The sequence below is a fragment of the Amblyraja radiata genome, chromosome 21, assembly GCF_010909765.2.
Source record: "Amblyraja radiata isolate CabotCenter1 chromosome 21, sAmbRad1.1.pri, whole genome shotgun sequence".
NCBI lineage: Eukaryota > Metazoa > Chordata > Chondrichthyes > Rajiformes > Rajidae > Amblyraja > Amblyraja radiata.
The window spans coordinates 4,374,774-4,663,131 of NC_045976.1; the positions used below are offsets into that span (position 1 = coordinate 4,374,774).

A 288,358-nucleotide genomic window follows, 5' to 3' on the forward strand; every position below is an offset into this window, starting at 1 on the left:
CATTCCTCTGATTTTACAATTCACACCTCTTCAATCTTTTTGTCTCATACTTTTGCTTTTAATCTCTGACCTTTGTTCCAAGCACCTGTCTATCAACTCCTCCCATGCTTGTGTCTATCATCTGCTGCGCTGCCCTGTCCCTCTCTTAGTTTTCCTTCCTCACCTCCCCATCACAATCAGTCTGAAGAAGGGTCCCGACCCAAAACATCACCTATCCATGTTCTCCAGAGATGCTGCCTGACTCGCTGAGTTACTTCAGCACATTATGTCCTCCTCTCAGAGAATTGGCTACAGATCCACCCGTCAAGATCCGTCCTGATCTTGTTTGTTTCAACCAAGTCACTTCTCACTTACTAAACTCTAGCAGATAGCTTGTCAAATCTTTATCATAAGGCAACCAAACCCATTCCGAATTATACGCTTGTATATTTTCTCTGAACTGCTTACAGTGTCCAAATTATAGGCTTATATATCTTCACTGAACTTCCGACAGTGTATTGATCTTCTGTCCGCAACTTACTTCCTACTCCATATTTTGCTTCCACAGGAACGCTTTACGCCTTTGGGAAATTGTATTACATCCATTGGTTCTCCTTTGCCACAGCACGTGCGATTTCTTCAGAGAACTTCAGTAACTTGGTCAAGCAAAATTTCCCTTTTGCAACAAAAATTTGCCTGAATTTACTTGAATATTAAACTTGGGGGGTGGCATTTCCTGCTATCTATCATATAATTATTAAAAGTCTGATCTTGTATGTGGATGTGTGTGTGTTTATTTGTTTGTGTGGTCACATCGCGAAAAAACGACTCGCTAACGGTAAATTTTTACATATTCCAGTAGATATTTTTCCCGTGGAGTCCAAAACCGCCTTATCTGAAAATGTAATTCTTTATTTCTGTTATTACAGTTATTACTGAAAATATTCAAAAATCAGGCAAAACTTTGAAATAAAAACGATTGTCTTTCGCTGATGACGTCACAGCGGATCTGCATACCTGCCGTCTTCCACACGCTGCGAGTGACGTCCTCTTCTCCCCTCCTCTCCCCCCTCCTCCTCTACCACCCCCCTCCTCCTCCCACCCCCCTCCTCTACCCCCTCTCCTCTCCCCCTCCTCTTCTCCCAGCCTCCTCTCCCTCCCCCCTCCTCTCCCTCCCCTCCCCCTCCTCTCCCACCCCTCTTCCCCCTCCCCTCTTCCCCCTCCCCTCTTCTCTCTCCCCCCCTCTTCTCCCCCCCTCCTTTCCTCCTCTTCCCCCACACACCCACCCTCCCCCACCCAACAAACCATCCCTCCCCCCCTCCTCCTGCCCCCTCCTCCTCTAATCCCCCCTCCTCTACCCTCCCCCTCCCCTCCTTTCCATCCCCCCTTCCTCTCCACCCTTCCTCTCTCCCATCCTCTGCTCTCCTCCCCCTCCTTCCTCTACCCTCCCCTGGTCCCTCTTTCCCCCCCCCCCCCTCCCCCTCTAGTAACAAATAAAAGAGAATCCATTTTTAGTTTAGAGATATAGCGCAGAAACAGGTCCTTCGGCCCACCGGGTCTGTGCCGACCAGCGAACCCCGCTTATTAACACTATCCATCACCCACTAGGGACAACTTTTACATTTACCAAGCCAATTAACCTACCAAGCTGTACGCCTTTGGAAAGATTTGATAGAGTGGGTGTGGACAGGATGTTTCCAGTAGTGGGATAGTCTCGGATCAGAGGGCACAGCCTCTGAATAATAGGTCATACCTTTAGAATAGAGATGAGCAATTTCTTTAGCCAGGGGGTGGAGAATCTGGAATTAATTCCCACAGACAGCTGCGGAGGTCAATTAATTGGGTATTTTAAAGGGGGAGATTTATAGGGTCTTGATTAGTACGCGCATGAAAAGTTGTGGGGAGAAGGCAGGAGAATGGAGTTGAGAGGGAAAAATAGATCAGCCATGATTGAATGATGGAGCAGACTTGATCGGCTGAATATTCTAAATCTGTTCCTATGCCCTATGGTCTAACTTGAGTTCAATTACATGCAGTGGAATTTTGGATGAGCTGAAGTTAATGGAAGGTGGATTATGAAGGGACAGCCAGAACTGACAATGGAGTCCGCTTCTAGTTGGCAGGACCTCGCCCGAAGGCTCATCCAGTTTGAGTTAATCAGGACGCTCCCCCCCCCCCCCCCCCCCCCCCCCCCCCCCCCGACCATCACTGCCTGGGTTTAGATATGGCCAACATAGTTGAAAAACAGCAATGATATGAGAATAACTATCCTTCACATTGAGACAGTCTTTGACTACGCATGACATCATGGAGCTGTGATCAATGAAGACAATGGGCTTTCAAGGAGAAAAGACTCTAATGGTTAAAGCTATTTCTTTTCACAAAAGATGATGATTGTAATTGTTGAAGATCAACCATCCCGGCCCCAGAACATTGCTGCTGGAGCTATCGAGGACAGTCCCCAGGTCTAATCAGCTGTAGCATCAATGATTTTTAATGAGTAGGAGTGTTAGCTGATGATTGCACAGAATTCAATTCCATTTATAGCTCCTCAGTAAATGAAGCAGCCCATGCCTGCATATGGAGAGTCATCTACGGTCAGGATGGTGAGTAGCAAGTTGTACGTACCGCAGAGGTTTCCGGCAATGGCATATCCAATAAGAGTTTTACTGCTAACTGAACGTTGTATCCCCCCCCCCCCCCCAATATCAGCATTTTGAGGGTCAACCACAACAGACCACATCAATGCAAGATATCAATCAGAGATGGATTGACATGGAGGACCAAGCTGGTTCTACATGCTGTAATCTTATAAATTATGATGATTAAACAAATGATTTGCTCACAATACATTATGGACATCCTATGCATTATTGTATAAATGATCTTTCTTTATTGCATTCTTTTGAATTGTTATAAATAAAGTATGTTTGAAAACCTGAAAGAAGTCTTCTGAAGTTGATATTCTGCTCAGAAAACTGAGAGTGCAGCAAGAGCCAAGTTCATGACATTATAAGTTGCTCAAGAAGGAACTGCAGATGTTGGAAAAATCGAAGGTAGATAAAAATGCTGGAGAAACTCTGGGTGAGGCAGCATCTATGGAGCGAAGGATAGGTGACGTTTTGGGTTGAGACCCTTCAGACTGATGTGGAGTGGGGGTCGGAAATGAGAAAGGAAGAGGCGGAGACAGTTGGCTGTGGGAGAGCTGGGGAGGGGGAAAGCGGGGACTACCTGAAATTGGAGGTCAATGTTCATACCGCTGGCGTGTAAAATATGAGGTGCTGCTCTTCCAATTTGCGGTGGGACCCACTCTGGCCATGGAGGAGGCCCAGGACAGAAAGTTCGGATTCGGAATGGGAGGAGGAATTGAAGTGTCGAGCCACCGGGAGATCAGGTTGGTTATGGCAAACGGAGCGGTGTTGAGCAAAGCGATCGCCAAGCCTGCGCTTGGTCTCACCGATGTAGAGCAGTTGACACCTAGAGCAGCGAATGCAATAGATCAGGTTGGACAGGGCTCGAAATTAAGGGTTGCCCGGTTGCCAATGGCCACCTAAAGTCCTGCCGGGCAACCTAAAAGCCATGTCATTTTGTCCGGCTTGGCAAGCACCTGGGACACCTGCCGTTCAACTCTGAGCGGGCCCCCTTTATCTCTCTTTCTGTCACTCTCCGTCTATGCCCACCATCCTGGGCACTTTCTCCCTCCCTTTGCATTGTGGGAGATCTGGCCGCCATTGCTGTCCGGTCGCTGGTAGGGTGGAAGGTGAGGACAAGGTGGATTCTGTCCTTGTTACGAGTGGGGGGATGGGGAGTGAGAGCGTAGCTATGGGATGTAGGGGAGACCCTGGTGAGAGCCTCATCTATAGTCGAAGAGGGGAACCCCCGTTCCCTAAAGAATGAGGACATCTCTGATGCCCTGGTGTGGAACACCTCATCCTCGGTGCAGCTGCGGCATAGACGGAGGAATTGGGAGTAGGGGATAGAGTCCGTACAGGAAGCAGGGTGGGAAGAAGTGTAGTCCAGATAGCCATGGGTTATAAATTGCTCATATCTGTTTAAGAGGGTGGGGAGGGTAAAGGCAAAGACAGCAACAGCGATAAGGGAATCAGAAGTAGTGAAGGGGCAGATAGTTATTTTTGCGAGTACAAACATAATCCAGAACGCTAGATTGTTTCCTGTGCCAAGGGCAAGGATATCATTGAGCAGTTAGTGAACACCTATGGGAAAGGATAACAGCCAGTGGTGATGGCCATTGTTTATTCTGTGGGATTGTGGAGTGTGGATCAATGAAGTAACAGGTGGGTGATGTATAAAGAAAGAATAGTATATGTTAATAGGTGAAGTGTAGATCAGAACTGGGAGGTCCTGCTCGAATTGTGTAAAACAATTACTAGCCCACAGCATACAATTCTTATCAAATTTTCCAAGAAGAGTGCTGTGCTATTGGTGAGGGTACTGGGATTTCTGAAGACTGAAGAAGCTTATTGATATGTGGAGATTGACAACATTGGACCAGGAGAAACAGAGGCCAGCTTTAGTTGAGGGAAATAAAATTATATCGGCATGGGCAGGAAAATTATATTCCCCTTGGCAGAAATATCAATAACTTGAACCGTACTAGAACTATAACTAGTGTAAAATACCTGGAAGGAGGATAAAAGAGACAATATATTTTGCCCCCTCTCCCCCGAGGAATATTAGAGATCCAGAATTCAATGGACAAGGCAGAAAACCAGACCTTATGTGAAAAGTGACTGGATGAGACTTTATGCGCTGAAAGCAGTAAGACTATAGTCTAACAACTACGGAATTTGTTTAGGTTAAAAATTGATCAGTACAGATTTGATGGACCAAATGGCCACTAATTTGCTGAAAAATTGTATGAATTACGGAAGCTTGACAGAGGGAACAAAAACTGGTCAGTAGGGAGTAGAGAAGTAATAAGAATATTGGTATTATTAACATTGGTGGAAAGACTCATGATCCCAGGCACTTTAGATGAACATTACTGGGTTTTTTTCATGGTTAGAGGCAGTGTAGGGTATGATTCTATTTCTGACAACAGCGGAACTGTAATATGGACACTTGATTCGAAGAGTGTTCTCAAAAATCTTTAGTTAGAAATTGGATGCCGTTGTAAAATATGCACGGGACTCACAATGTGTGAATATTGTGGAGACACAAGACCTTGTCCGAACACACAGCGCTCAATTCACTTTGCACCAATCCCAATCTAGTCATGGACTTTGCAGACAAGGGTGATGCTGCTGTACAGTGGCGGACTGATGACTACCTGGCAGAGTTCGGGAGGCAACCCTCGGACAATCACAATAAACCCAATATGAAGTGATCTATTGGAAACTTTAATTGACCCTGCGACCTTCCAGGCGATAGGCACAACATCCAACGAGGTATACAGGCAACCATGATGTCTGATATGTTTGTGGTTGGAGGTAAGAATTGGGGAGGGGTGGGAGTAAGTTTCTTCAGTGATCTGAAGATTAGCCCCAGGTCCCTGTGCATTTTCATCTGTTGACGAAGACAATAGATCAAATCTGGAGGTGATAGAAACATAGAAAATAGGTGCAGGAGTAGGCCATTCGGCCCTTCGAGCCAGTACCGCCATTCATTGTGATGATGGCTGATCGTCCCCGATCAATAACCCGTGCCTGCCTTCTCCCCATATCCCTCGACTCCACTAGCCCCTAGAGCTCTATCTAACTCTCTTAAATCCATCCAGTGACTTGGCCTCTACTGCCCTCTGTGACAGGGAATTCCATAAATTCACAACTCTGGGTGTAAAAGTTTTTTCTCATCTCAGTCTTAAATGACCTTCCCTTTATTCTAAGACTGTGGCCCCTGGTTCTGGACTCGCCCAACATTGGGAACATTTTTCCTGCATCTAGCTTGTCCAGCTCTTTTATAATTTTATATGTTTCTATAAGATGCCCCCTCATCCTTCTAAACTCCAGTTAATACAATCCTAGTCTTTTCAATCTTTCCTCATATGACAGTCCCGCCATCCCAGGGATCAATCTCGTGAACCTACGCTACACTGCCTCAATCACAAGGATGGGTGGGGGAGGAGAGGGTGGAAGAGGAGAGGGGGGAGAACAGGAGAGGGGGGAGAGGAGAGGGGGAGGGAGGAGAGGGGGGAGAGAGGAGGGGGGGGGGGGAGAGGGGGAGGAGAGGGGGGGAGGAGAGGAGAGGGGAGGGGGAGGGGAGGGGGTGGAGAGGAGGGGGGGAAAGAGGAGGGGGGGTGGGAGAGAGGAGGGGGTGAGGGAGAGAGGAGGGGGGAGAGGATGGGGAGAGAGATGGGGAGAGAGGAGGGGGGAGAGGAGAGGGGGGAGAGGAGAGGAGGGGTAAGAGAGGAGAGGGGGGAGAGGAGAGGGGGGGGGAGAGGAGGGGAGAGTGAGAGAAAGGGAGAGAGACGGGGGGAGAGAGGGGTGGGAGATTGCAACCTTCACGTGGTCCGCCCTGTTTCGACAAATGCAATCAACCCGGTGTGCACAGTCAAATAAGATCAAATAGAACAAGTTGTCTTACAACTTTAGGCTGTGCACGCCATACGCAAGAAGAAGAGGGGGGAGAGAGAGAAAGAGAGAGGGATAGGGAGAGATGTGGGGAGAGAGAGGAGGGGGGAGAGAGAGAGAGAGTGCCTTTTTACTTCAACCCAAACCCAAACAACCATTTGCAGGCAGTGCTTTTTTACTTCAAACTAACCATATATTCATTTTCAAACCACATTAAGGGTACTCACAGTGATGTAGACATTTGTTCAGTGTCATTCAGAGCTCAGAATGACAGAGACTAATTGACAGAGCTCCATCTTGCAGAGACTAATTGAGGCACACCACTTCCTGGTTTTATAGTCCCTCCCCCTCCCTCCAGCAGGGGCAGCAGAGAGAATGGTGAATGTTGTAAAAACATTAATATCTCTGTCATTTTTCATCGACGGGAAAAATCCTCGGCACAGATGCGGCGGAGGGGGGCTCTGAGCGAGGTGGCCAAAAATGACGGCCGTAGGTGGCGGCGTTCTCTCGGAAATCGCAGCACAGACGGCCAAAAGCGGTCAAGAACAGAGATTTAGTAATATAGATAGATAACATCTACCAGTGCAAGGCTGACATACTTCAAATCAGCGCCTGCACACAAAGCGGTTCACAATTCCAGAGATTTGTGTGACAATGTTTATTGAGTTCCTAAGTGACTAATCTCTGTTTAAGATCATTGCTTCCATCATCCCTTTTAGTTATAACATCAATAAGTAATTGTTCTGAATCTTTAAGCATGTCTACATTTGCAGTTGTACGGAGTAGCTCCTGGAAAATAAATACTCCTAATTTCTAAATATTTTCTTCTTTGGTAGAAATGAAAATGGTGAAATTGGTGTGTAGAAATCTGGTTTGCACTGAAGTAATCTTTCTACTTTATGATAGTTAGGTTAAATTGAAACTGAATGAAAAACTATTGCCAGGTGATATTTGTAAGCACAATATTCATTGTTTGAGTGTGGAATATATAACTGGTTGGTTTCTTAACATCCAGATTGTCCTCATCTCCACTACTCCATGTACATAATCAAAGAAGTATATTTGCGTTGCACTGGCTGAGATGTTTGCCCGTAGATTATTGCCAGAATTAGTTTAGTTTAGTGTAGTTTAGAGATACAGTGCAGAAACAGGCCTCTCGGTCTACAGAGTCCGCCATGACTAGCAATCCCCACATACTAACACTATCCTGCACACACTAGGGACAATTTACAATGATACAAAGTCAATTAACCTACAAACCTGTACGTCTTTGGAGTGTGGGAAGAAACTGGAGAAAACCGGCGTGGTCACGGGGAGAACGTACAAACTCTGTACAGACAGCACCCGCAGTCAGGATCGAACCTGGGCATTCGGCGCTGTAAGGCAGCAACTCTACCACTGTGTCACTGTGCCGCCCTAAATTTGGGAATTGAGATATTTTTTCTCTGGAGTGGAATGCAGTAATGAGCATTTCCAGGTTTTCTGCGTCATTGGGTATTCAACCAGGCACTTGTAGGCAAGAATCATCCTTATATCCCTACACATTTGCTGCGTCGGGATGCATCTGAGGACATCATTCCCTATGGAAATATTGCAAGAAAAGCAGGGGCAGTCCCTGTAAGATTTAGTCTTCCCAGCAGTTACCTCTGGTCACTACTCACACTACCACAAGCCCCTAATGTTCACCTTCCACTCCAACCCCCACATCATCCATGCTATCCACCAAGGCCCAAGCCTCTGCATTCTGTTCTTCCAAACATCATACCCCCACCCCATACGTAAGGGTCTTCATGCCCTCATTATCTCTTTCCCAATTTTAAGCGTTGCTGGTACCAGCTCAAGACTATAGTTGCCCAAGGCCCCAACATGCCACCGCACTGCACCAATAACAACCACACGTTCATAACGTGTATGAAGGAACTACAGATGATGGTTTATGCCAGAAATACACACAAAATGCTGGAGTAACTGAGCTGGTCAGGCAGCATCTGCCTGATCCACTGAGGTACTGCAGCATTGTGTGTCTATCACATGCGTCTAATGAATCACCTCGAATCTGCCCAGCCCTGGATCTGATGAACAAGGCTCCAATCCCTGCCAGTGCCGTCCTCTCAATTAACCTTACCCCCCAACCAACACAATGATGGAGTTATTGAGCTGCACAGCAATAAACAGGCCCTTTGGCCCGACTCTTCTATTCCAACCAAGTTACCCAACTGACGAATCCCACTTGCATAAGCCTGGACCATATCCCTACAAACCTTTCCTTTCCATGTGCTTGTCAAAGTGTTTTTTTAAAGGAAGTAATTGAATTGAACTGAATGGAAATGATTAAATTTTATTAGCCAAGTATGTATACATACAAGGAATTTGCCTTTGTGCTTTGCTCGCAAGGATAACAACACGATATACAGTAGACAATTAAAAATAAATTATAATTTAAACATGTGACGAATAAAATATAATACCTGAGCAAAAGGAAGCTACAGACTTTTGGCTGTTGAGTAGAGCTACTGCTCGTGAAAAAAAGCTGTTTTTATGTCTGGCTGTGGCGGCTTTGACAGTCCGGAGTAGCCTTCCAGAAGGAAGTGATTCAAAGAGTTTGTGGCCAGAGTGAGAGGGGTCAGCAATGTTCCCTCTAAGCTGTGCGCGTGTGCTCGCACACATAAGTTTTGAAACCAGGGCATAAAGAAAATTTATGTGCGCACAAGGATTTCCACGGATTTTGAAATTCGGGGAAAAAAAATCTCCGCTATAAAATTTTATAACAGAGACTTTTTTTTCTCCGAATTTCAAAATCCGCAGCCCGATCCGGCACCGGGTACAGCTGCAGCCCGCTCTGGCATCAGGGAAATCCAGTCCGCGGGCGCCGCATCCGTCCCCGCGCTTCACCCGGGGGAGGGCCAGGGCCACCCTCTTCAAAGATGGCGGCGTTGCTGGCAGGAACCCAACGGTAAATGGACGGGTCTGGATCTTGGAGAGGGGGGAGAGGGAGGTGGGAGGGAGGGGGTGGGGGAAAGGGAGAGAGGGGTGGAGAGGGAATGGGGATAGGGAAGGAGAGAGGGAGTCCGAGAAGAGGGGGAGGAGGAGAGGTGAAGGAGAGAGGGGGGAGGAGAGATGGGGAGGGGAGAGGTGGAGGAGAGAGGGGGAGGGGAGAGCTGGAAGAGAATGGGGGAGGAGAGAGGGGGAGGACTAGTTACAGTGTTAAAATAAAGAACTGTTTCATTTGAAAAACGAAAGCATTCAAAAGTCTGTATGTCATAGACACTACAATGTTTCCTAAAATGTAGTTATCAATAATTATACAGTATATAATTTATACTTATTTGTAAAAATCTCATAATCATATTGACTTTATTGGACAGTTTACGAAGATCCATTTCAAATTCTGTAGCTGGCTTATTTATTGAAATAAATGTTGATTCACCGTGTCAAAAGCAAAGGATGCAAAGAGTTTGAAGCACAAAAGAACTGCAAGCTGGCTTAAAGTTGAATGACTTAACAAAATAGTAAATACTGCTACACCAAAAGCTCATGAGGTCATATATTTACACAAGAATTCAGTGCGCACACACATTTGTAACAGCATTAAAAATTGCACAATAGAAGATTTCTGCGCACACAAACTACTGAAAATTAGAGAGAACATTGGGTGTCCAGTGATGATATTAGCCGCTCGCTTCCTGGCCCTTGCAGTGTACAGTTCGTCAATGGGGGGAAGGTTGCAGCCAACAAGCTTCTCGGCAGATCGAACGCTTGCTTGGTGGCCGAGCCAAACCAGACCATGATGGAGAAGGTGAGGACAGGCTCTATGATGGCAGTATTGTTGCCACCTCTACCACATCATCCCAACCGTAACATGACGTCACAACTCCGTTACTCAATAAACTCACTGATGCCAAGCACCTCCTTCCCCACCCTGTCTACCTGTGCCACCTCTTTCAAGGAACAATGTACCTGCATCCTGAATCGCTCAGTCAACAACACCACCCAGGGTCACCTAATTGTGATTTAATTGTAATGTTATTTGTGATCTAATTGGGCTGAGATCAATAGCACTGAACTGCAAGCACAAATGTGTGCTTGTGTCAGAACAAGTCAGTACTCTGGAGTGTGCAAGAAGGAACTGGAGATGCTGGTTTAAACCGGTTAGACACAAAAAGCTGGAGTAATTCTGCGGGTCAGGCAGCCTGTTACTCCAGCTTTTTGTGTCTAATACTCTGGAGTGCATAAGCAGGGGAGCTATGGCCTATGCTGGAGTTTGTGCTCAATTTTGGGCATCACACTGTTGGAAGGAAGTCCTAAGAACCAAAGAAACAGAAGCAGAATGAGGCCATTTGGCCCATTTGACCCTGCTTCAAACTTCAGTAAGATCATAGCTGTTCTTTTATTTCAGCGTCATCTTCTGGCACTAACCCATATCCCTCAACATTCAAGGTAGACAAAAAAGGTAGACGGAAATTTCCTTCGCTCCATAGATGCTGCTGCACCCGCTGAGTTGCTCCAGCATTTTTGTCTACCTTCGATTTTCCAGCATCTGCAGTTCCTTCTTAAACATTCCCTCAATATTCAATCTCTGATTTGAATTTGCTCAGTGATTGGGCCTCCACAAACCTCTTGGGGAGAGAACTCCATTCAAAGCCATTTGGGTGAAGACATTTATTTTAATTTCCTGAATGCATCTGAAATCCTCGTGCCCTTACTTTCAATCTGTGACCCAAATTCAAGATAGTAGAAGAAATATACCTGGATCTACCCTGTCGAAGTTCCATAAGAGTTTTTTAAATGTTTGAATGAAATCCTAACGTGGTGGCTTGCGTCGTACGGCCTCACGGGGCCGGTCCCACTTCGATCGCGGGAGCCGTATGGAGTTGTGCAGGGCTGGTCCTGACATCGTGCGGGGCTCCGAAATACTGACACTGTCCAAAAATTCCGCGTGGCAACGGCCTGTCGGCCCGCAGCCGCCTTGAGGCCATACGCAGCGCCTCGACGGGCGTACGCAGCGCCTCGACGGGCGTACGCAGCGTCTCGACGCCGTACGCAGCGTCTTCACGCCGTACGCAGCGTCTTGATGGCGTACGCCTAGCGCGTGGCGTTGCGCGATGACGTCACCGCCCGGCGTGCCGTTGCGTGATGACGTAACCGCCCGACGCCATGCGACGTCCAAATTCAGTCGGCCCGCCTCCTGCCCAGCTGATTGGTGAGTATGATGTCGGGACCAGCCCCGCACAACTCCAGACCAAAGATCTTATAGCTCTGCTGTGGGATCTTTGCTCCAGACGGCTCCGCGGTTGTAAGTGGGACCGGCCCCGCGAGGCCGTACGCCTCAAGCCAAACGTTTGGTCGCGCTAGACGCATGCAATCGCATGCTGGTGGGACAGGCCCTTTATTTCATCTCTCAGCATGGGGCAAACTCCACATCCCAGGAATCAATCTGGTGGAAAAAATGGAAAGTGCTGCAAGAACTCCATGAGTCAAGCAGCATCCATGAGGAGAGAAACATAGTCAAAGAGTCAGGTCAATGGCTCTTGAATGAATGGATAGGTAGATATAATGTAGATTATATTATTTCTTTCTTCAGAATCTTTTACTTTTATTGTTTTTACTCTAGAATTTTTACTGAAATCGTAATTATATTTTTATTTAAAATATTTTTTAACATTTATTTAAAACAAATATTTCAATCTGCTTCAGCTGGTTTCAACATTCTCTGACTGTGTAACATTTAAAAAATGGCTGAATTTCAAAAATAATTGTCACCATCTTCTCAGATTTGCCATCTTATCCTGCGGGATAAAGCACCAGAGTATTATGATGAGCGTCATGCTGATTCTTGGATTGCTATTGAAAAAGGCTAACCATCCTGAAAAAGGCTAAAGATAAGTTTAAGCAATAATTCTGTCAAATATGTAAACAAAATCAAACTTTCTTGCATTTTAAGAACGTTTAGTTTAGTTTAGAGATACAGCATGGAAACAGTTCTATCCTACACACTAGGGTCAACTTACTGAAGCCAATTAACCTACAATCCTGCACGTCTTTGGAAAGTGGGAAGAAACTGGAGTACCCGAGAAAACCCACACAGTTACAGGGCGAATGAGATACCCCATGGTGAGGTTCGAACCTGGGTGTCTGGCGCTGTGAGGCAACAATTCTACCGCTGAGCCACCATGTTGCCTTCTGAATCTGTATCTGAAATGAGGTTTGCTAATAAATTCTAGAACATGTTAGCAAAAATGTTAATATTACTTTGAAACATTCTCTCGGACGTGATCTGGTCCTCCTCGTGAAAATGTTGAGCTCTACCATCTAGGTAAAACTTCTTTTTGCTGGTGATAAAAGTTCATTAATCTAAACTGTTTACTCTGCAGTTTAGGCAGCATCAGGGGAATGAACAACAGCTCAGATGAACTGTTCTTTAGAAAACCTTGGTAGAATATAGTCTTTTATTTGGGAGGGGGGGGGGGTTTCATCTACCTCTGTACTGTGGCAACGTAAAGGGTGGCACAGTTGCGCAGCGGTAGAGGTGGGTGCACGTTACAGCGCCAGAGACTCGGGTTCACCCTGACTACGGGTGCTTTCTTTATGGAGTTTGTACATTTTCTGTGTGATCATGTGGGGTTTCTCCATGTGCACTGGTTTCCTCCCAAATTCCAAGGACATGTGGGTTTATAGGTTAATTAGCTTCTGTAAATTGCCCAAAGTGGGTCGGATGTGAAACTGGGATAACATAGAACTTGGTCAGCGCAGACTCAATGGGCTGAAGGGCACGTTTCCACGCTTCATCTCTAAATTAAACATTACTGTAACTGCTACATTGTGACTGATTAGCTTGTATCCATGTTAAACTGAAACTGAAATATTTAATGAATGGAAGAGAAATAAATAAGGTAGATTGGCAAATTAGAAAATGTCTAGAAGAATGATTCTGCATGGGGTGGGGGGTGGGGTGTTGCTGGTGGAAGATGAACATTGCTTCCAATCCAGTTCTGTGGGCTCCGAGGTGACAAATAATCCAGTTTGGGATCCCTCACTGTAGGGTCGGGCAGAAAGTATGCAAAGGATTTAAGAGTAACAAGTTCCAGGTTCAGGAAACAGGTTCCCTCAGATAAAGGTCAGCATCAAAGGCAAATGATGCAGTGACTGAGTGTGAAGTCTGCTCCCTCATGATGAATATGTGCCTATTGCTGGGACATTGCACACAGAGATCTTTCAATCCATACACAAAGCAGTATGAGATTATGTCCGCAGACACAAAACGCTGGAGTAACTCAGCGGGTCGGGCTGCATCTCTGGATGCTGCCTATTCCTTTTTTTTGGAGATGCTGCCTGACCCGCAGAGTTACTCCAGCATTTTGTATCTATCTTCAGTGTAAACCAGCATCTGCAGTTCCTTCCCACACATGAGATTATGTCCCTCTGCCACTAGGTAGCACTGGGTGGGAGGTTAAAGATTTTGTGGTACAGATCCAGGGGCAGGTCGAAGGTTTTGAACAAGGCAGCTGTTCAGACTTGAACGTGGGTGGGAGGTGTGCTGATTGGGAAGCAACCCCGATGATGGCAGATGGAAACAGTCAGCAACTGGAGAGTGAATCAAGAGTGATGCTGGGGGTCGGGATGGGAGTGAACAGATGGCTGATGGATAAAGAACATTGAAAGAGGTTGTTTTAAGGAGAAAATGAGGTGGAGACTCCTAATAAAGGGGGCCGCTCCACCCAGTGGGTCAGGGTAGTAGCCCAGAGAATGTGTTTTTGAATGGGTGCGTGTGTTTAGAATCCACGCAGCCTGCTCTCCAAGCATTGGATCAAGATCTTGCTGTCAAGTTTATGTGCAGAACCTGGCGGACTGGTGCACACGTAACAACTTGTCACTAAACACCTCCAAGACCAAGGAGCTGATTATTGACTTCAGGAGGTCCCATAATGGAGAATACGCCCCAATCTCCATTTACGGGGAAAGTGTGGAGAGAGTGTCCAGCTTTAAGTTTCTGGGCACTCACATTTCAGAGGACCTCACATGGTCCACCAACACCGCTGCGTTGGTCAAGAAGGCACAGCAACGACTGCTCTTCCTGAGGACATTAAAAAAGACTGGTCTGCCCCAACAGCTGCTGACAACGTTCTACCGCTGCACCACAGAGAGCATATTAACATATGGCATCTCTGTGTGGTATCTCAGCTGCACGGAGGCGGAGAGGAGAGCTCTTCAGCGCGTCGTCCACAGAGCGCAGAGGATCATCGGGACAGTGCTACCAGCCTTGGAGGGCATCTAACACACACGGTGCCTCAGGAAGGCCGTCAGCATCCATAAAGACTCATCACACCCCTGTAACGGACTGTTTGAACTACTTCCCTCCGGCAGACGTTACAAGGCCTTCTACGCCCGAACCTCCAGACTAAGAAACAGCTTTATTCCAAGAGCTATAGCGGCTCTGAACCGGCCCTGCTGAGTGCCCCCCACCCCCCCTGGACTGTCTCCCTCGGATGGTTACGACACACAGCTTATTTATTTATTTTACTTTTCTTTTTCATCGGTTGGAGCTGCATACTAAATCTCGTTGCACTGACGTGCAATGACAATAAAAGATATTATTATTATTATTATTATTATTATTATTATGTGGCAGCTGGCATCGTCCACCAAGTGGGAAGCAAGTCATCTTCCACCAAGTGACTGTCTGAGGCGGAGGAAGAGGGAGGATGATTTGCTTGTACTTGGCTTCTGCAAGGTCATCGTTTTTCTGGCTGTTCTTCCTCAGAGCCACGTGGGATTTCCATATTAATAAAGTAGCTACATTTTTGCGGAGGGGATTTTGAGAATGTTATTTCCGTTTCCTAGACATCTCTTGCTGGGATGGAGTGTGCTTTGGAGAGATTTGTGTCAGATCTGCAGAGGATGGGGACTGCCCACTGGAGCTGGCTGATTGGAGAGTTAAATTGGTGGAGATACTGGTAGGGTTAAGGACTCTGATATTCACACTGACCCATCATAATAAATTTGGTGGGTTTTATAGAGCTAGCACCGATAATACTTCTGCAGTGCTCTGATGCCTTCTCCAAAACATTCAGAAGGGTGTGTGATCACTGCTGCTGCAGTGACTGAGTTTAGTGTCAGACCTGTGGTTTTAGTCTTCTAACACATTTTCCACAAACAGCAGGGAAATCCAATTCAACCATAATTGCTACAGTTGATGTCACAAGTGTTTTAAGAGATGAAACAACAGCTTGTATTTACATTGCATCTTTATTGTAGAAAAATGTCCAAGGCACATCACAGAGGTATAATCAGAAACTAAGTGTAGAAAAGATAGATTACATCTAAATTCTGATCTTATTGGACATAGGCTCAAACTAATACAATTCAAATTTATAACTGATATTTTTCTTCACACTGTGATCAAAACATGGAATGGGCTTTTAGCAATGTAATTAAGGCAAATACCCTGGAATTATTATTTTTAAAACTTTATATGTATTGTGCTAAATTCAATCCTTAGCTACTGATACCCAGGTTGAATGGAATTCACAAAAGATCCCATAAACTGGAAATAAGATGAGATGAGCAGTTAGTTATGTTTTTGAGTGTGCTTTTGGTTAATCCTTCTTCAAAAAACTATTTCCTCAAAAAACTATTTAATGCCTCAACCAAATCATAGGATCTCCCTTGAAGAAAAACCATTTAGTTATTTGCCAGGCTAATTCCGTGCTCAAGTTTTCAGAGTGGGTTTGGGGCATCATTGTGATTTGGGGCATAATTGCTACCAACTAGCAAACCCTCAGAACAGGCAGAAACTTGTACATCAACAATGAAGGTATTTCAAATCGTATTGCTTTAAAGTACTGCTTTCTGCCGTCAGGAATTACACCATTAGCACTTTAGAGTTCAAGTTCAAGTAAGTTTATTGTCATGTGTCCCTGATAGGACAATGAAATTCTTGAATTGCTTCAGCTTTAGAGTTTATAAAAATGGAAAATGTATCAATTGTCAATTCCTTCATTCATAAAAAGGTGAATTTCACCAGCCCTTAAGCCAGAATGTTGGTGTTCATCTTCCTACACATTTACAAAAAGATAGTGTTGAAAAATTTAACGGGTATTTTACATAAATTGGCACTTTGAATTCTGTATGATGTGTTATAATCATTGCTCCACAAAGAATCAGATTCTCAATACAATACAGTTAAATAAATACATAAATCTAACTCATGCCTGCATGTATAAATCCTTGCCAAACTATTTTACCTTAAATATTTTACATACACCATATTAAATAAGGCAAAATAGAATAAAGTTAAAATATACAACAAAATTGGAGTGGCTTTTAACAAGCTTCTTGATGGACTTAAAATGCACATTTTAATAATCACAAGAGTTAACATGTACTGATTTCAATCTGAAGAAGGGTCTTGACCCGAAACTTCACCTATTCCTTTTCTCCAGAGATGCTGCCTGACCCGGTGAGTTACTCCAGATTTTTGTGTCTATCTACACAATCATAATCATGTCTCACTTTTGATAACACATGACATCAACTCATACTAATAGTGTTTAGTTTTCCAGCAGTCACGGGCCTCCATATTAGTGTTGCTGCCAAGCAGGTAACATATTTGCTCAGCTTCTCCTCTTTCCTTTGAATCACCATCTCCCATTGGTTACAGCGTCATTAACACCTGTCACCAAATTCTCTTCTTTTTTTCCCGTTTCTGTAAGAATCCAGTCTTTTTCAAGTCTGAGGCACCATAATTAAGTTCAGTGTTTTTATTTAGTATCTTTAGATGCTAACTGTTGCCTGCATTTGTACTTTCCATTTGAGATGCATTGACAGTGTTCAGTAACAGGAATCTGAACTGATCTTGGTCATCATAAACACAGATGAACTAGATTTAACAAACTTGATCTTTCTGATCTACAAATCCCAGTATCATGCCATGAACTCATTTATCTCACAAAATCATCAGGAATAGCAAATTATAGTTCCATTTGCTACATCATCTGCATATCAGATCTTTGATTCTCAAGGTTTTAGATTTCAAAGTCATTGACACGTTTTGCAAATGTAGCACAGAAACATATCATGGCTTAATAATAAAAGGTTTTGGTGATCTATCTCCAAAATATATAGCCAGACCAATAAAATATTGAAAATTCCCTAGTCTGTTACAAACCTCAAGTAGAAAATTGCAGTGGCTGAAGTTTCTTCTTATGGGCCAGAACACCGAAGAGCACAGAGTGAGTGTGGGCTTTTGAGGTTGAAGCAGAACCTTTGCAATTCATTCTGCTATCTGAGATGAATCTTTACTAATAAGTGCGGGTTTGAGTATTCTATTCATTTTCCTTTAAAACGTCAGCACCACACTCCCAGCACCTGAGTTTAGTGTAGTTTTCACTAAATTATTTATTGAAGTCCTTCCACCAAGCGTGGACCCATTTTGTTGTTATAGTACAGTAGCTTCCTGGAAAACTTCTACCCATCTGTTGAGAAATTGAAACATTTGATTACTATAATTCCACTGGCTGCCTCGCCAACAGTCTGTCTGTTCTTTAGCTTGTTTTATGTATGGGGGGGAGGTTGGGGGAAACATTTTCTAATCTATTACCGCGACGGAGATGCAATTTTCCGTATTGTATCTCCGTCCACACTGTGGCCTAACATCAAGGAGTTGCCAGCCTTTGCTGGAGACCGACTTCGAGAGCTCGACCGCGGGAGCTGCGGGACTTTAACATCTAGGAGCTCACCATCCCTTTGCCAGGGATCGACCTCTGAGCTCTACCATGGGTGCTTGCGGACTTTAACATTGTGGGTGCTTGCGGACTTTAACATTGTGGGTGCTTGTGGACTTTAACATCATGGAACCCGCGGTCTCTGGTCAGAGACCGACTTCGGGAACTCCAAGCCGCGGGAGTTTCGATCGCCCCGACGCGGGAGTTTCGATCGCCCCGACGGATGGTTCGACTGCCCCGACCGCCGGAGAATAAAGAGGAAGAAGATGGACTTTTTTGCCTTCCATCACAGTGAGAAATGTGGGGAATCCGCTGTGGTGGATGTTTATATTAACTTTTATGTAGGTGTGTGTCTTGTTGCTTTTTTTAAAATCATATGGCTGTATGGTAATTCGCATATTACTGTACCTTAATTGGTACACGTGACAATAAAAGACCTTTGAAACCTTAATTCTTCACAGAACCCTGTGTACAAAGCAATGAACCGCAATTGTGAAATATACATTAGATTGATGTTAAAAAGTAATTCTTCACTAGCCTATGCCTGGAGAATAGTAAAACTCAAAGGTCACCCAAAGCTTCTCCAACTGCAGAGTGGCTGACCTAACTTTGGTATTTAAAAAAGTGGAATATGGTGTTCCTTGCCTCAGCTCTCTTTCCTTAGACTTACAGGTCCTTTAGAACTTAATTTAGTAGTCTTACCCCAAATGTGAAAATTGAGAGTATGGGTGCAGTGGGAGAAGGGAAAGGAGCATCTTTGGAGGTAGAGCGATAATCTGAATTTATGCTCGGAAAGCATCAAAAATAACTTGGCCCATATATATATACATTGCCCAGTTCAATCCAGAATCCATATGCAATCCTTCCTCTACAGGGTTACATTCTAGGATGTACGCATGCAGATACTTCAGGAAACCGCAAGGTATAACAGAGATGATATTTAAATAAACTGGGATACAAACCAGTACAAATTGTGGTTTTGGTTTCACAGGTAAATATAACGACATTTTGAGTAGTTAAGCCAGGAAAACATGGAAATTCACAGATGGCGGAAAATATAAGCTAGTATCTTCAATATTTTGATATTCCTGCATCAGTGTTTACGTGACCATTGTGAAGCAATGAATGCCCATTCATAATGTGTACGGTTAGGGGGATCTGGTTCTCTGATACAATTTAGATATGACTTTAGATTTACTTATTTTAATCTCATTTTTATATTAGAGTTAATTTTCTACCATGGAATTGTAAATGAAGTAACAATAATGCAGTTCCAACTGTAAAATTGACAGCAGGGCAGAGTTGCCCATGGGCTGGGCCTTCGTTTCCTCTTTGTTGGCATTGCTTTGTGGAAAGGCGGCAGCATTGTGGCTGACGGGATGTTGGAGGTTGCTGGTTGTGAAAGGAAAGTGAAGATCCCAGGAGAGGTGAATGCAGGTGTGGGCTGCCTGCAGTGATCTTTATCCTGCCTTTGCACTCATGCTTATTTTTGTTATTCTTGTCCTTGTCACATATTGGTTAACACTGAACTAGCTTATATTTAGTTGAATTTGAGTCTAGTTTATTGTCACGTGTACCGAGGTACAGTGAAAAGCTTTAGTTGCGTGCTAATCAGTCAGCGGAAAGACAATACATGATTACAATAGAGCCAGATTGACTCTTTATTGACATATTTATTGACTTTTTTAGCTATCCTTGGCTTGTTTCCAACCCAATTCTCAATGTTTCTGCTTTTCCAGGTAGCCTCATCATTTATTCTAAGATTTCAACCTGTGTAATTAGTCATTGATTAATTATTTTCCCTGTACTTAGATATTTCTTAATTAAATGTATATTCATTGCAACCTTTAAAATACCATCAAACCTTTTATCTAATTTCCCAATTTACTATTGTCAAATCATTCTTTATATCTACAAAGCCCCACTCATAACACATTATCTACAATTGTCTGTTCTTGGTTGATTGGCCCTTCATCAGAGACTTCAGTTTCCTCAGACGCGTGATGGACAAAGTTCACCAACCCAAAACACGTTCACAGATTCTGCATTGAGCTACAGAACATTTTCACCACTTTGTTTACACCTTAGATTTTCTGCAATTGCTGCATTTTGCTTTGGATGAGCCCAATGTTGAGCGTGAAAAGTTGTAAATCACTAATTAGATAACGTTCCACTCCTTTAGGTTTGATGAAGCATTGTAGGAAGCAGAGGAAAAAGAGGTCAAAGTAGAGAATTCATATGAATGAAAATTCAAGTTCATACTTCCAGCCTGAACAGAGCTGTCTAGTGAAGCAATGAGACTGATATAGCAAGATTACATTATGATGGGTGGTACAGTAAACCATTGAAATAACAATAACTACATTCTTATTTCATAAAGAGTGTTTGGGTTCTTGATGATGAAAAGGTGAAAAGTTTAATATTGTACCTCGTTTTGAAAGATGTTGTGAGAAGGGAGGGGATTTTACAGGCCACTGGTGTTGCATTAGGAACCAAATCACTCAGATGACCAATAGCATTTGGAGAAAATTCTGCATTTGGTGGAGGCTAGTGGGTAGATTCTGAGTAGAAGGGGAAAGGGCAGGAAGAGACTGTTGAGGGATTGGTGATCGTATCAGTCCTTGGTTGGAGAATAAGGAGGTACTGGTCCAGAAGAGGGCATCAGTGCACACATTGAGAATGGAATGGTAGAGAATCCTTACAGGAAGGAGTAGTGTGTTCAAAGCAGCTGGCGGAGTCTGGGAGAACAGCAGGCATGCGTGAGAAGCACGTTTTTCACTGAGCAAAGACAAGATAAATTTAGGAGATGGATATTGTGATGAAAAGAAAGCTTCTTAAATGGGCCAGGTTAGGGTTAAGTAGTAAGTGCTACTGGCACAACCTTGAATTCACCAGGAAGAAAGGTGCCAATGTTGAACTGGTACAAGGACAGTACATGCATCCATGATAAGGCAGGGATAACTCATCAATTTGGGTTTCCTTGACAACACATTTTGCTCACAAAAGTTAAGAATCACAGGAAATAACTGCTTCAATGCAAAATGTGATGGGAAATTTCCAGGACCACAGGTATCAGCCCTTTTGGCTCATCTTGTCTCTGCTGACCATGATGCCTATCGTTGCGAATCCTGTATTCTACAGTATCCCACTGCGCCTTCCTAATCCAAGTAGCTGTCCAAACACCTTTTAAAAGTTGCACTTGCAGGTGCACCACCTCCTCTGGCAGCTCGTTTCAGACTGTGTGAGAAACTTTCCCTTCAGATTTACTTTGATTTTCTCCACTCTTACCTTAAACCCTTTAGTTCCCTCCAGTTCTAAAGTCCCTTTCACTGGGTAAAAGATATCGGCAACTCACAATTTTATCAGCCCCCAGCCTCTTATATTTCAGTGAAAATGAACCCAGCCTGTCCGATCTCTCCTTATAAACGCAGCCTTCCATTCCAGGCAATATTCCAGTGACTCTCTTCTGTACTCTCTCCATTGCTACATCATCCTCCTGTGGTGTGGCAACCAGAACTGTACACTGTAGTCCAAGTGCAGTCTAACCAATGTCTATACTTCGGATCTCTACCAAGAAATCCACCATGTTTTACTCACCTTCTGGCAGTGTGGGGATCATCTGCTTTAAACACATAGAACAGCGTTCTTTTATGAAACAACTGAAACATCACTTTGAGTTCTGGAAGGTCATCTTGCACTTCTGAAACTGTGAATCCAAGCAATGGTTGGCTCTCCAAGGCGGCCACATCCTATTTTGAAAAATACATACTAAAAGCTCACACAACTTTTAATGTGTCAGACATATTAAAGAAAATTAATATCAGAAACGTTTTTTGCAATTAATCTATGTGCTTGTCTTTGTGAACTGCAGAGGTGTATGCACGATATTCTAAATCCCTCAAAGATAATTTAAATCCATAATTAATTAATTTTTCACTTCTCAAGCACCTGACCCCGACACATCTGATGTAATTTTACACATCAATGACCTGTGCTATTCAGGTTAGGTTGCAGGGTTTAGCACCTTATAGTCTGGCAGCCAAGCCGCACCAGATGTTTACAGGTACAGCATGGAAACAGGCCCTTCAGCCCACTGTCGCCATGCTGACCACCATCACTCGTTCACCCATTATCCAATTTCTTATCCACTCCCTTCACACTATGGTCAATTTATCTTCAAACGCGAGTGGGAGGAAACCAAACCACCCGAAAGAAAGCCACACGGTCAGAGGAGAATGTGCAAACTCCATACTGACAGTGTCTAAGGTCAGTATTGAACCTGGGCTCCTGGTACTATAAGGCAGCAGTTCTATAAGCTGTGCTGTCTTACCTATTTTTTCAGATGTATTTCAAACTCTAGAGAGAGGTTAAAATATGATGACTTCAATTTTGTCCTCAATGGTTCTGCCCGTCCCTCTTTAACTTGGACTAAAACATAACAGCATTACATCCTCGTCTCTAAATGCTGAATGTATTGGAGGATAACCAACCAGTGGCAACACAATTAAAATACATCTCTTCCTTCACCTGTTGAGACACATTACTGAATCCGCACAAACCAATTAACAAGTTCATTCCAATGTCACTAAGAGAATGGCAATAGAATGACAACTTATCATTGGAAAACAATTCAAATGTCTGAACTAGTAGCAGGCATTTCCCAACTCTGCAGCACGGGAATGGGCAGAGAAAATGTGCACCTCAAAATCACTGCAGATATTACAAGAAATTGGCAGGATGACCCATCCATTTCTGTAAGGATGCTAAATATTGGGTTCTTATTATAAAATGTTATTATAGGAATAAAGTTAACACATGATCTCACTCATAAAACATTTTATATAGCATCTTTAACAGATCAAATGGGGTGGGAGATTGCAACCTTCACGTGGTCCGCCCTATTTCAACGAATGCAATCAACCTGGCGTGCACAATCAAATAAGATCAAATAGAACAAGTTGTCCTACAGCTTTAGGCTGTGCATGCCATACGCAAGAAGAAGACAGATCAAATTGCCCAAAGGTGGTTGTTAGGATAGAAAAATGTTAGAATGAGAGGGATTGAGGGAAAGACATATAGACTGTAGAACTTTGATGATGAAAGCACGGTGGCAAATGTGATGCAAGTAAATGTAGTTGGGATCAGGAGGCTGGAAACAGAAGAGCATGGGTAACCTGTAGGGTACAGGGCTATGCTGAGAGGGAAGTATTGATTTGGAAATATGCCTACAAATTGCATTATGGAGGCATGTGGATTATGATGTAGCTGAGACAGAGTATGTGGAAGAGAGAAAGGAAGAAGCAATTGATAAAAGGTAACCAAAATACTAATGTCATGCACGTGGGGAAATAAGCTTTTCTCCAGTTACAACTGGATAGATAAGTCAAAGGTTACTGGTGACTAAGACATACAATGATGATGCTGCAAGATGTTGCTAATGCAAGTACCGGGAACTTCACTAGAAATAATTTCCACTTATTAATCCCTCGTCTAACAGTTACAGATATTCAATTGGAAAATAGCTATTCATTCTATTGGTATACTAGCCTTACCTCACTGGCAGCATAAGTGTATAACACCTTCTCCTGAACGACAAACCAGAGCCGTTTCCAGGGTTTCTTAATGCCTTTTGACCTATACAGATAGCCACTCATAGATGAAGCTCCAGTATTTGCTGACACCTGAAATAAATGTACACGTTGAAGTTGCTCTTGATATTTGGTACATGAATGAATGACTGAATGAATAAGTTTATTGGCCAAGTATGTCCACATACAAGGAATTTGCCTTGGTGCTCCACTCGCAAGTAACAACACAACAAACAATTAAGAATAAAACATAAAACATTAAAACATCAAGAATAAACATAGTTTAAACATGTAAATGAAATAAAATAGCAGAGCAAAAGGAGGCTACAGACTTTTGGTTATTGACTAGAGTTACTGCTCGTGGGAAAAAGCTGTTTTCATGTCTGGATGTGGCGGCTTTGACAGTCCGGAGTCGCCTTCCAGAGGGAAGTGATTCAAAGATTTTGTGGCCAGGGTGACAGGGGTCAGAGATGATCTTACCCGCTCGCTTCCTGGCCCTTGCAGTGTACAGTTCGTCAATGGGGGGGGGAAGGTTGCAGCCAACAACCTTCTCAGCTGATCAACCGATTCGCTGCAGCCTCCGGATGTCGTGCTTGGTGGCTGAGCCAAACCAGACCATGATGGAGAAGGTGAGGACAGACTCTACGATGGCAGTATAGAATTGGACCATCATTGCCTGTGGCAGATTGTGTTTCCTCAGCTGCCGCAGGAAGTACATCCTCTGTGGGGCCTTTTTGACTGTGTAGTCGACGGTGGCCCTCCATTTAAGGTCCTTGGAGATGATAGTTCCAAGGAACTTAAAAGACTCCACACATGTGACTGTGGTGTTGTTGATAGTGAGTGTGGGGAGGGGGAGCTCTCCTAAAGTCTACAATCAATTCCATTGTCTTAAGAGCATTAAGCTCCAGATTGTTACAAAGGCACCAGGACGCCAGCTGTGTCACTCCCTGTCTGTAGACAGATCCTCCCCATCCACATCGGTGATGCTGAGGTTGAAAGGGTCAGCAGCTTCAAGTTCCTCGGTGTGCACATCACTGAGGACCCCTCTTGGACACAGCACACGGACACAATAACTAAGACAGCCCGCCAGCGGCTCTTTTTCCTGAGAAGACTGAGGAAGTTTGGCATGAACGCCAGCATCCTCACAAACCTCTACAGTTGCACCATCGAGAGTCTGCTGACGGGCTGCATCACAGTCTGGTACGGGAACTGTTCTGCCCACAGCCGCAAATCACTACAGAGAGTGGTGAAGACGGCACAGCACATCACTGGCAACTGTCTCCCGTCCATTCAGGACATTTTCCACAGGCGATGCCTGCGGAAGGCACACAGCATCATCAAGGACCACAGCCACCCAGCACGCAGACTGTTCTCCTTGTTACCGTCAGGCAGACGATGCAGGAGCACGGCTGCATGTACCTCCAGACTTAAGAACAGTTTTTATCATCATGCCATCAGGCTTCTGAATTCATAAACACATCGTATATGTTGATTATTTTATTTATTATTGTCTTTTACCTACCAATGTCACTTTTATCTTATCTTTTTTAATCTTAATTTTATCCTTGTAATATCATTACTGAAGTGACCCGTTGGCTTGTCAAACACATTTCATTGTACCGCTGACCCTGTGTTAACCTACATATGACAAATAAAACTGAACTGAATTGGATCAGTCCAATCAGGGTTGTGTCGTCCGCAAACTTGAGAAGCTTGACAGAGGAGTCGGTGGAGATGCAGTGGTTGGTGTACAGAGAGTGAAGGAGAGGGGAGAGTACGCAGCCTTGCGGTGCTCCTATGCTGAGGGTCTGCGAGTCCGAGATGTGCTTTCCCAGCCTCACATGCTGCTTCCTGTCTGTCAGGAAATTAGTGATCCACTGACAGAGGGGTTCAGGCACAGTCAACTGGGATAGTTTGGAGTGTAGTAGCTCTGGCACAATGGTGTTGAATGCAGAGCCTTGAAAAGACTTATTTGCAGTTCTAACAGTCATGCTATCTCAAGTAAAACATAAAATGTTGGAAATATTCAGCAGGTCAGACAACATCCCATGGGAGGAGGAACATGGTTAACGTTCAGGTTGATGACCTTTCTTCAGAATGGGAAATACTCATTAATGACAATTGTTAAACCTTGTGTTGAGTCTGCAAGGCTCCGATGTGACTTGTTGGAAAATGAGGTGCTGATCCTTGAGTATGTGTGGAGGTTCTCAGAGACATGGATGGAGGCAGGAGCATGAATGGTCATCGGATACGGAAATTAAATTGGCTTTCAGAGAGCAATATTCCAGACAATGCAACATTCCCTCAGTTACAAAAGACGATGCGTTAATTCTCCATTTTCTGACAAGCTTCATTCCATCTTTCTAGACTTGATATTACAGACGCTCCCCGAATTATGTAAGGGTTACTTCCCACAGATGTTATGCAAGTCAAACACGGAAATGCTACTGCACACGTGTAAATTTACTATCCGACCCAGAGACCGCAGGGGAGCTCCGACGTCGAGAGCTCTGAATCGGAGACCAAGGGGGAAGCTCCGGCGTGGAGACCGCGAAGAGAGCTCCGACGCGGAGACCACTCAGGAGCATCCACGAGAACACCTGACTGGCTTGCAGTAGCACACTGCTACCGAGATGCTCAATACGGAAATAATGCAGTGGACTTAAAGAAATGCTTACGTAAGGGCAAGTTCATGTAAGTCGCCTATTATGTAAGATGGGGAGTGCCTGTATATCTTTGGAAGATGGAGAATTAAATTGACAAAGCATTGCCTGACATGCTATCTTTTGAAAGTGAGAGTAGAATCCATTGCCAGAAATGAGTGAAAATCTAAAAAAAACAAAAAAACTGCAAATGCTGAAAATTAAAATAAAAACAGAAAATAGCAGGTCAGACTGCATTTGTTGGAAGAGAAACAAAGTTAACGTTTCAGGTTTACAATCTTTATAGGGTCTTCAACCCGAAGCATTGACTCGGTTTTTCTTCCTCCAGATACAGCCTGACTTGCTGAATCTTTCCAGTATATGTTGCCATGGACTGCTGAATTTGTAAGAGGTCATGCTGCATTACCAGAGAGGTTATTAATGTAATTCCCTGGCTCACGCCCACTCGGCCTCCAACAATGTTCCAAAATATGTTCAAGCATGCGCATGCCTCACAACCTTATTTTCCATGTAAGCAGAGGACAGAATAACACTATAGCATTCTGGACTTGACGATGAGCTTATCTTTTTTCCCCCCAATAATGAGCAATGTTAGCATTTTGTATTTTTATTTTCAATTTCCAATATCCATGATTTTTTTTCCTTTGGTAACTTCAGATACTGGCTCAGCTTACACTATCTCCAGGCCAATCTTTTGTTTCTCTACATTTGATAATGATGTCATTTTTTTTTGGTATCAACCACATCCCATGATATGTTTGATTAATTGTAGTTCTTTGAAGAAGTAATATGCACTCTGGATAGAGGGACATGGTAATATATTATAAATAAACTCCCAAAAGACACAGTGATAGAGTTGCAGTCTTAAAACGCCAGACACTCGAGTGCAATCCTGACTACGGGTGCTGTCTGTGTGGAGTTTGCATGTTCTCCCTCTGACTGCATGGGTTTTCTACAGGCGCTCTGGTTTCCTCCCACACTCCAAGGACGTGCAGATTTGTAGTTTAATTGGCTTCTGTAAATTGTTCTTGCATGTAGGATAGAAGTAGTGCAAAGGGTGATTGATGGTCAGCTGAAGAGCCTGTTTCCACACTGTATCTCTAAAGTCTGAAGGCCTTTGATGGGGTGTGGCTAAAGTTATCATGGAAAATAAAAGCTCGTGTAGGTAATATACTAACTTCGATTGAAGACTGGCTGGTGAACAGAAAACAGATTTGGCACAAATGATCTTGTTTATGGTTGGTGAGGGTAAGAAGTCGGGTGTCAGAGGGATGGTGCTAGGGGTTTTACAATTTATATAACATTTTTGGATGAAGTATGAATGTTAAATATGTCAATAACACAAAGATAGAAATAAAACCATTCTGAAGATGAATTAAAGAAATAGATAAATTGGTCAGTGGGAGAGGATTTGATAGATGTTGGAAAACTGCTAGTTTCGGGAGATCATAAGATCATAAATGATAGGAGCAGAATTGGCCCATCAAGTCTACTCCACCATTCAATCATGGCTGATTTATCTCTCATTCCTAACCCCATTCTCATGCCTTCTCCCCATAACTTCTGACACATGTAGGAAACCTGTAGGACACCTCCTGACACCAGGAGGAAAAATAATGTTATCAAAGTAGTGAGTGATTGCAGAAATCTGGATTTCAGAGAGCATAATTTGTAGAGGACTAGTATGCAGATACACCATAATTTGTATCTGCACTTTCTCTGTAGCTGTAATTCTATATTCTACACTCTGGTTTAATTTTTCTCTTCCACTACCTGCTGTACATGCATTTGGATTGATTCTACTCATGTTTGGTGGAGTTGACTGGATAGCACACAACTGGATCTCGGCACATGTGATAATAATAAACTAACAGCAAATAGGAAAGTTAAGAGAAGAATATTATTCTTTGCTTGGGGAATTTTCTCCAAATGTAGGGAAGTTATGCTTTAGTTATACGGTACCAGTGAGACCCACACCTCTGCACCCAACCCCCCTCTCTGGAATTTAGTGTAAAGTACTGAGCAAGTGCAGACTTGATTTAATAAACAAATTTGGGATCTTGATAAGTGTGGTTGTAGGGAGAATGTTTCCCCAAATGAGAAGATCTCGAGCTCAGGAGGTGTCACAGTTTAAAAATAAGGAGTCGGCTGAATAAGACAAGAGGAGGTGATTTTTTTTCTACCAGTGGGTCATGAGTCTCTGCAACTCTGATCCTTAAAGGGAAGTGGATGCCAAGCCGTATCGTTGTTACAAATTCCTGTCATCAGTGGCACTCTTGATCAGCTCACTGCCTGTGCATGCGACTCGAGAGGCTGTGGGGGTGGGGTTAGTAAAATGCAGGTTTTTATTGGTTGTCAGGAAGGGATTTCCTCATAAAACAAGCTAATGAGGAAATTTTGTTATGTGATCCCGTTTAAAAAAACCCCATTGTTTAACTATTGAATCACCGGATGAAAATCATCAGATTAAAATGCCTTCAAAATCACGGATTGCAAGTTCAGGACAAAGCAAAAGGTATGTAGTGTCGGGTGTTTATTTAACATCTTATCCAGTTTTTGGTGTAATTTCATTTTAATCTGATGATGCGAAATATGTTATTTAGGTCCCAATATCGGCGGTGTCCTGCCTGACTGCAAAAACATGGCGGCGGCCCCAATACGATCTTTGTATCATAATCCACAAACATCCACTCTCAAGATAATCAAAGTATCTTTTGCACAATCATGCCATAAGAACATCTAAATTATCTATATCTTGTGTTATTGTCTATCCATGATCAATATTTTCATACTAAATATCTGACTAAAAACTTCCACAGTACACAGTAGGCACCCGTAGTGATGATTGAACCCGGGTCTCTGGCACTCCGTTATGCCACGATGCCGTTTAGGTATGGCAATACTCTGCTGGACTGTTTATAACAATTTCACCGTGCGCTTACACATGTGAGAATGAAAGCACTATTGAGGCATTCTCTTCACTGGCAGGACCTCATGGGTACAAAAGCAATTATGTCTGGACTGTTGTCTTGTCTTGTTAAAACCACATTACAGTCTGAAGAATATCAGATTTTGTCGATTATCCCACTTACTTCTTTCAGCGCTGCGGGAATTTTTTTGTGCTTCCGTCCTGAAGAATGCTGAATGCTGTGAAACACTGAGGTGAGGGCACTTGAGGATTTGTGAGTTGGAGACATCGTCTTTGTAATAGGTGATTGCACTTCTAGTTGAAAACAAACAGGTTTAGTTTATAAAAGTGATCAAATCCAACATAAGATCAAACAAAAATAGCTTACCTAAACTCTTACAAAACTAACATTGGAAAAATATAAATCCTTGGTCTGTGTTTGATTAGCTGACCTCAGTTGAATGGGGAGTTAGTGGGGAGATATTTATTAATTTTTTCAGAGAGAAGAGAGGACAACCCAAGGACACTAGTTTTATTGCAAATGTCCTATATTGGTGATCTAGTTTGATCTTTCTTGCTTGTCTACAAAGTAAACATAATACTTAAATTTCCTCCTAAATCTGTTACCCACAGAAAGGGAAATGTAAACCGTCAACAGCACTTCTGCTACGATGCATGTAAAAGGGTTTGTGGCGTCAGGGATGGACGCCGGGTTCAGCAGTGACCACACTGACACTCGCAGTAAGGTGAATTCACGTGCTTTATTCTATTTAGTGGTAAGAAAGTCCAGGACTACATGGGTGGCTATCCCTCTCCGTCAGAGCGGATGTGAGATGATGACGCTGACGATATTGGGCTTGCCCTGGCAGCTTATTCCTGGTCTTTGAAGGAGGAGGCGTGACAATCTCAGCCTTCCCCTGCAGTTCACCCTTGACTTGAGAGGAGGTGCTAACGGTACAGGATTCTTTCTGACAGCTTGGTTTTGGGCTTGAAGAGGCGACGCTGACAATTCCTGGATTATCCTGGGGGTCAGTCTTTACCTTTGTGTCTGTGTGGGAGCAGTCCCTCATTGTCTGTGGGCAGGAAGACGTTCTAGCATCTTAGGTTTTCCTCTGCCACTCAGTCTTGGCTTTGGTCGAATCGGTCAAGACTGACAGTCCAGTCTTGACCACACGGTGGCGCTGGTGCTCACAGGTTCATCCCAGTCTTCCTCAAGCATGTCACTGGGGAACACAACTAGGAGGGAGGTGTCCCACCTTGTCTCCCTTCCTCTCACTCTTCTTTCTTTATCTTTGTTATCCTGTTTCTTCTCTCATTCTCTCCCTGCTCCCCTCTGGCAGGAATGCCTGGGTTTTATAGGGAGTAGGATGACAAGGTTCAAGTGGCCTACAGGTATCAGCTAATTGGACCCAGCTGTTACCAAAGATGCTGGGGATTGGCCTCTCCTGGCCAGTCAGGATCAGAGTGGCATTCAAGGGAGAGGGCACTGTCACAGGTTCATGAAAACTGTAAAAAACATTTTACTGAAACAAAACATTTCCAATACTTACACCAACTGCAGAAGCAATAAATGTACATCTGGCTAATAAAGTGAAACCCTAAGCTTCACAAAATGAAATTGCAAAGCATTACAACAGCTTAGATTTACAAGATACCTTTAATGAGAACAAGATTTCCTTAGTGCCAGAAGCAGCTTGTTGCAGTTGAAATGAAAGATTTGAAGAGGTTGCCAAAGGCCTGAAGGAGAGTGGAATCAGATGGGGTTGGTGCAGGAACTTGTGGATTATGCCAAAGTTGTTTGCAGAATGTCTAATGATTCCAATCGGCACAGTGGTGCAGTGGTACAGTTGCTACTTTACAGCGCCAGAGACCCTGTTCGATCTTGACTGTGGGTGCTATCTGTACGGAGTTTGGACGTTCTCCCTGTGACCGCGTGGGTTGTCCGGGTGCTCCAGTTTCCTCCCACACTCCAAAGATGTACAAGTTTGTAGGTTAATTGGCGTCGGCAAAAAATACTAAGTTGTCCCTAGTGTGTAGGATAGTGCTAGTAGACGGGTGATTGTTGGTCAGGAAAAGGGCCTGTTTCTGCACTGTATCTCTAAAGTCTAAATCTGGAGGTCCAGGGGAGTGGTGGGAAGGATATTCTTAGTTCACCAACTAAGGGCACAATCTGGTGTCTGTGTAAAGCTGGTGCAGATTGGAGAAGCATAACTGAGCAAGGCCACAGGTCTTGAAGCTATGAAGCATTACGGAAAAATATTAAAATATTTGTACAGGATAGAAGAGATACAAGAGATAGGATATACAAGTATTTGAAAAGGCAAGGAGTGATGAGGGATAGTTAGCATGGTTTATGCATGGGAAATAGTGTCTCACTAATTTATTTGAGTATTTTAAAGTGGCAAACAGCGCAGCAAGTCATTTTCCACTGCGCTGTCCTCTGCCCCCCTGGTGGAGGGGTAGACCTCACGGCCCTCGACAACAGCACATTGAACTGGCTACAGCGCCTGGAGGGAGTTACATAACCTCTGCTGCCTCAAACGCAAGAAGAAGAGAAGAAGTGGCAACTAAGAAGGTTGATGAGGACAGAGTGGAAGATATTATCTACATGGACTTTAGGTGCAACATGGTAGGCCTGGTATAGCAGGTTAGATCACATGGGGTCCAGGGTGAGCTAGCCGATGGAATACAAATGGCTTGAAGGTAAGAAACAGCGGGTGGTGATAGGGGTTGTTTTTCAGACTCGAGATCTGTGACAGGTCCCACATGGATCGGTGATGGGGTCCACTGTCGTTTATTATTTATTATGACAATTTAGAGGTGAATGTAGGTGGCAGGGTTAGTAAGTTTGTGAATGGCACTAAACAGGTGATGTAATGGACAATGGGGTGGGAGATTGCAACCTTCATGTAGTTCACCCTGTTTCAACTAATGCAATCACCCCGACGTACACAAACAAGATCAAATAGTACAAGTTGGCCTACAACTTTAGGCTGCGCACGCCATACGCAAGAAGAAGAAGTGGACAATGAATAAATGTATCTATGATTACAAAGCGATCTTCATCAATTGAGAAAATGGGCTGAGGAATGATAGAAGGAGTTTAATTCTGTTAAATGCGTGGCGTTGCATTTTCGTAGGACAAAACCGGGTAGAATTTATACAGTAATGGTAAGGCCCAGAAGAGTAGTGTAGAACAGAGACCTAGGGATGCAGGTACAAGGTAGCGACAAAGGTGGACAGGGTGGTGAAAGCATTGTTTGGCACGCTTGCCTTTATCTGTCAGGATATCGAGGACAAGAGTTGGGACATCATGTTACAAGACCACATTTGGAGTACTTTGTACAGTTCCAGTCACCCTGCTAAAGGAAGAATGTCATTAAAGTAAAATGGGTTCAAAATTATTTATGATAATGTTATAGTCATTCAGCATGGAAACAGACCCTTCGGCCCATTTTGTCCACGCTGACCAAGATGCCCCATCTACACTAGTCCTACCTGGCTGCATTTTGCTCATATCCTTCCAAACCTTGCCTGTCCATGTACCTGTCCAAATGTATTTTAAATGTTATGACAGTACCTACCTCAACTACCTCCTCTGGCAGCTCATCCCATATACTAGCCATCCTTTGTGTGGAAATAAATGCCCCTCCCCCGCTCACCTTAAACATGTCCTCAGGTTCTTGATTCATCTACTCCGAGTAAAAAGACTGTGCATTTATTCTATCTAATATTACCCTATCTAATAAAGTTATTAGGTTTGAAGGGTTGCATTATAAGGAGACACCGGACAGGCTGAGGCAACTTGATTGGCATAACTGAATGTGACAAAGAGTCTATTTCCCTGCTCTATGAAATTAACTGCAAAATTTTAGCAAAGCAAAGGATAGAAGGTTAGAAGTCAACCAACTTTGCCTAATTTCACTTGAATGAGCAGTAATTAAGGGGACTGAAATGTGGGCACAGGGTTGGTAGCTCTAAACGTACTAGCAAAAGCCAGATATAACCTCAAGCTTTCCTCTGAACAGTAAGGTCCTGAATCAGCTGACTAAAATGATGTCAGACAAAGTTGGTAAAGAGGTTGAGACAGAGGTAGAGAAGTATAGCCAAATATTTTCACATAAATAAATTGATTGCAGGTTTATGAATAACTTTGTTAATGGGCAACATACAATATCTTCTCTTCCTTGGAGCACTCCAGCAATAACTGTGAACAGAATTAGCACTACAAATATGCTGGATGAGATTTGAATTGATGACTGATTCCAGAGGGCGTGGAATGTCAATACTATCAAGAGTATTCACTGCTGCAGAATGGGAGGATGAGAGGCTTTATTGTGTGGTGGAGGGGACAGGGACAAAGGGAATGAATGCTGCAATCAAAAGTACTCCTAAGGTTGCCTTTGGTGCTCTTTGCCAAAAAAGTGTCAATTATATGGTCGTTGAGAGAAGCACTGAAATGATTTGAAGTCAGAATTGGGGCCAAAGTAATGAGGAAGCGAAGCAGTACACATACCCCGGTTTGCATTCACTGCACCGAAGTAGAGATGGTTGAAAGTCTCAAATTTCTAGGAGTAAATATCACCAGCAATTTGTCCTGAACTACCCATATTGAAGCAATGGCCAAGAAAGCATCTGAAGAAGGGTCTCGACCTGAAATGTCGCCTATTTCTTCTCTCCGTAGATGCTGCCTCACCCGCTGAGCTACTCCAGCATTTTGTGTCTACCTCTGCTTCTTTAGAAGGTTTAGGAAGTTCGGCATGTCCCCAACAACACCTGCCAACTTTATGGATGTGCCGTAGAAAGCATTTTATTGGGATGCATCACAGCATGGTTTGGGAACAGCTTCATCCAAGACGGCAAAAAATGGCCGAGATGTGCATGTAGACCATCACACCAACCAACCTCCCTTCCGTTGACTCTATTTACACATCACGCTGCTTCGGCAAGACCAGCATCATAATTAAGGATTATGGAACTCCCTCTTCCAGGCACGGAAACCACTAAGAAAACATGCGGGGGACACAATTTCTTGGCGGCCGCGTGCTCGCATGCGCACACACACGCGAGGCTTCGGCCGTGGGCCCTGTGGACGGTAACATCGGGAGCTGACCTGGTTGGTGATCGACTCCGAACTCCTGCAACAGCAGCTTGGTCCGCCCCGAATCGTGGGGCTTGAATCGGCCCATTCACAGGGTCTTTTATCGGCCGGCGGGGGCTTCAACATCGGGAACCTCGATTGCCTTGATGCAGCAGTTTGATTTTAAGCTGCGCTGGGCGCTGAAAGGCCCCGCGAACGGGCCGATTCAGCCCTTAGAAAGCGGCTGATAAAGTCCAGATTACAAAACATGGGGGGGGGGGGAATCGTCCCCCATCTCTCAAAGCGGGGGGGGACGGCGTGTCCCCCCTGTCCCCCCCAGGATTTCCACCCCCCTGCCCTCTTCTCCCCTCTCCCATCAAGAGATACAGAAGTGTGAAAACGCACACCTCCAGATTCAGGGACAGTTTCTTCCCGGCTGTTCTCAGGCAACTGAACCATCCAACCAACAAATAGAGAGCAGTCCTGAGCTATTATCTGCCTAATTGGAGACCCTTGGACTATCTTTGATCGGACTCTCCTGGATGTTAACTTGCACTAAACGTTATTCATGTTATTCCCTTTATCTTGTATCTGTACACTGTGGTAGACACAAAATGGTGGAGTAACTCAGCGGGGCAGGCAGCATCTCTGGAGAGAAGGAGTGTGTGATGTTTCGGGTTGAGACCCATTCCTTCTCTCCAGAGATGCTGCCTGCCCCACTGAGTTACTCCAGCATTTTGTATCTACCTTCGATTAAAACCAGTATCTGCAGTTCTTTCCGACATATCTGTACACCGTGGAAGCCTCGATTGTAATGTATTGTCTTCCTGCTGACTGGTTAGCATGTAACAAAAGCTTTTCACATTACCTCGGTATACGTGACAATAAACTAAACTAAACTAAGGTAGTGGAAATGCAAACTGGGATTGTGGAAGTAAGCACCAGGATAGAGGGAGAGCGGCAGTATCTAGCAGAAAGACAAGAGCAGTCATTAATCTTTAAACCTGGACACCAATTGGCAATAATGATCCAATAAAGATGGCTCAGACAATCAGAAAAAAAATCACAACTAGTTGCTGAATTTACTGCTACACTTGTGTGTACACATGGAATTTTGTGTGCTCCTGCAGTGTTGGAGGGAAACAAGGGCATTATTATGTGTTCTCTGCTATTCTTCATTGTGCAAAAAGTATGGTTAACATTTAAAACATAATTTGGTATCCTTGGGAAGTTCATGTGGCATGCAGAAACCTATTTCAGAACCTGAAGCATATTTTATAGGACCTTCTACTGCAACACTATCTATATTTTCCTTACCTCTCTTTTGCAATTCTGAAAAACAGTAATCACAGACTCTGGCTGGTTGGTTTTTCAGGTAGTCCAGATTAAATTTATTTGAAGAACAGGCTTGACAAACAATCTGGAAAATAAAGATGGGATACAAATGAGATGGGGAAATACCCAGTTTAATTTCCCAATGGATAGGACTTATTCCAGAAATGAGTGCCTATGAATACAATTTGTTGGCAAGAGAGCCTATACAATAGACAATAGGTGCAGGAGTAGGCCATTTGGCCCTTCGAGCCAGCACCGCCATTCAATGTGATCATGGTTGATCATCCACAATCAGTACCCCGCTCCTGCCTTCTCCCTATATCCCTTGACTCCGCTATCTTTAAGAGCTCTATCTTGAAAGCATCCAGAGAACCGGCCTCCACCGCCCTCTGAGGCAGAGAATTCCACAGACTCACAACTCTCTGTGTGAAAATGTATTTCCTCATATCCCGTTCTAAATTGTTTACCTCTTATTCTTAAACTGTGACCCCTGGTTCTGGACTCCCCCAACATCGGGAACATGTTTCCTGCCTCTAGCGCGTCCAAACTATTAATAATCTTATATATTTCAATAAGATCCCCTCTCATCTGGGCTTGTAAATTCCAGAGTATACAAGCCCAGCCACTCCATTCTATCAACATATGACAGTCCGCTATCCCAGGAATTAACCTTGTGAACTTACGCAAGAATGTCCTTTCTCACATTTGGAGACCAAAACTGCACACACTACTCCAGGTGTGGTCTCACTAGGGCCCTGTGCAACTGCAGAAGGACCTCTTTGCTCCTATACTCAACTCCTCTTTTTATGAAGGCCAACATGCCATTCGCTTTCTTCACTGCCTGCTGTACCTGCTTGCTTACTTTCAGTGACTATACAGGTGCACAACCTTTTATCCGAAAGCCTTGGAACCAGACACTTTTCGTAATTCAGAATTTGTCGGTCTTCGGAATGGAAATTTTTTAGCGTAGATTTTAATGGCTGGCTCAGTGGTAGAGTGCTCGGCTCATATCCGCAAGGTCGCGAGTTTGCGCCTTGATCCTGGCAGTTACTCGATCGCGAGTTTGAGTCGTCAATGTCGTTTTTTCTTGCAGAATAAATGTTTGTATGAAATGCAGTGTAGGAGAGGTGTACTGACTGTGTGGGCAGAACTTTGGAAGTGATTGCCCACCAGTCTAAAAAGCCGCTGTGTCTCCCTGTCCCTGGGATAGCAGGGGGCGATCAAACAGCACAATACCCCCTCCCCCTCCAACTCCAGAGGAATCCGCTCCCCGATGGGCCGCTACGGCGACAAGTGGCAGTTTGCCCACAGCCCGAGCTGCGCCCCCTCATCCGCCACCCCAAGAACAAGACGTACCTTGCACACCATCAGCTTCTGCCCCTACGTGTTCCTCTGGAGTTGGAGCGGGGCTGGGCTGGAGTTGCTGCTGGCTGTGGGTCTTTGGGATCTCCGTGCTTGCAGTGGGCCTGGGGGTCGGTGGGCGGCGGTGGGAGCTGTGGAGCCTGTGGACCTACCTCCGTGGAGCTAGCCAGCTTCGGAGCGTGGAGAGCTGCGGGGGCGAGCTGCTGCGACCCGACTTCGGTGGATGGTGACACCGGGAGCTCGCGGGTCCCCGGTGGGAGACTGCTTTGCGGGGCACCGGTAGCGGCGACTTCTCCCGCCCGAATTACGGGGTTGAGAGTGACCTGGAGGGGGGCCTTACAACGCCCGGCGCGGCTGTAAATTGCAGCGGACTTGCTAGCGCCCGCCGGGGGCTCCAACATCAAGACCGGGGCAGGGCCCTACATCGCCCGGCGTGGCTTTGAGTGGCCGCTCCCCGATGGGCCCCTACGACGCCCCGAGCTGCGCCCCGTCATCCGCAACCCAGGTTCCTCTGTAGTTTGAGTGGGGCTGGGCTGGGCTGCTGTTGGCTGTGGGTCTCTGGGATCTCCGTGCTTGCGGTGGGCCTGGTGGTCGGTGTCCAATTGGTCCTGACGTCTCCGGTGACTGGCACGGTCCTGCTGCAATCGCCGACGTGAAGACAGTGCAAAGCCCCCGCGCCAGTGCAATGGGCGGGGAGCTGGAGAGGGGAGGGAAGGGGTCACACATATGGCCGGGAAGCAGAGGGGCGTAGGTGGGGTGAAACTGAAGGGAGCGACAATCTGCACTGTGTATCGTGAGTCTACCGTGGGAACTTTTTAACTCAGCGGGCAGGCAGCAGCATATTGTCAATTATTAACCCTCCCGCGCAATATACCCTCATCTTCTCTTTTATGAATGGGGATTTAGTTCCCCTTTCTTCGAGGACCGACCGGAGGTTCCGCTGTCACCTCTGCGGGCCGCCCTCGGTGAACGTTTTCAAGGACCTTTCTTCAAGGACCGAAAAAATGGCCACTATTCGGAGGTTTTCGTTATTTGGATCTTCGGATAAAAGGTTGTGCACCTGTACTGACACTTCCAATGGTCTGCTGTCACTTTCTATGTGGCGATCCTCAGGAACAGAGCAGACTAAAGCCATTTAGCTGTGGTCAAGGGAAGAAGTAGCAGAATTCTAATTTAAAATCTTTAGGATTTTGTATTTCCTATATTGTCCAGTATTTAATATCCTTCATAATTCTTCATACAATATGACAATCTGGACCGCATTTAGGTTTGTTTTGGTAAGTATCATGTTACAGTTAGCTTGTGTGCCTTTTACCAAGAAGCTCATACAGTGTAGCTTATCTTAACAAACAGAGAATCGGGAAATAATTCAAAGCTATCAGAATGGAGTAACTCAGCAGGTCAGGCAGCCGGGGAGGCAGTGTAGGCAGGGGGTGACGATGGCAGTCCGGCCTGACGGTGAAGGTGGGGAGGTCTGTTCACAATAAATGAAATCCGTTGTAAAGAAGTCCATAAAAAAAAGATTTACTGAATTATCCTAATAAAGAGTCAACACCGTGACAAAAGGAGTGAAGACATTTCAAAACAAACTGCATCACGCACAAACCTTTCCACATGCTCTACAATGATGCCGTCTCCAAGTAAGTGTAAAATCGCACGTGCAGACCATACACATTGTAGCGCGAGGGTCAGGGATCCATATAGGTGCCTTAGTGCCCAAAGGTGTATCAGCTTCTGCCTCTTCTGGCTCTTCCTAGAAGAAAAAGTAGTCCGCAAGGGTATTAAGGCTGTCATGCAATCATTTACAAATAATACATGCTTATTTTATGTACAATTAAAGCAATTTATGTTTTTTTTTTTAAAGAAAAAGCTCCCAAACAGATATCAAGGCACCATTGGGAGAAGGATGATGAGAATGCTTTTGTTCTGTCACAACCATGTTTTACATCAAAAAGAACTCTGGTTTAATTTCTAATCATTTCTCAACAAGAAATTGCATCACAATTTAATTTCAGCATTTTAAACGCCTAATTTAGATTACCACTCATTCTTCCAAACCCAAGTTTATGCAAACTCATTCATAATTTTATCCTTTAAGACCTGCATAATTCTGATTAATCCTGTTGCATCCAACCAATACATCTCTTCCTGAGCTGTCGTGCGTTGAACTGATTCTGGTACTCAAGATGGGATCTGACGAAGGCACCATTCAACTGATCATTACTTTATCCTTTTAGTATTCTATCTATCTTAACGTAAAGGTCAACATCTCCATAACTTTTAAAAATTAACGGCCAACGTTCAAATTGTCTTTGATTACCTTTGAACAGGTGCATTGACTTTTAGTGATGTACGCACACTGTCATCAAAACCGCTTTCTCCCTCCTCAAATCAATTTGTATAGTCCATTGTGAACATATATTAGCATTTGGATCTGAATTGTATTGCTTTCCAACTGAATACAATCTACCACAGTCTTAATCACCAATTGTTCTCTGCCTCTTTTAAACTGGACAATTTATACTGCTCACATCTTGTTGGGAGTTCTGGATGAACTGATAACTACCCTTCTCCGTGGACTGTCACCTTGTCGTGGTGGAGAAGCTTGTGTGGTTCTGAGATCCTGAGACCGATGCCGTCTGGAGTTATGTTCCTGGTAGGGCCACCCATGGTGGTAAGGTCGAGGGGGAGGTCTCTGACAAAGAGCAATCCAACCAAGACCTCAACGGTGGAACAGGCGGAGGACGATGGCACACTTTAGTGGAGCGTCACAACGGCTGGGAAAGCGGATGAAGGCTGCAGCAGAAAAGGGTCTCCAGTCGTCTTGGACTCCATGCCACTGGATCCTGACCCAGATCTGTCAAGGACCGTGTGGTGGCTGTCTGAGCACCAGTCTCCCCACGTTAAACAAAGTCATGCACAGGCGTCCTCCATACAGGCAATCCACCCTAACACCCTGGATTAAATCCTATGGTGATCAGCAAGTGGCGACGGGGGCAGGATTGTGAGAACTGTAAGCCCCTAGTCATGAGCTGGCACATCAAGTGGAGGGTGCTAGATTCAGTCGCTGGACTCTTGGAACGAGGCAGCTGCACCCACGAATGAGCAGTCCTCTTTCGGATCCACTCTGCTCACCCCACTTGGGGAAAGGACTAGAAAAGGTGCCCTAAAAATAGCCTGCCTCAAAATTACCGACTGAATTACTGCGTCCAGAGGTATCACGACACGCGGTCAGAAACACAGAAATATGAATATGAACTTTGGAGCATGGAATGTGCGCACATTGATGGATAGTGCAACCAGTAATAGACCAGAGAGGAGAACAGCTGACCATATCTCCTGCTTTATTCCTATATCACAATTAATTTCCAGTTGTACTATTGCACCCACCATACCAAGAGTCAAGAATGCTTAATTGCCATGTGTACTGACAACAGAACAATGAAATTCTTGCAGCACCATAACAGGCCTGCAAATTCACTCCTCATAGATAAGATATAATTTAAAAAAATTAATAACTGCAAAAAGAATTACTAGTGAAAAATCGCCCCAAATCTTTAATGCATCTGAAGACCATAGTCCATAGCTTAGCTTCTATTTTACAGTATTCAAGTGCCTAATGGGTGCTGGAAAGAAACTATTCTCGAACCTGGTGGTCATAGTTTTCAGACTCCTAAACATTCTTTTCAATGGTTTAAGCAAAAGTAGAAGGTGGCGAGGATATTTGTTGATGCTAGCTGCTTTTTTGAGGCAGTGCTTCCTATTGATTCGTTCCATGGTAGGGAAGTGAGTAAACGTGATGCACTGGGCAAAGTTCACAACTTTTTGTAATCTCCCTCATTCCTGGGCATTCTGTGGCCAAACCACACCGTGATGCAACCAATCAATATGTTCTTCACCGTACACCTGGAGAAGTTCAAAAGAGTTTTTGTCGACATAATGAATGTCCTGAAATTTCCAAAGAAGTAGAGGCAATGATGATTGTATTGATGTACTGGGGTCAGGACAGATCTTCAGCTATATGCACGCACAGGAACTTGAAGTTGTTGACCCACTCCATTGCCAACCTGTCGATGAAGACAGGTTTGTGGATCTTTGGGTTCCATCTTCTAACTAAGCAGAAGGGTGTAGTAAACCAGTAATGTGTGTAAGTGTGGCCGTTCGGTTACTTTATTTATCATAATAGTTTTAATTAACTGCCAGGTCTCTGGAGGTATTAATCAATTATTATTTAGAAATTCAAAATATTTTATATACTTTAAGCCCCTGTTTTTTAAAGAGCATGGTTTTCCTCTGGGAACACCAGTTTCCTCCCTTGCCTCAAAGATGTGCACATTGGCAATTTAGTTAGTCACTATAAATTGTCCCAGGGTGGAGGTGAGTGGTAGAATCTGAGGGGATGTGATAAGAAGGTGGAACAATACAAAACATGGGTTAAGTGTAAGATGAATGTAAATGAGTGGTTGACGGTTGATGTGGAAGCCCAGCGAGCTGTGTCTCCACTTTCCATGTTGCATCTCTCCATGACTCTGTCTAAATCTTACTAATAATCAGAAATGTAATACTTCAAAGACCTTCAACAGTTGTTGAAACAACATCTTGACATTCTGAAACTGGGGCTTTGGGATATGTTAAAGGCATTGCCCGATCTGTCACAAGTACTGACCTCCCCAACATAAAAGGGATCCGCAGCTGCCTCAAAATTGCAGCCAATATCATCAAAAGATCCACTTCATCCTGATCACGCTCTCATTTCGCTACTGTCATCGGAAAGAAGGTACAGCAGCTGAAAACTGTGATCACCAGGTTCAAGAACAGCTTCTTCCCAGCAACAATCAGGCTCTTGAACACTGCACAACACTAATCTCGGCACAATTATCTTCTTTGGACTGCGTGTTTGGTTGTATTACGGACTTCGTTTTTTGCACAATTATGGTTACCCAGTATTACGGATATTTATTTATTGTATTCTGATTATTACATATTATCTGTGTTTTGTGTTTACGGGTCTGGTAAGCTACAGCTAGTAAGGATTTCATTGTTCTGTTGTCTGTACAGATGACAATTAAACATTCCTGACTCTCCCAAGGCTTTGTTGCTGTTCAGATATGGAGGATGAGCTCAACCGCTTTCATCATTCAGATCACGTTCGTGCACAAAGGTGGGTACTGCTAGCCAGTTTATGCAAGGGCTACCTCCACACTGATCCAGCACATATAACCTCGTGTTAACTGGACCTGCATGTTTTATGCTATTTACATAAATGATAAATAATTGATGCCTTAGTAATGACTGAGGGTCACACAGACTGTTACATCCTGACCATCACTCCCTTTACTTCTGTTTCACAAATAAATTCCGAACCATTTACAAGCTACAATTCAAGGTAGTTTTATTTTTGCTTATGAACACCAATACTGAACTTACTTAATTGCACATATATTCATAAAATGCACATATTCAAGGTTTCAGTGTATGGTTCTGAGCTATCACCTTTCAATTGAGGTGATAAATTGGAGGCTTGATTGACCCCCTTATTTATTAAAGACATCCAAGGGCAGAAGAGTCCTCCCAAAATCATGGCCAAATCCTTTTATCAGTGAACATTACATTAATTTACCTAGAATTTATTCCAATGTTGGGGTTAGTGGCGGCGCCTAAAGGCAGCGGCTCGACTACAGTCGTCTGTCTTTTTTTATTTTTGTCTTGTTAAATGTATGTCTTGCGTTAGTTTTTATTATTTTTTTTAGCTGTGTATATGTGGGGGGGGGCTGTGGGGGAAACCGTTTTAAATCTCTTCCCTGTGCGGGGACCCGACTACGACATCTCGGATGTCGTTGGGCCTAACATCGTGGAGCCGGCGGCGACCTCCGGCCGGGACTAACCTGAGGGCTCCAGTTGCAGAGCCTGCGGAACTGACATCGCGGAGCTGGCCAACTTCGGAGCGGGAAGAGCTGTGGTGGCGCGCGGCTGCGACCCGACTTTTGGAGTTCGGAGGCACCGGCCGCAGACCTGGTGGACGGGAACATCGGGAGCTCGCAGGTCCCTGGTGGGAGACCGCTTTTCCGAGCTCCGCAACGGCGACTTCTCCCGCTGGAATCGCGGGTTTAAGGACATGGAGCCGGGGCCTAACATCGCCCGGCGTGGCTTAAACGGCCTCAGGACTTACCATCGCCCGCCGGGGGCTTTAACATCGGAGCCCCAGTTCGCCTCGACACTGCAGTTGGACTGCTGAACCACGGGAGAAGGAACAAAGGGAAGAGATAAAGACTTTGCCTTCCATCACAGTGAGGAGATGTTGGAGACTCACTGTGATGGATGTTTATGTAAACTGTGTTAAGTGTGGGTCTTGGATTGTTTTGTAATGTAAAAAAGTGTAGAAATGATATTTCGTTCAAGCCTAGGTTTGAATGACAATAAATTGCATTCTATTCTATATGTAATAAGGCACAAATTGGCTAACACGTTTCCCTGCACTACACCAATCTGTCACCTTTATGCAACAGGATGGATGAGAAGAAACAAAATCAGTATTATCAACATTTAGTTTAGTGATACAGCACGGAAACAGACCCTTTGACCCACCAAGTCCATGCTGACCAGCGATCCCCATACACTAGCATTATCCTATATACTAGGGACAATTTACAATTTTTACCAAAGCCAATTAACCTACAAACCTGTATGTCTTTGGAATGTGGGAGGAACTGGAGCACCGGGAGAAAACCCACATGGACACAGGGAGAACGTACAAACTACGTACAGACAGCACCCATAGTCAGGTTCGAACCCGGGTCCTTGGCACAATGAGGCAGCAACTCTACCGCTGCGCCACTATGCTGCCCTATGTTATTATTAAATGAATTACTTTTGGTTAAGATTAAGCTACCCCTATGGGTTTCAGATAAGTCAAAGATAGTGTAATTTGCAGTGAAAGCAAATACAGCCCCAATAAGAACTTTGAATCAATTAAAATTGACCAGGCAAGGCATCCTTTGAAATTCTTCCGTTCCCATTAGTTATACTGTTTTCGAATGATCTCTCATCAATAACGTTGTATGTTATAATGCTGGCTACAAAGATTGCATTGCATATATATTAAATATATATATATATATATAATTACATTTTATATATTACTAATATATTAAATGTATCAAACTTTAAGCATAAGATTCTTTGAAACACAATTTTCTTTGAAAAATTAACCAGCACAACAGAAGCTATTATTAAAATCTCAAAACATCTGATCACAAACAAACAGGGATGAGCACAAGGTAACAGTGTTAGCTGAGATTAGTTTGTGCAATGAGGATATCCAATCATTACTGGTTAAATTAAACAAAGTTCAATTGAAAACAGTGACCTAGATTAAATAGTCACTTGTTCACTATTTAATATTCTCATTTCTATCAACAATTACCATGCCAACTTTTCTAAAAGATATTCTCCACTGTTTGACAAAAGTCAACCAGAGACAAAGTATCCCAAGTGTCTTGCTTTACCTGTTTACTCAGACTGAGACTTTTAAACATCTTCTTACCTCAAGGCTTTTACTGGCAGTGAATGTTATCCTTTTTTTCGTATATTCCTCAATGGCCTTCGAAATAGCTTTTAACCATTCATCCCTTTCTGCTGCTGAACTGAATTTTGAAAGGGCCAAAGTTAGGAACTAGCTTAAAATTACTTCATGTCAAATGAAATTCAAAGTAATAGAGGTTTAAGTCAATGTGAATTAACCCGAGATAGCACAAGTGGTTAGCACTTTCTACTTTGAGCGCAACCAGAAGGGCTCAATTTAAAGGCAGCCTAGTGGTACAGTTATCGCTGTTTCTGAAACACAGAGGTTTTCTCTTAAAATTATATTACTGGAATGGGTTAACAGGAATGGAGAAACAAGAGACAAAGTACTGGATTAACTCAGCGGGTCAGGCAGCATCGCTGGAGAACACGGATGAGTGACGTTTTGGGTCGGGACTCTTCTTCACCGATCCAAGTTCTCCAGTCTGCCTGAGTTACTTCATCATTTTGTGCCCATTGGTGTATTAACCAGCATGTGCAGTTCTTTGTTTCTACATGGGAAATATAAACTCATCCATAGATGGACTATATATTGTGATGTGGAGCACTCCTCCTGCTGTCTATTTTGGGCAAAATGTGTAGGAAAGAACTGCAGATGCTGGTTTAAATCAAAGGTAGACACAAAATGCTGGAGTAACTCAGCGGGTGAGGCAGCATCTCTGGAGAGAAGGAATAGGTGACGTTTCGGGTCGAGACCCTTCTTCAGACTGATGTCAGGGAAGTGGGTGGGACAGAGATAGAATGTAGTCGGAGACAGTAAGACTGGTGGGAGAACTGGGAAGGGGAAGGGGATGGGGATGAAGAGAGAGAAAGCAAGAGCTATTTGAAGGTAGAGAAGTCAATGTTCATACCGCTGGGGTGTAAGCTGCCCAAGCGAAATATGAGGTGCTGTTCCACCAATTTGCGCTGGGCCTCACTCTGACAATGGACAGGTCAGATTTGGAATGGGAGGAGGAGTTAAAATGCTGAGCAACCGGGAGATCAGGTAGGTTAAGTCTAACTGAGCGAACGTGTTCAGTGAAACGATCGCCGAGCCTGCGCTTGGTCTTGCCAATGTACAGGAGTTGACACCTGGAACAGCAGATACAGTAGATAAGGTTGGACAAGGTGCAAGTGAACCTCTGCCTCACCTGGAAAGGCTGTCGGGGTCCTTGGATGGAGTCGAGGGGGGAGGTAAAGGGATGGTTGCATCTCCTGCAGTACCTGGGGAGGGGGTGGTTTGGGTGGGAAGGGACGAGTTGACCAGGGAATTGCGGAAGGAATGGTCCCTGCGGAAAGCAGAAAGGGGTGGAGATGGGAAGATATGGCCAGTGGTAGGATCCCGTTGGAGGTGGTAAAAATGTTTTGGAGGATTATATGCTGCATGCAACAGCTGATCGGATGGAAGGTGAGGACAAGGGGGACTCTGTTCTTGTTATGAATGGGGGGAGGGGGAGCAAGAGCAGAGCTGCTGGATATCATTCCTAGGATCTCCTAGAGGCTCTCACTAGGAGATCCTAGTGAGAGCCTCATCTATTATGGAAGAGGGGAACCCCCGTTTCCTAAAGAATGAGAACATCTCCGATGCCCTGGTATGGAACATCCTGGGCGCAGATGCGGCGTAGACGGAGGAATTGGGAGTAGGGGATAGAGCCTTTACAGGAAGCAGGATGGGAAGAAGTGTAGTCTAGATAGCTATGGGAGTCAGTAGGTTTGTAATAGATGTCAGTCAATAGTCTGTCTCCTGTGATGGAGACGGTGAGATCTAGAAACGGTAGGGAGATGTCAGAGATGGCCCAAGTGAATTTGAGTGCAGGATGGAAATTAGTCGTGAAGTTGATGAAGTCAATGAGTTCTGCATGGGTGCACGAGGTAGCACTGATGCAGTTGCAATGTAGCGGAGGTAGAGTTCAGGGATAGGGCCAGTGTACGCCTGGAACAGTGATTGTTCGACGTACCCTACAAAGAGGCAGGGATAGCTGGGGCCCATGCGAGTGCCCATAGCTACGCCTTGGATTTGGAGGAAGTGGGAGGAGTTGAAGGAAAAGTTGTTGAGGTAAGGACCAGCTCTGCTAGACGGAGGAGAGTATCAGTAGACGGAAATTGACTGGTTCTGCGGTCGAGGAAGAAACGGAGGGCTTTAAGACCTTCCTGGTGGGGGATGGAGGTGCAGAGCAACTGGACATCCATAGTAAAGATGAGGGAGTGGGAGCCTGGAAAACAGAAGTCATTGAAGAGACGAAGAGCGTGTGAGGTGTCTTGGACATAAGTTGGGAGTGATTGGACCAGGGGGGGATAGGATGGAGTCGAAGGTGTGGTATGTGGTAAGTGGAAATTAATTCGGTGGGACATGAACATGCAGAAACAATGGGTCTGCCAGGACACAAAATTGCTGGGGAAACTCAGCGGGTGCAGCAGCATCTATGGAGCGAAGGTCTGCCAGGACAGTTCTGTTTGTGGATTTTGGGGATAAGATAAAATTGGGCTGGGGAACGATAAGGTTGGAGGCTTCAGAGGGCAGAGAGCTGGAAGTATATTTTGGGCATCAGTGTACTCTTAATGCATTCACTTGAGATTCTCAATACCATTCTGTATGCTCCTCCTCCATTTTGGGAGCTTAGGGGACAGGGATTCTCAAGAGTCAATGGAGATTAATTTCTTCCAGGATTTGTTCCTGAATCTTTTTCTCTGTCCATCAGGTAATCTCTTCACACATCTATCTTGGAGTTATGGTGCCCTCCCACTAGAGCTGATTGAGAGTAACTGGCTGATGCTGGGGATATTGGCCTGGGAGAGGACATGATACACTAATTGGTAGACAACTAGTTCACAATCAGTACACTAATCCTTCCAAATTTGTTGGATTTTGCAGAGATTGTTACTGGCCTGCTGTTTGTAGTCCAGGTCTCGGAAGCATAAAGCAATCAATGTGCCTGGAAGACCATGTTTTGTGCCTTATTTGAAGTTTTCCAACCCCTTTCCAAGGCATTTTGAACTGATTATACATTGGTAGAATATCTTCATCAAAAAGGATCACCTCCAGACTTTGCTTCTCCTTTGCAAAAAGGATCACCTCCAGACTTTGCTTCTCCAGACTCTGCTTCTGCACATTTTTAATTTCTGACATGCTACTACAACCGATAAGGAAGGGAATTGTATCCTAGCTTTCTGTTGTAAGATATCAGAGCACAGCAGAGGATTAATCACATCCTGAGGAATAATTTGGCCTTGATGGAGCAAATGATTAAGAGGTCTGAATGAGATAACTTTAGATATCTTATGGTTGTAGAGCTGCGGGAAATTCCAAAGATATGGAATATAGAGGCCTTGGAGTTCTTTGAAAGCTAAAATGAGAATTTAACAAGCCTTTGCTGTAAATCAGCGAGCACAGAATAGATGGTGAAAGGCAACTTAGTCCATTTTAGGTCAAGGGCCATAAGATTTTTGATGACCTCATTTTGAAAAAGGTACAAAGAAATTGGCTAGGGGTATATTAGAAAGGAACAGCTAGAGATAAAAAGTCTATGAAAGGGGATTTCAGCAATGAACGACCTCTGACAGCAGAAGAGTCTGATAGGTTACAGAAGTAAAAATAGACATTCTTAGGGAGAGCACAAGTAGGTTCAAGCCCATTGCAGGGTCAAATACGGTAGCAGGGTTGGAAATAGTCTGTTGAGTTTCAGATGGTTGCTGTGTTAGAGGAGGAGGAGAGTTGGGGATGGAGTTTGTAACGTGGGTTAAAGAAACTGGCAGGTTCTTTTTCGACCTGGCAACATTTAGTTAGAGGAAGTTCCAACTTGTTGATGGTGGATATCAGTTAAGCATCAGAGAGAATCAGAGCATCCAATAGACATGATCAGGTCGGATCGGAGTGTCTTCCGTGTAGAGGTGAAAAATCCTATGTTTATTGGCGACTTTGGAACAATGTGGAACTGAGAAATGGGAGCAGACAAATTCTGGGGAAAATGGCAAAGGTAAAAGCAGCAGGAGAAACCAATGTAGATGATTTCTCTCCCCCAACTTTTCCCCCACAATCATTCTGAAGGGGCCCAAACGGAAATACATCTATCCATGTTCTCTAGAGATGCTGCCTGACCATTGAGTTGCTCTAGCACTTTGTCCATTTTTGTAAACCAGAATCTGTTTTTTAAGGCAGTACAGATATCAGTAATTTAATTTTGGGAGTCAATTAGCTGCCATTATTTAATAAATCTCCAGGGTTTCGTCCTTGACTTTGCATGACAAAGATTCCATGTTCTTTGGGTTTGCGCTCACAATTTTGCAAATTCATTTTCTGGAAAGAATATAGAAAGTCAACCTGTGGCGATCAGGAGATTGTAAAGTTAGAAGTAACACGGCATGTAGCTTCTGCCAGTCAGATAAAGATCAAGTATGGTAAGGAACAGGATATTCCTTGTTAATGAGGAAAATATGAGCTAGATAGAACAAAACATTTATAAAATTTGCAATCATCAATCCATCCTATAAGCTAGAACTGAAGAGTATGTATGACAGGTAACCATAAATTGTTTAGGACCTTGTTTTTTCCATTACCACCTTTGCTTCTATCTTATCAGCAATAATATGCAAAAAATGGATATAGTCAGAGGAGAGAGTCTACAAAAATTAATTAATAAAAACCTACACATAGACATAATAGCAGAACATCTGGTGGATGTGTTGTAAAAGGTATTTATTGTGAAAACCTTGCATCAGTGAGGATAAAGTGTATTGCCTGAGGGATTAACCTTGAATTCTCTACTGTTTTCCTTGCCATTGATGTTCCAGATTAGCCTGTTTACAGAGGCCCACGAGTTAGATAAAGCAGACAAATGACTGGAGAGAGCTACTGAAGTGTTGCTCTACCATTGATAGATCCTCAACATCTGTATTACTTTATCATCACTGAGCACTGCTCAAATTGTTCCATTGGATTAATCAAGGTGCCAAGATCTTTTTTCTTTCTAAATACGTAAGAATTTCTTCTTAATCGAGAAGCATAATAACTCTCAGTACAACATTGGTGAGCTACATCTGTCTGAATCACATCTGTGTGCAATTACCTTGCTGACAGAATGAATGATCGTTCCACACTTTCTATGTTCAGTTCATTCTGGTAGGCCTCTTGAGATGGTTTGCTAACCTACGTAGTAAACAAAATACATCATAGGTTCAAATTTGTTTGCAAATAAGTGAACACAAATCACATATCTGCAATATTTCTGTGAAATCACATATACAGTAACTGGATTAGAAATGTAATCACATTTTATGGTTTCTGTGGACATTATTCCCAACTCTAAGTACAGGATTAGAGACCATAGCATTTGGTTAATCAACTATACAGAAAGTATTTTTGAAAGCCTTTTCAATGGTTAAGTTGAGGGTCAACTTCAAGTACCATCTGGTGATCATCACAATCTATTATTAGAAGTGTCATCTATTAATATGGAGAAATGGGGCAGCACAGTGGCACAGCTAGAATAACTTCTTCAGCAGCTGAAGTTCCTTTGGTACTTGGATACTGTCTGAATGGCATTTCATAGGGTTCCGCCAGGTGCCCTGGCTTCCTCCCCATCCCATAGATGTATATGTTGGGAAGTTATTTGGCAACTGTAAATTTCCACTGGTATGTAGTTAAGTGGTATAATCTATAGGGAGTTGATGAGAACATTGGGAAACAAAATGCAACTGCTGTAGGATTAAAGCGATTGGGTGCTTGAGAAACTGTGAACTGAAGTGCATGATTTTGGCCAAATTACTATGAAATTGTGTAGTTCACAATTAGTTAGTTTAGCACAGAATACATCAAATAATAATTCAGTAATGAGACTGTGAATAATAAAACCAATTTTGTTTTCAAAACTAGAATGTTACTCAATACACTAACTTTTGCATGTTTCTACCTAACAGGCCCTAGATTCACCAGAATATGTATTTTCCATGTTTCAATAGTAGTTATATATTGCCCAGTCTGTAATATCCATTCCTTGGTACTTAAACTATCCTTATTTGCCTTATTAATGTAATTCTGAATAATTGACAATAGCTTTCCAAATTAGAGAGAGTTACGAGGGTCTGCCAAATGGTATCGCGGTTCAAGTGATTTTTCCTTCCTTTCAATTGTTATTAATTCATTTTATTTCACAACGGAGTCACAATGTAGAGCTCAGTAAATACCCCTTTAAGACCACAGGCATTGAATTGATAAAACAACCAGTTTGTTCCACTTATTATCTCTTGGCAACAATCAAAAAGCAAATATGCAACATGTTAAAAATAAAACTTCACAGTGTCCTGTATTTACATCTCAAACTACTTAATATATATATCAGGAAAAAACTCAGAGGAAAAAACTCACCTTCATGCCTGCTAGTGACAACATGTTGTTAAGCTTATACGTCACAGATTGTACTGGTGTAGTGTATAGTAATACATCATTCAGCTATAAATAAAAATATATAAGAATTCAAATCCAAGACTCAGCTTGAGCTTGTAAATAGAAATTATTTCTAAAGCAAAATACTGAATACGTTGGAAATTACGTCAGGCAATATTTGTGAAGACATAAACCGAGTTTTGGTTGATGACCAAAGCATCAGAACCTTGGCCATGAACTCAAAACTGACTTGGTTCATCACTCCTCTGATGCTGCCAGACCTATTAAGTATTTCCAGCATTTTGTATTTTGCCCAAAATGACTTAAATAGATTTACAAATTCAAAAACATATCAATGTTGTGGAATAATTTTATTTTTTGAGATTTGCAACAGGAGAGAGTGAAGTAAAACAAGCATTTGGGTGAACAATCTTTCGTGAGAACTGAGTAAAATTAGATCTAAACTAAGTTTTTGAGAAAAATATGAAGTGTGTAGAGTATGATACGATAGAACTTTATTTATCCCAGGAGGGAAATTGATCTGCCAATAGTCATAAAACCACAACATACATGAACCATAAAATTAAAGTGACGAGTGAAAAGGCTTGGGGATGTGCAAAGAGTGTGGAGGGGAGGGGGGGGGGGGGGGGGGGTCAGTCTCAGTCTACCCCTTGACAGAAGGGGGAGGAGTTGTACAGTCTGATAGCCACATGGAAGAAGGATCTCCTGTGGCATTTTGTCCTGCATCTTGTTGGAACCAGTCTGTTGCTGAATGTGCTCCTCAGGTTGACCAGTATGTCATGGAGGGGGTGAGCTGTATTGTCCAGGATGCTCCACAGTTTGAGGAGCATCCTCCCCTCCAGGACCACCTCCCACAAATCAAACTCCACCCCCAGGACAGAGCCAGCCTTCCGGATGAGTTTGTTGATCCTATTACAGGCAGGTCTGTGAAAGAGCGGAATTCTATATTTTTCCCTATTTTAAGGACGTCACTGGCCGCACATGTTCTCGCTCATTGATTCTGCACAATCCAACTGAAGGAACATTTCCAGCACTTGATCATTTTGACATGACAATTTTTCTTATTACCCCATGATTATCTAATAGAATTTTACCAGTAATAACATAATATGGCAAGTTTAAATAGTATTATAAACATTTTTAACAAATTGAATTACGTTAGATAACTTGAGTAGTTTATAGATGTCCTTCAAGCAAATTAATGTCTATTGATCTTCAATTTTACTTATAGTTGAACAGAATTACACATTCTATAACTCATGATATTTGTAGAAACAAATTTTGCATGCCCGCTTCCTTTGATTAAAAGAATTTAAATTTGAAATTACCAAAAAAAACATTCGTGGTTGCATAACCTTTCTGGATAGTTTCATCAGGGTTCCTTCCTTCAAGAAAACCTAGACAATCAGATAACAATAGGATAATGTAAAAATGTAGAGAACAATTTTCTTTGGAAAAAATGTTCTTAATACATAATTGCAAATCACGGTGTATAAGTAGCTTAGGGCAACATTAAAAAAAAAAATGTTATCACGAGTAAGATATGGGAAGTGCAGCATAAGAAAATAAGTTTTGAAATTACTAGTATCTCCATTAAAACAAAAGAAAAAGCAGATCTGACTCTTTGAGAGATTATAAATATTGAAAGAGTTTTTTGATTTGTAAAAGCTTATCATATTTTTTTGGTATTACTTTATTGGACACTGTTCAAAATAATTATACAATTCACAGAAAGCTAATTTAAAATCAATTTGAAAATAAAAATGTCTTAATTAGAATAATTTGTACTTAACACATGGATTTTTTTCTCTCTTTGTAAATACCCATATACCATCAGAAAAGTAATAGTTCAAGTATTGTATTCAACTACATCATAATGTAGTAGTTATCAGACTGGTATCTAATATCCAATTAAACCAATACAAATTTATGTTTATTGTCAAATTCACAGCACCATAATTTAAACTCTACAAGTTCAGATTCAGAAGCAGACCACAAAATGAGGAATATATTTTGAAAGCAAAAGAAATTGCAATTAAAAAATAGGACCTGTTCCTATTTAAAGATAGGTGGTCAACACTTTATGAAGAAGTGATTGTGATGGCTGGATCTAAGTACCATTTCAGGATGCAGATGACCAATATCATTTACACATACTTGGGAAACATTGCAAGTTAATTACCGGTCATCCCTAGCTTACCACAGGGTTCTGTACCTGAGAACAGTTCGTAACCTGAACAGTTAACAAGTGGGGAATGCAGTCACCTTGCAAGATATATAAGTAAGAGCATAGAGCAACCAAGGACAATGTGTAGTTTAGCCAAGGCGTTGAACACGACCGCTCAAATATTGCTGCTAACAGAGTTCCAACACAGCAGAACATGCCGACAACTCTGCAGCACGTGGCAGATCCATCCTGTTGGTCTCACAAACACGTTTCGGGTCAGGGAGCTTCTTCAATCTGAAGAAAGGTCTCGAGCCGAAACATGACCTATCCATGTCCTCCAGAGATGCTGCCTGATCTGCTGAGTTATTCCAGCACTTCTTTTATAAACCAGCATCTGCAATTCCTTTATTTTACATTCTAAATGGCAGCTTAATTATTAGTGTTTTAGTGAAAGAATTACTATATCCTCTTAGTACCATATTAAACACTATCATATTAAACACATCAATTCTCCCAAATGTGTAGTGTCATCTGAGAATCAGTAATAATCACCCTTCCAGGCTGAACAATCTCCTGTTGTCCATTGAGGCTATACTGAATTTGCATCAACTTCTGGAAATTATCCTAGAATTAAGAAAAATAGACAACTTATAAGGTTGTAGCAACCAAACATATATGGAATTCACCAATACAGATGGTATTTAAACTGGTTTACCTACCCCTTGTTTCATGATGTCATTGGCATGGTTAGCTACTTGCACAACAATGGCGAGAGCAGCTGACAGAAATAAATAATTTACAATATTAGTATACAAAAGATAAGATATTCATAAAAATTCTAGACATGGTTAATATGAATTTCATACCTTGGGTATCTTTGAAATCGGCACAATCCCTGGACAGGTTCTTTACATAATCTGCAATATGTGAGAAAGATTTTTATTAAGACTTAAAGTAGGTGTAAATTTTCATTGTAGTTAGGGCAGCAAATATGTTTGCCTGATGGCTGAATGAGTTTATCCATGGAATGGCTGAACCATACACAATAGGAATGATTCTTAGTTCAATCTCTAACTTGTGCAAAGTTAGATGACTGGTATCCAATGTAAAATAAAACCGTTGGAAGGACTCTGTGGGTTGAGCAGCATTTGTAGTGGGGGAAGGAATTGTTGATGTTTCAGGTTGAGGTATCACATCAGAGCTGAATAAGGAGAGGGATGATGGCCAGTATAAAGATCAAGGGAAGGTGGGAAGGATGAGATTGGTGATAGATGGACCAATGGGCGGTTATGGGCAGAAAGAGCCAGGTGGTGCAGGGTAAAGCTGGAAAGTGATATGTTGGGACACAAAAGTTACAAATAAGTTACAAAAAAGTTACAGCCTGAAGAAAGGTCTCGACCTAAAACGTCACCTATTCCTTCTCTCCAGAGATGCTACCTGTCCCTCCGAGTTACTCCAGCATTTTGTGTCTACTTACAAATATGGAATCTGATAAGGAAGATGGTAACCAGAAACATTTTAAGGAGAGATGAAGGGCTGATGGAGAGGGGTTCGGGTGGGTGAGGTGTGTGGGTATCTGGTAGATGGAACAGGGAGGGGGAGTGAGATGAAAATGAGTGATGGACAGTTGATGGGGCTCAGGGAAAACCAAAATGGAAGTTCCTCCTAGTTTGGTTTTTGCTCCAGATTCAAGCATCTGCAGTCTTTTGTGTCTTGGCTATAATCCAATTATCCTTATGGGAGTGATTTAGTTTAGTTTAGTTTAGTTAAGAAATACAGCACAGAAACAGGCCCTTCGGCCCACCGGGTCTGCGCCGACCAACGATCCCCGCATATTAACACTATCCTACACCCACTAGGGCCAATTTTTACATTTACCAAGCCAATTAACCTACAAACCTGTACGTCTTTGGAGTGCGGGAGGAAACCGAAGTCCTCGGAGAAAACCCATGCAGATCACGGGGAGAATTTACAAACTCCGTGCAGACAGTAGTCAAGATCGAACCCGGATCTCCGGCGCTGCATTCGATGTAAGGCAGCAACTCTACCGCTGACCGCCCAAAAGGATATTTAATTAAAAACAGGTTCAATCTCAACCACGACTTACAAGCCTGTCTATAGTCAGTATAGAGGCCCACTTATGAAAACAACTAATAAAAATATTGTTTCCATAAACAATAAATGGTGGCTTTGACAGCATCATCGAAGAGATATCTACATTACAAAATACATGTAAAGAATATTAACAATGTCAGTGCCTGGAATTCTTAAATGCTTACCCCAGAAAGATACAAATTCCTGCAACAAACAAGGGAAAGGAGAAGTACAATGCCAGAGAGGGAATTGATACGTGAAAGTAATTTTCTATTTGTTTGACATTGGAAAAGACCATTAAGTCTATCAATTCTGTGCTGGCCCTTGGGGAAAACCTTTTCATCCCATTTCCTACTTGTTTCCTTGTTGCCGATCAACTCCTCACCCAGCTACTCTTGAAGTAATTTATTGTAGCTAATTAATGTATCAACCAAGGCACGTTTTAGAAGTGGGAGGAAACTGGAGCATATGGAAGAAATCCATATGGCAACAGGGAGAACATGTCGTCACACAGATAGTAAACCAATTAAATGTAGTTATATATTCCTGTTAGGCGCTTCCCCCCCCCTGGTGAATGCTATGTACTTACCTTTCTCTGTTTCTATCCCAAGTACAGGCCTCGTGGCTGTGAGTCTGGAATCGAGGGGTTAAAGGCTCCTGTACCCGATTGGCCAAGCTGCGTCAGGTGACGGGTGACTCATCTGAATTATAAATACCAGAGCTTCCCAGGATTCTCTCTCTTCTTCGTCGACCCTGACTGATGAGCAGACTGCTGGTGTGGGCCGAGGAAGCCTGACCACATGGCATAGAACTTTGTGTATTTTCACCATTCCTTGTTAACAGATATTGAATTGGGACGGATAAGGGCTGACCTTAGAGTTTTCGTGTATTTTGGTTTCAGGGTTGTATCTCTTTGGGCAGGTTTTGGAATCTCCGGTTCGACGGCCCATTGCGTGGCTGGCTTGAGCATTGTTAAATTGTTTGTCGGTTTATCCATATCCCTGACTGGGTTGTTTAAATCAGGTTTGGGTTTTGTGTTCCAATGAATAGTTAAAACTGTTTTTGAACCTGAACCTGGTTTTTGACTTGTGTTACGCGGCTCTGAAGTACTTGCATTCGGGAGTCGTAACAATTCCTAATTTATCTCTGCCTTATGCCAAATCTAATTGAATTGTAAACACTGTCACAAAAATATCCTTCACAGTTTCATCTTTCATCTGCAGAAAAAAGTAATTGCAGATGCTGGTTTACACAAAAGGATACAAAGTGCTGGAGTAACAGATTGGATTGTGTAATTGTTAATTATCCCTAATGTGTAGGATAGTGCTTGTTTACATGTGATCGATTGCTGGCTGGCACAGACTTGCTGGGCCGTAGGGCCTGTTTCCACACTGTATCTCGTTTTGTTGTACAAAAAATAATTGCATATATTTCCCACCCGACAGTGCAACTTTATTGTGCTTTATTAAGCAATACTGTGTTATACTTGACACAGAAAACCAATCACAAATCCACTCTATCACCAGAACATATTGTACTGTACAAGTACATCTATCTCACCTGCTGTCTAATTATTTATTGGTTACTTATCTGTTCTTCAAAATTTAAATATTTTTCTTTTCTCTTTTTAGACAATTCAAATTGACCTCTTTGGAACTTTGTCGGCACCAAAACGTGGTATATAATGCCTTGATGCGGTCTGCTACATGAGTTTGCTGGGTTGAATGCAAATCAAAGCATTTCACTGTACCAAGGTACATATGACAATAAAATATCATTGAATCATTGAACCAAGCTTTCAGTTTTCAGGCCTAATCTGTTCTTGTGTGGCAAGGTGCCAAATCAAATGAATGTTTGATGACATTGCTGTCAAGTAGATTGGGGGATTGTAAAGGCATCACATGCAGTTGACAGCTATTTAGATATCAAATAGGTGGTCACTGTAAATCGGAAATAAATGCTGGTCACAAACTAAATTTTGTCATACTGTAATATTTTATAATTTCCTTGTCTTAATTCCCTTGTTACATCCAGATATTCCTCAACTCATGTTTCATGAGACCCAGCAATGTTCCATTATTTCAAGTGGAATGAAATGTGAATATACTATGGGAATTAAACATTTTAGATTAGTCACAAGGTGGCAGTGTTACTGCAGGAAGAGAGTGGCTTTGAGTAATTAATCCAAGATCAGATTGTCATCATACAAATCTTCAGTTACGTAGCAACACTGTATTTCTCATCAGTCAGATGTGAAATTTTCATTCATCAGCAACAGAAAGAAAAGGACTGCCCCACAATTGTTACAAAGAATATTTAAATTTGCATTTGGCAGGGTGAGGTAAAGACGGGGTAATCCTTACCTAGTTTACATTTATTAGGTGTAATTAATTATATTACAAAGTTTCCTGGAATTAACCTGGACTTCTGTACGTATCAATATAAATGTAGCTGCAATTACATTACACTTTCAATCTTGCTCAAAGCACTATCAGCCAAGTACAAAAAACAAAATGATTGTGCAAATTAGTACCTTGGGCTTTAATAGACTCAAAGAGCAAGATAACTGGGCGTGGAGAGGAGGTTGAACATGGTTTTGATTTAACAAAGAATGGAAAATGACTTCAATACAATGCAAGCTAGATTTTAAATGAACCTAGGTCCTTGCACCGCGTACACATAGCCTGCTGAATAGGTGTATCTTTGTAACAATGCTCTCCCAGAGAAGGAAAATTAGACATCCTACTATGCAGCATAAACAAGCCACTGCTTTAGATTTGACATCCAGAGTTTTTAATAGAAAACAAGACTGCATTCCAAACAGCATTAGTGAACCAATAAGTAAATTGTTGATGTGTTATATGAGAATAAAACTCTCCATTACTTCCAGGTGAGAGAAAATAATACACATCTGATTGCATCACTCATACTACTGCTAGCTGAAAGCAAAACATAACAATTCTACATGGAATGGAGTGTGTGCAGATTTGCACAATCACAAGGTAGATAAAAATGCTTACTCTTCTTTTCCTTGACAAATTGGTGGATTTCCAATATAACTCAACCCACATAAACATATAATTTCACTGGAGTGGGTGCAGTAGTGTTTCACCAAGAATTCAGTTGAGGATGAGCTTGTTTTCCTTTAAGTGATGGAGGCTGGTATGAAGTGGGGAGAGGGTTTGGGGCGCAGGGTATTCTTGATAGAGATATACAAAATTATGAATAGTGTAGTTAGGATAGATATAAGGGAATATTTCCCCACAGCAGAGGTAGCTAAATCGGAGACAGTAGTTTAGAGTAAAGGATAATACGTTTAGAGGGGTCAGGGGAAAAGCATTATCCAGAGTATGGTTGGAACCTGAAATGCCTTGCCCGAAGGAGTGATGGAGGCAAAGACTCTCACAACGTTTAAGTATTTAGATGAGCATTTGAACACCCATCACACATTAAACTACTGACCGCGGTTAGTACATCAAGTCAACTTTATTTGTCACATACACATACAAGGTACAGTGAAATGAAAGTGGCAATGCCTGCAGGATTGTGCAAAACATCAGAACAGAACAGAACCAGTATTTAGATCAGAGTTTACAGTCCTGATGGCCTGTGGGAAGAGGCTCTGTCTCATCCTTTCTGTTTTCGCAGCGTGACAGCGGAGGCGCTTGCCTGACCGTAGCAGCTGGAACAGTCCGTTGCTGGGGTGGTAGGGTTTCTTCATGATCTTGTGGGCTCTGGATCTGCATCTCCTGGTGTTTAGGTCTTGCAGGGGGGGGGGGGGGTGTAGTTCCCATGGTGCGTTTGGCCGAACACACTACTCTCTGCAGAGCCTTCCTGTCCTGGGCAGAGCTGTTGCCAAACCACATTGAGATGTTTCCGGCCAGGATGCTTTCTACTGCACCAGAGTAGAAGGATTAAAGGATCCTCAGTGAGACACTGAATTTCCTCAGCTGCCTGAGGTGGTAAAGGCACTGCCTTGCCTTTCTCATCAGTGTGGCAGTGTGTGGTGCCCATGTCAGATCATCTGTGATTTGGACTCCCAGGTATTTAAAGCTGCTCACCCTATCCACAGTAGTGCCATTTATCCCCAGTGGCGTGTACGTCCTCGGTTGTTGCGCCCTTCTAAAGTCCACAATCAGCTCCTTAGTTTTCGTGACATTCAAGAGGAGGCTGTTGTTAGTATATCTGATATTTGACAGTATAGATTGTTACATGATGATAAGCATGATCATGGTGGGCTAAAGAGCCTGTTACTGTGCTCTATGACACTAAGACTACAGTGGCACAGCGGTAGAGTTGCTGCTGTACAGCGCCAGAGACCGGGGTTCGATTCTGACTACGGGTGCTGACTGTACGGAGTTTGTACATTTTCGTGTCCCGCATGGGTTTTCTCTGGGTGCTTCCGTTTTCTCCCACATTCCAAAGACGTAAAGGTTTGCAAGTTAATTGGCTTGGTTTAATTGAAAATTGTCCCTAGTAGGATGGTGTTCGTGTGCGGGGGAACGCTGGTCGGCGCGGATTCGGTGGTCCGAGGGGCCTGTTTCCACGTGGTATCTCAAACTAAACTACACTAATAAACAGAAACATATGCTCAAGCAATACACTTACATAATGGACCACCATGAAATTTAACTCCCAGTATATTATTTATAATCTTGAGATGTTTATACATGAATAAATCATGCGCGTTTACTTCAAGGCCATATGATGCAGCAAACTTTAACACAATGCTGAAAACTGGATAAATATATTTTTACTGGATAAAAATATTTAACAAAGCCTGCATTTCAATAGAATCTTTAAGATAGCAAAAAAACTCCAAGGGTGATTGATAGGAACATTATCAAACAAACAATGAATGCCACACATGTACAGAAGTGCGAGGGATGAGAAATCAAACATTGGTCATAGAGCCCAATTAAAGGAAGAAAGGGTTGAAAAGTTTAGGTGTCTGAGCTTGACAACTTGGTCCTTGCAAGCATTTAAATTTAAGGACAACCCATATCGTAGGAGTGGAAATATCTTGGCAGGTTATAGACAGGAAGGTATTGCCTTGACAGAAAAGGTTGAGTGGAGGAGGGTTTCCAGAGGTGAGATCGCCAGAGGTGATGAGCTCAGAAACAGTGTGGGGGACGATGGCCTGGTGTTCAAAGGTCAAGGTCATGGCCAAGGGTCGGCATGAGATGTCTGGAGGCTGGCATGTGGCCTCAGCACCGTAGAGGTCAGCCTGTCAGTAGGCTGACCTCCACTGGCAGGCTGACCTCAGTTTATGAACTCATCACCTCTGATGATCTGCTCTCCACAGCCTCCAACCTTACTATTCCCCAGCATCGTACTGCCCGCTTCTATCCTCTTCCCAAAATCCACAAACATGACTGCCCTGGCAGACCCATTGTTTCTACCTACGTCTGCCCCACTGAATTCATCTCCACATATCTTGATTCCATCCTATCCCCTCTTGAACAGTCCCTTACCACCGACACCAGAGACATCTCACACGCCCTGCAACTCTTCAATAACTTTCAATTTCTAGGCCTCCATTGTCTCATCTTAACCATAGACGTCCAGTCCCTTTATACCTCTATCTCCCACTAGGATGGTCTCGGGGTCCAGGGCATGGAATAGAGACCCAATCAATTTTCCTCTACTAACACTCTCCTCTGTCTAGTGGAACATGTCCTCACCTTCAACAACTTCTCTTTTGACACCTCTCACTTTCTCCAAGTTAAAGATGTAGCCATGGGCACTTGCCTGAGCCCCAGCTACGCTTCCCTTTTTGTTGATTACACAGAACAGTCCTTGTTCCAAACGTACGCAGGCACCATCCCCCAACTATGTCTGCACTTCATCAGGGCCGCCTCTTGCAACCGCGCAGAATTTGTTGATTTCATTAATGTCTACCCTTCCCTCACATTCACTGCGGCTATATCTGACACCTCTCTCGCCTTTCTTGATCTCTCTGTCTCCATCACAGGGGAGAATATTAACTGGCGTCTACTCCAAACTTACGACTCCCACTGTTATCTGGTCTATACTTCCAACCACCCTGTCACTTGCAAAGACTCTATCACTTATTCTCAAATTCTCCATCGCCTCTCCATCAGCTGCCAAAATGGGGCTTTCTCTTCTAGGACACCCGAGACGTCCTCTTTCTTTAGTAAACATGGTCCCCCCCCCCCCTCCCTGCAGTATAGATGGATCTTTCACTCATGTCTTCTGTGTACCCCTTAGTTCTGCTCTCGCTCCTCCTCCCCCTCCCCTAGACAGAACAAAGATAGAGATCCCTAGTCCTCACCTTTAACCCCACCATCTTCTTCATTCAACACATCATCCTCCGTCATCTTCAACTGATCTCATCACTAGTCACACCCTTCCATCTCTACCCCTTTCTGCCTTCTAGAGACCGCAACTCCTTACTTCACATCTATTCCCACCCAAACCACCCCCTCCCTAGGTACTTTACCCTGCAAGCCACAGAAGATATAACACCTGTCCCTATACCTCCTCCCTCGACTTCATCCAGGGGCCCCAGTAGGTCTTCCAGCTGAGACAGAGGTTCATGTGCACCTCCTGCATCCGGTGTTCCCTATGTGGCATCCTGCACATCGCCGACACTGAATATACATTCGGTGACAATCCTAGCACTCTCTCCGCCAAGGCCCACTGCTAAACATTTTAACTCCCCTTCCTATTCCTACACTAATCTTTCTGTTCTGGGCCTCTTTCATTGCCAGACTGTGTCACATGCACCTGGGTGACTTACAGTCCAATGGTATGAACATTGAATTCTACAACTTAAGGTAACCTCTACATATCCCTGCCCCCTCCCACTCCTCCCCCACACTCCCCTTTCCTCCCCCCTGTCCCGTGTGCACCACCTGGATTTGCACCTATTTCTCCCATCACCATCCCCCTGCATTCCTTCCTCGGGGTTCACACATTGTAAGTCTTCAATCCTTTTATCTCACACCTGTTTTTTCATATCAGGCCTTTGCCCAACACATCTACCAATCAAAACCTCCCTTCACCTGTGTTCATTCATCTGTTACCCACCATGCTTTATCCTCATCTCCTCCAACTTTCTCCATATCCCCTCTACAATCAATCTGAAGAAGGGTCCCAACCCAAAACATCACCCATCCATGTTCTCTTTGTTTTTGTAAACCTGCATCTGCAGCTCCTTATTTCCTCTGGGTGAATGACACCTGGTTTGGGTTTACTGAGAGTTGAATATTTCATTGCAGCCACTAGAATGAGGGCAGATGTTCAGGAATGGATTAGAATAGTCAATCTCAGAGCTAATAATGACAGGAATGAAAGTTTCAGCAGGAAAAGGATCAAAACTGAGAAAGAGTTGGGTATATTGATGATATGAATAAATCTGGAGCTCAGGTCAAAGTTTTTTTTTTTTTTTTTTTTTTTTTTTTTTTTTTGGCGCCGACCTGTAGGGGGTATGGCTGCCTAGCCTGCAGCTGTCTGTTTTTTCATCTTTTTTCTTATTTTTAGTTAGTTTAGTGTCTTGTTTTTGAGGAGTTCTAGCTTATTTATGTGTGGGGGAGGGGGGGGGGGGGAAGGGGGAAACTAATTTTCAGGGTCCCTACCTGGTCAGAGATGCAGCTTTTCTCCGGGCTGCACTTTCGACCCGTCCTCGCGGCCTACCAGCGGGCCTGGAGCGGCGTTTCCTGAGGGGATCGCCCGGGGCATTGGCGGCATCGGCGGCGGCTGCGGAGCTGCGGGTCCGAGGAGCGAGGGGACCGCCCTGAGCCTCGGCATCGGCAGCGGCGGCACCGGCATCGGCGGCGGCAGAGCTGCGGGTGTGAGGACGGCGGTGCAGCGCTGGAGCACCATTGCGGGGCGGGCGGTGCCTTGCCTGGGTCGCCGCGCTGGAACTCCGGTGAGCTGGGACCGGCGTTTAAAACATCGCGGAGCTGCGGGCGGCGGCGCTGAAACTTTCCATCGGGAGCCTGGGATCTCGCGACGAGATCACCAGTTGAGCTCCATTCGGCGCGGCCTTGTCGGCTCCGGAAGCCACGGTCTCGAGTAGGGAGGCGGCCGTTCCAGGGTTCCCAAGCCGCTGAGAGGACTCTCTCGACGCCGGAACACCATCACCCGGCGAGGACGGCCTGGAACATCGGGCCTCCGTGAAGGCAACTGTGGAGGCCTCAATAGGCCCGACTATGGGTGAACATTGGGGATGGGACTGGACTTTGTGCCTTCCCCCATAATGGGAACCATTGTGGGGGGATGTTTTTATGTTTTTATGTTGAAGCTATTTATTATTGCTATGTTTGTATTCTTTTTTATGTGCTGCATTGGCAAAAAGAATTTCACTACACCTAGGTGTATGTGACAATAAATACAACCTTTGAACCTTTGAACCTTTGAAATATGACACAGTGGCAGTGAAGAGCCCGATTCTTTATCAAACAGTTGGACGGGAGAGAGATGACGTTTATGGCTAAGGAACTACCAAATTAGCAGCTGATATCATGCTCACTCTGCTATTCTTGCTTTGATAATTTCTGTAGAAAGGTGTTGGCAGAATGTCAGGACCTAGCCTGATTCTAAAATGTGACGTGATGCACTGATCATGGCTGTAAGTATTCACCAAGTTATTTTCAATCCAAGCAATTATATTGGCTCTTAGGAAATTTTGATTAGGAATAAAGAACTGATTGAAGCCCTACCGGATATTAGAAATCAAATTTTAATTGGTGCTGTTGAATGTATGAGGATGCATGTTGGATCAAAAGATATTTTTATACCAACTAATCCAGAGTATGATATTAATAATACCATATTAACTTCACCGAACCAATTTTTAGAGAGTTAAGATATGCCGGCAGACTCTATTAAATATGTAGGATGCTTCTAAACTGTGGAGATCCTAGCATGATAGCACTTCAATGTGTTCGTGGCATCTGGAAAGGTGCCAATGAAATCTGGCTCTTTTCATGATGAAGGAAAATAAAAATGAAAATGACTGAAGGACTTAATTTGCTTTCAACTCTTCCTAATGCTCCGTGAGTGGTTAGTGAAATGAAGAGGTATAATACAAAATCAAATATGACGTGAGAAATATTACAGTAAAGCAGAATAAACATAACCACTTCATACCAAAATGAAAAATGAATTTTGGTAAATGGTCCCACTGCAGAATGCTTGATATAACATAGATAATGCGACACCATATACCCATATAACAATTACAGCATGGAAACAGGCCATCTCGGCCCTTCTAGTCCGTGCCGAATACTTATTCTCACCTAGTCCCATCTAGATGTGTATATGTGGGGGGCGGGGGGAGGGGGAAGGGGGAAACTGTTTAAAAGGCCTCCAACCTAAACGACCCGGGGGCTCGGGAGATTGCGGAGCTGCGGACTACTCACCATCGTGGGGCTGACCGGCCTCGGTGCGTGGGGAGCGGTGGTGACTCGCTGCTGCGACTCGACTCCTGGGGCGCGGAGGCTCCAGCAACGCAGCCGCAGGTCCGGTGGACTGGGACATCGGGAGCTCGCGGGTCCGGGGGGAGAGAGAGACCGCTTCCCGGAGCTCCCGCAACGCGACTTCTCCAGCCCAGCACGGCTTCATGGCCGTGGGACATTCCAGCGCCCGCTGGAGGCTCCAATTTTGTGACATTTGGACCAGGAGCGGGGCCGTAAATCGCCCGGCACGGCCTAAAATGGCCGTGGGACTTATCATCGCCCGCCTGGGGCTTGGACATCGGGAGAGACATGGAGAACAGGGGAGAGAAAAGACTTTGCCTTCCATCACAGTAGGTTCACTGTGATGGATGTTTGTGTGAACTAAATTGTGTGTATGTCTAGGAATTGTCTTTGTTTGTATGGCTGTGGAAACGGAATTTCGTTTGAGCCTCACTGAGGCTCAAATGACAATAAATTGTATTGTATTGTACCTGCACTCAGACCATAACCCTCCATTCCTTTCGCATCCATATACTTATCCAATTTATTTTTAAATTATAAAATCGAACCTGCCTCCACCACTTCCACTGGAAGCTCATTCCACACAGCTACCACTCTCTGAGTAAAGAAGTTCCCCCTCATGTTTCCCCTAAACTTCTGTCCCTTAATTCTCAAATCACACCTCGAAGTTCTGGCTATTTAATTAATTTAGAGACCAATTTAAGTTTCAAATTTCGATTATTCATCATTCTTTGTAAACATTGCATTATGGAAAGCTCTGACTTAAAAAATTATTTTGTAATGATTTAGGCTACACATTAAACACTTTCATATGCGACAAATAAAATGCCTGAACATACATCAGTCTATCTTGGTGCACAAAGAACTATGGATTAGCAAAATCCACCATGAGAAATGTTCCATGCAGTCTTATGCCAAGATTAAATTACATTACATCCAGGAAATGTCGTTAAAATTATAGCGCAAAAAACTGTAACTGCCATCAAATGATTTCATGCTGTATATTTCCAAAACCCTAATGCCTAATGTGTGCTTTTACAAAGTAGTCATTCATAAAAAAACAAAACAAAAACTCAATTGTTACATCACTACTGTAGACATTTCAGGAATAATGAGTTAACATTACCTGTCAGAAGCAGCTTGTACTGTGGAATTCTTTGGACAGGTTTTAACAAGTAATGTTTGAGTGCCAGGTTTGCACAGCGAGAGCTCATCTGAAAGAAAACAAAGCTGAAATGTTATACACGAGAAGATTCATAAACCTGTTAATGATAGCTGTGAAGCCATCCGCATATTCTGTATTAGGCACTTTGGAGAAATACCATGTCTTTACACGCGATGTGTCTGCCCCATACAGACACGTGGCAGCAAATTGTTAAAGGCAATGTCGGTCTTAAGAATATTTATTACCTCAAATTCTCTGACTACTGCAGCAAAGGTGGAATTCTTCTTGCACTGTTCATCCAACAAACAAATATTCTTGTCAAACTCTTTGATGTAGGTTGAATACATTTTTAGGTATGGTCCTTTCTCCATGAAGATATCAGCTATTCTCTGATACTTATCCCTGCAGATACAAAGAATTATTTAGTTTTAAGTGTAAACAACAAAACCATTTATTTATAAAAGTAAGTCAGAATTAATTGAGAGACTGACTTGTGTACAGGATATATAAAGTGAAGCTACAGCTTCAACCCCCATCATCACGATGTACCATGGTCATACTTTTGGTATTAGTATTTGTTTATTCTTGTCACACATACCAAGATACAATGGGGAAAAAACATTGTTTTGCAGGCAATCCTGGAAAATCATACCATACATGAGTACAACAGGTAGTAAACAAAATGTTACAGCTACAGAGAAAGTGCAGATTTAAAACAAAAAAGTACATTGGCTGCAACAAGGTTGATTGGAAGATTGGAAATTCATCCCAAACAAAAGGGAGATCTATTCAACAGTATGAACATAGAAAAATAGGTGCAGGAGTAGGCCATTCGGCCCTTTGAGCCAGCACCGTCATTCAATATGATCATGGCTGATCATCTAAAATTCCTGCTTTTTCTCCATATCCCTTGTTTCCTTGATCCCCAAGAGCTAAATCTAACTCTCTCTTGAAAACATCCAGTAAATTGGCCTCCAATGCCTTCTGTGGCAGATAATTCCAGATTCACAACTCTTTGGGTGAAGATGTGTTTCCTAATTTCAGTCCTAAATGGCCTACCCCTTATTCTTAAACTGTGACTCCTGGTTCTGGACTCCCCCAACATCGGGAACATTTTTCCTGCATCTAGCCTGTCCAATCCTTTAAGAATTTTATATGTTTCCTTAAGAATCCCTCTCATCCTTCTAAATTCCAGTGAATACAAGCCCAGTCGACCCATTCATAAGAATCAGGAATTCATGTTGCAGCTTTATAAAATTTGAGTTGGCCACATTGGAGTATTTCTGGTTGCTTCATTGTAGGCAGTATGTGACGACTTTGGAGCGAGTGCAAAAGAGGTTTACCAGAATGCTGCCTCGATTAGAAAGTATTACTTTTAAGGAGAGTTTGGACAAATAAGATTGTTTCCTCTGGAGCATCAGATGTCGGGGGGAAGACCTGATAGAAGTATGTAAAATTATAAGAGGCAAGGATAGTGTAGACAGTCTGAATCTTTTTCCAGGCTGGAAATGTCAAGGTCGGCAGGGCACAGCTTTAAGTTCAGACAGGGAAAATTTAAAGGAAATGTGTGAGTCAATTTTTTTAATACACAGAAAGATTGGTGGATAGCTGGAATGAGCTGTCAGGGGTGGTAGTAAAAGCAGGCACATTGGTAGCATTTAAGAGGTTTTTCGACAGGGATATTCAGGGAATGGAAGGATATGGATCACATGCAGGCATAGTTTAGTTTCAATCGACCTTGTGTGGGCCGCAGGATCTGTTCCTGTGCTGTACTGTTCTATGTTGGAAGGAGTTGTTCTATGTTCTATAACAATAGAGAAGCAGCTATTCTTGAAACCGGTGGTTCTTAAAGAAGCTATTCTTGAATCAGTGCTTTCTGTATCTTCTGTCTGATGGGAAAGGGAAAGAAAAATAAGTTCTCCTTGTAACTTGATTGGCATGGAAGAGTTGGGCCAAAGAGCCATTTCTGTGCTGAATATTTTGTAGTTCTAAGTGCTGGATGCGGCCCAGAGGCTGCCCAGGCACTTCCGCTTGGAGTGCATACTGTCGTTGTGTCCTTGGGCAAGACACTTCACCCACCTTTGCCTGTGTGTGAATGTGTGTGAATGTGTGTGAGTGATTGGTGGTGGTCGGAGGGGCCGTAGGCGCAGATTGGCAGCCACGCTTCTGTCAGTCTGCCCCAGGGCAGCTGTGGCTACAGAAGTATCTTACCACCACCGAGTGTGACTGAGGAGTGAATGAATAATGCGATGTAAAGCGCCTTGAGTATTAGAAAGGCGCTATATAAATCCCATCCATTATTATTATTATTAGAGTATACTGTGGATGGCTTGAATGGCATCATGTGTTGTCTTTTCTCTGACTGATTAGCATGCAATAAAAGCTTTTCACTGTACCTCGGTACACGTGACAATAAACTAAACTCAAACTCAACTCACATCAGAGGATGGACTGTCTTAAGTCATTCAGGAGGTCTACTTCCCCAAAATACCTTGTTATCTAATAATTACTTTGTCTTAATTCATGTGGATGTAACAGTGTTGGCATACAGGAGATAAGCACGGGAGAAATATCTAGTCATACATTTCAAAGGAATATCTAGTCATGCGTTTCTGAAGGCAATGAATAAGTTAACATGAAAACATTGCCTAAAATTACCAGTGCAAGCTCTCACATTCTCCTCTCTAAGTCATAAATTGTGAGGGCCAACTGTTACTATGGATTGTGGTCAGCTATGAACCTATATATCAGCCACTGGTTAGAATGAAATGTTCTAGATTTTCCTTTCAAAGGTTTCAAAGGTCTCAAAGGTATTTTATTGTCACATGTACCAATTGAGGTACATGTGACAGTGATATACAAATTACCATGCAGCCATACGAAAAAAAAAAGCAACAAGACACACTACATAAAAGTTAACATAAACATCCACCACAGCGGATTCCCCACATTCCTCACTGTGATGGAAGGCAAAAAAGTCCAATCTTCTTCCTCTTTATTCTCCCGCGGTTGGGGCAGTCGAACCATCCGTCGAGGCGATCAAAGCTCCCGTAGCCGGCGGTTGAAGCTCCCGCGTCAGGGCGATCAAAGCTCTCCTGTCGGGGCAAACCTCCCGCGGCTTGGAGTTCCCGAAGTCGGTTTCTGACCAGAGACAGCAGGCGCCATGATGTTAAAGTCCACAAGCACCCACGGTTGGAGCTCCGAGGTCGATCCCTGGCAAAGGGACCGTGAGCTCCACGATGGCAAGTCCGTAGGAACCCGCGGTGGTGCTCTCAAAGTCGGTCTCCAGCAAAGGCCGCCAACTCCTCGATGTTAGGCCGCAGTGTGGATGGAGAAACAATATGGAAAAAAAATCGCATCTCCATCGAGGTAAGAGATTAGAAAATGTTTCCCTCAACCCCGCACCCCCACATAAAACAAGCTAAAGAACACTAAAAACATACATTTAACACATACTATTAAAACACAACGAAGGAAAGGACAGACAGACAGACAGTTGGCGAGGCAGCCATTGCTGGCACCATCCGGTGGTCACATCTTTGCAAATATCACCTCTCAGTGATCACACTGTAAGATTGAAAGGCCCCAGCTACTCCAACTTATCTCATAATTCATTCCTATCATACGATAGGATCATAATGAATAGATTTTAGTAGCACAAATGCAATAATGAACAATTCAATACCAATGAGCCATTCTCTCTTCTAGTTCTCGCAGCAGTCCCCGGTTCAGCTCATACAGTTGTGGCAGGTAGTACAAGATCTGGTTCAAAGTCTTATCATCAATCACTTGTTTTCCATATTGTCGTGATGCTTGGATCACTGAATCCCGGAAATCCTAGATTTCAAATAGATAGAATAATTAGATGCAATGAAGTTTGCAAGATTTAAAACTGTTAATTATTTAGTCTAGTTGACGATAAACAAGTGACCCACTTGAAGTAAATTGTAAATCTTAAAATGTAAATGTTTTTTTTATTTTGACCTGTCTTCTGTATGCACAGAAGTGGGGCTGATAAAAAGATATTGATTTAAAACATTGATTCTGGAACTTCCTCCACTGATGCTGCCTGATCCATTGAAGGTTCCAATAATTTCAGTTTTTATATCTTTCTTATAACCTTCCATTAATTTGCACTATTGCATCTCTTGAAAACATGGATAGGTGACGTTGTGGTTTGAGGCCGTTTTTCAGACTGATTGTGAGGGAGTGGAATGGTGGTGGGGAAAAAAAAAGCTGGAAAAGGGGAGAGTCAGAACGAAGCATCGCAGATAATAGGTCGACATGGTCAAAGGTTTTTTTTGATAGGCAGATGTTTGTAACAAAGGCCAGATTTAAGAATGGAAGGTGTGAGACAGGTTTGAAGAGTTGCAGATTGTGAGGCCAGAGAGAGGAAAGTAGCAAGAGGGGAGGAGGGAAATAGATGGGAGTTCAGGTGGGGCATGGAGGTGGGAAAGGGGGGGGGGGGGGGGGAGGTTAGTGAGAGGTTACCTAAAATTGGAGAATTCCATGTTCATACCATTGGGTTGTAAGCTATCCAAGCTGAATATGAGAGATTGTTCCTCCAGTTTACATGTGGTCTCACTCCGGCAATGGAGGACGACCAGGACATAAAGGTCAATGAAATGGAAGGGGTTAAAATGGTTAGCAACCAGAAGATCTAGTAAGTCTTGGCGGACCGAACGCAAGTGTTCAGCGAGATGGTCGCCGAGTCTATGCTTGGTCTCGCTAATGTACAGGTGGCCACATCGGGAACACTGGATGCAGTAGAAGAGGTCTAATAAGACTTAATTCCTCTTACATACAATATTTCATAGTAAATAAGATGCACTTTTCTGTGGTTATTAGTGGGGCACTGCTAATCTTTAGCTTCAAATTGAATTTACAACTCTCAAACCGTCAACCTTTCCATATCTAGATCGGTTTACAAAATATAACTTGTTCCTGTGTTTTAAATAAGTATTACAAATTTCAAACTAACAGCCTATTCTTTTTCTCCAGAGATGCTGCCTGACCTGAGTTACTCCAGCATTTATCTTCAACATATGCCAAGTATGGCTTCAAAACAACAGAAATGCTCCCTGCAACCAAAGTACAGGATACACAGATGATGATTCCTCTACGACTATAACCAGATATCTTAAAAACAAAGCTGCCTCATTGACTAACTATTCAAAATATTTTGACCAAACAACTCCAAACTGCTGATTCAAGCAGTGTACAACATACCATACGAAAAGGCAGTTAAATTTTGACCCGGCTGCTTTGTACTGTATAACACTAGTTTCCACATGTAAAACTGATTAAGGTTTACATGACTAATAATTTGGCATACTAAGAGGAGCGAGACTACTAAATGACATAGTTGCATAGAAATGCGAAGCATTAACAGATGGCTAGCTAATATCCTCACATATGTTTGAAATGGATATTAAAACATTTTCATGGTTGGTCATGGGCAATTACATATTGTGTCAGCTGCCCAACACAAATTCAAACCATTTCAAAGAGGAAGAACATCAGCTGAAATCCATATGCTTATCTCTTATCTATACAAAAGTGTTGTTTTCAGAAGGTAGACAAAAATGCTGGAGAAACTCAGCAGGTGAGGCAGCATCTATGGAGCGAAGGAAATAGGCAACGTTTGTTTTCAGGAAGCTACTTTGTGTTGTTTTATGCAGCTGCTATTTTGTATGACATATTCTAGATGAATCACTTGTAACTAAATGTTTTAATTATTGATTTTAAACAACAATAAAAACAGAAAATAAATTACTTACAATATGCAAAAGCTTCAAAACATCCACAAACCTGTTGAAATAAATCCATAGAATTATCTTTTTATATGATTTGTGTTGGCTGTAAACTTTCATATAAAAATCACAACAAAGTACATACACTTTCTCCGAGCTCATGATTTCCCTGGCAATGTGATAGACCTTGGTTTTCTTCCCTTTGTCATTCTGCAAAGGAAATACATAGCAACCTTCAGAAAGGAATATTATTGTTCACAGCAAAACATAAACCATGGCAGTAGTATACCAAAATAAATTATATGACTTTAACACCATAGGTGTTCAATACATTCAAGAAGTCTCCAAATCATTGACCTATTTACAAATTTGAGATATGGCCATAATTAATATCCACTTGAGTGATATTGAACTGTTGACTATTTGGATCATCAGAATATAATAAATACGAAGACAATTATGCCATTTAGCCCTTCAAGCTTTAGCACCCTTCATTGAAATCATGGCTGACCTTTCACCTCAGTACCATTTTCCTTCACACTTCTACATTCGTGATCTCTTTGACATCCCGGAAACTATTGACATTTGTTTTGTGTGAACTCAATTATCCCCAAGATCGTTCTTGTGAACCTCCTCCGAACCCTCTCCAAAACCAGCATGTCCTTTCTCAGATAGGGGGCCGATAACTGCTCACAATATTCCAAATGTGGCCTCACCAGCACCTGATAAAACCTCAGCATGACATCCTTGCTTTAATATTCTAGTCCCCTTGAATTGAATCCTAGCATTGCATTTGCCTTTCTTACTGCTGGCTCAACCTGCAAATTAAACAAAAAAAAAATGCACTCAGTTCATCTGCCATTTCTTTGGTCCCCATTACTACTTGGCCAACATCATTTTCCAGCAGTCCATTGTCCCTTCTTGCATCTCTTTTACTCTTTATATATCTGTAAAAATCTTTTACAGATCCTTTTTTATATTATTGGCATCCTCTTTTATATTATTGGCTAGCCTACCTTCATCTTTCATCTTATCTCCCATTCCTTTTTTTAGTTGCCGTCTGTTGGTTTTTAAAAGCTTCCCACTGATCTTTGCCATGTCATATGCCTTCACTTTTGCTTTCATGCTGTCCTTGACTTCTTTTGTCAGCCATGGTGGCTTCATTCTTTCCTTGGTATGTTTCCTCCTGTTTGGGATGAAAAGAGTCTGCATCTTCTGAAATATTCCCAGAAACTCCTGCCATTGCTGCTCCACCATCATTCCTGCTAAGGTTCCCTGCCAGTCAACTTTGGCCATTCTCATGCCTCTATAGTTACCTTTACTCAACAGTAATAGAGCTCAGATTTCAGCTTCTCCCTCTCAAAACTGCAGGTTGAATCCTATCATATTATGATCACTCCCTCCTATGGGTTCCTTTACCTTAAGTGTCTCTATTGAACCGGCTTACTGGTGGAAAGAAGTGTGTTGTGGTGGAAGGGCTGCACTTTGGGAGCCCTAATGCAAGAGGCCCTCAACAGCTTTGATGTACAGAGGAATCTTGGAGTCCAAGTCCATAACTCCTCGAAAGTGGCAACGTAATAGATAGTGGTAAAGAAGGCATATTGTATGCTTGCTTTCATAGGCTGGGGCATTGAGTACAATAGTCAGGAAGTCACGATGCAGCTTAATAAGACTTTGGTTAGGGCGCATTTGAGCTTTTGCATGCAGTTCTGAGTGCCCCATTACAGGAAGGACGTGGCGGCTTTAGAAAGGGTGCAGAGGAGGTTTACCAGAATGATACCTAGTTTGGGAGGGTATTAGCTACAGGGAGAGGTTGGACAGATTTGGATTGTTTTCTCTGGAACCGCAGAGGTTGCGAGGAAACCAAACAGAAGTATATAAAGTTATGAGGGGCAGACACAGAACCTTTTTTTCCCAAGGATGGGGGGGGAAAAAAATCAAAATCTAGAGGTCATAATTTTAAGATGGAGGGGAAAAAGTTCAAAGAAGACTTGCAGGGCAATGTTTTTTTTGCATAGTGGGTGGTGTGTGCGTTGAATGTGCTGCCGGGGGTGGTGGTTGAGGCAATTTAATTTTGGCATTTAAGAGATTTTTGGATAGGCAGATATGTAAGGAATTGAGGGAAATTTATTTTTTTGCAGGCAAATACGAGATAGTCTTGGCATCATGTTTGGTACAGACATTGGCGGCCAAAGGGCCTGTTCTTGTGTTGTATTGTTCTATGTTCTATGATAAATTGGAGGTCATATTATCCTTTGAGCCTGCTCTACCTTTCAATTAAATTAGAAGAGATATGATCTTGACCTCAACTACACTTCCCAAGATTCCAATGATTCAGGATCCTTAAAGAAACAATTCCTCTTCATTTCTTTAATAAATGAACTACACATTATTCTGAAATTATGCCCTCTTGATCTAGATTTGACAGAGAGTTGTGAATTTATGGAATTCGCTGCCTCAGAAGGCAGATTCACTGGATGACTTCAAAAGAGAGTTAGATAGAACTCTTAGGGTTAGTGGAATCAAGGGGTATGAGGAGTAGGCAGGAACGGGGTACTGATTGTGGATGATCAGCCATGATCACATTGAATGGCGGTGCTGGCTCGAAAGGCCGAATGGCCTACTCCTGCACCTATTGTCTATGTATGTACAGTGCTCTCCATAATGTTTGGGACAAAGACCTGTCATTTATTTATTTGCCTCTGTACTCCACAATTTGAGATGTGTAATAGAAAAAAAATCACATGTGGTTAAAGTGCAGATTTTAATAAAGCCATTTTTTATACATTTTGGTTTCACCATGTAGAAATTACAGCAGTGTTTGTACATAGTCTTCTCCATGGATTGTCACCTTGTCGTGGTGGAGAAGCTTATGTGGTCCTGAGATCCTGAAAGCGATGCCATCTGGAGCTATGTTGCTGGTAGGGCCACCCATGGCGTAAGGACGAGGGTTAGGTCACTGACAAAGAGCAATCCAACCAAGACCTCAAAGGTGGAACATGCGGAGGACGATGGTTGACCTTAGTGATGCGTCACAACGACTGGGAAGGCGGATGAAGGCTTCAACATAAAAGGGTCTCCGGTCGTCTTGGACTCCATGCCACTGGATCCTGACCCAGATCTGTCAAGGACTGTGGGGTGGCTGTCTGTGCACTAGTCCCCCCCCTCGTTAAACAAAGTCACGCACAGGTGTCCTCCCTATAGGGAATAGTACCCTGGAGTCACCCATGGTCAGCCATGACCAAAGGGGGCCTAAAATCTGTACATTATCCCCCCCCATTTCAGGGCACCATAATGTTTGGGACACAGCAATGTCATGTAAATGAAAGTAGTCATGTTTAGTATTTTGTTGCATATCCTTTGCATGCAACGACTGCTTGAAGTCTGCGATTCATGAACATCACCAGTTGCTGGTGTCTTCTCTGGTGATGCTCTGCCAGACCTGTATTGCAGCCATCTTTAGCTTATGCTTATTTTGGGGGCTAGTCCCATTCAGTTTTCTCTTCAGCATATAAAAAGCTTGCTCAATTGTGTTCAGATCGAGTGATTGACTTGGCCACTCAAGAATTCAGCTTTTTTAGCTTTGAAAAACCCCTTTGTTGCTTTAGCAGTATGTTTGGGATCATTGTCTTGCTGTAGTATGAACTGCTGGCCAATGAGTTTTGAGGCATTTGTTTGAACTTGAGCAGATGTGTCTATACACTTCAGAATTCATTATGCTACTACCATCAGCAGTTGTATCATCAATGAAGATAAGTGAGCCAGTACCTTCAGCAGCCATACATGCCCAGGTCATCACAACCCCACCACCGTGTTACACCGATGAGGTGGTATGCTTTGAATCTTGGGTAGTTCCTTCTCTCCTTGCATTGGCTCCAAGGTAGACACAAAATGCTGGAGTAAGTCAGCGGGACAGGCAGCATCTCTGGAGAGAAGGAATGGGTGAGGTTTCGGGCGAGACCCTTCTTCAGACTGATATCAGGGGAGTTGGCGGTACAGAGATAAAATGTATTCGGAGACAGTAAGACTGGAGGGAGAACTGGGAAGGGGGAGGGGATGGAGAGAGAGGGAAAGTAGGGGGCTACTTGAAGTTAGAGAAGTCAATGTTCATACTGCTGGGGTGTAAGCTACCCTAGCAAAATTTGAGGTGCTGTTCCTCCAATTTGCACTGGGTTTCACTCTGCCAATGGAAGAGACCCAGGACAGAAAGGTGAGATTGGGAATGGGAGGGGGAGTTAAAGTCTTGAGCAATCGGGAGAGCAGGTAGGTTAAGGCCGACTGAGCAGAGGTGTTTAGCAAAACTATCGCCGAGCTTGAACTTGGTCTCGCCGATATACAGGAGTTGACATCTGGAACAGTGGATACAGTAGATGAGGTTGAAGATGGTGCAAGTGAACCTCTGCCTCGCCTGAAAAGGCTGTTGGGGTCCTTGGACGGAGTCGAGGGGGGAGGTAAAGAGACAGGTGTTGCATCTCCTGCAGTTGCAAGGGAAAAATCGTCACCTATTCCTTCTCTCCAGAGATGCTGACTGTTCCGCTGAGTTACTCCAGCATATTGAGTCTACCTTCGATTTAAACCAGCATCTGCAGTTCTTTCCAATTTCCAATTCTCTTCTCTATATCCATCTTGTTAGTTATACCAATGAATTATCTTAATTCCCTTTCCCCTAATTGAATTTATATGTTTAACTGTTGAGATTAAGATTAAATACATAAAAGAATAGCATTTAATTGACTGCAATTCATTTTATGCAGCACCATAAATTATAGTCCCTGATTGTATCCCCCATTTTGAATAAATGCCACTGAAGTTATAAAATGACCATTTCTCAAATTCACCTTGAGCAATAACAACAGATTTGCTACATTTAGATAAAAATAATCAACAAGCTACCTGCTTCTCGTCTTGCTGATCCAGTTCTCCTTTGCTTGCATCTGAACTGTTATCTTCTTCATCAGAACTAAATATGATCTCTTCCTCCTCTGAGTTGATGTCCATTTCTGAAGAAAGGTTGTCCTGATCCTGTCCTGGGCTACAAATAAGTTAATGAGAGCAAGGTACTTAATACTTCATCTGCAAATAAAATGTATAATTTCATATTCAAGTTTTAAATTCTGGGGAAGGAAAGCTATTTTCACCCCATCCAGAGGAGCATCAGTATCAGGAATAAAGTATTAAGGACACTCAGACAGATTTAGCATCATAACAATGACTGTTTTGCTGTTTCTCATTCCCAACCTCTTTTAGCATAGGAAGGGTTTAGAAGAATGTAGGTCAAATGCAGTCAAAGGGGTATAGTAAATCATCTTGGTCTTGGTCAGTATGGATGAGTTGGACTAAAGGGCACATTCTATACTGTAGAGCTCAATGGCTCTACTCCTATAAAGGGGTCTTTTTAAAAAAAAATCTCTGTTACTTGCATTTGTTTGCACCTGGAGTGAAATGAACTTGTCCCATCTCAACGCAACTGTTGGTGAACAGATGTTCATAATATAAATGTGTAACACATTTATAATGTTTGGACGAGAAAGACTGCTAAAAGAAGTTAATTTCAAGTAAGCTGCTTCCCCTCAGTCCCTCTCTCACATTATCTACTCAGGTCCTCCAACACATACCATGAAAAACCTGTCCCTGTCTCCCAGTTTCTTCCTTCCTCACTCCATTTGTTCATCAACCACACACACTCCATTAGTGTTCCTCTCAGCCCAACAATCTTCCTTTTTACCCCATACTCAAACGACCTTTCCCCTCAGATTCCATACCCTGCAGCTCCTTGTTATCTCCATCAATAATATTCCAGACGATGTGGCTATTTTCACCCTTCTCTCCTGCACCCGACCCCTTCCATCACCCACCCCTCCCACCAGCATCCACCCATTACTTGTCAGTTCTTGCCTAGCCTCCTCCTCACCTTTATACTAGCCATCTCCCCTCTACTCAGTCCAGATGAAGGATCTCAACTGGAAACTTTGAATTTCTCTCCTCAGATGCTGCCTGACCAACTGAGTTTCTCTAGCAGTTCATTTTTTGCTTCCTTCTGATCAATTTACCAACAAATGCAGGGGAAAAAAACAACTTATATTCACAAGCAAACACCATAAAAATGATTAGTGGATACACAAATCAATTTTTGTGCATCTCACTGGAGCCTTGCAAACCTGCATAAAGTTTTCCTTCCATTTAACTGTTTCCTAATATTTTATTTCTCAATAAAACATGCACAGATTAAAGCCGGGACAAGATGATCTTGTTAAATGCCCATCAGCGCAGAAATCATAATGCATATAATAGCACAGTTAGTGGAAATCTCATTAGAATGGAAAACTGATTTGGTGACTCATTGGACATCCTCCTGGTTATTTCATGAACAGTGGCATATTTCACATTATACAAGCTGTCTACAGGCATAAAAACACATCTGTTTCAATTGGCAAGAGCACTTGAGCACTTTGAATTGGTCATGTGCAATATCAGTGCAATTGTGCCACTATCAGCAGCGGTCTTTACCTTTCATCTGAAGAAACATGTTATTTTGAAACAATAGCGAACTTCAGTGACGATAATGTACTAAAAAGATTACATCTTTGCATATTGGGAAAAGTACACATTTCATAAAACCAACCAGAAACTACATACAAAATATTTATCACTCAAATTTGCAGAAAGCACAAATAGCACAGACTATGTTTAGTCTTTGCATCCTTGGTTGCAAATATCAAAGGTATTATTTCATCAGCTATACAGCTAGCAATAAACAGGAAATTCACACTGCTGTTTACAATTTACTAAATTAGGAATCTTTGTGTTCCATTTAACTCAACTACCATGAAAATACAATTGTTGAGGCTCTCCGTCACTATCGTAGAGCAAAGCAGGTCAACAAAGAATATCTAAAAATATGTACTTATGTGTGTCTTTGTCATTCTAATTACCTCACTTAAAGAGAACGCCTTCACATAAAAAAACTGTTAATAATGAAACAATAATGCTCGTTCAGATCTTTTATAAAACTAAAACTTGGCATCAAATTACAGCTTTAAGTTTCAAGAGATCTTGTGAGCTTACAATACTTAAAATGAATGTTGTTGGAACAATGTGTTGTTAGATTTTAATATAAAGAAGCAACTGGACCTTTATTTGATACTGCAAACAAAGTTTCAAGATGGGAATTATTAATATCAGTTTTAGCTATCCAAACCGATACAATGCATCACTGAAGGAAACTTCTCTTTCTACATCCACATCACCACTTCTAGAATTCCATCCCAAAAAAACACTGATCCTGAAGGAAGATATCATAGGGCCAAAGGGCCAAATTGATATAATACTTATGAAATAATGCCTTTTAGATAAGATTCAGAATCAAGGTCCCTACGAGTTTCTATCCCCAATGTTAATTAAACAATAATGAGAAAGCTGTGCTGAGGTACCTAACAATCTCTCTTACTCATAGGTTAAACATTCAGAAAACCTAAGACTACTTATGTGTCCAGTGTCCAAAATGAAAAATGCAATTTGAAGGTCGGTTGTTTGATCAGGATTGCCATTGCCAGATTCTGCAGAAATCTTGATATGCCATGTGTGCATCATGACTGAAATGGCCATACAACATTTGGGATCTGATTTAGTCTTCTAACTTTTCTCTGGTCAAAAGAATGCATCTTAAAAATAAGTAAGTGTTTGCATGCAGGCAACAATTCAACAAGATGTAGTTTCTTAATCAAACTGCAGTCTAATTGGTTGTCCGTGCAATAAATAATTTGGGCAGATGAGCATTTGAAATAAATGTCCATGAATTTGTTGACCGTGTACAAGGCCAATTTTTTTTCTAGTATCAATTTTAAAGATTGACGTCCAAAATAGAAATCAACTAAGTAAACTTGTTCAGTGTCAAAAGACAAAAAGTAATTCCATGAATTACAAATGTAAACTAATTATTTAAAAAAATAAACAATGGCAATGAACCACTTCAAACTTACAAATGATAAGTTATAGTATTTGTTATTCTAAATAAAACAAAGCTTCACTAAACCAAGTAAATTGTTTCATGATAACATTGAACCAGTAAGCATGATAGAGTTAAGTGATTGAGAGAATGACGCAAAATAAATGTAACTTTCCGTCTTATTAAAATACAGAGTACTGGAGTAATTCAGCAAGTCAGACAAGTGGAGAATAATGGATAGGCAACATTTTGGGCTGGGATCCTTCTTCACACTGATTGTAGAGTGTGTAGGAAAGAACTGCAGATGTTGGTTCAAATCGAAGGTAGACACAAAATGCTGGAGTAATTCAGCGGGTCATGCAGCATCTCTGGAGAGGAATGGGTGACATTTTGGGTCGAGACCCTTCTTCAGTGATTGTAGAGTGGGGTGGGGGAAAGAGACGCTGGAAGAGAGGTGGGGGGGGGGGAGGAGAGGAGAGTCTGGCAAGTGATAGGTGGATAAAGTTAGGTGGGCTAGTTCGGTAGATCGGTGCAGTAAGTGAGAAAGGCAAGAGATGAAAATAAAAGGGTGTCAGATAATGAGTGCAATGTTAAGCAAGGAGGAGGGATATGATAATGCGAGATTGGGAAGGAGAATTAAAATGGTTAGGAACCGGTATGAAGCAGGCCTTGGCAAACCGAGCATAAGTGCTCATTGAAATGGTCGCCTAGTCTATGCTTGGTCTCACCGATGTAAAAAAGGCCACATCATGTTTTGCTGTGGCATTTTGGAAACAAATATTGTAACAGAAAGGGGGGGGGGGGGGGGGGGGGAGAGGCATGTCACAATTCCTACTCGCTTCCCCCTCTATTCCATCTGCCCTTGAAACCTTTTTACACCACACTCTAAATTACAATCTCACCGAATTTAGGACTGTCATCAAAATTGAAGAATGACATTTGACTCCTCTCAGCCAGATCACTGATACTTATACGAATAGCATTATTACACTAGGTATAGCCCACCAACCCAAGAACAGAAGAACATTTAACGGAGGAACAGGGGTAGGCCACGTAGTGCCTTCGCTGCCTTGCCATTCAATAATTTATGATTGATCTCTCCTAGGCCAACTCCTTTTCTATGCTACTTTCTCATGGTACCAATTCCTCATGGTATTAAAATAATTACCCAAAGTAGAGATTACAGAGATTCACCAAACTTTGAGAATAAATTCGTACACACATCAGTTTTAAATGACTGCTCACACATCTTGTAACTATGTTCCTTTGTCTCAGACGTCTGATGTCTGAGACGCAGACATCTCAACATCGTGCTTCTCATGCCCCCTTTGGATCTTTCATGTCTCAAGAAGATCATCTATCATTCTTCCAAAGTCCAAAAATACATCACAATGTTTAGCACTCGGGATGGAACAACCCTTTAATCACATTTTTTTTAGACTAGTGAATGCCTCTTGGTCTGCCTCCAAAGTAGTGTATCTTTCCTAAATAAGGAGACCAAAACTGTACATAACTTTCCAGGTGCAGCGTCAATAATTACCTTGTACAATTGTAACAAGACTTTGCCATTTCTAAATCCCAATAACTCCCCCCCCCACAATAAAGGCCAATATGCCATTTGCTTTTCACTACATGCCATGCATACCTAACATCATGAACAAGAACAGCTAGATCCCTCTGCATTTCACTCATTAGTAATCGCTCTCCATTTAGATCAGTCTCTTTTGATTCTTCTCACAAAACTGCATTTTCCCACATTAAACTCCATTCGCCAATTTTTTTAAACTATTTCGCTCACATATCCTTTGCAGAGTACAAATACTCTTCCCAGCACTCCCTACCTTTCATTTTTGTGTCATCGGCAACCTTGGATTCCTTACACTTTCATCAGTAATACCCCAACAGTAAATAAATCAACAAAATCAACAGTAAATAATTGAGGACCAAGAACTGATTCATGAGTTCTACTAGGGACACCCCCTTGACCTGAAAAAAATGCCCATATATTCCAACTTTGTCATATGTGATGGGGGAATCCATATTCCTCTAACACATTTCCCCTAATACTGTGAGCTCTTATACTGCGCCTATTATTTGCAATCTTGTGAAATGCTCATCAGTTATTTCTACTTGTTCTCATCTCACTGCCTATATAACTCTTGCAAAATTGACAAACATAATTTTCTTTTCTTAAAATCTTGTTGACTTCGTTTGACTGCGTTCAGCTTCTCCATCTTCATTGCTTTTAGGCTTCAGCATCTTGTCAATAAGGTATGTTAACTGGCCTATATAGTTTCCTGACTTCATGGAAGAAAGCAGTCACATTTGCAGTTTCCAATCTATTGGCACTAATTAATGGTACAATCTATTGGTATTGAAAAAAAAGATTCAAATGGCTCAACTATCTTTGCAACCAATTCCTTTAAAAGTCTTGAATGAAGGATATCAGGTTCTGGTATTGTGTCTGCCTTTAATCCTACTAGTGTTTTCCAATACAGTGCCCCTCTTAATATGGATTCTTACAGGTTCTTCCATGCTGCAGAAAAATAGCCCGCCTGTTATCTTTGGCATATTTCCAGTGTCCCACACTAAAAAGACCAATGCAAAATATTCGTTTTAAATTGTCATTACTTCCCAGATCTCTTATGATAAACCAATTGTACATGGCCAAATGTAAAGTAGCCTGTACCGTTGGCTCTGTAACACCTTGTTCAACTAAACAATCCCTGGTGTACTCCATAAATTGCTCTTCCATGGTAACCTGGTGAGTTAAATGAGTCCAATCAATTTGCAGATAAAATTAATTCTTGATTTCTGCAGATTCCTTCTTACATGCTTTTGATATTTCTCAATTTATGCTTTGTCGCACTGATAGGCAACACTTGAGGCCTTTAGACTTCTCCAATCTGTCTTCTTTCTTCCACCATTTCCTCTGCTATTTAAAGTGATATGGACCAAACATAGACAGGTGCAGCTGGTGTAGATGGGCCATCATTCTCAGCATGGGCACATTGGGCTGAAGGGCATATTTCTGTACTGCATTACTCTATTCCTCATCCTACCCAAACCGATTCCCTATTGCAATCTAAAAACATCTGTAGTACTATTCACTACCACACATACTGTATCCTCCTTGATTCAATAAACATTAAATAAACTGGAATATTAATTACCAGTACCGGTCACTCTGCAATCATGTCTCTGCAATAACAATTACATCAATCCAACTCATGTCAACTAATCGGTGTGTTCTCCCAATAATAGCCAGCTCCTCTCTCATACTTTTGTTTAGATTTTTAGACCCTAGTTTTGCAATTACATAATTTGCAACTCAATAAAAAAAAGTTCCTTCATGTTATAGTTACTCATTCCCAAAGGCCTATTACAATAAGTTCAATCAAACAATGCTTTCTCTTTGTACAAAATGAGATGCAAAATTGGCATCTGCTTGTTTAGTTCCTCAGCATAACAATCCAGTACAGCATTGTATATACATTCTATGAACTAATCTTTCTTATTACAGCAACTTTGATCTGTTTATATTTAAGTGAAATCATATTACCTGTTACTGTTACTATTTGTCCCTTGATATTTCTAAGCTCGACCCAAATTGATTTTATACCCATGTCATGATTCATCAAGCAAGATTATGTTTTCACCACCGCACTGGTCTCTTCCCTCAAACATATTGCTACACTACCCACATTTCTTTGTTGCCCGTCCTTCCTAAATGTTGAATAGCCTACAAAATTTAGTTAACAGCTCTAGTCATCCCAGAGCCACATTTTTATTATGCTAATATGATCATACCCATCCACTTCCATTTAGTTTTGTTTAGAGATATAGTATGGAAGCTGGCTCTTCAGCCCACTGAGTCCGTGCCAACCAACGATCCAACCAGTTATCCCAGTTCGCATCCTACACACTAGGGGCAATTTATGGAAGCCAATTAACTGTTCGTTTTTCGAATGTGGGAGGAAAACGGAGCACCTGGAGAAAACCCATGGGAGAATGTACAACCTCCATAATGAGAGCACCCGCATCAGGATCGAGCTCGGGTCTCCGGCACTGTAAGGCAGCAACTCCACTGCTGCGCCACTGTGCTGCCTTACCATGAATTTATTGACTTTGTTACCAATGAAGCATTTTAACATCCTTCTTTACCTTGTTGATTTTAATATCTACAATAAAACTCTGATAATCCAGCGTCCGATTGTTTGTAAATCCTAGGTACACAAAAAAGCTGGAGAAACTCAGCGGGTGCAGCAGCATCTATGGAGCGAAGGAAATAGGCAACGTTTCAGGCCGAAACCCTTCTTCAGACCTTCTTCTTTGTAATGGTTTTTCATCCAGCACACTCAATAATACACCAAGTCCACAGAATCCATGGACTTAGTAACCTCAGATCTTCTTTCTGCAACTTGGCTCAGGAACCCCAGGAGTCAGCAACGTGAGCAGCTTTGTGGTCAGAGCCAGGGTCCAGAGTGTTGACTGGGCAGGTGGCGAGAGTTGGTGTTTAAAATGCGGGCGGGGGTCCGGAGTTTGTATGTTTCAGCTCATCGAAACTCTAGTGATACAAGCTACAACATACAACTGGATTTCAACAGGTCCTGTTTGTTTTGCTCCTTCTGAACTAACCAGGACTGTTTTCCAAAAAAGTGCGAAGGGTAACTCAGCGGATCAGGCAGCATCTCTGGAGAACATGGATAGGTGAAGTTTCAAGTTGGGACCTTTCTTCAGATTGTTTCCCTTCCCCTTTAAACCAACTGGAAGATTTAATACACTAATGCTAAACAGGTTTAAAAAAAAAGAAACAATGGTATGTTCGGCTGGAATGAATAAAATTCAATAGTAAATATATATTTTCACCCACAAAATTCCACGAGGACTGGGATTATCTGAGTTTTACTTTACTTATTGCACTTGCTACTTTGCCAATTTCCCCTTTCGATTTTGTTCTTTGACCACCTGAATTGCCTTTAACATTCCCATCCATTTGCCAAACTAGTTGAAACCTCCCCAATAGTACTTGCAAACCTGCAAGCATGTTAGTTCTGGCTCTGATGAGGTGTAAACAGATTAAGAGAATACACTAGTATGTTAAAAAAAATAAAATTCTATTTAGCAGGCACATTATTGTGCAAAGTTCTTGCTTCTCTTTACAGCAAAAATACACATACAAATTTAAATGGTTAAAGAGAGTAATGTAGCATTCCTGTAATTACCTGATACTTTGGTTCTTTGGGCTTGCTCTGCACTTCTGATAGCAGTTTGAAACTGCATAAGGTTCTATCTCATAAATGAATGTATCAGAGTCTTCAACACTTGAAGAACTTTTCCAGTCAAAGTTTGTGCTTATATTATTATATTTAGAAGAAGGAAACAATGATTTACTTAATTGTTTAGAATTCCCTGGGCATTTTGTTTGCATCTCCATACAAGACTCTTGCTGTGCAGTAAAATCATTTGACAGTTTTGAGCGATTTTTAAGTTTGTGACCTTTCTTTTCAGTGGGAAGGCAGGAATCAGCAGAATGTGCTTTTGTGGGGGTTTTTTTCCGACCATCCATCTGAGATCCTGGGAAGCACTGATGGTCATCTTGGTTATTCTTTTCAGAATTAGGTACTGGTGACATGCTGTCCAGTGAACAGCTCCCTTTTGCCAGAAATTTGTGAATGTCATTCTTCATTTTTGTAGAGAGTTTAATTCCAAGGATCTTCTTAAATGAATTTTTCTTTGAAGACACTCTTGCAGACTTCTCTAGTTTTACAGCATCTGCAGATGAGAAGGATTTAGCTCTTGGCTTTGCAGTAAATGCTTCCTTTTTTTGTGAAGTACTTGATACTGCCACTGTGGTAGGACACTGTGGAAAAGGCAAAATGGGATGTGCAAGTTTCCATACAGGTTTCTCATTTGGACAAATTGCTTCATGCTCATAACTGGACATTTGCGAGTCTCGGCTGAATAATCTGTTAAATCCCTCTTTTGAATTATTTTCTATTGTTCCACTTGAATCTGTAGGACTACCTGTTGCTACATCTCTTCTAATCACAACAGCTGTTGGTAGGCTGTGACGCTGTGGTTTTTTTGGAACAGCCTTTGGAGAAATTTTCATTCTAGATATTTCTTCACTGGTAGTTACTTTTTTAATATTTGAAGCAGTCTCATTGTTTGACTCAGGCGTTTTCTCAGCACATGACAAACTGAAATACTTTGGCAAGCTCATAGAGAGTGAAGTACTTCGAATAAAGCTGCTCTTTGTGTCTGCTGGTAATGTTCTGTTGCCATTTTCTAAGTCTGTCTTTATTTGTTCTATTTTACTTTTATTTTGTAAATCTGAAGATTGCCTGACTTTAGAGACAGAGCCCAGAAGTGGTTTGGTGGAACTACTTTGACCACAAGACTCTTTTACCTGACTAGACTCGTCAATATTCCCATGAAAGGATGCATTAGCAGTTTGATGTGAATTGTTATATTTGGAGGCAACGCAAGTATTCAAGGGAACAAATGATTTCTTGCAATCTAAAAGAGCTCCATCTGGAGCTTCGGAAAATGTATCCGTGCATGTCATTTTGGGATCCACAGCATTTTCCACACAGTCATCAATACATTTTTGCCTGATAAGACCAACCAGGCGTGCGTTTTTTGGCTTTGGCATAGGAACTGGTTTGGTGCAAGGCACTGAGCTGAATGATGAAGCTGGAATTAAAGAATTGGAATCCTGAAAGATCAATTTATCCATTTTAGAAACTTTCAGCTGGCTGTTATACACCCTCTCCTTGTGGTCAGTTCCCGGAGAATGGCATTTCTTTCCATTTTGTATCACCACATGATAATCAGCAATTGTAATATCATTGTCATTGTCTGTAAAGGCTTCTCCTATGCTTCTTCTGGAACTTATATTTTGATCAGCACTGAAGAGTTCACTTTGCTCATTGTTGCTACTGAGCAATTTAACATCCCCATCACCATGTGCATCCTTCTGTCTGGGAAGATAATTATTTGGTGTTACAACCTGAGTTAAGACATCTTTAAATTTCTGTTCCCGGAAATCAGTTTTGCTAATTAGCTGGTGTTTGTTGACTATGTCACTGCACTGGGTCTCTGGCCTGTGCTTTGCTCTCGGAGAATATTTTGTTTGGTCATATTTTTTGTTAGGTTCCAAAAGTCTCAGTTTAGCCAAATGTTCAATGACTGTTTGGCTTTTGTCAATATTTTCGCCATTTATATATTTATGCTCACATTCAGTTTTACATACGCAGTTTGATATGATGTACTGATCATAATCTCCCTTTTGCATTCCATCACCATCATCTTGGGAAACAGAACACTTCACATTTTCACACAGGTCATTTTTAATTTCCCCGTAGCATTTATAATTTCGAAGTGGTGTTGGTTTCACTTCAGCCACAGGTGTAGTTTTTGGCAGTACTGGTTTTGGTGCGAGAGCAGGCTTTAATCCCTTGTGCGCTGATAAAGAATCCAAAATTATGATATCTGGTTTTGGAGCAACTGGAGGTGGCGGCTTCTTCTTAACCAAAACAAATCGAGGTTTAGGGGCCACCAGTGGCTTCTTTATTTCTACAGGAAAAAGAACAAAAAAAACATTTAAAAATTATTCCTATACATAGTTTTATATAGCTGCAACAAAATATAAAGTGACTAACTAGGAAGTTTTGATGGAACAAACTTTAACCAATAAATAGTGTCACTAAGGTACTGCACAATTATTACTGCATAATATTGAAACCGTTATAGTAGTGTGGGATATGATCTTATAACTTGGTAGTATTCTTTTTTTAAAACATACAACATATTCTTCAAATATGACAATATATGAGTGAAAAAGAAAATGATCTAGTCATGAAACTAGAAGAGAAGGTTAAATAAAGACCAAGAACACAGAGAAGAAAGAGACTGGTAGAATAGGAGGCAAAGAATATATTCAAATATCACAAGACAACATGGAAGATGAACAAGAGAGAAGACACACAGAGTCACAGAGCAAGGACACAGCTCTTTGGCTCAACTCATTAATGCTGATCATGGTACTTGCCTAAGATAGTCCTATTTGCTTGTGTTTAGGCCACATGCCTCAAAAACGTTTCTATTTACCCATGTGAATGCCTATCACTTTCTCAGGCAGCTCATTCCATGTACGCATCATCCCGAGTCACCCATAGGTCACCTTTAAATTTTTGACCTCTCACTTTAAACCTATGCTCTCGTTTTAGATTCCCTTGGAAAGATTATTATTCCCATTCACCGTATTCATGTGTAGCAATTTTATATAGCACTATCTATATAGTAAATCTTTGACGTTGATAATTTAGAGTCTAAACAGGCTTTCTACAGTTCATTATCCTTGGAGAAGCTTACCATACCACCTTTTTATATTCAATTGCTGCCGACATAATTAAGTAAAAAATACATTGTCTTAACAATTTGAGTCTCAGTTGGCAATAAAATTATTTCATAGGCGCAGAACATCAGTTACGCTTAATAGGAGTAAGAAATTTAAACAATGGCCACAGGAATTACAATTGCAGCCGAAATTATGTAACAACAACTGCAGAAGAAGATTTTAAAAAGCAGATTGAAAGTGTGAAAAGCTTAGTCAGTATAATTGTCAAACTCTGAAGGAACTCATCGGGCCAGCCAGCACTCTTGGAGGGAAATGGATAGATGTTTTGGGTCTGAAGATGGGTCCTGCCCAAAATGTCATTTGTCCATTTTCCTCCACAGATGCTGCCAGACCCGACGAGTTCCTTCAGATATTTGTCATTATAATTGTGATAAATTTTACAAACATTTGCATCGATTGGAATATTATACTAGAAGTACTAGAAACTCTATTTACTCGTAAATCATTAGCACACAAATAAATATTAGAAAGTAGAAACAAGACACTCCAGATACTCATTTATAAAAAAAGGACACAAAGTACTGGAGTAGCGGGTCAGGGAGCATTACTGGAGAACAAAATATAAAGTGACTAACAATGTTTCTGATTGGGACCCTTCTTCAGGCTTCTATCAGTCTGAAGAAGGGTCCCGACCCAAATCATCATCACCTATCCACATTGTCCAGAGATGCTGCCTGACCCGTTGAGTTACTCCAGTACTTTGCACCTCAAATAAATATTCAAGAGTTGTAGGTAAACTTGAACATGTTCAAGAGCAGAAAAATAAATGGGGCAGATTGCTCTGGCCATGGCCCATAACTTGAGTTCTACCACAATTCACTTTGGAAGAAACTACTGATGCATGTTTACAAAAAAGGACAGAGAGTGCTGGAGCAACTCAGCGAGTCAGGCAGCATATTTGGAGATCATGGATAGGTGATGTTTCGGGTTGGGACCTTTCTTCAGACTGAACGTGTTGGTGACATTTCTGCCTCCTTCAACATTATCCCACCAACACAAGATCTATCACCTGCCCCTATAACTCCTCACTGACATTCATTGAGGGATCCCAGCAGTCCTTCCTGGTGTGACAGAGGTTCACGTGCACCTCCTATCCTTCAGGACTGCTCTCTAATTGTGGTAGGATGGTTCAGTGGCCTGATAACAACTGGGAAGAAACTGTCCCTCAAACTGGAGCTGTGTACACTCCACTGGTGTAGGTTAGAGAGCACACTGACTGGTTGCATCACAGCCTGGTTCAGTAACTCAAATGCCCACGAATGAAGATTACAGAGCGGTAGATACTGCATGGTCCAAGAAGAATCTCCCCCCCCCCCTTTCATTGAAGGGATCTATAGGAGGCCCTCCCTCAAAAAGGGTGCCAATATCACCAAATGGGAGCATAGCCACATCACACTGGCTGCACTCTATGGCCATTAGGAAGGTGATACGAGAGCCTGAAAACTGGGACCATTTTGATTCAGAAATAGAGAAACGAGGAACTTCAAATGCTGGTTTACAAGTGAGTGACTCAGCAGAGCACATGGATAGTGGACGTAACAAGTTGGGAACCCCCTTCAAACTGATTGATGACATTTCAGGTCAGGACCCAGTCTGAAGAATGGCCCTAACACAAAACATCTACTATCCATGTTACTCCAACACTTTGTGTCTTTATTTTTGAGGTTCAAAATAGCTTCTTCCTCGCAACCATCAGGTTCTTGCACAATAATCAGGACTCATCTTAGCAACTATGAACTTATATGGATTGTGTCTTTGCTTGCACAATGCACTTTGGTTTTTACACTAATATTACAGTTTGAACTTTAATTTAATTTATTTATTTTTTATATATAGATATAGATACATAGATCATGAGATAGTAGAATTAGGTCACTCGGCCCATCAAGTCTTCTCCGCCATTCAATCAGGTGTATTGTGTTTACTGCCGCAAATACTAATTTCATTGTTCCTTTGTCAGTACTTATGACAATTAAGCACTTTACTCTTGCTTGACTCTTTGACAGTTGCATGGCTTTCATTGTTTGAACCCTTCTGCACCTTGAAACAGCCTGCAAATGGTAACCAGACCACAAGTGGAGAAAACTAGGAGTCATTTACTTAATCTGGATGGTTTATAACAATTCACGCTGTCAAAGCCATTCTCCATTGTTTCTAAATCATTGATCATCAGACACATTTTGGAATCATAGAAAAACAAGTAAATTAAAAAAATTGTTCACAAAGTAAAATAAATTCACTTAAAACATCAGTGTTAATATATTTCATATTAAGTTAAAAACAAACCATTTAGCTTCTACGTGAACGAATGGGGCTCCACTGGATGTGCCAGTTATGGCTAGCATAGAATGTGTAGGATGGAACTGCAGATGCTAGTTTAAACACAAAAAGCTGGAGTAACTCAGTGGGACAGGCAGCATCTCTGGAGAGAAGGAATGGGTGATGTTTCGGGTCGACACCCAGTCTGAAGAAGGGTCTCGACCTGAAACGTCACCCAATTCTTCTCTCCAGAGATGCTGCCTGTCCCACTGAGTCACTCCAGCTTTTTGTGTCTATCTATGGTGAGCATAGAGCTGTGGAGTCATAGTGTATTTGACTCCTGATCTCAGTATATTATAGAATACGTCTCAAACCATTGGAGCCCCATGGAATAGGTAGACAACAGTCATTCTGATGCAGCCAAATGGGACAGCTTTAGACATGAGCTATTAACATCATTCTTGATGTGTAGGAAGGAACTGCAGATGCTGGTTTACACCGAAGGTACGCTGGAGTAACTCAACAGGCCATGCAGCATCTCTGGAGAAAAACGATGGGTGTCGTTTCGGGTCAGAATGTCACCGATACTTTTTACACCCAGAGATGCTGTCTAATACATTGAGTTACTCCAGCGCGTTGTGTCTAACATTATTGTTTATCTTTGGGAAACTAGTTCATATCTGAGAATGTATTCACAGCATCTGGGAGCAAAATAATTTTGAAACTTAACAGAGTGACAGCAAACATTTAGATTTAATAATTGTCACAAAGGTGTTACACTATTTTACTTATATATCCATTCTGTATTCCTACCATACACAAAGTAAAAATAAATCAGTTTTGTTTCTTGTCACGTGTACAGTGAAAAGCTTTTGTTGTGTGCTAACCAGTCAGCAAAAAGACAATACATGGTAACAATCGAGCCACTTAAAGTGTGTGTATAGATACATGATAAGGGAATAACATTTAATGCAAGGTAAAGCCAGCAAAATCCGATCAAGGATAGTCCGAGGGTCACCGAAAAGATAGATAGTAGTTCAGCACTGCCCTCTGGTTGTGGTAGGACGATTCAGTTGCCTGATAACAGCGGGGAAGAAACAGTCCCTGAATCTGGTGATGTGCGACAAAAGCTTTTCACTGTACCTCGGTACAGCAATAAACTAAAACTAAATCAAGGTTACAGCTGGAATAAAGGAATTGTAAATAAAATAAATGCGCGTGAGTCAACATTAGTTCACATTTGAAAAATTATCACCAGTTCAAATCTTTCAAGAAATGACGGACAGGTTGTAGATTTCCACTACTCTCCTTTAATGTCATATGGCTGGCACACAAGTGATGGTCAAAACTCAGATCATTATATGTGAAAAGTTATATTATAACTAAAAATTATGGAAAACAAGCTGTATGTTAGTTGAAATTGTGGATTATTAGGCGGAACTGACAAAGTTTCAAACCAGTTATGCTAACATCAAGGAACACAGGTTAAAAATTAAAATCAAGTCACTATCCTGAATGGATATTGGTGATAAGAGCACAACACAAATCAAGTTAGAGAGGAAGGATTCAGAGTGAATCTGAAAGATTGGGAAAGTGAGTTGCTCAAGTGTTTTCATTGAAAATCATATTGATAAATAAAATTCAGTATATTTTTGTTCACCTTTTCGGGTTCCTTGTTTCTACAGTTGAAAACGTAGGAACTTTTTCTTGCTCGTTTCAATTACAATTTGTGGCTTATATGCCTTCGGCTATTTCTTTCAAATTTCTCCTTCCCAATAAGTGGGATTCCCATTGTAACATCCTCTCACTTACGGAGGCAAGCTAAGATTTCTAGAACACTCCTACCCACACACATCCAGCAAGAGATTCTGAATAAAAGTCACGGCCAACTTTCAAATGTGCTATTTATAAACAAAATCATTGAACAGTCACAATCATTCCACTGTCCTATTTAAACTCCCCATTGATAAAACTCAGTTTATAAAGAGTATGGCAGAAATTGCTCAATTTATTTGCAAAATTATTGTCAACTACGATGGTGTCTAAAACTGCTTTCGAGCATTCAGAGATCAAGGTCTGCCCCCTGAGAACAAAGCTCCAAGGACCAGGACAGAAAGGGTTTCAGCCTCAGCTGTGATCCGTCATTAAAGCAGTGGTCACAGCAATAAGGATCCATCTGACGTTCTGCACTTTACAACTACATTATTACAAGTGCGGGGAACACAGCTGCTCCCCAAAATTTGCACAATTGCCATTATTGCACAGCCCAATTAAAGTCAAAGAATTCTCTAACAATATGCAGTTCCAAAATACAAACCAGATGTCACACTGAAAAAGGGTCAAATGTATTCAAAACAAGACAAAGACTTCAAATTACATATTCCTGCAGATGGAAACCCTAGTGAGGTTGCAGTTGTCACTCCGTCCATTCCATGATCACGATTTGTTTAAAATATTTATTCTCCTGAGATCTGCACCAATAATACCAGTAGTGTAAATAAAATAATCTACAAATATTTTGGGTTAAATAGGGTCATAGCGGTAATATATTATTGAGCTTGACTATTTTACATATCTTTGAACGACCCGTACTCTACGTCGTTTATCTTGGCAAGAACAATCTAAAAATTACAATGATTTGAACCTTAAAACGATACAACGTTGTTTTCCTTAAATAACCCAGTCACAGTGTGTAAACTGGCCACGGGAATATACATGACACGGTACAAAGGGGTTCTGTGCAGCTGGCTGTAGTTGGGATTTAGTTGAGTGCATGTCCAAGACTGAAAGGCAAACTTCGACAGGGTTGATTTCCACAAAAGGAGTGATCGAAATTACTGACAGAAACGACAGATGGCAAGTTGCCTGGTGAACGAATAACCATCTCCCCAACATCGATACACATCGCTGCCTGCCAGGGAAATGTAGAACCCCGGGCATTAACTTCACCACAAGTGATCGAACAAACAACCATCGTTAACACCACAAGATTTCAGCGAAGGAAATGCCACTCGATCTTGGCAAGAAAAGAATATCAGGAACGAAGTTATCACAGACAGAGGAGAAAGTCTTCTCTGGAGAAGGTCTCCGAGCGGTGGGAGGAGGGCAGCCGCTCGGCGACACTTCCCGGCCATAATTACGCCAACAAAGCAGACCCCGTCCATCCTGCTCTCCGCATCGTCGGGAAAGCCGAGCGCTGTTGTAAACACCTCGCACCTGGACGGGGGCAAAGTTTGCCGGAATGGAGGCCAGGCCAGCGCCGACTCTCACCTGCGCTCATGCTGCACGACTGCCGTGCCCGGGGCGCTCCCCCCCCCACACTCTACCGCTCCATGTCCTCCGGCGGCTTCTACCCACTCATCCGCGCCTCCTCTTTCACCACACGATCCGTCTCGGCCACACGGTTAACCGCGCAGAGGGGAGGCGACGATGAATTTTGAAGGAGAGGACATTAAACCAAGTGATCGCAGTCTGGACTCCTCTCCCCTCTCGCTCTCTCTCCTCTCTGCCTCTGCTCGCCCCGAGCTCGCTCGCTCTCGCGCTGCGCCCTCTGCAGCCCAACCGCCCGCCCGCCCTCGGCTCGAGCATTCCTCCTGACGTCCAGCGTTTGCCGTCCTCCGCCCGATACGTCACGGGACTTGTAGTTTTCATCTGCGTCTCATTGCTCGGCGTGAGACGCCGTCGGACTACTCCTCCCAGAATGCCACACTCCGTCTTCACCCACTTAAATGGCGGCCGGCGATGGGCGAAGTGTTTGATGAAGAGCTGGTGTTGGAGGTAAGTATTCGAGCCTGCTGGTGGGTAACTTATCACTTTCTCAATGAAGCAATTGATATTTATCATTTCAGCTATTAATGCAACTCTGTGATCGCTTCATACTCTCTGTTGAACTGCACAATGACAATCCGATTGATGTGATCTATTGCTTCGATGTGATGGTTACTTCACGTTCATAGTGATTTAGGTAATAAATGCTTTCATGAAATATTGACAAACAGTCTTTGATCTGAAACATTAACGGGTTTTCTGTCTACATATGTAGCTTGAATCAGCGCTTGTTATTTTTGCAAGGTGTTTGGGTATTTTACAAGAAAACATAAATGCTGTAACTGACATTAAAAGATAATAAACTGAAGGCCATTGAAAGCTAGATAATTAGTTAAAAATTGTATTTTTGAGTGCCATCAGGATATTTATTATCAAATGCAGACATTAAAGTTCAATTTGTATGTTTGCAGGAAATAGCTAAAATAGTTTGGGAATATAAAGGATATTCCTTTGGATTTAAAAAAAAGAAATTGAAATCATTTTCAATGTTCTTAATTTGGCTTGATGCTCCTTACTCAAGTTTATGGAAGTTGGAATATGGGATGCAGTTGAAGAGGTAGCAAAGGTGAGCATTTCAATAAGAAATAAGGTGTAGGTGAGTGATAGGAGGGTGCAGGAGGGTGCAGCCAAAGCATACACCCCTCAACATCAGTGGCACGACAGTGGAGAGAGTGAAGAGCATAAAGTTCCTCGGTGTTCAAATTACAGACAGCCTCACCTGGTCCAGGAACACCACTGGGACCGTCAAACGGGCCCATCAGCGACTGCACTTCCTGAGGAAACTCAAACAGGCCTCACTCCCCACCAACATCCTCAGGACTTTCTACAGGGGTACGGTGGAGTCTGTACTCGCGTACTGCATAAATACGTGGTACTCCACCTGCAACTGCTCGGACAGGAAGGCTCTGCAGAGGATAGTGAGGGGAGCAGAGAGGATCATTGGCGTCTCCCTACCCTCGGTACAACAACTGTTCCAGAGCCGCTGTCTGAAAAAAGCTCAGAGAATTGCTAAGCACAAACTGCACCCCCTCCACATACACCTGGATCTCCTGCCATCAGGCAAGAGATATCGCAGCATCAAAGCCCGGACTACAAGACTGCTAAACAGCTTCCTGCCACAGGCTGTGAGGCTGCTAAACAGTCACTCTGTACTCACAGTCACCTGATTCTGAGGCTTGGCACGGACACTGTAATAACTGGCACTGGCCACTTTAATAACTGGCACTGGCCACTCAAATCAGCTGCCCCGGACATTTTTATGATTGGTTTTACTGTATTTTAACGTTGTTGTTTTACCTGCTTTTAACTATTTATACTGTTCCATCAGGGACTGGATTGTTTTTAGTGTTATTATGTGTGAGATGTTTTAAATTTCATGTGCGATGCTCCGCTATTCCCTGAGAAACGTCTTTTCATTTTGCACTGTACAACTGTTGCTTGCAAGATGACAATAAAGGTTGATTGATATAGAAGATGGCTAAGTGAAATACTTTGTATTGGAATGCATATGCAGTTAGATAATCTTCATAAGCCAATTTGCTAGCCATGTGAAGTAATATTTTTAAACTGGCCTCAAATGAAATTCTCCACATAACAGAAGAGAGATTTGAGTGTGATCTTTCCATTTTTCCAGTGAAATCTCTGGCACCTAACAGTTGCTTTGCCAATGACATTTAAAAAATCTCATAAATGAAACATTACTGTAAATTGGATATATTGTAAGAGTGCTCACTAAGAAGTGGAATATAATCCATTTTTTTGTGTGTTATCATAAAAGACTTTAAAATTATTTCATTTGAAATTCGCACATTACAATAGTTCATATTGAGGAATAAATAGTTTGTTCAACAGTAATAATGGCAACCAGCAAAGGCATACAGGAACTGCAAAGGCATGTAGGAAGGAACTGCAGATGCTGGTTTAAACCGAAGATGGGTACAAAATACTGGAACAGCGGGATAGGCATTTCTGGATAGAATGATTGGGAGACGTTTGCGGTCGAGAACCTTCAGACTGTGGCATACATGGTCACTGACAACTACTTTAGGCGCTGAAATTTCCCTTGCATTTCATGCAGTGATTGAAGAATACACACAATGTAACAAAAATATGCTAATATGAGTTCTGCTATTTTAGTAGTTACAAATGACTTTCCTTCAAAGCAGATAAATTGACAACATAGTGTATATTCAGATATAATGTAAAATGCACGCATCTGAACATTTATAGTAACAACAGGATTATTAACCAGTTTATTAGTAGCAATAAATGTTTGTTACATTTACTTGGATTAAAATATCAATCTTGTATCATATCCAAGTCTAATTTGGGTATAATTTGTAATATAGATATTCATTTTCATATATTTCTCCAACTTTTTTGTGTGCTGTCTCCTCCCATCCCCCAGCCTTCGGGCTCCTCCTCCTTTTTCCTTTCTTGTCCCCGCCCCCCCCCCCCCCCCCCCCACCCCCGATCAGTCTGAAGAAGGGTTTCGGCCCGAAACGTTGCCTATTTCCTTCGCTCCATAGATGCTGCTGCACCCACTGAGTTTCTCCAGCTTTTTTGTGTACCTTCATTTTCATATATACACTTTAAAAGTCTGACCACAAAAATTATAGTTTATCAAAACTTCCTTGTTCTATAGTTTCAGATAGAATTATTGTACATTTTAACAGTTCACACACAGAGGAAATCCTTGGAGATCAGGTTTTTAATTAGTTTTGGTTAGTAATTGCCAACAACTTAATTATATTGCAAACGAATAACTGAAATAGAGATTGAAGAGTTAAAGCATCAGTGGCAATAGAAGCAGTGGTCGTGTGTGAAAGCAATGACCTTTCAACAGAAAATTAAGTTTGAAATGAACTGCTTTTTTAAAGAAAGTTCAGACCTAGAAAAGGAATGAGTGGGCATGGCAAAGGAAAATCTGTGTGAGTTAAATGAGAGAAGGATGGAAGAGCAGGGCAAAAGTTGGTGCTTGTAGAATAGGAAACAAAAAGGATGGGTTGTATTGACACTTGGATTTATTCTTGGACAAAAGGATCCATCTCTTCTGAACAGGTACTGCAGATAAAGCCTTAGTGCCTTGCAACTTAATGAGCAACACAAGGCCGCTTAATCAAGAAAGTTGCCACATAACAAAGCTACTCAGTAAGGATTTCTTTCTGGACTAGACGTCTTCCCACCCTGCCCCCTGTAAAGACTCCATCCCCTACTCCCAATTCCTCCGCCTACGCCGCATCTGTTCCCAGGATGAGACATTCCATACCAGGGCATCGGAAATGTCCTCGTTCTTCAGGGAACGGGGATTCCCCTCCGCCACCATAGATGAGGCTCACACCAGAGTCTCATCCACACCCCGCAACACTGCTCTCTCTCCCCATCCCCGCACTCGCAACAAGGGCAGAGTCCCTCTGGTCCTCACCTTTCACCCCACCAGCCGGCAAATACAACACATAATCCTCCGCCATTTCCGCCACCTCCAACGTGACCCCACCACTCGCCACATCTTCCCATCTCCCCCCATGTCTGCCTTCCGCAAAGACCGCTCCCTCCGCAACTCCCTCGTCAATTCTTCCCTTCCCTCCCGCACCATCCCCTCCCCGGGCACTTTCCGTTGCAACCGCAAGAAATGCAACACCTGTCCCTTCACCTCCCCCCTCGACTCCATTCAAGAACCCAAGCAGTCGTTCCAGGTGCGACAAAGGTTCACCTGTATCTCCTCCAACCTCATCTACTGCATCCGCTGCTCTAGATGTCAGCTGATTTACATCGGGGAGACCAAGCGTAGGTTGGGCGATCGTTTCGCCGAACACCTCCGCTCAGTCCGCAATAACCTACCTGAACTCCCGGTGGCTCAGCACTTCAACTCCCCCTCCCATTCCCAATCCGACCTCTCTGTCCTGGGTCTCCTCCATTGCCAGAGTGAGTAACAGCGGAAATTGGAGGAACAGCACCTCATATTCCGTCTGGGGACCTTGCGTCCGTATGGCATTAACATTGAATTCTCCCAATTTTGCTAGCCCTTGCTGTCTCCTCCCCTTCCTTAACCCTCTAGCTGTCTCCTCCCACCCTCCCATCCGCCCGCCCTCGGGCTCCTCCTCCTCCTCCCCTTTTCCTTCTTTCTCCCCCCCCCCCCCACCCCCATCAGTCTGAAGAAGGGTTTCGGCCCGAAACGTCGCCTATTTCCTTCGCTCCATAGATGCTGCTGCACCCGCTGAGTTTCCCCAGCAATTTTGTGTACCTAAGGATTTCTAATTGTGCTGTACCATTCACCAATAAGGAGTTTTCACTATTATTTCCACTTTGCATAACCCAGAACTGCAATTAAGCCACCAACTCTTGTCGTTCAACGGGTAGCTTATCACATCATATGTATATAACCTTCTGGTCAAACGTGGCTACCAAAATGCTAATTGTTACAGCCATGTAAATACTAATGCAGCAAAAGTAGTTTGGATACTTGATGCTCTGTGATGAGGGACTGCCCAATAACTTGATTACCCAAGTTATTAAAAGCATTAACAGGCACAAGGAATGAATGTGATGCAAAACTGTTCAGTTGCCAGGATGAATTTGGTTATGAAAAGCACAAAACAATCTGGGACAAAACGGGCCTTTTTTTGTTGACATCTCCATCACTGGGAAATGAAGGCAACAGTAAAAAGGAAAAATCTGTGACTAATTTAAATGAGAAGAGATGGCAGAGCAAGGTAAAAGTAGCTTGTATCAACAAAATGTACTGTAGCAATTCAGAAAGGGCTTTGACGCCACCAGGAAACCTCAGCTTCTACCACCTAGAAAGACAAGAGCTCCAAAGAGATGGTAACACTACCACTTCCAATGTCCTGGATTCCACAATAATTTGTTGGGACAAAGTCCTGAAACCCTTTCCCTAACAGCATGTGGAGTACCTTTCACCACAATGACTGCAGTGGTTCCAAAAGGCAGATCAGCATTATCGTCTCAAAGGGAAAAGGGGGTGGGCATTGATAGCTGGCCTTTCCAAGCAAGTATAAAAAGAAATTCCTTAAATGCTTTTATTAAAATAAAACATCCAATGGTGACATTGTCTCCTGGGATTAGTACCATGCTGAGGAATTTATTGTGTAGATAAACAATATTAGATAATTCACAAACAAATTCAAATTTTCTTGTTTTACCCAGGGTGGTAGTACAGTATAATATCCAGCTCAAGATCAAATCTTCACATTGCTCGTTCAAAAATATTCCAGTCTGATTCCCCAACAATAACATTTGAGAACTATTTGCCTTTGCACATTGGGAGTTTTGTTTTAATCTGAGTTTGACTCTTGCCTTCTTATCAAATCTCAGATTTTTTTTTCTTAAAAATGATTTGATTATCTCCAGCTCTTGGGGAATTTATTACACAATATTACAAGTATCCTTTTAAAGGTCCCAATATGTATTTCCTGGTACTTGAACCTTGTTGTTTAAATCAACTTTGTTGATCATTTGCATTTCTTTTGAAAGTGTCAGTTTATCTCTTGTATCCACAAAGGGTACAGTTTCGGATTATTCTGTTTTGTACCATTGAAACCTTGTGGAATTTGAGGAACAATCCCTCGACTTCTAACATGGTTACATTCTGGATCTAATAATAAATTGGCAATTCTATCTTTTGTATCTCATTTGTAGTTTCACCTTTTTTGCTGGTAATTTTGCAAATTTGCCTTTCTCGGACTTGCCTTTTGTTATCCATAAATATATTTACCATCACTTTTCACATGCACATTTCATCTTTCCAGCCACCTGCTTGAATCTTCCTCTTTGTTCTCCCCTCCCCCTTAATTTAAAATTTGTTTTATTTCTAACTTTTCCCAGTTCTGAAGAAAGATCAATGTCTTGAAATGTTTCTCTCCGAGTGTTGTCAATTGTATTCTGGCATTTTCTGTTCTTTTTGGGTTGGTTAAGTGAAATGATTTTGTTGACATAAAGAGAGTTGCAATTCACTTAAATAATTCTAGATTTAAAAAAGATTAACTTGAAATCTCTTGGTATTTTAAATCCTTTTAGAATAGTTCAAAACTTTTGAATGTAGTCATGTCTGATGAACCTGCCAAGGAATTGCAACTGTGCAAATAATGTGTATAAAGATGCAAAAAGTGCAATTCTGAGACTCAAATCATTTTGTCTAATGTGTTTGGTTGCACTTTGTACTTGCGTTCTGGTTTGATCACCCGAGGTTTATATTCTTGTTAAAGAAATCCTAAACCCAGGGTACAGTGCAAAAAAAAACCTGCATGTGTTCTTTGGATTGAATTTTGAGTAATAAACACTTCAGCTTTAAAAAGGGATAAACAAAGCAGGCTTTGATGGATGGTAAATACTCTTTGCAGAATAGGCTATTTTAATGTACCATTTTAAATTCAAAGATGAATTGTGGGAAGACATTATAACTTTATTCACACTTCTCATTAGGCTGGTCGAAGTTATAGCGGCAAAATTCTCATTTTACAAACCAGGGGTGCTGTGATTAAATAATGTATTTCCTTGGGGACATCAGCTTGTCACTGTTACTTTGTGATTTATTTTTTTGCCATTTTAATCATTTTTTGTTAAATATTCTCTTTTGGTTAACCAGTGAATATGGTTATAAATAATTAGAATTGGAACTTGATCAACTTGGTAAGTGGGCTGAAAAATGGAGTTTGATTCAGATAAGTGTGAGGTGATATTTTGGGAAGTCAAACCTGGGCAGGACCTTTACAGTGGGATCCTGGGAAATACTAAGACAAGGTGGATCAAAGGGTACAAGTACCTACTTCCCTGAAAGTGGTGTGGGTGGACAAGGGTCTCTTGGCACGCTGGCCTTTATTAATTAGGGAATTGAGTGTAGACGTTGGGTTGTTATGTTACTGTTGTATAAGATGTTGGTGAGGCTGCACTTAGAGTATTATGTTCAGTTTTGGTCACCCTGCTACAGTAAGCTGGAAAGAGAGCAGGAAAGATTTTCAGCACTCAGCCTGAGCTAAGGGAGACATGAGCACGCTCGGACTTCATTCCTTCAGGCGGCTGAATGGTTATCTTGTCATGGTGGATAAAACCGGGATGAGAGGGAATAGGGAGAATGCACACATTTCCTGTGTCGGGGAAATCGGGACGAAGAAGGCACAGGCTTAGGGTGATGGGACAGATTTAAAAGGGATCAGAGGGGCAACTTTTTTTTTACTCAGAGGGTGATGGGTATAGGGAGCGAGCTGCTTGAGGAGGTATTTGAGACATGTACTATAATGTTTAAAGGACATTAGGACTGGTACATGGAGATATGGGTCAAACGAGGGCAAACTGACCTTGCTCAGATGGGACATCTTGGTCAGCATGGAGCAGTTGGGCTGAGGGGCCTGTTCATGTGCTGTATGACGTTATGACTCGAAGGCTCTTTTTGTAAGAAAGAAAGAAAATCTACGATAAATTAGTTTAAAATTGTGAAAGATGGACACAATTGTGAAAGAAGTGCTGGAGTAACTCAGTGGGTCAGGCAATATCTCTGGAGAAAATGGGCAGGTCTAGTCAGGATCCTTTTTCAGACCAAGAATGGTTTTACCCATTATTAAAGCTTTTTTTTTAAATCTGCAATTTTCCACATTAAAGGCATTAAAACCACAAATGTATGTTATTTTATTTCTACAATAATTACTGAACTTCTGAGCATAAATCTCTTTCTTTGCCAATTTCAAATTTGCCAGTAGCAGCTGTTTGTGTCTGACAAAATTGTTTAAATTGGTAACGCTTTTTTTTGTTTGAAGCACTGAAATCCTGACTGTCCAACCAAAACCTCGGGTTGATTTTTGAAGTTGCCAATGAAACATTACCTGCAGCTGACCTCAAGATCTCGAGACTACTCTATCTTCATTCCAGTGGGGAGGCAAAATGATTAGAATCTACTTCAAGCCTCTTGAGCCCACAACTACCTTGAATATGCCAGCTCTCACAGTGTTCTGTGTAAGGATTCTGTTCTCCAATTCTCTTTTCCTCTGTTGCATCTATTCAGATAATTCCACATGCCTCACAGTGCTTCCAATATGTCTTTTTTATAGGTTTCTCCACAATTGCGTCGACTGCTGCAACATAATTCATGGTGTCCTCAACAATTCATTTACTGGTTCGCCGATCTCCAAACCAAATTGGAAACATCATACCTTCATTTTTCACACGAGCAACTTTCAAATACAACAGATCATTCTCTCCCATTTTTGGCACATTTATCAGAATCGTGACCTGGAGTTTAATTCTCACTCCTATCTATCCTCTACATCTTGCATTGTACCAATGAAATGCAAGTGCTAGAGGAACTTTGCAGGCCAGGCAGCATTTGGAGAGGGAAATGAACAGACAATATTTTTTTTATTGGGTCTCCACTTCAGACTGAGGAAGATAAGCTTGAGTAACAACATATTGTCTTTCAGCAGGCACATTGGGCACTGAATGTAACAATATGAGCTAATAAACTTCCATTTGGCAGTTCCAGACAGTTGATCTTCATTTTTGTCAACAAACATTTGTTCCCATGCTGCATCTCCCATTTTGTCAATTAATTTAGGGACACAAGGAACACTTGATGCTAGTTTAAAATAAAAAGACTGTTGGAGTAACCTAGCAGGTCAGGCAGCAACATCTCCGGAGAACATGGATTGATTGTTTTCGGGTCAGTACCTTTTGGACGGATTGTAGGGAGGGAGAGATAGAAGCCTGGAAGAGAGGTGGGGGCAGGACAAAGCCTGGCGAGTGATAGATGGATATTGGTGAAGGTTTTTAGATTTGCATATAGTTGGACAAAGGCCAGAGATGAAAAGACAAAGTGTGAGATAAGGATATAAAAGGTGTGAGTAATGAAGCCAAATGAAGGAATATAGCTCGACACAAAGCTGGAGTAACTCAGCGGGTCAGGCAGCATCTCTGGAGAAAAGGAATAGGTAATGGAAGGGGGTTGGGTCAGGGTGAAGAGGAGAAATGGGTGCAAATCCCAGTGTGGCTCAGAGAAGGAGGGAGAGATTTTTTTTTGTAAGTTAGTTAACAAAAAATGGAGAATTCGATGTTCGGTGCAATTAATGTAAAAGTGTTGGCCAAAAAACATTTCCTGTATTCAATCTGAATCCATTTGTGACATTGTTACAAATCATGTTCCTCAAAAACTCATTAAGGGCCGTATGCGTCCTCCTTGGTTTTTGGCAAAACTGAAACGTATCTGCCGTATGAAAGAGAAGTTTTATATCCGTGCCCAAAAAAGGGGTACAAAACTGGATTAGGACAATTTTACGAGAGTGCGAAAGCAAATTGATCGTGCTATTAGGAGTGCTCATAGACAACATGTTTCTTCTATTCTTGAGGGAGAGCAACCCAAGGCTTTTTGGAGACATGTGAAATCTAGACGGTCAGACAACAATAGACAATAGGTGCAGGAGTAGGCCATTTGGCCCTTCGAGCCAGCACCGCCATTCAATGTGATCATGGCTGATCATACCCAATCAGTACCCCGTTCCTGCCTTCTCCCCATATCCCCTGACTCCGCTATTTTTAAGAACCCTATCCAGCTCTCTCTTGAAAGCATCCAGAGAACCTGCCTCCACCTCCCTCTGAGGCAGAGAATTCTACAGACTCACCACTCTCTGTGAGAAAAAGTGTTTTCTCGTCTCCGTTCTAAATGGCTTACTCCTTATTCTTAAACTGTGGCCCCTGGTTCTGGACTCCCCCAACATCGGGAACATGTTTCCTGCCTCTAGCGTGTCCAAGCCCTTAACAATCTTATATGTTTCAATGAGATTACCTCTCATCCTTCTAAACTCCAGAGTATACAAGCCCAGCTGCTCCATTCTCTCAGCATATGACAGTCCCGCCATTCCGGGAATTAACCTTGTAAACCTACGCTGCACTCCCTCAATAGCAAGAATGTCCTTCCTCAAATTAGGGGACCAAAACTGCACACAATACTTCAGGTGTGGTCTCACTAGGGCTCTGTACAACTGCATCTGGTGTCCAGATGCTTAAAGTGAACAACTAACTGTCTGGTCACTGACGACCAGGCGAAAGCAGAAGCTCTTGCAAACGTAATTTCAACACGTTTTTACCCGGGAAGATACGGAGCCTTCATCATTTCCAGATCTACCGCCCAGCCCGTATGCTGATATGCCTGCTATAAGCAAGTTCAGTATTCTGAAAAATGCAAGGAATCATGGGATTTGTCAAAGGTCAAATGCTATAAATAAAAATCGAACGAAGCGCTGTAGATTCAGTGAGTATAGTTTGGGTCCGATTTTGTTATTGTTGTATTTTTTTCAAGTTTATATTTGTCAGGGGGCAGATGCGAGTGGGATACCGGGGGGGGGTGTGGAGACTGGACCGGCTCTCGGCAGCTGCACACACACAGATAACCTTGCCTCATCCAGGATCAAACCTTGCCGCAGCCAAGATCAAACCCGTGTCACCGGCGCCGCAAGTGCCGCCGAACCACCATTGGACCGTCCCCGGCCCAGGGGGCGGCCAGAAACGTTCGGACCGACGGGATACCGGCCCCCAGGCCCACTACCTGCGTGGAGGAGCACCAACCCGAGCTCACCTCCGCCTCTCCCGGCGGGCCAACTGACAGCCCGGGCCAACGACACCAGCGTCCCCAGGCCCACAGCCAGCGTGGAGAAGCGGCAACTCCAGCCCAACCCGCTCCAAGGAACTCCAGAGGAACCCGTTTCCCGATGGGCCGCTACGGCGACAAGCATACTCGTTCGCCCACGGCCTGGCCGAGCTGCGCTTCCTCAGCCGCCACCCCAAGTACAAGACATACCTTACAAACCGTCGGCTTCTGCCCCTACGGTACCCGCTGCCACTTCATCCACAACCCCGAGGAGGAGCGAGGGCCCCGGCCTCGCCAGCACCAGCCTGGGCTCGGCCTCCTCCAGCTCAACTGGGCCCCGCTGCAGGCAGCCTTCAGCCCCGTCCTGGAGTTGGAGCTGGCCCCGGACTCTGGGCTTGGGGCTGGGCAAGGGAGGGAGAGGAGGAGGAGGAGGTTGCTGCTGCCGCCAGCACCATCAACAGCACCAGCAGCTCCAGTGGGTGCCCGGCCTGCCCATGGCCGGCAGGGGCCTCTCCGCAGACACTCTCTCCGACCAGGAAGACTCCAGCAGCGGCTCCGAGTCGCCTGTCTTCGAGCCCATCTTCAGCAGGATCTTTGTGTCGGACTGAGGGGAGGGGGGTGGAGGTGGGGGGCTGCTGGCCAACCCGGCGGGACAGGCAGAGCTGAGCTGGAGTCGGAGGCTGCAAGTCCGGGGCCACCGGCTGCAAGTCCGGGACACAGGAACGGGACACCGGGGAAGGGACGGGGATGGCCCAGTAGCCTCAACAGCACCCGCAGCGACGGAGAGCCGACCCCTACCACGGACAAACACAAGCCTGCACACAATGCAGCACCACTGTTGCCGAGACTGTTTTTCGCTTGTGACCTGGGCATGCGCAGTTGGAATACTGAACTCGCTTATTAAAATTGACGTTATTGCTCAACATGAATACAACAAAAGCTATTGGACCAGACCAGATACAGAATCAAGCCCTCAAGATTGCGACCGAGAACTGGCTCTTGTTTTGCAGTCATTTTCCAACAGTCGCTTGACTCGGGTGATGTTCTGCTGGATTGGAGGAAGGCTAACATCACTCCTCTCTTTAAGAAGGGTTCAACCACTAACCCGGTGAATTATCATCCTGTTTCATTAACAAGAACTTGCTGCAAACTGCTGGAGCATTTAATTGATAGTAATTTGATGAGACACTTTAGCAAACATAACATTCTTGCTGCCAAAACAAAGCATTTACGAGGCATAGATCATGCTAGTCTCAGCTTATCCTGACGACAAATGACCTGGCCAAGAACCTAGATGGCAATGTCATCAAGGATTTAGTAGTGCTAGACTTTTCTAAAGCATTTGATGTCATCCCACACGAGAGACTGCTTCGGAAGCTTGACTTTTACAGTGTTCGTTCCAACACAAAACGATGGGTTTCCAGTTTTCTGACAAAACATCTTCAGCTAGTGGGTGTGAATGGAAAAAGCTCTGATCAGTGTTGAGTGGTACACCTCGAGGCACAGTACTTGGCCCACATCTGTTTTTGCTTTACATTAATAACATCCATGAAAAAGTCAAGCACGACCAGACTATTCGCTGATGATTGTTTGCTGTACCGTCCAATTAAGTCAGCTGATGATAAAGATGCTCTCCAAAAAGATCTCGATACTATGGTTGAGTGGTCACAACTATGGGCCATGCAGTTCAATCCATCCAAATGTGAAACTATGCGTGTCACCAGGAAAAGGAAACCAGGTGAAACATCATACAATATCCTTGGTGCCACCCTTGAAGAATCCAAACAGACCAAGTATCTTGGCATCAAATTACAGAACGTTCTACGTTGGAATGGTCAGACTCATCATGCAACGGTGAAAGCAACAGGTGTCCTAAATTTTCTGAGACGCAACTATCATCATTGTTCAACTTCTATCAAGGAGAAGTTATACTTCACCCTCATTAGACCACATTTGGACTACGCAGTTGCAGCATGTGATCCATACACAAATAGAAACATTTCTTCCATCGAACGTGTCAAAGACAGGCAGCTCAATTTGTTACAAATACCTATGAGAAAGAAGCAAGTGTTACCAAACTTCTGAATTCACTGGGGTGGAGCCCTTTCCAAGACAAACGTAAAGTTCACCATTTTACCTGTTTTTACAAAATGTTAAATGGTCAGTTCGACATAGATTACCAAACCCAAACCTATTCGGAGCAGACGTGGGCATTCGATCCAATTTGAGATACCAGCTACCAAAACAGATGTGTACAACAATTCATTCTTCCCCCGCACAATTAAAGCATGGAATAATCTTCACCCTACCATAGTTACTCAACCAGATGCAACTAAACTAAACTAGATGCAACTAAAGCTCTTCTTCTCCAACAATCCTTTTTTGCTTAAGTCCAATCCTCTGCCACATCCAGTTTAAATTCAATTTGGAATATTTTGGCTGACCAAGAAGAAGAAGAAGATTTGGCAGTTCTAGACAGTTGTCCAGCATTTTTGCCATTGAATTCTCCAATTTTAGGTAACAAACTTCCTTTTTCTCTCCCATGTGCCCCACGTGGATTCACACCCATTTCTCCTCTGTCCCCTTCCACCTATATTTCTTCTGGCTTCACAATTCACACCTCTTATCTCTATCTCATACTTTTTGTCTTTTCATCTTGGGCCTTTGTCCAAGGATTCTGACACAAAACTTCACATGTCCACGTTCTCCAGAGATGCTGCCTGATCTGCTGAGTTACTCCAGCACTTTGTTTTGCCATTTAATCTCCTGCCATTCACCATAACACAGATTATATTTTAGTTCTCTGCATCTTAAAACCTCCATCTCCAACTATTTCTTTATTTTCACCTGTTGGGTATTTACAATATTTAGTTTTTTTTCAGATTTGCAATAGTTTCCTTTTTTATATATTTTTTGTTCTTTGTCGTGTTGATTTTCTGAAAAAAATGACAGTTTTGGTATTCAAGAATAATGTTTGTCTCAGCAGCCATTCTGCAGCAATTAACTTATCTTGCCACCCTTTTAGTATCTTTTGATCCTTGGCCTTCCTTTTAAACATGTTGCTCTATGTGTATATCGGGCAATTACCAAATGCATGTCAATTATTCACTTTTGTCAAGCTGCCCTCCAGTTTTAAATGCATTGAAGTTTTGTCCAGTTCACATTTGTGCATTCCTCCCACCAGTGGCCCACAAATACCACCCTCTTCCCTTACACCTGTCAAATTGCATGTTTGCTTTGAGCTATTTAAGTTTGCTTTGAAATCCACTTCCACCTCCCACGCTGTCTTTCCATCTGTAGGCAAAGGTTAGATATCTGGATTTCTCTACCCTGGTGGGTTGTTGAGGCTAATTACTGAGTATATTTAAAGAGGCGGAAGATAAATGATTGGAAAATCAGGGAACTGGCACATAAGAAAAGTCGAGACCTAGGGCACATCAGCTAGGATAGAGGTTTGAGGGTCCATGTAACTTACTCTTGGTCCTATTTTCTGACGTTCTCGATCCTCAATGAGCACTGTGCCTCTGTGTTTGTTGGCTTTTTTGCAATTTCTCTCCTTTGGCATCTGTGAGGTTCATTGGTATGTTTTGAATAGCTTTTGCAAAGGAGCAGGAGCAGCATTATAGTTTTTTGTGAACTTGAATCATGAAAAAAAGCAAAACTTTGGCAGAGATAAAATGTTGCTTTTTCTTTTGGCATGGCTTGGAACTTCTTTGCTTCGAGGTGACAACCTTGGACGTCAAATCTATTGTCCCATCTTTTGTCAAGATTGTTTTATTGTCTTATGTCCTGAAACGGAACAATGAAATTCTTTCTTGTAGCAGCACAACAGATATGTGAGCATAGTGCTCAGTAGACACCATACTGCATAAACAGCAACAGGAAATTCAATATATAAAAATAAGCAAACAGTACATTGCAAAGACTAGTCCCTAGTCCAATCAAGGCAGTTTGGAGTTTATTTGGAGTTCGTAGTGTTCAATAGCCTGATGGTTATTGGGAAGAAGCTGATCCGAAGCCCAGGTGCTACATTTTGTTGGACTCCAATACCTTCTTCCTGAAGGCAGGGGTGAAATGAGTGTGTGGTCGGGGTGGGGGTGGGGGGGGGGGGGGGGGGCAATTCCCCTGATGGGCAGTGTTCACTTTTTGCAAGCTTCTTCGTCCCTGGGCTTTCAAGTTGCCGAACCAGGCCGTGATGCAGCCAGTTAATATGTTCTCCGCTGTACACCTGTAGAAGTTCAAGCGAGTATTTGTCACCATACCGAATCTCCTCAATCTTTTACGAAGTGGAATAAATGAGCTTTCATTATGATTGCATCGGTGTGCTGGGTCCAGGACGGATCAAAGATATTCATGCCCAGGAATTTGAAGTTTTTGACACTCCACCATTGATGAAGACAGGTTTGTGGATTCTCGGCCTTCTTTGTTTCTATTGTCCAAGTGGCCCCATGCAGAGTATACAGCCAGTGCGATCGCATCCTCTATTGATCTATTGTGGTGGTAGGCAAATTGTAGTGGGCCCAGGTTCTGGTTGAGGTAGGAGTTGTTATGTGTCATAACCAACCTCTCCAAGCACTTCATAACCACGGGCATTAGTGCTTCTGGTCGGTAATGATTAGGCATATCGCCTTGCTTTTCTTGGGCACCAGAATTATTGTAGCCCTTTTTAAGCAGGTGGGAACCTCAGACCCCAATAATGAGAAGTTGAAGATGAACGCAAAAACTCTAGCCAATTGGTTCGTGCAGGTTTTGAGAATGCAACCAGGTAGGACCCTAGGTCCGGACGCTTTCCGAGGGTTCACCCTCCAAAAGAATCTTCTGACGTCGGCCTTGGTAACTGAGATTAGAATATCATTGGGGGCCTGGAAAGGCACATCAGTGTTCTCCCTATTGTAGTGTACCTACAGTAGATCATCTTGGAGTGATGCCTCGCTGTCTCTTGAATTGCCCTTCGGTTTCACCTTGTAGGAAGTGATGGTGTGCAAGCCCTGCCACAGCTGGCGAATATCCGTCTCATCCTCCAGAGCGAAAAAGCCTTTTTGATGGCCTTAATATGGCCGTATCTGGACTACTTATATGAATCTATGTCATCAAACTTGAATGCCCGAGATCTGGTCCTCAAAAGATTGTGGACCTCCTGATTCATACACTGTTTCTGATTGGGGAACACTCTGATAATTTCTGTGGGAACACACTCCCCCAGACACTTCTGTATTCTGTAACAACTGTGGCGTGTTTGTTGCTGAGTCCTTGAACATTGACTAGTTAACCAATCCAAGCAATCTCTAAGTGTTAATAGCAGTACTATCAACACCTCTACTACCTTAGATTGAGGAGATTTGGTATGTCAACGAATACTCTCTTGAACTTCTACAGTTGTACAGTAGAGAGAACATGTTGACAAGTTGTATCACGGCCTGATTTGGCAACTCGAACGCCCCGGAACGAAGAAGATGGCAAAAAGTGGTGAACACTGCCCAGTCCATCACAGATACTGACCTCCCACCATCAAAGGGATTTACAGGAGACTGCCTCAAAAAATCAGCAGTATCATCAGAGACCCACGACACCCTTGCCACACACTCATTTCGCTCTTCCCATCGAGAAGAAGGTATAAGAAACTGAAAACTAACGTCCAGGTTTAGGAGCAGCTACATCCCTACAACCATCTGGCTATTAAACCACCACAACCTCCAAAAAAACTTCAAACTATGTTGTTTACATAGTACTATGTTTACATATCTGTTGTGCAGCTGCAAGTAAGAATTTAATAGTTCTATTTCAGGACATATGACAATAAATCACACTCGACTCATGAGTAATCTTCTGGTGCTGACGGACACTTGCTCGTTTTGGAATCATTTCTTCAAGCTGGTTTTGTTGATGTCCCTGGCTATGATATACTTGTAAACCATGGCGTGCAGCTCCTCCAGTGCTAGATGGACCTCTGCGTGGCTTGGAATGTACACCACAGTCAGGATGATTGAGGCGAGTTCCCTCAGGAGATAGAAGGGATGGCACTTTACCACCAGACATTCCAGGTGCGGCGAGCAGGTGTTGTACAGGACGGCTACATCTGAGCACCATAAAGAGTTTACCATGCGGGAAATCCCATTGCCTCTTCCTTTCCTTGATACATCTATTCATGGATGGAGAAGCCTTTGGGTTGGAGGGCCAAGTCTGGGGAGTTGGGGGTGAGCCCTGTGTCTGTGAAACAGAGAACACAGCATTCTCTCATCTCCCTTTGATAAAGTAGCCTTACCCTTCAGTCCCCAACTTTATTCTCTAGGGACTGAACAATGGCCAGTAGAATAGTCCCCTGTGCTTCAGGCTTTCTTGCAAACCCCCCCCCCCGTAGGCCGCGTTTACGGACACGATGCAGCCCTCCCTGATGTTTCCTGGCACTGAATTGACTGTGACAGTGATCCTCCGGGAGCTCTGGGATTTTCTTGCCCCGGGGGATTCCCTCCCAATTGCAGCTCCATTGCCTTCGGGACATTACAACAGCGCTAATCTATTTAAATGGACTAGCAGCTTGCCAGTAACAGCATTGATTTGTGCTCATCTTTTATCCAAATAAGTTCAGAACTGCTATATTTGATTCTTTGCTGTTGTGTTGCATGCAAAATCTCACCAGAGAAGGGTTCCATTTTGACAAAGTTTTAAAGATCTATAATGCTCTGTGACATTTACAAGAGCTGAGCAGTTCTTCCAAATTAACTGAATCTTTATCCTTATCAACATCCCCAAATCAGATTGTATTCATATCCTGTGTGTAAGTAGCTAGCCGTATTTTTACAAATTTAAGCTAGGAGTACACTTTCAAACTAATTTTATTCCCCGAGGAGTGCTTTGGAATATACCACGGTCATGGAATGAAAATTACAATTTTTAAATGGATGTCATTATATCAGGGTCACTTGATTTGGGCATTAAATGACACTGATTCCTTGATTCCAAGAATGAATTTTAAAAACAATTGACGTTTGTGTTTCAAACAAAATGCATTTTTGGACTATTTGAGGGACAGCTCGTAGCAAAATTGGTGGTAGCAGGTGGTAACTTGGAGCTGTCTAATCCACTGTTTCAAGTGGTGCAGCATTTGATCCCAATGCTCAGTATACAATTTAGATTGAATTGAGGAGAATGTATTCTCAATGACCTGATTGTGGTTTAAATTGCCTTTTCTGTATCACACTTTTCGCATACCATCCTCAAATATCTTCTCAAAATGTAACTTCTAATTATGCTCTTAGGATATCTTTCCATGTTCCCTTACAAGCAGTCTTCTTTCTTCAATGTTTTTTGGATGCTTAATTTATGTGACAAGTGTTTTTAACATTCAAGTAATGATAAAGGTGCTTAAAATGAAGTTAAATTCTGATGCTTGATTTTCTCCTCTCAATGTCTTGCCTTGCCTCCTGCCAATTGAGGCAGTTTCTGTGAAGATGTTTATTTTCCAAGGAATAATGCAGTTTAAAAATAAAGTTTATAAATTTGGCCGTGCAAAGCATTCACCTGTCTTAGAGATACACAGCAGTCCTTCTTCCCAACATGTCTATTCCAGCCAAGATATTCCATCTAAGCTAGTCCCATTTGACAACATTTGGCCCATACCCTTCTAGATCTTTACAAGAGACAAATCAAGAGTGTTTTATTATCATATGTCCTGAAACATAACTGTGCCATTCTTAATTACAGCAGCACAGCAGATATATAAACATAATACTCTGTAAATACCATAATAACAAAACTAAGTTTGCTATAAAAAAAACAAAAGAAATAATAGTGCAAAGGCAAAAAGCAATGCCCCCCAAGTCTATGTAGTTTGAAGCTTAGTTGGAGGTTGTAGTGTTTAATAGCCAAACGGTTGTTGAGAAGAAGCTGCTCCTGAACATGGATAGACACAAAAAGCTGGAGTAATAGCCCTGTCCCACGGTACGAGTTCATTCCAAGAGCTCTCCCGAGTTTAAAAAAAATCAAACTCGCGGTAAGCACGGAGAATGAACGTAGCGGGTATGTTCGAGCTCGGGGACGTCTCTTAGTGGCTCGTAACGCTAACGGCAGGTACTCGGGAAGACTCGCAAACGGCAGGTAAGCATGGGAAGACTCGTGAAGATTTTTCAACATGTTGAATAATGTCCACGAGAGCCCCGAGTACCGACGAGTGGCCAATACCGTAAATCTCCGAGTTCGAATCAGGGCAAACTTGGGAGAGCTCTTGGAATGAACTCGTACCGTGGGACAGGGCTTTAATTGAGTCTCGACCAGAAACGTCACTCACTCCTTCTCCCCAGAGATGCTGCCTGTCCAGCTGAGTTACTCCAGCTTTTTATGTCTATGGTTTTTTTATCGGTATCTGCAGTTCCTTCCTACACCTGAACCGGGATGTTAGTTTTCAGGCTTCTGTACTACCTTTGGGATGGCAGGAGTGGTGTGGATCCCTGATGATGCTGATTACATTTTTAAGGCAGCATTTCCTATCAATTCCTATGATGATGGAGAGGTCAGTACCAATGATGGACTGGGCAGTATTTGTTAATTATGTATCTGTCCAAGTGTTCAGAATTGTCCTTGGTTAACATCCATATATATATAAGTCACTGGGAGCAATTGTCATGTCAGTGTTTATCCTGTTCTTAAATCTAGCAGCTCTGTAAGATTAATTGCAATGCTGCCATCTCGGCTGAGATCTGTTAACTCCTTCATTTACTAATTAAACATGGACTCCACGAGTGTAATTGAGTGCAATACTTTTTGTCTCGTTAAGTATTGAGAAGGAAGCATGTTGTCTCCTGACATACGGTGGCACAGCGGTAGAGTTGCTGCCTTACAGTGCCGTCTGTACGGAGGTTGTACATTCTCCCCGTGACCGCATGCGTTTTCTCCGAGATCTTCAGTTTCCTGCCACACTCCAAAGACGTCCATGTTTGTGAGTTAATTGGCTTGGTATAAAAGTAAAATTGTTCCCTGTGTGTGTAGGATAATGTTAATGAGCGGGGTTCCCTGGTTGGTGCAGACTCGGTGGGCTGAAGGGCCTGTTTCCGAGCTGTATCTCATAACTAAACTAAATAATATTACATGTTTAAGAAAGAACTGCAGATGCTGGAGAAAATTGAAGGTAGACTAAAATGCTGGAGAAACTCAGCAGGTGAGGCAGCATCTATGGAGCGAAGGAATAGGTGATGTTTCAGGTCGAGACCCTTCTTCCTCGCTCCATAGATGCTGCCTCACCCATTGAGTTTCTCCAGCATTTTTGTCTACCTTAAATAACATTACAGGTCTATTGCATGCCAAAAAAAATAATGTGTGCACTGTTCTTTAATGGCAAATGTCTAAAATATTCTATTTATTCCTTTTGTGGAATAGAACTCTCCTTTGTACCAATACCTACACGATGTGGGGCATACAGACTTTGAAACCTGTCCAAGTTCGTCATGGGTGGAGGAATGCTCACCAAGTGAATTGGATATCCCTGTTGTACCAAAAGTGAGTACTTGAAACCTTGAAAACGTCCAAAAACATATTTATTCTTTTTTTTTAACTTTTTGTTTTTGGATAGATCCTAGGCAGTGTAGTGTGAGTGTTCAGTTGACCATAATTTTAACTTGTGGACAAACACTTGGGTTGATCTTTTGGTGCAGAACTGAAAATGCTTAAGCACTTGGTCACATTTTGGATCAGAATGTTATATGCAAGCCTCATTGATTTGATTCTCTTGGATGGATGTAAAAGACCTTGCAACACTTGAAGTGAGCAATGGAATTGTTCTGATTATTATTCAATCAAAAATAGATTTTCCAGTCACTACTACGTGATGTTTCTGCGAACTGATTGTTGTTTCTAAAGTTATAATATTCATTGAAAATACTTCACTGTAAAGAGCTTTGGGATAACCCAAGGCTAGAAACAGTATAACATTAATCAAAATTAGCTCTGTGCATTTCGCATGCTTTGCACATAAATCCAAGTCTTCAGAGGAATGATAGTCATAATTTAGAGGGTAAGGGCATGTTTTTATAATGTTTCTTCAGTCACATGCTTTCTTTGAGTCAAAATAATATGTTGGGTGTTGAGCAACTTAACAATTTGAGTTAACTATGGTTTTTAATTGCACTGTTAAACAAGAACAGAATAGGTCTAAAGTATAATTGTCTTTCGTTCAAATCATAAAATCATACAGTATAGAAATGTGGTCTTCTTCACCATCTTGGCCAAGTTGACTGTCAACAGAGTTTAATCATCACTTGCGCCGAAACCAACAATGAAATTCTTACTTGCAGCAGCACAACTGGCTTGTTAACACAGTATTCAATGAACAAAACAAAAATTAAATAAATGTTTTTAAAAAATCCAAATAAATGCTCACTTCTCTGATGAATCTACACCAATCTCATTTATCTGCATCAGGCCTGTATCCCTCTATGCCTCGTCTATTTATCTAATCAAGTACCTGTTCAAGTGCCTTTTTAAATGTCGTAATTGTCTCTCGCACCAGCTCTGGCAGCTTATTTCAGATAATCACCATCAACTGTGTGGAAAAACTTACTTCTTGGATCACATCCAATTTCTAGCTACCTGGCTAATTATCCCCCTTCTTGAACTCGTTACTTTTCGTGTGCAACTTTTATAAGGTTGGCATTGAGCACCACCCAGCCATTTGCAAATGTGACATTAATGTGCAATTGGACGAAATGTTGCAAATAAATTGCAATTTGGGCTATTTAAAACAATGCAGTTGAATAAGAGAGAGCCATAGGTTTAGGGAGCAATGCTCAGAGCTGGAGGTGAAGGTATGGCTATCAGAAGTAGAGCAAGAGGAATTGGAAATACATAAATTGCTTGAGTTGGAGCAGTGGGAATTGGAGCAAAACTTTTTATAATTCCTTTGGCCGAGAGTACTGTTATGTTTCAAGTACGGGTTACTGTATACAGTACCAGAATGTTGTAACATTTAAAAATGACTAGATAATGTTCCTGTACACTTGGGTATAATTATAGCGTTGCCAAGTTCATGATGTATTCTCTGGTTCCTGCAAATTGGTTAAAATCTATATGCATCAAATCAATTAATTTTCTGCAAGTTTTGAGTTGAAGTGAAAGTCTTTGTAAACTTCATTGCTTCTTGTGAATAATGTTAAAATCCTATCCCTCAAATGTCTATTCCATTAGAATGTAGCTGTTTCTAATATATGGCCATATGGATTTTTACATATCAAAAGATGTTTTGCAAAAAATCTATGTTTGGACGTTTATAGTGTATAATTGAAGCAAGGCATACATCTGCATGTAGCATACTGTTGTAGGTTAAACAATCTGCAGAACTGTGTTCAGTTGTGAGCACTATACTTTTGAAAGGTCTGCGAGAATGTGTACAGATTCACAGCCTCGCACTGTTAAATGTTGGCTTTTTTTCTTGATATGTCGATGATCAAGAAGAAAGATAAAGCCACATTTTCTAACGGTTTGTTTGGAGATATAAGCAAATCTTAAAGCAGGTCATTACGGAGAAAAATTGGACATCACTTTTTCAAACTGAATGTACAGTATATGAATGACAAGTCACAGTGATATTCTTTGTTTTGCAAGAACTTTGTTAAGCAAGTAGAATTTTCTAAAAAAAATAGGAAGCAAAGACATGTAAATAGGGTTGAAGTGCAGATCAGCCTCAATATATTGAGTTTAATTTATTGTCACGTGTACCGAGGTACAGTGAAAGGCTTTTGTTGCATGCTAACCAGTCAGTGGAAAGACAATACATCCTTACAATTGAGCCATCCACAGTGTACATATACATGATTACGGGATTAACGTGAATAATGTTTAGTCCAATATAAAGCCGGTAAAGTCATATCAAAGATTGTCCGAGGGTCTCCAATGAGGTAGATAGTGGCTCAAGACCGCTCCCTAGTTGTTGGTAGGATGGTTCAGTTGCCTGATAACGGCTGGAAAGAAACTCCCTGAATCTAGACGTGTTCATTTTCACATTTCTATGCCTTTTGCCCGAAGGGAGAGAGGAGAAGAGGGAGTGGTCAGGGTGCGACCCATCTTTGATTATGCTGGTGGCCTTGCTGAGGAAGGGTGAGGTGTAAATGGAGTCAATAAAAGGGAGGTTGGTTTGTGTGATGGTCTGTGCTGTGTCCAATTTCTTGCAGTCTTGGCTGGAGCTGTTCCCAAACCATGCTGTGATGCATCCCGATAAAATGCTTTCTACGGCGTATCTGTAGACGTTGGTGTGAGTGTTTGGGGAGTATAGGCGCATGTTTCTGCGGTTGAATGATCACCTTTGTTTCTAAATTCATAAATTGGAACTCAGATTCCAGACAACTCTTGGAGTGTACATGGGAAAACTCAAAGTAGCAAATTATATATTCCTGCAATTTAAAGGGACATGGCTCTTGCTCACATCATGGCAAGTAAGAACAGCTTCAAACTGATTGCAGTTTGATCAAACTCCCTCATGATCACAATGTACGTTTGAACTACCAGGAAGTCCTAGATGCTCCATTTAGTCGGTACCTTTTGTGGCAAATCTGCAGGTGGCAAGATCTGTAAATAGGCTGAGGAATGGTTAGAAGAAAATAGGTGCAGGAGGAGGCCATTCGGCCCTTCGAGCCAGCACCGCCATTCATTGTGATCATGGCTGATCATCCCCTATCAATAACCCATTGGAGTTTAATGCAGATGAGTGCAAGGACGAAGGACATTTATTTGTCACGTACACCAATTGTTGTAGTGAAATTTGTCTTGCCATGCAGCACACAGATAAAGATAAGACACAACATTAAAGAATTGAACAATAAACATAAAAAACATCCCCCCACAATGGTTCCCATTATGAGGGAAGGCACAAAGTCCAGTCCCCATCCCCTTGTCCACCCATAGTCGGGCCTATTGAGGCCTCCGCAGTCGCCGCTGCGACGGCCCGATGTTCCAGGCTGTTCTCGCCGGGTGATGGTGCTCCGGTGTCGGGAGAACCCTCTCAGCGGCTTGGGACACCTGGAGCGGCCGCTTCCTAACTGGAGACCGCGGCTTCCGAAGCCGACAGGCCTCGCTCGATGGAACTCCACCACTGGTGATCTCGGCGAGAGATCCCAGGCTCCCAATGTTAAAGTCAGCGCCGTCGCCTGCAGCTGGCCGCTCCACAGTCCCGCAGCTCCGCGATGTTCATCGGCGGACTTCAGCTCACCGGAGTTCCAGCGCGGCGACCCGGGCAAGGCATCGCCCTCTCCGCTCCGCCGAAGCCAAGGTTCTGGGCGGTCCCCGACAGGAAACGCCGCTCCAAACCCGCTGGTAGGCCGCGAGGACGGGTCGACGGTGCAGTCCGGAGAAAATCCGCCTCTCCGACCAGGTAGGGACCCTAGAAAACAGTTTCCACCTCTCCCCCCCCGCCCCCCACATAAAAAAGGCTAGAACTCCGAAAACAAAAAAACTCAACTAACTAAAAATTAAAAAAAAGAGAGAAAAAACGTACAGCTGCAGGCTGGGCAGCCATACCCGTACAGGACGGCGTCCCCCGATAACACCCACAAGGTGTTACATTTTGGGAAGAGGCAAATAAATAAATGATGGGTCTCTGTTCCAAACATTATGGAGGGCACGGTAGGAATCTGAGGGGCAACGTTTTTATACATAGAGTGATGAGTATATGGAATGAGCTGCCAGCGGAATTAGATGATGCGGGTACTATAAACAACATTTAAAAGGCATTTGGATGGTTTGTAGATAAGAATAGTATAGAGGGATGTGGAAGTAGCATCGTGGTTGATATGGGCAAGTTAGGTTGTAAGGCCTGTTTCCGTACTGTGCAACTCTGACAATGATATTTAATGACCGAGGACATTGGGATGTGTGTTGCATGCATCCCAACATGTGTTTTAATTGTAATTTAACACCTAGCCCAGCTAGTGACTGCTGCGAACAGAGCAGCTGACAACTAGGGAAAGTCCATGTGATAGCTTGGAAAGACAGCTGACAGGAGGGAATAGACCCCACTTGAGCTGTTATGGGTTAGCACCTCATTGCAGCAGTGGCATCGATTAAACAGTCTCGCTGCATCCCAAAAAAGCTATGACATATAAAAGAAAGATATCCCTAGAGTCTGTGAGATTAGCAGAGGTGGGCCTTCAAAGCAGCATTTGATGGAACATTATGGGTCACCAAGCTTTTCCATAGTTAATTAGTACAATAGTGATAAAGAATGTAGGGTGGACGATGACAATAGACAATAGGTGCAGGAGTAAGCCATTCGGCCCTTCGAGCCAGCACCGCCATTCAATGTGATCATGGCTGATCATCCCCAATCAGTACCCCATTCCTGCCTTCTCCCCATATCCCCTGACCACTATTTTTAAGCCCTTTATAGCTCCCTTTTGAAAGCATCCAGAAAACCTGCCTCCACCGCCCTCTGAGGCAGAGAATTCCACAAACTCACCACTCTCTGTGAGAAAAAGTGTTTCCTCGTCTCTGTTCTAAATGGCTTAATCCTTATTCTTAAACTGTGGCCCCTGGTTCTGGACTCCCCCAACATCGGGAACATGTTTCCTGCCTCTAGCGTGTCCAAGCCCTTAACAATCTTACAAATGATGAGGTGTATAATTGTGCATTGTGTTCAAGAGCAATATCTGGGAACATTGTGCTTGTAGATGGAAGATAAAAGTTACCAAAGCTGGACAGCAACATGCCCTTCAGACCCTATATCATCCTGGTATTACTCGTTTCCAGGCATGGTTCCCAGCACCCTGCACTTCCTCAGACACCCGATGCAGACCCGGTGTTTGCCAGTTTCACAGCTCGGAAACCATGAGATATTTATGAAGTTTGTCGATGCATCCTCCAGTAAAATCTTACCCACAGCCCAGCCATTTTAATCAAAGATCGACTCAAAATGCTGGAGTAACTCAGCGGGACAGGCAACATGTCTGGAGATAAGGAATGGGTGATGTTTCGGGTTGAGACCCTTCCCAGTCGGGGAGAGGGAAACTAGAGATATGGAAGGGTGCAAAGAGCATGCAAGGCGTGAGAAAGACAGATCAAAGCAGACGATGATCAAGGAAATGTACAATGGTTCAAATTTGGATGAGGGGAAGCTGACAACGAGGCAGACCAACAGTAAAATGAATCAGGAGGACGATGAAACTAGTTGGAGAACTAGGGTGGGGGAGGGACACAGAGAGAGGGAAAGCAAGGGTAACTTGAAGTTGACCCGAAACATCCATTCCTTCTCACCAGAGATGCTGCCTAATCTGCTGATTTACTCCAGCATTTTGTGTCTTTTCTAGACTCACGAGATTCCTGCAGTAACTCAGCAGGCCAGACATAATCTGCGAAGGAAATAGTTCCTAAATGCTAGTGCCCGAGTTGCCACCTTCTCCTCACTGAAATCAAAGCAAGTGAAATAATTTATTTGTGAATACAGAGCCAATGCAACTTATCTAAAGCTACAGCAAGCAGCAAATGGAGAACTTGACAGATCAGCAGCAGATAATCCAGTGACCAGAAAGCAGCGCGTTACAATGATATTCAGCCCACAGAAAGAACAATCGCGGCATTGAACTAATCGGTCTCTAACTTTTCCACCTTAGAAATTGGCACCTCATATACTGTCAATGGCCCAAACTGCAAACACCACAACTTCAACTTGCCTGCAAGCCCTGACTTCTCTATCCTTTCTAACCCATCAGTAACATATTTTCTAAGTTGCTGAACCTGTTCAGTGTCATCCAATTTCCTGTTACACCACCGACCCAAACTTTTAACTGGTTTCTCCATTCCAGGCGGGATTTCTTCTTCATCTACACGGAATCTTTTCTCTACTACCTTTCCTCGCCAAATAAATACTCTGTGACTTACTCGGTTTAACCTTCAATCTAGTCCATTGAAGATTATCATTTAACTTCTCTAACCAACCTTCTTGCATAAGCTACTGTTGTGGTCACCAAGGTCATATCATCCAAATAGGCTCTAATTGGAGGGAGGCGCAGCCTATCCTGCCGTCTCTCCCCGCCGACTTCCCACCGTGATGCTCTACTCACTAGCTCCATCGCCATTGTAAACGCTAACGGGGAAATAATACACCCTGCCATAATGCCCATCTCTAGTCCTTGCCATGCTGACGTAAAGTCTGCTGTACTAAAACACATTCGGACATCTTAGAAATATGCTTTCACTAAATTTACTATTGATCCTGGAACTCTAAAGAAATCAAAAGCACTCCAAATATGACTGACACAGATCCAAATGCATTTGCCAGCCTCTGTGCCACTATGCTAAAGAATGCATTCATCTGAATTCATGTAATTGGCTTGCTGCAACAACTTTGTACTTCCTGATGATTAGCACCTTGTTTCAAGCATTCTAGCGAGGATAAACATGGATTGTGTCGGTGTGTAGGAAGCAACTGCAGATGCTGGCTTAAACCAAAGTTAGACACAATAAGCTGGAGTAACTCAGCGGGACAGGCTGCATCTCCAGAGAGAAGGAATGGGTGACGTTTCGGGTCGAGACCCTTCTTCAGACTACTGTCAAAGTACTGATTGTGTCAGTACTATTTTATGAATGAATAACTTGGCCTTGGATTTGAGTACACAGGGCACAACTTCCAAATTTGCAGTTAATACTAAACTTGGAAGATTGTGAAACTTGTAGGTATAGACAGAGTTATGGTGTGGAAGAACATGGGGCAGAAGAAACGTAATGCAAAAAGTTATTTTCTTGAAAGCATGAGAAGGGGGAATCTAAACCAAATAACTCATGAGCTGGACATAGAATGCTGGAGGAACTCAGCGGGTCAGGCAGCATCTCCGGAGAAAATGGATATTTGATGTTTCAGGTCGGAACCCTTAAGACTCATTGTAGGAGGTGTGGGAGGGAACTGGAAGCAAGTAAAGACCAGAATAAATTGGGGCTGGCAACAGATAACCTTGGGCAGGGTCATTCCCTGATAGAGCTAAGGACGTTATGATCCCAAGATGTTTTATACTGTTGCCCACGTGGACTATACATTTTTCATATTAATGTACCATATTTTCATCAAATTTTTCATAATTTAGCTCCATTGTAGGCTGAATATCATCATAGATATAATTTAAGGTGAATTATTCATGGTATTTTGGCAACATTTCCAAAATTAGTAGCTATTTTATCAGATTGGGTAGTTCATTTGTCTTGTCTTGCAAACTGCAATTTGCTGTCATTTCATAATTTAATCTGTAAATATTTTTTTCGCAGTTTAAAAAAAAAAAGACAATTAGAGGCCCAATTGTTTCAGTCAACACCCATAGTAGGGTGAGGCTTTGCACTGTGCATTACAGGAAAGGTTCCGTAGTCCCTGATAAAGCTCAAATGTTACTGCTTGTCATAGTGAAATATTTGAGGAATGAGGAAAATCTAAATTACAGGCATGTGTTCTTTTCAACCAAAAAGCATTGGGCAATGTGATGAAGATGATCAAAATAAATAGAAAGGTTTTGATTTTGGGTAGCTGAATCTGAAACGCAGTTGTGATCTTGCAATAATTGCAGCAAAGGGATGGGTGAAATGGGAGATAATACTTTCACTTTAAGAATTATTGGAATGTAAATGCTTTTGTATTTTGTATTTAATAATGTGTTACTGAGGTTAACATGTGGAACCAAAATATGGCAATGTGACTATCAAATCAAGCACCTTGTATAGCAGTCACGTGGAACAAATGAGACATGCATGAGTTGATTTGGTCCATTAATCAGAAAGTGCACAAAAATCACTCTTGTGTCAAGTCAAGAGTGTTTAATTGCTATGTGTACTGACAGCTGCACAATGAAATTCTTACTTGCAGCAACATTTCAGGCCTGTAAACACAATGTCCATAGATAATCTATAATAATCAAAAATGCAATAAATTAATAACCCCAATTTGAGTGCAAAAAAAGCCGGTAATCCTTGAAGCAACTTAAGATAGTTCATAGTTAAGGTTTGTCCATCTACACTTTGCACTGCCTCATTTGTAATCTATGGACAGCTTGTAGCTTCTGAGGAGCTTTATGATCCAAGCTGGAGAAAGATCATAGCTACTTCTCTACCCTTCTGAAGTGCAGTAATAGTTTGTTAGACATCCCCACCTGCCTTTCAGTTCCACATTTTTAAAAATTATTTTCTTTTCAATCTTCTTCTTTTCGTGTCTTTGAAGCTGGTTGGTTATATGACAGTTTCCCATTCCTTTACACAGTCCTTTGCGTTTTTATTGAACACTGCAAGATCCTTTGGGCTGCACTGGTTGGGTAGTAGGGGGCAGACAAGGCAGTGCTGCATTGTATGGTCCTTTTATCCACATTCACAGATGGTTTGGCCAGTTTCATAGCCCCATCTGGCCATGGCAGCTTTTGATCACCCTGTTCCTGTTCTCAGGCGGTTGAGCGTCTTCCACTGGACCCATGGTGCTTCTGAGCCCGGAGGGAGGGCTTCAGAAGGAGGGATACCCATGTCAGTAGGAGGGGGGGTCGTCCTCAAGCCTTTTTGTCCATAGTTGGAGTCTGGTTTCTTCCCGTGATGCTATTAGGGGCTGGACATGACTGAGAAAGCTTCTCCTGGACTTCAGCCGTTGGGCCGGGGGTACACGTCCGTAGAGGAGGTGGCGTTCATCACTGGTGGCCTTGGTCATCTCTACTTGGCTGGCGACTTCCCGTCTCACATCAGCAGGGGCAATGCCAGCGAGGAGGTGCAGGTTGTTTATGTTGGTGGGCTTCAAGCAGCCAGTGATTGAGCGGCAGGTGTTATTCAACGCTGGGTCTAGTTTCTTGGCATGGGATGATCTCTCCCAAACAGGACACGCATACTCTTTTCAATGAGCTGCTGGTTGTCGAATATTCAGCATTTGAGTAGTATTCGGCATTTCTGCACGATAATTTCAGAATATTGAGCATTTCTGCACGATAACTTTATTCTGTGCTTTGAATGTGTTTGGTCTTTACTTAGGCTGGGTCAAAGTATAGCTTCACTGGGCTCTATGAAGGTGCACTTTGATTGTTACCCCCAAGATTTCAGTTTGCCAGAGGCAGTTCTGCTGCTGTAGTTCTCTCCCTTGTTTGTTGGAAGCACTTAGCAGGTTAAGCAACATTTTTTGAAAATAAAACAAGAACAGATACTGGAAATGTGCATGCCTTAATGCTTAGTGTCTTTCTTGATTTCCCATAGACGTGTTTTCTACACAAATGGCATTGTTTTTGTTGTTTTGGTTTCTATTGTCTTGTTGAATTTGTATTCTGTTTGTCCAAGTCTATGTGCCTGTGATGCTGCTGCAAGCAAGATTGTCATTGTACCCATAACTCGCCGCAGTTATGCATTTGACAGCATTTTGGGCCTGTCCCACTTAGGCGACTACAGGAGACTATGCGGTCGCCCCATGTTCGCGGGTGGTTGCCGGGGAATCGCCTTCATGCTCGTGAGTCGTTTCCGCATCCTCGGAACTAGTCGCGGCCTCATTCTGGTCCCTGCAAATTTTTCAACATTGTTGACAATTTTTCAACATGTTTTCAACATGTTGAAAAATTAGCGGCGACCAGAATGAAACTGCCATGGAGAGTAGTGAGAATTCTCGTGCCGCAGGAGGACCTAGTGGGTCGCCAGGGGATTGTAGGTTCTCGTAGGTTCTAGCCGGTGCTGACCGGTGAATTTAATTGGCTCATTGAGGAAAAGAACGTAAACAGTAGTTTTCAGAACCAAGGATAACTAACCGGTAATGTTAATGTCCGCTGAGCTTCACAGCCATGTATCTCTGACTTCTTAAAAGTTGTCTCCCCCCTTCTCCCCACTCTCTCCCCCCTCCCCCCCCTAAAATCGCCTAAGTGGGACAGCCCCATCAGGGTGGCGTAGTGGTAGAGTTGCTGCCTTAGAATGCCAGAGGCCCGTTCAATCCTGACTACTGATGCCACCTGCATGGAGTTTGTACGTTCTCCCTGTGATCATGTGGGTTTTCTCTGGGTGCTCTGGTTTCCTCCCACGCTCCAAAGACATACAGATTTGTTGGGCTTGGTAAAATTGTAAATTGTCCCTAGTGTGTAGGATAGTGCTAGTGCACGGGGTGACCATTAGTCGGCGTGTACTGGGTGGGCCGCAGGGACTATTATTGCACCATATCTCAAAAGTCTAAAAGACAGTAAACTTATCTTCATATGCTGAAGAGGACATTTATAGTGCATATTGTCAAGTTTGACCAGTACACTGGTTAATTACGGTGACAGATTAATTGGGATGACACATGTAAATGTATCTAGCAAACAGCATTGTGGGAATATTTTGGCTACCCAATAAAGCAGAGTCCCTGATATTTTGATATTAAACTGGAGAGACATCATTCAAATCTTTTGCATTTTAATCCACTGCATACCATCTGAAAGGTGAGAACTACCATTGAGCCAGCCCTGGTACAAATGTCTATGAATATTCAGCATCATCTCTTGCCACCCAATCTCTTTGTGCACACCACATTATTTGGCAAATGTGTGGCTGGAAGTCTGATGATTAAGTCTAGGCAGGAACTGTAGATGCTGGTTTACACCGAAGATAGACGTAAAATGCAGGAGTAACTCAGAGAGGAAAATAAAACACGTGGCTCTGCTATCAAGGCAGGGTTAATATGTGGTCCTAGAGCTGGATAGCAGGAGGAATCGCAGAGGGGGAGCGAAGAGGGTGTTGCAGAATTCTTGTCGGAGAGAGGAGGAGAACCTCTTCAGACTAGGCCTTCCTTAAAAAGAAGGGTCTCAACCCGAAACGTCATCCATTCCTTCTGTCCAGAGATGCTGCCTGTCCTGCTGAGTTACTCCAGCATTTTGTATCTATCCACGATCATGTCTGCTCTGCTGAGACGTTTTGTTTTTCTCATGAAGCAGCATTTTTTTATACATTATCATGTGCAACCAAGAAGGATGATGTAATTTAGGGCATGATCATGTTCTTTATCCTGCTCATCTTTTTTTTCTCTCGTTTATTATATTGTTTACAGTGTACTGTGTTTACATATTCGGGTGTGCTGCTGCAAGTAAGAATTTCATCGTTCTAACTGGATCATATGACAAAATACGCTTGACTCTTGAACCATGTGAAACATTTCACGCGTTTGATGCATGGCATTGGACACAGCAGCTTATTTTCCCACCTTGTGCACATGCATAGATGGACAAAGACAGATGATAAGCCAGGGGCGAAGTTCTCTGCCGTGAAATATGTGGAGTTCCTCATGTGAGCTTTAACAACTCCTGATCTGTCTGTTGTCACCTCAGTGTAATTCTTTCCCAGAAATGCATGACTTAGATTGGTAACTTATATTTAGAACTCTATTGTTAAGTTCATAGATGACCATTATGAGATGTGTGGTTTCCTGTGTTTATGGACTCTATATTAAAATATCTGGCAAAATGAAGAGAAAGTGTTAAGAAACATCTAAATAGATTGGCCACCTTGATATGCAATGCTAATTCCATTACTGGAGATTTAGTTTAGAGATACCACGGAAATAGGCCCTTCGGCCCACCGATTCTGTGCTGACCAGCGATCCCCGCACATTAACTCTAACCTACACACACTAGGGACAATTTACGCATTCACCAAGCATATCTGTATGTCTTTGGAGTGGTGGGAGGAAACCAAAGATCTCAGAGAAAACCTACACGGTCACTGGGAAAATATACGAACTCCGTACAGACAGCACCCGTAGTTGGGATCGAACCCGGGTCTCTGGCGCTGCAAGCGTTGTAAGACGGCAACTCTACTGCTGCGCCACCGTGCCACCCTAATTTTCAATGAAACATAACATTAATCTCAACGTGTAAATATTGTTCCTTAAATTACACCCTAAATATTCAAACTTTCCATAGAATCCTCAGTTTTAGATCAAACATCCAGGACTTTGATCAGTCTTGTTTGATTTGAATAGGGTGAAAATATTTGAAAATATTGGGGTGTATATTTTGTTTAGAAGGAAACAAAACCTGGCAGAGTTGTATACTTGTGACAAAAATTTGGTCAAACAGAAAGATCATGAGGGTTGCATGCAAAGGAATAATTTGTTTGAAGATATGTGAATGCACAATGCAGGAATGCCATTCAAATAAAGGTAGACATGCTGCCTGACCCGCTGAGTTACTCCAGCACTTTGCAACTACCTTTGGTATATACCAGCATCTGCAGTTCCTTTCTACACATACCATAATTAAAGTATGTTTACTGGTCTGGGTGGAATTATGTAGTATCTTGCAAAAAGATGTGCATTGCAAAATTGTTCTGTGTACAAGTTAAATGGATTCTTCATTAAAATCCTCTTCAGAGACAAAAGATAGACACAAAAAGCTGGAGTAACTCAGCGGGACAAGCAGCATCACTGGACTGAAGGAATGGGTGACGTTAATGGTTGAGAAGTCAGAAGGGTCTCGACCCGAAACGTCACCCATTCCTTCTCTCCAGAGATGCTGCCTGTCCCGCTGAGTTACTCCAGCTTTTTGTGTCTATCTCTTGTCTCTGCATAAGTTGTGTTCTGGTTTGACAAAAGACAATAAGTTGTGTGATCTCTGTGGACTTTACATACTATAGGACATGAGCACAATTTGATGTGAATGATTAGAATACTTCAGTGAACAGAAATCTTTGGGACTTTTTTATTTCAGCAAATTACTCTGAATCAACAAGCTGAAGATCCTGGAAACACATACTATATCAGGCAGCACCTGAAGAATTGGCATTTCAGGTTGAACGCCCTACAGAATTGGAAAAGTGGGAAAACAAGTTTATTGAGGATGGAATGGAGAGAATAAAGATAATTTCTCTGATAAGATGGGGAGAGATATGCTGCTAAATTTACAATATACATCAATGATTTTGATGAGGGGATTCAAAGTAACATTAGCAAATTTGCAGATGACACCAAGCTGGGTGGCAGTGTAAACTGTGAGGAGGATGCTATGAGAATGAAGGGTGACTTGGACAGGTTGGGTGAGTGGGCAGATTATTATCTAAATGGTGTCAAGTTGGGAAAAGGGGAAGTACAATGGGATCTGGGGGTCCTTGTTCATCAGTCAATGAAAGTAAGCATGCAGGTACAGCAGGCAGTGAAGAAAGCGAATGGCATGTTGGCCTTCATAACAAAAGGAGTTGAGTATAGGAGCAAAGAGGTCCTGCAGTTGTATAGGGCCATAGTGAGACCACACCAGGAGTATTGTGTGTGGTTTTGGTCCCTTAATTTGAGGAAGGACATTATTGCTATTGAGGGAGTGCAGCGTAGCTTTACAAGGTTAATTCCCGGGATGGCGGGACGGTCATGCTGAGAAAATGGAGCAGCTGGGCTTGTATACTCTGGAGTTTAGAAGGATGAGAGGGAATCTTATTGAAACATATAAGATTATTCAGTGTTTGGACATGTTAGAGGCAGGAAACATGTTCCAGATGTTGGAGGAGTCCAGAACCAGGGGCCACTGTTTAAGAATAAGGGGTAAGCCGTTTACAAAGGAGATGAGGAAACACTTTAGTAGGGTCGAAAGATAGAACCTAAATTTTGCACAGATATGTATGTCCTAAGTCTTTCTCAAATTATAAGTCGCCATATTATCCGGGGCATTGTTTGGCCGGCCTTGGATGTCAAGCTCTTTGTTCGTTAAAAGTCACACTAACCTGTTCATGTGATGATGGGCACGGTACTTGCCCTCCTCCTTCCTCTCTACCTGCCGGGAATGGCATCAGGGCAGTGAACTTGCTCCTCCCTTTCTGCCCTACTACTCCTAATGATAGCCAGTTACCTTGCAGCTACCTCGATGGCAGGATGGGTTTTCACTTGCCCGGCCCCTCTGAAGTCCACAGCTTGATGACAGCGTTGTGATTCCTTTGACCTCTTGGAGGCTGTGAAAGGACGAGAGTTGTTGGTGCTGGGAGAGGGACAGATGAGTGGCAGGGTGAGGGGAAATAAAGGTGATGGAGGAGTGAGCAAATGAGTTGTGGTATCTCTGCTTTCCTTTCCACCACCCCACTCTCTTGCTCCCTCCCCCTATCTTTGTCATTTATCCACAGATAATTCTTTACGATGTATCCTCACCCGTGATTGTTAAAGTATGTTGGCAATTTTTCAAGCATTTTTTCTAAAACCGTAATCCCCAACAAAAATTTAGATACTTGTATACAAAAATAGATCTTGTGGTATTTGTTAACTTGGACACGAGACATGCCAGTCAGTGAGTCTCGCAAGCATTGCAGAATGGTGACATTCCAGTGATAATGAATGACTGGAAAGTATCCTTGCAAATCAACATACACGTTGACTGAAAAATGTAACCAAACAAGCTGGGGCTCGTTCAATGACTTCATCAACATGTATAATGTGCCTGCATTGTTCATTATCAGCAGTTTGTACTGCATAAAAACGGGCCCGTCACTCCGACTAGTCTACGTTCAAAATATCCAAGCTGATGACATTTGGCTTACTGTATATACATCTAAATCTTTTCTATTCACAAAACTGTTCAAATGCCTTTTCAAACATAATATACCTGTTTCTACAACTTCCTCTAGCAGCTCGTTCCACCCCCTGTGACAATGACGCCCCTCGGGTCCCCTTTTAAATCTTTCCCCTCTTGCCTTAAATCTATCTATCTGTGTACTATTAAAAGTCTCGACTTGTCTGTCTGTCTGTGATCTCGGGAGCTACGCCAAAACGGTACACAATAGCGCAAAACATTTTGCAGAATATTACGCAGCTTTTTTCCGTGGTCGTTCCTATCAAGTTTCTTCACATTTGATGTTATATTTCACATTATTGATATTTCAAGGTTTAAAAAACCAACTTTAGTACCCCACCCCAATATATATAGCATTTGAGATAGGAGCTGGTATAATCAACATCTTTTTTTTATTAAAAAACGGAAGTCTTTAGATTAATGGCCACGTTAGTGTGGCTTTCACCTTCACATACTACACACTATACAAGTGTAGTTTCTTTTTTTTCTGAGCACCCTATTAACACCCTTTACTTTTTTTTTATTATTGATATTTCTTATTGTTTTTGTTTTTTATTGATCTTATATTATATATTATTTGAATGTAGATGTGAAGGATATTGTGTATTTAGTTTAAGAAGACATAGATGTGGATTAAGGTGGAAAGAAATTCTCATTGGATTGATGTCCGGGTGCAACGGGGAGCTGGGTGAGTCAAGAAGGCTACTCCAAAAAAAGCCGCCCTAATAGTAAAATGCATGATATAAAGGTGAAGACTGGGGGTGATGGAGTAACCTTCTGCAGTTGGAATGTAAAAGGCATTAATGAACCAATTAAAAGGGGAAAGGTATTAGCTCAGTTGAACAGATTGAAGACAGATGTCATTTTCCTTCAAGAGACTCATCTTAAAAAAGATGCTCAACATAGATTAACAGCTAAATGGATTTCTAAGGTGTATCATTCTACATTTATTCATAAATCTAGAGGAGTTGCAATAATTATTCGCAAAGGTATACCTTTCATACAAAGTTCTATTATAGAGGATAAAGAAGGCAGATATGTAATAATTACAGGGGAATTATATTCAAAAAAGGTAATTTTAATGAATATATATGCCCCTAATTTTGATAATCCATTATTTTTTAAGAAAATATTTAATAATATTCCTATATCCACTCAACACAATTTAATAATTGGAGGTGATTTAAATTGTACTTTAGATAATTATCTAGATAGATCATCCGCAAAAAGGAAAGCTGCCTCGAAATCAAGTAAATTCATAAATGCTTTTATCAATACATCTAATATTAAAGACATCTGGAGGTTAGATAACCCATCCGGACGAGAATATTCTTTTTTCTCGCCCGTACATGGAACCTATTCGAGGATAGATTATTTTTTAATAGATTCTAAATTACTTCCTTTTACGTATGATGCAAAATATCATAATATTATCATCTCGGATCATGCGCCATTAACATTTAAGATAAAATTAAAAGATATATCTAATAAAACTACTACCTGGAGATTTAACCCTCAGATATTAAAGGACAATGACTGTTGTAAATATGTGATGGATCAGATTAAATTATTTTTTGAAACTAATGATAATCCTGAAACTTCTCCATCACTATTTTGGGACACATTTAAGGCATTCACGCGTGGCGCAATAATATCCGCACAAGCACATCTCAATAAAGAAAATCGAAAAATAGAACAAAATTTAGAAAATGAGATAAAACGTCTAGATAATGAAAATATAAAACAGCCTTCCAAAGAGTTAAGTAATAAAATTGCATCAGTAAAATATAGATTAAATAAAATATATTCTAATCAAGTGATTAAACTTTTTCAACAAACTAAGCAAGTGTATTTTGAATTTGGAGATAAGCCACAAAAATTACTAGCACGACAGCTTAGAAAATTAGAAGATGAGAAGATGATACACGGAATTAGATCTGAGTATGGAAATATATTAATTACTCCAAAAGATATTAATGATAGATTTTTACAATATTATAAAAATCTTTATTCGTCAAAACTAACAGGACAAACAGATAGTATGGAAATATTTTTACAAGAATGTCAAATCAATAGCTTAGATCAGGAAGGTAGAGAATTGTTAAATGCTGAAATAACAGTAAAAGATATTATAGAATCAATTAGTTCGCTTAAGAACGGAAAAGCAGCGGGCCCAGATGGCCTGAGTGCAGAATTTTATAAAAAATTTCAAGATCTGATTTCCCCAAGATTACAAATAATGTATAGATATGCATATGACCAAGGAAAATTACCAGAATCTTTAAATGAATCCACAATTACACTCATCCCTAAAGTAGATAAGGATTTGGAAGATCCTGGATCATATAGAGCGATTGCCCTTTTAAATACAGACCAAAAAATATTAACTAAGGTCTTATCTAGGAGATTAAGTTTAGTGATCTCTAAATTAATACATTATGATCAAACAGGTTTTATCCCAAAACGTTACTCATCCCATAATCTCAGACGTTTGTTTAATATTATATATTCAAAAAGAATACGAGATACGGAACTAGCGGTTATATCACTAGATGCAGAAAAAGCGTTTGATCAGGTGGAATGGATGTATTTATTTAATATAATGGAAAAGTTTCAATTGGGGGATAGATTTTGTAAATGGGTAAGAATTTTATACTCGAATCCTATGGCAAGAATTTTGACTAACCAAATTTTATCAGCCAAATTCAAACTCTCTAGGGGATGCAGACAGGGATGTCCGTTATCACCCTTATTGTTCGCATTGGTGATAGAACCATTGGCGGAAAAAATTAGATCTGAACCTGAAATATATGGCTATAATACTGATACAACAATTAATAAAATTTCTTTATATGCAGATGATGTTTTGATTTATATTACAAAACCGGAAATTAGTATTCCCAACCTGCTAAACATTATAACTAAGTTTGGTGCATTTTCTGGGTATAGGATTAATTGGGATAAAAGCGAGATTATGCCAATAACAGGAATAAATCTTAATACATTACAACAATACCCATTAAAAGTAGTTACAGACAAACTTAAATATTTAGGGATTAACGTAACTAAAACTCATAACTCATTAATAAAATCCAACTATCCTCAACTATTAGATAAACTTAGAAAAAATATTTTATATTGGAAAACACTGCCTATATCCATGATTGGTAGAATAAGTGCCATAAAGATGGTATTTCTACCGCAGTTGTTATATTTGTTTCAGGCTATTCCTTTTTTTCTTCCGAAAACTTTTTTTAAAAAAATTGATAATATTGTCAATAGCTTTATTTGGGATTATAAAAATCACAGAATAAATAAAAAACATCTATGCAAAGCTAAGATAAATGGAGGATTAGCACTTCCAAACTTTTTATATTATTTTTGGGCTGTTCAGATTAAGAATATGAATTTCTGGTGGGTAAATATGGATCATGAACCGACATGGTTAAATATAGAAAAGGAGGACTGTCTACCTTTCAATGTAGGTTCGATAATTTTTGCACCAACGGAAGTACAAAAAAAATATTATAAAGACAACCTAATAATATATAATAATAGACGTATTTGGAAACAAATAGTTAAGACTCTACACTTGGATAATCTCTCATTTAGATTACCAATTATGAATAATCCATCGTTTAAACCTGCTATATTAGATGGGGGGTTTAAACAATGGGATGATTTAGGAATTACAAGGATAGAACATCTGTATAGAAAAGGAAAATTTCTTTTATTCCAGGAGTTACAAGATATTTATGGATTGTCTCCACAACATTTGTTTAGGTATTTACAAATTAGAGATTATATTAAATCCAATACACAAGATTATAAAAATAAAGAAGCAGGATTGTTAGATGAACTGTTTAATTTATATCCAAATACAGAAAAATTAATAGCCTATATATATAACATCATTTTGGATAAGGAGAATCCAATAACGGAAGTATATCGTCAAGCATGGGAAAATGAAATGGGATTGGCTATAACAAAAGAAAACTGGGAAGAAAGTCTACAACGAATACACCGGTGTTCATTAAACGCCAGACATACACTGATACAATTTAAAGTATTATATAGGTTACATTATTCGAAAACTAAATTAAATAGTATTTTTCCGAATCTCTCCGCTATTTGTGATAAGTGCAAGAAAGCAGAGGCAAATTTAATACATAGTTTCGTTACATGTCCTAAATTGAATTATTACTGGACAGAAATCTTTAAAGTTATTTCTGAAGTCATCAAAGTTAAATTGGACCCTAACCCAAAGCTAATAATATTTGGAATTCCGGATTTACATCTATCACTTACAGTAAATCAAAGAAATTTCTTTGATTACTGTTTAATAATTGGAAAAAAAATCATATTGAAATTTTGGAAGGGAACATTATCCCCCACAACCAAAATGTGGGCAACAGAGATGATGGAGACGTTACATCTGGAAAGAATTAGATTTGTCCTATTGGACAAGTATAATTCTTTTGAACAGATATGGTCTCCATATATACAGTATTTAGAGAAGTAGCTGTTCTTGGCAACACAGCTCGACGTGCACCCTGCGGGATTTGGTGAGAATAATTCATTTTTATATTGGAATTACATATATGTCTTTATTGATACTATCACTTGTAGTAGTGTTATTAATAATACATATTGTGGTTACTAAAAATGTTTTTTTTTTTTTTTTTTTTTTTTTTTTTTTCGTTTCTCTTTTCTTTCTTATATATAATCAAATTATTATTTAATCACTCTCTTAATGATTTATTCTTTCTCTATTTTTTCTCTATCATTATTTCTAAAAAAACAGTAGATAAGTATTACTAGTGTTTTACTTAATGCAAATTGAATTAATTTGATATAAAGTTGTTTGAAGCATTGTAATTGATTACCTTTAATAAAAAAATATATTATAAAAAACCAACTTTAACAAGATTTTTACTGTTAAAATCCTTCCTGCCCGCTTCCAACTAACTTCGATACAAAGTTGCAATACAGGAACACTCTACTTCCACCAACCTTTCACCTGAATGGGATATCACAGTCCTCCACCTGGCATTTGCAACAATGTTGCCATCAATGGCAGGACAGGAGGGGGAGGGTGAATTGGTATTGCAATTGGGGAAAAGCAATTGCAAACTTTAAAAAAAAAGTCTAGGGAGGCGGGGGTGCTGGAATCTTACTTTCGGCAATGGGTTGAGTTGGGGGACCACGCTTCCCGTGGGGGCTACGGGTTTGTGGTGCAATATTTAGCAATGTTACAAAATTTTGAGATTTAAAAAATCAAGTCTGTAATTTATCCCATCAGATAAAGCATAAAAAGAAGTTTAATTTGACACCTAATTCACTTTCATATCTCAAGTATTTAAAAAGTTATGGCCATTTTCATACTCGGAAATTAGCATCTTGTTCCCTATTGATTTTCTATGGACATAACAAAAAAGCTGTGATCGTGGACAGTCAAAAGCCCATAACCTTCTTAATAATTAAGAGAACTGAATGAAATTTTCAGTTATCGTAGATTGAACCATTCTGAAACAAATATAAAATAATCTTACTTGGATGACCTGAAATTAAAGCATATAATTAGTTAGTTACCCAAGTGTAGCTAATTTCAAACTTCAATTACTAGATCTAAACATCTATCCATTTCTTAATAAATGATTAACATTTTTAAATAGCCTAAGTGTCCAAATAATATTCATAAATAATTCACAATAAAACATGATTTTTAAATCTCATTTACATTATTTATAGGCCAAATGGAAGGAATTTAGTGTTCAATTGCTGTAAATTAAAGTCCATTTTAAATCAGCTTTCTAGTGGGATCCTGTGAACGCGCTGGTTTAGAACGTTCACATTGCGCTAGATTTGTGCCCTCAAATGCCCAGAAAAATACTGCGGGATATAATGGGCCCAAAATGAGCTACTCGCAATATTAAACTTTGTATAAAGGGATCTTTAGAAGCCCTTTTTAATGTAAAAATAAGCAGCATACCTTCAGTTATTTGCTCTATGAGACCCTGCGGTTGCTGGTGGTCGCGGGTTTAGAGATTGATTTTTAAACTACTATAACTATTATACGAGGCCTTTAAAACTAATAATAGCTTTTGCGACGGGGTCTTCCAGCGATTTTTCGTTAATAATTAACTAGGCTGAACATCTTCGATTTGAACAGCCTAGAGAAAATCGCGTTTTAAACCCGCCCCCCTCTAAACGGCGCCAAAATCGCGCACACCCGCAGCGACAGATTTTCAGCGACGCTTCAGGTAGGCTTTGCAACATACCTACAATATTGCGTTGGGGAACGGGTTTCATTGGTGGACCAGGCCTCCCGTGTGACAGGGACCCAGTTGGTCTAGTAGCATATAATTTTGGACTCTTCTACCCTGCAAATATTACTTTATCTGTACCCTTCATGATTTTGTATGCAGGTAGTTTTGTTATAATACATGTTTCCATAACCTGAATTGAAAGTAATGCAAGTGTTGAATTGGGGAACACTATTTTTATGATCTGGGCCAAATTTGATTGGAACTAGAGAACCACTAACAAGTTGTTCCTGATTCTAAAAAGTCAGCCCTGTTCAATGAGATAAGATTTTGTCAATTTCAATGAGATCACTTTTTGTTTTGCTAAATTCTGCTCATTACTTTTCGTATGACCAGCCAACCACCTCCCCTTCTTCGATCTAACCCCAAAATTCCAAATACCCCAACAATCTAAATGGTGAACCTTTGTTTCAATCGTCAAACAACAAGTATCTTTCTCCAGGCATAACCAGGCCAGATCAGTACACAGTATACCAGTTGCCGTCTCATTAGGGCCCTCTATAGTCCAGTCAAACACATTTAACTTGGACTCAAATCCTCTGGAATCTACTGTTGGGTAAGAAAGTGCCATAACCAACCATTGGAGTCAGCTAGAGTTCAATGCCAGAAATATTGCCTTGAGAAAGGACACAACATACAAACATTCTGGTTAGGAGCGGGGATGGACCATTCAGCCATGTTCTGCCACATAATTAGATCGAGACCAGTCTGATTCTAAACTCAATGCCACATTCCCATCCGCTTGCAGTAGTCTTTTATCTTCCTTCTGCAAGTGTTTTGGCTTAGGGGCTTCCTACAAATGTTGTTGCAACCGTCAACAATGACTTGGAGCTGTCTCTCCGAATGTGCACATAAGCAAATGTACATTGCTGCTTAATGACAGAGACAGAGTGACCTTGGTTTTGGAGAGGCTGCAACTTAGATTGACTAGATTCCCATTCATTTTGTAAATTAGCCCTACAATTTCCTTGGAGCTGCCACACACCGATAGCTACGATGGATGGAAATTGCACCGCGATTTAGTTAAGCTCTTTAATCAGCGAGAGATGCCTATTTAAAAAGATTGTTGCAAATAGCTTTTACTGTGGTGCAATGAGGACAGCAAAGAGACCCTTGTCACTATCACAATCAGATTTATCTAATTTTCTTTGGTCACAATAGTGGCTTCTCAGAGGACCCATGTAGGAGATGAGTTGACAAGTGTGTCTGTGGTCCCAGTTGTTGTTCTTCAGCTGACATTTAGTCTTTTAATCCTCATCAGTCTCGGTTGGTGGAAAGACCAGACCAAACAGTTTTGCTGTGGAAAGTAGTCATGGGCCTTTGGGTCAGAGAGTCCCAGTTCAGAAGTTCTTCCAACTATATATGGTGGATAGACACAAAGCTGGAGTAACTCAGAGAGTTAGGCAGCATCTCTGGAGAAAAGGAGAAGGTGACGTTTCGGGTCGAGACCCTTCTTCAGTCTGAGAGTCAAGGGAAAGGGAAGCGAGAGATATAGACTGTTATATAGGTCAAATTATTAAAGCTTTGCAAAAATGTAATGATCAAAGAAACAGTCCATTGTTGGCTGTGGGCTTGGTGACAACGAGTTATACAGACAATGAAACTCACCTAGAATGCAGTGAAACTAGTACAACGACTTGGGTGGGAGAGGGACGGAGAGAGAGAGGGGATGTAATGGTTACTTGACGTTAAAGAAATTAATATTCATACTGCTGGGGTTGTGAGCTGCCCAAGCAAAATATGTTAATTTTATGCATTTATTGTTAATTAATTCCTGAATCCGGGTATTTCGCTACAAACTAGTCCTGGTGTTTCTGTAATACAAGTCCACCACCGATTTTACCAGCATCCTTGGTTCCAGAGCTTTTCTGCATTAGGCGTGTAGGAAGGAACTCCAGATGCTGGTACGTTGCGACCTGCAACGTCACCCATTCCTTCTCTCCAGAGATGTTGCCTGTCCCGCTGAGTTACTCCAGCATTTTGTGCCTTTCTTGATTATCCCTATTGCCAGACCAACAGAGGTCCCGCCTACGAGAGGAGTCCAACGGTACCGGAAAGGTCTGCCAGGGCAGTCGAGGAGCCGTGATATCGGCCTGCAAATCTCTCCTCCGTAGTCAGCTATGGGAACAGATCTGCCAGCGGCGTGGCCAGAGTTCCAGAGCCTCGGCCACAGAGGGGCAAATGGGACCCGCCGATCGGCGCGGAAGTCTCGATGAGGTCGAGATTGGCCGTCTAACCAGGTCTCATTGCCACATTTATGGAGGTTTTCAAGTGTGTCCTCGTAATTTTGTCCAGATCAAAGGAAGTACTGGACCACCAGTTGCTCGATAATCGATGGTGGACCTGTAGAAGCCAAGGCCATTCACAGATGATAATTATAGTGGATCACAACGTCCATTCGCTGTGGACTCCTGCGGTCCTTGTTGGTTGTGAAGCATTATCTGAGAAGAGCTTTCCTTGCAGACCTTTTATCCAAAACACCTGCAAAACAGATCCTCTATAAAACCTGCCCTTGAGGATGATGACCTACAATAGGACTCTGGAGAATATAGGCAATTTTCATAGCAGGGTTTTGATTACTTCATTTTCTGGAACAATGTATATGATTCTGCACTGCAATTTTGGAGCCAGGTTGCTGGAGGTAAAGTGAATTATGCATTAGTCAATCCATTAGTCAATGACGACTTTCTCTGTTGACATCCTTGCAACTCCCGCCAGGGCAATGACATGTTCAACAGTTGCCAGTGTCTGGATCTGGCAAAACATGGTGTTGGTTACAAGACCGTGTTCCAAGCATTTTGTAGGAAAAGGTCACCATTGGTTAGTTTTCCTGACTCCTTCCTTGCCAATCATACATTATCAGAGGTTTATACTCTTTTCAACCCTGCCTGGGATACCTGGGAGGATTGCCTTGATAACCGTCGAGAAATAGGCTAGGGTTTAAGTTTGGAGCTGCAATTTACCTTTTCTTAAACTGTGTTTCAACTCTTCAGATCCCTAAGTTCAAATACTGCTTGTCCATACCTAGTTCTGGTGAGATTTTTTTTCCTCGATAACCTTGAATAAAATAAATAGTTGGTAGTATTGTTGAACAATTCGTCTCATCCGTAACTAGTTTTTAGGACAAAAGGATATTCTAGACTTCTACTTTGTGGAAAAAATGCTACCTAATTTCACTTGTGGGGAGTCTTTGGGATAAATACATAAGGAAGAGCTATGCTGTTGATCACGTTCTTGGTGCAATGCAGGAAGAGGGACCAGTTGATATCGTAAACGCATCACATCTCTGAATCAAATCGTTCCTGGAATGTGAGTGATGTTGGAAGGACAATGGGTTGTTGAGCTCTTTGAAAATCTGACACGAGGCATGCAATGGGTCAAATTAACAAGGGTCATTTTACTGCTTTGGTCTATTTTGTTCAGGCAGTATGATGTCAATTTGTCCTTTTACCTAATTAATAAGGTACTTGGTTGGAATGATAAAGGAGAGCTAAATGTTTTAATTTGTTTTTTTGCAGAGGAGCTTCTTGTCAAAGTTTGTTGATGTTATTCAAACATGGAATCCATTCTCTGAAACTAAGAGAAGGAAAGATTTGGAATCTCTGGTAAGTCTTTGCATTAATTCTCTTCCAACATGGAGGTTTTCACTTCTGGAGTTCATACAATTTTTGTCAAGAAATTGCCTTTGCTGCTTTGGCATCGAGGTTTTCTTCTTACAGTTAAGAATCTAGAATTTCCTACTTCTGGTGCACATTCTCCAGACCACGTGTTGTGATGGGGAAGGCAAAGCAAATTTTGTCCTGGAATTGAAAGACTTAATTAAATGTATCTCATTGTTACAAGGCATATTACAGTGGTAGCTCTACAGTATATATGTATCTTTCACTGAATACATCTTTGGAGATGTCCTGTGCAAAGAGCTAACTTGAGCGATCTCACATGTGCTACATGATGCTGAACTGATACTTGAGTTGTCCATAACTGCTGCCAATGCATCAGCTACATCTGCTGAGATTATTATGTTCAGTTTTGGGCACCATGTTATAGGAAACATGTTGTCAAGCTGGAAAGGGTGCAGAGAAGATTTATGAGGATGTTGCCAGGACTCGAGGGCCTGAGTTATGGGGCGAGATTGAGCAAGCTAGGACACTATTCCTTGGAGCGCAGGAGGATGAGGGTGATCTTACAGAGGTGTATAAAATCGTGAGAAGAATAGATCGAGTCTCTTGCCAAGAATAGGGGAATTGAGAATCAGAGGACATAGGTTTAAGGTGATGAGGGAAAGATTTAAGAACCTGAGGGGTAACTTTTTCACACAACGAGTGGTAGGTGTATGGAACAAGCTGCCAGAGGACATAGTTGAGGCAGGTACAATCACAACGTTTAAACATTTAGATAGGTGCATGGATAGGACCGATATTAGAGGGATATGGGCCAAATGCAGGTAGGTTGGACTAGTGTAGATGGGACATGTTGGCTGGTGTGTGCAAGTTGGGCCGAAGGGCCTGTTTCCACGATGTAAGACTCTGACTCTCTACATAATGAAAAGTAAATACATTTTTTCTCTGCTTTCTTCTTACCGTGCCATATTCTTTTGAACTATTTGTTCTCAGAAATGTTTTTGTTGCTGTTCTACTTCAACAGCATTAATGAAAATTAAAACTTTTGCATGCAAAAGTAGCAAGAAATTTCACTGAGTTGATTCCATAGCAACTCGCAAGTGCTCCAATCATCCAAAGGTAATAAAGTTTAAAGAAATGTGATCTGGATAAGCAAGACATCTGTTTTATTGGGATAGGCATCTGGGAACTGATGAATAGATGTAATGTGATTTTTATTTATTCATGGGTGTGGACATTGCTGGCAAACCAAACCTAATAAACACATGACAATAATAAACCACAACTTAATTCCCCTGCACTGAGGTGGCACTTAAAAATCAGCCACATTCATGGGTCTCAAATCATTTATAGGCCTGGTGTCATTTATAAGCCAAATTGGTGAATAATTATGGAATTCATTCTGTGAAAGACATTGGTGAATCAGTTGGGTTCACAATGGCAAACCAGTTACTGGGATTTTTTTTAACGACTGCCATGGTGGGATTTGAACGTGCCTCAAATTCACAAGTTATAGGAGTAGAATTAGGCCATTCGGCCCATTAGTTCTACTCCACCATTCAATCATGCCTGATCTATGCCTCCTATTCTCATTTTCCTGCCTTCTCCCATAACCCTTCACACCCATTATAATCAAGAATGTGTCTATCTTCTGCCTTAAATAATATCCACTGACATTGCCTCCACGGTCAACTGTGGCAATTAGTTATTTTTGAGTTCAGATTAACTACCCTCTGACTAAAGTTCCTCCTCATCTCCTTTCTAAAAGAGCACCCTTTAATTCTGAGGCTATGACCTCTGGTCCTAGACTCTCCCACCAGTGGAAACATCCTTTCCACATCCACTCTATCTATGTCTTTCATTATTCTGTAAGTTTCAATGAGGTCCCCCCTCAACCTTCGAAACTCCAGCAAGCAGAGGCCCAGTGCTGTCAAATGCTCATCATATGCTAATCCACATTCCTGGAATCATTCTCGTAAACCTCTACTTGTCCTTCTCCAGAGCCAGCACATCCTTCCTCAGCTATGAGGCCTAAATTTGCTCATAGTATTCCAAATGCGGTCTGACCAGCACCTTATAGAGCCTCAGCATTACATCTCTATTTTTGGTATCCCGTCTTGATATAAATGTTAGCATTGAATTTGCCTTCCTTACTACCGATTCGACTTGCAAATTAACTTTTTGGGAGTCCTGCACCAACACTCCCAAGTCCATTTCCACCTCCAATTTCTGGATTCTCTCTCCATTTAGAAAATAATCTATGCCTTTATTCTTATTACCAAAATACATGACTCCGCACTTTGTTACACTGAATTTCCTCTGCCACTTCTCTGCCCTCTCTCCTAACCTGTCCAAGTCCTTCTGCAGAGTCCATGCTTCCTCTACACTGCCTGCCCCTCCACCTATCTTAACCATCTACACCAGCCTGAAGCCGCGGTCTCTGGTTGGGAAGAGCCGATCCTGGACTCACCTTGACTTTGACTTTGTCCCTTACCATCTGGACGCCCGCAGCAACGGCTGGACCACGGTCCCGACCACGGGGGAAAATGGAGGAGGACTGGCCAAGCTCTGTGCCTTCCACCACAGTGATGAATGCTGTGGTGGATGTTTGTGTAAAATTTTTATTGTGGTTGTGTTCTTTATTACTGTACCGCTGCTGGCAACCCAAATACCACCGACCTTGGTTGTGTGGCAATTAAATTATATCAATCAATTATATCAATCAAATCATCTGTAAACTTGGTCACAAAGCCTTCAATCCCCTATCCAAATCATTAATCTACAATGTGAAGTGCACAAGTCACTGGCAGCCAACCTGAAAAAGTGCCTTTTATTGCAACTATTTGCCTTCTGCCATCCAGCCAACCTGTTATTCATGCTAGTAATACCATGGGCTCTCATCTTCCCTAACAGCTTGACGTGTGGCACCTTGTCGAAGACCTCTGAAAATCTAGGTAAACATCACCTGCAGCCTCCCCTCTGTCTGTCCTGCTATTAACTTCCTCAAAGAACTCCAGCAGATTTATCAGGCAAGATCTTCCCTTCACAAAACCATGCTGATTTTACCATTTTATCGTGAAATTCTAAGTACTGCGTAACCTCATCCTTTATAGACAATGGGTGCAAGAGTAGGCCATTTGGCCCTTCAAGCCAGCACCGCCATTCAATGTGATCATGAAAGGTCACATTGAATGTATAATTAACTCTATAATCTTGCCAACCACTGAAGTCAGGCTAACTGGCCTATAGTTTCTGCTCTTCTGCTTTGCTCCCTTCTAGTACAGTGGGGTGATATTCGCAATTTTCCAATCTTAACGAACTACTCCTAACTCTAGTGATTCTTGAAATATCACTACTAATGCCGCCACAATCTCTGAGGCCATCTCGTTTAGAACCCTGAAGGAAGTTCTGACATCAAACCTCCTATCTTCTAATCCAGAATCAACCAGTGCACTACAGCAGCAGCTTGTTTGGGTGACTGGACCCAATCCACCACTTTAAGGCTGTAACTCGATTCACTGGCACCAGTCAACTGAAGGAACAGACTTTATTTTGTATTGCCTTAAAATAATAGTCTAGCAGGTGTCTGAAATGCTAATGTTTTCGAATGTGTTTTTACAGGAGATTAGAGAGAATGAGTAATATATGCGCATTTTGTTTTGAAGTGAACCAGCTCAAGGATATTTCAAGAATTCTGCCAGGCTTTCACCTTTGGAACAATTTCAACCAAACCCATTTGCCTGTTTTACTTTCCAATGTAGTCAAAGGAATTGTGAAATAAAGCTTGGCTATAAAATGGTCAGTTGGTATGATTCCAAAAAATATACACCAAGTTGGACAAGTTACGTTGTCCCTCTTCAGTGCCCTGTTGAAACAATCAGATTTGTTATAGCAGAGATAATTTTATACATATCCTGTCTGCATAAAGTACCCACGGAGAACATAACATTTTGAAGAGATGGTGCGGAATAAATTGACAAACCCAGTAATAAACCCTGAGGTAGTGAAGGAATTGGACCCCAGCCCTTCCTCTTGCGTAAGTACCTTGGATATTGGAGAGAAAAGCATGGGAATAGTTAAACGGTCAGCAATGTGGAAAAGAAGCCTCACCAAGACTCACCATTATCAGAATCAAGTCTGAACTGGAAATGTTTGAACGACCCTGCTATGACAATAATGCGGCATGTTTTTCTTCTTTTGTTATTGTTGTAAAGCAGGATTCTGTGGTGGGGAAATTGGGACAAGCTTTGATTATAAATTTGGCTCCGAACATTTGCTTGTTATCTGTAAAATAAACCAATTAAGTGGCCTTGACAAGTGTTTTCTGTTCCTCTGATGACGTTGGAAAGACTTAATATTTCATTGTGCCGTTCTAATTTTGGAGACAGATACTATTAAACTCCTGGGCTGTTCAGTTCTGTCACCGGGTGTTAAATACTATAATCCATAATTTTCTCATGGAAATAAGTAGCAGTATTATATCTAAAACCAATTTAAAAAAGAAAAGCAAAACCTTTAATGAGCGTTCAATCAAATGCCAACAAATTTGAAGACCTGGACAAATTTATTGGTAGACTTCTGTAAAATGGTATGGTCCCCTTCCACCTATATTCCTCCCTCTGGCCTCACATTTCATGCTTCTTCTATCCTTATCTTGTACTTTGGCTTTTTATCTCCAGCCTTTGTCCAACCATCAGTCTTCTCCTGTATCCACCTGCTCACACCTCTATTTGGGCTTTCTCCTCTTCCCCACCCTCCCCCCCCAACCCCACTACAACCAGTTTGAAGAACGGTTCTGACACATTCGGAAGCATTGCCTATCCATGCTCTCCAGAGCTGCAGCCTGACCCACTGAGTTATGCCAGCACTCTTTTGGTAAACCATTATCTGCACTTCCTTTGTCTATTTATCTGTTGAAGTGAGTTTCTACATGGCTATACTAATTAATTACTACTTACCATGTTAAAATATCATTTCCATAACTACTCAGCAAGCAATCATTTTGCTGACATTTTACTTCACCTCTCCACACCACCCAGGGCTCTGCGATTACTAATTTTATCTTGGAAGTTCTTGCCGAACATTAATTTATGGATGATTGAGAACTGTATCTAATCTGACACAAATGGAGATTTCTGTGAACAGAGGCTCAGATACCCTGATCTGTGAGCCCATAGCTGCTCCTGATCCCCAGACCAAGGGCAGGTGCGCAGGAATTGGATGTCAGGAATTTTCTATGTGCTGAATGGATGCTACATAAAGCACCAGTTAATAAGTTCTAGGAGCAGAATTGGGCCATTCAGCCCATCAGGTCTATTACTCCATTTAATCATGGTTGATTTATCATTCCTTCTCAACCCCATTCTCCTGCCTTCTCCCCATAACCCCTGACACCCTTACTAATCAACAATCCGTCAATCTCTGCCTTAAATATATCCATTGACTTGGCCTCCACAGCCGTCTGTGGCAATGAATTCCACAGATTCACCACCCTCTACTTTCTAAAAGTACGTCCTTCAATCCTGAGGCTATGGCCTCTGGTCCTGGACTCTCCCACGAGTGGATACATCTTCACATTCACTCTATCCAGGCCTTTTATTATTCGGTAAGTTTTGATGAGGTCCTCCCGCATTCTTTTAAATTCCATCAAGTACAGGCCCAGTGCTATCAAACACTCATCATATGTTAACCCAATTATTCCTGGGATCATTTGGAAGTCAAATGCAATTGTGAAATCGGGACAACCTTACTTTAAGAAATTATTATTGTGGTTGGATCATTAAAGCCAAATGCTACTCGCCTTAGCAGATGGCAGCTGCTCTCATCTTTCGTCGTATGGCCAGCTTCCTTTTAAATGAATCCCCATCTCCTGTGGCTGCTATAGAAATGGGAACAGGGTGGTCTGACAAAGCAGGGGCGTGACTAAAGGGAGATTGATTCCCTCACCAACCACACTCCCCCTCCCAAACTGTGGAACCCAGTGATGGTGTCTGCCCCCTAGTTCTGGGTATCAGGGGCAACTATGGGCTCACAGATCAAGGTATCTGAGCCTCTGTTCACAGAAAGTTAAATTTTCTTTTACAGATGCGTAATAAGTAATGGGAAATGATTGGACTTTGTACATATTGCCCCTCCTGTTACTGTATTTTTCTGACTTTAAACCTTTATTTGCCTGTTGACTTTCAAATAATTTATTGGCGGGATTTTTTGAATAGAAAGTGGATTATTCTGGACATCTCTTACTCAGTAATTTCAGCCTGATGTGCTTATTTTATTGTAAGCGAAGCAAGTTGGAGTCTTGGATCATGACCTTTTGATTCAGTTTCTCAATGAAATAATTGAAACCTGATGTTTCCAAGGTAAAAGTGCTTCCCATTGAACCATGGTACACAAAATTGCTGGGGAAACTCAGCGGGTGCAGCAGCATCTATGGAGCGAAGGAAATAGGCGACGTTTCGGGCCGAAACCCTTCTTCAGTATACCCCATTAACCCATTGAACCATGGCTGGTGTCTTGGAACCAGGTAATAGAATAAAAAGCTGAAAGAAATAACTACCCCAGGCACCAATTATAGGACTTGATCAAGTAGGGCGCCAAGTAAAATTACAGTTGCCTCTTCAAAATATTGAAGCCATCAGCTTTTCACGTTAGTGCATATCCTTGGTTTTGAAGAGCAATGTAGGTCGCTGTTTCAAGTACATAAACGCTACAAGGAATAGTAGGGGCAGCAGTTACAAAGTTTTCTAGTTTCGCATTATTTATGATGAATTTTAACCCTTAAGGTAGTATTTTAACTGGAGGAATGTTCCTCTGCTTTAATTCATTTCTTATTGAGATTGTATTTTGTGATATTTTAAATGCATTCACATACTAGGAAAATGTCCAAAATATCACATTGAAATGGCCAATGATATTCTGAAGTGTAGAAAATCATGAGAGGAATAGATCAGGTAAATGCAGTCTTTTGCGCAGAGTAGGGGAATTAAGACCATAGGTTTAAGGTGAGGGGGAGGAAAAGATTTAATGGGAGCCTGAGGGGTGACTTTTTGACACAAAGGGTGGTAAGTGTATGGAACGAGCTGACGGAGGAGGTAGTTGAGGTGGGTACTATCAAAACATTTTCGAAACAGGTACATGGTTTACGACACGGGTACATGGATAGGATAGGTTTGGAGGGTTATGGGCCAATAGGAGGCAGGTGGGACTAGTGTAGATGGGGCATGTTGGTCGATGTGGACAAGTTGGGCCAAAGGGCCTGTTTCCTGCGACACCAAGGAACTACACACGCTGGTATCTTGAGCAAAACAGTGTTCAAACTACCTGCAACTTACTGTATTGGCTGACTATGTATTTCACATCCTTTATATACTTTACAAAAATAGTAACCCATTATTCTCTTGCTTGCTTAACAAGGATATGGATTTTCAACTGAGCGCTCTGAGCACCATCCTGGAGCAGGAAGTGCTTTTGCAGGAGGATATGGAGCTGATTGAACTGTTGGACCCCAGCATCCTGCGCTCGACACAGGCCCAGCAACAGAGAGGTGGCCATCAGCCAGCACGCTGCTTGTCCGGAACTCCCAGCATTTGGTATGCTTCCTATAATTTGTTCCTGGCTCTTTGCAACTGCAGGTCTTTTTTTGATTATTACAAAACCTTAGACATCGAGTACCCATTAAAGTTTTTGCAAATTATTTACATCCACATGAGATTTTTAAAACATTTCCTGATGCCTGCCTTTCTCTCATGTGGGTGGTAACAGAATAATAAAGAAACCCACACACCTCCATGGGGCGCAAGTTCCCAAAACAAATATCTGACCAGCATTGGGAGTAGTGCTGTCGTGTTTGCTCATCCTTGAGTAGAGTGTCTGGAGTGGAGTTTCAGAAGTGAGAGGACCACCCCTGAGTTGCTGGAAAGATTGTCTAGAGGTAGGTCCCACTAGATTTAATGACCACATTCATATTTCCACACACTGGGACTGTCCAATTCCTGACATGGAGACCAAATGCTGCCACCAACCAGAGGTCGGTGCAAGTAATAATAATCTATTTTCATGCCTATTCAGGATGAGACTGGGGAGGCAAGAAACATTATCTTTTTTTTAAGTATTGCGTATGTTTCACTGTCTCACCTCTGCTGCAATGAAGTTCCACCTCTACTGACTGCTCGTTCCACTCTCTGCTGTCTTCCAGCGCTTGTCTCCATCCTTCATGCTCAACACTGAACCATCTCAATCAATGAATACTACAATGAATCTTCACCTCACTGCCCAGCCTCAAGCTCTATTCTGAATACTGACTGACCTGTGTTCTCTGTTTTACTCAAGCTTTTATTTATGTTAGTTTTTGATCCCTTTTCTATCCTGAGAAAGGGCCGCAAAGAAAAGCCAGGGAACTATAGGCCTGTGGTGGGGAAGTTGTTGGAGAGGATTTTTGGGGACAGGATCTACCAGCATTTGGACAGGCATGGATCGTTTACGGATATTGGGCAGGCCTTTGTGTGTAGGAAACTCTCACAAATCTAATAGTTTGTTGAAGAGGATTGATGAGGGCAAGCCAGTGAACGTTGTCTGTGTGGACTTTGACAAGGCTTTTGACAATGTCCTGTAAGGTAGGCTAATCTGGAAGATGGGTTTGATGGCATGGAATCCAATGTGAGCTAGCTAATAGGATTCAAAATTGTCTTGGAGTCAGAAGGTAGTTACGGAGACTTGGTTACTTTTGTTTAAAGGCCTGTGACTAATGGAGTGCAACAGTGCTGAGTCCACAGTTTGTTAGTAAATTTGCAGTTGACACCAACATAGGTGGTATAATGGACAGTGAGGAAGGTTAACTATGTCTACAAGATCTACAAATGAGCATGATGAAGATACATATTTAAAGTCTGAATGCTATTTACAATAGATTAATTCAGATTAGTTGGGAAAGTGGGCCAAAGAATGTCAAATGGGCCATTGTGAGGTGCTGCACTTTGGTATGTCAAATCAGGGCAAGACTTGCACAGTAAATGGTAGAGCCTTGGAGAGTGTTGCAGGACACTGAGATCTTGGAGTACAGATTCACTGTAAGTAACAATGTAGTGAAGAAGGCATTTGACATGTTTGCCATCACTGGGAAGAATATTGATTGCAAAAAGACATCACGATATAGCTGTACAAATCATTGGTGAGTCCACACTTCAAGTACTGTGTTCAGTTTTGGTCACCTAGCTATAGGAAAAATACCATTAAATTGGAAAGGATTCATCAGTCTGTTACCTAGTCTTGTGGGTTTAAGCTGCAGGGAGAGGAGGTTGGTTGTGCTGGGACGTTTTTCCTTTGGACTACAGGAGGCTGAGGTGTGACCTTATTGAGGTGTACAAGATCATGAGAGGCAATGATGAAGTGAACACTCATGACCTTTTCCCCCAGGGTAGAGTGCTCTAAAACTAGAGGTTATAGGCTTAAGGTGAGAGAGGTGAGATTAAAGAGGGACCTCAATGGCAACCTTTTCACTCTAAGAGTAGTTGTTATCTGGAATATTTTGTCAGAGAAAGCTATAGAAGTGGTTGCAATTATGGCCTTAAAAAGGCATTTGATCAGATGTATGGAGAGGAACGGCTTGGGGTTCCAGGGGCCAAATGCAGACACATGGGATTAGCCTAGTGTGCCATCTTGGAGGAGGAGCCATCTTGGGGAACGGCTGCTAACCAGCAGCCGTCCGTTTAATTCGCTTTTTTTTGAAGTTTTGAGTAAGTCCTGTGTTTCGTCCGTTGGAGAAATTGACTTTTTAATGTGGGGGGTAGGGGGCAATTCTACTTCTAGGTCCCTACCTGGTCGGTGAGGCAGCTTTTTCTCCGGGCTGCCTGTCGACCCGTCCTCGTGGCCTACCAGCGGGCTTGGAGCGCCGTTTCCTGGCGGGGACCGCCCAGCACCTCGGCTTCGGTGGCGGCACAGCGCTGGAGCGCTATCGTGGAGCGGAGCGGGCGATGCCTTGCCTGGGTCGCCGCGCTGGATTGACGCGCTGGAGCTCCGGTGAGCTGTGACCGCCGAGATCAACACCTCCGGGCTGCGGGTCTGCGGAGCGGAGCGGGCGGCGCCGACTTTAACATCGGGAGCCTGGGTGCTCCAAACCGGCGCGGCCTTGTCGGCTTCGGAAGACGCGGTCCTCAGTCAGGAAGCGGCCGTTCCAGGTGGCCCAGCCGCTGAGAGGACTCTCCCGACGCCGGGTCAACACCACCCGGTGAGAACGGCCAGGAATATCGGGCCTCCGTAGAGGCAATAGCGGTGGCCTCAATAGGCCTGACTTTGGGGGAACTGGGGGTGGGGACTGGACATTGTGCCTTCCCCCACAGTGGTAACCACTGTGGGGGGATGATTTTTTTTTGTCTGTAAGTAAACCTGTTAGTCTGTGTCCAAGATGGCTGTCGGAAGGGAGAGTGGACGTTGGCGTGCTTTAGCTGCCGCTGCTCTCTCTTCACATTGTGTTTTTGATTTTTTGTTTTTGGACTGAATTGTGTTTTTAATTTGTGTTTCTGTGATGTCTTTATTATTTATTTTATTCCGATTATATGTTTTATTATTCTTGTTAATCTCTGTAAGGTGTCCTTGAGATTTCTGAAAGGCGCCCAAAAATAAAATTTATTATTATTATTATTATTATTATCTTGGTCGGCATGGATGAGCGCCTGTTTCCGTGCTATATAGCTCTATGCTCTTCTCTGCATGGGAAGTCAATTCACTGTTTTACATGGAATCTATTTAGCAGAAATAGCACCCAGCCAAACTTCTGTTTGCTGCTGTTTACTATTTTGCATGTACTTTCCTTTGCTCCAGGTATCTCGTTCACTCCTTACCTCACTTCTCTCGTCACCATGTCAACAATCCTTTTAATTGCATTTGTGCTACAACTGCGTCCATCGTGCCCAGTGACAGCAAATACATGCTTATGTTAATCCCTCCTCAGTAGTTATTTGGCCTGTTGATAATCTTGTAAATTGAGTTCAAGCTTTTTAATTTGTCTAATTGCTCTTTTTAATATTCTTGGTTGGAATACAACAAGGGAAAAAGTGGTGTTGGTTTACATGCTTGTGTCACAGGCAAATGTTGAGAAAACACGCGTGGTGTGGTAGCGGTTCCGAGTCAGAACATTTGGTGGAAAGAATAGGGACACAGAATATCGTGTAAATCTAGAGATACAGCAAGGAAATAATTGGCCCACCGAATCCATGCCAACCAACCTGTACTCTAAATTGAGGGGAAAACTGAGCTCCCAGAGAAAACCCATGCGGTCACGGGGAGAACGTACAAACTCCGTACAGAATTGCCCATAGTCTGGATGGAACATTCATCTCTGGTGCTGTAAGACAGCAATTCTACCGCTGTGGACAACCAAATGTTGTTGTACAGTGGTATCTGGGTGTTGGCAAAAAAAAACACAAGGGTGCAAGCATAATAAGTAAATAGGAAAACAAATGCAATAATTACCTTTTATTGCCCAGTGCCAGTGACCTGGGTCAAACCCTGATCTTGTGTGTTGTCTGTGTTGAGTTGGCATATTCTAAATGTAGTTGCGTGCATTTCCTCTGGGTACTCTGGATTCCTGCGGGGTGGTAGGTTAATTGGCCACTAGATTGTCCCCAGGATCTTGATGAGTGGTAGAATCTATGAGGAGGTAATGAGAATGCAGGATGAATAGAATGGGAATAGTGTATATTGGCACTTGATGGCCAGTCAGACTCGATGGGCCCAACGGCATCTCTTTATGCAACATAGCTCCCTCAAATGGTGCATAAAAGTAGACAACAATTTCAGTTGTATAGAAGGTTAGTGACTACACACCAAGAGTACTGCATATAATCCCAGTTTTGTTATGGAGGGATGTACTTGTATTGGAGGCAGTCTGGGCAAGGTTCGGTAGATTGATTCTTGGATGGAGGATGTATTGTGAACAATAATTGATCAGGTTTGGCTTGTATTCAATTGGGGGGGATCTTTTTGAAAGATAAAGTTATGAGGAGGATCAACATGGTGGATACTGAGAGGATGTTTGTCCTTGTTGCGGAGTATCGTTTCTGAATGAAAATCCACCCATCTGAGGCATTGCTTCTCTCAGTGGGCCTTTGAATCTTTTGAATTTTCTTATGCTGAGAGTTCTGGAAGATGAGGCAATGAATATGTTTAAAACTGATATTTTGGAATTCAGTTGTAGTGAGAAAATGAAGTTGTGGCTAAAATCAGATTACCCGTGATCCCACTGAATGAGAAAAGCTCCTAATCTTGTTCCTACTAACGTTTCAATGACGTTTCGTTTAATTACTCTTTGGTTTTAGTATTAATTATAACTTTCAACTGGGTGAATCGACTTCATAATCTAGTGAAAATTATCTTCTACGTTGCTTTCAAAATGTCAAAGATTTCTATATCCCCCTTGTTCTGACGCATACATTGTTAGTTTTTTCCATGTCCCATTAGAATTATTTTCTCAGACCTGGCATCCGCCTGATATACCTGTGAGAAACTACAGCTACAGTTTCAACCGTTCCTTGTTATCTTTATATCGAGTACCTGATGGATAACGTTCAGAGTCTTGCTTGCCTTTAGTTTAGCTGTTTTTATTTGTTATCCTTCATACAGCAGTCTCTCTCTCCTTCTGCATTCCTGAATGTCTCAGTTCCTCAACCTCACAACATTTTAAACCGTTCATCTGGTTCGGTCAATTTATTGCTAAGACGGAGAGTATGTACGAGGTTCATGAGTTGCCTAATTTGAGTCAAACACTGCAGTTGGTGAGAATGCTCTATAATGTTGTCTTGTAAACTAATTTTACTCCCATATTTAATATCATGCTATAAATGTTGGACGAGGTCCAGATTGTGATGTTTCTCAACTTTTGGATGATTCTCCTTTTTGATCAAGGACTTTGGTGACCTTTAAAATGATTTTTTAAATCTGGATGATTTTGTTTCTTCTGAGTTTGGGTTTGAAATATTTTGGATCATTTTAGTAAATTAAAGATGCTGTGTTATTAATAGTGTCTCAAATTGCATGAAAGAGTGATTACTTGGGGAAGTTAACCTGAAGGGTGCAATACCCAAAAAGAGAAGCCAAAACAATTCAGCATCTGAAAGTACAGTTGAATTAATATTGGCATAAAATGGTGATTGCTTTAGGATATTTAGTTTGTCATTGTTTGTCACGGAATCATACAAGAACTTCCAGTAAACTAAGTTTGTGTTTCCTCTTTCATATTAGGGATCTTTCCACATTGGCTGCATTTGCTAGTGTCTTCATCGTGACCTCCAACCTGAATGATGCTTTTGCTTGGGTCGTGGTAGGAATGTTTGGGCTCGGTCTTTATTTGGTTTTTAGAGGCTTTGGTTTCTGGAAGAGCGCCAGGCTTCAGCAATCCATAAAAAAATACAGCAAATGTCTCTCAAATCTGGTGACAAATAGCCGAGCCTTCGACAGTCTTGTACGAAAATCCCTGCGACAGATTCAGGAGGTAGAGGTCATTTCAAGGGGATTCATGCTGTGAGTCTTTTTTTTTTACAGATTTTTATGTATTTACTGCAATTGATAATTTTTCAGCTCATATTTTTCAGTATAAAATTCCTCAATCTTTTGATGTTAATTGGCATAATTTGATTAAGATTGAAATGTAATTTTAAGCATATGAATAGTGATGTCAATGGAGGAAGCAAATAAATGGAATTATCTCTGTGAAATAGTTTTCAGCTAACTCAAAGCTGCCTCTGATAACTTGTGCCTTTTGACTTTGTGGGGTCTGAGGAAGTGGTTTTTATCATCTTGCCAGCAGAGAGTAAGATAACAATGGCAGCTAATCAGTAACATAAAGCAGCACACCTCTCGAATATCGCCTGTTGAGACTCATGGTTGGCTGTTTCCCAAAGCTGCAGTTGAATCCCATAGTGAGGTATAACATCTTCAAGTCCTCAGTGTGGCTCTATGAGATGAATGTAGACAAAAACGCCAGACTTGCAATTTATTAACAAGAAATGGCCCGATTAAAAGCAAGAGATGACAATATTAAATGGAAAATATAATTAAAAGAACCCTCCTTATAATATTTTTATATTACTCTTAAATTACCTCCAGTGTACTTCATTCAAATTCAATCTTCGCCATATATTCTGTATGGGTATTTGAATGTGAATAACAACAAGCACAGTTCTTGTACTGTTAAATGTAAGGTTAACAAGATGGTGCATCAGTATCTCTTTGTGTGGGTTTTCTCTGGGTGATTCAGTTTCCTCCTTTGCGATGTAAAGCGCCTTGAGTATTAGAAAGGCGCTATATAAATCCCATCCATTATTATTATTATTATATACTTAAATTTGTTATTAGTTAATTGTCTATGGTATAAACCCCATTGGTGTAGGTTAATGACAGTCAAAGGTGGAGTAGGCCTTGTGTGGGAAAATGGATTACATGGATACAGGGAAATGGGAGGAATTAGATGGCTCCACTGGGAGTCTGTAATGGCACAATGGGCCGAAAGGTCCCACTTTGTAATTATAACTCTAAGATATATATTTTAAAAGCTTCCAAACATTCTGCCTTTTATAGACACAAAAAGCTGGAGTGGGACAGGCAGCATCTCTGGAGAGAAGGAATGGTGACGTTTCGGGTCGAGACACTTCTTCAGACTGCTTAGTGATAAGGGAAACGAGAGATATAGATGATGATGTAGAGAGAAAAAGGACAATGAATAAAAGATATGCAAAAAATTAACGATGATAAAGGAAAGACATAAAGGTGAACTCAGCGGGACAGACAGCATCATTGGAGGGAAGGAATGGGTGACGTTTTGGGTCGAGACCCTTCTTCAGACCTTGCATCTGCAGTTCCTTCCTTCACCTTCTCCCTTATATGCAACTCAGGGCAATTATTGCTTTGTATCTAATCTCTATCCTCCAGTGTTATTTAAGTACTTTGTTAATGCGTTTCTGACAATTATAAATGGAAATTAATTAATTATTCATTCAATGGTATTGCTATCAAAAGGCATCACAAATAGATCTTTAAATCTAACTATGCTTGTAAAGAGATCTGCACAGGAGATAAAGCTGAAGGTTTGTTTTCCAGGGTGACGGCTGCATATCCTGCAAGTAAACTCGGGAGTTCCCGGCAACAGCAAGGGCAGCAGCTAATTGGCCTTAGGAAAGCAGTGTACAATGCAGTGAAGTCCACCTATCGAGCTTCTCGTCTGGCCACTTGCTATCTGCTGAAGTGATATCCTTTCATTATGAGTGATCTTGCAAGTGCGCTCTACTTCCAATTGCATGAGCAGATTTGGAGCATTGCATAGCAGCATGTGGTTTTGTGGAAACAACGAACTGCAGATGCTGGTTTACACAAAAGGACACAAAGTGCTGGAGTAACTCAGTGGGTCAGGAGGCATCTCTGGACCTGCTGTGTTGCTCCAGCACTTTGTCCTTTAGCATTTGTTTTCTGTTTATCAATGCAATCAGCTGTTATCAGGGAACTGAACCACCCTACCAACAACTAGAAAGCAGTCCTGAGCTACTATCTACCTCATTGGAGACCCTCGGACTATTTTTGATCGGACTTTACTGAACTTTATCTTGCACTCAAAGTTATTCCCTTTATCATGTATCTACACTGTGGATGGCTCGATTGGAATCATATTAGCAGTCAACAATTTTTTTTCACTGTACCTAAGTACACGTGACAATAAACTAAACTTAATTATTGCTCTACCCACCTGCTATAATTTATGTCTTGATGATCTTCACTGATGATCAGCAGAGGAATATCACTCTCAGATCTGACGCAATTAGCTCAATCCGACTCCACAGTGCTTCGTGGGAAGGTGCTTTGCATTTATACGTGCTTTTGAATAAAGTACTATTTCTGGAATGGCCGAGCTCTGAATTTCAATTAATATTCTTTTGTCCTGGACTCTGCCTCTAGCAAGACAAAAAAGTTATTTACCTTAAATTCTAAAAATCTCAGATCACCCTTGACCAAAGTATGTACTCATCCTGTTGTACTCAAACACTAAACTCCTTCAAAATCTTTTTTTTTAATATTTGAGCACTTGCACTTTCCTGATAAAACTTGGTAAATCTCAAATCGCAAATTCCAAATGCAATTTTGATATCTGCCTAGAAATTACTGACTAATAATTAAATTTATTTGCTATTATGAAGAAGGGTGGCCCAACCCGAAACATCATTTGTCTATTCCCTCCATAGATGCTGCCTGATCTGCTGAGTTGCTCCAGCACTTCGTGCTTTGCTCAAGATTCCAGCATCGGCAGCTCCTTGTGTCTCTAACTTCTGTTCACTCTGGCAATGCCATGCCCATTGGCTATCTTAACCTGAAGGTGGTTAGTGGGGACAGAGAAGGGCTCTCCTTGAACACCTTTGTTGCTCTTTAACCATTAACTATAGGCTGTGCCAATTTATTTAGGCGGGTCTTTTAAACCTTTTCTGAATCCAATACTAACATGCACTTTTAGATTGTATTTTCAATTTCAATGAAAATTCAATTCTTCCAATGATGATAACTAGGCAGATTCAGGATTTTGGCTCAGTTAGGGTGCTTGGAGTCAGCCACGAGAATTGTAGAGAATTGAGTGTCATTGAAAGAATAGGGTTGTAAATCACTGTCAGTGTAAAGTTGTATGTGATATGATTAAGATTAGTTTAGCTTTACTTTAGAGATACAGCGCGGAAAGAGGCCCTTCGGCCCATCAAGTCCGCGCTGACCAACGATCCCCACACACTTACGCTATCCTACTCATTAGGGACAATATGTACAATTTTACCGAGTCAATTAACCTATAAACCTGTATGTCTTTGGAGTGTGGGAGGAATCCGGAGATTCCAGGGAAAACCCATGCAGGTCACAGAGAAAATGTACAAACTCCATACAGACAGCACCCTTAGACAGGTTCAAACCCGTGTCCCTGGCACTGTAAGGCAGCAACTCCACCGCTGCGCCTTTATTGTCGTTGCCATTGATTAATGTCACAATGCTACAAAAGTTTACTGTTAGTTGGTAATTCACTCAGACTTGTGTTAGACAAAAAATAAAGTACGAGAACTATGTTATTCTGTGATTTTTATTTTTACTATTAGACATTTCTTAACGACAAGAATTCAGTGTTTGATTTAGCAGAAAAGCGTTGACAGTTTAAATTGCCAGCAGCATTAAAATGTTTCACAGCTCGGTGCCTGAAATAAGCCACCAATAAAATAACTCAATTGGCAAGGAATAACAGATCAGTTGGAACATCCAGCAGTTTTATATGCTTTGATATGCAGTTTTAATATTTTATTATTCCTGCTAGGAAATCTTTGTAAAAAAATCTATTTCATCTCAAGATCTCCTTATTTAGCTCCAAGATTTTTTTAAATGGTATTAACTTAAGTATAGAATGGTGGCAAATTTTATCAACCATTTGAGCCAGTTACTTAACAGAAAAATTGATTCAACCTTACATTGTGCATTCAATATTAGTGTATAATATTAAGATGCAAGAAACTGCAGATGCTGGTTTATACAAAAAAGACATGATGCTGGAGTTACTCGGTGGGTTAGGCAGTATCTCTGGAGAACATGAATAGATGGGTGGAAGAATGCTGTAGTGATAGAGCTGTTGCCTTATAAAGCCAGAGACCTGGGTTCAATCCTGATCCTGTTCACCATTTCATCTTGCCACCCGTGCCAATTTTGAATCTAATTTGCTACTCTATTGGATCCTATGAGCTTTACCTGTTTGACCAGCCTGCCTTATAGGACCTAGTCAAAATCCTGTAAAGAGGTCGAGCAAAGATAGATATTTCAATCAGGTTGCAAATTAGCTGCTAGTTTATTGTCTGGTGAAGCAGAATGGCTTCTTATTCCAATATCTTTCAGTTTAGTTTTGAGATAAAGCACGAAAACAGGCCCTTCGGTCCACCGAGTCCACGCCGACCAGCAATCCCCGCATATTAACACTACCCTATAAAAACACTAAGGCCAATTTTACATTTATACCAAGCCAATTAACCTACAAATCTGTACGCCTTTGGAGTGTGGGAGGAAACCGAAGATCTCAGAAAACCCACGCAGGTCACGGGGAGAACGTACAAACTCTGTACAGACAGTCCCCGTAGTCAGGATCGAACCCTGGTCTCTGGCGCTGTAAGGCAGTAGCTCTATCGCTGCGCCACCCTATAATTTCTTCTCCGATGCTCTGCCTAGTGCCTAACGTGATAGGCCAGTGGCTGCTGACGTTGGTTTTCAGTTAAAGGTTTACATTTTGTTAAATAGTATGTCGTGATGTGTAAGTTTCCCTAACTCGTTTGTGCCTTTCAATAAAAGTTTGATATGGATATCAAGTTTGATATTAAAAACTGGAGAAGAGTCCTAATCAGTATCCCATACTAGTTTATTCCATTAAGCTCTGAATACGTTTTAAACATTTTTGCTGCATATGTGCATTTTGATATTAATTTGTTATTATGCCTTAATTATGATCAAACCTATCCTTTGAACGCTGAGATTGATAATGTGACAAACTATCTGTGTGCAATCCCATTAAGTGAACTGGGGTTGGGATTGAATGAGGATGCTCTGTCTGACGAAGAGGCTCAGGAACTTACTGATGGCTACAGTCTTGGGCCGTTAAAGGTACGGTGTGATGCACCATAAGATATGTGAGTGATTCTGCATGTAACACAAATGAAATGTTTAAACATCGTCTAGGCACAGTGGCGTAGCGGTAGAGCTACTGCCTTACAGCGCCAGAAACCTGGATTCGATCCTGACTACGGGTGCTTGGCTATGCAGAGTTTTATGTCCTCCGCACGACCACGTGGGTTTTCTCCGAGATCTTCGATTTTGTCCCGCACTCCATAAACGTACTGGTTTATATCTAAATTGGCTTGGTATAAATGTAAATTGTCCCTAGTGTGTGTTGGATAATGCTAGTGTGCGGGATCTGTGGGCCGAAGGGCCTGTTTCCACGCTGTATCTCTAAAATTAAAACGAGTCTTATGTATGTAAATAAAATGTAGCTATTCCCAAGAGTTTGAAAGTGACTAGACCAAGTGGGACCCGTTGGGCCTCGTTCCCCTAAGCAACATTCTACCACTCACCCATAGCCCTTAACTGCGCAGGCGCGGCTGACGGGTTCCCGTGGTGACGCCAGAGATCCCCGTTGTGATGCGAGTCATGGCAAACCTCCCCCAACTGTGCCTTGCCATCCTTCTTCCTAGCCCTATCCTTCTCCATTCCCCCTCATCCCCCAGTACTACCTCCCCTCCACTTCACCCTCCCTCTTCTTTCCCCTCTCCTTCTCCCCCACCCCCTCCCTCACCTCTCCCTCCCTCTCCTTTCCCCAATGAAAATTGCGATTTTTTTTTTTGTAAATGAAACTTCCCCGCCCCCCCCCCAAGAATTTGATTAAATTTTTTTTTGAAAATCCCAATTTAAAAAATAAATGTGAATGAGTATCGGGATCCCATTGTGACGTCATTCGCTGCTAACGGGCAGTGCAGGCGGAAGGAATTTTTGTCAGTGGTTTTTGTAAAGTTTAAAATAACTTGTAAAATATACCATCAATCTGAATGGAACTTGCCACAGCATACCACAGGACATTGGTGAGTAAGGTGGGTCAAACGTTGTAGCGCTATCGTGTACCGTTTTGGCGTAGTTTCAGGATCACACACACACACACACACACACACACACACACACACACACACACACACACGCATACACACAAACAAGATGATAGTTTTAGTAATATATATAGAATATAATGTATAATATATACTAGACCAAATGGGACACATTGGCTCCTTGTCACACGGGAGGCCTGGTCCCTCAATGCAACCCGTTCCCCAATGCAATATTCCACCACTCACCCATAGCCCCCAACTGAGCAGGCACGGCTCACTTCCCCTCATCCCCTAGCACCTCCTCCCCCTCCTCTTCACCCTCCCTCTTTTTAAACTTAAAAAAAAATCCAATTCCCTTGCCTTGCCCGTTGCAATCAAAGATTATAGAGGAGCAAGATAGACCACTCCTCGAAAAACGCGTAGTATGACGTGTGTGATTGTCGACGCCATTTTTTGCAGTGAGAAGATAAATTTTGCTTTTTTTAAATGTAAATGAGATACCATTGTGATGTCATTGTGGGATGGAGCACTGCTCACGGGCAGTTTATGTAAATGAGATCGCATTGTGACGTCATAACTACTAACTGCCACTGCAAGTGATTTTTCGCAAACTTGATTTTGTACGGTTGATAACGTAATAACGTAAAATATCCCATCAATCTGAATGAAACTTGATAAAAACACACCACAGGATAATTTGTGAGTAAGGTGGTCCAAAAATTATAGCACCATCGTGTCCCGTTTTGGCGTAGTTCTGGGAGCAAGCTCATGGGCAAGCACGCATGCAGACACACAGAAGATGAGAGACACACAGAAGATGAGTCAGAAGATGAGACACAAACAAGATGAGAGTTTTAATTTATCCGTTGGGTCCCTGTCACATGGGAGGGCTGGTCCCCAAACGCAATATTCCACCACTCAGCCATAGCCCCCCAACTTTGCAGGCATGGCTGACGGGTTCTCGTTGTAACTCCATAGATCCCCATTGTAACGCGAGTCATGGCAACCCTCCCCAACTGCACCTCGCCATCCCTCTTCCTACCCCTATCCTCCTCCATTCTCCCTCATCCCCAACAGTCCCGCCCGCTCATCTTCACCCTCCTTCTCTCTCCTCTCCTCCTCCACTCCCTCTGTCTCCTTTCCCCTACCCTCAGTCTCTCCCTCCCTCCATAACCCCTCTCCCCTCCCTACCCCCTCCTCACCATCTATCTCCCTACTCCCCCACTCCTCACCTCTCCCGTATCCCACTCCCCCACTAAACTGAATGTTTAAATAACATTTCTTCTCTCCTCCCCCATTCCCTTCCTCTCCTTACAACAACGTAACAGATGTCTCATTGCACTGCGTGGAATACTGTTGATGGGCAGTTTATGTAAATAAGATCCCATGGTGATGTCATAGCTGCTAATTGCCACTGCAACTTCAACTTCAAACTGGATTTTTAAAGTTAAAAATGTGAATAACTTGTAAAATATAACATCAATCTGAACGAAACTTGATCAAAAACACACCACAAGACAATTGTGAGTCAGGTGGTCCAAAAATTGTAGCACTATGGTGTACCGTTTTGGCGTAGTTCCGGTAGCACATGGGCATGCATGCACGCAGCCAGACAGAATCACAAACAAGATGAGTACAATATATATATTATATATTATATATATTACTAAAACTCTCATCTTGTTTGTGATTCTGTCTGTGTGCGTGCCCATGTGCTCACGGAACTATTTAGATAGATAGATAGACAGACAGACAGACAGACAGACAGACAGACAGACAGACAGATAGATAGATAGATAGATATGCAGTTTAGCGTGAAGCATATTCACTGAAAGATTAACTGAATGGCCTACTTTGCTATAAATTGTGTATCATATACAAGTATGTAGACAATTTTCCTTGTTGGTGTTTTATATGACAGTATTTCCACACAGGGTGGTGGGTGTATGGAACGAGCTGCCAGAAGGGATAGTTGAGTCAGATAGTATCGCAGCGTTTAAGTAGCATTTGACAGGTACATGGATAGGACGGGTTCAGAGGGATATGGGCCAAACGTTGGCAGATAGGACTAGTGTAGATAGGACATGTTAGTCGGTGTGGGCAAAGTGGGTTGAAGGGACATGACATGATATAGTCATTATTTCTAAAACAGATTAAACATGGTGGAAAATTGTACTTCATTCCCATACTACTTGCACCTTAAATACTATTTTTTTAAAGTTTTAAGTTGTTAATTTTACTTCGGAGTCACGTGAGTGACTACGTGAAGAACCCGCTCAGTGCGCAGGCGCGGCATTACGCCAGCAGTGCAACAGCGGCTGCCACGGGAGTTAGGCTCTCCCGTTACAGAATGAACCGGACCGTCAGGTGAGTACCCTGAGGTCGGGTTTTCTTTTACAGGTGAGCCTTTTTCTGCTTGTGTTTTTTACAGGCAGAGAAAAAGGCTCTGGAACAAAACTGTCCCCCGTTTTCCCGTTGGGGAGGGGGGCAGCAACAGGCGGTAGGAGCGTTACCCGGTGTTCCGTAATTCCCCGACACCGTGCCGAGGCCAGCCCGCTAGTACCTGAGCAGCGGGCTGGATGCATAGCCACTCGAGAGGCATCCGGCAGGTGTTCCCGATGTCGGACGGGACGTCTCTCCACCCGCACGGGGGGAGAGAGCCGCCTGAGCCGCTGGAGCGGCTCACGGAGCAGGTGCCTGCGAGACGCGCTGCTTGAGGGGCGCTCTCGCTACTACAAGGCACAAAAGCTCCAGAAGAAGGCGGTAGGAACAATTACCGGGCGCTCCGCTATCCCCATCACCGCGCCGAGCCCAGTCCCGCTAGTGCCTGAACTGCGGGCTGGATGTCTAGCCATCCGAACAGGCATCCGGCCGGTGGCGTCCGATTCGTCGGACGGGGACATGTCTCCACCTAAATAGAGGAGAGACAGCCGCCTGAGCTGCATCCAACAGCAATTGGAGCAGCTCCAGCGAGATGCGCAGAAAGAGCGCTCTCGCGGAGGGAGGTCAGGCACCCCCTCCACAGTGTTTCATGCACTGCCCTCTGCTCCCTCATTACTGGAGGCTAGCATTGGTGACCAGGGCTGGGCTGGTCTGGAACAGGGGCAGGCGGACGAATTCGGGAGTATGCCAGGGGTGCAGGAACATGAAGAGCTGTTGGGTGTGATGGACCGCTTGTAGCAACCCCACGGGCTGGAGCACCGCTGGAACCAAGAATGGCGGCCAGCATCAACCATTACTGGAAAAGGTGCTCGCTGAGGTGCTGAAACAACACAGCACCAGAAAACGGTGAGGCCCTCAAAGTAAAAAGTGTCAACAGCCAAATCTGGGGGCATGTGGGTCACACATCCGGACCCAAGAACTCAAGCTACAGCGGATCCTAAGGCTCCTGACGTCGGCCATCACAGCCTTTGCTCGTTCCGTGGAGACCACGGAGATGGATACCTGCCAGCAGGATGTGCTGGCATTAATGTGTGCCACACAATTTGAGATCAACAATCTCCGGAGGGAAACATAAGACCTGCCCTCAATCCCAAATTTGCTGGCTTGTGTAAAGCCCCAGCTGCGGAGACGGACGCGCTGCTATTTGGGAAAGATTTCAATAAAAAACTGAAGGAGATGCAGGAAGCATCAAAAAACCTTCGGCCTAATGAGGGCAGGCCCCGGGACGAGCAAACCAAGACCTCCGATACCCAAGCGGCAGCACCCCACGGCATCCACCAGTCGACGTCCGCAATATGGGACTGGTGAACGCTTGGGGTCCGCACATTATCCCCAAAGATCTTTTAGATCAGGGCCCGCAGCGGACCCTCTGGAAAATGCGCCTCCCCCCCAACATCGCCAGCACGTCAGAACAAAATCTTCAGGAAAATGAAGAAACAGAATCGCCAATAACCATGGAGGTAGGTGGGTCTGGTCCCTACCAGCATATAGAGAATAAGGGTGCTTTATTAACAGGGGGGAGATTACACTTGTTTAAAGAAGCATGGGGTATGGTCACGAGTGACAAGTATATACTCAACAACATTACAGGATATAAAATACAATTCATGTCAGAAAAAAACGCCGCCAGTTCAACAATGGCCCCAAAGGGTATTTCTCCCTCCATCAAAGAGAAACGTGAGGGACAAGCTGAACTGGTGAGACTTATCACAAAGGGGGTAATCGAAAAGACCAAACATGAACCTTTGGAATTTGTATCGAATATATTCACTAAAACCAAAAAAGATGGTGTCTGTCGCATCATCATTGACTTAACATCACTAAACAAATTTGTTAAGTATATACATTTCAAAATGGAGACATATGTTACTGCCAAACAACTGAATTCCAAAGGACACTTCATGGCAAGCATTTATCTTAAAGATGCTTACTATCTAGTGCCCATATACAAGGATCATCGCAGATACCTAAAATTTATCTGGATGGTACAAAGCATTGCCCTATGGGCGAACTTCAGCCCAAGATTATTCACCAAAATATTGAACCCAGCCATGGCAATACTAAGAAAACAAAAACATATTGTCATGGCATATCTGGAGGATATTCTGATAGTAGGGAAAACGATGGAATTGGCTGTGGCAGCAGTATCAGCTACAAAACAGCTCCTCGAAACTCTGGGGTTCGTCCTACATCCAGATAAATCTAAGTTGAAGCCATCCACTATCATGGACTACCTGGGCTTCACAATTAACTCAGTCCATATGACTGTTACCTTGCCAAAGGCAAAAATGGTTGAATTAGCACAATCATGCAACAAATTAATGGTCAACGAGCGACCAACTATTCGACAAGTAGCAAGAGTAATTGGGGAAATGGTAGCAGCATTTCCGGCTACACAATTCGGACCTTTGCACTATCAAAAAATTTACAGAGAGCAAAGGTACGGGCAATAAAACGACATACAGGTCACTATGATCGTGTCATGAACTTACCCACTGAAGCAATATCAGAGCTACAGTGGTGGGCGGAAAACGTTTGGCATAGTTTCAGCCCTATCTTTATCACTAACCCTACTTTAGTTATTCAAACAGATGCCAGTGCTCAAGGCTGGGGAGCGACTAACTCCATATCCAGCACAAGTGGTAGATGGACTAAACTAGAGTCATCATTACTACTTACACTGGGCATTAACTATCTAGAGATGTTGGGCGCCTTTTATGGTTTAAAAGCATATGTATCTATTATGCAGCACTTGCATGTTCGGTTACAAATTGATAAATACTACGGTGACGGCTTATATTAACCATATGGGTGGCATAAAATCATTATCATGCGACAAATTGGTCAACATGATTTGGCAATGGTATGTCGAAAGACATATTTGGCTATCAGCTACTTACCTACCAGGTAAGCTAAACACCCATGCCATGAGAAAATTAAACGCCTGGGTTGCAAGTTTGAACAGACCTTACCTGGAACTGGGATTGTCCAAACAAACCATCACCACCATGTCGGCATCCCTTCGAACATCCACCAAGAGGCAGTACTTAACCAGCATCAAAAAAGGGAGAAGTACTGCCAGGAAACATGGACAACATACGCAACAGCTACAGCCACCACCATACTGGAGTTCCTGGCCATCTACACCACGATGTAGGGATCAGCTACAGTGCCATCAACACAGCGCAGAGTGCTCTTTTCTGCTTATCTCAAACCAGCGCCAGGACAACAGGCGATGGGATCCCATCCACTGGTGGTAAAACTGATGAAGGGCATTTACAATATCAAGCCCTAAGCCCAGGTTTACCCATATTTGGGATATCAGTGTGGTCCTGACATATCTCAGGGAATGGCCACCAGCCAGATCCCCCGGCCTCGAGCAAGCTACACTAAAGACGCTCATGTTGATGGCACTTGTATCCGCTCAGAGGGTCCAGTCACTACACCTATTGCGACTGGACAACGTGATCACAGCTCCAGACCAGATCTGTCGTTATCCAGCGACTGGTCAAACAGAGCAGACCAGGAACACCTAATCTAGTCGTGGCTTACCCACCAGAACCACGGTTATGTGCCATGACCCACCTACTATCCTACATAGACACAACCAGAATATTCGAGGGAGATGAAAAGCCTTGTGGGTCAGTCACAAAAACCTTATGGTGGGGTATGAGCCAAACCATTGCGAGATGCTCAAGCAGGTGCTAGAAACTGCTGGGATAAACACTAACATGTACAAATTTTATTCCACCAGGGCAGCATCCATGTCGACGGCTAAAGAATGGACATGCCTATAGACCACATCCTGGCTACAGCAGGATGGTGGGAAGGGAAAAGACCGTTCAGAAATTTTATAGTAAGCCGTTGGCAAAACCTGGTTTATTTGCAGTAAAGCTTTACGAACTGCAAATATTTAATTTAAGCCCAGGGGAGCAACTTAATTCTTTGTTGTTATTGTTTAAAAAATACCATTGTGTTTTTCTACAAATAGACTCATTGGTTCATTACGATAACACTTCCTCCCTCAAGAACTTCGGCAGTGAGTGAAATGAAACTGTTACACGGTTTGAAATCACAGAGCTTAGAAATCTTCACGTAGTCACTCACGTGACTCCGAAGTAAAATAGTAAGATTAAACAAGAACTTACCAGTTTGAAGTTTGATCTGTATTTTATGAGAAGTTACGATGAGGATATTACGTGCCCTCCGCTCCCACCCTCATTATATGGATCAAACTAATAAATTGATGTCTCCTTATCTTTACTATGTTTACTTCAAAATAACTGTGTCTATCTGTGATTCCACACCGCTGCTTGGAAGTATGCCGCGCCTGCGCACTGAGCGGGTTCTTCACGTAATACCCTCATCGTAACTCCTCATAAAATACAGATCAAACTTCAAACTGGTAAGTTCTCGTTTAATCTTACTATTTTCAGTTGCACTGGTGCTCAACCAACTTTGAGCAGCTTCACCAAGTAATGTTGTTTTTCCATAATGTTGTATATAAATGCATGACTGGGGTGGTGCGTGTCTCTGTGTAGCTACCGGATATGGATTTGTCATTGCGTTTTCCTGATGTCATCACTGGAAGTAGCCAAGCCAAGGTCAAACAATTACCCACAGGAAAAAGGGCTCAGCAAGTGAAACACATGTCCTCGTTCTTCTCTCTGTCTCTTTGGCCAAATTACATAAGAACACAAACGTATAAAATAACATCTCATAAAGCTTAATACGAGACAGGAAGCAGTTGATTAATCTGATTAACCCTTTCCATGCAAATACATAATAGTAGCCAAGTTATAGGAATCTCAAGGAAGATTGACAATGGTAGTATTTATATTTCTATGGCTAATTAAATGTTTTAAATACCTGTTGGTTCAGAGCTTGTTTTTGGTCAGAAATAGTACAGATAAAAGGCCTTTATTCGAGACCAATGTACCCCAATGGCGATGAATATGGGGCTGCATCCATTTAAATTATTATCCTTGTGATGTGCATAACTGACCCGGGCACAATAATATGTATATACAGACATAAATTTTGACAGATCTTTAATATTTGCTAACAGTTTGTTAATGTTTCCTGCATCCAGATACTCTTTCAGCTGTGTGTCGGCCAAAGCTCGGAGTTCTTCAGACGCTTGATTTTACTATTGTCTCCAGTTCAAACTGCACACAAGTCTCGTGTTTCTCCTGGAAATTTGGCGCATCAGATTGTCACAGAAGTAATCAACAGTCTTTCTCATAATGTCACTGCTCGCCTTGAAGAGTTGAAGCGGAGCTATGAACTGCACAGATACTTGCAGCACCAACCTAACTTAAAAACCCCAAAGAGGACCAGCCAACAATCAAGTAAGCTGAAGAATATTTATGCTGTCGTTCGTAGTCTGCAGCTCCACCTTAAGGTGCTACTAACTGAGTAAGTCCATGCATTTATCTAAAATGTTCAGTTGTTTTAATGTTGATGTCAGTTTAAAGATGTGATGATTCAACCTTAAAAATCATGATTTGGGTCCTGGTGTATTGTCTATCCAAAAATGATTTCAGCTTTTTAGTCCAGTTGTCTTGAACTCTATAAATCCGAAAAAATCAAATCTTTTTTTTTTGTGACCATGAAGTGCATTGTAACTGTTGCACGCAGAGCTCCTGTTGCAAATATTAATGTCCTGACCTGGTCTAGTGTGTCTCATCAATGCATGTTTAACACAGGGTTATTACTTTAGAAGATCATCTAGAGAAGCTCCACGAATCCAGAGAGCAGCAAGAAATAATGCCTGACGTGTACCGTGATCTAGATCAGAAACTCAAATTGATCAAGCCACATGTAGAAGCAACAATGGGCTGTTGGGAAGAGGCAGGAAATCTGGTGGATAAACTAGATAACTCTTCTAGGGGGCACAAAGGTAAGAGAATATATTAAAAACATGGAATAGCCAGTTTGTTTTTGAAAGCGTGCATTAAAACAGCCTCTTTAACAGAAGATTATACCAAATGGGACACTTCTAAAGAGTGGTGGTCTTGGTATAGAAGCTAATTTGGGTGCCAATGACACTTCCAAACTGCAGCCTGATGATATTCAGATAATCTGTGTTAATGTTGTTGATTGAGGATAAATATTGATGAGGGTAGTGGTGATAATTCCCATGCTATTGAAGTTGTTGTGCTGTGCACTTAAAAAATGTTGATTGTTCAATAATGCCCCTTATATTTTGGAGTATTCGCCTAGATTTTTATATTTCAAACTACTCATCTGGTGCAGAATAACTCGAGGGCAGAAGTCGTGCTGTCTTGTTAAATCCCTCTCCACTTTGATACATTTCTTCACGCATCTTTCTTCCCCATCTTCCAGTTGTCTACTAATTTCTCCTTATATGGCTCGCTGTACATTGGTCTCTGTGTAGTTTTTGCAGCTTTCTTGATAGAATATCTTTTTGTTAAAAGCATCACGTAAATCATAGAAATTTGTGGCACGAGACCCTATTTGCCGTGTCCTTTGCCGAGCCATTTTCAGGCTCAAGACCTGTGTGTTATGGCATAACAAATGCCCATCCAGATATGTTTCAAATATAATGTGTTTCTGCTTCAATAATGCTTCCAGACAGTACAAGTCAAGGCCTTGCTACTCTTTATACTAAATATATCCCCTCAATCAGCATAGGAACAGGCACTTCGCAGCAAATGGCTGCGCATAATGTGATGCCAAAATAAACTAACCTCATCTGCCTACACATGATCCACATCCCTCCATTCTCCATAACTAATCCTTTTACCCAAATCTATGCCCAAATTTATTGATGTCTCAGCAAAGGGAAGTGGGACCATCCTGTTCATCGCATCAAGGGATTTCGTAACTTTGCACAGATTAATCAAGTCTCCCCTTCAGTCTGCTCTGTTGTCGGGAAAACAACTCTGACCTAGCCAATCTTTCCTCATCCTTAGCAAAATCTATGTAAACTTCTCCTGCCCCTTGCATCCGTTCTGTAAAGAGACCAGAATAGTGTATAATAGTGAAGCTGTGACCTAACCAGCTTTATTTTGCCTGTTATAATCCTGTAGCTTTGCTAATAAAAGAATATAATCCATATGCTGCCTTAAACATCTATCTACAACATTCTTGATCAGCAGATATGCATTCCAAGATCTATTCTTGTGTAAAAATGAATCTAGCAAACTTCAACACCAATTTTCTTTTATACAAGTGTTTCTGCACATGCTGAAAGACAAAAGGAAGCTAGTGTTTGGGGATAAAACTTAAGTTTCTTTCAGGATAGAATTTTTTTTTACAGAGGGATTTATGTAATGGGTTTGCCAGTTTAAAAGCTACGAATACCAGTCGTCTAAGTGAACAATGCATGAAATCCTATATAATGGGTTTGAAGGTCAATCTAAAATTACAGTGCAGGCTGTGTGCAGCAGCCGTATGTGTCACACTCCCTGCTTGTCCATTAACAACAGGGGCTAACGTCATGCTATTTCAATAAGAGAAATTTGTTTCCATGCCACTCAAGTGTGGCTGCTATTTATTCCTTGCAATTGAAAAGCATATCTGTTGTAGAATTGGTAACTAATTTATAATTACATGGGTCACTGAAAATTGATCGTTTCAACCTTAAATGTGGCATTTCCATTCAATGTTCACCGAGAACATAGGGCGGCTGAGCAGTTGAGATGCTGCCTTACAGCGCTCGAGACCTGGGTTCGATCCTGATTATGAGTGCTTGTCTTTATGGAGTTTGTATGTTCTTCCCGTGACCTGTGTGGGTTTTCTCCGGGATCTCCGGTTTTCTCCCACACTCCAAAGACATGCAGGTTTGCAAGTTATTTGGCTTGGTATAATTATAAATTGTCCCCAGTGTGTAGGATAATGTTGTGTGCGAGGATCGCTGGTTGGCGCAGACTATGTGGGCCGAAGGGCCTGTTTCCGCACTGTATCACTAAACTAAACATCCCGCGTTAGTGAGCCGCAAGTATCGCAAGTGTTTTAGTCAGCTTCTTCCTTCCCTTCTCAGAAATCACTTCTGTTTGAGACTAGTTTACAAGATTGGAAACAGATTTTCTTTCAAAGCCAAAGTGGCTGTTCAAAAATAGATTCCTGATAAAATGATTTACTCCTTTCTGTAATGAAGTTTGCACCTTAATCAGGCATGTGCAATTGAACTGATGTCAGGGGAGCATTGTTGCAGGCTCACCGCAGCAGTCATCGATCTTGAAGGCAGTGAGAGGTTCACAAAATTACACAAACAGTTTTCTACTCGTTATTGTCTGTGTATCGCACTTTTGGAGCCCCTCCAGTTTTTGTCAGTCGTAACAGTGAGGCTCACTTCGAGAAACCCAGTATGATAAACCTTTCCTGACCTTCCTAGCAATTCACTGGCATGACGAGTGGGAACAAAGCTTCAATAAATCACTATTGACTTGCCAAACAGTATTCCATTGGTAAATTTGTAATGGGGTATTTTTCATCTAATTTTACACTTGGCAGTGGCACGTCAACTCAGCATGTCACCTGAAGTGCAAGTAACTCTCGTGAAGACCAAGTAGCTTTTGTGGGCATGTTTCGGAGTTGTTTAGATCACTGTATCAAACCCTAAAACTGAAGAATCAAATTTATGTGCTGGCATAGCTGCACTTTCAGATGACTCGAATCATGTGCCAAGCTCGAATTGTGTGTCGGGACTACTTGAGCTCATTAATACTGATCTGAAGATTGTGGTCAAGCACTCTCAATTCTGTATTTCACTACTTCATCCAGGGTCATTCCAGTGACACAAATTAGGAATTTCATTTTGAAAGAAATGCAGACATGGAATGAAGGCATAACTAATTGAAATATATTATAGGATCTCAGAATTATTACAGCACAGGGGGATGGGATTTGATCCATTGAATCTGTGCTGCCTCTGTCATTTGTCCAGCGTTATCTTAGTCACTCCATCATCCAGGGAGCTATGGCTTTTGCTTTATCTTTTCCCTTGATGGGAATGTAATTAGATTACACCCAAATAATTTCTTTAGAGCCTGCCTGTTATTCAATTACAGTTTCACTTGCAAATTTTTGCTTCTAATCTATTCGAGCCAAATCCACTTTCAATGCACACAAATAGTGGCTCTCAAAATGAGTTCTTTTATCCTCTGTTTATCCTTGTCCTTTATCACAGTCAATCCTGAATTTCTGAGCACAGTTCTCATAAGTTAGTAAGTTATAGGAGCAGAATTGGGCCATTTGGCCCATCAAGTCTACTCTGCCATTCAATCAAGGCTGATCTATATTTACTTCTCAACCCCATTCTCCTGCCTTCACCCCATAACCCTTGACACCCATACTAATCAAGTTCTGTGTGTGTTTTTCCACTGACACTAGGCCCATCGTTTCCAAAGAGATTGCTCCATCCTTCAGAACACAATGTGCAGGAGGAATTCTGTAGGTCAGGCAGCATCGATGGAGAATGTGGATGGGCAATGTTTTGGGACAGGACCCTTCTTCAGAACCTTGTATCTCCACTCTTCCCTCCTTGTTGCGCTGGAATGCTCTGTCACAAATATTCTCCTGAACACACTTCAGATATACTTCGAAGGTAGACACAAAATGCTGGAGTAACTCAGCGGGACAGGCAGCATCTCTGGAGAGAAGGAATGGGTGACGTTTCGGGTCGAGACCCTTCTTCAGATATACTTCAGATATTCTTCATATTCTTCCGATATACTTCCCTCCCCCAGGATAAAAGTCATACAGCACAGAAACGGGACCCACCACAATGATGACCATCGGCATACTACCCTGGTCTTTTCTTTTTGCACTAATAATGCTAAGCAACAGTTTGCTCCTCTCTGTAATTTCCCCACATATTTGCTCCTCCATATCTGTACCACTGTCACGGCCCTCTCTTGTTTCTATGATTATTTTCTCTCCCCTGGACAATTCGGTACACAGAAATTGTGTCCACTGCTTCTTTACATCCCCTCCAAAGAAAATAGTAACCATCCAATTGTATTATTTAAACACTTAGACATTTCCATGTTGTCTGCGCAATGCACAACAGGAAGGGAAATTGGATTTATGAAGCTGTGACACAGGACCCCGCCTTTTATTTCTTTTTCTTTTATGCCTTCCATGTGTTGCATTCATTTTCTGACCCTTTGTGGGAATGTCATTTTCACCCCACCCTGCCACACCACAATTAAAAACAAAAACTATTGAAGCTGAGATTATTAGATTTAAATGCAATGAAAATATCTAATTGAACCTTACAACAGAGAAGGAAGCTTGTATGATAGGCATAAAATGCTGGAGTAACTCAGCGGGACAGGCAGCATCTCTGGAGAGAAGGAATGGGTGACGTATCGGCTCAACCCGAAACGTCACCCATTCCTTCTCTCCAGAGATGCTGCCTGTCCCGCTGAGTTACTCCAGCATTTTGTATTTATCTTCGGTTTAAACCAGCATCTGCAATTCCTTCCTAAACATGAAGCTTGTAAGATTGGATGCCCTCTTAATGGTCCTCTGTTATACTGTAACGCGTTAGATTTTTGTTGTCTTCTTTCTGGATGAGTCCCAGAATCAACCTAGAGCATCGAATTATTTCATGCTAATTATAATGGAGTAAGATAGAATAACCATCTCCTGTTAGTACTGAGAAATGATCCACCCATTATTGACCCGAGTGACTCCATTTTGTGCAATGTGATAGTTTGTGACTGGGGTGAACTTAGAGATGCGGCTCTGTACACTAACTGGCAGACTAACTTGGGTTCTGTAAAACTAAACATGGTATTTCTATGGAACACTTGGAATTAAAATAAATTATTTTTGACCACGGGTTCACAAGGAGTCTTTGGATACAAGTTTCATAGTTTCCCTCAATTAGAAACCATCTGTTTTACCATTTAACTGTAAATACTGGTGAGAGAGCATTTGGCAAGCAGCCACCACATTTGGGTAAAGTTGTAAATAGTTCTTAGTCAAACAGCGTGGAAACAGGCCCTTCGACCCAACTTGCCCACACCAACTACCCACCCACAACAGTCCCACCTGCCCGCGTTTGGCCCATATCCCTCTAAACTGCCTTCGATTTTTCCAGCATCTGCAGCTCCTTCTTAAACTAATACCTCCACTATTTCTAGGATTGTTCCCTTCAGTACTCTGGAATGCAGACCAAATGTGTAGGAAGAAACTGCAGATGCTAGTTTACACTTACGATAGACACAAAATGCCGGAGTAATTCAGCAGAACTAGAATCCCTTCAATGCCCACCAAACCAATTGCCTACTAATACTGATATTCTTTAGTTTCTCCTTTACTTGACCCCATGTTCCCTGATATTCCTCATTAATTATCTGTATATTTTGTGAAGACATCATCTGTTTATTTGTGTACCATTTCTTTGTTTCCTCATTACAAACTCCCCTCTTTTTGATACACGAGACCTACTGTTGTCCTCGCTAATTCTTTTCCCTTCGCACATCTACAGAAGCTTTTACAGTCACTTTTTATGTCCTCTGCAAATATACTTTTATACTTACTCGCTCTCCTTTCAATCAATGCCTTTGTCTTCCTTTGCTGAATTCTAAACTTCCCATATCTCAGGTTTACCATTTTTTCCCATCCTTTAATATTTCTCCTCTTTGCTATTTCTCCTTTTATATTTATCTTTGAAACTAACATATCGATAATTTTTTTGAAGCATCAGGTTGGGCCACCTTTTCTCTTTTGTTTCTGCTTCAGACAAGAATGAACAATTGCAATTTTTCATAGCACCCTTTAACTGCTTGCCATTGTCTATCCACCGTCATCAGTTAATGTAACGAGTAATGTTCCTCAGTTTGTCAGAGCAAGCTCACATCATGTTACTTCATAGTTTTCTTGATTTAGATTCTTGCAATCTACTCTCTCATTCTACATTTTAATTAAGAATTTTGCCACCTTATAATTGCTCTTCGGTGAGGGGATTTGACACAAATATTCATTAATCCTTTCTCATAACACAGGATGGCTCACTCTCCAGGCGATTCTGCCACACATTGCTCCAGTCATTCCTCAACCACAGAACAGTGCAACACGGGAACAGGCCCTTCAGCCTATTAATGTCCAAGCCTAACATGTTAGATTAAATAAATCTCCGCTGCCTGCATGTGATCCACATACCTCAATTTTCTGCATATATGTGACTATCTGAAAGCCTCTGAAATTTATCGTATCTGCCTCCACCATCACCCATGGCTGCGCATTCCAAGCACCCACCACTTAGGTTTAGTTTATTGCCATGTGTACTGAGGTACAGTGAAAAGCTTTATGTTGTGTGCTAACCAGTCAGCAGAAAGACAATACATGATTACAATCAAACCATTTGCAGTGTATAGATACATGATAAGGGAATAACATTTAGTGCAAGATAAAGTCAGCAAAGGTCAGTCAAAGATAGTCCACGGGGCATCAAAGAGGTAGATAGTAGTTCAGCACCGTTCTCTGATTGTGGTAGGATGACTCAGTTGCCTGATAACAGCTGGGAAGAAACTGTCCCTGAATCTGGTGGTGTGCATTTTCACACTTCTATACCTTTTGCCAGATGGGAGAGGAGAGGAGAGGGAGTGGCCAGGGTGCGACGCCATAATTATGCGGCTGGCCTTGCCGAGGCAGCGTGAGGTATAAATGGAATCAATAGAAGGGAGGTTGGTCTGTGTGATGGCCTGGGCTGTGTCCACAATTCGCTATAAGTGTATGTATAATGTCCGCACATCTCCTTTAAATTCTCCCACTCTTGCCTTAAATCTATGCCCTCTAATCTTTGACTTTTCCACCCTGTTGAAAAGGATCTGTCTACTTCAGTATTATTCTTAATTTGGTTCCCCAATCTATATTTAATTATCTAATAGCTTGGTAGAAAAATGGGTGCCAAGATCTGGGTCTATTTTGTCCTAAATACATTTTAAATTCTTAATATTTGAGAGGAAAGGCTTCCATCCCCAAAAGTCTGGGCTTGATTTGAACCCAAGACCCAGAGGGGAAGGGGTCACTCATTTTCACCAGACGTTCGCTATTTGTAAGTCCTTTAAGGAAATGAGCAATAAAGAATACCATTCAAAGGAAACTGTAGAAAAGATAAGTGCTCTGTCTGTGCTGGAAGATAATGAACAACTCGAAGTGTTGTTTGAGATTTACTGCAATGAGTAACAAAAGGTTCAACTCATTCAGAATCCTGCGTTGCTGGAGTTTGATTTCTGCTGGTAAAGTAACAGAATTGCAAATTCCTGAATTGCGGCCCGCAATATTTCAAACAATTGGAAATATCGAAAGTACAAAACTTGATCAGTCTTATCAATTCTGTGCGGGTGTGAGGACTACAGAAAATCAGTCAGATGGAATTTACCTTGTAGTGCAAGGGGGTCCTGGGTTATGGTATTGGTTTATTGTCATGTCTACAGAGATATAGTGGAGAAAAGATAATTTAGTGTGTTGTCTAGGTTAGACGTCCATATATGAATGCAATCAAACCACGCAAAATGTGCTATTACAGATACAGACGGAGTGCAGAGTAAAGGAGTGCCGTTCGGGAATACATCCTTGGCTTGTATGAGGTTCATTCAGGAGTCTGATAATAGTGGGTGAGAAGCTGTGCTTTAATCTGGTGGTATGTGGTTTCAAGCTTTTGTATCTTCTACCCAATGGAGTGGGTTGAGGAGGGAATGATCTTGGTTATGTTGGCTGCTTTCCCCAGGCGGTGTGTATGTGGATGGAGTTTATAAATTTGTAGGTTGTAGAAGCAGAATTATAAATACGGCCCATTAGTCTACTCCGCCATTCAATCATGGCTAGAATCAAGCATTCTATTGTCTTCTCCCCATAACCCCGACACCCGTACTAATCAAGAATCTATCCATTTCCATCTTAAAAATATCCATTGACAGCCTCCACTGCCGTCTGTGGTAGCAGTGTGGTGGGGAGAAAGGGGAGTCTGCTTTTCACGATGTACTGGGCTGATTCCACAACTCTCTGAAATTTATTTTGGATTTGGCTTGGGACTTCATTGTCTGTGTGAAGGAATTGCATGAAAGATAGTTGTCAAATCGAGTCAAGTTTATTCGTCACATACGCATACGAGATGTGCAGTGAAATGAAAAGTGGCAATGCTTGCAGATTGTGCAAAAAACAACAAAACAGAATGGAACAGAATCAGTAATTACATATTTGTGGGAGGAAAAAGAAATAAAAAACAGCAATTTTAAAAAGACATCACACAACACACAGTTGTGAATGTACAATTCATTTTCCTTATTTACCCTGGATCTAGATTTCTGCATTGTACATGGCTGCTGTTGTATTTGTACAAAAGCAGGACATAGCTTGGGATTATGGTTGGCAAGATGGAACAAGTGAGATGCTGGGGTACCTGTCACAGCTTATCAGGCCCCTTTAACGCAATAACACACAAATAAATACATAATCAATAATAAAATAAATGGATGACCATAATATTAGGTAACTATGATAGTGCAGAAGCAAAGTCCATTGTGTAACCAAAGACACTGTCCATACAAAATCACAACGAGTTGCTCCAGCATTCAAGGCCGAGTCACACCCTGGTCACTCCCTCCTCTCTTCTACCATCAGGCAAAAGGTATAGAAGTGTGAAAATGCACACCACCAGATTCGGGGGCAGTTTGTTAGTGGACAGTTTCTTCCCGGCAGTTATCAGGCAACTGGATTATTCTATCACAACCAAAGAGCAATGCTGAACTACTATCTACCTCTTTGATGACCCTCGGACTATCCTTGATCGGACTTTGCTGGCTTTAACTTGCACTAAACGTTATTCCCTTTTGTATCTATACACTGTAAATGGATCAATTGTAATTGTCTTTCTGCTGACTGGTTAGCACGCAACAACAAGTTTTTCATTGTAACTCGGTACACGTGACAATAAACTAAACTGAAACTGCTGGTTAGTGTTGTGTAAAGTTCAAGAGCCTGATGGTTGAAGAATCTGTTGGAAAGAATCTGTTCTTGGTCACTGTTTTCAGGCTCCTGTACTGTCTTCCCAATCGGAGTAGTAAAATATGAGCATGGTCAGGGTGATGTGGATCTTTGATATTAGCTGCCTTGTTGAGTTGCCTTTAAATGTTGGGGAGGTCAATACTTGTGATGGACAGGCAACGTCTAGTATTCTCTGTAGTCTGCTTTGTTCCTGGGCATTTGAGTTGGCCAAACCCAGTCGTGATGCAACTAGTCGATATGCTCTTTACCGTGCACCTGTAGATGTTTAATAGGGTATTCAGCAACATCGCAAATCTCTTCAATCTTCTTAGGAACTAGAGTGTTTGATTAGCTTTATTTATGGTTGCATTAATGTGCTGGGCTCAGGATAGATCTTCAGAGATGTGTAGATACAAGAACGTGTACTCTTCCGTGTTCCATGAATGCCCATGCAGGCTCAAGGGACCCAGTGAGTCCTGCTCCTGGTTGTGTGTACATATGGCAGTGTGCTGTTTGAGGGAATGGTGTGCAGGCGTCGCTGAATTATCACAAGTAAGGGATTGTGGAAATGTACAGGCAGATACCTTGTAAGAAGGATCTTAGGGGAGGCCATTTAAGACTGAGGTGAGAAAAAACGTTTTCACCCAGAGAGTTGTGAATTTGTGGAATTCCTGCCACAGAGGGCAGTGGAGGCCAAATCACTGGATGGATTTAAGAGAGAGTTAGATAGAGCTCGAGGGGCTAGTGGAATCAAGGGATATGGGGAGAAGGCAGGCATGGGTTATTGATTGGGGACGATCAGCAATGAATGGCGGTGCAGGCTCAAAGGGCCGAATGGCCTCCTCCTGCGCCTATTTTCTATGTTTCTATGTATCTAAGGAGCCAAAGATGCTGGTTTACACCGAAGATAGACACAAAATGCTGGAGTAACTCAGCGGGTCAGCCAGCATCAATGACTCGGGATAGTTGAAGCCCACAATGGTTCATTGTTGGCTGGGAACAAGGTGAATACAAACGGTGAAATTATCAAGAGGACTTGGGTGGGGGTGGGACTGAGAAAAAGGGAATGCAAGGGTTACTTGAATTAGAGAAATCAATATCTTCAGGCTGAAAGTTTGCATGGCTTCATCTTCAACATATCTAGCTACTGGTGAAATGTACATTTCGAATGTTTTATCCACAAATGTCATTTTTTTGTATTGCAGGTGGACCAGGTGGACTGAACAATAATTTGCTTCCAGCCTCTCAATCCTCAGAAAAAACAGTGGTGAAGATCAAAGATCAGGATCCAGTCCCCGAAGAGCAGGTGAGAAGATGTTTACATTGATGCATAGCCTGTGAGTAGGTGGTCCCTCGCTCGCTCTGCTGTTGCTGTATCACAAATTCACCACAAATCCTGTTCACGATTCCAATACGGAGCTGTAGCAACTCCAAGAAAATTCCTGGCTATTGTTCATAATTGTGTGGAATTTAGAAAACAGCATGTTGTTTTTATTCCTGGCCAACTATAACTGAAAGCGATACTTTGATATTGTAAAATCTGTGTTGATCTCTTGCTTTGGTTGGAGTCTTTCTAGAACTGGTTTAATACCTCATTCCCCAGCAACTTGGCTAGAAACACATCTAAATGTGTACTTTGCGACACAAGTTCAAATATTTGGATATGTGCTATGTTGTTTTCTTTGTCCACCAGTTGTCAGGTTTGTAGGGCAGTCGGTAGTAAGGCCCACTTGCCAAGTTGCATGAATCTAAATGATCCATGATGCAGCATTTCAAGTCAAAACGTGGATAATTCCCTTTTCTCCCCCCCCCCCCCCCCCCCCCCCCCCCCCCCCCCCCTCCCCCAGACCAGCTGCTGCCTGACCAGCTGAGTTCCTCCGGCAGATTGCTAGTTGCAGTACGAGTCTAATGAGCCACAGAAGGCCTCGGAGGCCAAGTCAGTGTATTTTTAAGGTGGAGATTGATAGATTCTTGATTAGTACGGGCGTCAGGGGTTATGGGGAGGGCAAAAGAATGGGGTTGAGAGGGAAAGATACAAGAGCCATAATTGAATGGCAGAGTAGATTTGATGGGCTAAATGGCCTAATTCTACTCCTAGAACATGTGAACATAAAGTTTTCCTCCACTGGCTGAAAGAATTGTGAATTTGCAGTGGAAGTTTTTTGCAGTCCAAACTCTTAACATTCTTAGATTCCTGCCCTGTTTTTATGGCATATTAAAACTGGTGAAGGCTTACAGTGGTTTGAATCCAATCAAAAGAAGAAGCAAAACGTAAATTGGCATCTGCAGTGTTAGTGCACAGTTATATATGTGAGCATGGAATCTAACAGCAAGTATTATTATCATGGGCCACACAGCACCTACAGTACACAAACAGGTCCTTTGGCCCATCCATGCTGACTTGTTTGCCCCACATTCAGAGAATATATAGCAGCAGAGTTTGCCAGTTTGCTTAATCAAATTCTATAAACATACTGCTTTGTACATTAGCAAGCGTAAGCCAAATTTCTACCCAATAGGTTTGCTTATATTTAACACACTGTAAATTGAGTCACGCATACCGAGGTACAGTAAAAAGCTTTTGTTGTGTGCTAACCATACATGATTACAATCCAGTCATCCACAGGGTACAGATACATGATAAAGAGAATAACGTGAATAACGTTTAGTGCAAGATTAAGTCTGATCAAAGATACTCCAAGGGTTTCCATTGAGGCAGATAGTGGCTCAGGACTGTTCAATTAGCTTCTAAATCAGAAGACATACTTTTGCTTGTTCAAATGTGGCAGTTTGATGGTTCTCTTTCTTTGTGTGCAGGAATTTGAAGCTTACGTAGAAGAATCTGACTCGGATGGAGACTTCAGAAGCGGTTCTTATTGCCGCTTGTCACCGGAAGAGCGAGAAAAGGAGAAGCGAGAGAGGGAGGAGTCCAGGAGAGTGCTTCAGGAACTGAAAAGTGTACTGGGATTCAAGGCCTCTGAGTTGGAGAGGCAGAAGTGGAAGCAACTTCTTTTCAATGACCAAGGTGAGCCACCAAATCCTAGTCACTTCTCAGCTCTTTTGCCATGAATTAGAAGATGAATTTACTAATTATTCTGATAATTTGCTGGATCTCAGTGCTGGCATTGGGCAGCAATGTGTTTTTTTTTTCTCTCATGTGTCGCTGCACTGATCCTGTGCTGATGTCAGTGTCAGGAGCAGGAATTATGTCAAGTTCATAAGTTTTAGGAGCAGAATTAGGCCATTCAGCCCACTGAGTCTACTCGCCATTCAATCATGGCTGATCTATTCTTCCCTCTCAACCCCATTCCCCTGCCTTCTCCCCATAGCCCCTGACACCAGTACTAATCAAGAATATATCTATCTTCACCTTTAAAATATCCATTGACAGCCTTCTGTGGCAATGAGATTCCACAGAATCATCATCCTCTGACTAAAGAAATTCCCCCTCATCTCCTTCCTTCCTCATCTTTTTAAAGGTACATCCTTTTATTCTGAGACTATGGCCTCTGGTCGTAGACTCTCCCACTAGTGGAAACATCCTCTCCACGTTCACGCTATCCAGACCAATCTGGCAGGAAAGCAGTCGGAGCCAGTAGGTGCTACAACAGTTGGTGTGACTAGGCTTGTATTCACTGGAGTTTAGAAGGATGAGGGGGCATCTTATAGAAACATATAAAATGATAAAAGGACTGGACAAGCTAGATGCAGGAAAAATGTTCCCAATGTTGGGCGAGTCCAGAACCAGGGGCCACAGTCTTTGAATAAAGGGGAGGTCATTTAAGACGGAGGTGAGAAAAAACGTTTTCACCCAGAGAGTTGTGAATTTATGGAATCCCCTGCCACAGAGGGCAATGGAGTCCAAGTCACTGGATGGATTTAAGAGAGAGTTAGATAGAGCTCTAGGGGGCTAGTGGAGTCAAGGGATATGGGGAGAAGGCAGGCATGGGTTATTGATAGGGGACGATCAGCCATGATCACAATGAATGGCGGTGCTGGCTCGAAGGGCCGAATGGCCTCCTGCCCATATGTTTCTATGTGACATGGAGAAAAGTGTTCCCCTGCACCGTGCATTAGTTTTAAATGATGATGCTCGAGTAGCAAGGGTTTAAAAGCTGCTGGTACCTTATGTCTGTAGTATAGCTTGAGAGTGGATATTTCGATATAAAGCACATTGGTGATGCAGCTGGTACTGCACCATTGACCCAGGTAGCTCTGGTGCCAGCTGCGTGCTTGTACATCCCTATGACTGCGTGGGTTTCGCCCAGGTGCCCTGGTCTCCTGCCAGATCCCAAAGCCAAGCGGGTTGGAAGGTTAATTGACCCCTGTAAATTGCCCTTCTTGTGGAGGTGGGTGTAGAACGTGGGGGACATAAAAGTAAACGGGATCACTGTAGGATTAGTGTTTATGGGTGGTTGTTAGTCGATAGTAACTCATTTGTCTGAAGTGTGTAGGAAAGAACTGCAGATGCTGGGCACAAAATGCTGGAGTAACTCAGCGGGACAGGCAGCATCTCTGGAGAGAAGGAATGGGTGACGTTTTGGGCCTGTTTCCATGCTACAGGAGTTAGTGATGCAGCAGTTAGTAACCGTTACTGTTCAGTTCCAGTGACCCAGGTTCAGATGTAACTTCTGGTGCTGTCTGTGTGGAACTTGTACATTCTCGCTGTGAGTACATGGTTTCCTTCCACACCCCAACCATGCATTGATAAGTATAGATGAGGCTCTCACCAGGGTCTCCTCTATATCCCGCAGCTCCGCTCTCACTCCCCATCCCCCTACTCGTAATAAGGACAGAGTCCCCCTTGTCCTCGCCTTCCACCCTACCAGCCGTCGCATACAACATATAATCCCCCGACATTTTCCCCACCTCCAACGGGATCCCACCACTGGCCACAACGTCCCATCTCCTCCCCTTTCTGCTTTCCGCAGAGACCGTTCCCTCTGTAACTCCCTGATCATTTCGTCCCTTCCCACCCAAATCACCCCTTCCCCCGGTACTTTCCCTTGCAATCACAGAAAATGCTACACTTATCGCTTTATCTCCCCCCTCAAGACCCAAGCAGTCTTGCCAGGTGAGGCAGAGGTTCACCTGCACCTCCTCCAACCTCATCTATTGCATCAGCTGTTCCAGGTGTCAACTGCTCTACATCGGCAAGACCAAGCTCAGGCTTGGCGATCGCTTCGCCCAACACCTCCGCCCTGTTCGCAATAACCAACCTGATCTCCCGGTGGCTCAGCACTTCAACTCCCCTTCCCATTCCAAATCCGACCTTTCGGTCCTGGGCCTCCTCCATGGCCAGAGTGAGGCCCACCGCAAATTGGAGGAGCAGCACCTCATATTTCGCTTGGGTAGTTTACACCCCAGCGGTATGAACATTGACTTCTCCAATTTCAGGTAGTCCTTGCTCTCTCCCACCATCACCTCCCCTTCCCAGCTCTCCCACAGCCCACTGTCTCTGCCTCTTTCTTTCTTTATCCCTACCCCCCCCCTCCCGACATCAGTCTGAAGAAGGGTCTTGACCCGAAACGTCGCCTATTCCTTCGCTCCATAGATGCTGCCTCATCCGCTGAGTTTCTCTAGCATTTTTGTCTACCTTTGATAAGTTAACTGGCAGCTGTCCCGTGCTCCTGGGTAAGTGGTGTCAGGACAATCACTGGGGAGGGGATAGCCATGAAGAGCGTAGGACAACCGGTAGGGAATGGGATTAAGAGGGATGTTCCGAGAACTGACATGGGCTTGATGGTCTGAATGGCCTCCTACGTCATAAGAAAATTGGAAATGACCGGACAATCAGAGTGTCTGGTCGTGACCCGAGATGTGGGCATGAGTCTCACTGCTGCTGACTGCAGAGCCATTCAGCCCCAAAGTGAGAGTCATTCTTGTACAATTCTTAAATCTTTCTGAAGGCTGGAGATATTTTAGCTCGTTGAGCCTCTCGGGTTGTGAGAGGTGGCAAGGAAAAGCCGCACCATTGAATCCTCTTCCATAACCTGACATCACTGATCATTGATTTGGACGGGTGTCGGGGGTTATGGGGAGAAGGCAGGAGAATGGGGTTGAGAGGGAGAGATAGATCAGCCATGATTGAATGGTGGAGTAGACTTGATGGGCCGAAAGTCAGGGGAGTGGGAAACGAGATATAGAGAGAGAGAGATATAGAATAAATGAAAGAAAGATATGCAAAAAGTAACGATGATCAAGGAATGGTGGTGCCTACAATGGTCCATTGTAATCCAGGCCATTCCCTGATGCCAAGACCTGCATCCCTTGGGAAGAGTGAAACAGACAGACAGTAGAGGGAGTCTAGCCCTTACCTGGCGACTTTAGCTGTAGCCTTTTCCCCAGTTCCCCATCTCGTCAGAGTTAACTCGTGAATTATTTCACAGTCGCTCCTTTACAGTAGTTGTGGTTGTGCTGGAGTTTATGGGGAACTTGGCATTGTGTAGCAATGTCAAATGGAACATGCAGCTTTCATTTCAAGAGAACAATTCCTGTACAGTGTCTGATTAAACCTTGATCCCAACACCCAGCACCAAGCCTTGGCTAAAATCGCTCTGATTAGATGAGAATATTACTGATGAGAATATTCCAGCGGTGCTGTAAAGCCCCAGAGACCTAGGTTCCATCCTGACTATGGGTACTGTCTGTATGGAGTTCGTACTTTCTCCCTGTGACCTGTGGGATTTCTCGGGGTCCTCTCGTTTCTTCCCACACTCCAAAGACGTACAAGTTTGTAGGTTAATTGGCTTGGTAAAATTGTAAATTGGAAACAGCCCGTTTCCACACTGTATCTCGAAACTACACTAAACTAAGCAAGCTACTAAATCTCAACATCTACTCTGCGTCAGTGGGTGGGTGGGTGGAGACACCAAGGGAATGTTTAGTGGATTGGCAAGTGGATCAAAGAGTAACAATGAGGAAAAAATCACTAAAAAAGGAAATGTTGTTGATGGCATCAAGACCAATCTCAAAACGGTGGCTTGTTTCAGCAGTGGCATCTGCACAGAAGGTCAGGGATGGTTATCATCACCAACTAAAGGGAAAGAGATGGAGCAGACTCGCCAGTTCCAGAACACCAGGATTAGGATCAGGCCTGATATTCCCTCTCTCCTGAGCACCAGAATCAGTAATGAGTCCAGACCCCTCCAGAACTGGACACCCCCCCCCCCCCCCCCACACCCCGGAATTGGGAACGGTACAGGTGTTCCCTAAAATATGATTGGATATTTCTAAGGCAGAGATAGATAGATAGATTCTTGATTAGTTCAGGTGTCAGGAGTTATGGGGAGAAGGCAGAAAAATGGGGTTTTCGGAGGGAGAGATGGATCAGACATGATTGAATGGCTTCATGGGCCGAATGGCTCAATTGTACTTCTATCACTTATGACCTCTGGAGCACCAGGATCAGTAGCTGGCCTGGGGCTTCTCCCACCTCTAAATGGGATGAATGCCATGCCTGCTGACCTCCAGCTCTGGAACGCTGGAATCCTGATGTGCCCTGCATACTCCAGCTCCGGGGAGCCAGGCTTTCATAGAACCATAGAAAGTAGGCTATTCGACCCATCGAGCCAGCACTGTCATTCAATATGATCATGACTGACCATCCACAATCAGTACCCCGTTCCTTCTTTCTCCCCATATCCCTTGATTCCATTAGCCCTAAGAGCTATTTCCAATATTCTCTTGAAAACATCCAGTGAATTGGCCTCCACTGCCTTCAGTGGCAGAGAATACCACAGATTCACAACTCTCTGGGTGAAAATGTTTTTCATCATCTCAGTCCTAAATGGCCTACCCCTTATTCTTAAACTGTGACCCCTGGTTCTGGACTCCCCGAACACAGGGAACATTTTTCTTGCATCTAGCCTGTCCAATCACTTAAGAATTTTATATATTTCAATAAGATATCCTCTCATCCTTCCAGATTCCAGTGAATACAAGCCCAGTCGATCCATTCTTTCATCATATGGCAGTCCCGCCATTCCGGAAAATTAACCTGGTGAGCCTACGCTGCACTCCCTCAATAGCAATAATGTCCTTCGTCAAATTAGGAGACCAAAACTACACACAATACTCAAGGTGTGGTCTCACCAGGGCCCTGTACAACTGCAGTAGGACCTCCGTGTCCATAAACTCAAATTCTTCATTCCATTTCCCACCACGCTCTCTTCTGTGGATGTCCCACCTGGGCTGGGATAGCAGTAATTCCCTTGAGTTTAACGTTATAAAATAACCAAGTATGTGATTACTATATAGTGCCATCTTTAATTCTTAATCTATATTCTGCCGAATTTCAAATGTATTTTGCAGCTGCTCTGAAAGCCCTGCCATCCGTGGATGTGCCACTGCTGGTGGGAGAAGTGGTGGTGCCTATAGACATTGGAGCAAATGACCTCCAGGGTTGTGAGGAGGACTTGCAGCAGAAAGACCTCGGTCAATTAGACACCTCCCCTGATGGCCAAGAATGCTGCAGTGCTCTCGCATTTGAATCCACTGATGCGCTTTCAAATGATACCACCTTTAGTAACGTTACCGGAATGGGGGATGCAGACGGCAGCTCAGCTCACTGCTCGGACCCCACAGATAGAAAGCAAGAACATTCCCAATTGCCGCTTTGTGAACAGCAGCAGACGGCTGTAAGACGGAGACTCGCGGAAAGGCATGGACCATCCTCCCTGCACCTGACCTCTGCTCTGGCAGTACAGGCTGCTGCCCGCTCACTCACCTTTACCTGCTTTAAAGAACAAACCTTTGGAGATGATGATGATAGTGTTGATGATGATGATAGTGTTGATGAAGATGATAACGTGAGCAATGACCAGGGTGAGGATGAAAGAGAAGAGCAGCACGATGTCAGAAACTTTAGAAAGGGCACAACATGTAAAGATACTGAAAGTTTGAGCTCTGCACTGGGTAAACAATAAATATAACATAACATATTTATTTATAATTTTAAAGCTGGATGATGTGATGCAGGAGGTACTCGATAAAGAAACAAAGCGGGTGTAATTTTGATCAGCAACGTGCCTATTCCTTGCAGTGTGGGTGTCCATAGTGAACCCTGTGGTGATCACTGGATCATTGGTACTGGATAATGGAGCGATTACAACAGCAGCCACTTGCATTAAATGCACTGGGATGTGGTGTGAAGGATGTGTGTCCTGGATTCTGATGAAGTTGGGGAGAAATCCTTTGGAGCAATGCAAGAGTTTAGAATGCCCTAGGTAATGCCTACTGATGCACTGTCCCTCTTACCAAGTTCTACCGTTGCTGCTGATTATGTGGCCACGAAAGAAATACAGAGTATTCAGTCAGCTGCTGTCCAAACATCTCTGAAATAGTATGACTGTGATTGAACCAGATTCATAGAACAATGAACAATAGCGCACAGGAGCAGGCCCTTCAGCCCACAATGTCTGTGCCGAACATGATGCCAGGATAAGGTAATCTGGCTTGCCTGCTCATAATCCATATCCCTCCATGCCCTGCATGTACATGTGCCTATCTAAAAGTTTCTTAAATTGCACTATCGTATCTACCTCCACCACCACCCCTGGCAGCATGTTACCGGCTCCCACCAACCTGTGTACAACGTTAAAAAGATTGCCCTGCACATCTCCTTTAAACTTTATTGCTCCTCAACTTAAAGCTGTCCCCTCTAGCCTTTGACATGTCCACCCTGGGGGACAAAGGTTCTGATTGTCTCCCTCATCTTTATTTTATATTCCTATCGCGCCTCCCCTCCTACCTTCAACATACCAGAGAAAACAAAGCAAACCAAGTGCCTGTTCCGCTGAGTTACTTCAACATCTTATCTTCAAGTCTGTTCAACCTCCCCTTATAACTAACACCCGTCCATGCAGCATTCTGGTAAACCTCTTCTGCATCCTCTCCAAAGTGTTAGAAGCTTGAACGTGCATACTACCAGACTCTGGAACAGCTGCTCCCCTTCTATTATCAGGCTACTCAAGAGTCCAAGAGTCAAGAGTGTTTTATTGTCATGTGTCCTAGATAGAACAATGAAATCCTTACTTGCTGCAGCACAACACAATATGTAAACATAGTGCACTGTAAACAATATGATAAACGAGAGAGAAAAAAAAGTTCAGTGTGTATGTATACACTTACCCACAAGTACACACACACATACACACACACACACACACACACACACACACACACACACACATATCTATATACATATGTACTGTGTGTATATATATACATACATCCACACATACTCAAAAAACAAACCATAGTGCAATAAAAAAAATGTCTATTGCAGTTCATTTGTATTGTTTTCTAGCTTATTTGAGGTTGTAATGTTTAATAGCCTGATGGCTGTAGGGAAGAAGCTGTTCCTGATCCTGGACGGTACAGTTTTCAGGCTCCTGTACCTTCTTCCCGATGGCAGGGGTGAAATGAGAGTGTGGCCAGGATGGTGTGTATCTCTGATGATGTTGGCTGCCTTTTTGAGGCAGCGACTCAGATAAATCCCTTCGATGGTGGGGTGGTCAGAACCGGTGATGGACTGGGCAGTTTTCACAACTTTTTGCAGTCTTTTCCACTCCTGAACGTTCAAGTTGTCGAGCCAGACCACAATGCAACCAGTGAATATGCTCCCCGCTGTACACCCGTAGAAGATCAAGAGAATCCTCTCTGACATGCCAAATCTCGGGAAGTAGAGGCGTTGTTGTGCTTTCTTTATAATTGCATCAGTGTGCTGGGTCCAGGAGAGATCTTCGGCAATATGCACACCCAGGAATTTAATTTTTGACTCGCTCCACTATCGTCCCGTTGATATAAACAGGATTGTGTGTCCACATCCTTCCTCTTCCAAAGTCCACAATCAGTTCATTGATTTTACTGATGTTGAGAGCCAGGTTGTTGTACTGGCACTATTTGGTCAGTCAGTCGGTCGATCTCACTTCTATACTCTGACTCATCACCGTAATTCGTCCAACAACAGTGGTGTCGTCGGCGAACTTGCGGATGGAGTTCGCACTGTGTCCGGCTACACAGTCATGAGTATAGAGCAGGGGGCTGAGCACGCAGCCTTGAGGTGCTCCCATACTGATTGTTAATGAGGAAGAAGTATTTCTGCCAATTCGAACAGACTGTGGTCTGTGGACGTAGAGGATCCAATTGCAGAGGAATGTGAAGAGACCCAGTTCTGTGAGCTTGGTAACACGCTTTAAAAAAAATCAAAAATATTTATTCAAATATTAAAATAATATTTATGAGACAATAAAACAAAACCGAACCCACCACCATAATACAAGACAAACAATAAACTATTATACAACTCCTTGTCAAGGATGCATTCAATCCCCCGCGGTGCCCAGCGGTCCCGGAAATCCCCCAGGGTGCCCGTGGACAGCGCGTAATCCCTCTCCAAAACCACCCGGACATGGACGATACCCGGAAAAGGGGCAGTCAGCCTGGTGCCGTGACTCGCAGATGGCCAGCTTGGCCAGGCCCAGGAGCAACCCAACCAGGACATCCTTGGCCGTACCCTCTCCCCTACACACAGGCTCCCTTTGATAAAGCAGCCTTGACCTTAAGTCCTCCACATTATTTTCCAAAAATTGTACATTGGCTAGTAGGATGGTAGAGAGAGGGGGGGGGGGGTCGTAGCCCCCTGCGCTTCAGTCTGACTTGTGGTCCTGCCCGCCGGACACCATGGAGACCTCCCCGGTGTTTCCAGGTACAGTACTTACTGTTCCTGCGATCCTCCCCCAGGTCGGGGATTCCCCTGCGATTGGGAATTGACATTATTGTATTGATGTATAGCATTATCTGATCCCAATGGATAGCATGCAAAAAAAGCTTTTCACTGTGCCTTGGTACACGTGGCAATAATAACCTAAACCTACACATCCTTCGTGTAATGGGGCGACCAGAACTGCATGCAATACTATAAACATGGTCTAACCAAAGTCTTATAGAAGATAGACACAAAATGCTGGAGTAACTCAGCAGGTCAGGCAGCATCTCGGGAGAGAAGGAATAGGTGACGTTTCGGGTCGAGATCCTTCTTCAGACTGATGAGACAAAGTCTTATAGAGCGGCATCGATGCTTTCTAAATCTAAAACTCAATGAAGGTGAGTATACCATGTGCCTTCTTTACAACTCTATTTACATGTGTTGCCACTTTCAGAGACCAAGGTCCTGGATCCCAAGATCACTCTGTATGTCAATGCTGTTAAAGGTCTTGTCATCAATTGTATATTTTTCCCTTAAGTTCGATCCTCCAAAGTGCAAACACCTCAGTGGTAAATTTGCAATCTAAGGTCATGTTAAAATCCCACTTCCAAGTCTGAAAGTTTTAATTTGACATTGAGAAACCTTAATTACACTCACTCTTTCTTCCCACCTATATAGGGGAGGAAATCTGAGCATTTAAAAAAAATTAGCCTATGAAACACAAAGTTAATTAATCCATGCAATCACCAATGTGCATTTATTGATTTAAACACTAAGGCCTGGATATTCATTGGTTCAGGAATCATCTAAATGGCAAAATTCACTCTCTACATAAATTGAATTTAAAAAAATCTTAAATTGGAAAGCAAAAGAACGCTGATAATCTGAAGCAAAATTCAACAGATCAGGCAACATGTAGAGAGAATGAAATTTATCAGAAGAAAGGTCCTTAGCTGAAATGTCACATATCCATGTTCTCCAGAGATGCTGCCAGACACACTGACTTACCCCAGCATTTTGTTTCTTTTGTCAGATGGGTGGCGGCTGGCTCTAATGAAAAGTCACAGAAAAGCAGCAATGTTTTAAGTTGCGGTGAAGATGCTGGGTAGCAGGGGAGTAGGGGTGATGGTGTTGGGTGATGATGATCCAGGGTGGGGAGGAGATATTTTATTTGTGATAAAGTAGAGACTAAGCGAGACTGAAGTGAATTATGCTCCAGCTGAGCGAGGATGTGAAGGCTTGATTAACAACTCCAGCAGACCACAGCTCTCTCCATTTCTGCAAATAATAACTGTTTTAGGAGACATTTGAAAATATTTTGTGCCAAACAGGACACTAATTTACCCACTTCAACTGGAGGAGATGGCATCAGCTCCATGGTGGCACAGCGATAGGGTTACTGCCTTACAACGCCAGAGACCTGGGTTCAATCCTGACTACGGGCTCTGTCTGTGCAGAGTGTATATGTTCTCTCCGTGACCTCGTGGGTTTCCTCCAGGTGCTCCGGTTTCCTCCCACACTCCAAAGACGTACAGGTTTGTAGGTTAATTGGCTTTGGTAAAAATTATAAACAGTCCCTATTATGTAGGATAGTGTTAGTGTATGGGGGATTACTGGTTGGCATGGACTTGGTGGGCGAAGGGTCTGTTTCCGTGCTGTATCTTTAAAACTAAACGGTGTGAATGGAAGATAAATTAAAGCAGAGGAGAAAATTAGCCATCTGGAACGGTGAAATAGAAAACTGCATTCTATAAATCTCGATGGAAAGAGAATTTGAGATTTATCCAGCAGATTAGGTAGAAATTGTGGAGAGAAACAAATCAAGTTAATATTACAAGTTGATGATCTTTCAAGTAACCAGCCTTTCCAGTTTTTTTCTTGTTCTCTCCACAGATGCTGCCTGACCGGCTGAGTATCCCCAGCATTTCCTGTTTTTGTTTCAGTAAGCTGAGTCTGTGGAATTCTCTGCCTCAGAGGGCGGTGGAGGCGAGTTCTCTGGATGCTTTCAAGAGAGAGCTAGATAGGGCTCTTAAAAATAGCGGAGTCAGGGGATATGGGGAGAAGGCAGGAACGGGGTACTGATTGGGGATGATCAGTCATGATCACATTGAATGGCGGTGCTGGCTCGAAGGGCTGAATGGCCTACTCCTGCACCTATTGTCTAAGCCTAAGTTTGCATAGGCACATCATTTGGTGATTGATTAAAAGTCCTGTCCCACAGTACGAGTTCATTCCAAGAGCTCTCCAGAGTTAAAAAAATATCAAACTCGTGGTAAGCACGGAGAATGAACGTAGCGGGTACGTCAGAGCTTGGGGACGTCTCTTAGCGGCTCGTAACGCTAACGGCAGGAACTCGGGAAGACTCGCTAACGGCAGGTAAGCACGGGAAGACTCATGAAGATTTTTCAACATGTTGAAAAATGTCCACGAGAGCCCCGAGTACTGACGAGTGGCCATTACCGTAAATCTCCAAGTTCGAATCAGGGCAAACTCGGGAGAGCTCTTGGAATGAACTCCTACCGTGAAACAGGGCTTTAAGGAAACAATGTTGTTTCCTAAGTGGGTGTGGATCTGATGCTCAAAGCTAATAGAGCTGTTGCCTTGCACTGCCAGCGACCCCGGTTCGATCCTGGCCTCCCGTGCTGTCTGTGCAGAGTTTGCCCGTATTCCTTGTGGCCGTAGTTTTCCTCCAGATGCTCTGGTTTCCTCCCATATCTCAAAGATGCGTAGGTTGGTAGGTCAATTGGCCGCTGTAGATCACTCCTTGTGTGTAGGTGAGTGGTAGAATCTGGAAAATTGAAGTAGCATCTGTGCAAATAGATGGTTTATGGTTGTTGTGGAATCAGTGGGTGTTTCTATGCTGTATTTCTCTATCGCTGACTGTGGTCCCTTGTGAAATAAACATTTAAATCTGATCCTTATTCAGCAGCTGCATCAAGTACTAAGAATTGTCCTCGCAATACAAAAACATGTAGTGCACACTCTAATATTTCTCTGAATTATTTGGAGGAATGTTTCTCGTGCTGTGTTGGGAATATCTACTTGGAACTGTTTTCCCAGTAAATATCTCAGTAAATTAACCTTCAACTGCGGACTTTTGTTCATTAAAATGGGGTTATAATCCCACTGAGACCAAGTTTTGTTTAAAGTTCTAAATGATCATGTCTAAGCGTAATTCACCCTCTTTAACTAAATTGGATATCAGCTAATGGTGGCACAGCAGTTGTGTTGTGTTGCTGCTTCACAGCGCCAGGGACAGGGTTTGATCCTGATTATGGGTGTGGTCTGTACATGGTCTGTACATGTAGTTTAGTTTAGAGATACAGCGCGGAAACAGGCCCTTCAGCCCACCGGGCCCATGCCGACCAGCGATCCCCGCATATTAACACTATCCTACACACACTAGGGACAATTTTTACGTTTACCAAGCTAATTTGCCGACATAGCTGCACGTATTTGGAGTGTGGGAGGAAACCAAAAATCTCGGAGAAAACCCACGCAGGTCACGGGGCGAACGTACAACCTCCGGACAGGCATTCTCTCCACGACCCGCATGGGGTTTGTCCGGGAACTCCAGTTCCGTCCATCATTCCAACGACGTAGAGGTTTGTGGGTTAATCGGCTTGGCATAATTGTAAATTGTCTCTGGTGTGTAGGATAGTGCTAGTGTGCGGGGATCACTGGTTAACGTGGACTCGGTGGGCTGAAGGGCCTGTTTCCATGCTGTATCTCCAAACAAAACTAGTAATAACAAATGTTAAAATGGCTGCTAATCATTAAAAATGGCCCTAGCCAACTCTACGGTTTACAGAGTTTGAATACATCTCCTTTGTTGTGATTTATTGAAGTTAATATAATGCTTGGCAGATGACAGATTGGTTTCATAGTGTCCAATCTGGTGTCCAAATGAATTGCTCAGTGAGATTACTGAGCCATAACTACACAGAGTACCCCACCCTCTCCCAACCCACACTTAGCTGGGAGGCTGCTCAACCAATAATAATGACCTGGAGTTGAGAGACAGTGCAATTGGCCTTGATATCACTAAACAACAGATTAATAAAATTAGTTAATCAAGAGTTACAAAAAAACTGGAGTAACTCAGTGGGTCAGGCAGCATCCCTGGAGAAAAGGTGATATTTCGAGTCAAGACCATTTTTCAGACTAAGGGCTCGTTCTGAAGAAGGGTCTCGACCCAAAACGTCACCTATTTCTTTTCTCCAGAAATGCTGAGTTACTCCAGCACTTTGTGTCTACCTTCAGTGTAAACCAGCATCTGCAGTTCCTTCCTACACATTTAATCAAGTCATGTGTGTTTAATTGCCAAATGTACCAACAATGGAACAATGAAATTCTTACTTACAACTACATAGCAGACCCATAAACACAGATAATATAAACAAAAAAGTAACAATCCCAATACTAGTGCAAAAAAGCCCAAAGTCCATACTGCAGTTCTAGGTCAGTGCCTGATGGTTGTTGGGAGAATCTATTCTTGAACTTGATGAACACGGTTTGCAGATTCCTGTACCTTCTTCCTAAAGGTAGGAATGAAATGAGAGCGTGGCTAGTGTGATGTTGATCTTTGATGCTGGCTGCCTTCTTGCAGCATCACCTCCTATAGCTCCCGTCTCTGTTGGCTAATTCAGTACCTGTGGTGGACTGGGCTGTGTCCACCACATTTTGTAATCTCCTACACTCCACTGATGCAAGTACAAGAATGCACATGTGGGTGTTGTGGTGTAGTAGGAGTGAGCTGCTGGTCTGGGCAACCAAGCGCAGACTGGGCGATCGTTTCGGGGAACACCTTCGCTCAGCCCGCGTGAACCAACCTGATCTCCCAGTTGCTGGACACTTTAGTTCTCCTTCCCATTCCTACACGGACCTTTCTGTCCTCAGTCTCCTCCATTGTCAGAGTGAGGCTAAACGCAAATTGGAGGAACAGCATCTCATATTTCACTTGGGCAGGTTACAGCCCAGTGTTATGAATATTGATTTCTCTCATTTCAGGTAGCCCCGGCATTCCCTCTCTCTCTATCCCTCCCCCACCCAAGTCGCACCAGCTTCTCAATTTCACCCAACAAACTGCTAACAATGGCCTAGTTTCCTTTATCATCGTTACTTTTTTGTATATCTTTCATTCATTGTTCTTTATCTCTCTACATCACCGTCTATATCTCTTGTTTCCCTTATTCCTAACCAGTCTGAAGAAGGGTATCAACCCGAAACATCACCCATTCCTTCTCTCCAGAGATGCTGCCTGTCCCGCTGAGTTACTCCAGCTTTTTGTGTCTATAACAGGAATGAATGTTGAGTTTGGTTTACTCAAGATAAACAAAAATTAAAATTTTGGGTTGATCTTAAGTTGGAGCAGGTATATCAGTAACCTGTTATGCATAACATGCATGTAAATATCTCCTAAAATAAGATAGTGTTTGCAGAAATGGAGAGAGATTTGCTGTACTTTATCAGTCATTTATTTTTGTCCTCCCAGCGTCTACGACTATTAGAAGTATTGCGCTTGCCTGTCATCCTTGTCCATACTGACTCACGGCTCCTCATCCCCACTCAGCCATCTGTAAAACATTGTCCGTGTAATCCATTCCCTTGCCTCTTCTGTGAACTTCAGTCATACATGCCCTCACTCACTCACTCACTCACTCACTCACTCACTCACTCACTCACTCACTCACTCACTCACTCACTCGGTACACATGACATTAAAATTAACGAACTAACCGTTTTAATTAATACTTTCAGCTGTTTCCTGCTCAAGACTGCAACAACCAGGTTCAGGAATAGCTACTTCCCCACAGCCATCAGGCTATTAAACCTGGCTCGGACAAAACTCTGATTATCAATAACCCATTATCTGTTATTTGCACTTTATCAGTTTATTTATTCATGTGTGTATATATTTATATTATGGTATATGGACACACTGATCTGTTTTGTAGTAAATGCCTACTATGTTCTGTGTGCTGAAGCAAAGCAAAAATTTAATTGTCCTATCAGGGACACATGACAATAAACTCACTTGAACTCTCCTGCCATCGAGGCCCACTTTACTACCACTTCTTCTTGTGTACAGCGTGCACAGCCTAAAGTTGTAGGACCACTTGTTCTATTTGATCTTATTTGATTGTGCACGCCAGATTGATTGCATTCGTCGAAACAGGGCGGACCTCGTGAAGGTTGCAATCTTCCACCCCACCCACTTAAACCGATCGTGATGAGAATTTATGGTTGATTATCTGATCGACCTTGTAAGATATTACGGCTTCAACATGGACAGAAACAAGCGCAGGTTTTCAGTACACGCTGGGTCTTCTTTATTTCACAAAAGTACATTGCGAGTACTCACACATATTCACGAGGCTAAGATATTGAATATATCACATGACATAAATCATACCATTCTAGCACTCAAGTTCAAGTTGGAATTTATTGTCACATGCACCAATTAAGATGCAGTGATATTTGAGTTACCATACAGCCATACTAAGTGAAAAGCAACAATACACACGGCCACATAAAATACAATTCAACATAAACATCCACCACAGCGGAATCCACATTCCTCACTGTGATGGGATATTGTACACAATAAAGTACAAGCATCTTCCTCTTAGTTCAGCCGTGTACTCTGTTGTTAAAGTTAGTTACCATTATATACACTACACTGCTCTCCCCTTAGAAAGTAAAATAACGTGTAAATTAGACAAACAAGAATAATTTTATCAATGTAATCTGACGACTGGTTTACACACTCTGATCTCCTGAGTGGTTTAGAGTGTGTGTCAGGTTGTGGTTCTAAAGGAAAGTCAAGTTCAGGATCATTTACCTTTGTGTCTACTTTCTTTGGAGATTCTGCTCTTACATCTGAACTTGGAATAATAACAAAATCTGACAGATCTGCTTCTTTGTCAGTGCTTTGCTCTTGTTCATCCCTCGCTGAGAGCATATGGTTTATGTGCACATTTCTAACACATCCTCCAATTTCTACCAAGTACCACCTGGTACCACCCACTTCAACTACTGTTCCCACGTCCCATTTGTTTGCTTTGTAAGGGGGGCTGAGGAACTTGATCCTGTGTATTGAACCTACGTTATTTTTGACTTCCACCATAATGACGTTTCTGATCAGATTGTTTGCGTTCAACCTTAGGAGATAGGTTAGGTAGAACCAAACTCAGTCTAGTTCTGAGCCTTCTTTTCATGAGAAGTTCAGCTGGCGTATACTCTGTGGTAGATTTGGCGTGGTACAATATTTCAGTAAAAAACTAGCTAGCCGCTGTGACATATTGAATTTTGAATTCCCTTCAAGAACTTGTTTCTTGGGAGTTCCTTTGACATCCTGACTGATCTTTTGCCTATTTGACCTATCCGTAAGATAGAGCTCCGAGTGGGCCGCTTCTTACCGGAGACCGCGGCTTCGCGGTGTTAAAGTCCACAGGCCCCGCGGTCGGAGCTCCAACACTGGCGATTCTCGGCAAAAGATCCCAGGCTCCGCGATGGTAAGTCCGCGCCGCACCCGTGGCTTGAAGCTCCGGGCCGGTCTCCAGGAAAGGCCGCAACACTCCATGTAGGCCGCAGGGGGGGACTGAGATGCGACACAGAAAAAAAACGTATCTCTTGTCGAGGTAAAAGACTGGAAAATGTTTCCCCCAGTCCCCCCCACATAAAACATACCAAGACACATTAAAACAAACAAGACCTACTTAAAATAATAAAAACATAGAAGGGACAAGACAGACTGCTGGTGAGGCGGTCATTACGGGCGCCACCTCGTGGTGATCTAATTCTGATGTGTGCTCGCTCGCCTTTTATGCCATCGTAGCTGTCATTGAACATAGCATGATGTTTCTGCAACAACTGATCCAGTTGCGTTGGCGTTTTGACTTGGAATAGAAATTTCCGGTCCAGTTTCAGTAAGCGGAGCCAATTTATGCCCATCAACATTGGCCTATTGACATAACTCGCGACAACTATTGGCAACTTCAGTCTTGTGTTTGTGTTGTACGTCACAAACTATCTCTCCACACTTCTCCAACACTTCTCCAGAGTACGTTTTCAGCTGGGCGTTTGTTTCTGTGATAGGCATGTTGCTAAACTTGGATTCATCGGTGTCTTTGCTTATAATAGTGCCATCAGCAGCGGTATCAATACACATAGTAATGTATTGATGGTTCACTTTGACCCTTGTCTGAAAGTCTTCCTTTCCAGACCCATCGTTCATAGTATAGATGGCTCTCATTACTCTCTCACTGTTCTTCGAGGTTGCGAATCCCACGCATTTGGTTTTGTCGAGCTTTTTGTTTTGCTTTGTCCTGTGATGTTGCTCTACATGCTGATGCAGTGTGACCTTTCCTTTGACAGTTGTAGCACGTAGAGTCCCTGAACTGGCACTTAGTTGCTTTGTGTTGACCATTGCATCGATACCACATATCTGTGCTTTTCCCAGAACTTTGCTGTGAAGGCCTTTTCCCTGTCTTGTCATGCTTGTGTTTTGGAACTGCCTTTAGACTGTTGACTGTGCCAGCATGTGTTGGGCGAAACTCATGTGCACTTTGACATGCCATCTCCATGGTCAAAGCAGTTTTTCATGCCAAATCAAAGGTAAGGGCTGGTGTGCTCAGTAATTTTGATTGGATTCGCTCATCCAGCTTTCCACATACAAATCTCTCACGCAGAGCTCGATCCAGAAATGTTGCAAAATTGCATTGTAGAGACAACTTCAATGAGATAATGTACTCACCCACAGTATCACCAGACTTCTGGTTTCTTGTGTGACATTTGTAACTTTCTGCAATCTCTATGGGCTTAGGGTTGAAGTGAGCATCAAGTTTTGAGAGAAGAGTCTCAAATGAAACATTCCTTGCTTTCTCTGGGGCGAGGATGTTGGTGAGAGTTTCATAAACTTCAGGACCAATTTCAGTTAATAGAATGGCTTTGTTTCGTTCCTGGATGGCCTTGTTTTGTGCTCTTACCTTCACTTGATCATCATCCTCTGTTTCTTCAGCTTCAATAATGTCATTTGCAGTAAAAAACATTTCCATTCGCTCACCGTACGAGGTAAAGGTTTCACGGTTCTTGTCAAAAGTCCCGAGTCGGCCTATGTATCCCAAGGACGCCATCTTGCCCCGTAGACACAACACAAAGATAGCCTGACAAACTCTCCACGATTTGTACAGCTGCTGTTTTAAACTGCAGCCCCATGCATAGAAGGATCTGGGGCCTATTGTGTTCAGTTCGCAAACAACTGCAACATAGCTTCGTATTTGCTGTTTAAAATGATAAACAATGCTGTATTATGCAAAACAGTCCTGCACTGTGTTTGAACGTTGATGCATAAACACTGCTGTAATTTCTACATGGTGAAACCAAAATGTATAGAAATGGCCTTTATTAAAATCTGACAATGTGCACTTTAACCACATGTGATTTTTTTTTCTATTACAAATCTCAAATTGTGGTGTACAGTGTCCCAAACATTATGGAGGGCACTGTACAAGGCACAAGTCAGGAGTGTGAAATTCTCTGACTTGCAGATTGACTAGTTAGCTTTGATCCGCTGCAGTTTGCCTAATGTCACAACAGGTACATGGCAGATAAGGACTCCGATATCAGAAACCTATATATTGCCTAGCTCTGTATTCAACATCATAATCCCATCCAAGCTCTCCCCAAACTTCTGGATTTGGGACCACAATCGGGGGGGGGGGATAGGCGACAAAATATTTTCCACAATAATTCTTAAGCTCCGACCGCGGGGCCTGTGGACTTTTACACCGTGACGCCACTACTGTCTCCGGTAAGAAGTGGTCGACTCTGGAGCTCCGTGTGTTCCAATCTGTCCTGACGCTGGAGTTTCGATCATCCCGACGCGAGGGCTTGGACATCGGACTGTCGGCAATGGCAATTGTGGAGAGTTCAAGGCCCCGACAATAGTGAACAAGGAGGAAGATGACTGAACTTTCTTGCCTTGCATCACAGTGAGGAATGTTGATACCACTGTGGTGGATATTTATGTTAAATTTTAGTTATCTGTGTGTTGTGCTCTTTTCACTTGGTATGGCTGTATGGTAACTCAAATGTCACCGTACCTTAGTTGGTTAAGTGACAATAAACGCAAACTTGAACTTGAACTTGAACACAGGTGCTCCACAAGGATCCATTCTCAGTTACTGTGCTCCCTATAATTCACAATTGTGCAACTAAATGATGTTCTAACTCCGTCTACCAGTTGGCAGATGACACCACTTTGGTGGGTCGGACAATTAACAATGATGAAATGGAGTGTAGAAAGGAGATGTGGAGCGTAATAACATGGTATCAGGACACCAAACTCTCCTTCAATGACAGCAAGACGAAGGAGCTAGTTATCAACTTCAGGAAGCGTGGTGGAGTACTTGCCCCGATCAGCATCAATGGAACAGCTGAAGTGGAAATGGTTGAGAATAGTGAAAGACGAGAGTGAATAGTGGATAGAGTGAATGTGGAGAGGATGTTTCCATTAGTGGGAGAGTCCAGGACCAGATGCCTTAGCCTCAGAATAAAAGGACGTACCTTTAGAAAGGAGATAAGAAGACATTTCTTTAGGCAGAGAGTGGTGAATCTGTGGAATTCATTGCCACTGATGGCTGTGGAGGTCCAGTCAATGGATATTTTGAAAGCTGAGATTGACAGATTCTTGATTAGTACGGGTGTCGGGGGTTATGGGGAGAAGGCTGGAAAATGGGGTTGAGAGGGATAGATCAGCCATGATTGAATGGTGGAGTAGACTTGATGGGCAGAATGGCCTAATTCTGCTCCTAGATCTTATGAGAACTTTAGGTTCCTAGATGTAAATATTACAATCTTTCATGAACCAACTACATTGAAGCAACATCCAAAAAAAGCACACGAAAGCCTTTACTTCCTTGAGGAAATTAAAAAATTTGGCATGTTGCCTACGACTCTCACCAACTTCTACAGATGCACCATAGAAAGCAGACTGTCGGATTGCATCACAAATTCGTTTGGGATCTATCTCTGTCCAAGAACATAAGAAATTGTAGCGAGTTGTCGATGTCACCTAGTCCATCACTCAGACCAAATTCCCCATCATTGACTCAATGTAAACTTTACACTGTCTCAGAAAAGTAGCCACTAATTGTTTATTTTCATCTTACATTCAACCTCCCAAAGTGCAACACCTCACACTGCCATTTCTTCACCCATGTGAAGGCTGTGTACTTTTGACAGCCTTCCTCCACGGTGTGCCACACCAACAATTTTCATGTCATGTTCAAACTTTCTAACCGACTCACATCTGTATTTATGACCAAGTCATTTATATAAATCACAATCAGCAGCGGTCCCAACCCATATCCCTGTGAAAATCCACTGGTCAGAAACCTCCAGCCTGAATATTGTCCTTCCACTATATCTCTCTGTCTTCTGGCAGTCAGCCAGTTGTGAATCCATGTGACCAAGTCACTGCTAATCCTGTGCATCTTAATTTTCTGGATCTGCCTACCATGGGGGAGTTTAACAAATGTCTTGCTAAAATCCACATAGACACTGCCTTTCCTTAAGGGCCTGTGCCACTTGGGCATCATTGGCATGTCACGCAGATGGCGCGCGAAGCTTTTGTACATCCCAAAACCCTGGGGCACCGCACACACCACGCGTCACTGCCTACGTCACCGCGCACCATGTGCATGTAATGCGCACCATGCGTGCATCACTTGCGCGGCACAATGCGCATGTTGTACGTTGTGACGCGTAAACGATGATGCGTAAATTACGCGCAAATGTTGCCCAAGTGGGACAGGCCCTTTATTAATCACCTTGATCACCTCAAAAAACTCGATCAAGCCAGTAAGACACGACCTGCCGTGTACAAAGCCATGCTGACTGTCCTTAGTTAACTCATTCTCTTCCAAATGGGAGTAAATCCTATCCGATGGAATTCTCTACAATGACTTCACTACCACTGATGTGAGGCTCAGAAACCTATGCTTCCCTTACTTCCCTTCTTAAACAAAGGAACAATATTAGAGTCTGAAGAAGGGTCTCGACCCGAATCATCACCCATTCCATCTCTCCTGAGAGGCTGCCTGTCCCGCTGAGTTACTCCAGCATTTTGTGTTTACGTTACTTCGAACGACATTCGCTATCTTCCAGTCCTCCAGGACCTCGCCTGTGGCTAGAGAACATCATGCTCCATAATCTCCTCTCTTGCCTCTCTCAATAACCTGGGATTGATCCCATCAGGTTCCAGGGACGCGTCCACTTCAAGAGCCCCAACACCTCCTCCTTCTTAATCTCAAATCCGTGGACTTGACATTCAACATAACTTGAGCTTCTGTGACATTTGACACCAATTTGAAACACATCTGTAGCAGTGCAAGCTGCTCCCATTACAATGGGCAAATGATCCCATATAATTTAACCACCGTAGTGATTTTACACTCATTGCACTTGATTGCTGCCCTTCCATGGGCCCCTTCAAATTACACTGCAACTTTTGACCCCAATGAAACAAACATTTTGAATGTTTCTAAAAAATACTATGAAAAGAGAATTACTAGGGTTGGGGGGAAAAGTAGTAAGTTAGTAAATACATATTTTGGTTATTTTTATCTCATTTAAAATCGGGTGATGGATTAAGTTAAAGTACTTATTTTTGTGATATCCTCTTTTCAGCTATATTGTCAAACTTCAGGCTTCCATTATTCATACATGTTGACTGGTTGCATCATGGCCTGGTTCAGCAACTTGAACGTCCAGGAGCGGAAAAGACTGCAAAACGTTGTGACCAATGCCCAGTCCATCACCGGCTCTGAACTCCCCACCATCGAAGGGATCTATCGAAGTCACTGCCTCAGAAAGGCAGCCAAAATCATCAGACCCACACACCACCCTGGCCACACATTCATTTCACCATTGCCATCGGGAAGAAGGTACAGGAGCCTGAAAACTGTAACATCCAGGTTCAGGAACAGCTTCTTCCCTACAGCCATCAGGCTATTAAACACCACAACCTCATATAAGCTCGGAACTACAATAGACTATTATTATTATTGCACTATTATTGTTTGTTTTTTGAGTATGTGTGTATATATATATGTGTGCGTGTGTGTGTATGTGTATATATTACACACTGAACTTTTTTTTTCTCTCGTTTATCATATTGTTTACAGTGTACTATGTTTACATATTGTGTTGTGCTGCAGTAAGTAAGAATGTCATTGTTCTATCTGGGACACATCACAATAAAACACTCTTGACTCTTGATAAGAGTGTTACTGCTGAGGCCTGCATTATTGTCTTTTTCGAAGAGGTGAGACAATGCACTCTTTCCACTGAAGGTACTCCCATCCAGCTGCAGTGTATGGAGATCCAGGATTTAGACTCTGTTGAAGGGTATTGGTATTGGATTATTATCCTCATGTGCACTGAGATACAGGCATAAACTTGGCTGTGTGTTCTATCCAGGCAGATTACACCATAGTGAGTATGTCAGGTAACAATAGTGAAAAAGAAACAGTGCAGAATATGTTACAGATACATAGCGCAGCTGTAGAGTTGCTGCCTCCCAGGGCCAAGACCCGGGTTCAATCCTGACTACGGTGCTGTCTGTACATTCTCCCCGAGACCTGCGTGGGTTTTCTCTGGGTGCTCTGGTTTCCTTGCACACTGCAAAGATGTACAGGTTTATAGGTTAATTGGCTTTGATAAAAATTGGAAATTGGCACTAGTTTGTAGGATAGTGCTAGTGTACAGTGATCTCCGGTCAGCGCGGACTCGGTGGGTCGAAGGGCCTGTATCTCTAAACTAAAATAACAAAAAAAAATGCAGAGGAAGTGCAGATGAACAAAAGTGCAAGGGTCTTAACAAGGTAGATTTGTAGATCAGAAATAAATCTTTACATATGACACGTCTATTCAAGGGTCTAATAACTGGGGAAGAAGCTGTTCCTGAATCTGGCAATACTTCCTTGCAAGCTTCTGCCTAACAGGAGAGAAGTCCAGGGAGTAAGTGGTCCTTGATTATGTAGGCTGAAGTTGATATAAAGTATGAGTCTCAGAGTGGACATGGTAGTGTTTCCATCCGGGCCACACACTCATCTCCCCACTACCTTCAGGTAGAAGGTACAGGTGCCTGAAGACAGCAACGTCCAGGTTCAGGAATAGCTGCTTCCCCACATCCATCGAGCTATTAAACTCAACTGAAACAAATCTGTGAACACTAATAGACCATTTGGTCTGAAGAAGGGTTTTGGCCAGAAACGTTGCCTATTTCCTTCGCTCCATAGATGCTGCCTCACCCGCTGAGTTTCTCCAGCATTTTTGTCTACCACTAATAGACCATTATCTGTTTATTTGCACTTTATCTGCTTATTTATTGATGTGTGTATATATTTATATAATGGTGTTTGGACACACTGATATGATATGTTCTGTATTTGTGCCTACTATATTCCGTTGTGCTGAAGCAAAGCAAGAATGTCATTGTCCTATCTGGGACACATGACAATAAACTCTCTTGACTTGACTTGACATGTTTCCTGTTCTTGCCTTCTGGGTGATAGGGATTAATTTAGGTCCAGGACACGGCTCTGTGCAACTATATCCTGGGACTGATGTGACCTGATATCACCTCTTCACTGGGTGGTGATCACACAAACCAACCTCCCTTCCATTGACTCCATTTACACCTCACGCTGCCTCGGCAAGGCCAGCCGCATAATCAAGGACCAGTCGCACCCTGGCCACTCCCTCTTCTCTCCCATCAGGCAAAATGTATAGAAGTGTGAAAACGCACACCTCCAGATTCAGGGACAGTTTCTTCCCGGATGTTATCAGGCAACTGAACCATCCTACCAATAACTACAGAGCAGTGCTGAACTACTAGCTACCTGACTGGATCTTTAATCGGACTTTACTGGACTTTATCTTGCACTAAATGTTGTTCTCTTTATCATATCTGTACGTTGTGGATGGCTCGATTATAATCATGTATTGTCTTTCCACTGACTGGTTAGCATGCGACAAAAGCTTTTCACTGTACCTCGGTACACGTGACAATAAACTGAACTGAACGGGCAACAACCATCACCTCTGGTTCCACTGAGTGCAGCCACTGAGTGATCCCTATTGTCTTCCGTCTTATTAAAGCTTCTTGTTGAAACACTTGATCAAATGTTGCCTTGATATCAAAGCCCATTGCTCCCCTCATTTTGTTCATGGTGCTCCCCGGGCTGTCATGTGCTCTGGAGTTGTGTGTTGCTGATGCTATAACTCGGCAGGTTTTTGGTGAGTAAGTGCTGCTTCAGGGCATCTTCGCTGATGTCTGAGGCAGCAGTCCTGCCTGGCTTTGTCCCACTGTCTGCAGACAGGTCGACTCTGTACATTTTTAACACTGCTGCAGCTGCTCTGGTTCAAGTGATGGGAAACACAGGTAGTTCTGCAGCTCCCGGCTGCAGTGTGGCAGTCTCACTGGTGTGGTGCCTCACACCAGTGCAGCAGAGTCTCGCAGAGACGGGCACAACTAAACACTGAAGAGGCAGATCATCTCCTTTAAAAACAAACAAAATCTGACAGCATCTGCTCCCCTTGAATGATTATTGTTGTAATTTTGGAAAACGTTCAGCACTCGAGTTCCCACAGTCGGCACCGTGACGTCACCAGATAAATAGAGTCATACAGTGTGGAAACAGACCCTTCGGCCCAACTTGCCCACACCGACCAATAGGCCCCATAGAAACATAGAAAATAGGTGCAGGAGGAGGCCATTTGGCCCTTCGAGCCAGCACCGCCATTCATTGTGATCATGGCTGATTGTCCCCAATCATTAACCCATGCCTGCCTTCTCCCCATAACCCTTGATTCCACTAGCCCCTAGAGCTCTATCTAACTCTCTCTTAAATCCACCCAGTGATTTGGCCTCCACTGCCCTCTGTGGAAGGGAATTCCACAAATTCACAATCCTCTGGGTGAAAAAGTTTTTTCTCACCTCAGTCTTAAATGGCCTCCCCTATATTCTAAGACTGTGGCCCCTGGTTCTGGACTCGCCCAACATTGGGAACATTTTTCCTGCATCTAGCAATAGTCATAGCAATAGCAATACCCATCTACAATAGTCCCACGTGCCTGCGTTTGGTCCAAATCCCTCTAAACCAGTCCTATCCATATACCTGGCCAAATATTTCGTTGTGATAGTACCTGCCTCAACTACCTCCTCCGGCAGCTCGTCCACATAACTACCACCTCTTATGTGTAAAAAAAAGTTGCCCCTCAGATCCCCCTCAAATCTTTGCCAACTCATCTTAAACCTACGTCCTCTGATTCTTGAACCTGTGTTCAGTCAGAGGGTGGTGAATCTGTGGAATTCATTGCCACAGACGGTTTTGGAGGCCAAATCAATGGATATCTTTTAGAGATAGATAGATTCTTGATTAGTACAGGTGTCTGGGGTTGTGGGGGGAAGGCAGGAGAATGGGGTTACGAGGGAAAGATAGTTCAGCCATGATTTAATGGCGGATTAGACTTGATGGGCCGAATGGCCTGATTCTGCTCCCAGAACTTATGAACGTATCCTGTTCTTGAACCTATGTCCTGTGGTTCTTGAGATCAAGATCACTGTTAGGTGTTGTGGGATAGTCCATAGATGTTGAGTTTTGTGCCAAGTCAGAGTTCTTGAAGGGTCCCATCTGAAGATTAACGTCCAAAGAAAGATCCCAACCCGAATTGTTATCTGCCCATCCCCTCCACAGATGCCGCCTGACCTGCTGAGTTCCTCCAGCACTTTGTGCTTTGCTCAAGGTTCCAGAATCTGCAGTTCCTTGCGTCTCTCTGAGAGCTTGAAGCTTGTGTGAGCTTTGGGATTTGTGAATGGTGACTTTATGTTGATGTACTGAGTGAGGAGGATGCCTGGCCACTGTGAGGGTGGTGGAGTAGCGGGGATACAATGATGTGCTCTTGGATGGTGTGAACTTCACTGGATGAAACAGCTCTCTACTATCTAGAAAAGGAGCAGTGAAGTGGAGACACAAGGAACTAACTGCAGGTGCTAAAATCTTGATCAAAACACAAAGTGCTGGAGGAACTCAGGCAGTGTCAGTGGAGGTCGGGACCCTCCTTCAGATTGCTTGGTTGCCTGTCCATCCCCTCTCCACAGATGCTGCCTGACCCGCTGATTTCATCCAGCACTTTGTGTTTTTGCAAAAGACTGGTGAAGACACACTGATCTCTCATCATTCACGATCCCAAACATTTTACATTCTGTTCCAATCCGGGAAACACGGCAGACTATTCGCACACAAGCTGCAAAAGGGATAACATCTTTGGCCAATCTTTCTTCACAGTCATTGTTGGAGATTTAAATTGAGGGAAAAACAGTGGCTGGGAAACTGGAAACTATTCCTCTGTTCCTCTTGGTACTAGGGCCAGGGATTATTTTACAAGGGTGGTCAAGGCATCGGTTTAATATATCGGGTGAATGTGGAATGGATTTGACTGTGTTCGTGCAGAATGGTGGAGGAGACTGCATTGTAAACTCTGCTGGATTGAGAATTAATGGCTTGCCCTAAACTAGAGTGACCCGAGGCAAAAAAATCCCACCAAATTGAAGTGGGAGATATCCAATATCAAGATGATCTTTGTGTTCAAGTATCTTTAGTGACAGATCTCGTGTGAATTAATCTTTCGAGTCTACCCTGAAGCAATTGTATCTTTAGTACGGTCTGTGGAGAAAAGCCGATCCAGCTGGCTGTTCGCCTCTGGGGCTTTGAGTGTGTGGGAGAGGCAAGCTGGAAGCTATTTGATAACTCAGAGATTAAGCACATTTGCAATTCAGATCAGTGAGACCCTTCGTTGCCACTAGATTTTAAAATGTCTTTTTTAGCCAAGTTTTAACTGGGTAACTTGGAGAAGAATGCAGCCATAAACTGGGGTCTCAGATATCCCGGGAACTGAGCCAAAGGACATCATAAAATCACAGACATGCACAAAATGGCCACTAGTGTGTCCGCTGTATTGATGTGAAAGAGTGCTGGAGCAACACAAAATGATTGAGATGACCACACCTAACAAAGTAGTGCAGTGATTTTAGTTTTATCGTGAAAGTGCTGCAGAAATTACACTGCAAAGTCAAACTCGAGCTGCAAGCAGTGAGCCAGGTTACTGCTGGGGTTCACCGGAGCAGTCTTCCACTGTACAGCCCGTGGTCCAGGTGCCGTTTACTGCGTGCTTTCATTGCAGCAGCCTCTTCCCTGGGCCAAGCTAAAGGAGATGAAATCCTCGACGGTTACAGCTCTGCAAGAGAAACGAAAGGATTGCTTCTTACTCGAAACCCAGCCATGGTTGTTTTTACAATTGATAGACATAAAATGCTGGAGTAGCTCAACGGGTGTCTCTGGAGAAAAGGGACTCAACCTGAAACAGTTCAGGTTGAGACCCTTCACCGTGAAGGGTCTGATAAAGGGTCTTGACCCAGAACGTCACCTATACCTTTTTTCCAGAGACAATAGACAATAGACAATAGGTGCAGGAGTTGGCCATTCGGCCCATTCAAGCCAGCACCTCCATTCACTGTGATCATGGCTGATCATCCACATTCAGTACCCCGTTCCTGCCTTCTCCCCATATCTCCTGACTCCGCTTCCTTTAAGAGCTCTATCTAACTCTCTCTTGAAAGCATCCAGAGAATTGGCCTCCACTGCCTTCTGAGGCAGAGAATTCCACAGATTCACAACTTCCTGGGTTAAAATGGTTTTCCTCATCTCCGTTCTAAATGACCTGCCCCTTATTTTTAAACTGTGGCTCCTGGTTCTGGACTCCCCCAACATCAGGAACATGTTTCCTGCCTCTAGCGTGTCCAATCCATTAATAATCTTATATGTTTCAATAAGATCCCCTCTCAGCCTTCTAAATTCCAGAGTATACAAGCCCAGTCACTCCATTCTATCAACATATGACAGTCCCGCCATCCCTGGAATTAACCTCGTGAACCTATGCTGCACGCCTTCAATAGCAAGAATGTCCTTCCTCAAATTTGGTGACCAAAACTGCACACAATACTCGAGGTGTGGTCTCACTGGGGCCCTGTAAAACTGCAGAAGGATCTCTTTGCTAGTCTACTCAACTCCTCTTGTTATGAAGGCCAACATGCCATTTGCTTTCTTCACTGCCTGCCGTACCTGCATGCTTACTTTCATTGACTGATGAACATGGACCCCAGATCTCTTTGTACTTCTCCTTTTCCCACCTTTCAATAATCTGCCTTCCTGCTTTTGCCACCAAAGTGGATAACCTCACATTTATCCACATTAAACTGCATCTGCCATGCATCTGCCCACTCACCCAACCTGTCCAAGTCACCCTGCATCCTCATAGCATTTCCCTCACAGTTCACACTGCCTGACCCGCTGAATCAGATGCTGCCTGACCCGCTGAATTACTCCAGTATTTTGTATCTGTCTTTGGTGCAAACCAGCACCTGCGGTTCCTTCGTACACACATGGTTGTTTTTGCCCTCCTCCCGTTGACTCGGTGAGCAGCAGAGGGTACAATCATGGCTGGCAGTTACCCTACAGGAGGCTGCCCATTCCTCAGTGTACTTTGGTGACAGATCGGGAAGCAAGTTAGGTTTATGAAGCTTCCTACCTCCGCGCTTCCACATGCAAACACCATCAGTTCAGTTTCCGTTCAGTTCAGTTTAGTGTCACGTGTACCGAGGTACAGTGAAAAACTTCTTATTGTGGAAAGACAATGCATGATTACAGTCGAGCCATTTATGGTGTATATAGAGGAAGATCATAGTTAAAGTAAAAGATGTTGCTGTAGGAGTAGAGGTTTAAGAGTGTGGAGCGATTGTAATATGTGATTGTCGATCTGCTTCTGTGGCTAGCACGTAAATAGTCACCTGGGTTGGGGGCCATCTTGGAAGCAACCCCCTTGCTCGGGCAACACTATGACCTGTGGAACCTGCCACTCCCATCTTTACAGCCGCTGACTGAGCTGTTTGTGGACAAGCACCATTTCACACAGAGAGTGGTGAATCTGTGGAATTCTCTGCCACAGAAGGTAGTTGAGGCCAGTTCATTGGCTATATTTAAGAGGGAGCTAGATGTGGCCCTTGTGGCTAAAGGGATCAGGGGGTATGGAGAGAAGGCAGGTACAGGATACTGATTCTGGATGATCAGCCATGATCATATTGAATGGCGGTGCAGGCTCGAAGGGCCGAATGGCCTACTCCTGCACCTATTTTCTATGTTTCTATGTTTCTATGTGTGAGGCTTGCTTGGTGGCTAAAGCATTGGATCGTTGTGAGGGTCCCACAAGGGTCTTGCAATTGGGTGGGTGAACTGAGGGGTGGGCTGGGCGATTGTTCTGATTAGCCTTGTGAGGCCTGGATACGCATTCCTCTGTGGCTTCAGTCAAAACCACCAGGAACATAAAAACCATGGAAAAAAGGCTGAGGTTTTTTTTAGACACACAATTATAGAGAGGGAAAGATCCATGGAGACTTGACTTGGGCTGGGAAACTACTGTTCTGAGAAGGGTTTGAGATACTGTGATTACTTGCAGTGCACAGGGAAAATGCTGGAATTTTGCTAACTTTTTAAATGTTTTTTATAGCACAGTTGCTTGGAAAAGAATGTAGTCATCCATAATGTGGTGTCTCGGTAATTCCAGGAAACCCTGCTGATGGAAATCATAAAATCACATGCATGTGTGATCTACACGTGAGAAATGGAACTAATGGGTCCAGTTTAAATGCCATTGTATTTACGTGAAAGATTGTTAGAGCAATGTATTGAGATAGTCACGACTGCAGACATGTTCACCGAAAAACAATGGAGTCTTTGCAAGATTATAGGATGAGTATTGTGAAATTATCTTACTATCTAAATGGCGTCAAGTTGGGAAAAGGAGAAGTACAGCGGGATCTGGGGGTCCTTGTACATCAGTCTATGAAAGTAAGCATGCAGGTACAGCAGGCAGTGAAGAAAGCGAATGGCATGTTGGCCTTTATAACAAGAGGAATCGAATATAGGAGCAAAGAGGTCCTTCTGCAGTTGTACAGGGCCCTAGTGAGACCACACCTGGAGTATTGTGTGCAGTTTTGGTCCCCTAATTTGAGGAAGGACATTCTTGCTATTGAGGGAGTGCAGCGTAGGTTTACATGGTTAATTCCCGGGATGGCGGGACTGTCATTTTCTGAGAGAATGGAGCAGCTGGGCTTGTACACTCTGGAGTTTAGAAGAATGAGAGGGGATCTCATTGAAACATATAAGATTGTTAAGGGCTTGGGCACACTAGAGGCAGGAAACATGTTCCCGATGTTGGGGGAGTCCAGAACCAGGGGCCACAGTTTAAGAATAAGGATTAAGCCATTTAGAACGGAGACGAGGAAACACTTTTTCTCACAGAGAGTGGTGAGTCTGTGGAATTCTCTGCCTCAGAGGGCGGTGGAGGCAGGTTCTCTGGATGCTTTCAAGAGAGAGCTAGATAGGGCTCTTAAAAATAGCGGAGTCAGGGGATATGGGGAGAAGGCAGGAACGGGGTACTGATTGGGATGATCAGCCATGATCACATGAATGGCGGTGCTGGCTCGAAGGGCCAAATGGCCTACTCCTGCACCTATTGTCTATTGTCTACTGGATTGTGTTCACAAAGATGGCATGGTCACCATGGATGGATGTTGTGACTAGTTGAATGTCAAGTCAAGGCTTGGGTAGCTACCTTCTTGGACTTTGCATTTGGTTCAAAGCCTCAACGGTCCATGTCACCACTGGCTCCACACAGCTGAGATGGCATGAAGCGGGAGGCGATACTAAGACGTTTCCTGTGTAGGAAGGAACTACAGATGCTGGTTCACACCGAAGATAGACACAAAATGCTGGAGTAACTCTGGCAGCATCTCTGGAGAGGAGTGGGTGACGTTCCGGGTCGAGACCCCTCAGTCTGAGAGTCAGGGGAGAAGGAAACTAGAGATATGGAAGGGTACAAATACCATGTAAGGTCTGAAAAGGAGAGATCAAAGCAGATGATGATCAGGGAAATTGATAGTACGAGTTTGAAGGAACATTGGCCAAACGCAGGCAGGTGGAGCTAGTGTAGCTGGGACATGTTGGCCTATGTGGGTAGGTAGGGCTGAAGGGCCTGCTTCCATGCTGTATCACTCTATGACTATGAAATATACAAAGGTTCATTGTTGGCTGAGGGGAAGGTGACAAATAGGCATACAGACAGTAAAATTAACCTGGAGGACAGTGAACGAGTCGGAGGACTAGGGAGAAACATAGAAAATAGGTGCAGGAGTAGGCCATTTGGCCCTTCGAGCCTGCTACCTGGCTTTGTGCTCGGGGACGTTAGATCTTTCTCACCTGTCAGCATCGTGAATGATGCATGTGCCTGGGTGGGCGGAGGTCTCAGATTTGGGTCTCAAACGATGGTCCATCCAGAAATCTCTGTCCTGCTCCATACTGGCCAGCGAGGAATTAAATTCACTGAGGAAAGTAGACGAGCTTTTCAATTGATTGATTCAATTCAGCAATAGTTAAAATCGCGTGGCAAACATTATGTTACAAACAATACTCAAACTCCCTTCCGAACGTTAAGATCAATTGAATACAAGAAGAGCGGCCCGGTGGCGCAGCGGTAGAGTTGCTGCCTTGCAGCGTCAGAGACCCGGGTTCGATCCTGACTACGGGTGCTATCTGTATGGAGTTTGTACGTTCTCCCCGTGACTGTGTGGGTTTTTCTCCGGGTGCTCCGGTTTCCACCCACACTCCAACGATGTACAGATTTGTAGGTTAATAGGCTGTGGTAAAGATTGTAAATTGAGTATAGGAGCAGGGAGGTTCTACTGCAGTTGTACAGGGTATTGGTGAGACCACACCTGGAGTATTGTGTACAGTTTTGGTCTCCAAATCTGAGGAAAGACATTCTTGCCATAGAGGGAGTGCAGTGAAGGTTCACCAGACTGATTCCTGGGATGTCAGGACTTTCATATGAAGAAAGACTGGAAAGACTCGGCTTGTACTCGCTAGAATTTAGAAGATTGAGGGGGGATCTTATAGAAACTTACAAAATTCTTAAGGGGTTGGACAGGCTAGATGCAGGAAGATTGTTCCCGATGTTGGGGAAGTCCAGAACAAGGGGTCACATTTTAAGGATAAAGGGGAAATCCTTTAGGACCGAGATGAGAAAAACATTTTTCACACAGAGAGTGGTGAATCTCTGGAATTCTCTGCCACAGAAGGTAGTTGAGGCCAGTTCATTGCCTATATTTAAGAGGGAGTTAGATGTGGCCCTTGTGGCTAAAGGAATCAGGGGGTATGGAGAGAAGGCAGGTACAGGATACTGAGCCATGATCATATTGAATGGCGGTGCAGGCTCGAAGGGCCGAATGGCCTACTCCTGCAACTATTTTCTATGTTTCTATGTCCCTAGTGTTAGTGTGCAGGGATCGCTGGTTGGAGTGGACTTGATTGGCCAAAGGTCCTGTTTCCCTGCTGCATCTCTAAACCAAACTCAACTGAATTAAACTAAAAATTAAGTTAAGGTTTGGGGCCTGATTTTCCGCTCTGTGTTCTCGGTGCCCAAATAACTAAAATCAAATGATTTAAAGAACTGGAAGCAAAGTTTTGATTTCATTAATGACAAATGAATGTATTTCAGACTCAGCACTGGCAGTTTCAGTTGTCTTTAGTTCCTCTAAATAGTCTCTGGATTATTACTTTGCTATTAGTGCCACCTCGTCTTTCTACAAACTCCTCTCAGAAGCCTCCAGGCTTTTGTAAGTGTTGTTTTTGGCATGATGCGCTGCATTACTATCGAGATTCATATCACTAATAGCCAGGGTACTGCTACTTTTAAGAATAGTTGTCAGTTGTACAGGTGCAATATTGAGGGCCCTGCCAAAGAACTGCCAGAGTAACTTTTCCCTTCATATTCCGAGCCAAAACATTCTCAATTGGTTTAAGTCGTGCAGTACAGCGCAGTGGGGCAAGGCTTCTGACCCAGGGCAAGGAAGGACTCAAGTCAGAAAAGTTTCACATGACACAAAAGAACAATTGTCACAGAAACCATGAGGGCGGTCACGGTGGCGCACGGCCAGTCACGGTGGCGCACGGCCAGTCACGGTGGCGCACGGCCAGTCACGGTGGCGCACGGCCAGTCACGGTGGCGCACGGCCAGTCACGATGGCGCAGCGGTAGAGTTGCTGCCTTACAGCGAATGCAACGCCAGGTTCGATCCCGTTTCGGTTCGGTGCTGTCTGTACGGAGTTTGTACGTTCTCCCCGTGACCTGCGTGGGTTTTCTCAGAGATCTTCGGTTTCCTCCCACACTCCAAAGACGTAAAGGTTTGTAGGTTAATTGGCTTGTTGTAAATGTAAACATTGCCCCAGTAGGTGTAGGATAGTGTTAATGTGCGGGGAAGGGCCTGTTTCCGCGCTGTATCTCTAATTTAAAAATCTAACCTAAACTGTTCTAGACTCGTTGATGAGACATCTCGGGTTTCCAGACTGAATTCAGTGGCTGTAATCAACTTTGATTTATTAAAACCAATTAACACATGAAATCTTATTTAACGAGATAATGACACTAAACCAATCATACCCGCAGAGACCGCTCCCTCCACAACTCCCTGGTCAACTCGACCCTTCCCACCCAAACACCCCCTCCCCATGTACTTTCCCCTGCAACCGCAGGAGATGCAACACCTGTCCCTTTACCTCCCCCTTCGACCCTGACAGTCTTTTCAGGTGAAGCAGAGGTTCACTTGCACCTCCTCCAACCTCATCTACTGTATCCGCTGTTCCAGGTGTGGACTCCTGTACATCGGCGAGACCAAGCGCAGGCTCGGCGATCCTTTCACTGAACACCTCCATTCAGTCGGCCTTAACCTACCTGAACTCCCGGTTGCTCAGCACTTTAACTCCCCCTCCCATTCCCAATCTGACATTTCTGTCCTGTGCCTCCTCCATGGTCAGAGTGAAGCCCAGCGCAAATTGGAGGAACAGCACCTCATATTTTGCTTGGGCAGCTTACAGCCCAGCCGTATGAACATTGACTTCTCTAATTTCAAATAGCCCTTGCTTTCCCTCTCTCTCCTTCTCCTCCCCCTTCCCAGTTCTCCCACCAGTCTTACTGTCTATGATTACATTCTATCTCTGTCCCGCCCACTCCCCTGACATCAGTTTGAAGAAGGGTCTCGATCTGAAACATCACACATTCCTTCTTTCCAGAGATGCTGCCTGTCCCACTGAGTTACACCAGCATATTGTGTCTACCTTCGATTTATCTCATTGGAGATCCTCGGACTATCTTTGATCAGACTTTACTGGACATAATCTTGCACTAAACGTTATCCACATTATTCCCTTGATCATGTATCTGTGCATGGTGGATGGCTTGATTGTAATCATATATTGTCTCACTGTCTGTATGGAGTTTCTATGTTCTCCCTGTGACCGCATGGGTTTACCATCCTTGGTTGGTCGAGGGGGGAGGTATAGTGAAAGGTGTTGCATCTCCTGCGGTTGCAGGGGAAAGTACCTGGGGAGGGGGTGTTTGGGTGGGAAGGGATGAGTTGACCAGGGAATTGTGGAGGGAACGGTCTCTGCGGGTATGATTGGTTTTGTGTTATTATCTCGTTAAATAAGATTTCATGTTGTGTTTATTGGTTTTAATAAATCAAACTTGATTCCAGCCACTGAATTCAGTCTGGAAGCCTGTGAGATGCCTCATCAACGAGCCTCAAACAATTTAGGTTAGATTTTTAAATTAGAGAACCAGCGCGGAAACAGGCCCTTCGGCCCACCGGGTCTGCGCTGACCAGCAATCTCCGCACATTAACACTATCCTACACCTACTAGGGACAATTTTTACATTTACCAAGCCAATTAACCTACAAAACTGTACGTCTATGGAGTGTGGGAGGAAGCTGAAGATCTCTGAGAAAACCCACGCAGGTCACGGGGAGAACGTACAAACTCCGTACAGACAGCACCCGTAGTCGGGATCGAACCCGGGTCTCCGGCGCTGCATTCGCTGTGAGGCAGCAACTCTACCGCTGCGCCACCGTGCTGCCCCTTGTGCAGAATTCCATTGTCACGAACACCCATTCATTGATCTGCTCCATTTTTCTTCTCGTGATAATGCGAGCCTATAATTAAATAACGTATATGAAACCAAAAGAAGAGAAAAGACGGCTGATGGAATACCTGAATCTGAAGTCATGGAGCAGATGACGGCCCATTAGATAGTCTTGGTAGGTTTTGGCGATTTGTTTCTTCAGATCCTTAACAGTGTTACTGTACCCATTAAAAACGTAGTCAGCAAATAGTAACTTGCCTCCCATGTACATCTGTTGGCAACAAGGAGAGTGTTCATCAGTCAAACCGTTACGACAGAGACTAAATTACAGGCAGTACCAAGCCATCTTTCCTCACTGAATAACCACCTCAGGAATTAATCTACTGATAATTTACTGGCATTATCACAACGTCTCGGAAACATTTAGACTGGTACATGGATAGGACAGGTTTAGAGGGATGTGAGGTGGCACCGCTGTAGCTGGGACATGCTGGCAGGTGTGGGCAAGTCGGGCTGAAGGGCCTGTTTCCCTGCCGTATCACTCTATGACTCTGCACCACAGTGCTGCATAAAAAACCACAATCAGTAAAACACATTTGCTTCATGTGAATCCTAGCCATGGGAAGCAAGCCCCTTTGACCCAACTTGTCCACCTTGACCAAGATACGATCCCATCTAAGCTGCTCCCATTTGCCTGTGTTTTGCCCCTATCACTAAACATTTCCTATCCATGTACTTGTCCAAGTGTCTTTAAAGTGCTGTTATATCATTGAAAAATTAGTTAAAATGTTTGCATCCACTCTCTGGGTGGTTGCTCTTGCCCGCCACGAATCACATCAGTGCGAGTATCTGATTCCCTACCATAGCTCTCACACACGCACGCACGCATGCACACTGCTCTATCGTCTGACAGCCTGGACCGATGGGTTGCGAGCTGTGACCTCCACCTTTTGCTCACAGAAAGCCAGCAATCACCCATAATATAAATGTGTAAGAACGAATGTGTGGCGGTGCGACTCACCTGTTGCAGCGGCCCCCTTCAGCCTGTCTGTCTTTTTTTATTTTTTGTCTAGTTAAATGTAGTTGTTCATGTTTTTTAATAGTGTTTTTAACTGTGTTTATGTGGAGGGCGGGGGGGAAACTTTAAAAATCTCTTCCCTGCACGGGAGACCCGACCTTTTCTCTGTCGGGTCTCCGTTGTCGTTGGGGCCTAGCACCGTGGAGCGGCCTCCAACCTGAACGACCCGGGGGCTCGGGAGACTGCGGAGCTGCGGACTACTCACCATCGTGGGGCTGGCCGGCCTCGGAGCGTGGGGAACGGTGGTGACTCGCTGCTGCGGCCCGACTCTGGGGCTCGGAGGCTCCAGCTGCAGCCGCAGGTCTGGTGGACTGGGACATCGGGAGCTCGCGGGTTCGGGTGGAGTCCGCTTTCCGGAGCTCCCGCAATGCGACTTCTCCCGCCCGTGTCGCGGGGTTGGAACGACCCGGAGCGGGGACGTACATCGCCCAGCGCGGCTTAATGGCCGCGGGACATTCCAGCGCCCGCCGGGGGCTCCAACTTGTGACTTTTAGACCGTGAGCGGGGCCGTACATCGCTCCGCGCGGCCTAAAATGGCCGTGGGACTTATCATCGCCCGCCTGGGGCTTCGACATCGGGAGAAAAAATGGTGCGGGGGAGAGAAAAGACTTTGCCCTTTTGTTTCTGTAAATTGAATTGTGTGTATGTCTGTAGGAAATTGGCTTTGGAAACGGAGTTTCGTTTGAGCCTCACTGAGGTTCAAATGACATGTAATAAATATTGAATTGAATTGAATTGAACTGCAGATGCTGGTTTACACCGAAGATCGACACAAAATGTCGCAGTAACTCAGCGGGACAGGCAGCAATCTCTGGAGAAAAGGAATAGATGATGTTTCGATTTGGGGCTCTTCATTAGACTGGGAGTCAGGGAGGGGGACACTGGAGTTGTGGGAAGGTACAGATTAAAGCAGTTGGCATCAATGACTCAGGAAAGGTGGAGCCCACAATGGTCCGTTGTTGGCTGGGGACAAGATGATAACGAAGGAAAACAAACGGTGAAATTAGCAGGAGGTCTAGGGTGGGGGAGGAGACACCTACGCTTAGTCCGCCTGGGCCTCTGTGATCTCCCGATTGCCAAACATTTTAACTCCCCCTGCCATTCCCATCCTGACCTTTCTGTCCTCCATTGTCAGTGAGGCCCAGTGCAAATTGGTGGAACAGCACCTCATATTTCACTTACATCCCAGTGGTATGAATATTGATTTCTCTAACTTCAAGTAGCCCTTGCTCTCCATCTCTCCGTCCCTCGCCCACCCTAGTCACCCTGCTAGTTTCACCATTTGTATACTTTCGTTATCACCTCCAACAGAGCCAACAATGGACGATTGTGGGCTCCACCTTCCCTGAGTCATCAATGCAGGCTCTGCTTAGTACTGCAACATCCAGTCTCCCTCTCCCTGACTGATGAAGGGTTTCAACCCGAAACGTCCCCTGTACCTTTTCTGCAGAGATGCTGCCTGCCCCGCCGAGTTAGACCCTCAACATGAGGAGGTTCAATCACCTTTTGGGCAAATCACAATTTGGGCGGCACCGTGCACAGCGGTAGAGTTGCTGCCTCACAGCACCCGAAACCCGGGATTCATTCTGATTACGGGTGCTGCCTGCACGCAGTTTGTACCTTCTCCTGTGGATTTGCCCTGCGTGGATTTTCTCCGGCATCTCTGGTTTCCTCCCCCACTCCAAAGGCGCACTGGTTTGTAGGCTAATAGGCTTGGTATAAATGTCTTGTGTGCTTGTGTCGGATTGTGTTAGTTGTGGTGGTCGCTGGTCGGCGCGGACTTGGCAGGCCAAAGGGTCTGTTTCTGAGCTGTGTCTCTAAAGTAAACCTGCACAGTGGGAAGAGTGCACATATTCCCACTTCACTACAGAGGCTGGGATAGTAAAGGGCCTGCCCCACTTACGCGACCTAGGCTCGCAAATTACGCGACCTCGTGGTTGCTTGAGGCGTAAGGGCACCATATGGCCGTGCGGAGCCAGTCCCAATTAGAAGCGCGGAGTTGTGCGGGGCTAGTCCCGACATTGCGCGGGGCTCCGAAATTCTGACAGTGACCGAAATCTTCATGCGCCAACGGTCTTCATGTATTGCGGTCGTACGCAGCGTCTTGACGGTGTACGCCTAGCACTTTTGCGTTGTGTGATGACGTCACCGCCCGACGCCGTGCGACGCCCAAATTCAGTCGGCCCGCCTCCTGCCCAGCTGATTGGTAAGCATGACGCAAATGACGTCACGCGCGTACTTAGCGCGTACTTCGCGTGAACTCCGCTTCCGTTTGGTCGCGCCCAACGCACGCAAGCGCTTGCAAGTGGGACAGGCCCTTCAGGCAACTCCTTAATAACCTGGACTAACTGGTGAGCAGGAAAGGCTGCTGCTTTTTTGCTGTTATCAGGCAACGTTGGCCGAGATGTCTCCTGTCCCACAGTGAATGCGTGGATGAAATCACTAATGAAATCAGACGGAATGTGAGAAAGGGGGAGGGTGGTGGTGGTTCTGGTCAAATGCAGTGCTGGTGGGGGGTGAGCTCTCTGATGCAGAAGGTTGGATGTCACAGCAGAGAACTCCCCTGGCTGCTCAGGATGACCCTGTCCTGAGGAAGCTGCAAGTCAACATGACCTCCATGGGGAAGGCGCGTGCATGCTTGTAATTCTTCTGGCAGAATGTCGCAGATCTCAGTGAGAAAAGCCTGAGAAAGTCTTTTAGTTTTAATTAAGAGAGACTATGTGGAAATAGACCCTTCAGCCCAGCGAGTCCTCGCTGACCAGCGATCCCCGCACATTAACACTACCTTACACGCAACTAGGGACAATTTACAAACCGAAGATCTCGGAGAAAACATACGCAGGTCACGGGGAGAATGTACAAACTCCGTACAGATGGCACCCGTAGTCAGGATGGAACCCGGGTCTCTGGCGCTGTGAGGCAGCAACTCTACCGCTGCGCCACCATGCCGCACCTCCTGCCTGAGGGAGTTAATCTTTTGCGCTGCAGTGCATCTTGAGACAGGGATGGCATGGCTACAATCTCGGACTACTCTCAGATTGTCAGCATCTACCCTTCCCACTAGATTCTCCGACAGTGCCCTTGGACATGGCTCAATGCCAGCTGCTCAAGACCATTCAGGCCAAGATGCTGCTGTTCTTACCTAACCCAGTGGTCCATCACGGCAGCTGCTGCTACAAATACCCCACCACTGGACACTGACGGTAACTTGAAATTGGGGCATCACAGTGGTGTAACATTTCGATCATGACTATGGGTGCTGTCTGTGCGGAGTTTGTGCGTTCTCTGTGTGACCGCGTGGGTTTTCTCTGGGTGCTCCATTTTCCTTCCAATTTTTTTAACCTGAACTTTATTCAGGATTAAAAAATATGTACAAAACAGGAACTGTGCAAAAAATCCTCCGACATTCTACACAGATATACATACATACGTTAGTGTTATATCTGTCAAGTCAAGTCAAGTCAAGTTTATTTGTCACATACGCATACGAGATGTTAAGTGAAATGAAAAGTGGCAATGCTCGCGGATTGTGCGAAAAAACTACAAAACAGAATAGAACAGAAACCAAACAGAATAAAACAGTATCATCATAATTATACCCGGAATCCTTGCCATTCATGTGGCCCTATTGGGTAATACTCCTTCCCTCGTTTACAGGGCGTTCCCACTGGACTTTACCCCCCAATGTGCAGCAGGAGACCACGGGCACCCTGAAGGATTTCCGGGACCGCTGGGCACTGCGGGGGGGGGGGGGGGTTGAATGCATCTTTAACAAGGAGTGTAAGATAGTGGTATCATCGTTTGCCGTGTATTATGGTGTTTTGTTTATTACTGTACTGTGTATATTAATTTAATTATTATTTTGGGCGGTCACGGAGGCGCTGCCTTACAGCGAGTGCAGCGCTGGAGACCCAGGTTCGATCCTAACTACGGGTGCTATCTGTACCTTCTCCCCGTGACCTGCGTGGGTTTTCTCTGAGATCTTCGCTTTCCTCCCACACTCCAAAGACGTACAATTTGGAGGGTTAATTGGCTTGGTAAATGTTAAAATTGTCCCTAGTGGGTGTAGGATAGTGTTAATGTGTGGGGATCGCTGGTCGGCGCGGACCCGGTGGGCCGAAGGGGCCTGTTTCCGCGCTGTATCTCGAAACTAAACTAAACTAAAAAATATTTGAATAAATATTTTTGATTAAAAAAAATGTGCAGCAGCAGAAGGACCTTAGACTGTGCTCCTCACCCACAGAGCCTTGGCCTTGGCTGCACCGAGCTTCAAAAATCAAAATTAACTTTAGTCAAGATAAAAAATATGAGCAAAACAAGAACCCTGCAAAGTTCCACCGACATTCTCCACGGCTATACATACATTCGGAAGCCGTGGTCCCCAGTCAGGAAGCGGCCGTTCCAGGTGGCCCAGCCGCTGTGAGGACTCTCCCGACGCCGGGTCAACACCACCCGGCCAGAACGGCCAGGAACATCGGGCCTCCGTAGGGGCAATAGCGGTGGCCTCAATAGGCCTGACTTTGGGAGAACTGGGGATGGGGACTGGACATTGTGCCTTCCCCCACAGTGGTAACCATTGTGGGGGGATGATTTTTGTGTGTAAGTTAATATGTTAGTCTGTGTCCAAGATGGCTGTCAGAAGGGAGAGTGGACGCTGGCGCCCTTTAGCTGCCGCTGCTCTCTCTTCACATTGTGTTTTTTTATTTTTTGTCTTTGGAGCGATTTCTGTCTTTAATTTGTGTACTGGTGATGTCCTTATTATTTATTTTACTCCGACTATATGTTTTTTTCTCTTCTGTTAATTTCTGTAAGGTGTCCTTGAGACTTTGAAAGGCGCCCGAAAATAAAATGTATTATTATTATTATTATTCACTCCATAGGCGCACAGGTTTCTCTGTTAATTGGCTTGAGTAAAATTATAAATTGTGTGGGTTGGGCCTACACACTAGGCCAAGACTCGGTGGTCTGATGGGCCTGTTTGTGCACTGTGTCTCTAAAGTCTAGAGTCTAAACTGACATTGAAACCTCTCGCTAGAAGAGAAGCCCAAAGGTGATTACTTTCTGCATTCAGTTTCCATGGTCGCATGTTAAAGTTGATTAAAGTGTCTATTCTGGTGGATTCCCGGTCACTGACTTCATTGAAATGTGTGGCAAAGATGAAGAGCAACACCATGGGACGGTGGAACGCCACACTGGTGTGTCTGCCTGCCATTCTGTGGGTCACCTTCACCCTTTACTCAATGTGTGTATGGGACACAAGCCATATTATGGAAGTTAGACACAAAGTGCTGGAGTAACTCAGCGGGACAGACAGCATCTCTGGAGGAAAGGAATAGATGATGTTTCAGGTTGGAACCCTTCTTCATACTGAAAGATAGAGAAGGCCAGAGCCGGCAACTTGTGGAGGTCATCTTGCTTACATTGTGTGTTTAGTTTAGTTTAGTTTAGTGATACAGCATGGAAACAGGCCCTTCGGCCCATCGAGTGTGCGCCAACCAGTGATCATCACACACTAACACTATCCTATACACTAGGGACAATTTACAATTTACAATTTTTACCAAAGCCAATTAACCTGCCAACCTGTATGTTTTTGGTGTGTGAGAGAAAACCCACGCGGTCACGGGGAGAACGTACAAACTCCGTACAGACAGCACCTGTAGTCAGGATCGAACCCAGGTTTATAGACAATAGACAGTAGACAATAGGTGCAGGAGTAGGCCATTCAGCCCTTCGAGTCAGCACCGCCATCCAATGTGATCATGGCTGATCATCCCCAATCAGTACCCCATTCCTGCCTTCTCCCCATATCCCCTGACTCCGCTATTTTTAAGAGCCCTATCTAGCTCTCTCTTGAAAGCATCCAGAGAACCGGCCTCCACCGCCCTCTGACGCAGAGAATTCCACAGACTCACAACTCTTTCACCACTTTCCTCGTCTCCGTTCTAAATGGCTTACTCCTTATTCTTAAACTGTGGCCCCTGGTTCTGGTTTCCCCCAACATCGGGAACATGTTTCCTGCCTCTAGCGTGTCCAAGCCCTTAGCAATCTTATATGTTTCAATGAGAATCCCTCTCATCCTTCTAAGCTCCAGAGTATTCAAGCCCAGCTGCTCCATTCTCTCAGCATATGACAGTCCCGCCATCCCGGGAATTAACCTTGTAAACCTACGCTGCACTCCCTCAATAGCAAGAATGTCCTTCCTCAAATTAGGGGACCAAAACTGCACACAATACTCCAGGTGTGGTCTCACTAGGGCTCTGTACAACTGCAGAAGGACCTCTTTGCTCCTATATTCGATTACTCTTGTTATAAAGGCCAACATGCCATTCGTTTTCTTCACTGCCTGCTGTACCTGCATGCTTACTTTCATAGACTGATGAACAAGGACCCCCAGATCCCGTTGTACTTCCCCTTTTCCCAACTTGACGCCATTTAGATAGTAATCTGCCTCCTGTTTTTGCAACCAAAGTGGATAACCTCACATTTATCCGCATTAAACTTCATCTGCCTTGCATCTGCCCACTCCCCCAACCTGTCCAAGTCACCCTGCATTCTCATAGCATCCTCCTCACAGTTCACATTGCCACCCAGCTTTGTGTCATCTTTCTAACGCTCTAAGACAGCAACTCTACCGCTGCGCCACCGTGCCACACTAATGCACCCAACCAGAACAGCAGTGTGCTCTAGACAATTCCTCTCTGCACGCCATGGAAGTGGCGGCGCTGGGAACGGTTGCGGCTCGCCTGCAGTCCGTTTGTCTTTACTTTTTTGTGTTGTTTTTTTTCGTTTTGTGTAGTTACGTTTTTGGTTTTTAAGCTGTGTTTATGTGGGGTGGGGGGGGGGGGGGGTTGAAACGGGGCTTGCTGTCTCTCCCTTCCGGGGAATACGACTTTTTTGTCGTATCCCCCTTCTCTGCCTCCGTCTGCGCTGAGGCCTAATGGCGGAGCTGGCGACCTCGAGACTCCGGAGGCAGCCTGTCAGGACTCGCCCTGGGTTCGCTCCCGTGAGGGCGGCCCAGCTTGGGGCTGGAACTGCGCTCCCGTGAGGGCGGCCTGGCGAGGGGCCGAGACTCTCCCGTGAGGGGCTGTGGCACTCCCGTCGGAGTGGCCCAGCCCGAGGGAGGAACGGCACTCCCGTCGGAGTGGCCCAGCCCGAGGGAGGAACGGCACTCCCGTCGGAGTGGCCCAGCCCGAGGGAGGAACGGCACTTCCATCGGAGTGGCCCAGCCCGAGGTGGAACGGCGCTCCCGTCGGAGCGGCCCAGCCCGAGGTGGAACGGCGCTCCCGTCGGAGTGGCCCAGCCCGAGGGTGGAACGGCACTCACGTGAGGGCGATCCGACTCGGGGCTGGATCGGTGCTCCGGTGGCTGGGACGGCGTTCTGGCGGCGGTGACCTGAGTTCGGGGTTCAGCCGCGGGCCAGCGGCTGCGTCCACTGGACTGGAGGGCGGCAGCTTTGACCACCCCGGGCCGCGGTGTTTGAGCCGGCCCGTTTGTGGGGTTCGGTGAGCCGCGGGACAGTTTGTGCCATCGCCCGGTGGGGAATCGCCTCAGCGCAGAGGGAGAAGAGGAGGGAAGAGACAGTAACCCTAAGATTTTTGCCTCCACCACAGTGAGGAGGTGCTTGGAGGATACACTGTGGTGGATGTTAATTTGTGTTTATTGTTGTTTATTATTGTATGATTGTATGTATGACTGCAGGCACGAAATTTCGTTCAGACCGTAAGGTCTGAATGACAATAAAGGTATTCAATTCAATTCAATTCAATGTCGTGCTTGCGCAGAGGAAAGGTATCTTTATATGAAGATGCTTCAGCTGCACTGCCTGAAAGTGCGATGGAGAGACATGGCTCCAAAATAAGGGGCCAGTCATTTAAAATTGAAGTCGGTAGAAATGTCTTCTCAGAGGGTGGTAAATCTCTGGAATTCTCTGTCCTTGACAGCGGTGGATGATTCAATATACAGTATCTGAGGTGGAACTAGATAAATAGTTGAAAGAGTGAGGAATTGAGTGTATGGGGAACTGGTGCAGAAGAGGTGCATAGATCAGCCATGATCATGTTGCACTCTGGTGCAGGCTTTATGGGGCCAATGGCCAAATCCCGTGTGCCTAAGAACTTCGGAAGGAAATGGAAATAGATATTCAAACAGAAAATAATTTCAGGGCAAGAACCGAGAAAACAATAAAGCTCCAGGTCATGGCGGTCCCGGAATGTGGAGGTGGATCAGCAGCAGGGCAGCGGAGATAAGGATGCCACTAAATGTGTCTTGCTGGGAACTAGTGTAGGATGAAGGAATGAGCGACCTCTTGGTGCAGCAGTAGAGTTTGGAGTCTCCTTCAAGATAGAAAAAACGTGTTCAAAGGCAGTGTAACGGCAGAGCTACTGCCTTACAGCGCTGGAGACCCTGGTTCGATCCTGACTACGGGTGCTGTCTGTATGGAGTTTGTACGGTCTCCCCGTGACCCGCATGGGTTTTCTCTGAGATCTTGGGTTTCCTCCCACATTCCAAAGACGTACAGGTTTGTAGCTAAATTGGCCTGATATATATGTAAATTGTCCCTAGTGTGTGTGGGATAGTGTTAGTGTGCTAGGATGGGTGTGGGCTCGGTGGGCCAAAGGGCCTGTTTCTGTGCTGTAAATCCAAACCAAACTGAACTAAACTAAACTAAAATTATAAACCTATGAATGAGGATCAGGAATAGGCCATTCTGCCCCTCAAGATGGTTCTGTCATTTACTCTGAGCGTTGCTGGTCTGACTGTAACTTTCACCCCACGTTCCTTCGACTCAGTAACTTTCATCATCGAGCTGATCCCGGAGTTATCTACCTCTGCCTTAAAAATATTCAAATACTCCGTTTCCACTGCTCTTGAAAATGAACATTTGACTGCCCGAGAAAACATTTTACCTCATCTATCTTAAATTGATGAACTCTTATTTCTAAACGGTTCTAGATTTTCCCACAAGAGGAAACGTCCTCTCCACGCCCACTCTGTCAATACCTCTCAGGATCTGACATGTTTCTGCCAAACCCACTCCCTCTCGCCTAACCTCTTGCGGGTTCAAGCCCAGCCTGTCCTGCTTGCACTCAGATGCATGGGCAGGGTTAGTGGAGCTGCTGCCTCATAGCTCCAGGGAACCAGGTTTGGATCCTGACCTCTGGTGCTTGGTGGTGTATGATGGCTTGGGTTTCCTCCTGGTGCTCCCGAATCCCTCCCTCATCCCAATCACGTGCGGGTTTGCAGGTTAAATGGCCACTGCAAATTGCCGCTAGTGTGCAGGTGAATAATAGCCTCTAGGGCAGTTGATGGGACTGCGAGGAGAATCCTGGTTAGAGTGGATGTGGAGGGGATGTTTCCACTAGAGGGAGAGTCTAGGACCAGAGGTCAGAGCCTCAAAATAAAAGGACATTCCTTTAGGAAGATGAGGAGGAATTTCTTCAGTCAGAGCATGGGGGGAAATCCTGGGGGGGATTGGGGGAGGGGGACACGTCTCATCCCATGTTTTGAGAGGTGGGGGACAATCCCCCCCCCATGTTTTGTAATCCATATTTTGAAATTCAGTGAAAAAAAAACTATTAAAACAGTGGGGGGTCACTATTAAGCGCTTGTTAAATGTCTCTATTAACATCGTATTAACACGATGGGTCACCAAATGTGTTTTGACCTTCAAGTATTACTGAAGGTATTCACGGAGAATTTCTTATAGCTGTCTGATGCGGGTACAATTACCATTTGAACTAATTGGATGTATTGGTGGATGGGAAAGATTTAAATGAGTATCGGATTTAAACTGGTCAGGTCATTAGGCTCTGGTCAAACGTGTTTCCTGGCCAGCTTGCAGGTAAGTCCCTCATTCACGGTCACTCACGCTATTTAGTTTTTTTTCCCCCATCTCTCTCTCTCTCTCCTCTCCAAGGTTGGTTCTTATGTTTTCCTTTATTTGCTTCAGTTTTATTTGTTTAAGTGTTATTTATCACATTGTAGCTTTTGAAAGATTCAAGCGGCTTTCAGACGCTTTCTAGGGGCTGAATCGGCCCGTTCACAGGGCCTTTCATCAGCCGGCGCGGCTTATGATGAAGCCCCCGCCGGCCGATTTTAAACCGCACCGGGCAACGAAAGGCCCAGCGAACGGGCCGATTCAAGCCCCATCAAGTCTACTCCCACCATTCAATCATTTCTGATCTATCTTTTCCTCTCAACCCCATTCTCCTGCCTTCTCCCCATAACCACTGACACCCGTACTAATCAAGAATCTGTTAATTTCTGCCTTAAAAAATCCATTGATTTGGCCTCCACAGCCGTCTGTGGCAATGAGTTCCACAGATTCACCACCCTCTGACTAAAGAAATTCCTCCTAATCTCCTTTCTAAAGGTACGTCCTTTTATTTTGAGGTCACAGCCTCTGGTCCAAGACTCCTCCACTAGTGGAAACATCCTCTCCACATCCACTCTATCCAGCCCTTTCATCATTCGGTAAGTTTCAATGAAGTCCCCCCTCATTCTTCTAAACTCCAGCGACTACAGGCCCGGTGCCAACAAACGCTCATCATAAGTTAACCCACTCATTCCTGGGATCATTCCCGCGTAAACCTCCTCTGGACCCTCTCCAGAGCCAGCACATCCATCCTCAGATATGGGGCACAAATGCGGTCTGAGCAGCGCCTTATAGACCCTCAGCATTACACCCCTGTTTTTGTATTCTAGTCCTCCTGAAATAAACGCAAGCATTGCGTTTGCCTTCCTTACTATTGATTCGACTTACAAATTCACTTTTGGGGAATCCTGTGCCAGCACTCCCAAGTCCCTTTGCAATGTTTTTACTGAGTAAGCCTACGTTGCAGAATCTTACTGAGTAAGGAATAGATTGGCACCTAGTTGCAGAATCTTACACTGCAGAATCTACATTGCAGAATCTTACTGAGTAAGGAATAGATTGGCACCTTCAGCCTGCTCTAAAGAGTCCAATAAGATTCTGTAAAGGACTATAGAGGCACCAGGTACTGCAGGTGCTGGAAACATGAGCAAACAGCAGGTTGCAGGAGGGAAGAAAGATTATGGAGCGTTAATCAGTCAACGTGTGTTACATTCTTCCAAAGATATTGTAGTGACATAAATGAGCAAGCTGTTGTGTGAGTGATTTAAGAATGAGTGTTGAGGAAGGGGGTGTTGGGGTGGGGCCTGTCAGATGTTTCCCAGGGTCAAACATCACTTTGTGCTGGAGGTTGTCAATGTGGAATCCTGGCCTGGGCTTCCAGTGGATGAAGGATCTCCTTCAGTCTCTCGTGGCCTCCACCCTGCTCCTCCTGCTGAGCTGCCTGCTGCTCCCCTCCTTGCTCCCCTCGCCGCCACCGACTTCTCTTGTCCGATGGCCAAACGCTGAAGCACCCAGCAGGGCAGGCAAAGTGGGAACGGCTAGCGGCTGATTACTGCAGGGCCAGACGGTGCTGGCAGAGACAGCTTATTCCCAGCAGTCAGTTGAGTTTATTTTAGCTTATTGTTACGTGTACAGTGAAAAGCTTGTTTGTACGTTCTCTCTTGACCTGCGTGGGTTTTCTCCGGTTTTCTCCCACGCTCCAAAGACACACAGGTTTGTAGGTTAATTGGCTTCGGTAGGGATGGGTTATGGTTGGTGATTTGTGGTATGGTGGGGGAATGCTTGTGAGTCTATCCTTCAGTGGAGCGTCTGAAGCTTTGGGCAGTGGAGACCACCGCCACTTGAGGCCAGGGTGTCCCCTCGTCCTCCAAAGTCACCCCCTGGGGCAGCATGGCCCCTGAAACATGAGAGGCAGCAGTGGTCATAGAGGCTGCAACAAGGTCATAGAGGCTGCAACAAGGTCACAGAGGCTGCAACAAGGTCATAGAGGCTGCAACAAGGTCATAGAGGCTGCAATTTCCTCTGCTGGTTCAGCAACGAGTGCCATTTAGAGGACAGTGCCCTGTCATTAGGAGATGCTTGTGGGTTGAGAATGGGCCTGGTGGTTGTCATAGCAACGGCAGGCCTGAGGGAAGCCTGCAATGGCCGCGGGCGTTGAGGCCGCTCTGCTGACATGGGTGGGCTGAGGGAGGAGCAGGTGGGGGCCGGCTGTGTGCAGCGGAGAATGACCAGCTCACTGGGATCCGTGGCCCAGGAGGACAGCTGCAGGCTGCACTGATGCAGAGGCCGCAGAGCTGGGAGGGAGGGAGGGTGACCTTGATTTAACCAGGAGCATCGCAGCCATGTGTGTTGGAGTCTGTGCGCGGGGATTTAGTGACCTGAGTCTCCGCGGAACTGCATCCCTTGTTCATCTTGGCAACACAGTTCACCCCCCTCACAGGCATTTCACTTTCTTCTCACCCATCCAGTTCCTTTCCAACTTCATGCTTTTGCTTTGGACCTTAGACTTTAGAGATACAGTGCAGAAACAGGCTCTTCGGCCCACTGAGTCCACGACGACCAGCGATCACCCCGTACACTAGCACTATCCTACACACACTAGGGACAATTTACAATTTTACAGAAGCCAATCCACCTGCAAACCTGTACGTCTTTGGAGTGTGGGAGGAAACCGGAGCACCCGGAGAAAACCTCACTCCTTTACAGGGAGAACACCTGACTTGAACAGCACAGATCTGATCCTCAGTAGATTGTTGATCTTGCACACAGGGACACATGCATTGTTACACACTCATTTGCTCACTTAAATACACACATGCATACCTCCCTCAGGCCTGCCGTTGCTATGACAACCACCAGGCCCATTCTCAACCCAGAAGCAGCCAAAAACTTTCGTTACACAAGGATTGTCACAAAGTATTAATGCTCATAAACATACACACAGCCATAAGTTCACCCACACAACCTTTAGACAAACACATACAGGTACAAGCATAAATCTAATGAACTGCTGTTCCATAATATGATACTTTGGTTCAAACATATGAGCTGGGGGCAAGAGTAGCCCACTTTGCCCCTTCAAACCTGCCCCGCCATTCAACATCATTATATCTGTTCCCACTGCAGTCTGAGCTCTGCATTTAGCGTCATTGAGTCATACAGATAGGAAGCAGGCCCTTCAGCCCAACTTGCCCATACCGGCCAACATGTCCCACCTACACTAGGGCCAGGTGCCTGCATTTGGTCCAGATACCTCGAACCCTGTCCTATCTGTGTACCTGTCTAAATGTTTCTTAAACGTTGCGATAGTACCTGGCTTAACTAACTCCTCCGGCAGCAATTTCCTTTGTGTGAAAACATTACCCCTCAGATTCCTATTAAATCTTTCTACCGTCACCTTAAACCTGTGTCCTCTGATTCACCGGGCAAGAGACTCTGTGCATCTATACCCGATCTATTCCTCTCATGATTTTATACACCTCTATAAGGTCACCCCTCATTCTCCTGCACTACAAGGAATAGAGTCCCAGCATGCTCAACCTCTCCCTGTAGCTCAGGCCCTTGAGTCCTGGCAACATCCTCGTAAATCTTCTCTGCATTCATTCCAGCTCGACAACATTTTTCTTATAACATGCTGCCCAAAACTGAATAAAATGCTCTAAATGTACCAACATCTTATATAACTGCAACATGACCTCCCAACCTCCCAACTCAACTACACTAAGTGGGACCAGTTGGGTCCCAGTCACATGGAAGGCTGGTCCCGCAATGCAATATTCCACCATTCACCAATAGCCCCTAACTGCGCAGGCGCGACTCATTTCCCCTCATCCCCCAGCACTCCCTCCCCCTCCTCTTCATGTGTGGGAGGTGAGGAGGGGAGGGGGGAGGGAAGTGGGAGCTGGGGGAGGGGTGTGTGTGGGCAGGGGGTGTGTGTGGGTGGAGGGGTGTGTGTGGGCGGGGGGATTGTGGGGGGAGTAGGGTGATTGGGTGGGGGGGAGGGGGGAGTAGGGTGGGTGGGTGGGGGGGAGGGGGAGAGAGCTTGGAGAAAAGACGGGGAAGAGCCATGGGGAGAATGGGGTATCACGGGGGATGAGGGCAGGAGCCAGCGAGGGGGCCAGAGGGAAAGGGGCTGGAGCTGGGGATGTGATAGGGACTCACAGCGGGCGCTGGTCATTGGCCGTTCTCCTGCGCCGGAATCAGAGTTTCCACTTTCCGTTTGGCGACATCGGCGACATCTCCGACTCCGCGCCGGGCCGCTTCTGGTCCGTCCGGAAATTGTGTCCGCCGGCCATCCAGAGCCTCCCTCAGCTCCAGTAAAGACGCGATGGCGCAGGAAGGGGCGGACCGTCCCGCGGAGTGACAGGAGAAGAGACCAATCCGCGCGACGCTGACTGGCAGGAGAGGAGATCGATCTGCGCACGCGCGGTTTTTAAGATTTTTAAACCCTGCTACATTATGCCACCAATCGGAACAAAACTTGACGTACTTGCAGCACAGGAGAACGGCGAGTGAGCTGGCGAAACATCGTAGCGCTATCGCGTACCGTTTTTGCACAAATAGAAAAACCGCGCAAACCGGAAGATAACAAGATGTGTTTTAGTTATGTATAGATGCTCTGACCCATGAAGGTCAATGTGCCATCTTCCTAAGTAACTTCACTCATAGCTTATCAAAAATATTCCCAAGGCGACCTTAAAAGTACAGTGCTTCCACTTCCCTTTGTGAAAGTGTGCTCCAAACACTCTATGACAGAAGTATATTTGCCTCTACTCAGGGTTAATGTTAGTTGTAGCACAGTGGCGCAGCGGTAGAGTTGCTGCCTGACAGCGCCAGATACCCAGGTTCAATCCTAACTGTGGGTGCTGTCTGTATGGTGTTTGCACATTCCGTGACCAGCGTGGGTTTTCTCCGGGTGCTCCGGTTTCCTCCCACACTCCAAAAAACGTACAGGTTTACAGGCTAATTAGCTTGGTATAAACGTAGTGTGTGTAGGATGGTGCTGATGTGCGGGGATCGCTGGTCGGCGCGGACTCAGTGGGCTGAAGGGCCGGTTTCCGTGCTGTATCTCTAAACTAAACTAAACCAAATGTGTGGGAAGGAACTGCTGTTGCTGGTTTATACCGAAGATAGACACGTAATGCTGGAGTAACTCAGTGGGACAGGCAGCATTTCTGGAAGAAGTGATGGGTGATGTATCGATTTGAGACGTAAGATAAACTAAACTAGTGTTTTTGTACTGTCTTTGGTACGAAGAGCAGGAAAGGGTTATTATTCAGATGCTGGTGATGATACGCAGAACTAGGAGTGGTTCAGCCAGTTCCAGCTCTCTGGGATTGAGCTGCAGCGTGACCTTTGCTGCCCACAGGAATTCCACTGCCGTTCTCTGTGTTAACTGCACGCTGCAAACCCATTTCTGATGATGCTTGCACAGTATGGAAACACATGTGCCGGGACTGACATTTGAAACTTGTTGTTTCCAGCAGGGGAGCTGAGAGCTGGGCTCGCGCAGCAGCTGAACCACTGCCAAGCCCAAAGAAGGTGGACTTCCCATATGGCAGGAAGTTGTTGCATTGACCACACTAACAGCTGCCTCTTTGGAATCAGCAGCAGCACACTGACCCCGTTTAGCCCACAAACCATTCCTCTTCAATTAAAATATGATGCTTGCTCCAAGATAGCACTTGTATTAGATGGTTGGAGACAGTAGGAGATGGAGATTAAGGAGATTAAAATGCCCCTGTCCCACTTAGGAAACCTGAACTGAAACCTCTGGAGGAGTTGCGCCCCACCCAAGGTTTCCGTGCGGTTCCCGGAGGTTTTTGTCAGTCTCCCTACCTGCTTCCACTACCTGCAACCTCCAGCAACCACCTGCAACCTCCGGGAACCGCACGGAAACCTTGGGTGGGGCGCAAAGTCTCCAGAGGTTTCTGTTCAGGTTTCGTAAGTGGAACATGGGCATAAGGGTTAAGAATAATAAGGAGTAAGCCATTTAGAACGGAGACGAGGAAACACTTTTTCTCACAGAGAGTGGTGAGTCTGTAGAATTCTCTGCCTCAGAGTTCGGTGGAGGCAGGTTCTCTGGATGCTTTCAAGAGAGAGCTAGATAGGGCTCTTAAAAATAGCGGAGTCAGGGGATATGGGGAGAAGGCAGGAACGGGGTACTGATTGGGGATGATCAGCCATGATCACATTGAATGGCGGTGCTGGCTCGAAGGGCCGAATGGCCTACTCCTGCACCTATTGTCTATTGTCTATAGAGATAGTAGGCAGATAGATGGAGCATGTTTGCATGGGTGTGTGTGGTGACACGGTGGCGCAGTGGTAGGGTTGCTGCCTCACAGCGCCAGAGACCCGGGTTCAATCCTGACTACGGGTGCCGTCTGTACGGACTTTGTACCTTCTCCCCGTGACCTCGTGGGCTTTCTCCGGGTGCTCTGGTTTCCACCCACACTCCAAAGCCGTACAGGTTTGTAGGTTAATTGGCTTCAATAACATTGTAAATTGTCCCTCGTGTGTCGGATAGTGCTAGTGTACGGGGATCGCTGGTCGGCGCGGACTCTGTAGGCTGAAGGGCCTGTTTCCGTGCTGTATCTCTAATGTAAACAAAACTAAAAAACGAAACTAAAGGAGATAGTAGAGGCAGGTACTATTGCGATGTTTAAGAAGCATTCAGATAGGTACATGGATAGTGTTTAAGAAGGAACTGCAGATGCTGGAAAATCGAAGGTACACAAAAATGCTGGAGAAACTCAGCGGGTGCAGCAGCATCTATGGAGCGAAGGAAATAGGCAAAGTTTTGGGCCGAAACCCTTTCGGGTTTCGGCCCGAAACATTGCCTATTTCCTTCGCTCCATAGATACTGCTGCACCCGCTGAGTTTCTCCAGCATTTTTGTGTACCTAGGTACATGGATAGGGCAGGTTTAGAGGGATATGGATCGAATGCAGGTGGGTGGGACTAGTGCAGATGAGACATGTTGGTCGGTGTGTCAAAAGTAAAGTGTGAGAGAGTTGGGGGCAGAGGTGTGTGGATCAGTCCGATCATTTTACTTTGAACAAATGACGTTGTGGCATAATCCCAGTTTAACTCCAATACTAACAGATTGGACGGTGTTATTGTTTATATCCGAGATAATTGCAGGCATGTGGGTTGGGGAAGAATTTGCACTCACTGTGCCAAAGTTTACTTTTCCCAACTCTGATGCAAAGATCTCTGATTTGAAATCTAAACTCAGTTTTTCCCTCTTCACAAATGCTAACTGATCCATGAGACTGCACCAGTATTTTCTGTCTTTTAGTTATCCAACATTCGCAGTATTTTGCAAAATCCATATGTTTTAGGAGCAGAATTAGGCCATTCGGCCGTTCATATCTAGTATGCCATTCAATCATGGCTCATCTATCTTTCTCTCTCAACTCCATTCTCCCGCCTTCTCCCATAACCCCTAGCACCTGTACTAATCAAGAATCTGTCAATCACTGCCTTAAAAATATCCATTGAAGGCCTCAACAGCCGTCTGTGGCAATGAATTCCACAGATTCACCACCCTCTGACTAAAGAACTTTCCTCCTCATCTCCTTTCTAGAGGAATGCCCTTTTATTCTGAGGCTTTTACCTCTGGTCCGAGACTCTCCCACTAGTGGAAACAACCTCTCCACATCCACTCTATCCAGGCCTTTCACTATTCTGTTAATTTTTATGCGGTCCTCCTTCATCCTTCTAAACTCCAGCGAGTACAGGCCCAGATCAAACGACCATCATATGTTAACCCAGGCATTCCTAGGATCATTCTCGTAAACATCCTCTAGACCCAGCACATCCTTCCGCAGATATGGGGCCCAAAATTGTTCATAATGTGGTCTGACCAGCGCCTTATAAAGCCTCAGCATTACATCCCTGTAAAGTAATGTCATCCCTTTAGCCGTATAATCCCTCTCGCCCTCTCACAGACCTCTCCTGTTCTGCCCTCGCTTTCCTCTCCATTTTAAAACTTATTAGATCTCTAGCTTTTCCTAGTTCTGCTGAAAGGTCATCACTCTAAAGCGTGGACCTGTATCCCTCCCCTCCCATGTACTGCCTCCAGCTTCCCCTTAACCACGCCACTGTCAGGTTCGCACCACCGCTTTCACATCTTGCACAACCCGTGGAAGCCGTCTCTGCTGCATTAACAATACCTTGAACTAGAGTCATAGAGTGACACAGCGTGGAAACAGGACCATCGGCCCAGCATGCCCACACCGACCAACATGTCCCAGCTACACTAGTCCCACATGCCCGCATTCGGCCCATATCCTCCCCAATTCCTAACCATGTACCTGTCTAATGCTTCCTAAACATTGCTCTCTTACCTGCCTCAACTACTGTACCTCCTCTAGCAGCTCGTTCCGTACACCCACCACCCTTTGTGTAAAAAATGTTGCCCCTCAGGTTCCTATTAGTTATTTTCCCCTCTCACCATAAACCTATGTCCTCTGGTCCTCGATTTCTCAACTCAGGGCAAAAGACTCTGTGCACTTATCCGATTTATTCCTCTCATGATTAAGAAAACCCCTCATCCTCCTGCGCTCCTAGAATAAAATCCTAGCCTGCTTAACCTCTCCCGATAGCTCAGGGCCCCGAGTCCTGACAACATTCTCGTAAATCTGCAGGAAGGAACTGCAGATGCAAGTATATACCGGAAATAGACTCGCAATACTGGTGTAACTGAGTGGGTCAGGCAGCATCTCTGGAGAAAAAGGATGGGTGACGTTTTGGGGCGGAACCCTTCTTCAGATTCTAGACACTTCAGACCCATCCTTTTTCTCTAGAGATGCTGCCTGACCCGCTGAATTACTCCAGCACTTTGTGTCAATCCTCGTAAATCTTCTCTGCACCCTTTCCAATTATCCAAGTGTTTTAGTTTAGTTTAGTTTAGAGATACAGCGCAGAAACAGGCCCTTCGGCCTACCGAGTCCGTGCCGACCAGCGATCCCGCACACTAGCGCTATCCTACACACTAGGGACAATTTATATTTGTTTACCAAAGTCAATTAACCTTCAAACCTGTACATCTTTGGAACATTAAATGAACATTTCCCCACCACCTCCCCGACCAGCGATCCCCGCACACTAACACTATTTTCTCCGGGTGCTCTGGTTTCTTCCCACACTCCACAGACGTACAGGCCTTTAGGTTAATTGGCTTCTGTAAATTGTCTCTCGTGTGTAGGATAGAAACATAGAAAACATAGAAAATATGTGCAGGAGTAGGCCATTCGGCCCTTTGAGCCTGCACCTCCATTCAATATGATCATGGCTGATCATCCAACTCAGTATCCTGTACCTGCCTTCTCTCCATACCCCCTGATCCCTTTAGCCACAAGGGCCACATCTAACTCCCTCTTAAATATAGCCAATGAACTGGCCAATTAATTGGCTATATGGGGTAGTGTTCGGGGTGATCGGTGGTCAGCCCGGACTCGATGGGCTGAAGGGCACGTTTCCACGCTGTGTCTCTAAACTTCATTTCCTTGCTTTGAGCGCAACATTTTTCCCATTAAAAGGACAAGTCTGAAGTTACAGAAAACAAACGGGTTTGTGCAGCTTTGGGTTGGCAGCGGTTCTTAGAGGGACTGTGAGTGGGATGTTCCAGCTAAGGTCAGAACCCTTCACACAGCTCGGATATACTTTATCTTGGAATCTGTTCACTGGCCACGGTCCAGGATGTGGGACTGAATGGGAACAATAGACAGCTTTGGCCTGCCAGTATGAACTGCGCACTGACATGGGAGGAGTTTCTCCTTTTCACAATAAAAGTTGTAGCTGGATTCCTGTCAGTGCCCTGTGGGAAACCGGAGCCTGTAGCTTGTTTCCCATATCTAATCCTGTCCTTTGGGGGGGTGGGGGCACGGTGGCGCAGCGCTAGAGTTGCTGCCTTACAGCGCCAAAGACCCGGGTTCGATCCTAACTACGGGTGCTGTCTGTCTGGATTTGTACGTTCTCCCCGTGACCGCATGGGTTTTCGCTGAGATCTTCCGCTTCCTCCTACGCTCCAAAGTCGTACAGTATTGTAAGTTAATTGCCCCCAGTGTGTAGGATAGTGTTAATGTGTGGGGATCGCTGGTCGGTGCGGACCCGGTTGGCCGAAGGGCCTGTTTACGCGCTGAATCTCTAAACTAAACTAAACTAAACTCATGTGGGTGACTGTTGAGTGTTTTATTGACCCTGACATCCAGTAATCCTATCTTATAGAGGTGTAAACTGACAGATACCTTTTCAGAAACACATACAAATGTAGTCAACGCAGATAGATGTGCAAATAAATAAGTCTGCAGAAATAGACTGTAGAAATAGGGTGGCACGGTGGAGCAGCGGTAGAGTTGCTACCTCACGGCGCTATAGACACGGGTTCGATCCTGACTACGGGTGCTGTATGTACGGAGTTTATACGTTCTCCCCGTGACTGCGTGGATTATCTCCAGGTGCTCCAGTTTCCTCCCCCACTCCAAAGACGTGCAGATTTGTAAATTAATTGGCTTCAATAAGAATTGTAAATTGTCCCTAGTGTGCAGGATAGTATTAGTGTACGGGGTGATCGCTGGTCAGTGTGGACTCAGTGGGCCGAAGGGCCTGTTTCCACGCTGTATCTCGAAACTAAACTCCACCAAATGAAAATGACTGGACAACATTCCTTTCCCCACCACCTCCACTCCTCAGCCAGGGGAATTCCCACTGTAAAAGATTCATCCTGTCGGGGAACAAGGAATGAATACATTTTCCATTCCTCATTGGTTTGTCACACCGTGACCTCTCCAGCCAACTGCTGCGGCACTTTCTAGAACATTCAAACTATCAAGCTGTACACTTGGAGCAGATCTTGCATTTCAAATTAACCTCAAGTACAATCATTGATTGAATGGCAAGATCCAGCAAGGAAACAGGTTCCTCGGCTCAGTGAATCCGTGCCAACCACCGGTCACACTCGTTATCCCACTTTCTCATCCATTCCCCGCACCAGCGGCAAAACATTGAGGCCAATTAATCGACAAACCCGCATGACTCTGGGATGTGGGAAGAGACCGGAACACCGGGAGGAAATCCACGTGGTCACAGGGAGAACGTGCAAACTCCACGCAGGCAGCACCCAAGGTTAGGATGGAACTGGGGTCTCTGGTGCTGTGAGGTAGCAGCTCTACCTGCTTCACCATTGGGACGCCCATTGATTAGGACATTTTGAAGCTCGTGACACATTCATTACAAGCTGGGTGGCAGTGTGAAATGTGAGGAGGATGCTATGAGAATGCAGGGTGACTTGGACAGGTAGGGGGAGTGGGCAGATGCATGGCAGATGCAGTTTAATGCGGATAAATGTGAGGTTATCCACTTTGGTATAAAAAACAGGAAGGCGGATTACTATGTAAATGGTGTCAAGTTGGGAAAAGGGGAGTTACAACGGGATCTGGGGTCCTTGTTCATCAGTCTATGAAAGTAAGCATGCAGGTACAGCAGGCAGTGATGAAAACAAATGTCATGTTGGCCTTTATAACAAGAGGAGTCGAGTATAAGAGCAAAGAGGTCTTTCTGCAGTTCTACAGAGCGAGCCCCAGTGAGACCACACCTGGAGTATTGTGTGCAGTTTTGGTCCCCTAATTTGAGGAAGGACATTTTTGCTATTGAGGGAGTGCAGCATAGGTTTACAAGGTTAATTCCCGGGATGGCGGGACTGTCATATGCTGAGAGAATGGAGCGGCTGGGCTTGTACACTCTGGAGCTTAGAAGGATGAGAGGGAATCTTATTGAAACATATAAGATTGTTAAGGGTTTGGACACACTAGAGGCAGGGGAGTCCAGAACCAGGGGCCACAGTTTAAGAATAAGGGGTAAGCCATTTAGAATGGAGACGAGGAAACACTTTTTCTCACGGAGAGTTGTGAGTCTGTGGAATTCTCTGCCTCAGAGGGCGGTGGAGGCCGGTTCTCTGGATACTTTCAAGAGAGAGCTAGATAGGGCTCTTAAAGAAAGCGGAGTCAAGGGATATGTGGAGAAGGCAGGTACGGGGTACTGATTGGGGATGATCAGCCATGATCACATTGAATGGCGGTGCTGGCTCGAAGGGCCGAATGCCCTACTCCTGCAACTATTGTCTATTATCTATTGTCTATTGTCTATTTATTCATTTAATTCCCATGCACTCAACTTTCTTCCTTACCAGGAACATGCCAGGAGTTACGTTGTGTTGCTCCACTAGCAGCGCAGTCGTCTGGCCCGTGTAGGTGCTTGCTGTGCTGATATCGTACCTTAATATTCGGAATGGATCGAGTCCGTTCTGATGGCAAGTGGGAAATGTGGTTAGACCCATTGCAATGGAGCAGAAAGACAACAGCGCAAATCAATTCATCTGTCAAACCGGAGGCTTGTTCCATGATGATAAACTCATTGTCGAGCAAATTACATTTAAATAACAACTTAAATGAACAACAAAGTGGATGGAGTCTGCACTCCCCGAATATGGAGGAAGTGTGGGCTGTCTCTTTCCTAATGTAGCCAGAAGCAGCAAACTAGAAGATGTGGCAGTGATCAGCAGCAGTGGCCAAGAAGGGTCCAGAGTGCAAGATCTGTGTTTAGTTTAGAAATACAGCGTGGAAACAGGCCCATCGGCCCACTGAGCCCGCACTGACCAGCGATCTCCGCACACGAACACTATCCTACACACACCAGGGACAATTTACATTTATACCAAGCCAATTAGCATACAAACTTGCACGTCTTTGGAGTGTGGGAGGAAACCAAAGATCTCGGAGAAAACCCACGCAGGTCACGGGGAGAACGTACAAACTCCGTACAGACAGCACCCGTAGTCAGGATCGAACCCGGGTCTCTGGAGCAGTAAGGCAGTAGCTCTACCGCTGCGCCACCGTGCAAAGCAGTGCAGGCACTTGAGAGGAGCTCACAGGAGATCATGAATCTCTGTACGGATGAAGACAGCAGTGCAACTCAGCCCGTTAAATAGTTCTCTTTCAGAATTGAAGGGAGTTTGTGAATAAAAGACTATCTGTGAGTAAGAGCTGTGGTTCTTGAGATGGGAGGTTGATAATCCCACTGCAAATGAATTTTGCAAATAGCAAATGAACCATTTGAAAAGGCATAGAGACGGAGTTTTGAAAATCCCATTGAAAAATGAAATTAATTTTCCTGAGGGAAAAACTGGTAAAAGCCCTGTCCCACGGTACGAGTTCATTCCAAGAGCTCCCCCTGGTTAAAAAAAAAAATCAAACTCGTGGTAAACACGGAGAATGAACGTAGCGGGTACGTCGGAGCTCGGCGACGTCTCTTAGCGATTTGTTACATAAACGGCAGGTACTCGGGAAGACTCGCTAATGGCAGGTAAGCACGGGAAGACTCGTGAAGATTTTTCAACATGTTGAAAAATGTCCACGAGAGCCCCGAGTACCGACGAGTGGCCATTACCGTAAATCTCTGAGTTCAAATCAGGGCAAACTCGGGAGAGCTCTTGGAATGAACTCGTACCGTGGTACAGAGCTTTAAAAAGCTGCACAAAAATTGCAGTGGTGAAGATGAAGCTCATTTTTCAGCTGCAGAGGGCCATTTCTTTTGGAGCAGTGTGAGTGTATTGGTAGCCGGGGGCAATGGTACCTGCACTGTATTGGTTGCCGGGGGCAATGGTACCTGCACTGTATTGGTTGCCGGGGGCAATGGTACCTGCACTGTATTGGTTGCCGGGGGCAATGGTACCTGCACACAGGGCTGGCTGCGGTTCCGGTTCATCTCCTCGTACAGCTCTTGGATCATGGTGTCGTGAGGTAGAAGGTTGAGGTAGGATGACACCACACACACAAGGATGATCTGCTGGATGTCTGGCATGGTTCTCCTGATAAACGTGTCAAACTCCAGGTCAGTGATGATGGGCACCCTGTTGGGGCTACACTTGCAGTGCTTCATCCCCTCACCCATCATGGTGAGCCGCAGGGCGACTGGGCAACGGCCAGGAGATTGCAGCCACGGCCTTTCATCCTTGTCAACCTTGGGTAATTGAGTCCTGAAGGAACAGGGCGAACAAGTTATAAACATGGGGAAGGGAGATGGATGATTCACCTTTGAACACACAGACCTACTATCCTACACACACCATCCATGCACCAGTCTAGTGCACGTGCACACACACACCGCACACACACATGCACATGCACCACGCACACACATATGCACACACACACAGCGCACACACACATGCACAAGCGCCATGAACACACATCACACACACATGTACACACACCATGCACGTAGATCACGAACACACACATACCGCGCACACACACATGCACAAGCACCATGAACACACACACACATGCACCGCAAACACATATGCACCTGGCACATACACACTCAGCCACATGCACATACACGCACCATGCACACATGCATGCACACACATGAACACACACCATGCACACAGATGCACACACATTGTGCACACACATTCAAATGCATCATGCGCACACACACATGCACACACACAAAGTGGTATTTCATTTCTCTATGCATAGCAAGCATAGACACTTGCACATCACACATAGCTAGACTTATATTTCTCTTGATCATGTGACTTTTACTGACCACTGGTTACAAATGGGAAATCTTGCTTTGTCATCCTAAACAGTTAGTTCTGAAAAGATGTAGGAAGGAACTGCAGATGCTGCTTTACACCGAAGATAGACACAGAATGCTGGAGTAACTCACTGGGCCAGGCAGCATCTCTGGAGAATTTGGATAGGTGATGTTTCTGCTGTTCTTGCCTTTTCTATCCTTCAGTCTGAAGAAGGGCCTCAACCCGAAACATCATCTATTCATTTTCTCCAGAGATGCTGCCCGACCCACTGAGTTTCTCCAGCACTTTGTGTCTAAGCTCTGTAAAGGTGGCTACAGGAACTGCTGTGCCATGTCAGAAGAAGCAGCCAAGCAGAGCTGAATTGGAGAAAGCAGAGGTGTCTGTAACCGACGGCTGTGGAGGCCAAGTCAATGGAGATTTTTAAGGTGGAGACTGATAGATTCTTGATTAGCACAGGGTAATGGGGAGAAGGCAGGAGAATGGGTTTGAGATGGAGAGATAGAGCAGCCAATATTGAATGGTAGAGTAGACTTGATGGGCTGAATGGCCTACTTCTGCTCCAACCTAATTAATTTATGAAGAACCCTGCCTTTAGAGGTTCTGGTGGTATATTATCAATGTTTGTTAGTTTCTCAGATGCTGTCTCATTCATAGCTTTTTCAAAATCTTCCTGAGCTCTTGATCCTGTTCATCAATGCTACATCTTGCAGCCTCACAGGTAACGGCATCATTTGCAATATTCTTTCATCAGCTGAGTTGCTTTCAGATGATGGACTGAAGTTCAAGTCTCTTTGTAATTTGAACCAAGTGCCTCTTTGATTCCAGTATTACTACCACGAAGGTCCTCAAAGCTTACTCACCAGCACAATCCTACACACTGGTGACAGTTCACAATTTTTACTGAAGAGAATGTACAAACTCCGTACAGACGATTCAGAAATTGGAGATGAAAGGGGTCATGTTGCAAATCCAGCGGTGACCAGAAAAAGGTACGACTCTTTGGGCAACTACTCACGACCATATAGGCGACATGTCGCGAGGTGACGCCTGTATGGTCGTGAGTAGTCGCCCAAAGAGTCGTACATTTTTCTGGTCGCCTCTGGATTTTCAACATGTTGAACATTTTCGGCGACCTGCTGCGACTATGACGGGTGCCGGCAAGTCGCCGAAAAAATCGAGTAAGTGGGACAGGCCCTTAAGGAAGGCAAATGCAATGTTAGCATTCATTTTGAGAGGACTAGAATATACAGTAGAAAGCAAGATTGTAATGCTGAGGCTTTATTAGCAGCTGGTCAGGCCACATTTGGAGCATTGTGAGCAGTTTTGGGCCCCATATCTGAGGAAGGATGTGCTGGCTCTGGAGAGGGTCCAGAGGAGGTTTACGAGAATAATCTTGGGGATGAGTGGGTTAACATATGATGAGCGTTTGACGGCATTGGGCCTGTACTCGCTGGAGTTTAGAAGGATGAGGGCAGACCTCATTGAGACTTACCAAATAGTGAAAGGCTTGGATAGAGTGGGTGTTTCCGCTAGTGGGAGAGTCTAGGACCAGAGGCCACAGCCTCAAAATAAAAGGATGTTTGTTTAGAAAGGAGATGAGGAGGAATTTCTTTAGTCAGAGGGTGGTGAATCTGTGAAATTCATTGCCAAGTCTTTGGGTATTTTTAAAATGGAGATTGATAGGTTCTTGATCAGTAACTACTCCTACTCCTTCTCTCCAGAGATGCTGCCTGACCCGCTGAGTTACTCCAGCATTTCATGTCTACTTTCGGTATAAATAAGCATCTGCAGTTCCTTCCGGCACATAGGTAAGTGATGATCTTGGCATCATGTTCGGCACCGGCCTGCCCGTGTGCTGTACCGTTCTATGTTCATTGTTCCATGCAATTCAATATTCAACACAACCAAGGTTCTTATTCTTCAAGGAATTGTTCTTCCGATAGGATTCTGGTCCATCTCAGTCATTCCAACACAACCAGCTTCATCGCGCAGAAACAATGTTATTTTCTGCTATGCCTGCCTCTTTGTAGGCAGGTGTACACTGGCCCTATCCCTAAACTCCATCTCCGTTGCATTGACTACACTCCTTCCCTTCCTGCTTCCAGCAAAGACTCTATCCCCAACTCCCAATTCCTCCATCTACACTCATCTGCGCCCAAGATGAGGTGTTCCATACCAGGAAATCCGAGATGCCCTCATTCTTTAGGGAACCCATCTCCCCTCTCCCATCATAGATGAGGCCCCTCACTTGTGTCTCCTTGGTACCTCACAGCTCCGCCCTTGCTCCCCCTCCTCCCCTTATTCGCAACAGGGACAGAGTCCCTAGTCCTAATCTTCCACCCCATCAGCCGTCGCATAGAACACATAATCCTCCGATATTTTCACCACCTCCAACGGGATCCCACCACGAGTCACATCTTTCCATCTCAAACCCTTCCCGCCTCCCACAGAGACCGTTCCCTCCGCAACTCCCTGGTTAACTCGTCCCTTCCCCCCCCCCCCCCCCCCCCCCACCTCCCCAGGTACCTTCCCCTGCAACCGCAGGAGATGCAACACTTGTCACTATACCTCCTTCCTCGACTCTGTCTGGGGACCCCAACAGTCCTTTCAAGTTGGGCAGAGGTTCACTTGCACCTCCTCCAACCTCATCTACTGTATCCGTTGTTCAAGATGTGGACTCTTATACATCGGCGAGACCCAAGCACCTTCGCTCAGTTCGCCTGGACCAACCTGATCTCCCGGTCGCCAAACACTTTAATTCCCCTTCCCATTCTCACACTGAACTTTCTGTCCTAGGTCTCCTCCATCGTCAGAGTGGGGCTAAACGCAAATTGGAGAAACAGCGCCTCATATTTTGCTTGGGCAGCTTACAGCCCAATGGTATGAATATTGATTTTTCTAACTTCAAGTAACCCTGGCATTCCCTCTCTCTCTATCCCTCCACCAGCCAAGTCACACCAGCGTCTCGTTCTCACCTAGCAAACAGCTAACAATGGCCTGTTTCCTTTATCCGTTACTTTTTTGCATATTTTTCATTCATTTGCCATTTTTTTGTCATTCAAATGTCATTTGTCATTCATTTTTTATTTGCATATCTTTCATTCATTTGTCTCAACAGCACATTGAACAGCGCCTGGAGGCCATTACATAACCTCTGCTGCCTCAAACGCAAGAAGAAGATTCATTTGTCTCAAACAACTAACACTATATGATGAGGAGAACCACCTCTGTGTAAAACCGTCTAAGACACAGGTGTGTGCCTTCCACTTGAGAAACTGAGAAGCCACGAGACAACTTCAGGTGAACTGGTCTGGACCAACATTGGAGCCCAGTTGACCCTGGTGTAACCCTTGACCGATGTCTTACCTTCAAGACCCATATTGAGACGACAAAGGCGAAAGTGAGCGCAATGGTGTTCTTAAGCTGACCAACACAAGATGGGGTGCCAGCCCACAGACCCTACGTTCCACTGCCTTAGCCCTCTGCTATTCTGCAGCTGAGTCTGCATGCCCAGCATGGGAGAGATCCACCCATGCCAAGAAGCTGGACCCAGACCTCAATGCTTCCTGCAGACTTGTCACAGGTTGTCTCGAGCCAACAAGTACTGACAGCCTCTACCTACTGGCAGGCAAAGCCCCACCAGACATGAGAAGACCAGGAACCAGCATGAAGGACCAGCGGCAGATGACAGATCAACCACATCCAATGTTCGGACAGACAACATTTCCCAGACGCCTAAAGTCGAGGAAAAGTTTTCTTAACTGTGTGACTCCTCTTGAGGCTGGCATTACAACAAGTGAAGCACGAGTCTCCATATGTGGTGATAGAACATCCATTCTACCTCCCTCAACTACTATGGGACTAACGGCAAGTGAGCAACTCCCTCCTGGAGCAGATGCAAGTTGGGCCAGATGGAAATGAGTCGCTACCTCAAAAAGGCTGGCAGCATCATCAAGGACCCACACCATCCTGGCCACACACTCATCTCCCCACTACCTTCAGGTAGAAGGTACAGGAACCTGAAGACTGCAACCTCCAGGTTCAGAAACAACTTCTTCTCCACAGCCATCAGGCTATTAAACTCAAACAAAACTCTGAACATTAATAGCCCATTATCTGTTTATTTGCACTTTATCTGTTTAATTATTCATGTGTGTACATATTTATACGATGGTATATGGACACACTGATCTGTTCTGTATTCATGCCTACTATATTCTGTTGTGCTGAAGCAAAGCAAGAATTTCTTGTCCTATCTGGGACACATGACTATAAACTCTCTTGAATCTTAAATCTTGAAATGCCTCAATCGATTGAGAACGGGTGTTGGCAGGGTCAAGGTGTGTCTAAACAAGTGGGGATATAACTCCAATGATGTCGCCTGCGAATGGGGCATTGAACCACAAACAGTGGAACACCTGCTGAAGTGCCCACAACCAGAAAACCAATGCCCAGCTGTCGATCTCGCCGCCTACAATGAAGTGGCTGAGAAGTGTGATCAGCTCTGGCTGAACTATATCTAATCTTGTGATGTGGACTCAATAAGAAGATTCATTTGTTCTATATCTCCATACAGCATTGTCTACTACATCTCTCGTTTCCCTCTCCCCGACTAGTCTGAAGAGGGGTGAAGGACAGGAAGCATCACCCATTCCTTCTCTCCAGAGATGCTGTCTGCCCCGTTGAGTTACTCCAGCATTTTATGTCGATCTTCGGTTTAAACCAGCATCTGCAGCACCTTCCTACACGTTATTTTCTTAATTCTTGTGTGATATTTGGCACTAACTGACATTCCCATTCCAGCACCTCTTCTCGCTGGAATAGCAAATTGCCCTGAGGACATGTGGTGACATATTTATTCTGGAAATGCTCCCTCCAAATGCTCTTTCACTTTGTGAGCAAGCGCCTGGCTGCAGGCTCCTAATTCAGAATACAAACCAACCCCTGCATGAGTGGTGAGTTACCGTTCGACAGCGCACTCCTCTGGTGTGTGAACGAACTGCAGGAACTCCGCTCCTCCCACACACTGGCGCTCTGAGGGGTGTATGTGTGCACTTGCCTGGAAACGTTAGGGTCACAGGAGGAAAGTTTAAACTTCCTAAATTGGTCCGCTGACGTCAGATGGTCCTGACCGACCAGCTTCTTCACAAACTCAGCCGAGATAAGTTGATACGTGTTGGGAGCACAGTGAGGCCATTCGGTCCATCAAGTCTACTCCACCATTCAGTCATGTCTGATCTACCTTTCCCACTCTCCTGCCTTCTCCCCATAACACCTGACACCAGTACTGATTAAGAATCTATCTATCTCTGCCTTAAAAATATCTATTGCCTTGCCCTCCGCAGCCGTCTGTGGCAATGAATTCCACAGATTCACCACCCTCTGACTATAGAAATTCCCCCTCATCTTCTTCCTAAAGGTACGTCCTTTAATGCTAAGGCTGTGACCTCTGGTACTACACTCTCCCACCAGTGAAAACATCCTCTCCACATCCACTCGGTCACCCAGGTTCACAATATCTGTGGCCAAGATGATGCCAAATTAAACTATTCTTCTCTACCTCCATGTTCTCCATATCCCTCTATTCATATTCATGTGCCTACCTAACACCTGCTTAACCTCCACTATCATATCTGCTTTCACCACCAGCCCAGGCACCTGTCACTCTGTGTTCAATATGTGCCCTGCACATGTCCTAGATGGAGTGGATGTGGAGAGGATATTTCCACTGGTGGCGGAGTCTAGGACCAGAGGTCACAGACTCAACATTAACAAACGTTCCTTTAGGCTGGAGATGGAGAGGAATTTCTTGAGTCAAGACTCAAGGGGTGGTGAATTTGTGGAATTCATTGCCACAGACAGCTGTGGCAGCCAAGTCAATGAATATTTTTAAGGCAGAGATTGACAGATTTTTGATTAGTACGGGTGTCAGGGGTTATGGGGAGAAGGCAGGGGAATGCGGTTGAGAGGGAAAGATAGATCAGCCATGATTGAATGGTGGAGTAGACTTGATGGGCCGAATGGCCTCATTCTGTTCCTATCACTTATGAACATAAGAACTTATTACGGTGCGGGGCATTTTGCACTTGAAACAGGAGGGAATGAGGGAGGACACAAAGATCCTCACACCCATGTGAATATCTCTGGCCCCCAGTGATGTTCAGCACTTGCTTGAATCTTCGGGTTAAATCTGGAAATATTTCATATGTAGTTTCTGAAAGCTCGATTTGTACACATTCTGAATCTTTGAATTCATTAGCATGGAAATATGATTAACATTTAAAACAATTTCAGAACGCCTAATAGGTTATTTGGACCCCATATCTGAGGAAGGATGTGCTGGCTCTGGAGAGGGTCCAGAGGAGGTTTACAAGAATGATCCCAGTAATGAGTGGGTTAGCATATGATGAGAGTTTGATGGCACTGGGCCTCTACTCGCTGGAGTTTAGAAGAATGAGGGGGGACCTCATTGAAACTTACAGAATAACGAAAGGCATAGATAGAGTGGATGTGGAGAGGATGTTTCCACTGGTGGGAGAGTCTAGGACCAGAGGTCACAGCCTCAGAATTAAAGGGCGCTCTTTTAAAAAAGTGAGGATGAACTTCTTTAGTCAGAGGGTAGTTAATCTGTGGAATTCATTGCCACAGAGGGCTGTGGAGGCCAAGTCAGTGGAAAATTTTAAGGCAGAGATAGACAAATTCTTGATTAGAACGGGTGTCAAGGGTTATGGGGAGAAGGCAGGAAAATGGGATTAGGTGGCAGAGATCAGCCATGATTGATCGGCGGGGTAGACTCGATGGGCCGAATGGCCTAATTCTACCCTTATAAAATGTGCACTTGTTATTGCATCAAATAGTGTTCCCATCAAACTGTTCCATGAGCCACTGTACGTGGGTTCGATGTTGTGCTGAGTTCACACTTACTTGGTTCTGAAACTACCTCGGACAAACGACACATTCCTGCTCGCCAACATCGCAGCAAAACTGTCTGCAGTGGAGATGGGGACTGACCAATTGCTGGAAAAAAACAAACGCTTAATAAGAAAAAGATTTGTTTGCAGGGAACCAGGAAGATACACTTTAACATTACACCACAACTAATAGATTCAAAACATTTTTGAAGTTTCACAATCTGCACATTTCTGAATAGAATAGAATAACAACCTTACTAACTTATGGAAAGAGGTCAGAGTAATGAATAACAGCAAAACACCCCTACCGTCTGACATTGAAGGTGTTAGTAGCCCAGAAAAAATAGCTGAGAGTTGGCGTGAGCACTACTGTAACCTGTTTAACTGTGTTAAAAGTAACCCAGTTAGAATCAATCATGAACATATTGATCTCTCTGTAGATATGGTAGTTAGGGCAGCTGATGTCTATGATGCCATTAACATGTTGGATAACAACAAAGCCTGTGGTATGGACTGCATTACTGCAGAACATCTAAAATATGCCAGCTATAAGCTCTGCCCTTTGCTTTCCATGTGCTTTAATGGCTGTCTGGTTCATGGTGTCTTGCCAAATGATATTATGTCTGTAATGCTAGTGCCTGTGATTAAAGATAAGGCTGGTAGGCTCAACAGTATTGATAATTACCGACCTATTGCACTAGCCAGTATCTTATCTAAAGTACTGGAGAGAATACTGCTGACAAAGCTAGAAATGTATGTCCTTACTACTGACAATCAGTTTGGGTTCAAAAGAAAACATGGAACTGACCTGTGTATCTATGCTCTTAAAGAGATTGTGTTCAGGTACACAAGCCTGAATTCATCTGTATTTCTATGTTTTATTGATGCGTCCAAGGCATTTGATAGAATTAACCATGAACACTTGTTTGTAAAATTGCTAAATAGAGGTGCCCCTAAATTCTTAGTGAGAATCTTAGTGTTCTGGTATGCCCATCAAACGTTTTACGTTAAATGGGACAATGTTGTATCTGCTCCATTCTGTGTTAGTAACGGAGTGCGGCAAGGAGGAATTTTGTCTCCTATTTTATTTAATGTTTATATGGACGAATTGTCAAATCAGTTAAATAGGCTAAAAACTGGCTGTCTTGTGGGCAACACTATTGTTAATCATCTGATGTATGCAGATGACCTGGTCCTGCTCTGTCCATATAGTGCTGGGCTGCAGCAGATGCTGAAGGTGTGCTCTCAGTATGGCCTTGATTATGACATTAAGTATAACGCTAAGAAAAGCCGCATAATGGTAATTAGAAGCGCTGAGGACAGGGAATCAACTTTTCCGACCTTTTATTTGTCAGACAGTCCTCTTGCTGTGTGTGAGGAAATTAAATACTTAGGTCATGTCATATCTGATGACTGGAAGGATGACAAAGACCTCTACCGACAGCGCTGTAAAATTTATCTTCAAGCCAACATGCTTATAAGGAAGTTTTATATGTGCTCTGATTCTGTGAAGTGTTCCCTGTTCAGAACCTACATCACACCGTTATATACTGCTCAATTGTGGTCTAATTATAAGAAAAAGAGTATGCAGAGGCTTAAGGTAGCATACAATGATGCAATGAGGTTGCTACTTCGTGTCCCTAGGTGGCATAGTGCCAGTCAATTGTTTGTGTCCACTAGAGTGCCAACCTGTGAGGCACTCTTAAGACAGCTGATGTTTAGTTTTATGTGTCGCCTGGACAAGTCAGAGAACCACATAATTGAAGCCCTAGTCAGCCCTCTGAAAAGCTGCTATAGATTCACTTCTAGGCTAAGACGGCACTGGTGCAATAGCTTATATATATTTTAGGCTAATATGCAATTTTTTAATGTATCTTTGTAATTCTTTGTACTGTTTGATGTGTTATATGGACCTGTGTCTGAAATAAAGCTTTAATAATAATGCCATTTTATTGTCACTATACACATGTACAATGAGATTAAAAGCAGCTCCTACTCAGTGCAGACATGTAATTAGTGCAAAAAACAAAAAAACAAAACAAAGGGGGGGGGGGGGGGATAAGGTGCACAGTTCTGCGGCGCTATATACATATCTATAAAAAGACAATGGATGAATAGAGTGAATAAATAGGATTCCTATATACAGTATGGGTTATTGCACATATTAAAAAAAATTACAGTTACAGTACAAATTACAGTAGGTGGATAGATGGAAGTCCGGGGGTTAGGCTGTGAAGTCAGTACATGTGTGAGTTCAGGGAGGTTATGGCTTTTGGAAAGCAGCTGAAGGCATGCCCAACATTAAAGATGTTTACTAAAGACTGATGAAACTCTTTGTGGAAATATCCAAGCCCAATCTTTTTTTGTCAACTGATGTAGAATGAATCAAATGTCTAAACCAGGGTGCAGCGGTAGAGTTGCTGCCTTACAGCGCCAGAGACCCGGGTTCCATCCTGACTACGGGTGCTGTCTGTATGGAGTTTGTACGTTCTCCCCGTGACCTGCGTGGGTTTTCTCTGAGAGCTTCGGTTTCCTCCCACACAGGTTTGTAGGTTAATTGGCTTGGTAAATTGTAAATTGTCCCTAGTGTGTGTAGGATAGTGTTAGTATACGGGGATCGATGTGGATTCTGTGGGCCAAAGGGCCTGTTTCCATGTTTTGTCTCTAAACTAAACTAAAATAAACTTTATGGGGTCCTACACAGTCACATAAACAATATCAATGAGCAAATTCCTTTGTTCTTTAGATTCCCAGATGTCTGAAATCCCACCAGTCACCGCACTGCATTATTTTCTGACATTTTTCCCACCTTCAACGTGATCCCAACACCGGTCACATCTAAGATAGACACAAAATGCTGCACTAACTCAGCGGGGGTCAGGCTGAATCTCTGTCTGAAAAGGAATAGGTGACGTTTTGGGTCGAGACCCTTCATCAGACCGAGTGTCAGGGGAGAGGAAAGCTAGAGGTATGAAAAGGTTTAGAACAAATCACAGCCGGCACCGATGGCAAAGGAGCCCACAAGGGTCCTTTGTTGCCTGTGGAGGAGGTGGTAATGAAGGGATACGAACAGTGAAACTAGCAGGATGACTCGGGTGCGGGAGGAACGGGGAGAGAGGGAATGCAAGGATTTCTTGAAACTAGAGAAATCACCATCAAGCCGCTGCGGTGTAAGCTGCTCAAGCAAAATATGAGGTGCTGTTCCTCCAGTTTGCATGTGGCCTCACTCTGACAGCGGAGGAGGCCCAGGACAGAAAGGTCAGTGTGGGAATGGGAGGAGGAGTTAAAGTGTTTGACAACCAGGACATCGCCTAGGCAGACTGAACGGAGGTATTCATCGAAAATATCTCCCAGCCTGCCCTTAGTTTTATTGTCTTGAAGTCGCATCTTCCCATCCCCACCACTTTCCACAGAGATCGCTTCCTCCGACTCTCCTTGGTTCACTCATCACTTTCCACCCAAATCGCCTCCTCCCCAGGTACTTTCTCCTACAACCGCACCTGTCTGCTTACACCCGTCCCTTTATCTCCACTCCATCCATCCAGACATGCCAGCAGCCCAGGTGAGTCAGAGGTTCAGAAGGACCTCCTTTAACCTCATCTACCGCATTTAGTCCTCCAATGTGGCTTCCTTTACATCGGTGAGACCAACCATAGAACGGATGACTGTTTCACTGGACACTTAGACTCAGTCCGACAAGGCCTACCAGATCCCCTAGATGCTAATCATTTTAAATCCCCTTCTCATTCCCACACGGATCTTTCTGCCCAGGGCCTCCTCCATTGCCAGAGTGAGGGCATACGCCAACTGGAGGAACAGTACCTGATATTCAGCTTGGGTAGCTCACAACCCAACGGCATGGACATTGAATTCTCCAATTTTAGTTAACTAACCAACAAACGACAATAACCCTCCCCTTTTATTCCCCCTCTCTCCCCCGTGCCCAACTTGGATGCCCACACACCCATTTCTCCCACAATCATGATCCCCCCCTTTCCCCTCCTCTCCCGACATGAAAAGTCACCCATTCCTTCTCTTCAGAGATGCAGCCTGTCCCATTGAGTCACTCCAGCATTTTGTGTCTATCTTCGGTGTAAACCAGCATCTGCAGTTCCCACTAGCCGTTACAGAAAAACCCACTAGCTCTACAAAAGTGGGTGGCACGGTGGCGCAGCGGTAGAGTTGCTGCCTTACAACGCCAGGTCCCCGGACTCGATGCTGACTACGGGTGCTGTCTGTACGGAGTGACTTCCTGTGACCTGCATGGGTTTTCTCCAGGTGCTCTGGTTCCCTCCCACACTCCGAAGACGTAAAGGTTTGTAGGTTAATTGGCCTCTGTAATTTGTAATATTTTCCCTAGTGTGTGTAGGATAGGGTTGGTGTGGTGACCGCCAGACAGCACGGTCTCAGTGGGCCGAAGGGCCTGTTTCCATGCTGTATTTCTAAAGTCTAAAGTCCAAAGTAGAAGAATGGAGTCAGAAAGGAACTGGATGGGTGAGAAGAAGGTGAATTGCTTGCGAAGGGTTGAGCTGTGCTCAAGATGACATCGGACAAGAACAGTCGGTGGAGGCAAGAGGAGCCAGGATGGGGGCGGGATAAAGCCTGGGAAGTGATAGGTGGATACAAGGTGAGGTGGGTGGGGGGTGAGGAAGTTTGTTTGGCAGATGGTTGGATGATATTAGATTCTATTACCCCAGATACCATCATACTTTATTCAGCAAGGCTCTTCAGTTAGGTAGGGTGCATAAATTAGACACATCCCTTGCATGTTAAATTTGGTAAGCGAAGCACACACATTTCAACGAGATGTCGTGCTGTCATAGATATCTTCCACCTTAAAGTTGTCACACCTCGGGACACAGTGTCTTTGTGATCATATAACTGAGGAAATTTGAGCTTACCATGAAATTTCAACGGCGTCACTGAATCCTCATGAACCACTCAAAAGCCCATTTTTGAAATTTTCACCTGCCATTTCTTCCTCAGCATGAAACATTTCTTAATTTAGTTTAGTTTACGGATACAGAGCGGAAACAAGCTCTTCAGCCCACTGAGTCCCCGCCGAACAGCGATCCCCGCACACTAACGCTATCCTACACACACTAGGGACAACTTACATTTATATCAAGCCAATTAACCTGCAACCTGTACGCCTTTGGAGTGTGGGAGGAAACTGTAGATCCCGGAGAAAACCCACGCGGTCACTGGGAGAACGTACAAACCCCGTACAGGCAGCACCCATGGTCAGGATGGAACCCGGTTCTCCGGCACAGGGAGGCAGCAACTCTACCGCTGCGCCACCGTGCCAGTCGTTGAAAATAATGTTCGAAATGGAAGTTAGAACCAAAACTAAAAGACAAAGTTCCATATTACACTGCAATTTATTGTATCTTCTAATATCATAGAAGTTTCTAATTGAAAGCCTCAGACTGACTTTGTATCGGGCCACAGTGCAGGGTTACTTGATCTGTCAGCACTTTGTACCTAGGAAGCACAATTAAACTGTTCAGAGAACCAAGAACGGTGTTCGAAAATATTTGCTGGGACATATCATACAGAATTAAAAATAAGAATAAAACTACTGTCATTATTTACAAGCCTATGTTGGAGCGCTCATCAACTTCTCTGCGCCAATCGAAAAATTCCTAATTTTTCAAATGATTGCATTTTTATTTCTGTCAGTCTCCTAATAAATTTGTACCCATCACCTCCTATTTCCTAATAATCTTTACCCTGGTGCAGAACAAAAGTCTGCATAATTTATATTTATAGGAAAGGTGGAGCCCACAATGGTCCATTGTTGGCTGTGGGGAGGGTGATAACGAGTGGATACACACAGTGGAACTCAGCAGGACGACAGTGAAACTGGTACAATGACCAGGGTGGGGGAGGGACGGAGAGAGAGGGAATGCAAGGGTTAGTTGAAATTAGAGAAAGGGTTTCGGCCTGAAACGTTGCCTATTTCCTTCGCTCCATAGATGCTGCTGCACCCGCTGAGTTTCTCCAGCACTTTTGTCTACCTGCAATATTCATGCCACTGGGCTGTTTGCTTCCAGATTCCAGTTATTTGATTTGCACAGGGGATGTCAAGCAGAGGGTAGAGGCCAAGCTTGTTATAAAATGCTGCATGATGGGTACAAATGAACTTCTGTGAAGATGGTGACGCGAGTCAGCATCGCCAACAACCACTTCACCCCATGGATAATAGACACAAAAAGCCGGAGTAACTCATCGGGACCGGCAGCATCTCTGGAGAGAAAGAATGGGTGACGTTCCGTGTCGAGACCCTTCTTCAGGCTGGTTAGGGATAAGGGAAACGAGAGATATAGACGGTGACATAGGGAGGTGAAGAACAACAAATAAAAGATATGCAAAAAAGTAACGATGAAAAAGGAAACAGGCCGTTGTTAGCTGTTTGTTGGATGTGACTTCCTTCCTCAACATTATGTCGGCAGCTCGACAGCTGGAGGCTTAGTTTAGTTTAGTTTAGTTTAGAGATACAGGAAGGAAACAGGCCTCCAGCCCGCCGAGTCCACACCGACCAGCGATCCCCGCACACTAACATTCTCCTACACACACTAGGAACAACCCGAGTCCACACCGACCAGCGATCCCCGCACACTAACATTCTCCTACACACACTAGGAACAACCCGAGTCCACACCGACCAGCGATCCCCGCACACTAACATTCTCCTAAACACACTAGGAACAACCCGAGTCCACACCGACCAGCGATCCCCGCACACTAACATTCTCCTAAACACACTAGGAACAACCCGAGTCCACACCGACCAGCGATCCCCGCACACTAACATTCTCCTACACACACTAGGAACAAGTTACAATCTTTACCAAAGCCAATTGATCCTACACACCTTTGGAATGTCTTTGGAATGGGGGAGTGAACCTGAGCACCCGGAGAAAACCCACGCGGTCACGGGGAGAATGAACAGACTCCGTACAGACAGCTCCCGTAGTCAGGATCGAACCCTGTTTTCTGGCACTGTAACGCAGCAACTCTACCGCTGCACCACCGTGCCGCTCCCCTGGATGCTGGGTGACTTTGCAGCCACTGTATTTCACACAATTCCTCCCGGTTTGAGAGACGGCACCTCAGTCACTTTTTTCACCTTGCGTATGTGTTAAACATTGTAAAGTGTTCCTAGTGTGTAGGATACTGCTGGTGTACGGGGATTGCTGGTTGGCGAGGGCCGGTGGGTCAAAGGGCCTGTTTCTATGCTGTATCTCTAAACTAAACTTAACCTTGAGTTGTCGACAGTTCAGTTCAGTCAGTTTAGTTTAGTTTGGACTTTAGACATAAGAGATACAGCGTGGAAACCGGCCCTTCACCAGTTTAGTTTTATTGTCACGTGTACCGAGGTACAGTGAAAAGCTTTGGTTGTGTGCTAACCAGTCAGCAGCAAGACAATACATGATTACAACCCATCCATTTACTGTGTACTGATACATGATAAGGGAATAACATGTAGTGCAAGGTAAAGCCAGCAAAGTCTGATCAAGGATAGTCCGAGGGTCACCAAAGAGGTGGATAGTAGTTCAGGACCGCTCTCTGGTTGTGGTAGGATGGTGCAGCTGCCTGATAACAGCTGGGAAGAAACTGCCCCTGAATTTGGAGGTGTGTGTTTTCACACTTCTGTACCTCTTGCCTGATGGGAGAGGGGAGAAGAGGGAGTGGCCAGGGTGCGACTGGTCCTTGTTTATGCTGCTGCTGGCCTTGCCGAGACAGCGTGAGCGCGGGACAGAATGTGGTCGTGGTCGTGGGCGAAGCGGAATTGCTTCACCACCGTGATAGAGTATGGCAGCCCTTTGTTGCCGGCTCACCTGGTGAAAGTGCAACTACGAGGCAGGCATTTTGTCACGGCGAGGCTGCGGGTTGACAGGAAGCGGATATAGTCAGCCGATTCCGGGACCCGATAGCCGTGAGGGAGATTCAGCCTCTGCACTTCTGCAAACATTTTCTGCCCTTGACCATCAGGCTCATCCATCTTCATTCTCGGCATGTTCTTCAAACCTGTGAGAATGAATAACAACAAGATTCACTTCACAGTCACAATGCACAAGCAAGAGGAAATAGAAACAGAGTGGCAGGGAGGTTCTTGCAACCCAGCGGTATGAATATCGATTTCTCCAACTTCAACTAACCCTTGCATCCACTCTCTCTCCGTCCCTCCCCCACCCTCGTTGTACCAGCTTCACTGTCTGTATCTCGTTACCACCTAGCCCACAGCCAACAATGGACCCTTGTGGGCTCCACCATTCCTTGATCATCGTTACTTTTTGCACATCTTCCATTCATTGGTTCTATATCTCTCTATATGCAACTGTCTGTATCTCTCGTTTCCCTCTCCCCTGATGCTCAGTCTGAAGAAGGGTCTTGACCTGAAACGTCCCTATTGCTTTTCTCTAGAGATGCTGCCCGACCAGCTGAGTTAGACAATATAGACAATAGACATTAGGTGCAGGAGCAGGCCATTCGGCCCTTTGAGCCAGCAGCGCCATTCAATGTGATCATGGCTGATCATCCACAATCAGTACCCCTTGCCTGCCTTCTCCCCATATCCCCTGACTCCGCTATCTTTAAGAGCCCTATCTAACTCTGTCATCCAGAGAACCGGCCTCCACCGCCCTCTGAGGCAGAGAATTCCAATCACTCCCACGTGCACTTTTCCTCGTTTCCGTTCTAATTGGCTTACCACTTATTCTTAAACTGGTTCTGGACTCCCCCAACATTGGGAACATGTTTCTTGCCTCTAGCGTGTGCAAACCCTTAACAATCTTATATGTTTCAATGAGATGTCCTCTCATCTTTCTAAATTCCAGAGTTACAAGCCCAGCTGCTCCAATCTATCAACATATGACAGTCCCGCCATCCCAGGAATTAACCTTGTGAACCTACACTGCACTCCCTCAATACCAAGAATGTCCTTCCTCATCCAAAACTGCACACAATACTCCAGGTGTGGTCTCACTAGGGCCCTGTACAACTGCAGGAGGACCTCCTTGCTCCTATACTCAACTATTTTTGTTATGAAGGCTAACATGCCATTCACTTTCTTCACTGCCTGCTGTACCTGCATGCTTACTTTCATTGACAGATGAACAAGGACCCCAGATCCCGTTGTACCTCCCCTTTTCCCAACTTGACACCATTTAGATAATAATCTGCCTTCCTGTTTTTGCCACCAAAGTGGATAACCTCACATTTATTAAACTGCATCTGCTAGTTAGTCCAGCTTTTTGTGCCTATCTTTGGTTTAGTTTAGTTCTGTTCAAATATACAATGTGATACAGGCCCTTCTGTGAACTAAGTCCGTGCCGACCAGCGATCGCCCATACTCCTAATTCTATCCTACACACTAGGGACAATTTTACAAAAGACAATTAACCTACAAACCCGTGTAGGAAGGAACTGCAGATGCTGGTTTACACTGAAGATAGACACAAAATGCCGGAGTAACACAGCAGGGACTGGAAGCATCTCTGAAAAAAAGGAATAGGTGATGTTTCGAGTCGAGACCCTTCTTCAGACTAAAGAATAGAGAAGGCCGGAACATTCCAGCGGCGCTGCCTGACCCACTCAGTTACTCCAGCATTTTGTGTCTATCTAACCGACACTCATGCATGTCTTTGAAATGTGCGTGGAAACCAGAGTACCCGGAGAAAACCCACATGGTCACAGGGAGAAGGGACAAACTTCGTACAGACTACACCCATAGTCAGGATCGCAAACGGGTCTCTGGCCCTGTAAGGCCGTAACTCTACCAATGCACCACCGTGCTGCCCATGGTTTAAGGGAATGAATTCCAGAATACAAGGGCTCAGATACTTGAAGATATGTCAGGAGGGTGGAAGACTGGAGTGATGGAGCACTTGTTGTGAATGACTGGAATGTTGCAGATGTTTTAGAAGCTTTCCAAATGAAGAAATTAGATTAGAAAGGTCTGTGGGTCAGGCAGGGTCTGTGGATCAGGCAGGGTCTGTGGATCAGGGCCTGTGGATCAGGGCTTGGGGATCAGGCAGGGCCTGTGGATCAGGGACTGTGGATCAGGGCCTGTGGATCAGGCAGGGTCTGTGGATCAGGGCCTGTGGATCAGGGCCTGTGTATCAGGCCGGGTCTGTGGATCAGGGCCTGTGGATCAGGGCCTGTGGATCAGGGCCTGTGGATCAGGATCTGTGGATCAGGGCCTGTGGATCAGGCAGGGTCTGTGGATCAGGGCCTGTGGAGCAGGGCCTGTGGATCAGGGCCTGTGGATCAGGGCCTGTGGATCAGGGCCTGTGGATCAGGGCCTGTGGATCAGGGCCTGTGGATCAGGGCCTGTGGATCAGGGCCTGTGGATCAGGTAGGGTCTGTGGAAAGAGAAACATTGAGCTTTTCAGGTACCAGACCTTGCTTCAGAACAAAGAAAGCACGTTAGTTATAAGTTGCGGAGAGGTGTATGGATAGAACAAAGCGAGGATCTCTGATATGGTGTAGGAAGGAACTGCAGGTGCTGGTTTAAACCATAGATAGATACAAAACGCTGGAGTAACTCAGCAGGTGAGACAGCATAAGATCATAAGTGATCGGAGTAGAATTAGGCCATTCGGCCCATCTAGTCTACTCCGCCATTCAATCATGGCTGATCTATCTCCATCCTAAACCCATTTTCTTGCCTTCTCCCCATAACCTCTGACACCCGTACTAATCAATCTGACACCCGTACTAATCAAAGATCCATCTTTCTCCGCCTTAAAAATATCCATTGACTTGGCCTCCGCAACCTTCTGTGGTAAAGAATCCCACAGATTCACCACCCTCTGACTAAAGACATTTCTCCTCATCTTCTTCCTAAAATAACGTCCTTTAATTCTGAGGCTATGACCTCTAGTCCTAGACTCTCCCACTTAAGGCACTGACCAGTGCCTTAAAGAGCCTCTTCATTACAACCATGTTTTTGTATACAAGCCGTAAAATAAATGCTTGCATTTCGTTTGCTTTCTTTACGACCAATTCGACTTGCAGATTAACTTTTTGGGAATCCTGCACCAGCACTCCCATGTCCCTTTGCACCTCCGATTTCTAGATTCTCTCCCCATTTAGAAAATAGTCAATGTCTTTATTCCTACTTGCAAAATGCATGACTCCACACTTTGCTACACTATATTCCATCTGCCACTTCTCTGCCCACTCTCCCAACCTGTCCAAGTCCCTCTGCAGAGTCCCTGCTTTCTCTACACTACCTGCCCCCCCCAACTATTTTCATATCATCCGTAAACTTGGCCACAAAGCCTTCAATCCACTCGTCCAAATCATTAATATGCAATGTGAAGGGAATTGGCCCCAGCGCCGACCCTGTGGAACTGCACTAGTCACTGGTGCGAACCGCTAGTCCGGCATCTCTGAAGAAAAGAGATAGGTGACGTTTCAGGTTGAGACCCTTCATCAGACTGCTCAGAGATGCTGCCTGACCCGCTGTGTTACTCCAGCTGTTTGTATCTATCTCTGATATGGTGATGTGCTGATTGATGTATTATTGAGGGCATTGATGGAGAGAATAACATACTGAAACATGTACTGATTGTGAAACCCAGGTTAGATCTGTTACATAGAACTGAAATCAGAAGTATACTTTGCTGAGAAATCAGCAGCTTACAACCCCGGGGCATGAATATTGAGTTCTCTAATTTCAAGTAACCCTTGCATTCTCGCTCCGTTCCTCCCCAACCCTCAACCACCTAGTTTCACTGACATCCTGCTGATTTTCACTGTTTATATCTACTTGTTATCACCTTTCGGACGATTTAGATGAAGGAATTAAATGTAACATCTCCAAGTTTGCAGATGGCACAAAGCTGGGTGGCAGCATGAGCTGTGAGGAGGATGCTATGAGGCTGCAGGGCGACATGGACAGGTTGGGTGAGTGAGGAGATGCATGTATGGCAGATGCAGTATAAGGTGGATAAATGTGAGGTTATCCACTTTGGCGGCAAGAACAGGAAGGCAGATTATTATCTGAATGGCGTCAGATTAGGAAAAGGAGAAGTGCAACAAGACCTGGGTGTCCTTGTACATCAGTCACTGAAAGCAAGCATGCAGGTACAGCAGGCAGTGAAGAAAGCTAATGGCATTTTGCCCTTCATAGTGAGAGGATTTGAGTATAGGAGCAAGGAGGTCCTACTGCAGTTGTACAGGGCTCTGGTGAGATCGCACCTGGAGGATTGTGTGCAGTTTTGGTCTCCTAATTTGAGGAATGGCATTCTTGCTATTGAGGGAATGCAGCGTAGGTTCACCAGGTCAATTCCCGGGATGGCAGGATTGACAAATGATGTAAGAATGGGTCGACTGGGCTTATTTTCACTGGAATTTAGGATGAGAGGATATCTTATCCATATTACTAAAAGTCTGCTCTTGACCGGTTTTGGCCATCTGTGCTGCGATTTCCGAGAGAACGCCGCCACCTACGGACGTCATTTTTGGCCACCTTGCTCAGAGCCCCCCCTCCGCCACATGTGTGCTGAGGATTTTCCCCGTCGATTAAAAATGACAGAGATATTAATGTTTTTACAAAATTCCCCATTCTCTCTGCTGCCCCCGCTGGCAGCAGGGGGGAGGGGCTATAACACCAGGAAGTGGTGTGCCTCAATCAGTGTCTGCAAGCTGGAGGAAGGCAGAGGGTCACGTTTCTCTGAGCTGTGAATAACTGAACACATGTCTACTCAAATGTGAGTGCCCTTAGTGGTTCTAAAATGCTTGCAAACAGTGTCTATTGGTTCTAAAGATTGCAACAAAAAAAATGCCTATTGGTTCTAAAGCTTTCAAAAAATGTCTATTGGTTGTAAAGCTTGCTAAAAGTGTCTCTATTGGTTCTAAAGCTTGCAAAAAAATGTCTATTGGTTCTAAAGCTTACAAAAAAAAATCTATTGGTTCTAAATCTTGCAAAAAAAATGTCTATTGGTTCTAAAGCTTGCAAAAAAATGTCTATTGGTTCTAAAGCTTGCAAAAAATGTCTATTGGTTCTAAAGCTTGCAAAAAAATGTCTATTGGTTCTAAAGTTTGCAAAAAATGTCTATTGGTTCTAAAGCTTGCAAAATGTGTCTGTTGGTTCTAAAGCTTGCAGAAAAATGTCTATTGGTTCTTAAGCTTCCAAACAAATGTCTATTCATTCTAAAGCTTGCAAAAAAATGTCTATTGGTTCTAAAGCTTGCAAAAAATGTCTATTGGTTCTAAAGTTAGCAAAAAGTGTCTCTATTGGTTCTAAAGCGCGCAAAAAGTGTCTATTGGTTCTAAATCTTGCAAAAAAAGTCTATTGGTTCTAAAGCTTGCAAAAACAGTGTCTATTGGTTCTAAAGCTTGCAAAAAAAGTGTCTATTGGTTGTAAAGCTTGCAAAAAAAGTGTCTATTGGTTCTAAAGCTTACAAAAAAAGTGTCTATTGGTTCTAAAGCTTGCAAAAATATGTCTATAGGTTCTAAAGCTGGCAAAAATATGTCTATTGGTTCTAAAGCTGGCAAAAAAATGTCTATTGGTTCTAATGCTTGCAAAAAAAATGTCTATTGGTTCTAAAGCTTACAAAATAATGTCTATTGATTCTAAAGCTTGCAAAAGAGTGTCTATTGGTTCTAAAGCTTGCAAATAAATGTCTATTGGTTCTAAAATGCTTGCAAAAAAATGTCTATTGGTTCTAAAGCTTGCAAAAAAGTCTATTGGTTCTAAAGCTTGCAAAAAAAAAGTCTATTGGTTCTAAAGCTTGCAAAAAAAATGACTATTGGTTCTAAAACTTGCAAAAAAAATGACTATTGTTTCTAAAACTTGCAAAAAATGTCTAAAGCTTGCAAAGAAAATGTCTATTGGTTCTAAAATGGTTCATACTAGCGCTCCAGAAAGCCCCCCCCCCCCTCCCCTCCCCTGGTTGGCTTGGATGTGTCTTGAATTGAAAGGCACTACTTACTGCAAATGGTGGCATGAAGTTGAAAGGCACTACTTACTGCAAATGGTGGCTTGGGAGCTTTGGCTTGAAGTTGAAAGGCACAATTACTGCAAATGGTGGCTTGGTTGCTTTGGCTTGAAGTTAAAAGGCACTACTTACTGCAAATGGTGGCTTGGTTGCTTTGGCTTGAAGTTGAAAGGCACTACTTACTGCAAATGGTGGCTTGGTTGCTTTGGCTTGAAGTTGAAAGGCACTACTTACTGCAATTGGTGGCTTGGGTGTGGCTTGAAGTTGAAAGACACCACTTACTGCAAATGGTGGCATGAAGTTGAAAGGCACTACTTACTCCAAATGGTGGCTTGGGAGCTTTAGCTTGAAGTTGAAAGGCACTACTTACTGCAAATGGGGCGCGTGGGTGCATTGGCTTGAAGTTGAAAGGCACTATTACTGCAAATGGTTACTTGAAGTTGAAAGGCACTACTTACTGCAAATGGTGGCTTGAAGTTGAAAGGCACTAATTACTGCAAATGGTGGCTTGGGTGCTTTGGCTTGCAGTTGAAAGGCAGTACTTACTGCAAATGGTGGCTTGGGTGCAATGGCTTGAAGTTGAAAGGCATTACTTACTGCAAATGGTGGCTTGGGAGCTTTGAAGTTGAAAGGCACTACTTATTTCAAATGGTGGCTTGGGAGCTTTGAAGTTGAAAGGCACTAACTGCAAATGATGGCTTGGGTGTGGCGGGTGTGGCTTGAAGTTGAAAGACACCACTTACTGCAAATGGTGGCTCGGTTGCTTTGGCTTGAAGTTGAAAGGCACTACTTATTGCAAATGGTAGCTTGGGTGTGGCTTGAAGTTGAAAGACACCACTTACTGCAAATGGCGGCATGAAGTTGAAATGCACTACTTACTGCAAATGATGGCTTGGGTGTGGCTTGAAGTTGAAAGGCACTACTTACTGCAGATGGTGGCTTGGGTGCAATGGCTTGAAGTTAAAATGCATTACTTACTGCAAATGGGGGCGTGGGTGCTTTGGCTTGAAGTTGAAAGGCACTACTTACTGCAAATGGTAGCTTGGGTGTGGCTTGAAGTTGAAAGACACCACTTACTGCAAATGGTGGCATGAAGTTGAAAGGCACTACTTACTGCAAATGATGGCTTGGGTGTGGCTTGAAGTTGAAAGGCACTTTACTGCAGATGGTGGCTTGGGTGCAATGGCTTGAAGTTAAAATGCATTACTTACTGCAAATGGGGGCGTGGGTGCATTGGCTTGAAGTTGAAAGGCACTTACTGCAAATTGTGGCTTGAAGTTGAAAGGCACTACTTACTGCAAATGGTGGCTTGGGTGCTTTGGCATTAAGTTGAAAGGCACTACTTACTGCAAATTGTAGCTTGGGTGCTTTGGCATTAAGTTGAAAGGCACTGCAAATGGTGGCATGAAGTTGAAAGGCACTACTTACTGCAAATGGTGGCTTGGGAGCTTTGACTTGAAGTTGAAAGGCACCTCTTACTGCTAATGGTGGCTTGGGTGTGGTTTGAAGTTGAAAGGCACTACTTACTGCAAATGGTGGCTTGGATGCAATGGCTTGAAGTTGAAAGGCACCACTTGCTGCAAATGGTGGCATGAAGTTGAAAGGCACTACTTACTGCAAATGGTGGCGTGGGTGCATTGGCTTGAAGTTGAAAGGCACTACTGTAAATGCACTTACTTCCTGTTTGCACTGTATATTGATTTTAGATAAAATGCTACCACTTACAGCTGTGATTTTTGGCCATCTTACTCAGTCCCCCCTCCACTGAGCAGGTGCAGAGAATTCTTCCCATCAATGAAAAATAAAAGTGTTATTAGTTTAAAAAAAAATGTTGAGAATTTCTCTCCTGTCAATCACTCCATGAAAGCCACACCTTTTCCGGTGGGGGGGGGAGGGGTTATAAAACCCGGAAATGTGGGTGTGGCTCAGTCTCTGCAAGATGGAGGAGGGAGAGGTCATGACTCGCTATCTTTAGTGGCTTTGCACCCTACTTCAAATGGTATGAAACTGCACTTGAATTTGGTGACCTTGCACCCTGCTAGAAGTGGTAAGAAACTGCACTTGAATTTGGTGGCCTTATACCCTGCTTGAAATAGAATTTCAAGGATTAGCCGTGAGTCAACTACCAGCCCACCAGCCATGAGTGAGTTGCCAGCACAACAGGCTTGATTGACTGAGACGCCAGCCCAAGAATCCATTTGGCGCACAATTTGCATACTAGCCCTCTGGAAACCAGTCCCTTCAGCCCACAACACCCATACTAGTGCTCCAGAAAGCCCCCCCCCCCCCCAACTGGCCACCAATATTAGAATTGGTGGAGAGGTGGAATATTGAGTTGGATGACCAGCCCTCCTGTGTGATGCTGGGACCCAACGGGTCCCACTTAGTCTAATAGAAATATAAAATTCTTACGGGATTGGACAGGTTAGAAGATGCAGGAAAAATGTTCCCGATTATGGGGGAGTCCAGAACCAGGGGTCACAGTTTAAGAATAAGGGGTAGGCCATTTAGGTCTGAGATGAGGAAAAACTTTTTCACCCAGAGTTGTGAATCTGTGGAATTCTCTGCCACAGAAGGCAGTGGAGGCCAATTCACTGGATGTTTTCAAGAGAGAGCTAGCTAGCTAATGGAATCAAGTGATATGGGGAGAAAGCAGAAACAGGGTACTGATTCTGGATGATCAGCCATGATCACCCAACACATGAAGCAATATGGTTTTTTGAATCGCTTTTCCAATTTTGATGAAGGGTCAGAAACATTAAATGTTTCTCTTCTCCACATGTGTAGCAGAATAGTATTGATTCATTGAGTGTTCCCACCATTTTATGCTTTTATTTAAAATTTCTATTATCTGCAGTTTTGTGATTTTATTTTAAAATTATGAAAGGTTTTCATTGAGATTTCTCTAGTGGTCATAGATTCATAGTTTAACAGTGTGGATACAAGCCCTTCGGCCCAACTTGCCCACACCGACCAACATGTCACATCTACACTGGTCCCACCTGCCTGCGTTTGGCCTATATCCCTCCAAACCTGTTCTATGTTCTACCCACGCACCTGAAATGATGGTGGAATCTAAAAATAAAATAAACAAGAACTCCGGCAGAAACCGCTATTCCCAAAACCTGGCCTGATTGTGGAAGATACCATCGCATGGCTTATTAGAAACATAGAAACATAGAAATTAGGTGCAGGAGTAGGCCATTCGGCCCTTCGAGCCTGCACCGCCATTCAATATGATCATGGCTGATCATCCAACTCAGTATCCCGTACCTGCCTTCTCTCCATACCCTCTGATCCCCTTAGCCACAAGGGCCACATCTAACTCCCTCTTAAATATAGCCAATGAACTGGCCTCGACTACCCTCTGTGGCAGGGAGTTCCAGAGATTCACCACTCTCTGTGTGAAAAAAGTTCTTCTCATCTCGGTTTTAAAGGATTTCCCCCTTATCCTTAAGCTGTGACCCCTTGTCCTGGACTTCCCCAACATCGGGAGCAATCTTCCTGCATCTAGCCTGTCCAACCCCTTAAGAATTTTGTAAGTTTCTATAAGATCCCCTCTCAATCTCCTAAATTCTAGAGAGTATAAACCAAGTCTATCCAGTCTTTCTTCATAAGACAGTCCTGACATCCCAGGAATCAGTCTGGTGAACCTTCTCTGCACTCCCTCTATGGCAATAATGTCCTTCCTCAGATTTGGAGACCAAAACTGTACGCAATACTCCAGGTGTGGTCTCACCAAGACCCTGTACAACTGCAGTAGAACCTCCCTGCTCCTATACTCAAATCCTTTTGCTATGAAAGCTAACATACCATTCGCTTTCTTCACTGCCTGCTGCACCTGCATGCCCACTTTCAATGACTGGTGTACCATGACACCCAGGTCTCGCTGAATCTCCCCTTTTCCTAGTCGGCCACCATTTAGATAATAGTCTGCTTTCCTGTTTTTGCCACCAAAATGGATAACCTCACATTTATCCACATTATACTGCATCTGCCAAACATTTGCCCACTCACCCAGCCTATCCAAGTCACCTTGCAGTCTCCTAGCATCCTCCTCACAGCTAACACTGCCCCCCAGCTTAGTGTCATCCGCAAACTTGGAGATATTGCCTTCAATTCCCTCATCCAGATCATTAATATATATTGTAAATAGCTGGGGTCCCAGCACTGAGCCTTGCGGTACCCCACTAGTCACTGCCTGCCATTGTGAAAAGGACCCGTTTACTCCTACTCTTTGCTTCCTGTTTGCCAGCCAGTTCTCTATCCACATCAATACTGAACCCCCAATGCCGTGTGCTTTAAGTTTGTAAACTAATCTCTTATGTGGGACCTTGTCGAAAGCCTTCTGTAAGTCCAGATACACCACATCCACTGGTTCTCCCCTATCCACGCTACTAGTTACATCCTCGAAAAATTCTATAAGATTCGTCAGACATGATTTACCTTTTGTAAATCCATGCTGACTTTGTCCAATGATTTCACCACTTTCCAAATGTGCTGCTATCCCATCTTTAATAACTGACTCTAGCAGTTTCCCCACTACCGATGTTAGACTAACTGGTCTGTAATTCCCCGTTTTCTCTCTCCCTCCCTTCTTAAAAAGTGGGGTTACGTTTGCTACCCGCCAATCCTCAGGAACTACTCCAGAATCTAAAGAGTTTTGAAAGATTATTACTAATGCATCCACTATTTCTGGAGCTACTTCCTTAAGTACTCTGGGATGCAGCCTATCTGGCCCTGGGGATTTATCGGCCTTTAATCCATTTAATTTACCCAACACCACTTCCCGGCTAACCTGGATTTCACTCAATTCCTCCAACTCCTTTGACCCGCGGTCCCCTGCTATTTCCGGCAGATTATTTATGTCTTCCTTAGTGAAGACGGAACCAAAGTAGTTATTCAATTGGTCCGCCATATCCTTGTTCCCCATGATCAACTCACCTGTTTCTGACTGCAAGGGACCTACATTTGTTTTAACTAATCTCTTTCTTTTCACATATCTATAAAAACTTTTGCAGTCAGTTTTTATGTTCCCTGCCAGTTTTCTTTCATAATCTATTTTTCCTTTCCTAATTAAGCCCTTTGTCCTCCTCTGCTGGTCTCTGAATTTCTCCCAGTCCTCCGGTATGCTGCTTTTTCTGGCTAATTTGTACGCATCATCCTTCGCTTTGATACTATCCCTGATTTCCCTTGTTATCCACGGATGCACTACCTTCCCTGATTTATTCTTTTGCCAAACTGGGATGAACAATTTTTGTAGTTCATCCATGCAGTCTTTAAATGTCTTCCATTGCATATCCACCGTCAACCCTTTTAGAATTAATTGCCAGTCAATCTTGGCCAATTCACGTCTCATACCCTCAAAGTTACCTTTCTTTAAGTTCAGAACAATTGTTTCTGAATTAACAATGTCACTCTCAATCCTAATGAAGAACTCAACCATATTATGGTCACTCTTGCCCAAGGGGGCACGTACAACAAGACTGCTAACTAACCCTTCCTCATTACTCAATACCCAGTCTAAAATAGCCTGCTCTCTCGTTGGTTCCTCTACATGTTGATTTAGATAACTATCCCGCATACATTCCAAAAAATCCTCTTCCTCAGCACCCCTGCCAATTTGATTCACCCAATCTATATGTAGATTGAAGTCACCCATTATAACGGTTTTGCCTTTGTCGCACGCATTTCTAATTTCCTGTTTGCTACCATCTCCAACTTCACTACTACTGTTAGATGGCCTGTACACAACACCCACCAGCGTTTTCTGCCCCTTAGTGTTTCGCAGCTCTACCCATACCGATTCCACATCCTGCAAACTAATGTCCTTCCTTTCCATTGCGTTAATCTCCTCTCTAATCAGCAACGCTACCCCACCTCATTTTCCTTTCCCTCTATCCCTCCTGAATATTGAATATCCCTGGATGTTCAGCTCCCAGCCTTGGTCACCCTGGAGACATGTCTCCGTGATCCCAACTATATCATAGTCATTAATAGCTATCTGCACATTCAACTCATCCACCTTATTACGAATGCTCCTTGCATTGAGACACAAAGCCTTCAGGCTTGTTTTTACAACACTCTTACCCCTTATACAATTTTGTTGAAAAGTGGCCCTTTTTGATTTTTGCCCTGGATTTTCCAGCCTGCCACTTTTACTTTTCACCTTGCTACCTATTGCTTCTACCCTCATTTTACACCCCTCTGTCTCTATGCTCACACATTTAAGAAACCCTTTCCCTTTAACTCCATCCTCCACTATCCCATTTGACACCCCACCCCCCTTATTCAGTTTAAAACCACCCGTGTAGCAGTGGCAAACCTGCCTGCCAGAATGCTGGTCCCACACCTGTTAAGATGCAATCCGTCCCTTTTGTACAGTTCCCCCTTACCCCAAAACAGATCCCAGTGATCTAAGAATCTAAATCCCTGCCCCGCGCACCAGTTCCTCAGCCACACGTTCAGGTCCCGTATCTCCCTGTTCCTGCTCTCGCCAGCACGAGGAACTGGAAGCAAACCGGAGATAACAACCCTGGAGGTCCTGCTTTTCAGCATTTTTCCGAGCTCTCTAAAGTCACGCTGCAGAATATTCATCCCCTTCTTTCCGACATCGTTTGTGCCGAAATGCACTACCACTTCCGGATGTTCACCTTCGCCCTTGAGGATTTTCTGCACTCTGTCCGTGACATCCTGGATCCTGGCACCAGGAAGGCAGCACACCATCCTCGCATCCCGTCTGTTGCCGCAGAAACCCCTGTCCGTACCTCTCACAATGGAGTCTCCTACTACAATGGCGTTGCCTGCCTTAGGCCTTTTTGGTTTTGGCTCAACATCCCTATTCGCATCACAAGCCAGTCCGCCGCCCAGTGTAAACACCTCTTCTGTCCCGACAGCTTCTAAGTGGGTGAACCTGTTCACAAGAGGTACAACACCCGGGGAAGTTGGCATTCCATGCTTCCCTCCCGTTCTCACTGTCTCCCACCTTCTCTCTTCCAGTACCTGAGGTGTAACAATCGTACTGTAGGACTTGTCGAGGAACGACTCCGTTTCTCGGACGAACCGGAGGTCATCCACTTGCTTCTCCAGTTCCCCAACACGGCCCTTCAGGAGCTCTACCTGGATGCACTTTTCGCATTTGTAGCAGCCAGAGGCACCAGCGGTGTCCTTGACCTCCCACATACTGCAAGCATCACACTGAATCAGCTTGCCTGACATCTCCTTCTTTCGTCTCTCCCTCTGCAGTGTTTTGCGTAGTCTCCTCTCCTCAGCCTCCTCTCCGAAGACTCACACTTTACTCACAGGGCACTCTCGAGCCAAAGACTCACACTTTACTCACAGGGCACTTCCCTCACAAGGCCGCTCACTCACTGCCGCTCCCTAAGAGCAGTCTTACTTAAATTGACTGATAAATTGCCTGATTTACCAATTTACAAACCAAATTCCTCAGTTTTCAATTGTTTTCCCAGCACCGACTCACTTCTCTCCTCCCACTTGGGCTAGAGCCAATCAGTCGTATCTCTTGCTAATCTCCTCCTGCTGCTGTTGTTGCTCCCAAAGCTACAGCAGTTCTGAGTCAAGTCTGCCTGTCCTTGACCTGTACTTAAACTGTTTTCACTTCTCTCCTCCCACTTGGGCTAGAGCCAATCAGTCGTATCTCTTGCTAATCTCCTCCTGCTGCTGTTGTTGCTCCCAAAGCTACAGCAGTTCTGAGGATTCAAGGATCAAGATATATGTGGGATGACATCAGGCCCTTGGCATTGTTTCCTGGGATATCAGTATTGGGCAATTCAAATGTACATTGGGAAACACCCTATAAAGCAGAGTGAAAAAAGGAAAAGATTTTTGGCAGGTAGACAAAAGTGCTGGAGAAACTCAGCGGGTGCAGCAGCGTCTATGGAGCGAAGGAAATAGGCAACGTTTCGGCACGAAACATTGCCTATTTCCTTCAATCCATAGATGCTGCTGCACCCGCTGAGTTTCTCCAGCACTTTTGTCTACCTTCGATTTTCCAGCATCTGCAGTTCCTTCTTGAACAAAGATTTTCGGCAGATCTGCTGCCTCACGGCGCCAAAGACCCGGGTTCGATCCGGACCTCAGCTGCTGTCTGTGCGGAGTTTGCACATTCTCCCTGTGACCGTGTGTGTTTTCTCCGGGTGCTCCGGTTTCCACCCACATTCCAAAGATGTATGGTTTGTAGGTTAATTGGCTTCAGTAAATTGCCCCTAGTGTGTAGGGAATAGATGCTTAAGTGGGATAAAGTAGTACTAGTGTACTATGTGTACGACCGTGCCTATGGGCGCTGTCTGTACAGAGTTTGTACGTTCTCCCTGTGACCTGCATGGGTTTTCCCCAGGTGATCCGGTTTTCCTCCCACACTCCAAAGACGTACAGGTTTGTAGGCTAGTGGGCTCGGTAAGATACATCTCCTGGATGAATCAAAGCCTGAGTATCTTTGACTACTTCTGCAATGAGCGGAACAAACAAATGAAGACGCCATCATGGACTCCACCCATCCTCAGCTCATGGTTTAGTTCAATTTAGTTTAAAGATACAACGCAGACAGGCCCTTCGGCCCATCAAGTCTGCACCGACCAGCGATCTCCCTGTACCCTAGCACTATCCTACATATTAGGGACAATTTGCTATTTATTACCAAGGCCAAACAACGTACAAACCTGTACATGTTTGGAGTTTGGGAGGAAACCGGAGCACCCGGACAAAACCCACGCAGTCACGGGTGAACGTACAAACTCCGTACAGACAGCACCCGTAGTGGGGATTGAACCCGGGTCTCTGGTGCTGTAAAGCAGCAACTCTACCGCTGCGCCACCGTGCCATCCATCTGTTGTAGGCCCTGTTTAGTTCTGGCTTCTTCATCTTTCAGTTTGAGGAATGACTCCAACCCAAAATATCCCCGATTGCTTTTCTCTAGAGAAGCTTTTCTCTCGAGAACCTGACCCATTGAGTTATTCCAGAATTCTATGTCTATCTTCAGTGACAAATGCAAGATCTTTGTTTGCAAAATCTGCAATAAAACTTTGTGTAATATTGCCCTTGTGCACCGTTTTAGATGTGGCACAGTTTCCAGCCCACAAGGTGTATGTGGTACATCTGTGCATATTAGTGTAGCATTTGTTTCTTATGTGTAGGAAGGAACTGCAGATGCTGGTTCAAACCAAAGATAGACACAAAATGCTGGAGTAACTCAGCGGGTCAGGCGGCATCTCTGGAGAAAAGGAACAGGTGACGTTTCAGGTCGAGACCCTTCTTCAGACTGAGAGTCTGGGGAAAGGGAAGTGAGTGATATAGATGGTGATCTAGAGAGATATAGAACAAATGAATGAAAGATACGCAAAATGTAATGTAGATCAAAGAAAGGTTGAGCCCACAATGGTCCATTGTTGGCTGTGGGCTAGGTGATAACAACTGTAACTCAACAGGACAGTGAAACTAGTACGATGACTAGGGTGGGTGAGGGAGGGATGGAGAGACTTGATGGGTTACTTGAAGTTAGAGAAATTAATATTCATACTGCTGGGTTGTAAGCTTGCCAAGCTTACCTTTGCTTCAATAGTTGTCAATGAGAGAGAGAAAAAATGGGCCATTGCTCACGATATGAAACGAATGGATACCATTTATTTATCCCAGAGGGAAATTGGTCTGCCACCACTCACCAGTCAAAGTATAGAGTTACAGGACATTGACAGTGCCACAGGATGAGGGATGTATGTGTGTGTGTGTGTGTGTGTGTGAGGGGGGGGGGGGGGGGGGGGGGGGTGGGGGGAAGTCAGTCTACCCCACGAAAAAGGAGTGGGAAGAGTTATGGAGTTTAATATCCACAGGGAAAAAGGATCTCCTGTGGCGTTCTGCCCTGCACCTTGGTGGGACCAAGGCATCTATTGCTGGAGGTGCTCCTCAGGCTGACCAGCATGTCAACTCGAGCTGTAGATCTGCAACAAGAACTAAAGTATAAGCACAATTATGTTGGGAGATTCTTAGCAAGCGACTTACCGGTTTCCTTTCTATAATGTTCCATCCATTTATCAATAATGTTCTTAATCTTCCTGTGCAGGTGCCGCAGAGAACTGATTGTGATATTGGTAGCAGCAAGCCCGCCTCCAACAAATTCCACATTCCGCTGGATGCTGGGTCGCTTCCCGATCTATTAACATAAGCAACGGGAGCAGGTTTTACTTCCATCCGCACGCCTGGTGGCAGATTAACATTTTATAGAGACCAGGCCAGCATCCCCTTATTTCCCCTCCCTTCGTTCCCATTCTGAGTTCCTGCCCCCCATTTCTGCAGCCCCAAAGGAGTGTGCCCCATCTGTCAACGAGCGATGGATGGCATGAGACTGCAAGCAACTGAGGGATTGTTAAGGGTTTGGACACGCTAGAGGCAGGAAACATATTCCCGATGTTGGGGGAAGTCCAGAACCACGGGCCACAGTTTAAGAATAAGAATAAGCCATTTAGAACGGAGACGAGGAAACACTTTTTCTCACAGAGAGCGGTGAGCCTGTGGAATTCTCTGCCTCAGAGGGCGGTGGAGGCCGGTTCTATGGATGCTTTCAAGAGAGAGCTAGATAGGGCTCTTAAAAATAGTGGAGTCAGGGGATATGGGGAGAGGCAGGAACGAGGTGCTGAATGAGGATGATCAGCCATGATCACATTGAATGGCGGTGCTGGCTCGAAGAGCCGAATGGCCTACTCCTGCACCTATTGTCTATTGTCTATTGAAATGGACTCAATCAGCTAATGTCACAAGATGGGTTGAGTTTGAGCGCGAGTCTTGTTTATTGTCACGTGTACCGAGGTACAGTGAAAAGCTTTTGTTGCATGCTATCCAGTCAGTGGAAAGACAATACATGATTACAATTGAGCCGTCCACAGTGTACAGATACATTGAGTATAGATTTAAAAGAGCCGAGTGATTTTAATGCGTGATTGCAGATCCACCTCTGTGACCAGCACACAAGGAGTCAGTACCTGAGCTGATGCCTCTGTTGTGAGAGGGGAGGTGGGGTAAAATGGAGCTGGAGGGGGTAAAATCAATGGGTGAAGGGCATTATTGCAAGGGGGGCAGAGTCACAGGGTAGTAAAGGGGCTGCCCCACTGCGGAGACCTAATCTGCCAGTACAGTCGAGTTTGCCCCCGACTCAAACTCGCAGCATGGTCGACACGTGGTCCCTGGAGGTCCTATGAGGTCACTGGAACTCTCCTTCATGCTCGAGGGAAGTTCCTGAATACTCGCGGCCTCAGCTAGGTTGGGGGAAGATTTCCAGCATGTTGAAGATTTCCAGCATGGTTCTTTTGAACTGGTAATGCAGTGGAGTGGGGTCGCTATGTAGTTACAGGCAGTCGAGGGCAGCCGTAGGCAATCTACTTCACTGACCGGGCATTTTGATTGGCTCATTGGAGTTTGCAACGTGTAAAAAGAGTTGAGATACAGTATTATAATTTTGCTGCATGACATTGTGGTATATATCATGTCTTGATTGGTGAATATGTTTAGTTTGTGGCTTTATTTGATGCAGAAATAATATGTGAATGCTTCATTGAGCATAATTCCGACTGGTAACTACACACTTCGTCCAAGCACATTATCGCACGCGTCATGCAAGCCATCTTAAATGACCACCTAAACTGTGATTTGGCAACTTAAAATGCTGCCAAGGTTGCCCGGCTGACAAGAAAGAAAAAAAAATAAGTGAGAGCCCTGCAAGGTGTATAATATTTTTGACACTGTCATAGGCCTTTCTTACATATGCTGTCATAATGCACTGTAGTCTCTAAACAACCCTTCAGTAATTTTCCTTGCCCTCCATTTCAGAATAATAGTGTTTTCAGCCAATAACTAGACACTAGCACTGGCAATAAATAAACACATAAATAAATAAAGTGCAGCTTTCCAGCCCCTTATCTCATTGGCCATGCTCGGCTGCAAATAGCTGTCAATCTGGTGGACCATCTTCCTCTAGTCGTGGGGGTGGGGGATTGGAGGGGGGGGGGGGGGGGGGGCTCACAAGAGGAACAGCTTAGGGTCTCTCTTCATCTAAATCCGGCCCTGGGACTACCTAAAATTAGAGGTCAATGTTCATACCGCTGGGGTGCAAACTGCCCAAGCGAAATATGAGGTGCTGCTCCTCCAATTTACGGTGGTCCTCACTCTGATGGAGTAGGCCCAGGACAGAAAGGTCGGATTGGGAATGGGAGGGGGAGTTGAAGTGCTGAGCCACCGGGAGATCAGGTTGCTTAATGCGGGCCGAGCGGAGTGATCATTATCCTAAACTAGGTTTCAAACCTCTCCCCATCTCCAAGGGTCTCTATGTCTCCTTTCATAGTTCCACCTTGCCTCAAAAGCTCATCTGTTGGAACCGTCCTCCTGATTATTAATCATCTCAATATTCCAATGTAGTCGAGCCAATCCCCCTCATTCTCTTCTCCATTAAGCTGAGGACATTCAAAAACGCTACTGCTGTTGTCCTAACTTTCATAATGTCCTATTCATTCATCACTTCAGTGCATGCTAACAACCTTCAGTGGCTCCCAGCCAACCAATGCCTTATCATGAAACTCTCACTCTGTTTGCAAATTCCTCTGCTCTTTCTGACCATCACTGTCATTCACCTCATCCCTTCAGAAAATCTGCTCTCTTCCAATTCTTGGCTTTTGAACATTGCCATTTCTATTAGCACTACTGCCAGTGTCATAGTCTTACAGTGTGGAAACAGGCCCTTCGGCCCAACTTGCCCACATGTCCCATCTACACTAGTCCCACCTTCCTGCGCTTGGCTCACATCCCTCTAAACCTGTCCTATCCATGTACATGTCCAAATGTTTCTTAAACATTGCGATAGTCCCTGCCTCAACTACCTCCTCTGGCAGCTTGTTACATACATGTGTGAACAAGTTATCTCTCAGGTTCCTATTAAATCTTCCCCCCCCACCTTAAACTTATGTCCTCTGTTTCTTGATTCCCCTACTCTGGGCAAGAGACTGTGCATTTACTTGATCTATTCTTCCCATGACCTCTATAAAATCACTCCTCATCCTCCTGTGCTCCAAGGAAGAGAGTTCTAGCCTGTTTAACCTCTCCTGACAGCTCAGGGCCTCGAGTCCTGGTCGACGTCCTAGTAAATCTTCTCTGCACCCTTTCCAGCTTGACAACATCATTTCTGTAACATGGTGGCCTCATGCCTTCAGGCCTTAAGCTCTGAAACTGCATCCCAACACCTATTGAACTATCATTCCTCCATTGATGCATCTTACATCCACTTAATCTGACAATTTTAGTCCCACCTTCAGTCTGAAAAGGGCCCTCATCTGAAATGCCACCTATCCATGTCCATCCTCCAGTGAGGCTGCCTGACCTGCTGAGTTACTCTGGCACTTTGTGTTCCATGCAAGATTCCAACATCTCTGCAGTTCCTTGCATCTCTCAAACCATATGTTTGACCATCTCTCTCCATGCCTCCTCACGTGACTTTCCTACAAAGTGCCTTGTGATGGTTTTACCGTTCAAGATCTCCATTTAGATGGAAGCGTTTGTTGTGTGCCACAGAGCAGGTGGTATGAAATGGCGAAACAATCTAACAGAGTTGCTGTTGAACGGCCAAAATGCAAAATGGTGGCACAGTAGCCTGGGTCTGAAATGAGCAGGGCATGTCAAGGAACCATCTGAAGCTAGATAATTGCAGAATAGAAGCAGTTTGGAGAAGGCATGGGTTTGTACAGGTGGTGAGTGCAGTCTGTGAGGGGTGGGTGGTGCAGAAGTCTCACCGTGTGAAACTTGGGAAAATGAGCCCTGTGTTAATTAGTCACGTTTAGTTTAGGTTCGTTTATTGTCACGTGTACCAAGGTACAGTGAAAAACTTTAGTTGTGTGATAACCAGTCAGTGTACAGATATTACATGATTACAATCGTGCCATCCACAGTGAACAGATACATGATACAGGGAGTAAAGTTTTGGTCCGATCAAAGAGAGTCTGAGGTAGATAGTAGCTGAGGACCGCTCTCTAGTTGTTGGTAGGATGGCTCCAAATGGGTGCAACACCTCATTGTCGATATAAGGTAGGCAGGAAGTGAAGATTGTGTGAAGCATGTGGACTGCACCTTTACCCTGTGTTTTGCATGGATAATGCACAGTACATGATAGACCTTGAACTGCTCCTGCCTGCAAACCCAGCTTGCCAGCCTCCCTCTCCCAACAACTGTGCAACACTTCATTAGTACAGGGGTTGTGGGGAGGAGGCAGGAGAATGAGGTTGAGAGGGAAAGATAGATCAGCCATGACTGAACGACCACAAGTAGACTTGATGGGCCGATTGGCCTAATTCTGCTCCTAGAACTTACAAATATATGAACTACAGGACTTACTGGCGGCGTTATGGAGCGCTTGTCCTTTGGTCTTACTGGAATCATTGGCATGATAGACTTGGCGGCTAGCGATGTGAAAGGTAATTCAGTCATTAGCTCACCCTAAAATATGCAGAAAAATGGAATTTATTGCAGCTACAGCACTGATGTACACTATCAAATACATCTCAGTTTGGATACAGTCTATATTATCTTCATGTTGCTAGTGAATAAAAACATTAAAATCAAGTAGTAATTCTGCTCCACTATGTTTAGTGTAGTGTAGACATACAGCGTGAAAACTTTGCCTACCGAGTCCGCGCCGACCAGCGATCCCGCGCACTATCACTATCCTGACATTATCCTACACACGAGGGCCAATTTACAATTTTACCGAAGCCAATTAACCTACAAGCCCGCATGTCTTTGGAGTGTGGGAGGAAACCGGACCAACCGAAGTAAACCCACGCGTAACAGGGAGAAGGTACAAACTCCGTACAGACAGCACCCGTAGTCAGGATCAAAACCGCTACTCTGGCGCTGTAAGCAACAAACTCTACCGCTCTGCCACTGTGCCGCCCCTTCTGACTTGATTTACTAATTTTGTTATTTTTTTTTTTTAATAATCTTTTTATTAGAGGCAGGTACATATCATATTAAAAACATTTCATGTATATCATTCCTACATTACTAATATTATCAATTGATATTAATTCTGCTTCCAGTATTTTTTTTTAATATATAGATAGAAAATAAGAAAGAGAAATAAAAAAAGAAAAAAGTATAATAAAGAAGAATGGAATAATTTACTAAAAATACAACTTTGGAGATAAGTTTGTAAATTATAAAGTATAACTTTTCATCTGATCCTTAATTCGAGTTTCAGTCAGGTTCACGTGATTTACTAGTGTGTGTTATCTTAAATATCAACCTCTATCCTCAAGAGGCTATTTGGTTAATCAGATTATATATTTTATTAACAAATAAATTGGAAAATGTGTTCTTGATACAGACTCATATGGTGTATACATGCAAGGATGTTTCTTGTTAAATGTTGAGGAGCAGTCTGTGTGGATGTGAGGGGAATGTAAGAGGTTACCCCTTAGGTCCCTATTAAATCTCCCCCCCCCCCCCCACCCCCCTTACCTCAAACCCATGTCCTGCCCATTTTAAAATGTGGGATTAGAGTCTTTGATCAGCACTTACCATCTCGTCAGGCCGTGGAGCAACAATGTCTGGCAGGGGACCAAGGGGAAAGCGGATGTACTCATACTGCCATTTGTAGGTGAAATTGATTGAGTATTGCCCATTGATCCTCACAGAGATGTAGTCATTAACCTGCAGCCAAGGGACAGATGTGATACATTCACATGTAATGGAACATAATAGTAATAATATCAGCGATCATAAACATGGCCAGTATTTCTCCAGGTGTAAGAGGAGAAGTGGCGCCGCTGCCCAAGCAGCTCCTGCAGTCCGTCTGTCTTTTTCTTTTTGTTTTGTTTTCTCTTGTCTTGTTGGACGTTTGTTTTAGTTTATTTTTAGTTGTGTATGTGTGGGGGGGGGGGGCACGGGGAAACTTTTTCTAGTCTCTTCCTTCGGGGTTTGCGACCTTTTCTTTGTCGGATCCCCCATCTCCGTCTCCGTCTGCGCTGAGGCCTAATCGCGGAGCTGGCGGCCTCCAACTGGGACCGACCTCGAGGTTCCGGAGGCAGAGCCAGAACTCGTCATCGTGAAGCTGGCCAACTTCGGGGCTGCGGTGGAGACCCGACTTCGGAGCCTCGCAGGCTTCGGCCTCGGGCCCAGTGGACGACAACATCGGGAGCTCGCAGGTCACAGGTTGGTGACCCATTCTCCGGAGCTCCCGCAACAACAGCTTCGTCCGCTGGACTGGAGGGTGGCAGCTTCGTCCGCCCCGGGCCGCGGAGTTTGAATCGGCCCGTTCGCGGAGCTTGGATTCGGGCCGCGGGACTTACCATCACCCGGCGGGGGGCCTAACACCGGAAGCCTGGATCGCCTCAACGCAGAGGGAGAACAAGGAAGGAAGAGACAAGGACTTTGAGACTTTTGCCTTCCATCACAGTGAGGAGGTGCCTGGTAAGACTCACTGTGGTGGATGTTGAACTGTGTTAAGTGTGTGTTCTGTTATTTTATTCTCTTTCATGACTGCAAGGCACGCAACTTCGTTCAAGCTAAAAGTTTGAATGACAATAAAGGACACTTTAATTTTTTACTTTACTATCAAGTTATTTTTAAATAATCTCTCCAGGAGCGGGGTTTGTAAGATACATTGAGCAGTAGTAGAGAATTCAGGAAGAGATGTTTTGTGTAGAAACACGTCTTTTTTTTTAAGATCAGGTTTACCCCTAATTGAGTAGGAAGGAACTATCTTTACACCGAAGATGCTGGAGTTACTCAGCATCTCTGGAGAAAAGCAATAGGTCACATTTGGTTCAGGCAGCATCTCTGGGGGAAATGAATAGGTGACATCTGAAGCGTCTGAAGAAGGTTTTTGACATGAAACGCCACCTATTTCTATTCCTTTTCTCCAGAGATGCTGCCAGGCCCACTGAGTAATTCCAGCATTTTGTGTCAAACCGCTAATTGACAACAGTAGCAACGTCAGAAGTCTCATTGACAGACATAAAGAGAGTAGACATAAATGGGACTTCATCCAGTTGGCAACCTATAATGAAGTGATAAGTGCTGGGGCTTCAAAGTCTACAACTCATTCGACTGACGTGGGTGAAGGCATGGCTGGTGCGATGGCTACATTTGCCGATGTCACAAGGATAGGTAGGAAAGTGAGTTGTGTAGAGGACACAAGAAGACTTTTAAATCATTTCTTCAGGAGCAGTGTTGGGATATAATGAGGAGCAGTGGAGAATTCTGGAAGGGTTGCTTTATGTCAGTTAGACGAGTAGGAAAGTATAACGTGGGAAGTGTGAAATTGTTGGGAAAAATAAATAGAAGGGTCTAATTCAAACTGTGAGAGATTGTAGAGGGATCTGATTGTCCCACTGCACGTACTGCAAAAATAAACATAGAAACATAGAAAATAGGTGCAGGAGTAGGCCATTCGGCCCTTCGAGCCTGCACCGCCATTCAATATGATCATGGCTGATCATCCAACTCAGTATCCTGTACCTGCCTTCTCTCCATACCCCCTGATCCCTGTAGCCACAAGGGCCACATCTAACTCCCTCTTAAATATAGCCAATGAACTGGCCTCAACTATCTTCTGTGGCAGAGAGTTCCAGAGATTCACCACTCTCTGTGTAAAAAATGTTTTTCTCATCTCGGTCCTAAAGGATTTCCCCTTTATCCTTAAACTGTGATCCCTTGTTCTGGACTTCCCCAACATCGGGAACAATCTTCCTGCATCTAGCCTGTCCAACCCCTTAAGAATTTTGTGAGTTTCTATAAGATCCCCCCTCAATCTTCTAAATTCTAGCGAGTACAAGCCAAGTCTATCCAGTCTTTCTTCATATGAAAGTCCTGACATCCCAGGAATCAGTCTGGTGAACCTCCTCTGTACTCCCTCTATGGCAAGAACGTATTTCCTCAGATTTGGAGACCAAAACTGTACGCAATACTCCAGGTGTGGTCTCACCAAGACCCTGTACAACTGCAGTAGAACCTCCCTGCTCTTACACTCAAATCCTTTGAATGCTAACATACCATTTGCTTTCTTCACTGCCTGCTGCACCTGCATGCCTACTTTCAATGACTGGTGTACCATTAAATGAGTTAGATGCGGCCCTTGTGGCTAAAGGGATCAGGGGGTATGGAGAGAAGGCAGGTACAGGATACTGAGTTGGATGATCAGCCATGATCATATTGAATGACGGTGCAGACTCGAAGGGCCGAATGGCCTACTCCTGCACCTATTTTCTATGTTTCTATGTTTCTAAATGCAAGTACTGCAATTAATTAGCACAATTCTCAGAATGTCATTGTTAATTGATTGAAGAGTTGGTAGGAAGGTTATGCTTTACTTATATGGGTTATTAGTGATATCACGCGGGCGGGAGCACCGTGTACATTATTGATCTCCAGAGGATGTTGGAAGCAGACTAGAAGTTTACTAGGTTAATACTTGGAAGGAGGTGGGTCTTTTACAAGGAACAGTTGGACGGGCTAGAATTGTGCCTGCTGGAGGTTAGCAGAATGAGGGAGGACCCGATTAAGAGGTGTAAGAGGTGCATTGACAGAGTGGATATGCAGAAATTATTTCCATTAGATTTTAGACTTTCGGTTTTAGAGATACAGCGTGGGGACAGATTATTTGGCCCACCGAGTCCGCGCCGACCAACGGTCCACATGCACTCGCACGATCCGGCACCCTAGGGACATTTTTATAGTTTTACCAAGCTAATTAACCTACAAACCTTTACGTCTTTGGAGTGTGGGAAGAAAGCGGAGCTCTGTTTAGTGCTGTTTTGCTGCTCCTCACCAAACTCAAGGACTACGTTATAACCAATTGGAAAATATTATCAGCCAATTGCTGTCTTGCTATTCTTAATGAGATCAACCTGTAGGTGCCAATGGGACATTAGTTCTTGGTGCAAATTCCGTGACTTTCATTCGTTACAAGTTCTCGGCTGATTAAGTTTCCTTTCATCTTTAGATCCGCTTTCACCCCCATCCCCAGCTGCTCCTATCACCCTCCATTGACCTACATGTCCCCTCAGCCCCTTTTCACCTTTTTGTCACCCACCACCTCCACCCATATCCATGGACTCCTGTTCAAGAAGGTACTGCAGATGCTGGAAAATCGAAGGAACACAAAAATGCTGGAGAAACTCAGCGGGTGCAGTCTGAAAAAGGGTTTCGTCCCGAAACGTTGCCTATGAGAAGAACTTTTTTCACACAGAGAGTGGTGAATCTCTGGAACTCCCTGCCACAGAGGGTAGTCGAGGCCAGTTCATTGGCTATATTTAAGAGGGAGTTAGATGTGGCCCTTGTGGCTAAGGGGATCAGGGGGTATGGAGAGAAGGCAGGTACGGGATACTGAGTTGGATGATCAGCCATGATCATATTGAATGGCGGTGCAGGCTCGAAGGGCCGAATGGCCTACTGCTGCACCTAATTTCTATGTTTCTATGTTTCTATGTTTCCTTCGCTCCATAGATGCTGCTGCACCCGCTGAGTTTCTCCAGCATTTTTGTGTACCTTCCATGGACTCCTGCCTTTCCCTTCTGCCTCCCTATCCTGGCTCCATGCTCATCACAGCCTCGGGTCTGCTCCCCTCACAACCCTTGCCTTGAGCCTCCGCATCCTTGTCCCTCAGTCTTCGTCTGCCCCTCCCTTGAATCTCCCTTGGCCTTTTCCTTAGTTTTACCCCCTTTAAAGCTTCCCCCTCGCCTTTATTGTTCTCCCTTGTTTGCTTCCCCCCTCAGATTTAAACCTTGGTCTCCATGTCCCTAAAGGGGCTGTCCCACTTGGGCGACCTAATTGGCGAGTTTAGAAGAGTTTGAAAAAATGACATGTTGAAGACCTCCTTCGACTATGTTGAAGACCAGCTTCGACTAGCTACGACTAACTTCGGGAAAATTGGACACAGAATAGTGGAGAGTGAAGACAACCTCCTTCGACCTCCCTTCGACTATGATGAAGACTATCTACGACTACCTTCGACTATCTTCGACTACCCTCGATTACCTACGACTAACATACTACGACCTACTACGACTAAACCTACGAGTAAAATAAATATCGATTTTTTCCATGGCGACCTTTTTTTACTCGCGGGCATTTTTTGACATAATGAAAAAAACGCCGCAACCTAGCTGAGGCCTCGAGTACGCGGAGACCACTCTCGAGCATGAAGGAGAGATCACTCTCCTTCATGCTCGAGAGTGGTCTCCGCGTACTCGACCTCCTACTAGAAGACCTCCTACGACCTTGTGTCGACCATGCTGCGAGTATGAGTCGAGGGCAAACTCGTCAGAACTCGCAGATTAGTTCGCCCAAGTGGGACAGCCCCTTAAGGAATGCTTGTGGGTGGCACGGTGGCACAGCGGTAGAGTTGCTGCCTCACAGCGCCAGAGACCCAAGTTTGATCCTGACTATGGGTGCTGTCTGTATGGAGTTTGTACGTTATCCCCTGTGACCTGCGTGGGTTTTCTCCGGATTCCTCCCACACTCCAAAGACACACAGGTTTGGAGGTTAATTGGCTTGGTAAAATTGTAAATTGTCTCCAGTGTGTGTCGGATAGTGCTAGTGTGCGGGGATCGCTGGTCGGCGCGGACTCGGCAGGCCGAAGGGCCTGTTTCTGCGCTATATCTCTAAACTAAACTATGAGCAGTACTAGAAGCCAGGCATCCTCCCTGGAACAGCAGAGTGCACAATATCCTCCAGCTTCCCCATTAATACTTACATTTGTAAATCTTATTGTCTGAAAGTTTTGTCTGAGACTCTGCAAGAAAACGTACCTGCACCCAAATCGGCTCCGGAAGCTTTCCTCTCTTTGGCCAATTCCAATGTTTCATTGAAATTTTATTTTCATCTATCAACAAACCGCCCTCTTCATGGTACAGCAGGACCTTCGCCTTTCTAGGAACAGAAGAAGCAATTAGAGACAATTTCATTACAAACTTAGAATCACAACATTGAAGGAACCTGTTTTGCCTGTCCTGCCCTTCTCTTTCAAAGAGTTATTGAAAGAGGCCAATTCTCCTCTTCTCTCCTCACGGCTCTGCCAGTGGTCCCTGGTCAAGTCACAGTCATTCATTCATTCATCATCGTTGAAAACATTAGTGACGCAGTGGTGCTGGTTTCCGACGGGAACGGTGACGGACGCTCCACACTTCTCTGTCCTCCAGTTCCTGCGGACCTCCGCCGCTGGAAGTCTAGGATTTTGGTGTGTGTGTGCTTTATCATTGTTCCTTACAATGCTACGTACGACAGTGATCGCAACTTCTACTGAAGTGTGGATGGCCGTTGGCTCGCTAGAAGCTCATCCGCCCTTTGACAGGTCCTGCTGGGGCTGGGGGTCCACAGACCCCTCCACATCTAGCAAACCAGGTGGGGGAGACGGTTTAGTCGCCGAAAAAATCGCGTAAGTGGGACAGTTCCAACTCAGCGGATCAGGCAGGATCTCTGGAGGACATGGATAGGTGATATTTTGATCCCAGTTTCTTCCCAGCTGTTATCAAGCAATTGAAAAGTCCTCTCACCAGTTAGAGGGCAGTACTGACCTCCCATCTACCTCATTGGAGACCTTTGAACTACCTTGAACGGACTTTATCTTGCACTAAATATTATACCCTTTGTCCTGTATCTGTACACTGTGGACGGCTTCATTGTAATCATGTATAATCTTTACGCTGACTGGGCAGCATGCAACAAAAAGCTTCTCACTGTACCTTAGTACATGTGACAATAATCAACTAATCTAAATGCCTCGGTAAGTGGAGCAAAGTTTAAAGATGTGTGGAGCAAGACATGTTCCACAGAGTGGAATGCACTGCCAAGGCTGGTGGTGGAGGCTGATATGATAATGGAATTTCTAAAGCTTTGGGATAGGCAGGTGGATATGCGGGAAGAGTAGGGATATGGATCACATGCACGCATAGGAGATCACTTTCACTTGCCATCATATTCAGCATCAACACTGTGGGCCGAAGGGCCTGTACCTTGTGCACTGTACGTTTCTATATTCTATATTTAGTCATTTAATTTATCAATTTAAATTCTGCCCATCTATCCGTCCGCAAAGTTTTAACTTTGTTCTTGGCTCCATTGCCCTTTGTCACTGCATCTTAAAACATGTTAAATCACTTTTTTTTCCTCATTCTATTTCTTTCTCCACAGACACTGCCTGTCCTGCTGAGTAATTTTCTGTTCTGTGGTTTAGTTTAGTTTAGTTTAGTTTAGTTTAGTTTAGTTTAGAGATACAGCGGGGAATATTAGAGATACTCCAGCCCACCGAGTCCACGCGATTCCAACACACTTGCCTATCAACACCCCAATTCTGTTATCATCCACCTATGCACCTGGGATCATTTACTGTAACCAATTAACTTTAGACTTTAGAGATACAGTGCGGAAACAGACCCTCCCGCACCACTGAGTCCGCACTGAACACCCCCGTACACTAACACGATCCTACATGTACTATGGCTGATTTACAAGTTTATTGAAGCCAATTAACCTACAAACCTGCACGTCTTTGGAGTGTGGGAGGAAACCGGAGCACCCGGAGAAAACCCACGGCATCACAGGGGCAACGTACAAACTCCGTACAGACAGCACCCGCAGTCAGGATCGAACCTGGGTTTCTGGCACTGTAAAACCCCTGTCCCACGGTATGAGTTCATTCCAAGAGCTCTCCCGAGTTTGCCCTGATTCGAACTCGGAGATTTACGGTAATGGCCACTCGTCGGTACTCGGGGCTCTCGTGGACATTTTTCAACATGTTGAAAAAAGACTTTGTTGATAATGAATTCCACAGATTCACCATTTAACTCACGCTTCACTCTCACCACCATTTTTCAACATGTTGAAAAATCGTCACGAGTCTTCCCGTGCTTACCTGCTGTTAGCGAGTCTTCCCGAGTTCCTGCCGTTAGCGTTACGAGCCGCTAAGAGACGTCCCCGAACTCCGACGTACCCGCTACATTCATTCTCCGTGCTTACCATGAGTTTGATTTTTTTTTAAACTTGGGAGAGCTCTTGGAATGAACTCGTACCGTGGGACAGGGGTTTATGGCAGCAACTCTACTGCTGTGCCGCCATGCCGCTCTTATTTCACATTTCCAGTTTGCAAAGTATTTTGCCATTGTATTACAACTCTATTTTTATTGAACACTTACATCCCGGTTAAGAAAATGCTTCCGCAGCCAAATGGTGTGAAGCTGCCCACGAGAGTGGGATATTCTGCCGAATCATTGAAGATATTGGTGTAAAATGCTTCTGGGCAGGAGAGGCCAGAGTGACTGCGACATACAGCAAGATTACCAGAAGGGTAACTGCACTTAGGGTCAAGGAGTAACAACAGATATTACCAGGATTCATTAGTAGCTGGTGTAACATATGACAGGCTTACTTTCAAAATGACACACAACACCTGATTAGCTATTTCATAAGGTCATAGGTGATAGGAGCAGAATTACGCCATTCGGTCATAAGTGATAGCAGAATTAGGCCATTCGGCCCATCAAGTCTACTCCGCCATTCAATCATGGCTCTTCCTCCTAACCCCATTCCCCTGCCTTCCTCTCCCCATAACCCCTGAAACTCGTACTAATCAAGAAATTTTCTCTGTCGTAATAATATCCATCGACTTGCCCTCCAAAGACATCGTTGACAATGAATTCCACAGATTCACCATTTAATTCACGCTTCACTCTCACCATCATCTTCTGTTTGTTATGAAAAGAATGTCAAAGTCATCATACTCTTCAACAGGACAAAATCACCCCTCCCTCACCGCCATTTTCCCCACCGCTGTCCCAGCAAACCATCAATGTCATTTTCAAAGATAGATACAAAATGCTGGAGTAACTCAGCGGGACAGGCAGCATCTCTGGAGAGAAGGAATGGGTGATGTTTCGGGTCGAGACACTTCTTCAGACTGATCATTCCTCAAGCATGTTTGTTACTCCATAGACCATAGACAATAGGTGCAGGAGTAGGCCATTCGGACCTTCGAGCCTGCACTGCCATTCAATGTGATCATGGCTGATCATCTCCAATCAGTACCCCGCTCCTGCCTTCCCCCATATCCCCTGACTGCTATTTTTAAGAGCCCTATCTACTCTCATCACTTCCCCATAACTCCCTTCCTTCCCCACCAGTCACACCAATCTTCACCACTCTTCACTGTACCTCGCTACATGTGACAATAAACTAAACTGAACTTTTACTTCCCCACCACATTGGACTGTCCTCCCGTTACTCCCATCCTCACCCACACACAACATTCTTACCTTTCCCCCTCACCCAATGATTCTTACCCACTCCTATCGTTAGCACTAATGTCCTCCATTCACTCCTCCTGCGGCATTCTCAATGCCATCACTCTCACCTTTACTGCACACTTCCCCCCACTCTCACCTTCTCTACACACCTCGCCCTGTCTCCCGTCACTCTCACCTTCTCTACACACCTCGCCCCGTCTCCAGTCACTCTCACCTTCTCTACACACCTCGCCCCGTCTCCCCCCACTCTCACCTTCTCTACACACCTCGCCCCGTCTCCCGTCACTCTCACCTTCTCTACACACCTCGCCCCTTCTCCCCCCACTCTCACCTTCTCTACACACCTCGCCCCTTCTCCCGTCACTCTCACCTTCTCTACACACCTCGCCCCGTCCCCCGTCACTCTCACCTTCTCTACACACCTCGCCCCATCTCCCGTCACTCTCATCTTCCACCGCCACTCCTACTTTCTTTATCATTTTCAACCTGTCCACAACACTCATCTGCCCAACCTCTTTTCGCCGTTCCGCACCAATAATCACATCTTCCTATCTCCACCCCTTTCGGCCTTCCAGAGACTATTCCCTCCGCAACTTCTTGCTTCACTCATCCCTTCCCACCCATACTATCCCCTCCTCAGATGCTTTGCCCTGTAACACCTGCCCCTTATAACCCCTCTCTCGACACCAACCAGAGACCCTGACAGTCCTTCCAGGTGAGACAGAGGTTTACATGCACCTTCTCTAACCTCATCTATTGCATCTGGTGTTCCCAATGTGGGGTCTTGGACATTGGCGAGACAGAGCGTAGACTTGGCAGGCATTTTGCCGAATCCTTACGCTCAGTACCCTGCTGGATCATCATGTTAACTCCCCTTCCATTCTCATACTGACGCCCATGTCCAGGGCCTCCTCCATTGCCAAAGTGAGGCCACAGGCAGATTGGAGAAACAGCACCTCACATTTCAATCGGGCAGCTTACAACCCAGCAATATTGAATTATCTAATTTTAGGTAACTTCTACGAACACTCCCCCTCCCACTTTACTTCCCCCCCCCCCCACTAGAAATCAGATAACCAGCCTCACATTTCACAATAATGTATCACCTCTTGGCATCACACTATCCCTAGCCAACAATCAGCCTGTCAGGGAACCTCTCTGCCTGAGGGCACGTGGTGTCAGCCCTGATCTGTCCTGGCCTTTTCTTGCTTCCAGTTTCCCCCACAACCAGTTTGAAGAAGAGTGCCAGACCGAAGGGTCTGTCTCAAAGGGCCGAATGGCCTACTCCTGCACCTATTGTCTATTGTCTATTGAAACGTCACCTATCCATTCTCTCCAGAGATGTTTCCGGACCCACTAAGTTACTCCAGCATTTTGTGTCTTATCTCTGGTATAAACTACCATCTGCAGTTCCTTTTTATGACATGTTATCACCTCTCTCTGTCCAACTTTACCCTCCACTCTCGACCTCTCTGACCTCGCTCTCAATCATCATCCTCAACGTGATCATTATTTTCACCATCCCATTTATTTACCCCGAACCCTGTCACTCTAACCCTGTGGAACCCTGTGGAATCCAAACAAGTCAATGGATATTTTTAAGGCAGAGATAGACAGATTCTTGATTAGTACTGGTGTCAGGGGTGATGGTGAGAAGGCAGGAGAATGGGGTTGAGAGGGGAAGATAGATCAGACATGATTGAATGGCGGAGTGGACATGATGGGCCGAATGGCCTAATCCTGCTCCAATAACTTGCGAACTTATGAACCCGCTCAAAACATACCATCAATCCTGACTGCCTCACCAGTCACACCCTCACCCATCAATCTCATACATCACCATTATTATACCCATTCATCCTTTCCCACCCACACCTCACTCACACCAAATCTCACTCTTTCCAACCACTTGTGCATCCTCCCTCTACCCTCCCCCACCACTCTACCCTCCCCCACCACTCTGCACATCACTCACACTACAGACTCATCACTCTCAGCCACCCTGTCATTCCCAATTTCCTCCCTCGCCATCACTCTCTCTGTCCCCCCCCCCCCTCATTGTCTGGGCCTATCACCCCGACTCCACCACTTTCACCGTTCCCCATCTCCAGTAACTTCCCCACAACTTACCCTCCCCCCCCCCCACACCCCCTCTGTCATTCCCATCGTTCCCCCAAAGCCCTCATCCTTCTGCCTAGTTCATCTCTCATTTTACCTCATCACCAACCCTCCCCCATCTCTCATTTACCTCAATGTGATTAGTCCGGGGGTGTCAGGGGTTACGGGGAGAAGGCAGGAGAATGGGGTTAGGAGGGAGAGAAAGGGCCGCCATGATTGAATGGCGGAGTAGACTCGATGGGCCGAATGGCCTTAATTGGGCTCCTTATTACTTATGATCTCATGACTGGCCCTTCCCCACCGCTGTCATTTCACCTCAATCTCACACTTCTGGTCCTGCATTGTTTGTATCCTGCCCCATCACATGTCCCCTTCCCGCCACGATCACTTTGCCCAAACACTCCCACCCCTCCACATACAACTCCCCATCCCCAATAATTCCACCGTACCCTCTTGATCGCTCTCACCCAGCATGCTCTGCCACCTTCCCACGTCGCCTCCATGCTGCCCCGTCACTCGTACCTTCAACCAGAACCCCTCCTCTCTCTCCCACTCACCCCATTACGCCCACTCCCTCACTATACTGCAACCACCATCTTACGCACTCACCCCATCTCTCTTCCCCATTCCAATTCCACACGCACCCAGCTCCCACGAGACACAAGAACGCAAGAAAACAGGAGCAGGCCCCCAACTAGGCCTCTCAAGACTGCCCCACTATTCTGCATGATCGTAGCAACTCTTTCTCTGCAGTTCCCCATAATTCCCTAATCTGTCAAATATTGATCTATCTCCATGTTAAATATATTTAATGATCCGGCCTCCACCACCCTTGGGGGCAGAGAATTACAGAGATTCACGACCCTTATAGAGAAGAGGCTTCTATGCCCCTCAGTTTAAAATGGCTGCCCCCTTATCCTGTCATTATCTCCTCTTGGTCACGATTCTCTCACTGGTGAAAACATTTCACAAATATCCTGTCAAGCTAATAGGTTCTAGGAGCAGAGTTAGGTCATTCGGCCCATCAGGTCTACACCGCCATTCAATCATGGCTGATCTATCTTTACCTCTCAACCCCATTCTCCTGCCTTCGTCCTGTACCCTCCGACACCCCCACTAATCTAAGCTCCCTTAGGATCTTGTCCGTTTGAGATCACTCCTCAGTCTTCTGAAGTGCAAGGAATACAGACCCATTTCAGCCTCTCATCACCCTCATCATATCCCCTCTCACTCTCCCTCACCTCATCATGTCTCCCCTCATAACATTGTTCACCTTTCCCCTCTACACTAATCTCTGTTTCCATAACTGACTTGATTTTGGACTTTTAACCTTCACATCGTATACTAAGCTCCCTTATCCTGGAAAGATCATTTGAGGCTTCCATTTCATTCCAGCCACTAGATTAAGCAGAGTTCCATTTCAATAGCATCCACTGGCTACAAGTCCAGGCTCCTT

General features: G+C 44.0%; 3 protein-coding genes across 5 annotated transcripts in view; 1 reads left to right on the forward strand and 2 right to left on the reverse strand.

The window, feature by feature from the left end:
* Positions 1-15,733: 15,733 nt before the first annotated feature.
* Positions 15,734-103,844, reverse strand: fgd6 (FYVE, RhoGEF and PH domain containing 6). Of its 3 annotated transcripts, none has more exons than XM_033039400.1 (22): positions 103,834-103,844; positions 93,650-93,880; positions 84,921-87,276; positions 76,644-76,782; positions 71,896-71,960; positions 71,778-71,808; positions 69,683-69,834; positions 66,243-66,399; positions 65,959-66,046; positions 54,159-54,209; positions 54,012-54,070; positions 53,845-53,916; positions 52,454-52,522; positions 51,087-51,170; positions 49,789-49,868; positions 44,709-44,808; positions 38,772-38,918; positions 35,786-35,888; positions 29,573-29,703; positions 23,782-23,910; positions 21,827-21,978; positions 15,734-17,980 (listed from the first exon to the last, which is right to left on the reverse strand). In XM_033039400.1, exons 2-22 carry the CDS (start codon positions 93,657-93,659, stop codon positions 17,944-17,946), a joined length of 4,212 nt encoding a protein of 1,403 aa, XP_032895291.1. In that variant the 5' UTR covers positions 93,660-93,880; positions 103,834-103,844; the 3' UTR covers positions 15,734-17,943. The 3 variants fall into 3 exon arrangements, with proteins under 3 accessions (XP_032895291.1, XP_032895292.1, XP_032895290.1); XM_033039401.1 differs by lacking the exon at positions 103,834-103,844 and adding an exon at positions 98,101-98,111 and having other exon boundaries at positions 93,650-93,877; XM_033039399.1 differs by lacking the exon at positions 103,834-103,844 and having other exon boundaries at positions 15,970-17,980; positions 93,650-93,929.
* Positions 94,088-185,201, forward strand: vezt (vezatin, adherens junctions transmembrane protein). Its single transcript, XM_033039402.1, has 12 exons — positions 94,088-94,156; positions 114,165-114,284; positions 139,113-139,199; positions 146,628-146,803; positions 152,448-152,726; positions 154,302-154,448; positions 157,712-157,859; positions 166,386-166,711; positions 167,002-167,195; positions 177,466-177,566; positions 179,078-179,285; positions 184,574-185,201. Exons 1-12 carry the CDS (start codon positions 94,121-94,123, stop codon positions 185,185-185,187), a joined length of 2,436 nt encoding a protein of 811 aa, XP_032895293.1. The 5' UTR covers positions 94,088-94,120; the 3' UTR covers positions 185,188-185,201.
* Positions 185,202-205,977: 20,776 nt separating this feature from the next.
* The window catches only part of c21h3orf20 (chromosome 21 C3orf20 homolog), a 106,003-nt gene continuing 23,622 nt past the window's right edge, over positions 205,978-288,358 (reverse strand). The window contains exons 9-20 of the mRNA XM_033039318.1: positions 283,678-283,833; positions 281,296-281,416; positions 276,064-276,195; positions 274,879-274,980; positions 270,511-270,661; positions 254,386-254,575; positions 246,555-246,647; positions 238,757-239,060; positions 237,213-237,329; positions 214,197-214,339; positions 210,352-210,474; positions 205,978-206,275 (exon numbers count right to left, since the gene is read on the reverse strand). Coding sequence (XP_032895209.1) covers positions 206,200-206,275; positions 210,352-210,474; positions 214,197-214,339; positions 237,213-237,329; positions 238,757-239,060; positions 246,555-246,647; positions 254,386-254,575; positions 270,511-270,661; positions 274,879-274,980; positions 276,064-276,195; positions 281,296-281,416; positions 283,678-283,833 — 1,708 coding nt within the window. The 3' untranslated portion in view covers positions 205,978-206,199. The remainder of the gene's footprint in view (positions 206,276-210,351; positions 210,475-214,196; positions 214,340-237,212; positions 237,330-238,756; positions 239,061-246,554; positions 246,648-254,385; positions 254,576-270,510; positions 270,662-274,878; positions 274,981-276,063; positions 276,196-281,295; positions 281,417-283,677; positions 283,834-288,358) is intronic.

Excerpts from the sequence above, each read along its gene's own strand:
- fgd6 (XM_033039400.1), bottom strand. Across the intron at positions 54,210-65,958 it reads GTACAAGCTGCTTCTGACAG|ATTATGTAAAGAACCTGTCC; the intron begins GTAATGTTAACT and ends CACATATTGCAG. Across the intron at positions 35,889-38,771 it reads ATTGTAGAGCATGTGGAAAG|ATTGTTTGTCAAGCCTGTTC; the intron begins GTTTGTGCGTGA and ends TTTATTTTCCAG.
- vezt (XM_033039402.1), top strand. The coding sequence starts at position 94,121 with ATGGGCGAAGTGTTTGATGAAGAGCTGGTGTTGGAG. Across the intron at positions 139,200-146,627 it reads GGAAAGATTTGGAATCTCTG|GATATGGATTTTCAACTGAG; the intron begins GTAAGTCTTTGC and ends TTGCTTAACAAG. Across the intron at positions 157,860-166,385 it reads ACAGTCTTGGGCCGTTAAAG|ATACTCTTTCAGCTGTGTGT; the intron begins GTACGGTGTGAT and ends TCCTGCATCCAG.